The 288358-nt window shown below is 37.6% G+C and overlaps 16 protein-coding genes, 2 long non-coding RNA genes and 1 pseudogene across 30 annotated transcripts; 4 read left to right on the forward strand and 15 right to left on the reverse strand.

Annotated features, from left to right (window-relative positions):
• The first annotated feature begins 4708 nt into the window (after positions 1-4708).
• Positions 4709-10311, forward strand: LOC139151514 (uncharacterized). The gene is made up of 3 exons (XM_070724400.1): positions 4709-4776; positions 5328-6225; positions 8723-10311. Exons 1-2 carry the CDS (start codon positions 4711-4713, stop codon positions 5796-5798), a joined length of 537 nt encoding a protein of 178 aa, XP_070580501.1. The 5' UTR covers positions 4709-4710; the 3' UTR covers positions 5799-6225; positions 8723-10311.
• A 3867-nt stretch (positions 10312-14178) lies between these two features.
• On the reverse strand, positions 14179-18709 carry LOC139151517 (adhesion G-protein coupled receptor G2-like). Of its 2 annotated transcripts, XM_070724403.1 has the most exons (6): positions 18452-18709; positions 17037-17127; positions 16237-16358; positions 15889-15975; positions 15548-15695; positions 14179-14528 (listed from the first exon to the last, which is right to left on the reverse strand). In XM_070724403.1, the coding sequence occupies exons 1-5, from the start codon at positions 18648-18650 to the stop codon at positions 15556-15558; spliced, it is 639 nt and encodes a 212-aa protein (XP_070580504.1). In that variant the 5' UTR covers positions 18651-18709; the 3' UTR covers positions 14179-14528; positions 15548-15555. The 2 variants fall into 2 exon arrangements, with proteins under 2 accessions (XP_070580504.1, XP_070580505.1); XM_070724404.1 differs by lacking the exon at positions 15889-15975.
• Positions 18710-21713: 3004 nt separating this feature from the next.
• LOC139151519 (uncharacterized) lies at positions 21714-24170 on the reverse strand. The gene is made up of 3 exons (XR_011556442.1): positions 23911-24170; positions 22659-22885; positions 21714-21774 (listed from the first exon to the last, which is right to left on the reverse strand). It is a non-coding gene; the product is annotated as an uncharacterized lncRNA (long non-coding RNA).
• Positions 24171-25537: 1367 nt separating this feature from the next.
• Positions 25538-37250, reverse strand: LOC139152279 (uncharacterized). Its single transcript, XM_070725422.1, has 4 exons — positions 37140-37250; positions 35330-35555; positions 27813-28069; positions 25538-25801 (listed from the first exon to the last, which is right to left on the reverse strand). The coding sequence occupies exons 2-4, from the start codon at positions 35502-35504 to the stop codon at positions 25538-25540; spliced, it is 696 nt and encodes a 231-aa protein (XP_070581523.1). The 5' UTR covers positions 35505-35555; positions 37140-37250.
• Positions 37251-39168: 1918 nt separating this feature from the next.
• LOC139152280 (uncharacterized) lies at positions 39169-39591 on the reverse strand. Its single transcript, XM_070725423.1, has one exon. The coding sequence runs from the start codon at positions 39589-39591 to the stop codon at positions 39169-39171; it is 423 nt and encodes a 140-aa protein (XP_070581524.1).
• A 2414-nt stretch (positions 39592-42005) lies between these two features.
• Positions 42006-55065, reverse strand: LOC139151520 (adhesion G-protein coupled receptor G2-like). 3 transcript variants are annotated; one of them, XM_070724408.1, is made up of 15 exons: positions 54911-55065; positions 52414-52603; positions 51678-51925; positions 51167-51411; positions 50387-50703; positions 49510-49727; positions 49076-49136; positions 48297-48403; positions 47767-47805; positions 47209-47309; positions 46466-46728; positions 45868-45958; positions 45041-45162; positions 44057-44205; positions 42006-43233 (listed from the first exon to the last, which is right to left on the reverse strand). In XM_070724408.1, exons 2-15 carry the CDS (start codon positions 52577-52579, stop codon positions 43033-43035), a joined length of 2328 nt encoding a protein of 775 aa, XP_070580509.1. In that variant the 5' UTR covers positions 52580-52603; positions 54911-55065; the 3' UTR covers positions 42006-43032. The 3 variants fall into 3 exon arrangements, with proteins under 3 accessions (XP_070580509.1, XP_070580507.1, XP_070580506.1); XM_070724406.1 differs by having other exon boundaries at positions 52414-52740; XM_070724405.1 differs by having other exon boundaries at positions 52414-52807.
• Positions 55066-58805: 3740 nt separating this feature from the next.
• LOC139151524 (Golgi to ER traffic protein 4 homolog) lies at positions 58806-72684 on the reverse strand. 2 transcript variants are annotated; one of them, XR_011556443.1, is made up of 9 exons: positions 72532-72684; positions 70995-71073; positions 69719-69800; positions 69237-69392; positions 68390-68528; positions 65720-65860; positions 64761-64916; positions 62834-64181; positions 61974-62378 (listed from the first exon to the last, which is right to left on the reverse strand). XR_011556443.1 is itself a non-coding variant. In XM_070724419.1 (8 exons), the coding sequence occupies exons 1-8, from the start codon at positions 72639-72641 to the stop codon at positions 64154-64156; spliced, it is 891 nt and encodes a 296-aa protein (XP_070580520.1). In that variant the 5' UTR covers positions 72642-72684; the 3' UTR covers positions 58806-64153. The 2 variants fall into 2 exon arrangements, 1 of the variants encoding a protein (XP_070580520.1); XM_070724419.1 differs by having other exon boundaries at positions 58806-64181.
• Positions 72685-72871: 187 nt separating this feature from the next.
• Positions 72872-80973, forward strand: LOC139151522 (diphthine methyltransferase-like). Of its 6 annotated transcripts, XM_070724417.1 has the most exons (11): positions 72887-72996; positions 74942-75080; positions 75256-75533; positions 76159-76334; positions 76824-76902; positions 77266-77357; positions 77731-77888; positions 78514-78586; positions 78907-78972; positions 79285-79457; positions 80190-80973. In XM_070724417.1, the coding sequence occupies exons 3-11, from the start codon at positions 75300-75302 to the stop codon at positions 80357-80359; spliced, it is 1221 nt and encodes a 406-aa protein (XP_070580518.1). In that variant the 5' UTR covers positions 72887-72996; positions 74942-75080; positions 75256-75299; the 3' UTR covers positions 80360-80973. The 6 variants fall into 6 exon arrangements, with proteins under 6 accessions (XP_070580514.1, XP_070580518.1, XP_070580516.1 ...); XM_070724413.1 differs by lacking the exon at positions 74942-75080 and having other exon boundaries at positions 72872-72996; positions 75278-75533; XM_070724415.1 differs by lacking the exon at positions 74942-75080 and having other exon boundaries at positions 72888-73093.
• Positions 80974-84916: 3943 nt separating this feature from the next.
• Positions 84917-123399, reverse strand: LOC139151521 (protein flightless-1 homolog). Of its 4 annotated transcripts, XM_070724409.1 has the most exons (32): positions 123097-123391; positions 120727-120834; positions 119887-120039; positions 116248-116333; positions 115437-115513; positions 114973-115057; positions 114052-114272; positions 113120-113336; positions 112374-112455; positions 111782-111938; positions 111087-111181; positions 110535-110605; positions 109038-109171; positions 107809-107826; positions 107590-107636; positions 107164-107229; positions 106082-106321; positions 105531-105646; positions 104749-104878; positions 104038-104119; positions 103503-103590; positions 102965-103078; positions 102484-102594; positions 101503-101620; positions 100309-100389; positions 99707-99803; positions 97346-97593; positions 95816-96009; positions 95203-95323; positions 91573-91752; positions 90845-90958; positions 84917-86983 (listed from the first exon to the last, which is right to left on the reverse strand). In XM_070724409.1, exons 1-32 carry the CDS (start codon positions 123157-123159, stop codon positions 86849-86851), a joined length of 3849 nt encoding a protein of 1282 aa, XP_070580510.1. In that variant the 5' UTR covers positions 123160-123391; the 3' UTR covers positions 84917-86848. The 4 variants fall into 4 exon arrangements, with proteins under 4 accessions (XP_070580510.1, XP_070580511.1, XP_070580512.1 ...); XM_070724410.1 differs by lacking the exon at positions 107809-107826 and having other exon boundaries at positions 123097-123396; XM_070724411.1 differs by lacking the exon at positions 102484-102594.
• Positions 123400-126021: 2622 nt separating this feature from the next.
• On the reverse strand, positions 126022-131967 carry LOC139151525 (cytosolic Fe-S cluster assembly factor NUBP2 homolog). Its single transcript, XM_070724420.1, is given in 8 exon segments — positions 126022-126329; positions 126731-126800; positions 127427-127537; positions 129930-130033; positions 130036-130083; positions 130484-130593; positions 131491-131707; positions 131914-131967. Coding segments are annotated over 8 exon segments (843 nt in total). The 5' UTR covers positions 131933-131967; the 3' UTR covers positions 126022-126165.
• Positions 131968-134099: 2132 nt separating this feature from the next.
• LOC139151527 (small ribosomal subunit protein uS5) lies at positions 134100-138194 on the reverse strand. The gene is made up of 5 exons (XM_070724422.1): positions 137208-138194; positions 136012-136119; positions 135322-135495; positions 134819-134978; positions 134100-134373 (listed from the first exon to the last, which is right to left on the reverse strand). The coding sequence occupies exons 1-5, from the start codon at positions 137424-137426 to the stop codon at positions 134210-134212; spliced, it is 825 nt and encodes a 274-aa protein (XP_070580523.1). The 5' UTR covers positions 137427-138194; the 3' UTR covers positions 134100-134209.
• Positions 138195-141571: 3377 nt separating this feature from the next.
• LOC139152369 (uncharacterized protein YtbQ-like) lies at positions 141572-142946 on the reverse strand (annotated as a pseudogene).
• Positions 142947-163787: 20841 nt separating this feature from the next.
• On the reverse strand, positions 163788-170260 carry LOC139152281 (uncharacterized protein YtbQ-like). The gene is made up of 2 exons (XM_070725424.1): positions 170184-170260; positions 163788-164625 (listed from the first exon to the last, which is right to left on the reverse strand). Exons 1-2 carry the CDS (start codon positions 170258-170260, stop codon positions 163788-163790), a joined length of 915 nt encoding a protein of 304 aa, XP_070581525.1.
• Positions 170261-176506: 6246 nt separating this feature from the next.
• Positions 176507-205390, forward strand: LOC139151531 (guanine nucleotide-binding protein subunit alpha-13-like). Its single transcript, XM_070724425.1, has 3 exons — positions 176507-176997; positions 200259-200309; positions 201002-205390. The coding sequence occupies exons 1-3, from the start codon at positions 176536-176538 to the stop codon at positions 201569-201571; spliced, it is 1083 nt and encodes a 360-aa protein (XP_070580526.1). The 5' UTR covers positions 176507-176535; the 3' UTR covers positions 201572-205390.
• Positions 205391-221085: 15695 nt separating this feature from the next.
• LOC139151528 (sialate:O-sulfotransferase 2-like) lies at positions 221086-223472 on the forward strand. The gene is made up of 2 exons (XM_070724423.1): positions 221086-221420; positions 221672-223472. Exon 2 carries the CDS (start codon positions 221681-221683, stop codon positions 222911-222913), a length of 1233 nt encoding a protein of 410 aa, XP_070580524.1. The 5' UTR covers positions 221086-221420; positions 221672-221680; the 3' UTR covers positions 222914-223472.
• Positions 223473-230785: 7313 nt separating this feature from the next.
• Positions 230786-234654, reverse strand: LOC139151529 (uncharacterized). Its single transcript, XR_011556444.1, has 2 exons — positions 233572-234654; positions 230786-233181 (listed from the first exon to the last, which is right to left on the reverse strand). It is a non-coding gene; the product is annotated as an uncharacterized lncRNA (long non-coding RNA).
• Positions 234655-235451: 797 nt separating this feature from the next.
• On the reverse strand, positions 235452-236231 carry LOC139152282 (uncharacterized). The gene has a single exon (XM_070725425.1). The coding sequence runs from the start codon at positions 236229-236231 to the stop codon at positions 235452-235454; it is 780 nt and encodes a 259-aa protein (XP_070581526.1).
• Positions 236232-256328: 20097 nt separating this feature from the next.
• On the reverse strand, positions 256329-261954 carry LOC139151530 (uncharacterized). Its single transcript, XM_070724424.1, has 2 exons — positions 261822-261954; positions 256329-258940 (listed from the first exon to the last, which is right to left on the reverse strand). Exon 2 carries the CDS (start codon positions 258898-258900, stop codon positions 258121-258123), a length of 780 nt encoding a protein of 259 aa, XP_070580525.1. The 5' UTR covers positions 258901-258940; positions 261822-261954; the 3' UTR covers positions 256329-258120.
• A 15734-nt stretch (positions 261955-277688) lies between these two features.
• LOC139152283 (uncharacterized) lies at positions 277689-278468 on the reverse strand. The gene has a single exon (XM_070725426.1). It carries the CDS (start codon positions 278466-278468, stop codon positions 277689-277691), a length of 780 nt encoding a protein of 259 aa, XP_070581527.1.
• Positions 278469-288358: the final 9890 nt, after the last annotated feature.

The following is a 288358-nucleotide window of genomic DNA, read 5'->3' on the forward strand; positions in this document are numbered from 1 at the left end:
CGTCACATCTCCGCTTGCTGAGGCTTAGTTGTCAGTTGTCATGGCTGTAATGTCGCTATCCGTATTCTTCTGCACTATTGCATTCACACGCACGGTATTCAACCGTCAAGACAAGTGTACAAATGAAATTTTGAAAGAAAAATACGGATTTGTAATGTTTAATTGTAAAATAAAGTTTAGAACATTACAATGGAAATCAGTTTCGTTGAATAGTGAAATACAAAGAAAGTGATTGTTTGTCATATGGTTGGTGAATATTTCCCATTTTATGTACCGATGCAAGCTGCCTGAATTGTTGAATTCTTGTTAATTAATCATAGTGTAAAGACCCACAATACAGTTGTTAACAATCGATATCACAGATATGATTTTTACATTATCTTATATCTCGAATTACTTTACGATGCCAAACTTCAGTGAAAGAAAAATATGATAAACAGAACAAAATTATAAAATAAAAAAGTTACTTCATTTACTGGCCACGATCATACCTTTCAGATCTCCCCCCCCCTTTCTTGGCCAAAGAATCATAGTATATCTGATGCAGACTAAAATAAAAATGTTTCAGAAAGTAACTTTTGACGGATTTTTTTTTCCTTTTACCTAAGTGCGTCATCTGTTTTTCTCAAGTTTCTTTGGCTGATTATTTTTATCGAAATTTGTGGGGAATTTTTTTTTCGAAAATTTTCCACTCCCCAATGGTCCACCCCTTGCCGGCTAAAGGCCTCCCACCACAGCCCTGCTGGGGTCCAGACACTTCGCACCAAAACCAGTTCGCCCCACACAACTTCGTCCCAAAACCATTTCGTACCAAAACCACCTCGTCCCAAGTACTACTTCGCCCAACCCCACTTCGCCCCAAGTACCACATCGTACTAAAACCACTTCGCCCAAAGTATAGTACCATCAACTCGTCCTGAAACAACGATGTTACGACGTATCATAAGGTTGCTTTTACATACAACTTGGAAGCATTAATGTGTTTAGGACATTTTGGCCACCACGAACCATTTATTGTTGCATGAAACCGTAAACGATAGAATAAGAAAAAAGAAACACGCAAATGCTACAATTCGGGTGCCGTGCGCGGAATTGCACGATGTCAATTTCGCGAAATGCTTACACCATTTTCAGTCCCAGGATGACAGGAAGGTGGTTATTTTCAGCTTTACCAGTAAGCGATAAGTTTCGGGCAAACTGGTTTGGGGGACATGACTTTTGGGACGAAGTGGTTTTGGTACGAGGTTGTTTTGGTGCGAAGTGGTTTTGGTGCGAAACGGTATGGGACGAGATGGTATGGTGCGAAGTGGTTTTGGTGCGAAGTGTCTGGGAACCGCCCTGCTGACCGCCATAGGCAAAACCAACCACTGGTTGCAACGCGCAGTTTCTCCACCGAAAACATCGGTTTTTTCACCCAAAATCGTGATCGATCTCCTATTTTGAGCACGCTCAACTTGTCTAGATGCACGATGAGCTAAGCTGTGCTTTTGAACTTACACAAAGCCCACTGTCATCTCTCTATGCGATGGGACCATATCCGTATCAGATGCGCCATATAGTAAATCTCGGTCTTTCACGATAAGCCTCCCACGCACGGTGCACAATAGACAAAACTGCTGATTGCAGCGCGCAGTTTCTTTTCCAAAAACAGCCAATTTTTAATTTATAATCGTGATCGATCCTAGTTTTCGAGCACGCTCATTTTGTTTAGATACACAATATGCTAACATGCGTTTTTAGACTTGTGCAAAGTTCGCATTTCTCTCTCTGTGCGAGGGGACCATTTCGCGTCCGCCATTTTGAATCTTGTTCGATAGCCAGTAACACTGCCCTGCTCCCCAGAGCTAGCTTTAGAATGGGATGTTGAGTTGTAAAATAGGATTTGGAAGTCCATGATGTGTTGTCAAATGAAATTGGGAAGAGCATGTTGAGTTGTAAAATAGGATTTGGAAGTCCATGATGTGTTGTCAAATGAAATTGGGAAGAGCATGTTGAGTTGTAAAATAGGATTTGGAAGTCCATGATGTGTTGTCAAATGAAATTGGGAAGAGCATGTTGAGTTGTAAAATAGGATTTGGAAGTCCATGATGTGTTGTCAAATAGCATGTTGAGTGTGAAATAGCATGTTGAATTGTCAAATGAAATTGGGAAGAGCATGTTGAGTTGTAAAATAGGATTTGGAAGTCCATGATGTGTTGTCAATGAAATTGGAAGAGCATGTTGAGTTGTAAAATAGGATTTGGAAGTCCATGATGTGTTGTCAAATAGCATGTTGAGTTGTGAATAGCATGTTGAATTGTCAAATGAAATTGGGAAGAGCATGTTGAGTTGTAAAATAGGATTTGGAAGTCCATGATGTGTTGTCAAATAGCATGTTGAGTTGTGAAATAGCATGTTGAATTGTCAAATGAAATTGGGAAGAGCATGTTGAGTTGTAAAATAGGATTTGGAAGTGCATGATGTGTTGTCAAATAGCATGTTGAGTTGTGAAATAGCATGTTGAATTGTCAAATGAAATTGGGAAGAGCATGTTGAGTTGTAAAATAGGATTTGGAAGTCCATGATGTGTTGTCAAATGAAATTGGGAAGAGCATGTTGAGTTGTAAAATAGGATTTGGAAGTGCATGATGTGTTGTCAAATAGCATGTTGAGTTGTGAAATAGCATGTTGAATTGTAAAATAGAATTCGGAATGGCATGTTGTGTTGTAAAATCAAAGTAGTAATTTTGGCATGGATTGGACACCATAGTTATGAGCATTGACAATTTCTTCAGCACAATCATAGTGTTGAGCTGATAGTGGTATCCACTTAGCTGCAATAATTGTAGCCCTTGGTTGGTGGGGATTGGGCTTCTGTCGTGCGGCTCGCGCCTTGCCTGGTTGGGGCAAGGCGCGAGCCGCACGACAGAAGCCCAATCCCCACCAACCAAGGGCTACAATTATTGCAGCTAGTATCCACTGGGCCTGGCATGTCTCGCCCACCGCATTGTACTGTGGTTCCCTTAACCACGATTATAAAGGTCGCAGGTACTAGGTAAATATCAAAACAACTGGTAGTGACTAGATGTACTGCTAGTGTTCTGCAAGACATTTATCCTGATTGTGACGTGCACTGCGGGCTGTAAGGGATAGATCATTGTACATCGTTACTGTGAGGGTTGTCAAAAATGAAACAAAATATGCGGAGAGAATGTTAAAAGACTTTCAGATGACAGGAAAGTGAAAGGAGTCGAATTTTAATAGGAAAAACGGAAGTATGAGTAATCTATTTAACTGTATCATCAAATCTTTGAGGGCAAAAATGTTCACATCACTACAAGCCAATATTTTGTAGGAAAATATCAGAGGGAGATAATCTGGAAGATGTGTAGAAAATGCATTTATAACAAAGGACACACTGTTGTGTCAATATGTGAAGACAGAAGAATTTTTCCATTTTGCATGTCAAAGACTTTCAACCAACCTCACGTCAACATTTTTAGCCATGATACATTTTCAAAGCTAGAACTACTGAATGTAACTGTCCTTTGTAAACCCCAATTACATGTATCTACTGTTGAGCATGTCAGTTTTAAGGGTTTTTTTCTCTGTTTTGTTCTGAGCAAACTGACACAGCATTTTTGAGTTTCCCTAGCACAGAAATTCGTCATCAGATTCCTGGAAAACTTAGAAGATAACAGCTTCCTTCATCAAAGAAACGAGTGGAACAGACAAGGAAATGAAAGATCACATTGATGTACCAGTGTTTTTCTTAAAGCTGGTACCCCAGTAAATATTACTGGGTTCCCCAGTCATTTTACCGGGTCCCCCAGTATATCAATGCCATCAGATTTAGGGACAGCAGAAATGTGTCCGGGGGTTCCCAAATAATTTACCAATGTTCCACTGATATACTGTGAGCAAATTTTAAAAAATCCCTCAGGGACATGTGGAAACTAAAACAAAGGGACTATAAGAGGTTTGATATAAATGCATTAACATGTTGGTGAACACTTTAATCAACCTGCATTACATCTGTTCAATCTTTGCATTCCCATTTTGAAAAATGTGCAGTGTAGAAGCATGGTGGTGCAGTGCACACAGTCTGGGTGCTGCCTGTAGGTCTGTGACAGAAATAATTTTCAGAGAGAAATTGAGCAACTCAAAATTATTGGCCATTTTGACTGTGTCGAAAAAAGGACCTAATTGGGACCATTGATTTCTCACCTATTAGAAAGAATTGTGAAAATTTCCTGTCGTCTTCAACCACTTTTCTAAGTGACTCATTTTATTTTAAACCTTGTACCAGCCGGAACACCTCTTTCTAGTCCCTTTCTTTCAGTTTATCTGTGTGGCATTTTGTCATGGCACTCACAATATTCCATATGACCTTTCATCTCTTTGCGAATTGCCCACTCCAATGATGCATCTGATGAAGGTAGACTGTTGTCTTCACTAAGGCCAAATTCCACAGAAGTGTACTATCAATAGCCTGGCACTAGCCAGTGCGAGGAGGTTTTTGACCTTTGACCTCGTAATTTGAACACCATTTAGAATACATCAGCTACATTGATGTTGTTGTTTGTTTAAACTTTGTCTGTTGGTCAATAGTTGTCATCTATATGTGTGTTGAAACAAAAGTTTCATCCCTTCGTCGGCTTTATCAACTCTTCCCATAATTTGTGGACATCATTAATATATATTCACTTATGTTTTCTTTTTTTCAGAGAGATGAGTGGCCCTGAGGAAGGAGCAACAGCACAGGCAGACAGTGAACAATACCCTGTCAAGGCTAGGGTAAGTGTCAAGTGCAGTATTCATGTGGCTTCAGGAATGGACAGATCCTCTCGGCAATATTCAAGAAGTGGTTTGGCAACACACTGCTGTTAGTGTCGCTATCATTGGTTTTGTCTATGGCAGGTGTGACATTATCAGTTTTTGGCTCTACCACTTCTTGAATATTGCCCTGCATTCAGTGTTTGGCAATCCTTAAACCGGAATCAAGATTGCCCCAGTGGTCTTGCTGTCAGGTTTGCTAGTCTAGTATGCAATTCTTATCATAATATGTAAGGTGATATGCACTGTGGAAACAGATATTAAGCCTACCGTATTTCAACGGTACTCTCATGGTGTACTTCTGGTGAAGACTCATTTTGAAGCCTGTGGAATATTAATCAAGTTTTCAGTGTCTTCTTTCTGTGAAAATAGAAACTTTAATTTTGTCCAATACTGCAGCCATTTTGAATTTCAAATATCAACAATTTCTTTGGTAATTTGTTTCTCTAACACCAAAATTTGCGAAGGGAATGCACTATTTATTGAGTAATTATTTTGTACATTTCTTCCAGTATGAATGCAATGAAATCAACAAGAGGTCGGTCGCAAAGTTCATGGTCAAGTATTGTGGAAACGAAGGAGTTGAGGATGAGGAAGACAACAGACTGCGGAAGCTTCTGCAAGGTGCCATCACCCACCTTGAGAAAACCGAGGAGAAAAATGAGATTTGGAACAATGCAGAGATCACAATATACGACAAGTACGCAGACTGTTACATCCTGAAAGCGGGACAGGGGGAGTTTAAGTACCTGGTGCATCTTGACGGTAGAGATGAAGTGGAAGTCATTTGTACGGAAAAACCAAGTTGGATTAAAAAGAAAGTCGGTGGATTCTTCAGCATGTTTAATCCATTTAGTTGGTTCAGCAGTGGTAGTAGTAGTCAAAGTAAAGAACCTGAAACCACAAAGGAGCAAAATGCAAAAACAAAAGAGGACGGGAAAGAACCAGTAACAGAAGAAGGGAAAGATGCTCCAAAACTGTGATGGCGCCCTAGCTTTAGAAATGTTGTGCAGAGCATAATCTTATTCGCATTCTTTATTCACGAAAAGTGTGGCAAACTTTTCTTTTATTTTTCTGTAGAGAGAAACTGATATTTTGTAGCCAAAGTACAAGTGCAAGGTCATTACTGATAGCTTTGCTCAAATCAAGGTCATTACTAATATTTTTATTGGAATCACTCTACTTCTGAAAGTGACATAAAATGACTTGTTACGTGGGGTAAAATTCAAACAAATCTAAACCATTTTGTAAATTCACTATTGAATATTTATTGGCGCATGTTTCACGTATACATTATAACCGCTTCTATTACAATATTATTTCTGATACCTCTGAAAAATACAGGAATTTGAAGATACTACCATTTTTCGCACTGATGCAACAATTTTTATCAATGAATATCATTTTAAAGCGCAGTGGTCGTCGCGCTGCGCATGCTCCTGAGGGGTTCCCCCCCCCCCCCCCTGTTGACAACATACCCCGAATGCCGCATGAGGTTACGGGTTGATTATTGTATTTGCGATATTGCCGCTGATATGGCGGCTAATTTGTCACAAGCATACCAACTTATTAAATCTAACATGCAATAAAAGGTCAATAAATCTAAGTTAAATATCTGATGAATATTGAACAGTATTACACGCTGGATTGAGATCACATTTGATCTTGATTTTCTTGAATCAGTTGAATGGGGCTCGCTACAGCCACGGAGCTAAACACTTACCCATAGGCGTGTATGCCAGCAAACTATCAATGACCAGGCTCTGCTCTACGACATCGCTAGCAAGGATGAGAACTTTCATTTCAAGAGGCCCAACAGTAGTACAGCGAGTATATAGCGCGCTACACTCGGCTGTGGAGAATCCAACTCCACTACGAAGTTTACCCCGTTGGGGTGCAAACGAGAATTCCGAGTTTAGGTATCAAGTCAAGCGAAGGACCTTTCATAGGTCTTCTTGTTATGTAGGGTTATCTCATTTGAAAGAGGATTCAGACCTACCCGGCAATCAGGAGGTACAACCACGAAGTTTGCGTTGCACTGGTAGGCCTACACTAGCTGGCTGTCCGATCTCTGCCATGACAGTGTACAGGAAAGATCTCTCAATACATCCCTATGTGTAGCCATGCAGTTTTCCTGCCAAATGTTGCGAAAACCGCTCGTTTTGTCTATTGTGTCCTGTCATTTGACAATTTCTTGCCACGTACTACAAGAAGGAGTAAGAAATGGTGATCAACAGTGGGTCGTTGGCCAAGTCGTCGCGGGGCCTGTACGTGTGCAGCTGGTTGTGGGATCGGATTGTCTCATATATCCGTGTACGTATGTCAACGCGATGACCTTCTCCTTATCGAAGCAACAGCATCTCCCGTGTCCTGCTCTGGCTTGCTGATCATGGTCTTGAGTGTAATGTTTGTGTTAGGCATTGTGCTTGTTGCTGGTCTACACACACACACACACACACACACATATATATATATATATATATATATATATATATAAAAGGGATGCTGGATATATATATATATATATATATATATATATATATATATATATATATATATATATATATATATATATATATATATTATCTATAAGGGATGCTGGAGAATTGATTTTACAATGTCATCTCTACAACGTTGTTTCGTGAGTCGCGAAACTCACTCATCAGGAGACTAGACTGGAGTGAATCTACATGAGCTAAACATCGCTGGTTACACAGGTGGTTGAATTTGGTTGAGATTGACAGTTGTTGCATAAACATATATTGCTGCTGCTATGAATATTCATGTTTACGGAGAGGACTGATTTACTTCGATGGATATACCGGGAGTTACTAGTTATTGCATAACAATGTCTTGCTTCTGTGACGGCATGATGACACAAGTTCATTTCTTTTATTGAGTGTGGAACATTCTGGATGGCGGATGATAATAATTTTTTCTGTTAAACAAAGGTTGCACCGCTTGTTAGTACTGTCATATGGCTTGGCTTTGGCTAGGACCTTCCATGAGATAGTGTGCGTGATATTGTTGTTCTTTAGCGTCCAAATGTGTTTACTGAGTTCGGTGGAGTTCTGGAGCGTTCATGTCGGAATGATGTGATGTGGTTTCTGTATCTTGTCTTGAAGTTGTTCTCTGTAAGCCCAACGTACGTTTCGGAGGTGTTGTTGTCTGACCGTGTGACTGTGGCTTGGTAGACGATGGAGGCTTGAAGGCAGTTACCGTCGAGTGGGCATGTGTCTTTTTGCCGGCAGTTGCATGTCTTGCTGTTATTGGTCTCAGTGGTGTTGTTGTTGCTTTGAGGCCTCAAAATGCGTTTGTTGTGGCTGTCGATGATCTGTTTCGTGTTGTTCATGGTGCTGTAGCTGATCTTTATGGTGTTCTGTTGAATATTTTTCTGAGTTTGTGATTTACATATTTACATGTGATTTATTATTACATGTGATTTAAATATATATATATATATATATATATATATATATATATATATATATATAACACACACACCACACACACACACACACACACACACACACACAATGCATGATCATTTTAATGATGTATTTTTACCGTGCTGTACATAGCATTGTGTACAACCAGCGTGACCGCGCGCGATCAAACCCATTTGTTCACTGTGACTGCATGCAGTAAACTCAGCGACATAATGTGCAGAGTGTCTCAATGTTCGTAGCTTTACATGAGTTTATAGATAGAAATACACCACTGAAGTTCGTTTCCGATCTTAATATTTTACTATTGCATGATGTTGAGTCTTACAAAGGTGTTAACAAAGTGAGGGACCGCTCCCATCTCACTCCGATTGAAGTTGAGAAGACTTATGTTTACAAACATTTATGTTTATCAACAAAAAAATTGCGCACGCACAGCGCGACGACCACTGCGCTTTAAGTCATTTGCAAACTCAACTGTTTTGCTGCTGTGATCCTCATTGCAGCAGAATAGATAAATGGCTTTCATTTGCTAAGAAAGAAAATTGATGTTTCATCGATAAATTACTAATGATTCAATTGGATTTGGCACCCTCAAAGACTAGAATGATAAAAGATAATGCGTAGATGAATTCAGTTTTCAAAATTATGCCGGAGAATGGCGTGAAATATATGAAGTTGATAACATTGATATTGATTATTCACATGATGAGTTGCTTATTATCTTTGGCTGCTGCTTATATTTGATGATCACAGCAGAGAATGACTGTGACGATACACAGACTTGTGAGATGACCTCCGGTGACCTTTTGATGATAGGCTGTATGTCAGCTGACAATTTCTACTTTGATCACCCTGCATTTTGCATAAACAATTTTTCTTGGAAATCAAGCCTTCCACCGTAATTCTCCAGTGTTCAATTTGTTGCAGATTCAGTATCAGAAGATTTTATGGAGTGTTTATGTTACTTGAATTAAAAAGGACATATTGTAACAGCGATAAAAACTAGCTGTTGATAGGTCGTTTGTAGAGAGCACATTTAATATTATGGGATGTCATAATGGATGTTTTTGTCAATTTTATGTTAGTTTGTGGACAACCACATGGGAAGTACTATGAGGAATCTTTATGTGTGATGTAGTATTTCTCTTGAACTTCTTACTTGAATTTGCCGGACTGAATAGCCGCAGGAGGCACTCAATTGGATAAAACCTGGAAGGGAGGTGAAATTTATCATACAGAAGTTGAGAACATTTATGTTGCATCAAGTGAGCTTCAAATTTACTTCATGCAAAAAAAATTTTTGTGTACTGTAGGGTTCATCCATCAGTGGTTTTTAAGTTCGTCTAATATGCTCACTTCATTGCAGCAATGTTTATTATCATGATAAAACATGTTAGAAATGCAACAGCGACAGATATCACTCACACTTGATAGCATCGACTTCTGAAATCGGGGTTCTCCACAAGAAGAGTTTGAGGAGTTGGCCGTCCCTCTGTCTTTTTTAGCAGTCTATTTATATGTTAATAACCATACAAAAGAATCTTTTACTACAAAAGAATATACAAATTATTCATGATTGTGTAAATTTGCCATCCTGCTCGTTTTTCAAGCGTTGAAGAACACTAGAAGTGTGCACTATTTTCATCTCTTTGAATCAAACAATTTATGAAAATCCGCCATCACTGTTGAGTGATTGTCCATTTGAATTTGCAAGCCTAAACAATAAATGATAACACACATGTCAACAATCAAGAAATGTGTTGATTGGAGACACTTCTTTCTAAAACGTAAAAGAAACATCTCAAAAGCTAAGCTATGTAAACACAGAAATAAATATGTCCACACAGGATCAAAATGCATTCTGCTTATTGTAGAACATTTTTAACTCTTCGTAGTCTACTCTTTCCAGGCCATCAGTGTATGTATATTTGTAATTTGGTCTCCTTTCACATTGAATATAATTTTTCAACGTATGATGTAACATTATGTTAAATGGTGTATAATGTTGTAAAATTTCTCTATGATTAGAAAATCATCTGGTGCTACCGACATTCTTCATTGTGTAGTCAGCAGTGTTTGCAAAACCATACCGATATCAAAAAGTTGTTAAATACCTATCAAAGTTTGAGTGAGCTATTTTTTGTGTGTGTGTCTATGACCTTTGAATCCTAACCCCATCCTCATTGGACATTTTGTGGAGATGTACATCCTAACAGGGTTTACAAGGGTTCAAGAAAGCTATGGATGCCAGGAAGGTAGTCTGGTTTAGAACAAAATGAACGACAGCAGCATGAATGAATTCTCGTCAATCTTGAATCATGATGTGTGTTTTTAAGCCCGTTATTTTTAACTCTGCGAGTCAATAAAGTAGACTTTAAAATCAGAAATTTCAGATATTGTGTACTGATAGTAATCCATCAATTGCCAACAAATCACTCAAATCCTAAATTGAAGACTTTCATTACAGTTATTCTTCAAACATTATTTACAAAAAATGACCCAACAAATCATTGAAGAATTGAAACTTGAAGGTCCAGCAACTCTAACTTTTGATGATTTTCTTCAATTTTTTTACTTTGTATGTCAATTACAAATAATTCTTATTCTACTCCCTACAGAATGTTGGAACAGCCACTATTCAGATTATCAACATAGCATCTATATGTGTATAATGCACTGTTATTGTTTACATTTGAAATTCTAGTCCAGACCAGAATTCACATATCAACAATAATCATGTACAGGCTGAGTTGACAAGCTGAATACTGTGTATCTCAACATGCTTTGGGGAGTAGACAAGAAATTATGGTCGACATCAACAAACAAAAATTGAGAGAAAAGCATCAAAAGTTAGCATTACTGTCCTTTATAATAAATGAAATAGGAAGAAAAACTAACCATTAATAGTGAAGATCAAAGGAGGTGATAACATGAAGACACGAAACAGAAATATGAAAAGATTCCTCTTTTAAAGGTGATTATTTCAATATAGATAAACCTCACATAATTCTTCAAATGTTTTAGCTGAGGTCATGGAAGATACGGGGGATATGATACTTAGCAGTGCCCTGTAGCTTTTCTACTTCCCTTTAGTGTGACCATGGGGCCCTCGATCTCCGATGATGATGATGACGATAATGATGATGATGATGAGATGGTGATGATGATTGCTGTTGTTGTTGATAGTATTTGCAGAAAAGATGTATGTGTTGCAAAATTCAATACAGCCTAACTTTAAGCTGTATTGAATTTTGCAGCACATGAGTATAGTTAGACTGTATTGAATTTTGCAGCGATACTTTGTTCTTTTCTGCAAATTCTATCAACAACAACAATAACAACAACAACAACAACAACAACAACAAATTTACTGAGTCCAAATATATTTTTACTTTCTTCATCTTTTAAATATTTAATCATCAGCAGCACCATCATCTCAATTATCATCATCATCGGAGATCGAGGCCCCTATGGTATGACCATATCGATATGCTCAGAGTCTCCCCAACCCCTAATTAATCCTTTGAACCCTGACCCCAGGTCACCCGTGATATCGTATGGGGATTTATCCTCAAACAGTGTTTAACAGGTAAAGTGTCCGTGCCGGGGAATGTTGGTAATGTATTCCAGTCTAATGAGAATAGACTTGACTAAAAAACCAAGCTTTTGATTGAATTTGGAAACTCTCAGTCGTAAACCAGGACAAATAGATGATATTGGTCAAAAAGTTACTTTTCCGTCACTTGACCTTTGACCTGTCATCTCCCACTGACAGTTGCTTGACCTTTGACCTGACATCTCCCAGTGTCGGGAACAAAGTGTCTATCTAACAACATGTACATCACACAAGTTCCAAAATCTAAGAAAGATTTTATAAGCCATGGAGTTGCCATTTATTATGATGAACATGTGATTGTTTTTTCTTGCAATATTTACTCATGATTTAATATTTAAATCTTTACAGAAAGGGTCACATGTACAAGAAATATTTCAGCATGTGAAATAAACTACTGCCAGGCATTAAGCAATGATATGTTAAACAATAACAATCCATTGATGTTGTTGATCAAGGACAAATTCTCAAAAGATAGGAACGTTCATGATTGCACATTCCTAATCTACTACGAAAAAGTTCGAGATGTTCAAGATAAACACCTTAACAAGATGATGCTGTACACTGTACACAATGAAATGTTCGATAAGGTTGGATTTTTGAAATGTGGTGATGCTGTGTATTTACATCTTGGGTGCTGGTACTCCTGAGATGTCTGAACAATGCATGATTGTCACGGCACTTATGGAAAAGACAGTAAAACAGGTTTCCGTCAAGGTAAAATGCTTCTCAAGAAGCGTTATTGGACAATCGGATTTTACAATACTATTCTTGTCAGCTTGAATCATTCTGGAATACATAAATATTTAGTGACTTGTTTAAAAATAAAGCACGCTTTCACAAACTGTACAGGATAAACAAACTGCAAAATGAGTAAAAAGTTACAGCTGTGATGCCTGTTTCTCATCTGTACATCACGCGTATGTAGACACGATATTACAAAAACTCACTCTGAGAAAATGTTTTTGTAAAAGTGTCAAATGACAGACCGGTAGAGGGCGCTGTGCGAGACCTCAAAATGAAAAGGGGTAAAACAGCTAATTATTTGGGGTTTTTTTTTCAGACAAGACGCATTGTAATTTTAATGCATTCACAGTTATGTAGATTTGTTTTATTTGTGACTATGTGGAAATAAATTTATCTTTTTCAAAAAAAAAAAAAAGGGGTAAAATTATCGCATGCGTAATCGGCAGGACTTCAAGCCTTGTAAGACTTGAAGGAGCATCCTGAATGCATTCATATGATGATCTTTGTAATTAAGGTAGAACGCACCTCGGGGACAGACATTCGGACTCTCAAACTTTTACAATTCTCTTCTGATATACCACATGTGGGGGTTCATTTTAAAGCTCTTGGTGAAAGAAAACTTTTCACCGGCTTAGTTTTTTGAAATTAGAAAATTTTTATTTTTCGCCATAGAGTTAACACAGGGATGGCGGCCATTTTGAATTTCTAATATCGGTAAATCTTGGGTTATTTGTTTCTCTAGTACCAAAATTTGCACGGTGACCCCCTATTTTTATTCTCGATTTTGAAAGAGAATGATTGAAAGATTCCTTGAGGAAAGTTAGAGCAAAAGTTTAAGTCTTTCACTTTCGAGGTGCATATTACCTTAAACAGCTAATTATTTGCTTTTTTTCAGATAAGACGCATTGTATGTTTAATGCATTCACAGTTATGTAGATTTGTTTTATTTGTGACTATGTTGAAATAAATTTATCTTTTTCAAAAAAAAGGGGGGGGTAAAATTATCATTTGACTTGATGGTAAAGGATACGCCTTCTTACAGTGAAATTGCACGATAGACATGACTGTTTTGTTTTCCGTCACTTCACATCTTACTTCAAATTGTCCGTTTTTCAGAACGTACCTTTGTCAATTTCCAAATTTGCTTAACATATTTACAGTAATGTAGACACGTATACTTCGTGTTGATGGTCTATGAATTTCCTTCAAAGTAGCGTAAAATTATAAGTTATCAAAAATTAGACGTTTCTAGAATGATTTGTTACTAGAAAAAAATTAAGTGGTCAAACACATACAGTGTTTACAGTCCTGGATTTACAGTCCTGGAAAGTCTTGTGGCTTGCTTACACGTCTGGGGCTTTTTAACACTCGTGACGGTTTGTTCAGATCAGAGACTATACCGTGGATGAGAGCCACACGAAACAACTTTATAACGCAGATGTGTCACACATTTTCATTTTTGTATAAAATGGAATTCAATAACTACTTTCGAGTTGCAACCGTAATCAACATACATCGCTATTTTTTACAAAAAATACAACAAAACAAAAGACGTGATATCGTAAATAGCAATTTCATTTTTTTACACACTGTGCGACCCAGTCCGCAATATAATTTACACAGAGAGAGTGTTGCACTACGGCTGCGCAGAATGTCAATGCTTTGAGCCATGGCAACGGTTACACTTTTGTCAATTTCGTCACTGCTGGTGTGTTACTATTACTACTCGAAGAAGTCTTGTTCAGAGTTGTACACGTCTTCGACGACGACCGGGATCTTTTGTCGCGCAACAGGTGAACTCCAGTAAGAATGCTTGCCCACTTGTGTCTGACGTCAGCGTTGCGAGCGCAGTGAAACAAGAATATGTAGAACCCTTGAAAGGCTATGCAGGTCACGAACAGACACTGGAAAATGAAAACAGGAAATTGAGATCGAAGTGCAGAAACACGGGTCAAAAGGGATTCGGTAGCGTTTTCTTTCATTCGGTAGCTTTCCGAAATTCACGCTGAAACACAGCCGCAAGAAGGTACAACGGGGACACATCTCTCGAGATTGCATGCAATTATGTGCGCTCCCGTCAATCACCATGGCTGTAAGCGGTAATGGTGTCACAATGACGTGAATGGGGAACATTAATCCTGCAACTGTACATAACGGTACAGGTGATGCTCATGAATTGAGTTTGATATTTGAACCTTCATCACGACATTGACTGGCAGTGAAGATAAATGGAATGAAGTGCGTCGACAGCTCTTTTGTCTTCGGGTTGTCATCGTCACCTGGGAGACTGTTCACTTCCGATGAAGAGCAAAGCAACTCACTTATCTCCCGAAGATGTTTGATAAGACAGAACTCGAGGTTACAGAAAATGCATTTCATCCGCTCATATTACAAAGTATGTATTTCAATAGAGAGGACGCGGAAAGGCAAATTTCAAAAGTCAATAGAGAGGCTTGTGTGCACACTGGCATAAGAAAGAAAAACATCGCTGGTGAAAATGTAAAATCTCATGTCATATCATATATTTATCTTGAGAATGGCAAAAAGTTGTTAGAATTTACATCATTGACGAAATCTGTACATTGAAATCGGGCACTTGATATTGGTGACGTCAGACATTGACGCCGAGGAGAGACATTCAATCGATAATCCAGTATAATTCTATCGCAAGAAAACAGAAGGGACAAAATGTTGTAACATATGCCAATCTTCCTTTGGTAGTACTTCAGCTTTGAGGGGCTGGGTCCCTGTGTCACAACGACATACATGTATTTGTTGTTCTATTCTTGATTATGCTGTCGTTCGACCGGAATGCCGACGTTGTTTTGATTTTACTGTGCAAAAGTGAGATAATTTTAAGCGTGTTTCCACGCGATTTGAGTGAAAGCAATAACAGCAGACCAAAACGGTTGATTTTGCTCACCTGAAAAACTATTTGTATGACCTGTAATCCTTGCCAACCTGATTGTAGTTGATAACGGCAAATCCACTGAACACCCAGGCCAGCCCAAGCAATACCAACATCGCGACAGCGCCACGTAGTTGATCCACGGTGCTGGATCGGCCAGAGACTGAGGAAAAAAGAAGAAGATTTTAATGATTTTCTCCTGGAATACCAAGCTAAAGTGGGAAAGCCAATAGTTGTTCTCACTCAATGCATAATACAATTCTCGCACTTTTGACAAGGTTAGGCGAATTATCGTTATAAGATGATCTCGACCACGTCCAGGTACATCAAAACATACCAAATCCAAAGTGGCTAACCTGATAACAGCTCGGTGAACTTTCTTCGATGTTGTTTCCGATTCATTTCAAAATGTTCAAAACAAGAAATATCGACCAAGGATTGATCTATAAAGTTAAACAAAAGTACAATAAAATGGATTTACTTTTCTTCTTCTTTCAAGGCAGAAAGCACCTCGAGGACAGATATTTTTTCAAATACTTTTCTGATCTACTAGTTATGGGGACTCATTACGAAGCTCTCGAAATAAGAAAAAAATTCACCGTCCTAGTTTTTCGAAAATTGTAAAACTTTTCCCCCATAGAGTTAACACAGGAATGGCGGCCATTCTTCCATTATATAATAATAGCCATTAAAAACATACTTACCGGGTCTTGATTGTTTTCGCAGTACTTGAATAACCATGACGAAGACAGCGCTGTTACACACGATGATGATGCTCATCGGAAGTAATAACACGAAATACAGCGTGTTGGCGGGAAGCTGACATCTGTCAAACGACATCAGTAAGAATTGAGATGCAAAGAGAACTACAATGCCAAATTTCCTCTGGCTTCTGATTGTTTTGTTGAGGATGAAATTTAATGACTCATTTAAATATTCAAAATGTTTTCAAATGTCCTGGCCACTCTTGAGAGGCAGTTCATTGTTACTTGTTTGTTCGAAGCCTGCCGGTTTGTTTGTTTGTTTTACCTCCTCTGCAAAACATACCACAAGATTACAATTTGATGAACACTCTCTCTTTGATCAAAACTAGGAGTAGATGCCAAGTGGCCAGGTTGAAAATGTCTGTCTGTAAGTCTGATAATTAAAAATGCGTATTTCATTTGATCTATAAAGGTGCGTCTTATCTGGGTACTCAAATATTTCAAAATGGCTATTCAAAGGCATCATAATAAGTAGACATAGAATACAAAATCGGGTGTAAGTCTTAAAAATCCATAAGTCCACCAGATACAATGAACAGAATTAGTTCTGGTTTTAGTCCTTACTAAGTCTTGGCAGAAAAAAAATTTAAAAGACCGACTTCATGTTCAAAGTATTTACCTAAAGTGTGCAAAAGTCAACTGAATGTTACATCTGAATCAAACAGACTAAGTTTAGCGATAAAAAATGAAGTACTTGTGTCGATTTGCATGGCAAGGGTTAGGACGACAAGCTTACTCACACGAAGGCGCAGTTTGACTCCGGAGAATAAAACCCATCATAGCACGTGACGTCAAAAAACAAAGGAAAAGTGACGATGACAGCAGGAACACCTGCAATGAAAAGATAAGTCAAGTTTCATCATTGCTTTCGTGAATTTGCAAGCAATGGAAGGGATGGGCTATTAGACTATTATTATTCAATAACTCCATAGTTTTTTTACAATGAAGCTCTCTTTATGAAGATCGAGACACATAAAAACAACTTTCAACATGTAATAATATTACCATGCCCTGTCCATTTCGTTTTAATTGGTCGAGCTGCACCACGTGACTGCCCACAAATATACAGTAATGGTTTGTTTTCATGCCCGTAAATATGAATAATATCGTAAACATAGTAACTTTACGGCTAAAACGAAAACTGTGATTTGTACAAAGATCATAATCAACCACAAAATAAAATGGAGCATTTGTGGGCCAAGTTTAGACGCTTTTTTCCAAACAAATCTACGGATTTGCACAATTTTTGAAGGGCACGCACTACTCACTGACAGGTTCTGGGGCCGCGTTGTTGTTCGCATGGGAAATTTTCGTAAGTTTTGACGGTTTTTCGGGGTTCGTTGATAATATAATTGAAATAACAGACTCCGCGCTGACCATTAACGTTTATTTATGGGCGCGGGCGAGAGGAAAGCCAAATTAACGGGCTCGGCGTTAATGGTCAGCGCGTCGTCCGTTATTTCTATAATAACTTGTAAACAAAAGACATATATAACAGCAATGGAATTTACGATTACTGAGCTGTCAAATTGGAAAAATAAGCGGAGTAAAAAGTGCTAACATATACAGATAGACTGTTTTTGTAAAAAGCGTTCACTTCAGTGGAATATGAAATAAAAGAATACGGGCGGGAAGTCTGTAAGCTCTACCTCAAAATGTCAAATCTTTGAAGGCCTAAAATTGTCTATACTCGTTCTGAGCGCGTTCCTGCCAAGATGCGACGGTCCACACGTCATTGCTTACAGTACACAGTCGTCGGAACTGCCTGCGCTCAAAGGTCGTTTGGGACCCATACCACCAGTCCAAACACTGTATCCAAGGTACTATGGTGACTGATGAAAGTTAAAACATGTCTGTCATAATCTACATCGCATAACTAAACCTGCTGATGGCCAACTAAAATGTTGCAGCTATGATGATGAGGTGTATCAAGATATCGTGCACGGAATACATTGTTTACAGGAAACTCGCACAGGCGCAGTTCCGACGACTATTTCCCTTTAAATTGAGTAAATTTGTATTGCAGACTTCGGGGGTTATTGAAAAAGTTACTTCTGTTCAAATTTGTTCAAACCTTAGAGAACGAGTTCGCTGTTGAAGTCAGACATCTATATTAAATCACATGGCAGTTGAAGCACTGTCTACATATACTTACTCCAGGCAATTATTCCACATTTCAGTACAAAATGAGAGACATATCCAGTGAACACTTGGATGAGCGACAAATACATATTAAATCCTTCTACTCCGTTCCACATCAATGAAACAAGTATGAGGTAGACACGTAGGATATTTGCAACTCGGCAGCCATCTTGGTTTTTCACCAAGGGTATGAAGACGAGGAAAGACAGCATTTGAACACATAATGAGATGCAAAGATTCAATAAAATCAGAGTAGGCCGTCCTCTGCGGGAGTTTTCTGTCGATAAAAGATAAAAAGGTAAGTTTTAAGGCACAAAGTGCAAATTTGGTACAAAAGAATACCAATTATATTTCAAATTCAAAATGGCCGCCATCCTTGTGCTAAAATTTTCAAAAAAACTATGAGCCCCTACCCCCCACACGTGGTAGGTCAGAAAAGAATTGTGAAAAATTGAGTCCTAACATCTGTCTTCAAGGCGAATGAGTAAAATGCTGGTCAGCAGAATAGTTCGCTTCCTATAGTTGTACAAACATGAATTCCTGTTGTCATCATCAGTTTATGGTTTCAGTTAATAAAGCATGAGAGAGATGACGTCACAGCACTGAAATACAGACCCGGCGATAAGTATGATAGTCTCTCTGTCAAAAGATACTCACTTAAAGGCGAGATATGTTGTAATAGTTATCAGCAACCCAACTATTGAGATACAAAATCCAATTGCGCTGTATATTGACAAAGCTTGGGTGTGTTGGAAGCCCTGAGTAGAAAAAATATCGCAAGATTGTTGGAAAACCAACAGGTTTGATCTGTGGGTTTTCTGTTTGTGCACATATGTCCATGAGCAATGTAATTCTCGCCGTTCATTATAAACCTCATCTCTTTCATTGTCACACAAGACAACATCTGACTCTTCCCTGACCGGTGCAGTGACATCAATTATAAGTAAGTATCGAATTTGAACAAAACGGAGCTCAATTATAAGTAAGTATCGAATTTGAACAAAACGGAGCTGGCGTGATTTTGAATACACAGAGAAACAGGTGAGGTTTTGACGTAACTAATCACCACGTGTTATGTTACGTAACATAACAGAGTGGCGTGACGCGGAATTGGATCCTCTCACACGGTTTGTCAGCATTCAATACGTATACGCTGTAAAGCGAGAGTTTGAAAATTAAAAAAAACAGGGGTTACCGAAATGTCGAATACTTGACGTGTCTTTGGTGTGCATTATAAAGCACAAAAAAGAATGTGCTATAAAGATGAAATATGGACAAACACACAGCGCAAATATGACAACTACAACCGCTTTAGTTGCAAGGCTATAAGTTTGAACATAAAGTCGAACAAACTTACCATAAAATAGAATCCTGGTCCTATGTCGTCTCCAATGAAAATCTGTGGTGGCTAAGAAGAGAAAAATAATAGGATATCAGTTTTTGTAGGTATGATTAATAATGCCGTCAACAGTCATTGCCACCATCTCCCATTCTGAGCATGCGTACAGTGTGTTCTGAATGACTGTGTAGATATCATTGACGTTAACGTTGGCTCCGACAGAAAAAAAAATTGAGTGATGCTATGTCTGAGAGCAGGTAGATAGATTTTATGTGACACAGATGAAGCATATTGTTAAAAGTGGCAATTTCGATCAAAAAGTATCGTAGATGACGCAGCTACGCTACTTCGAGTTGAGCATTTCACAATAAAAGTAGAAGAACTGATTCTAAAGTTGACGAAGACAACGGGTCATGACTGCATTATTATTCTCAGTGTTCCAACAGCGTCATTGTCTGTGACATGTACGATAGATAGTCAGAGGAAAAGACAAGTTTCGTTTAGTCAAGTCTAAGGTTTCGTTCAGGGATAATTTATTTGCAATTTGAGGTAAAACTTTCAACCATTATCTCACCAGATCAATAATACAAATCGGGGGTCACCGTCCAAATGTTGGTACCAGAAAAACAAATTACCAAACACATACCGATATTTGAAATTCAAAATGGCCGCCACCCCTGTGTTATCTATAGGCGAGAACATAAAATTCCCGATTTTCACAAAATTAAACCGGGGAAAACTGTTTTTACTCTCTAAGCTTCAAAATGAGCCCCCACAAGTGGTAGGCGAAAAGAATATTGTAAGAAATTTTAGTGTCCGAATTTCTATCCCCGTGGTGCATCCTACCTGAATTCAAATGCAACTTACTTGCGTGACTATCAAGTAGTGACTGCCTAGTATATAACTCTCACAGGTTATGGACAATCCGCCGGTATTTGACGCATTGTAATAAATTTCTGTATCCACTGTCAGTAAATGATAAGAAAACGTGTTATTAGCGTATACATATTTATGTTTTTTCAGAAGAAATTGCGCAAAAGACATCAAATTGCGCCCTTTCGCCTAGGACCTGGTCTCTGTCTTGGTCCAATGCCAAAACTTTCGAAGCTGCATATAATCTTGCTACTTGATAATTTGCTATCAGTTTGTCTGTCTGTCTGTGTGTTTGTTTGTTTGTTTGTTCGTTTGTTTGTTTGTTGAGAAACAAATGATGTTGTGTTGCTATGTATTAGAAGTTTCGGAAATAATATTACGACAAAAAATAAAAAACGAAAACAATACTTATTCCATCACCACTAAAAAAATGGAAAAAGTACCACTAGTGGTGTTTACAGTAGAGATATACCCGTCGATTTTAAGTTGTATTATGAAAATTACAATACGAATATCAATGCGAACACGATTAACGACAGCATTCTTGTTCACTGTCGACTGGATAAATTTATTTAGACACTCGTTGCTTGAGCTAATTGTAAATCTCAACCATTTTGTGTATCATCACAAATGTTAGGGTTACAAGTTGCTTGCATGTCCAAATTCAAATAAGTACTATGATGAGTAATCGAGGGACCTTTTATTGCCACTTGAACTACAACAACTCTTTTGTCTCGGAAGACGAGTTAACACGGTTTTCCTGACTTTCAGGGTGATTTCAATATCACAACAAGAGGGCAAACCATCGGAAATTTTGTACATCGAAACTTGGACTTTCACAGATAACCAAAAAACAGACATCGATGGCGTGAAATATGATGAAAAGATGCTCGGACAGTGGTGTGATAGTGATTCTAAGGTAAATATTACTTGTAGGTAGACTACTACCCCCACCCCGCAAAGAATGGATAGAGCCCGTCCCGTCCCTAAGAAAGTAGTAAAACAAACAAACAAACAAACAAACAAGAAAGTATATAGAAACAAAAAGTGAATGCTCTCTTACCTGTGGCATTCGTATACACATTATCAGGGTGAACAGCGCACTGTGTGGACGATCGATTGTCCTGTATTAAGAAAATATTTTATATCATTCATGGTATTGATTAATATACATGTAACATAATAATCCAAGCCAAGCATCACTATGTCATGTATTAAAGTGTCAATAGCACGGCTGTGTTAAGATTCTGCCAGTATCTCTCCGTCACCACACAGTAACAATATACACATGGCGGCATTACTCAAACACCAGGGTTCATTAGCGTTCCTAAATGCTGCTTGTGCGACTTTGTGTCAGTTTTATGGCACGAAAAGAACAGTGATATTCAGAACAGTCCACGGCATTTCAGGCCAACCACATTTGAGAGTGATAAAGGAATTTGCACTTCTCGACAGCTCAACGTCTTGAATTATGATCAAGGTATAAACACAGCTAGCATAGTGATCTTACGCTGCTGTTTCTGTAACATCCCCATCCCCAACCATATCATGGTACAAATAGTAAAGACCGAAAATATGTACTCTCTAACCGCCCTAAAAACCCCTTAAAGTTGAGTAAAAACTGTTAATGTGGCTATATACCTTATAGATAAGAAGTCTTTCTTCTGAATCAAGAAGTGTTTTGATGTCACTATCACTGACTGAAAGCATTTCAAGATCCATGGCTGTCAGTATGTCAGATCAACCCTTGACCGCATAAACAAATGTCTCAATGTGATACTACTTTTTTAAATCAGAAAGTATCACATCAGCTAAAAATAGCGGGCTTAAAAACAAACAAAAACGCCAACATAAGAGGCGCGGCGCCGACGCGTGTCGTCTGCTCAGTGTCTGGCGGGACCATTCACCATCAGCGTTCTACATATTATCCTTGCCTGCTTTTCATACACTCAACTGATACAACCGTGATTTGACGTGTTGTGTTTCCTTCGTGGAGAATTTTGCTTACCTGCGCACGCGATGTTCTACTAAATTTAACCTGCAACGCTTCTGGTAGTTCGGTAACAGTCTGCCCGTCAACTTGAACGGATGTGAAGACGACGATGCTGGAAATTTCGTCATTTTGAACTGCGAACAGTCTGTTGTTCAGGTACACGATGGAAACAACTCGATATTCAGTTTCTGTGGGCGGTTGATGTGATATACCCGGGTACTCTTCAATGTCAGAATAAAAGCCTATTGCAAGAGATTGTAAGTTGTCGGTGTTTTTAAGATATTATGCGCCTCGAAAGTGAAAGACTTACACCATTCTATTTCAAAATCAAGAATAAAATTCTGGGGTCTCCGTGCAAATTTTGGTACTAGAGAAGCAAATAACCCAAGATTTACTGATATTTAAAATTCAAAATGACCGCCATCCCTGTATTAACTCTAAACAGAAAAATAAAATTTCCGAATTTCGAAAAAACTATGCCTGTAAAAATTTTCTTTAAAATGAACCCCACAAGTGGTATATCAGAAAAGAATTGTAAAAGTTTGAGAGTCCGAATATTTTGTCCACGAGGTGCGATCTACATTAAGTGTAAATATCAACTTTAAAATAATTTTGGGTTAAAAGTGATCTCAGAGGTGCAAGTAAAAGCTGTTCGCAACTGTTCTCCCATAAAAATGTTTCGCTCTTCCCTTCCCACTACAACAACACTCCAGTGCCCCTCTCTCCACCACAAAAACTCCCCGTGCCCTCCTTCCGTAAGCTAAATGTTCCCAAGTGCCTTCTCACCGACAGCTTGATCTTGTCATTCGCACTAAAGGGAGTTGTGCAGCATCCAACCCTCAATCCCCGCAAACAGCGTCGATGCGTGTTGTCAACCCACAATAAAGTTTTTTTATTTTTTCATGTCCTCCCTCAATTTGCTCTTCCGCCCCCGCAGCTATTATGCACATCTCAATGTTTTCCACCGGGGAAGTGTGGGCATAACAGAGGAATTTGACGTTTATTCCATTGCAAGCCGTGTTAAATTCCCCACCCACGGGCTAAAAATATGTCAAATATCCAATGGTGGGGAAAACAGAGATTACATGAAGATAATTTAGGACTTGATATCCTTCTGTCGAAACAGAGACGGTGCGAATCATGGCGATCAAATTCCCCTGTCTCAGGATACGATTTACGATCAATTTCCCCTGTTGCCCCGCACCCCCGATGGAAAATGCATAAATTGTGCTCGTTCCCTAACTTTGTTTAACTTTGAAACACTAACCTTGATCTGAGTCCACCTTCGTTTTTGCCTGAGGAATGGGAAAAGTAACTGACACAGACTCGTTATCGCGACTCTGAGTGCTAACAAAGCCATGTCGAGGAACATCCCTTTCGTTCCTGCCGTAACCATCATCATAGCCATTTGAGTTCAACAGTTGGACAATCACCTGAACATTCGTCGTTGTAATATTGAGGTGCCACTGTCCATTTACAAATTCCACCCTTTGCATATACTGCTGTAAGGCTGTAGTTATCCTGCCGAGAGTGAGAATGCGAAATTTCGAGTCTATTTGACGAAAGAAACGCTGAAATCGTTAAAAAAAATGCTTGGCAAAAGATGATCATGAGGCTAATGCAGTAAATGAAGAATGTACTTGAAACATTCAATCAACTTCTTTTATATTCCTTCGTTTACTTGAAATCCTTGGAATTCATTGACTGATAAAAATTATTCAAATTCATGACAATTGTGGTTTCACTGCAACAACTTTCTGGCTTTTAGTGAAATAAACATTATATTCAACATTGCTTTGACTTCGCATGTGAATTAAATAAGGTTCCATATGAATATATTACTCAACAGTACATCCCCTTTAGCAATAGTTTTTTATGTGTTTTCTTGATGAACGTTTTTATTATGAAAAAGTCGTATCTTTGGGCGTTCTTCTATCCTGAGAATTAGGACAAAGAAAACAAGAAGTAAAGCTTCGGGGCGAAAAGCATCTGTAATATTTTACAAGTCGATAGGTAACTTTTTGTCCTCCGATGAGAAATTTTCGCAACAGTATAACACAGAACACAAAGAACTGAAAACAAGCAAGGAGTTATATTATGTCTACCGGTGCCATAAGCGCTCGCATGGATTTCTATTCTGTCTGTCTGTTTCTATTTTTCATGGAATAGACTCACTTATCAAAGTTTAAAATCACTTGATTTGTCTACCCTGTACTTGCCCGGTATATATTATTATTTCTTCTTTACCTTCTCAAGAAAAGTTACCTAGAAAGCTTCGGTTTAATACCACAAAACGAGCGTCTTCAAAAGTATCCCCCGGCTGGGGTTTTGAAAGGTGATCCCCCTCCAGAACAGTCTCCTAAAATGGGCCTTCCCTGATTTGCCCGGCCACCCCCAGGCCCGAATAATTACTTAATGTGCCCTACAACCAAATCAAGGTATGCCAGGATCTAACGTCTAACGATGTTAAAGAAATACTGGGTCTACTTCAATAAGACACACTCATGTAAGTAAGATTCTTCATTAAAGTTTCATCTTCCAGTACAGAGTACGGGATAGCGTTTCCCGGGAGCGTTGATTATTTCATGCTCACTAACTCAAAACTAGCCTTAATGCGATTAGCTGACGATAATAAACATAGACGCGATCGAGTCTTTGCGACAGAGTTGGACGGGCAGAATTTGATGTAATCGTACGGTACGCTCTGCGACAATACAGAAAATTTTATCATCTCGAAAAACAACTAACTTCGAGTATCGTTAAAGCACTTGTAATAATATGAATAACGTAAACAATGAATCGATAGCTTACGTTATCGATATTAGGATACGCTTTATCAAATAACGCAAACAACAAAATTATAGTTTGGGTGACGTCATTGATGACGCGATTCATTACCTATCACATGACTCTTCTGCCACAATTAAGACATCCTGGCTTACGTCTGACATCTGGCTGATTGTTTCCACGATAATTACTCCAACGTCTTGCATGACTTCGGCCTTAAAATTCTTCATGTTCACGGTTGTCATTTCGAAGACATCGGCGCATATTTCAAAGTCGGCTTCTGTCAATAGCGTCACATTGCCCATGAGTTTTCTTATGTCTTCCAAAATGCCGGGGGCTAGGTTGTAGCTGCCGGTTGAGTAAGCTTTCGACTGTAGAAATAATGCAACACATGATAATAATGTCGTAATGACGTCATCGACAGCGTATTTAGTTACATTCATTTTAAATTTTATAAGTGACCATTAACTACATTATCCAGTATATGACAGTTATAAAGCTGTTCAATGTAATCAATGGTGATGATAATATTGAAACATAAGCTAGGGTATTTATGGCATTGTGTATGCCACAGTCCCTGCGGCATACACTATGTTACGTAGACGAGGTTACGAGGTTCTATCGTGCCACAAACGAAAAAATTTAAACTATCGAGTTCGTGTTTACCATTCATCAATTTGGATCAAAGTTGTCTTTCGTTGAGAATGTAGATAATCGCTTCGGCCAATCAGAATGCCAGATTCAAACGAAGCATATTATATTAATGGCTTCTTTAAATGGGCCTCCATCCTGTCCTGTCGGTCTTCCGAAATAAATAATTATCCGTTTTCTGGCCAATGGGGCTAATTCTAAGATTGAGATGTCAGTATCATCTGTCAGTGAAGTATTGCCTGAAGGAATAAAGATTGTGATACTTATAAACGAAGGGAAAAGTCCAGGAGGACGAAACGCAATGCTCACATCGAGGTCGTAAACACGTATGCAAATAACTCTTCAATAAATAATTTCCTTTCAAAGTTGGTTCTGCAGAAGAGGCACTTTGGTGAACGAGTTTTTACTTCTTGCTTAGTTTTCAACTTGTCGCAATCTGGCCTCAGATGAGGTAAATAATTTTTAGTATATAGATTTTTCGTTTATACAGTTTTCTGAATACACATCATGTTGCCATCATCTTGAGTAGCTACACGCTGAGAACAGCTAAATGCACGTTATCGTGTGCGCGTGTTCGACCAAGCGGTATATATTCCTCTTTCAGAGACCACACAGTAAACAGCCGTCTTTGTGCAAGTTACAATGTTGCACGAATGGTCGGTCTGTGCTGGGTAAAGCGCTTTTCCTCGGATGAAACCATGACTTCCTGGCCAGTCTAAGCATGATTTCGCATTCGTGTCGCACGGTGCGGACGCGGCAAAGCGCAAAGTACGTTCCAAAAAATGCGGCAGCTAGCAGCTGCCCGCAGTGATAGGAAGCGCAGTGAAATGGGTTCACGCGGAAATTAATTGGGCTGACAGTGTATTAGATGTCTACCGGTGACATATCATTAATCGTTAGTACCTTGCCCAGAAGACAATATATAGGATCAATCAGAATTTTTAGCCCACGCGTGGTCTGCACAGGTCGGGTACACTTAAAAGTTTGATTCACACGTAATCGTTTTTATTCCATTAAGCGGTACCTGTCATCAACGCATTATCGCATATATTGTGTATTCTCGCATTTATGAATATTCTGAGTTGTTGAAGCCATACGCGGCTAAGAATCTTGCCGGTGACATCCATTTGAAATTTAATTAACAGACATGGCTGTTTCTTTCAGGGCTAGAAGATGGATTCGCCTGAGGGCGGGGTCATGAAGTAATAAATATAACAAGAGAAAACAAATTAGCTTTACAAATCATCCTTAATTAAATCGGGTCATTTGACGGCAGTAATTAGGCGGTGATGAAAGGAAAGCGAGGCAGGAGGCAGACGGGGACCTGGCGGGGGGGGGAGGAATGACGGAGGGAAGAGAGGGGGCTGGAGAGGCAAAGTTGGTAAGGCGACCAGCTGGATGAATAACACGTATTGCATTCCCCGCCTTTTAACCATTGCAAAAGCGGAAGCGTTTGAAGGTTCGTGAACAAAACTTAATTTGATATTGTGCGTGTACAAAGGAGCAATATCGCCATTGATTCAGTTTTTGTATAAACTTCTCAGTGACTTCTACAAGTCGTTTATTGTATGCCAGGTGAATGACCAGAGTAGTTATCTCGCCAATCGGGTGTGCACAAAGCAATTCCATAAGGCTTGCGTAAATTTACGTCAGTGCGGAGAGCCGATTAAGTGACGTCAACAGATGGAAAATCTAACCCTTCAGGTACTTGACCCTTTGTTTCTTTCTTACCAAGTTTGCTTTCAGGTTGAAAAGCTGACGTGTAGTTGACGATTCCCAGATGCAATTATCAGTCATTGGTGTTTCCCACTGAGCCGTGTACTCTCCCGTGTACGTATCGTATGAATACGCACAGCTCCTGTAGGCTATGTCGTCCTTCAGGGGAACAGCTCCATGAGGACATGTGACTGTCACATTGTCCCCTGCCTGTGTCCCCGGCCACTGTATCACCCCTTTCAAATCTTCTGTTCTGTTTTCAACACAAAAATCTAGAAAAAAATGTACTTTTATTATTTTCGAGACAAGGATCAAGAATAGAAAGTAAATTGAAATACCATATTTGCATTTCAAATGAAAGTTATATCGGCACTAAAGCTTGCAACGGCAATAAAAAGACGGAACATTCTTTGTGAATGCCATACCTTGTTAAATAATGAATAATGTTAAGAATTATTATGTACAATTACGAAAGTTTCGTGCTGTCCCTAAGTAAACATCAATGAAGATTGAAGTAATAAGATACCGCATAAGGTGGGGGGGGGGGGGGTTATAATTGCCATTATACAAATACTGTAAAATGGTCATTTCTCGGTAAATGTGAATCAGACAGATTATCTATCGTTTTTAAATTGAAAAATGTTTCAAATTTAGTATATAAGAAATATGCAGTCATCTGAAGGTAAATTTTCAGTTTAATGTTCTGACAATCCTTATAACCCTTACGGCAATACCACCGAAAAAACAAGTATGTACTGATAATAATATTGAACGGATCCATGACATCAAATGTTATACAGCCTACAGATAAAATCCATGTTACCGTGAACTCAGTATGATAAATCTCTCAGATTAATCTTTAATCTTTACCTGTTTAGTGCCAATTGACTAGGGCATATCTGCAGTTGTCCAAAACATTTACCTGATACCTGTACCGTGAGAGTGGAACAACCTTTCCCTGGGCCCCCGAATTTGGTTATGTACTAGTGTTAGCCTTTAAGCTATATCACATATAGTACTTTAATTCCATTTTGAATACCTTAATCCTTTCGTTTGTCAATTATTTTATACTATCATCAAAAGAAACAGAATAAGCTTTCACAGTCAAGTGAACTTCTAACGATGTTATGGTTTTGCAGTGTGGTGTAAATTTCAAATTGAGAGATCTGCGTAATCAAAATTCATGGCTGAGAGAAGTGGTTCGTGTTCATCTGGTATATTTTTGTGATTTATTTATCCATATTCAGCCGCTATGCTATCGTCCCTTGGGATACCTTCCAAGCCCTTATTGAGCGCTGATCCGTTACAAATGTACCATGAATTCAAGACAATTTGGATCTGAATACCGTTACCTGTACATAATAGTGGAAGTTGCAAATATTTGCTAAACCAGAATGAAAACACACAGGGTGTAATCTCGCCAAATACCATACATGATTCAACAATTTCGATTCCGCTTGATCATTCATTTTATGCAGTATGAGTAAAAAATTCGAACGATTGCATGGATGGGAAAAATATTTGAATATCTTGGCTAATATACAACGTAAAAATACCCTATGGCTTTATTATGGTAGCGATAAAATCAACAAATCAAACCAACCAATCAATCAAATCAACAAATAATAATATGTTTTGTGGCATTGATTATCAACACAACACTCGCTTCTACCGTTTTGCCCTCGTATATTTTGCAAAACAGTTAAATAAGCAGACTTAATTTCCGGACTGCCCTGTAAGTAACGTTTCGTCGCAATGAATTTTTACGTCATATAGAACGTGGTCTGTTATTGGAAAATAAATGATGATATTAAAAGCACGTCATTTACTTTTACTTGTAATTTATCTACGCACGCATCAACAGTGGTGACATCTGAGTGTCGTGGAGTCCTCTATAAAACTGCAATTACTTTTTGGCGGATCGAGTCGATGCCAGTCACGAGGAGTTTCCATAGAAAATCGGCCTTGTTACATACCACGGGTGCTACCACAGGGCCTCATAAGTGGCTATTTAAGTCAATATTACAGCGTTTTTCTTTCTTTTTCAATGTTATAATAAACCAGCTGAAGAGCACAACACTTGTGTAGCTGTCTTTTGTGTAGCGTGTATTGGCATATATAGTGCGTCCTCGTAAATGTGACCTTTAGTTCCGTGACCTCTAGGCTCTAGCCATGCCTACTTCCTGCCCTGCCCTCGCTATGCTTACTGTACTAATTATTAGTACAGTAACACCAGCGACGTCTGTACGCATGGCCAGTAGGCATGGCCAGAGGAATTGGCCAAGGTCACAGAATTAAAGGTCGTATTTAAATATGATCACATTCCCCATTGAGGGCGCACTATACATGTCAATACAAGCTACACAAAAGACAGCTACACAAGTGTTGTGCTCTTCAGCTGGTTTATTTATAACATTGAAAAAGAAAGAAAACCCTGTAATATTGACTTAAATAGCCACTTATGAGGCCCTGTGGTGCTACTTACAAACTTGAAACAGTTTTGTTCGCTTTTAACATATTCACACTTCACAATTTGTTCAAAAACTGGCGATGCCTACAGTCGTATGTTTCGAAGGGTTGCAGATTTCAAATATTGAAACGGCCCATTAACAGCCTAGAATCCATCATTTGCCTTACCAGCTGTTAAAGAGTGGTTTGTCCGGGGTAACTGGATAATCGAAACATAGGCACAGATGACCGAACTCATGGCCTTTAACCTCAACACCCCCCCCCCCCCCCATCAGTGAAGGCTTAGCAGTCCGTATGTCCGAAGACGAACTCATAATTTTGAATTCAACTGAAACGCGATAAAATCATGCAGAAGGTTGTTAGAAGATGAAGAAGCCGACAGGTTTTGGAACGGATTCATTATCATACCTGCCTGGAGTTTCCATGGCGTAACCTTGGTCAAGGTGGAATACAGTTAGTGTGAGTTTGCGCTCGGTAATCGTTTGCCGTTCTCAATGACCCTGATGATCCACGGACCCTTGGTCACGGCAATACGCTTACACGTTTGTGACCGACCGGTAGTCAATGAAGAAGATAGGCTTTGCAGTAAAATATAGGGAAATTGTTTTCGTTGAAATACTACACAGAGATTGGGAAGGGGTGAGAAAAAAATTAAACCCCGAGATGTCCTATCCGTCACCTGATTTATCAGAGCAAAGCCTTTCTCGTCATTGCTATTTATTGACTATACAAATAAGCAGGCTTTCATCAGATCGGTAGAGTATGAGAATCACTCGAAGAGAAACTGTCTTAGAAACTGACATTTTCTGAACGCAGGGTATCAAGGAAAACAAATAATATTCAGCGCGTCTCTCTTTTGTGCTTTTGCCGAATGTGTCGAAATATAATGTGTGTGACTGAGTGAATTTAATTAACACTTTTATATACACTGTCAATGCTTACATGGTGTAATTATACTGTAGCCATACCGTATGAAATAACAATAAAAGCATCATGCATTGAATTTGACATTGTTTCTGTGATATTAAAGTGTCCGGGGTATATTTTTCACAGTTTGTGGTATTTCCTTTTACTTTTGCCAAACTAGCTCATTATCTTATTTTCAATCATGCGATTTTCAAGGAAGTCGTTTTTATAAAAATATACACACATATATAAGTATGAACTAACCAATTTGGCTAGATGACTGCTTTTCCCCTGGATTGGACCTTTGTGCCATACCACCTGGGCCCCGCAATTACTGCTAGCAGCTCTGTTTATTTTTAGTTCCAACACTGAGAAAACGTCAAAGGGTGTTGTTGTTTTCAGACAAAGTGTTCTAGCAATACAACGTTAATAAGAAAAGCGTTGAAAAGAATTATATAGGGCTGTCGTTCTACACAAACGATTTTGGATTGTTTAGTTGTATTACAAGTACCCTTAATATTCTCCTTTCCTTTCGTCAATACGTTTTATACTGTGCTAAAAAGAGACATTTTTGTTTGTGTATTATCTGAAAAACACTTGTTGTCGTATTCACTGGTGGGTTGTTGTCATTATTTGCTGTTACATGAAGTATAATACAGCTGACTTCTATGCCACTTTCTGGCACGTATATTGTCTCTCTCGGTTTTTTGTACGCTCCTTTGTGTGTTTGTTTAGATTTAGTTCAATAGTTTTCCATAAAAGCGGCATTGATGTCCACATAAAAAATCCAAATTTTAAATGTTCTGTACAATGCCTTTAAGATGACTTTGAGGAGGACGATGTACGACCCCAAATTCAAGCGGACTACATAAGAAAAAAAACCCACAGAAATGTGTATTTTGCTACGCAAGTGCTTATCCATATTGATTTTGTGCCACTAGAGCGAATTTTTCGCTTGTCAATAGAACACCGAATAGGTCATTCTGGGGACATATGACACCGCAATCACCAGCAGTTTGCTAGATAATTTTACAAAATAGTTAATCAAATTCACAATACTGGCTAATTCTCACAGGTTAATTTCTATATCTCATATGTGAATAATTTCACGTTGTAAAGTCACTGTTCTTTCAGGCGTGTGACTCGATACTTTGTGACGGCATCGAGATATTGTGAACCGCAGGTCAACATTTCGTCACTTCTTCGCTTACTGTAATCCTCATCAAATCCATCAAAATAACTTGTCGAGCCATAAAGCTGCCACAAAGCCCTCTTGTATCGACTTCAAAGACGATTGATCCCCTTGAAAGACACAAGGAGTCACGGTGAGTGGCTGTTGCCAAACAGAACTGCTATATTAAGCCATGCAGAAACGGTGATTAATTTTGACGATCATGTGAACGACAGAGTGCGGAAACGTTTCTCCGTTCACAGAGCATTTTAGTGCCTTGCTAGAAATGACCGTTATTAATAGAAGTTTAAATCCTAGAAATAAAACAATATCAGTACAGAAAAAGAACCGATTTTATTTCGAATTCACTTTGCTAACCATGTCCTCAGTCTCGTTTGCCAGTCTCGCGACGACGGCCCCCCCACTGTCGCTGCGGCTCTCTAGCGGTGATATCATTACCCCTGTCAGAATTTCCAGACAATGCACGGCTGAAGCACTGCTGACGCCAGTATGGCACAGTTGCCCTTACAAAGATTATAGATGTTACTTTGATAATATTTTGTATATTTTTGCGGTAGAAAGCAACATAGATTCGTCTTACTATTCTCTTCCTTACGCTCCATTGAAAAGCAAAGACTTAGCATTTCAAGCACGCATGTAACTCCTTGCATACTATATTCAGCTCGCCGTTTAATCATCAAACTCATTTTCTATTAGCTGCAATTTGTATTCTAGTTTGTAATTGCACTTTTGTTCAAGCGTTAAAGGGACAAAGTCAGCCCTTTTTCATGCATTTTGTATGATATGAGACACTATTTATATTGCTCGACATGTTGAAAGATACTGAATGAATTAGAGACCATGCATATATTCGACCCCGGTTGTAGACACGATACATGAAACCATCGCAAAAATGAATTAATGGTCATGATCATTAATTCTTTCTCGCAATGATTTCATTTATTTTGTCTTAAACCGGGGTCGAATATATGCATGGTCACCCACACTGCATGAAAACGCAATAATACAGATAAATTCACATTAATGAGTTGTCTGTATTATAGTATAATACACGTGAATTCACATGAATCCACATGAATACAGGCTTGCTGAATACAAGCAATGTATTCTTGACTGTATTCATCTGTATATGCACTATTCAGCTAAAATACAGGCAATAATCCATGCTAATACAGTAAGTATTATTGGGTTTTCATGCAGTCCCATTCATTGAGTATCTTTCAACACGTCAAACAATAAAAATAGTGTCTCGTATCAAACAAAATTCATGAAAAATGGCCGACTTTGCCCCTTTAAAGATGACTAAAATGTTTTTATTTAATTAAGATACTTAAAAGTCTATGATATGCCAACTTCTGAAATAATGATCAGAAGGGTCGAAATATAACAATGGAGAGGTTTAGTTACATTCAATTACGTCTGACGGTGCGCATCCGTGTTTGCCTGTGAATTTTTTTTTGGTTTAGTTTTGCGTTCCCGATATTTTTGTCGATTTCTCTTCAGAAAAATACAAAATTCGTGTGATCTTTAAGACAAATTAATTTCTCTACATGATGACTATTCTTATGAATCGTCCTACTGTTTAATAAAATTGGCAGATTTTCTCTGATACAGTTATTTATGAGGTTGAAAGACATCTTGTCGGGCGTCAGATGCATGTAAAAAAGGATGGAAGTAAAAAAATGGAAAAAAAGACTTCAACATTTCTTGTCGTGAAATCATGGCAAGTAATACTTGTACTGTGCAAACTCAACAAAGCATTCTGATATCAAGGATGTTTGATAATTTCTCATTTATTTTAGTGAATATTGGCATGATGTTAATTAGCTTTGACCTCGCTACCTTTTCGTTCTCCTAAATTACGTTCATTAAAAAAAGATATAGAGAACCCAAGTTGAATGGCATTAATTACTACCCCGCCTCTGGGTCTCCCAGTTGTTCAATATTCAACAGAATGACGTGTAATAGAATATATTATTCATTTATTCAAATTGTATTATTGAATGCGGAACATTTTATCCGACGATAATGATTGTCATTAATGGTAAATGATCATGATTGCATCAGATTGACATAATAAAGTCTTGTCCATTTGACAATTATACACAGTCCTGCCAACTTGACTATGCAGCCGTGTTTTGCGGACACGACGTAGAAAGTCGCACTTTCAATCCGGGCCCGTTTGTGGGTGTACTTTGCATGTGTACACATTGTACTTTAACAGAATCCAACTGTTTCATCTCGCAAATTGCGTCTGGGTTAACCCGCACAAAGGGTATGACCTGACTGTAATATTGATGATATTCTTTCAATCTTGCTGGTGGCCAGACTGTATCAAACACCATCCAAATTAAGGTCAGAAAAGTATCACTCCCTTGGGAGGCTTTACTATGTGAATTGTTCGCCCGCTGTCATGTGTGACAATTTCAATGTCAACTTGTCATGGTGGAGTGAAGGGCGAAAACTGTCGGCCATTTTCCCAAAAGTCTTCTGTTTTCTGGTTAAACAATTATGGCAGTATTGCATTTACATTAACCAGAAAATATTATGACGTTCTGAGTATTCCTGATGTTGTATTTAATGTTGATTGACTGAAGACGACACCCTAGGGAGATCGCCAACATGCCAACTTCAAAGCCACATCTGATAGAAAAGTTTCCGTCCACACATTTCCCAAATCGTTTGAACAATACGGTGAAGACGGGATGATTTTTGTAGACTCTTTGTCGTCTGCCAGGCCGATCTGACAATAACACGATGTCACTTCACGTTCTCCTTAATTTACTGGTGATGATACCAGTGATGTCGCGAGAAAAAGTGTGATGTTCTTCTGCAATGAACATCGAATGCATGCAATTGTTAGATTTGTGTCTCATTGAGAATTCAGCGGTTATTCGCTCCTTACTGAAACATAACACCCCACAAATAAACCCTGAAAAAGTGAAAATGACTGGCATCAACTTACCTTTCCTACAGACATCGGGTAGGTGCGCATTCGCTGCGAACCACTGCGCCAGTGTCTGGCGTGGAGTAGTCGTAGGAAGGAAAGCAAGCGGCAATGTTGAGGTGATGTTTGAATAGAACGATGGTGAAACCATTTCAACGTATTGGACAAGAAAAATTGCCGCGCTCCATTTCATCTTGAACGTTCAGTCTGCGTACGTGTTAGAGTACACTCGAGATTTACGTTTCTGAAATACAAAATTGCGCCGCCTACACATGAATCTCATTTGCATAATTCATGCCGATAAATACTGATATTTCCGTCGAAAAGACCTGTTTCGTCAACACCCAATCGTAACCTTTGAACTGTAGATATAGTGTTGCAAAACATCAAATGTATGATGCAGGCGGGAGATTTATTGTGGAAAGCTCAGATTGTAGAACACCTGTTGAAAGTGAATTTAAGTAAACCAACACACAGTGATTTGAACACGGAACTAAGCTGTAGCGAAAACCAGAAAGACTTTCCGAACATTACACCAACATATCTTCCATTACTGTTACAGTTGATCAGTACACTTCAGCTTTAGAGGATTATCCTGTACCAGCAATATGACGTGATCTGAACTAAAAATACAGCTTTTTATTTGATGTAGGCCTATGCCCATCACAAGGTCTCTCTTCTGCGCCTTTTTTCACTGATCGACCACGAAACAAGACTTGTTGTCCATATTAACAGAGTCTAGGGTCATTCAACTTTGACACACACACTACAAAAGTAATCGTGTCAACAATTATAATCCTATACATCTATCATATTTCGTTTCATAAATGACGAACTCTTTACACTGTTGAAGGAGGCTGACTCACTCTGCATCAAACCAAACGTTTATTTACTCTCAGAAGGAGAATTTTGCTCATTTTGTCGAGAGGATGGCAGTCGGGGACGTCTGTGGTGCCTTGATCCAAGCTGGCAGAAGAACTGCAGACAATGAAACAGATGACGCGATAAATGATCGCGGATCAATTTGCTGGTTGGCTTGTTACCGATACTAACTCACTTAAGTAGTGTTTACTAAAACCAAGGGCACCTTAAACGTTTGTCTGTGTGTCATTTCGTTCGATTAATATTTGCCAACGAACCTTTTTTGTGTTCTTCATTGTACAAAAGGTCGATACGAGTGACCGCCCGAGCTCTCATTAACTTAAATTGTCCAATGGAACCAGTTGTTTTTCGTTACAGAATTAACACTGTAATAGCCGCCTCCAACACAATGTAAATGATCATTTTCAATGTTCTCTCATATTCCGTTTTCTACGTACGGTACATGAAAACAGTTGCCTAAGAGTATGTGATTATACCATTCATGCATTCTTAAAACACATGTTCTTTGTCACTAGTCTACAAATTTAGAATTTGTTCGTACAAATCGAACGACAGAAGTGATGCATATTTTGTATGCAGTGACTGTGTTGATCTGAAAGTTTGAATTCACAGCCTACGGCAGTATTGTGTGTTTTTGAATTCAGAATAGAGTATAGCACTTCATTTCAGTATACGTTTGGGAAATATAAGTCACTTGTTCCTCGGGGGCAACATTCTCGATCTGATCGAGTCTAGCGCAGGTTTTTTTTTTCATATTCAGTTTTATGAAGAACGTTGCAGCATATGCCGTTCAATTTATTACATTCATGGATTTACGCAGCCATAAAGGTATGAACGATGTCTCAAAAAGAGCAATTACAATTCGACTTTGAAACACGGATTCTAAGAGCTGGCAACATTTCTAGCAAACAATGTTTTGCGATAAATTAACAGATTTAATACTCACATATTCCGAGTAAGAGTCTGCGACGAGTCAATTTGGCACTCGTATGAAATGCTATATAAAGTTCGATATATTGAAGAATCCGACAGTACACAAGAGTGCAATGGTGGACTACCCGAAACGATTACGTCAGAGGAAATGACTGAAAAAAACCTGCATTGTGCAATACTGACCCTTGACATGAACGATGTTGACGAGTTTCATTGGATTTATGACTTCCTTAACCTAATCCGTTATCGCTTACACACAAAACGGAAATAATTTACTTGGAGACATTTTAAAGAGCAAAACTTAGCTTCGATAGCCTAGGATTTTAAATCCAATCGATCTCTTCAATCTTATGACAGAGTTTATTCGTGTTTAGACAACATTAATGAGACAAAGTCGGCTATTTTTTCATGAATTTTGTTTATATGAGATACTACTTATATTGTTTGACATGTTGAAAGATAGTGAATGAATAGGTGACCATGCATATATTAGACCCCGGTTTTAGACAAACTAAATGAAACCATGGCGAAAATGAATTAATGGTCATGACCATTAATTCATTTTCGCCATGGTTTCGTGTATTGTGTCTAAATCCGGGATCGAATATATGCATGGTCACCCATTTATTCAGGATCTTTCAACATGTCAAACGATATAAGTAGTATCTCGTATCAAACAAAATTCATGAAAAAATGGCCGACTTTGTCCCTTTAAAGCCCTATAACAATTTTCTACTTTTATTGTGAAACTTGTTGTGACAGATATACACTAGTGGTTGAAAGGTCACGTCAAATAGAATGCGCCCCGGGGACAGATATTCAGATTCTCATTTTAAATCCCTTGGTGATAGGAAACTTTTTTCAAAAATTTAATTTTTCTCCATAACACAGGGGTGCTTGCCATTTTGAATTTCAGCTAGTGACAAATAGTAGGTAAAGAATGGTTGAAAGTTTCATCGAGGACGGTTTGAACCAAAGTTCGAGTCCTTCACTTTCGAGGAGCATACTACCTTAAGAAATGATCACACGAAAAGCCCTTGATTACGAAACCAAACCATACTAAAGAAGCAGTAGTAAAACATCAAAGATTTCGTAAAATCGTCACCTCTGAACTACTGGCTGCAGAGAGAGATTATTGTAGGTCACTAGTAGAAAATAGCAAAACTCAAAAATAATTTGAAATATCATCCATCAACAAGATGCTTTGTAATAGTGGGAAAAAGAAATGGCAATGTTCGCCTGATAAGATCACATCAAGCATCGATGACAATCTGCATTCGTATAGCACGCCTGAAGAGATTGTCATTGATCTTCATGCATATTTTACAAGTGTTGGCCCAAAGTTGGCCAGTAAGATGCAAACACCCGCGGTCTATTTCGTAGAATACTCGCCTCTGCATTCGAGCCACACATTCTTGCTACAGCCATGCTGCAACGGAAGTGAAAGTCGTGATTTTAATCTACTGGGGGATCTCATTACGAAGAAAAGAAGGCACTTGATCAGGATAATCTGTCTGCAAGATTACCTGTTAATGTAACGTTGCGGGGAGTATTTCAAAGCCCCTGTGTCACGATCTTCATCACTCTTTTCAAAAAAGGTCCATTTCCCAATTCACTAAAGATAGATAGAGTGGAACAAATTTCCAAAAGGGTCCCAAAAGACGTATCTGGAAACTAAAGTCTTATTTCCCTTTTACTCCGGATAAGAAGATTTCCAGAGGAGGTCGTAAATAATCAGACTGTGAAAGGGGAATGGAAAGTTATCTTGGCAAAAGATTTCAGTGTGTCGGGTCTGCTATAAACTCCCAACGAAATGTAGTGTCCCTTAGGACTCAGTAACTTCCGATTGTTTTTCCATCTGAGATAAACAATGCAGTGATTCTATCTTAATTTGAAACCACCCCCGGAAAAAAACAAAACAAAACTGTGTAATTTTCACAGCAAACGAGAACTGTCGTTGCACCTTTTGCACACTGGACGTAATTTCAGACACGATCCTTTTCTTGTGATTGATCAGCTTTTAGTGTACGTCATTGTCATTGTTATGTTGCCTGGTCTTTTCTATTATCTCTGGTGTAATCTTCACTGACCACTTCACTGACCCCACTGACCTCTTCACTGACCTCACTGACCTCTTCAGTGACCTCACTGACCTCTTCACTGACCTCACTGACCACTTCACTGACCTCACTGACCACTTCGCTGACCTCACTGACCACTTCACTGACCTCACTGACCACTTCACTGACCTCACTGACCTCTTCACTGACCTCACTGACCACTTCACTGACCTCACTGACCACTTCACTGACCTCACTGACCTCTTCACTGACCCCACTGACCTCTTCACTGACCTCACTGACCACTTCACTGACCTCACTGACCACTTCACTGACCTCACTGACCACTTCACTGACCTCACTGACCTCTTCACTGACCTCACTGACCTCTTCGCTGATGGCCATCTCATTAACCTGCAAGCTACTGAACTATACCGCACCATGTTTTATGAGCTATCTATCAACAAAAACCAGCTGCCACTTGGACAGCGGCTTTGCCTATGACGCTAAAGGAAATACGAGAGCAAGAGAAATCTGAAGTTACACGGATGGGGTCGATTGCTGCGCTCTACAGTTCAGGGAAATAGCGTGTGGCCTTACCATCCCTGCATAGCGGACAGTCTAGACACTTTAATAGCTGTTTTCAAATTCATGCTTGTGGCACACTGCATTACAGCGGAGCTTCTATGTCATATTACAGACTGAACTGACTTTATTCATCAGCGTAGCAACCGCTTTTCCTTTAAATCGCGCCATGCTATTTATCCTCCTTGATGGGTTTTCAGAATTACTCACTTTCGTTGTCAGGGAAACTTGACTTCAGGGCAGTGCGTCTTCCCAGTTAGCAATGCTAGACGTAACAAGTAATTAAGGTGTCAGTATGAATCCCACCTTACCCCAGGGACCACTGGGAAATAATGGACTTACATCTTCGTCAAATCTGATAGATTTGAAAAATGTTATTTCATTTTGAGATAAAATACAATGGCTGTCGTTTCTTCCATGGAACTTCTATAGATAATAATGCATTTTACCCATACCGCGAGGAATATACGCCATTTCGTGGGAAATAGTCGGTCTTTTCATCAGCCCTGGAGACTGATCACCGTCCCTGCGCACGTACTGTGGACTGGTACATTCATCATTGTGTCCGACACAATTGTCACTTAAATGTCACAGTCGCCGTAGAATACGCATTTACGAAGTCGATCTCTTTATCGGGATTTGGTTGACATTAAGAAAAAGAGTAAACACGTCGAACTTTCGGTGAAAGGAAAACTTCGAGGCAAACACTGTGAGAGCTATTAATTGCACACGTAAGGATCAATATGTTTCACACTCCATCAGCACTATCGCGCTGTAAAGTTACAATACGTTTATGCCTATCCTCATAAACAGTATCGTAAATTACAGTAATGAGTAACCGTGATTTCAAACCCTTCAAACAGATATGCTTGGTTAGTCTTCTTGTATAAACTCAATGAGAAACGAATGAAAAATATAGTGAGACGCTTACAGTAAAGTATAGCGATTGAAGTGAAATTAAGGTACTTTAACCAAATGAATACACACACAGGCATGCCGTGAATACTGCGGATTTCGGCCTATTGTCGTCCTGAAGAGTCTTAGGTCGCAAAACGAAGTGGTGCGTCTGTCGGCCACAAATAAAACTTCAAAATCTGTAATACAGTCACAAATTTGATATGTTATATCGATATAATGCAAAAGAGAGTGAGTGGACAGGTTGGTACATATTAAATGCAACGTATGTATGCTACAGCACCGTTGGCGTCGGTGTTCCTTTCAATATTAAGCTGAGGCACTCCCATTTGGTAACATTCTTAAAACACATTTTTTAATGCCAACGGTCGATATTTGACATGGCGACTGCGCGCGGATCGCGAGATATCGATAAACACATGTCCTCAAAAAAGTTAAAGTTTGAAATCCGGTGGCCCACCTGAATTCAGCTTCCGAACATAGAACGTTCGGCACTGGGGCAATTGTCAACTAAGCTATTGAGTACGAGTCTACGCTGACGCTGCTGTATGTCACAGCAGTACCACTCGCGTCGGTGAGCGGTCATGTCCCGTGGGAGAAAGCCGATTCCTACTGACTCGGCAAAAAAACGAAAACAAAGTTACTTTGCTGATTCCACCAGAATTCGCATAGGTGACTAGTACAGATAGGTGCGGTTGATACATAGCATGCATAGTGGCCCCCGCGTGGTATGCGCGCATACCACGCGTCGGCCACTATGTATCGAACCACGCGTAACTGTGTGGCAGACGACAAAATGTAGTCATCAGAGGCAGCTAATATTTCACACGTCAAAACTGATATCTATGTGGTATTGTTTAAAAATTTAATACATCTGATTGAGAATAATGAAAACGACAAAAACTAAGGAGAAGTTTTAAAAAAGAATTACCAGATAAGGGCATCGATAATGATGTATATAAAGTCATCGCAGTAGGAGGTAAATTAATTGCGTCATTCGAACGTTTTTGGACTGCTTAGAATATCGTCAATCTGCACAACAACACACTTTCGGGGGATTTCGGGTCATAACCAGAAACGATCGTAAAACTTCGGGATGTGAAAAATACGCTCGGGAAATGACATGTTTTTATCGATATCTCGCGATCCGCGCGGAGTCGCCACGTCAAATATCGACCGTTGGCATTAAAAATATGTGTTTTAAAAATGTTACCAAGTGGGAGTGCCTCTTTAAGCTGAGGGTCAATGCGGATCCCTCGTTTGCGATGCTCTTCAGAAATATCAATGATGAGATAAAAACAACATGGGTGAGAAATGAATGGCGTGCGTCGACAAGAATATTTTATTGAAAGTCTAAAAGCTACACATTAATAACTTTTATGTCGATGATACAAAGCAAAGAGTCAATGTGTCACTGAAAATGGCATGCACGAAGAAACGCTGTCACACAGTGCAGGTTATACATTCATCGTAAATTCAGAGCCTCTTGACGGAAACAGCTTTGTGCTCTACCATTAAGGGGAATTTATGCGTCGGTTCGTGGAGCGAACGTAAAGCTGTGGCTGGCAAGAGTGAGGTCTTAATGATTTCGCTATTTGACGAAACAGAATCCTGTGGTACTGGTACAATGATGTACCGTCCGGAGTTCATACGGCATGAACAACTGCACAACATTTTTCAAACGCAGAGATGTAATATTATCAATCACAGTGAACTGGTCGACCTATAACTTTATAAGAGCCACAAACCGATGCAAGTCATTTGTTACTTGATTCAAATTTGCGTTAAACTTAGAGCGTGCGCGAACAGCGACTATATGAACTATGAACATTTAGGATGGACCACGTCTAAACTCGCTGGACGGCTGAAAGACAATTTAAATAATGCACACTTTTCTTCAAAAGTTTGTGACATCTGAAAACGACTGAATACACATGTTTAGGGTACCGGAGTGGTTAGAGTACCGGACTCACTATCGAAGGATGATGAGTTAGAGACCCGGTAGGTCCAGAGTAACGGACTCACTGTCAGTGGATGGTGAGTTCGAGACTCCAGCAGGGTGTTGTGCCCCTGAGCAAGGCACTTTACTCCTCATTGCTCCATTGGGTAGTGGGTTGTAGGTACCTCATCCTGTAATTGGGTTCGCCAGATGGATGATTAAAAAAATAAAAACAAAAAACAAAAAAAAATTCTCAGCTGTAAGTTGGGGCTGGCCAAACTCCCGCGATGGTTCATGTGATTGGCAAAATATTTCTGGAATTGTCTGAATTTGTTAAAAGGTGCGCAATCCTGTAACCACTGACATTTGACAATTCGGAGGGCTGCAGGTTGGCGCTCCATTCGTCCCTATAACTGTGTGGTGGTCAAACTGGAATGATGAGGGGGACTGCTGTCAACAACCGTGATGTCTTCCTGCCGGGTCGTGTTACTGCCACTGCCGCTGATCGAAAATGAACTCCACACGTGACTTCTAACGTCCGGCTGCCTTGCGCAGTGAAACACAAATATGTACAATCCTTGAAAGGCAATACAGGTCACGAACAAACACTGTGTACGAATGAAAAAAATAAAATAAAATTTTGAACCTCTACACAGATCAGCTATGTATTGCTTAACTTCTGCACAGTAGCTCGAGGTTTCGCCTAGGGTTGTGGGTCAGCGGAAAAAAAATGAATTTTTCAAAATCTTGTTTCTGTTACGAATGCAAAATTTAATTCCCAGTAGAGGGAACACAGGGATATCGGCCATTTGAACGTCAAATATAAGTAAATTTTATGCAATTTATTTCTGTAGTACAAAAAAAAATCGCACCATGACCCTTGTATTTTTCCTTGATCATTATAAGATTGGTTTCAATTGTTCGATAAAAAGTGTAGCAAAAGTTTTGAACTTTGCTTACGATGTACCTAGAAGTCCCATCTTAGATCGTATTACGACTTGATGCTATATCTGTCGCTACTAGTTCTCATAAAAAGTATTTCGCTGTATAATGCACATTAAGAAAAGCCTTAAACCTTGACACCATCGCTCATGGCGAACTGAACATTTTGTCTTCGTCCGTAAACGCATTGTACTTAATGGGTTCACACTGTCCTCAGACGGAAAGAAGTGACATGAATGCAAGAGTGAAAAAAAGAAACTGATTTATGTTTATTGTAAATTCCCCCAGATATTTAATGTAGTTCACCAAATATGGAGTTTGTAAAGTCTCTTTCAGACCTCTTTGACTGAACTATTTTACAGTGTTCTCATGGGAAATCTTCGTAACGTGTACCGCTTAAGGGTGATTAATGACGTCAATATTACTTATAATATACTTGAATATTTGATTAGCTAGAACTGTTAGTATAGAACCCACTGTAGTTGTTACCTGAAACATAACTTGAACCGTCCGTAGATTTTTACCAACCGTCCTGTAGTTAATACTGGCAAATCCGCTGAAGATCCAAGCCAGTCCTAGAAGTACTAATAATGTGATAGCTCCGCGCAGTTGATCAATTGTTCGGGAGCGACCATCGGCTGTAAATTATTCAAACAACGCATCATTCGAGAATCAAAGACCATTTAATTTGCCATTTACCACCGTACCAGCTGGCTCTGAGGAGGAAGTTCTATCCGCCACAACTTTCACACAATATTGTATGAAGGTTAATGAACTCACGCCTAATGATACTGGAATTCCTCGCATCCGTGCACGCATCATATGGGAGGAACTTACGCTAATCTGTGAGAGCGAAATGGCTCATGGGAGCTACTGGTATGACATCATCAGATATACCTAGGTACTTTTAAAGGTTCACAAGTGGTAGATCATCGAATATTATTCCCCCTTTAGTTTTCACACACTGATGGCGGCCATTTTTAATTTCAAACAAATGTTAAGAAATTGTTTCTCTGGAACCAAATTTTGCACGGAGACCCCTGATTTTTATTCTTGATTTGATAAGAAAATGGTCAAAAGTTTCACTGGGGAAAGTTTGAGCAAAAGTTTACGTCTCTCTCTGTCGAGGTATACTACCTTAAAGGTATACTGTCACCTGTTCCAATTTTGCCACAGTTACCATGGAAAGAGAAAATTCAACCAATCACAGATTTTCAGCGGGTGGCCGCTTTTTAAAAACAGCGCCCTCACATGGGCATTTTGATACCAAGGAACGCCCCTTTGACCATATATGGGCATATTTAGATTATAGGTGACTGTGTACCTTTAACCTCTATATTTAAAAATTAAGCTGTGATATATTCGCAAACGAGCCATCACGTTAGTGGGTCAGTAATATAGGTTGAGTTAATTTCATTATTCATTATTAACTTCATTATTGTTACAAAACTTCATTATTTCACGTTTACTCACCGTTTTTCCATTTTGTACGGAGTATGTAGACAACCATGATAAACACGAAGCAGTTGAAGACCATGATGAGTGACATTGGCAAAAACAGGACGTAATAGAGTGTCTGCCGAGGGAGCTGACATCTTGAAAGACGAAAAGCGCCGTTTAAATATTAAGCGTTCATCAAGAAATGAATGATTAACAGTCAAATATCTGATACCCTCACACTTGACTATAGTGTAAGCATTCAAATTATCCATTTTGCACCCAATGAATGCTTCAGAAAGACTTCCCCGAAGAAGTTTATCGACCTAGAGGCATGACCAGACACAACACATTCTCGCCACAACACGACTAACTGACTTCTACAAATATTAGAGTAAGACTCGGCAACACCCCCACCCCAACCTCCACCAAACATCAATAGTGGTAACTTGTCTATGATCCTGTCAAAGAATATTTTAAAACTATTTCTATGTTGTTTTGATCAATCACTCTGTGTCCACGTCATACCTTGCCTTCTTTCAGTTGCCTTCTTTCAGTTGTTGACCAACCATCCCTCAAGTCCATGGACTATAGGTTAAAAATCGGTTGCCTTATGAATGAACACTTGCCAACTGACTAACCATTGTACAATAAAGGAAAACACTGGCGTACTGTAATTGCATGATCTTTAGCAAATACCGGGCACAGTATACTACATTCTAGCATGGTGTTAGCACAATATGTTTTACCTCCATGATACTATAGTAGGTTCTTTACTCGATTTGCCAGAGGTTGAATATGTTGTATACAGATTACACGATATAATGTCTTTTGAGCTGCCACGAGGCTATATGGTTACTTACGTAAAAGTACAGTTGAAATCCGTGTCATAAAATCCGTCATAATACGTTGTCCTATGACAGAACGGTAATGCCACCACAAGAATTGGAAGACCTGAGATAGGCAAAATATAACCTGTTTATTTTGGCAAATAATACAAATATTTGCATGTTAACGACCACAACCTCATAAACCACAGAACAGATCAAACCGTTTAAAGTGAGACACCGAGTTGAATATATTGCCATCAAAACAGTATCTTACAATTTTTACGAGGACTATCTATAATATAGAATAATCCACAACACAGGAAGAAATTTAGAAAACGTAAATTAATATATATATATATATATATATATATATATATATATATATATATATATATATATATATATATATATATATATATATATATATATAAAACCATGATTACATTTGGTTTTGTTTTCTATCTTCAACGATAAAGTCATACGTCATTTACGGCTATAGAAAACAGAAAGTGAGGAGGACGTATCAGTTAATACAGTTTTTAGACAGATTTGTCCTTGTGTGATCCCATTCAATACTAGTCTATATTCGATACACAGTCATAGATCTAGAATCTTAAAGAACCAGACTCACCCCAAGCCACAATTCCACATTTCAGCACAAATTTTGGAGTGTATTTCACGAACACTCGTACCAGAGACAGATACATGTTCAAGCCTTCGACTCCATTCCACGCCAGGGAAACCAGTATGAGATAAACGCGGAGAATGTTGGCAACTCGGCAGCCATCTTGATTTTTCACGAAAGGTATGAACACAAGGAAAGACAGCATTTGAAGACTTAGAGCGATGCAGAGGTTTAATAGAATTAGTGAAGTTCGTCCAGAGCGAAGTTTCCTACAAAAGATCAAAAGATGAACGTTAATTTTACCGATGGACGAATAAATGATATCTTAGGTATAAAACGCAATTTAACGAGTCTTTTGCAAAGATTGCAGCTGTATCTTGTCGCTTTTTTCTTACCAAAAGTACCAACCAATCTTTTAATTAAATCCTTGGCGATAGATTTGGCCATAGTTTCTTTTGTCCTCACTCTCGGTGGCCAAACTTGACTAGCAAGTGGAAATTTAAATTGTTTAGTATTGAAAGTCTAAGTCGTACGTTCGTCGCCAATGTTTGAAAAATGTTCTGTGATCACACTTCGGTAAGCGTGTTTACATAACCCGCTAGCTAATGGGATATTTATACACAAGGAACTCAATGAACGCCCAGTTAGAAATGGTTTAAACGTATCAACTATTATCAGTTGCATCGCGGTATTCCTCTATCGTATTTGCATTGATCGCTTCAGAACAATTAAAACGGATTATGTCTTACCCAAAGTACAAATACGTGATTATGGTTACCAGGAGACACACCAACGATACACCAAATCCTACAGAACTGTAGATGGACAATGCTTCAAAATAAGCAAATCCCTGAAACATTATAGAATAGTGCATCAAGACAGCTGGACTCATTTAAACCTTGGAAATAAAACAAATGTAGTCTTACACCAAAGTCCTAATCTAAAGAAAACATAAATGGCATTTGACAACTTCCTCCCAGATCTAAATGATAGTTTTGCATGCAAAGCGTCTGCAATTCAGACAGTATACTAGAAAACGGGCAGACTTCAACAGATACTTCTGTATAGGTCTGATAGTTACAAATTTAGTATAAATTGACTTTTTAAGGGACCACAGTGTAGCTACCTCTGTTGCTAAGAACAGGGTTTATCAGAAATTTTACAAAAAATTTCATTCATTATCATCTATGCGTTTTGAATAGTAAAATATTTTAACTATGATAGAAATGCCGAAATCCTCGTACACTAATCTGCAACCGAAAACACCATAACAGAAACAACTAAGTCACTGATGGCTCATACATTACCAAAAATTCAAACGCTCCCGCGGCCGAAGGAACGCCAAACTATTGACAAAAATAAGAATGTCATTGTTATTACAAATGTTATTGATATTATGTTTATTACAAAATAGCTAAGATAGCGACAACAATGGTTGTGATAGCCATTTGGACACAGCGTTCATATTCGCATACACACACCAATTCGGTGAAATCTGCCGTTGCACAGTGATTTGTGGGCCTTCGGATATCTTATTTCGCATTAACTTCACTTTCCGTGAAAACTGCTGACAAAAGAATACGTTTTAATGATTTTTTCGCGAGATTTCGATGATGGAGAACTTAATGCTTATTTCGGATTTCTTGAAAGACAAAGTAGTACTCTCCACTTGGGCCTCCAGACATCTAATCATATCTCACGGCTTTTGCGTCACCATCATTCCAACATAATTTAAGTGAGCGTACATAGTTGGATCCATAGAATGCAGTTTTTTGTGATTTCGGTTAATATGGTGTCAAATTTCATGTGACCATATATGACAGACCATTTGACTTACTTGTGAATCGTCGTCATCGTTTGGCGAGGACAGGTAGAAGTCACCCAGTGAAGTACACGTACACACTGTTAGTGATTCAGTCACATTTGAAGTGCGGCAGACACCACCTACATGTGAAGTTTGTGGACCAAAACACACATATAGTTATTTTCTCGCGATGTTTTGACCATGAAGAACCTTTTTTATCTGGATTTATTGAAAGATTTATTAAAAGACAAGTACTCTGTGTGGAACAGCTCGAAGTTGGACATTACGTCAGGGGAAAGTGGAAATTTTACAAGTGTAGCACTCACAGACATGGCTGGGGGAGTAATGCTGTAACAAATATCGTTCAATGAGAAATCAAATGCGGTTATGATAAGGGTATACTTTATGACGAAGGATCCGTCTTGGGGACAGATATTCGGACTCTGAAACTGTTACAATACTTGACTGGTTGACCGCTTGAGGGGGCTCATCTTAAAGATCTTGGAGTAACCAAAGTTGTCATAGTTTTGTGAAAACCGCAAATTTAATTTTCCAGTCAGAGCTAACACAGGGACGATGGCCGTGTAGAATTTCGAATCTCTGTAAGTTTAAGGTCGTATGTCTCTCTGTACCCAACTTTGCACGGTGACCCCTGATTTGCATTCTTGATTTTGAAATAGAATGGTTGAAATTTTCTACGACGAGATTTGAACTAAAGTTCAATTTCGTATGTATGGAAGAAACACGGGCATGAGTGGTAGTGTTCAGTATATCGTAAAAAGTTTATAGGGCAAAGTTATTGCTAATTATACCTTTCTCTGTCTCGTTAAGCATCGTCGTTCTTAATCCACAAGTCACATTCTGCAAATCATTCTGCAATAGATAGAAATTATCGAAATACCTTCATTACTGTAATTTCTCTTGTTCAAATTGGTGTTGTACAACAGTAGAAAGTAATTGCGTTGTAAATGTACCTGGAAAAGTCAAATCACTCACAGTCGTATAAATATTATGAAAATACCTATTGGCAGATGATACTCTATGTGAATTCCGAAACATATCATTTTAACTGCGTGGAAACTGCAAGATAAGCATTGTCTGTTCAAAACTTTTTGCGATTGTCTGTCTTTAAGTAATATCTATCATCGCAGATTATTTTCACTTTACATGTACAACAAATGACCGGCAGAGATAAGGTCTTTAGCAAACACCAAAACGCAGCGTTATATTCCCCGACATTACTTACCGACACCTTATTGTTTTTGACAAATTTGACTTCAAGAGGTTCTGATAGACCAAAACCAGTCTGGCCGTTGACGATGAGCGAAGTCGATGCTACAATATTGCATGAACGGGAGTGAGGTAGTGGAGCAGCACCGATGTCGTCTTGTGCCATGAATAAGTTGCTTTGAAAATGTACGATGAATGTAAGCCTATCTTGTGAACCATTGGTGTCTGTTTGATCTGTGTGATAAGAATGTATAGAGACAACTTCTTTAAAACGAGTTGAAATTTCCCTCTAGTGACTGTCTTTTTGGTAAGCTTGTTCGATTAAATGTGAAGCCACATTTTGTACTCTCTGAAAAGATCAGTTTCTTCTTTTGTTGTGAACAGAGGTCAATATTTGTCAACTTGATTACATCAAATGGCGTAGCTTGTGTACCTGTAATGAATAGATTCCACGTCATCCTTTCAACCATGCCAATACGATTGCGATGGAAAGGGTTATTGGTTCATTCAATCTTTGGTGAAATGCTTAGGTATCAATTTCAGTTTCAGGTGAATTTGTGTTTCTATGTTCAGGCTGTGATTAATTCATTCCATGCAATGTCTTTTTACCTATTATAGCACTTTTTACAACTGAATTGAAATTGACAAATGTATTCTTTTATGAGACGGTCCTTCAGCTCAGATTTATTTATGGGTTCACCACCACCACCACCACCACAACCACAACCACAACCATCATCATCATCATCATCATCATCATCATCATCCATCAAAGTAATCATATTCATAATCATCATCAACATCATCTTCAGGGCCACACAATTGTTCTGACCGATTAATGTCTCCTATGAAACCGACACATTTTTTTATTTTATCCGGAAGCTGTAACAAACCTTTAAGTGCATTGAAGAGAGATTCCATCGGCAGCGAGATTGAGACCGACATGAAATTGACGGCTTTTGGATCTACTCGGCTGGACCAATGAAATTTCGTATACAGGTCGTCACCAGTGTATGTTTCATCGCCAATGTGAAAGAACCCAGCTTCATCAGCTGAGGCATTGCTGTTGGCACTGTCGTTGTCCTTTCTGGCTTTACCAGCTTCCAGTCTCATAGTATGAACCTCCATATTCTTAGATGAAAACCGTATGTTTCGCCGACCTTCTAAAAACGGTAGCCACTCCATATATCTTTCAACAGCTTGAGTTATTCTGTAATTATCAAACCACTGTAAACAACTCGTAAAAACCCTGCAATGCTGCAACAATTGCTTGAAAGCCGGTAAAACACGATGGCATTACGACTGACAACCAATTTCGTTTTATTAGTTGCGGGAGAAGTTAATTTCCCAAGATGACGAGATAATGCGAAGGGAGACTGCCTTGGCGTTTTGAGGGAGTATGTGTACTGTCATTAGGAAGGAATCGATGTACTTGATTAGACACAAGGACCACAAAATTTTGGTTAGGACTAGAAGATGTAAAGAATTTTTGCCACAACAATATAGCAGAATGAAGATTAAAATATTTAAAACTATGTATACAAATTGAGTACTGCGACCACAGAAATACGTGAGATCACATGGAGCAAAAGTCGCAATAAAATATAGATGGTACTTATTTTATTGAAATGACATGAGTTTGTGATATATTTTTATCAGTCAAGTGATTTTACCTCGCACATGCGTTCTTTGATGTATTTCTTAAAATCTCGACATCGACTTCTGACAGATGACTGGTAGTTTGTACAATCATTTCTCCAATGTCCTGGGCGTTGGTCACCTTGATCGTTTCCATGGCTTCCACGAGTATATCGAAAATATCGGCTGTCAAATCCATGTCGTCTTCTGATACCAGTGTCGATTCTTTTAACAGTTCCGACAGCCGTCTCATTACGTGACGGTAATCTTTTCGGGTAATCTATATTATACACGACAACCGCATAAACCGATCAGCGAAATAATACAAGTTCGTTGACGAAAAAACATTGAATTTTGTATTTGTTCTGTTCACAATAGCATATATGATAAATAATCTTTTTGGGTCATTGATTAAACTAAACAATAATGGCATTTCTCCTTTTTTATTCCGATAAATAATTTGTTCAAAAGGCCTCTTCAATGGATTACTACAACAGCTTTACAAAATTATCCGTCAGATCAAATTTAATGAGGACGTGTACATACCAACGTAGACTTTAATTCAACCAGTTGGAGCGTGATGTTAGACTTGCATCCTTGTATCATTGGCTGTTCCCATACAGCTTTGAAGTCACGTGTCAATGCGTCATAACGATAGTGACAGTATCTATTAGCAACGGCCCCCGGTTCTGCTCCTCCCTGTGGACACGTGATCGTCACATTCTCGCCAACAAAAGTCTCGGGCCAATCGAATATGCCTTTTTGGTGAGTGACGATTTCACTTGAACAAATATCTGCAGAATTTGGAGTGAACCGTCAAATCACGGAGACAAATATGCCGTTTTCATGACCTTGTATGACGTCATATTCTGGTGTTTTGTTCTCATGAATTCAACGGTTTGATTGGACATGCTATCACCTCACCGTGTGGTAACTTATTTCCTGGCAAAACCTAGCATTTTTCTGAACATGTTGAACTCGGAATGTCATATACGACTAAATATAATTAATTGTAAGGTGGTGTATAGGGTCATAAAAACGGCAATGCTAAAATCGATGCCCGACACTAGTTTTTCCTTGGTTGACATAATTTCAATGGTAGTTTTTCATAACTAAGGCTTTAAAACATACACTGGTAACAAAACTATTAATATTACATCGTGAACAAATTGTGCATAGATGAATTAAAACTGATTAATAAGCAGCAGTTATTATTCAAAAGTATGGCTTCGTCCATAAGTTATGAGAAGCAAAACTAAAGAAACTAATATTAAATTTTTACCAGTCCTACACATCGGGGGTAGACCTTCATTGGATTTCCTCATCTGTTGAATACGTGTGTAATGAATGTTATTTTCGTTCACGTCACCAGTTTTTACTTCCCTCTCTCTTTGTGCAAGATTGCTGACGTGGATGTCTCTCAGTTCAACGGCATCAACCGTCGTCATGGAGATGCCTATGAGAGATCCAATCTGGAGAATAAACAAGGCTGCTGTCAGGTCCATAGTGTGTCGTCGGGTGTCTGGGTTTTACTGTACGTAGGTCACGGCAGTGTTAGCATCGGGCCATGATTTGTGATAAATTGGCGAATGTTATCTTGAGTAGAAAACTACATGGAAAGAAATAAATATACTTCTTGTTGAGATATTTCCATATACACTACACCATTCACAGCCCTGCACAGAGCAAACAAAATGAAAAAAGAAAGTGTTACTTTCCCCATTGAAGAGTCGGAGGAAAATGAGTTTTCATGGACATCTGCTTCAAAAGCAATTTGTATTATTTTGCGTTCATGAGCCGAGTGAGACTTTAAGTACTCTGTGCAAGACGCAGGCATCGCCAATGTTGCGTCATATATCTGTTTAAAAAAAAACACGATTCAACATTGATTTTCTGCGAATACTATGAACCTCTATCATGCTTTCGCAGTCATCATAATCTTTACGGCCCTAATGTAGACTATTTAAAAATAAATCAACCTAAAATTTCTGAGAAATTGGCCAGAATTTTTTCTAGGTTAAAGGGGACTCTTAGACGTATTTTACTTATGTCAAACTACTATATCGTTCATGTTGTTCCGTGCTGTGCAGTGCCAAGTCGCTAAAAGTGAATGACACGGGTATCAACAAGCCATACGTTGATCGAGCGATGCCGGGAGTGGTGCCAATGTCCTCATGTTCAAACAACACCGACACATCCATCGATCATACACACGTGTTGTATACCCACGAATTCGCAATCAGTGTGTGCGCATGTGTATTGTGCAAATGTTTTCTCCCACAAGATGTTGCAGCATGGTAAGCACTCGATGGCTTGTTGAGTCGTACCATGTGTGCTCCCCAAATATATATGCTGAAGTTGAAAGGTTTTAGGACACTGAACGTCCCCCTGCCTTGATAACAAACTTTGGTGAATTATAACCGATGATGAGTCAGTGTCTGTAATCCAACCACTGAGGATCGTACTGACGTTGGTTTGGAACAAAATTCTGTCTGGAACACACATGCCAATGTCAATGACCGAAACACGATACTTCATGTCATTTAGTATTAGTTTAATTTGTGTGGCTTTAATTTATATGTAATTATACTTAATTTTGAAAATCATCCAATTAAATTTTTGTTATCAGACACACGTGCTCTGTTACAATGTCACTGTCAGGCTGTAAAAATGATACGAGCAGACATATAACATTCGGCCAATAGTAAACCCTATCAGATACTAAATGCAACATTAACTGGTGTAGCTATTTTCCTTGCATGCTATTACCGGTGCAATTATCGGATATCTGTTTTGGCCATCCACTGGAATACATTTCATAAAGCAAAAGCGGCATAATGTAATTCCTGGAAAAATACAACGGAACTTGAAACTTGGAATTACCATTACTATTTTTGTGGTTTGTCATATTGTCCAATCGTCGTTGTAATGAACTACCCGCTGCCCCTGTGTGTGTATGTGTGTGTGTGTGTGTGTTAGTGTGTGTGAGTATGTGTGTATAAACGGATTGATTCATTATATGTTGATATAAAACCAGTGCGTACTGATTCTGTTTTTTGTTATGTTTATTGTCTGACGTTGTACAGTTGTGTGCATTATAGTGTATTGGACGGCGAGAGATATTGTTATGCAGTTCAACAACACCGCTGCTTGTATGGTGTTACATGTAAAAGCGCGCTTACATAAGTGAACAGCTTTGTGAAGCAGTTGCAGATTTATACAAATGCCATTTCCCCAGGTTGCTGAAGTTGGCTCATCACCGACTCCCCAAATCGCGACAAAGCAGATGTATAGGGACTAACTTTGATTACACTAGTACCTGCTATATCTTATGGTACTTTTAATTGAACGCGTGCGAGGGATTCATGTCACACTAATGTGACATGAAACCTCGACACACAGTCTTCCTAAACACACCAGGCTGTACTCTATAATGGATATGACACCGAAACTCCATTCAGTGCATTGAAAGTGGTCAAACTACCATATGTACACTTTATTGGGGAAAATCTTACGATCGGGGGAAACACCCCGACCGATACATGTACTGACCTTAACCACAGTCCCTTGTGGTCTATTCCGCTCTGCGTCTGTGCGCCCCATAGACGTGTGTACATATGCCTGAGAAATATGTACACACGTCTATGGGGCGCATAGACGCAGAGCGGAATAGACCACAGGTGATTGTGGACTGTGCCTTCACTGTAATTGTAAACATGAGAGTGATTTTGTCTGTCACACATTATCTTGCACTGGGAATCAAAACGAAGATTACTTACTCAGTCTTAGTTCCTCTCTCATCCATTGGAGATCGAATATAATTCACCTCTCAGTGTGCTTCAAGAGTGCTGGTCGGTTTGTATTTCTCAAAGAACTCGCCCGTAAACTCCAACTTGCTTAGAACGGTAACTTACAGCCGTGCAGTTGTGCGTGTTTGGTGAATCGGCGGTATTTGGTCATGACCAGACTTGCTTGCACTTTTTAGAGTACAATAACGTGATATTGTTCTCTGAACTGTAATTACCCTTTGTTGAAGTAGCAAAGTTATAAAAATAAAATTTTTGATGAGACCTTGTCGTCAATCTGATCGCTGTTTTAACTTGCACCCCAACCTAACTTGAACAGAAGGTAAGGATATGTACGTAGTGAAAACGGTGCCATCATTTCGTTTCAGACTCGTCATATCTTTACGTAGAGGCCTACTCCCGACATTTTCACTTTTCAGCTCTTAGTTACGTGAAGTTTCTCTTATTCAGCATGTTCTTTTCATCAATAAAGCAAAATACTTGCTGTATGGCTAACACTCGGGGACTCTTGCCATGTACGCGTTGGCAAAGACTTTTATGTCAAGAATGTTGACCGATCACAGGATAGGAAAACACTGTGGAATATCTCGTAACTTTGCCTTTTACAAAACAGTTAAAGATGGACTTGATCAAGGACAATCGAGCATTGTGTATACAAAAGCATATATTTTTTTCTCAAACAACAACTTCAAAGCTTTTCCTTGACACCACAGATCACGAGCAAGCGTAGACAAATCCTCCCCTTTTGGAAGTTTGTAGAAAATTGGTCCTATCATGTACCAATAAAATGGTGTGCTATTTTGGCACGGGGGTCTTTACAGTTGATCGCTTCCATTGCACGATAAAAAGCGTCATGTCAGAGATTAAAAGTAAATTATAAATTGCTTTGGAAAACTCATTAAGGAATACATTTCTTCTTACAGATATTCCAAGATGACAGTGCAATTAAAAATTCACCCCCCAAAACAAAAACAAACACAAAAACAAAAAAACAAAAAACCCGCACCTGCTTCCTTTTAAAAGTTTTTCGTCTTCGTTCACTTCCTGCGCGCCCTCATGTAGTTAACTTCCATTGAACAATCGTCGTTGTGGTAACAGTAACCATGACATCGACCACGCGCGCCAGGTTACAATATAAGGAACTTTTGGAACTCCATCCTGTATCGCTATTCTTTACTTTCCACGACATACGCTGGCTAAGCGAGTTTGAAAACTAACAACAAATGGCATCTTACAGACAGGAATCGACATCGAGAAACCGCTTCTCTGACGATAGCGGGCGTTTTGATGTCAGTAGGGCCACGACGGCAGACATCGAGAGACGAATTCGATACCTGGAAGAGTCCTTGCGAAGATTTCGACGAGAAAACGGTCCAGTGGATCCGCGGGATGATGAAATTTTCTGTCTAAGAAAGGTTTGGCAGATAAGCTTTCTACAGCGTTTGGTCCAAAATGTACTTGCAAAGAAATTGTAGAACAACAATACAATTTAAGACTTTCTCACAAAAGAAAGAGAAACGGTGCAGAAATAGCCAGCGGAGGCCGGACTTGTATTAACACTATCGAAAAAAAGTCTTCGGAAAATTAATTTTGACAGACAAATTAGGATGTTAAATTATTATCTGACGTCATTGTAATTTATTTATTCAGTTATTTTTTTTTCATTTTGCTAGGAATTAATAAATTCAAAGTCTAGATGTCGAGAATTAGAACAAGAACTTCATGTAAGTACAACATTCTTTATCGAAGAAAGAAAACGCTACCGATTTGAGGTTAATGATCAGCGTTTCAAGTCAGGTTTACATTATCGCTCGAACGCAAAGATACAAATGTTAACCGAAGGCCATCGACCAATCCAAATGTGATAATAGCGTTTTTATTTTTAATTAAAACGAAGTATACTTGATGTAGATTATACACGATATATACGAAAATCGTGCATGGATATATCACAGTCGAAACTAAGTTATATTATGTGTTTAATTCTAAACAGTTAGAGACACAGACTGCTGACGTCGCCAGGCTGAAGAAATCAGCAGTCAAAATAAATAAATAAATAAATAAATAAATAAATAAATAAATAAATAAATAAATAAATAAATAAATAAATAAATAAAATAATATAAGATATAGAGATAGCTAAAGATTTCTCACATGACTCTCCGATTATCAACCTTTCTGCCAGACTGCAAATCTTGATGTTCAGTGCCTTGAGAGGAAACTACAAATCTTAATAGAGGCGGGAAACGTATCAAAAGACGAACGAGATGCGGAGAGGCAGGAAAGGAGGAAGATTCGCTGGGAAAACTTTGACTTGAAGCGAGAAAACTTGGTACTCAGGACACAAATTAACAGCTCGAAGAAGACAAGGCAGGTATATATTCAGTGTACTCTCTCTGAGCAAATCTACCATGCAGTGATTCACCCGTACACCATTCAAGCTCAAGTTACAATCATCACACGTGAGAAATATCCCACCCTTCGCTAACACAGAGACGGGCGGGTCAAATTTATCGGTAAAGTTAGTGTCGAAAGTTTTGAGCCATGATTTCTTGCCTATCCGTTTGCTCTCTGTTGTTGTCAAAAACAGAGACATTTAATAATAACACTATTGGAACTAATTTGGAATAATTGAATAGTGAACTAATGTCGGTTTAATCTGCAAATGTAAGCTCATCTGCTTTTCTCTTTAAGCAATGCACTTGTTTTTTTCTCAAAGTAATTTGCAATATTGCAGCATTCAGCTATATAGCACCCAACACTTTCGAGAAATTTGAAGAATATTTAAGATCAAATTCTCCCAAATTAGTTCCAATCGTGTTCAATATTGAACTAATGCACATGTATAATCTTTCCAGATTCTGAAAATGCACTTTTTGCACCAGAAATTAAGTTCACGTTGTTTCTTTTTATCACAGAAACTTACTGACGACACCGCATCCAGTGAGTCTTCGTCGCTAGCAGAAAACGACTTCACTTTACGTTACATCCGAAGACGAAACAACCGTCCCTCAGGAGAAAATACCAGATACATCGATTCAATGTACTTCAGAAATAATACCCTGCCCCAATATAGAGGGCGCTACAACCTTGACGCCTTTTCCGATTCCGATTAGCCGCTCGAGCGCATCTTTGAAAGTTTTGTATTATTGTCATTTAAATTAATAAAGGGACCAGAATCTAGAGATTTTTTTTCTGTTGGTTTACCCTTCCGTCCCCGAGACCCATGTATACCATAAAATCATTGATGTAAATGTTAATGTGTGTATATAGATCATTTTGACAAAGGTATTGACAAACTAATTCTAGCAGTGCACATAAGCCTTAGACGCAATACTGAAGAAATAGCAAATGCTAGCACTCCTGATCTGTTGATGTAAAACTTCCATGGAAGATTGTAATCGTTGAAAATTCAATACGATATGCACAGTGACAGGACATATTTATAGGAGGCCATTAGTTTGAGTGGGGACGCACTGTGATAGTTCAAGTGCAGAGATGAACATATTTGTGCTAACAGTGGTCCTACTCCCGGATACAAAGGTTCTAAAGACTCTGTGCGACCAGGAGATCACGTGATGGCGGTTCAAACAACACACATCTTTTTTGTGTGTTTTTTCACGTGGTTTTGTTTGTACCGTGGTTTATTTGAATTGCAGGTTTCACCATAGACCCTAAAAAAGATGGCTAAGCGCACTGGCTGAAGATATTTTCTCCCATTCTCTTCAGCAAAGTTATGTCACACATCAAAATATCTATCTTTTTATCAGATAAAACATCCCCATGCACGGTATGACAAACTTTCAGTATACCTAATGAAATTGAATAAGGTTTGTCCACTCAAAAAAGAACACATTTGACTAGCATATGGAATTTTACAAGAGAACTGTTTTTTATTTTCACTTTATTTCCTCCCGACATAAAATGAAACATAAAATACAAATTATGATGATGCTGTTTAATCCCTACACTCCTAGAGTATCAAATAAACAAGTATTTTTATTAACTTTAAATATCAAACCTATACTTCAGAGAACTCAAAAAGTTTCCTAATTTGCATATGGTCTGATACAATTGGTTACATTTCATTGATACAGGTATGGAGGCGTGTGAAATATATAAAACAAAAGTTGAAACATGAATAACTAGAAAGTTCACATTTCTCTGACAAGCGACCTAGCGGCCGATATAGCTCCGCTGTGTTTATGTAGAGAATAACTATTTTTGACACATGTTGATGAAGAAGGAGGAAATCTTTGATAGCTCAATGCAGTGGCCAGAAAAAAGTGGCTAAAATAAGCTGCAAAAATACACAATTGAAGATTTCATCATACTTTGAATATATCACATCGGATCATCCCTAGGAACATGTCAACCAAAGCTATCTGATGAGTAGTGTTTTGAGAATAAAATTTTCTGACCAAAATGGCAACAATTGCCCCCCCACAAATAAAAATTGCAGATTTCATCATAATTTCAAAAGATCAAATTGAGTTCATCTATAGAAACCTGTATACCAAATTTCAAAGCTGTTAGACCAGTACTTTTTGAGAAACACATATTTTGACCAAAAATGGGAAAAATTGCCACAAAATTCAAAATTGCAGATTTCATCATTATTTCAATAAATATCATGTAGTTCATCTATGGAAACCTGTATACCAAATTTCAAAGCTATCAGATGAGCAGTTGTTGAAATACACATTTTTTGACCTAAAATTGCAAAAATTGCCCCAAAAATACAAAATTACAGATTTCAGGAGAAATTAAATATATATTACTTAGCTCATCTGTAGGAACCTGTATACCAAATTTCAAAGCTATCAGACCAGTACTTTTTGAGAAACACGTTTTTTGACCAAAAATAGCAAAAATTGCCCCAAAATTACAAAATCGCAGATTTCATCATAATTTCTACAAATATCATTAAGGTGATCTGTAGGAACCTGTATACTAAATTGCAAAGCTATCAGATGAGTACTTTTGGAAATACACATTTTTGACCAAAAATGGCAAAAATTGCCCCAAAAATACAAAATTGCAGATTTCATCATAATTTCAATACATATCATTTAGTTCATGTGTAGGAACTCTATACCAAATTTCAAAGCTATCAGATGAGTAGTTTTGGCAATACACATTTTTTGACCAAAAATGGCAAAAATTGCCCAAAAATACAAAATTACAGATTTCATCAGAAATTCAATATATATTACTAAGTGCATCTATAGAAACCTGTATACCAAATTTCAAAACTATCAGACCAGTACTTTTTGAGAAATACATTTTTTGACCAAAAATGGCAAAAATTGCCTTAAAAATGCAAATTTGCATATTTCTTCACAATTTGAACAAATCTTAAATAGATCATCCCTAGGGACATATGTACCAAATTTCAAAGCTATCTGACCGGTAGTTTTGAAGAAGAAGATTTTTAAAGATTTTTTTACCAAAAATGACAAAAATTGCCTTAAAAATACAAATATGCAAATTTCACCACGATTTGAAGAAATCTGACTGAAGTCACCATAAGTAAACTGCATATTAAATTTCAAAGCAATCGGACAAGCGGTTTGAGAAAAGAAGATTTTTTTTACCAAAAACACCAAAAAATGCCCCAAAAATACAAATATGCAAATTTCACCACGATTTGAACAAACTTAAGTGAGGTCACCCCAAGTGAACCGCATATAAAATTTCAAAGCAATTGGACTTGCGGTTTCAGAGGAGAAGGCAATTGTTGACGGACGACGACGACAACGACGACGACGGACGACGGACGACGGACGACGGACGACGACGGAAATCAACCTATTTGATAAGCTCCGCGTCGCTGACAGCGGAGCTGAAAAGAGGACGCAAATGTGCAGTGTCTCGGGAGCTTTTAGCTGATTGGTCGTCTGAAACTCATTGTTGTTATTGCATTATTTTTCAAACAGCCAATCAGAAGAGCACTATGTTTCAGACTCCTTAACTTGCTGTAAATAATGATAATCTGCCAATCAGATACAACCTTCCGAGCCGCTGCACAATGCCAGGAAAAAGCTGCTGTTTTACCATATCTGTGAAATCTTCTATATTTTATGAAGTCTACGAAGGAGCTGGGTTTTCAGGGAGGTTGAATCAAAAATGCAGATTTTCAGAAAACTTCTGAAAATTGATAGGTATCCTGAGTCCTGGAGAATTGTTTCATTTGTGTGATCACATTGGAATTGGTCAAAAAAACTTTCTACAAAATCGGGCAACTAGTTCAATGCTCTTGTTGACCCGACGGTAATTATGTAATTGAAAAAAAAACAAAACAGACCAATATATAAATATAGTTCCAAAATTAGTCATATCAACATAATCTGTCATTAAAATTCATATTCCAAAATTTGCACGAAAATTCCTTTATTTTTTATCCATGCTTTTGACAATTCTTACACTTGTCTGTAAGAACTTAAGTTTTCAATATGGCTACATCAACACTAAATTTCTTTCATCAATTCGCAATAAATGTCACCTAGTGAAGCCATACAGAATTCATTTTTCTATTTTTTTTTTTAGTTCAGGATTTTGAAGGATGTGATCAAGGTATGCATAAAACAATAAATTTATTGTTTGCAATGATGTCAATATCTTTAAAAAATATGTATACAAATCACTATATTGCAAAATGATCCCCTGGACAGCAAATCTGCTTTTAGGGACAGCGCTCCCAAAGACTGAAATAGCAAAATACATTTGAACGATGAGATTCTGGTTTAAACGAGATGTGAATAAAATGAATTCTCTTTTGTTACACCTATTTTACAAATGAACATGGTAGCAAGTTAGGGGCTTTATAATGATTTTCTAACTGTCAAATATGTAAAATGCTATCCTGGCTGGCTATCATTGACAAGGCAGAGTTGATTATAATCAATTTCGTTGTGACTAAAATCCAATGTAAAGATGAGTTGGTATTGTACGCAATTGTATTATTTCCACAGCCATTCCCTATCTACTACGGAAACAAATACCTCAATACAGTTGTGTAAGAGACCAACCCATCTCCACATTGGATTTTAATCAGATTGAATCAATTTCTATATGCAGCATTTTAATATGTTCTGCGCAATTTTATTTTGTTTACATTTCTGCCATTGAGTTCTGATGTGAGTTTAATTTGTAAAACAAATGGAGTTAGGCAAGACCCAAGGGCTGAGGGTGACAAAAACATACATGCAACTGGTACTTATGTATCTGTTTCATTGTGTACATGACTCTAGTCACTGAGCACTTTGCTTTTCAAGAGGACAGTTTACCTGTTCACCCTGATGTCCTGTAAACAGGTCCACAATCACCATTGATAACAATGGGTTTGGGCTAAACCATTGTGGTGAAAGGGTTAAGTCACCCACAGAAATCACTCTTTTTCTTTATCTTGTCCAATGACTGTATTGTTTAAAGGCGGAGCCTCCCTTTAAATGGACGCCAAGGTATGGCGGCGTTCACTGTGTAAGTGGACACCAAACAGGCAACACGCGGGCACACGCTCCAGAAAATGCCACTTTTTAGTTTTCCCCGGCCGCAAAAACACAGACAGACTGCCAAGCGGTCAGCGTGAAGTTGCTGCCGATCGAACTCTGTGGTTGTATTCAAAGTTTAACGCGACTAGAAGACAATTTTTTAGGAAATTTGAGCGTTTGTGGTGGGGAATCAATGACCGTTGACGATTTGAACCGACCGTCAATCAAAAGCTTGCATAAACTCTGTTTGCAGGATTAGCAAAATGTGACAAAAGGTTGAGATCAGTTTGTGTAATTAATGTTATAGAAATCAAACATCATACTGGCCATGTGTTTGACTGGGAGGAGAACTCCACTAATGCGAGAACCTGGGATTGAAAAGTGCGGCTTTAAAAGTGCATACATGCATGCTCACATCATACAGTCGCATGATTTCTGTGAATGCTTTCAATCAATATCAGCTACATTTGTTTATACCAAGTACTTTTTTGACTGTTTTTGATGGCTTGTGCTCTACTAGCAAATATTAATATCAATTTGCATTATGCAGAAAGGTACAGTTGCTTATGTCTGGTTGCAGCGCAATCCCCCTTATTAAATTGCACGCAAGGGCTTGGCCTCATTGAAATCTATGCTGGCAATCAACTACAAAGCAAGCAACAGCGACTGTTAAGTTTCTATCTTTCACTGTGAGGGACCTGGAAGTTACAAACGCAGAGCTACAGAGGAAAATTCTCTCCACACAAAGACTGCAATGTCATGGTTATCCATCGCAAAATTAGTTACCTGTGTGCTTGTTTGGTTGCTGACTTTTGAGGTTGCTCATGGTTAAAAACTGATTACCGGCCTTAGAGACATGTAACTGCTGTTCTTATTGTTAGCTTAGCGTGTTTCAATTGTGCAGTGCACCGCTTACATAGGCATGCACAAATAATGTTTATTTGAGTGAGTGTCGGCGTCTTTCATCTGACTGAGAAACAAATCACACGATTAACTAACGACGTAAATAAATTTCAAATCATGGTGACGTTTACAATCTACTCATTTGTTGGACCATACTATCGTTACATTCAAGAGTTACAAACCCAAGGCAAAACTGGTATCTCCTGAGTCCAAATTGAAAAACTTGAACCCTATAAGCCTTTGGCGTCCAGTTGCTACACGATGCAATGGAAGAATCCCCAAAGGAAATGTAATTTTTTTCCATGAGTAGAGATTGGGTCCAGAGTTTTCCAGGTTTTGCAAAAACTAACTGTGCTTGCAAAAAATTTGATAGTGTACATGTACATTGCAGCTTCATTTCCCACAACATTTATCTTGGTGAAACAGATGAACCAAAAAACTTCAATGAAAAGTTGATTTCTCCATGAGCTATGTCATGGGAGGAATAAGCGATATTCGGGAGCTGAAACTGACACAGGTTGTGTGTGCATTCTGTGAATAATCTTGAATTACATATTCTTTGAAAAATGATCCATACACGAGGAAATAGCTGGAAAACAACCAGCTTTACAATCCAGTTTGTGAAGTTGGCAATAAATTATTGTACAGGTAATGTATAATTTGACAACTCTTCTTGAAAAACTCTGGGTGAAGTGATCAATCTGTGTTGTATCTGAGAAGTTTCATTGTTCTTCAATCAAATGATGCTGCTCATAGCTTGCTTTTCTAATCCAGTTCAACCGCACACAACTGTTCTTCTGGCTGTTCATCATCATCATCGTCAACAAAGAGACTTTGCAACAAATTCCCTGGGTAGAAAATAATATTGAACAGATTAGGATGAAATGTCCAGTGTGCAATGCCAGACCCTGGTAATTCATGGTCTTCAAAACACTGTATGATTTGAAATGTGTGTGTGGTGCACATGCTCATAGAGCACAGGGCACACGCAACATGCATCGTACTGTCTAGTCTCTTCTGTAAACGCCCTCCTGCAATACCAGTTTCTGGTTTAATCACCATACTTTGTAAATGTTTAGATTGCAAGCGACACACTTATGGATACCCATATTGACAAAATCTGTCAAGAAAAGTTGTCATTTGTGTCTGGTTACAGAACAGCGCTGACTGAATTCTATGCCATCATTTGACTGTCAGTAAAGCCAGGCACAGAGACTGTCAGTTTTATGTACTAGGAACTAATTGCATGCAATAATAATCACCTTGAATCCTTTTACAATAATATTGTCCTGATCTTGCATTGTTTTAAGCAATGAGGCTTGTCCATTTAAACTCATTGGAGCTTGTTGGCCTGTCGTATTTTATTTTGACTACAGCTCACTTATGAATCAACAGAATGAAATTTCAACAACTAAATTCAACCTTACCTAAGACTCCACCGACTTGAGCATTGTCTTCTTTTGGCGGTGGCTACACCAAAGAATATCTGTCCAATCCGATCAATGTAGTCCTTGTAACTGGGATCCCTTGATATTGACGGCTGGTATTTTTCGCATAATACTGCAAACACAGTTAGTTTACCCCTGCCAAGACACAATTTGTGAAAACAAAGCTTTTATTCATTTTGCAATCAACACTGTGTTAGGATCAAGGCTGATTATACATGTATTTCCCATGACACTGTGCTACACATTTTAGAAAGTATCTAATCTTGTCGTGAAAACATTACATGTAGATTTGACATTTTAGAATGTTTGATGATTTCAAAATCTTCAGTAACGAAAGTTCTCTTTCTTTTAAATTATTGTTTATTCATTTCTACTCACTGATATTCTAAGAATTTGCATCAGTGTGACTTGACATACATGAATTTTTCAACAATGGTCATACAAGGTATGGCAGATGTGAAGATATAGATAAATTCTCTTCTTTGTAACATTAAATAAATCTTGTCGAACGCCTGTTTCTTTCTGGTCATCTCAAAATAAAAATTACAAACTAAAGTTCACAAGCACTCATAATATTGGTAATTGTAATGTCGAAATGTAAAAATCCACACTCAGACTATTGATAGCCAAGTCAATTCAAATGAAAATCTGTTGAAAATGGTTTGAATGGAAAATTCATCGCATATTGCGCTTCTTTTTGGAAAAATATGACGTTGTGGTAGATCCGTCTTAGAATGACGACTAGACTGGAAACTACAATTCTTCAAAACACAATCAAACATCAATGAATTGACAAATTAGACCTTCTGCCATGTTCACATTTTTTCATAATATAAGAACAATGGGGCAGTCATTGGTAACAATACAATATTGTAAATCCATTTTATTTTTCTCTAGCCTTGAATGTCAAATTTAAAAAACCCACATTTTCTACTTACCCTTGTATTGCAAGTAGTAGAAACCACACAAAGTTTAACAATGGTTTCATGAACGGCGGCCCTGTCTCTATGTCTGGGTGTTTCTCTGTATACGTGTAAAAGACTACTGATGCCGTTTTCTCATTTTTTAAACATAAAAGTCTGCAAAGAGAGAAGAAATGTAACTCATGAATACAATTTCAAATTCTGGAGATTGAACAAATTCATGAATTTCATCCAAGCCTACCGTAAATGACACCAACACAGAACGACACCACATATCAGCTGAAAATGCTCACGTGTTTCATTATTATTGCAGTTATGTGTAAATTTGAACCTTTGCCACATGTTTGCAACTTCATTGAAAGTATTATGGATCAACATAATGAACAATATTCACCGGCTATTAACTCTAAAAGATCATGACGTATACAAATACGTAATTAGCTAGAATAAAAATACCTTCTTTGACTGCTGTCATTTTACCACCACTTTATATAGCAAGTGTAATTACCTTTAGCCAAGTCCTTCAAGCCATATATGCCAAACTGTGAAAGCTCATTAGATATGCAAATTATAAATTAGCTGACATGAAAATGTGAAATGACTTTAAATATTGTTTTAACCTGGTATAATCATCAATGTACATAGCATGTTTTGCCAACTTTGATCAAGTAAATCCCAGTATATATCCCTAATTAGAAAAGATCATTGAAAATGCAAATTAGGAATTGGCTGAAGGAAAACTGCTAAATGACTTTCAATAATGTTGTATCATAGTATCTTTAATGTATATAGCAAGTTTCATCAATTTTGGTCCAGTCACTTCAGATATATATCCCTAATTAGCAAAGTTCATTAAATATGTAAATTAGGAATTGGCTGAAGTAAAAATGCTTAATGATTTTCAATAATGTTGTATCATAATATCTCCAATACATGTAGCAAGTTTTGTCAACTTTGGTCAAGTCAATTCAAATATATATCCCTAATTAGGAAAGTTCATTAAATATGCAAATTAGGAATTGGCTGAAGAGAAAATGCTAAATGACTTTCAATAATATTGTATCATAGTATCTTCAATACATGTAGCAAGTTTGGTCAATTTTGATCGTGTCAAATCAGATATATATCCCTAATTAGGAAAGTTCATTAAATATGCAAATTAGCAACTATCTTTCATGTCACCCCTTAATGGTTCCCACGGCTGATATATCTTGGTGTGATCAACATTTGTAGCAAATCTCATCAAATTGTGTGCAGTTGTTTTTAATGTATATCCGTTTTTTCTAAAATCATTAATTATGCAAATGAGCAAAAAGTATGCAAGCCACACCCACCAAAAACTGATCAGTTCTTGCCATTTGCTAACTGAATCTATGTACCAGATTTGATTCTGATCTGATCAGCCGTTTTTGAGATATCGGACCAACAGACAGACAGACAGAACAGACAGACAGACAGACAGACAGACATCGCTGCGACATACGTGAGCAAAAAATGAATGGTTGACAAATTCACAATCCCACATATGTTGTCTTATTTGTAACTTTCTCTCTTTAACCCTTGAACCCGGCTCAGACAAAAATGTCCGCATGATGTCATAGGGTACCAGGGGGTCAGGGCGCAAAGGGTTAAAATCTTTAACATGCCAATGGTCTCTGTATTTCCAATGCATTCAATGAATCAAAAGCCATACTTTTCTGACTCTTCTCCATTTGAACTTTTGAAAACACCAGTTTTTATGAAGACTCAGTCTTTACTGTGATCGCCTTAAACTCAAAATGCTGAGCATGTACTGATGCCACAAGCTGTTCCTCACACTATACTTGCATCATCACTGTTTCACCCCACTGCCATGTGGAAAGTCCCACTTCATTATTGAAAACAATCCCCTGCTGATGTGCAGCGTCCTCGGAAGGTTATATCTGATTGGGAGATTGTCACTATTCACAGCAACTTAGGGAGTCTATTTGTATTATTCAATTGTAATGGTAAGATTCAGCAACCCAATAGGATGACAGCTTCCGAGACGCTGCACATCAGCCCAAAACAATAGGATCAGGCCAAACCATAGCAGTGAATAGGTCAGGATGTTCTGGGTTTCCTCCATTTACTGTGTTGATTACATAAAACAGTGTAATGGGTACCAAATCCTTCAAGTTTCTTTGCCAGTTCTCTAGAATGGGCTGCCACTAAACCCTGGCAAGTTGAGAATTTACCCAAGCTTTGGAATGTGAAATAATTCACATCGTACTCAATATCACTGTGGTGGAGGGACTGTGTCTATATGTACCCATCTCTACCATACCAACCTTATTATCTTGCCAATCTAACTGGAAATGGCATTGACAATCAACCCTTATCCTAACAGGCCCTTTGTCATTTCCCCATCAGCCAAGTCAGTAAAAAATGGTATTCAGCCAAAGCATACACGTATATGTACTTGGCATGGTATGTCAAAGTATGTTACGTCAATGAAAACCATGTTTATAGTATGTATTTGACAGGCCTTTGAAAGTTTATTTCTATGTTAAAATACAACATATAGCACATACTAATGCCTAACTGGTTTTAACCAACTTATCCCAATGGCATCATTTCAAGGTGGGAGAATAAAGGTCAAATGTCATTTCCACTTGGGAGGGCAAAGGTCAAAGAAAACACAAGTATCATGAGCTGGATACTTACTGCAAGACAGCTTGTGTTACAAACATATCTACTTCACTAGGATAGCCCTTGGCTGTTGCATACTCTACTAACATTGATGCACATGCTTTGCCATCGTAGGAATGTATAAAATGATACCTTGACTCACAGTAATTCTTTTCTGGTGAAAAAGAGAAAAACAAAGTTGATAGAATCACTATTATTGTTCTCTGCTATTAACTTTTATATGATATGTAATATAAATAAATTAAATAATGTCCTGACATTACTGAAGTGAAAACGTAGTCAAAGGTTGAACAATTTGCATTTAAATCACAGGCAATAGTTATACATGTGTTTGACATCATATGCTGTCAGTACCACACAGATATAGGCCACAGATCAACTGAGTAAGAAGTGTGACTAACTGGTGAGCTAGTATACTTAAACACAGAAAAAAACTGCTGACTAATCAGCATGGTGAGCAATAATGGGAATGATTGACAAATTTATTTTAAGGTTGTTTGCGAATCAAAAATGAAAGATTTACATTTTTTCTCAACCAAACTTTCAATCATTCTCTTTCAAAATCAACAATAAAAATATGGAGTCGCCGTGCAAATTTTGGTACTAGAGAAACAAATACCCAATATTTACCGATATTTGAAATTCAAAATGGCCGCCATCCCTGTGTTATCTTTATGGAGAAAAATACAATTCTGATCCTCACAAAATAAAGCTGATGAAACTTCAATTACTCTATAAGCTTCAAAATGAACTCCCACGGTGTGATAGACCAAAAGAATATTGTAAAGGTTAGTCCGAATATCTGTCCCTACAGTGCATTCTACCTTAACAAGCATTTGGCATTTGAATGCCGATGACTCACCTTTCCACAGTGTCATTGCAATTTGTTGATGAAGGTCAGGGTGACCTGATTTATAGGCTGACTCATTTTTGGCGGACCACTTCAAAGCAGCGTTGATGTATTGGGCCCTTTCCGGAGATTCTTGGTCGAGTAACCTGAGTAAACTACAAATTTTGTCTGCGTGGCAAAAGATGAGCATAAACGTCCCATGAGCAATCAAACAGGCATTGAGGACCTTGATAATTCAAACCACGTGTAATGATTACACTACATGTATATGATTGTATTTCTGGTGAAACAATACTTACTGAAAAGCTAGTCTCTCAAGAGTTTACATACTCCATTTCAAAATGTTAAATCTAACAAGCACTATGTAAATGTACCCTGTTTGTACCTCCATGTTAGAGCGCACTGTTCATAAATGGCAGTTTTCACATACTGTACATAGTTCTGAGGTGTTGCGACAAAAATACCTAGTATCCATGGTCAAGAGTAATGCTTACCTATTATGTCTTTATTTACAGTTGAATTTGCATTATTGAGAGCTTCTATTAATAACATGCATAGATCGGCTCCGCTTCCATGCTGTTATACGGAACAAAAAGGATGGAAAAGGAAAAGGAAAAGGAAATAAAGGGGAAAAAAAAAAAAAAAAAAAAAAAAAAAAAAAAATTATCCCCTGTTGAAAATTGATCTAAAAGTCAAATATCCATTCACATATCATATTTGGAAAACAGAAAATCTCACTGAATGACACTTTACTTGGTCTGGACATTGACAGAATTACTTTATTGTTCAAATGATTTATGGAAACACTACGGATGTACCAATAGATGCATCGAAAGTGATGGAAAATAGACGCATTTAGAGTGAGGGTATATACATCATTTTACAATGCATTGTGCAGTCACTATATGACACTGGTTACATGTACTTGTGTTTAAAAAAAAAAATATCACTGTGTCAAAATCAGACACAAATAGGAATGAGCAAATCACTTATGAAATTTATGGTCATAGATCAATCTAAAATAATTCAAGAGGTCATGCAACTTTTCTACTGGTCCTGCTTTCATTCTCAATCAAAGTTTCATTATTTTCCTCACCATCCAGTGTTCTGTCAGACCACTAAAAGCAAAACAAATTATGTCCAGGGCAAAAAATTGGTGCCCCAAGAACTCGGACCACTGGATTAGCTCACTCCTGACAAACTAATACCACACTAATACTCATGCAAGTATCACCTTTGTTGAAAAACAGATATATCCCTTTTCCTGCCAGACAGTAATAACTGTATTACTTCCCCATCAGCCAAGTCAGTAAAAAGCGGTATTGAGCCAAAACATGACGTATTTTCACCCGCTTGGCTTGGTATGTTATAGCATCTTTTGTCCAAAAAAAATCAAGTTTACAGTATTATGTTTTCAACAGCCTTCAAATGTACAGTATTATGTTAAAATAAATCATATGGAATACGTTGTGTTTCATTAATTTTAATCATCTTGACCTGGTGGTGAAATATGGACTTGGCAGGAAAAGGGTTAAAACTGATCATAGCTTCCCCCTTGCAGGATTTTTTTTTTATTTGTTTCTTTGGTAGAAGGAAATTCTATTCAATCATATTACATATTTTGTGCAAGACAGATATTCACTGTCACTGACAGGGTGACTTAGTTTTTCTACCCTTTCACAGCTAGGGTTTGGCCCAAACCTATTGATATCAGTAGCAACTGACGACCTGTTCAAAGGGCATTAATCTGAACAGGTTAAATTTCCATACCTGATTGTGTTTCAATAATAAGCTTGCACCAGAGTATAAAAGTTCTATAGCTTCTGCATGTTTCTTCTGTGACATATACCTACAAAAACAAATAAATAACTGATGGTTGAGAGAGCTCAAGGCATGACAACACTCTCTGGTACAATCTACCTGTGTGTGATATTTAATGCTAATTATTACAAACTCCACATCTGACGTAATGATAATATTTTTCCACAAAACAAAGTGGATGTGATATTTTTTTCATTCAATATTGTAGGAATTCCTTATTTGTAAAAGAATATGAAATTTCATGGTAGAAAGTTTAGTAGATTAACTTTTTTTATACTGTTGTTATCAGCATCACCTATCTATCTATCTATCTATCTATCTATCTATCTATCTATCTATCTATCTATCTATATATATAAAACAATATATATCACTTTTACTGAAAAATATGCATCAGCATTTACAGAAATGTGAAAATGTAAATAAGGTGCGAGTCGTCAGGTTGTCCCTGGTGTTAAACATTTTGCACTTGAGATATGCACCACATTAAGTCCTACTTCAAAGACAAAACCTCGTGCCAGCATTAAATAGTTTGCACAGCCAGTTGGTCGTGTGTATTATACCATCAACACACATATATATACACACACACACACACACACACACACACACACACACACACACACACATATATATATATATATATATATATATATATATATATATATATATATATATACATATATATATAAACAGTCACACACACACACACACACACACACACACACACACACACACACACACACACACATCACGGTCCCTCCAGAAAGGAGGGACCGTGCACACATATATAGTATACAGATGTCCTTGTGGGAAACTACAGTGCTCGATGCTATATATATGAAACATCTTTCAATATCACTCATGTGCATCATCACTGAAATATATATCATTATAAGCATCATCAAAACCGATATCAACAGTAAAGGGTTGACACCGTGAACTCTGATGTGATTGTGACACTGTACTAACTGTAGGGCCTGAGACAGGGGGAAATAACATTCAGAATCTCGACAGATAATTGGTCATCGGGGAGATTATTTCTCGCGGGATATGAAAATGAAAGTTTCGCCATGCAAATCTCCCTGCCAAATGGCAATCTTACACGTGTTCCAAATTTCATATCCATTTCCTGCACTGCAGTCTATTCTGTGCGATATTATCCAACATCCGGAAAACGGACTTGACACTCGCGTGGGGCGATAAGATACGGCGAAATGGCAAAATATTTTTGGGAGCGACAGAATTAACTATCATAGACAATGGTAGCAAGTGTAGTTTGCGACTTTTATACGTTTTTTTTCGACGGAAAACATTTTGTCAGTGTTTCCCCATCGTAAGCTCAGGTGTGAGTCGAACATCCCCATCATCATGAGCAAGAACACAGTGGGAGTCAGGGCTGCAGGCTGTCGGTCCCCAAGAGTCGTCTGAAACAGTAGAACTGAACAGTAATCGTGAAGGAGAAGACATTATTTGTTGAGCTTACCTGAAATAAAGGGTTCTGTACATTTGGTGGGCTTCATAGAAATTCCCTTCCTCCACACTAACTCTCAATTTCTTCAACACACGTTCAACACCACCTCTACTGGCAGCCATTTTGCTAAACTGGAAGCTTGTTGGACCGTATGCACAACCGTCACAAAGGTTTGCTTATGGAAATTTTGCGACTGTCATCTTGACATTACATTGGTGAGATTAAATTCGCTTGTACAATCATTCACGATAATCACTTTTTACTTTTCCTTCCGATCTTGGCAAAAAATCTTCGGTCTAACAAGAACAGTAATAGGTCAACTTAAGGTCAACTTAAGGTCATTATGGGTCAGTTTGAATATACCCTTGGTGGCGCCCTTTACAATCGTCTGCTACTGCATCACCGTCGCAGCAGGCTGTGCGGAACTTCCACGTGCCAGGAGGATTCAAATACATTTCATTCAACAGCAAGTCTACGGTAAAGTTTTGAATGTTTCCAACATCATGCAGTATCCTGTTGAGTAAAAACGGTCTTGCTTTCTACAAATACAATCAACTATTTCATGGCATGACTTGTAAGTTGTACGGTGCAGTGTATGCCCCTTAGGGACCGTCTCAGATTGTCGCAGAAGTTCAAGAAACGAAATTTCTTCGTTTAGATCAAAACCCCCTCCCCCCTCCCCCTAAACGAAACTTCAAAAGTGCGAAATGTTCATGTCTGCCTGAGATTACAATGTTGCATTTTGCTATAGCTACTATAGACGTATTCCCTTGCCACATTACAATTAAAGTAATCGATCAGATTTGAGTACTAACAGGCATTTTACCGTATAAAAGTTTCATTTTATTTTACTTTCCCTTTTTGCATCTCTTGTGCTGTTCTTTGTCTTTGTGAACACGCAATTTGTACTTGGGTAGGGGAGGTAAATAAGCGAGAAACTTTGACAAGGGGGCCCAGGCATGTTCAATCATATTGAAACGACTATGACCAGGTGCATAACAAGTGAGAATAAAGACATCTAGTGGTTAGAGCAGACGCTTATAAATAGCACATTTTTAAAAAAATTATACTTTTTGTCTATGTATATAATTTGATGAATGAAATGTTTAGAATACAATGTTCCTATCGGTAAATTTGGGGCACAAACGAGATGGAAACAGTTACAAATTTGTTGGCACCAGTGTGCAGTTTTTCTTTAATTTAAAATAAACACACGAAAACTTGTGATCACAAATAAAAGTGCGAAAGTGAAGTTCACTACTTGAATGGAGGTCAAACCCTTCCCCCCCTAAACGAATAAATTTCGCTTTTTGAACTTCTGCGACAATCTGAGACGGTCCCTTACACTCCAGTATTGTCTGTAATAAAACCATAGACAGGAGAGAAATACCGCAGCTTCCCATTCTCTTTCTCTACTGTCTATGGTTGAACCTGTAATCAAACAAAAACGTGACACTACTTTATGTAATTTAATATCTCATTTGAAACCGGAGTATATATAGAAAAACCAACAATTTTGTTTTGCATTATCTATTCGCATTCTTATATGGCAGAGGTTGAAAGACTGACATTCAAGAAAAATGATTAAAATCATAAGCAAAATTGAAATGACTCTTATTCAAAATATAAGAACTTTATTGCCAAACAAAATTTTGTTTTATTATATAGTTTTTAAGAAACAGTGTGAAAATTTCACAAAATTTGACCCTGCAAGAGTGGAGCTACTTTTTTTTGAAATCTGGAAGGGAGAAAAAAGAAGCCAGGATATCGGGTGATTTGCATAAAGTTGCATCAATTTCTTTATCACCCAACTTATGACTGCTTGTTATGCTTAGTGGTGAACCCAACCAATATTTTAATTGTTGGTTACCGAATTAATGAAAATTGAATGAATCTTTGCTAAGAAGTGATTTTGAGCTAAAGACGTTGTGTTACATTGTACATATTATGTCTATTGAGTGCCTTTGTATTTTCTAATTTGAAGTCAAGATTTCTGCCATCCGTAGTCACTACCATTTCCACAGTTGTTTTATTGTTTGTAATTGATGCATTTTCTTTGCAAAAATTTTCTTAATGTTGCCTTCAGAAATCCAATAGGTCTGGCGAGAAATGCATAGTTGTGCTTGTAATAGCGTTGATGGCGATTTCAGGTTTGTTACTAAATATAGCTGCACACGCGCGACTTTCGGACAACGCTGCCAAAAATTCGGACAAACTTTGTTGTTGCATGGGCAGCTGTTGTTGCAGCTTGTAGTCTGAGCCATAAAATGCCACAAACTAGCGTGACTTTTAGTAACCATTGTAATGCTAGCAGGTTTCATTTTCATTGTTCATGCGGAAAATGCAGACAAATATTTATTTATGCATATTAATGAGAGAGAATAGTGACGTCATTTGCGATCAGTGCTATTATGTTTTTCAGTTGAATCTGGAACAGGAAACCCACCAAATGTATGTTGTGCTTTAGACTCCTTCAGCAAGTTTGCAATGGTACTCCGGGAATGTTTTATGAAGTGAAAGGGCATCGCACAGCAGCTTGAATCACGGTAAAAACTGAGGAGGTAATAGGTCTTCATCAGGATAGCTCTCTGAGTCCAATCTGATCTTGGTGCAGATGTATGATAATGTGTACCATTATCAGTTCAAACTTCAAAATACAGACTTTTACCATTATATCAAGCAGGCTGGGGTTCACATGTGTATACCTTTAACAATTTGAATATTTACATTTGACAGATGTCAACATTCTTTATATTAGACATTAGAAGACCACAAATTCAATGATTAAGTCAATGGCAACTTTTGCTACAACCGGTACTGTGAAATCAGCTGCAGCTGAGACCGAAGAAACGCTGACTCAGATTGGGACATTGTGGCAAGGGGATACTGAATACAGTGCTGATGCTGTAGAGTGGTGTCCAATAAGTGGTCATTTGAATGTCTTAGTGTGTGGTACTTACCAGTTGGCCGACAATGAAAAGACACCTGACTCAAAGGCCCCTGCCAGTGAACAGGTAAGAAGTTGACGAAGGGGCAGTTGAAACATTGACTAGAAGGTTTTTCAGTGTTCTACCCTCCACTTTCTGTCATCTGATTGATCAATGGTATGTTGACAGGACAAAAATGTATATAATAATCCCATAGTCAACAAGGGCAAAATTTAGTTTTTCGTGTCGTTAATTTGTAAGGTTTTATCGTAACATGAATATTGAGAGAGGTATGTTTTACAACTTCAATTCCTTGTGTCGTCTTTCGCTGTTATGAAACTTTTTCCCATCAATACAAAATACCTGGTAGTGTGCTGAATAAGGTTAGGCAAGAATCATGGTGTCAGTTTACAATTTTACAAAAGTTCACTTGCTGTCTTGGGGATGGCATGGCCTTCAAGACCAATGAATGATTGTTTTGCTTCCTTTAATAGGAATTCGTGTGCAAGCATACGTGAAGTTTGAATAAGTCTGAGCCAGAGCCTGCAATTGAATTGACTTTTCAAATTGAAGTCTATTAGCTGTGATCAAGCCATGTTTTTGCAAAAAATTGTTGGTTCAGTCATAGACTTTTTACTAAAGGTTACTTCTGTTTGTGAATTATTTTGAGATGAGATTGACCTTCACTCATCAAACCTTGACATTTTCACAGATGGTTGATAGCTGTGTGGCCGAAGAAAATGTTGATGAACCAAAGATCAGAAAAGGAAGATTGTTGATCTATGATGCAGAGATATCAGACAAGTTTGACAGTGACAGCCATTCTGTTGCTGCAACGTTAAATGAGGTGTACAGGGAAGAGTGTGCCGCCATCTTGGATTTGAAATGGTAAGACATAGGAACAATTCAACTTTACATGTAGAGTTATTGAGAATTCCAGCAGAAAAGTTCAAAAAAACGTTGAAAAGATATCATGAATGAAATCAAGTTGCTTCTAGTTTGGCGTGTTGATACTTAAATGCTACCAATAATTTTTTCCCCCATTTCTCCCAGTTCACCATTGCATTTGCCAGTGACACAATGAAAACGGTTTCAAGTTTACATTTTTGTTGAATTAAGGTAGTGTGCGCCTCAGAAGTAAAAGATGTAAACTTTTGCTTAAACTTTCCTCAAATGAAACCTTTCAACTATTCTGTCACCAAATCAAAAATAGAAATCAGTGATCACCGTGCGAAGGTTGGTACTAGAGAAACAAGTTTCCTAACAAGTGTCCTTTTCTTACAAACCATTTGCTGATCAACATATTGTGCAATGCAAGCATCATTGTTCATGAAGTACCGGAGATCAATGACTGAACATCTTCTCTTCATCTTATAGGTGTCACCACACTTTAAATGGAAAACCCACCCTAGGCGTGGTCAATGCTGATGGGAATTTCCTACTTTACCAGATTCAGGTAAAAATTACTTTTCAAACCAGTGATTTGATTTCCAGTTTTGCCACATTTTTCACAAAATGTTTGCTCTGAACTGTCAATGTTTCTCAATGACCTTTTCATGGTTTCATAATTTACTATTTAATTCTTATTTATATGTACATCTTACTGATCATAAAAAGTGTTATGTGGGTTCATTTTCTGTTCACAGAGCGACAGTTGCTGACATTACTGACTGTTACTTAGAAAATTTGAATTGTTTACGTGACTTATGAACAGAAATACAAATTTTTTGTTAAGTTAACTGTCAGTTTATTGACTTGATAGATTTGATGCCATCAAGATAGCCAAAATAAAGTGGGCTATATGTTGTTTTAATTTCAGAATGAGCATTCCATAACAGAAATCGAAAGTTTACAAGTTGGTGAAGACAGATTGGCATTGTCCTTAGACTGGTCTACAGGAGTTACTAACAGGTAGGGAGCATAATTAACCCCGGGCTCTCCATTTATCACAATAATGACTTAAACATAGAACGGCCTCCAACTTTCGAAGACTATTGTCATTTTCACCATTTTCTATGCAGTCTCTGTCCTCTAAATACATGCACATGTCTACTACTCTGCAATGTGATATGTGACATAACTCTCAGTGGTTTTCACTATGAAAAAATTCATGTTTCTTGTTAGTCATAACAGAAATGTGACAAAACTGTATGTTTCTTCATAGACCATAAAGAATGGTGAAAAGAGCAGTATGCCAAGTCAACACCTTACTTTCCCATGTCCAGTAAGAATATACTACCGGTATGTGTTAAAAAGACAGATTGTTTGATGTTTGGGTTCACAGTAGCAGTCCCAGTGTCATCATAAGTGACTCTGCCGGTGAGATGACGTTGTGTAGATGTGAGCAATCGAGTGTCGTCAAGTCACGTCAATGGTCTGCACATGACTTTGAAGCTTGGATCGCTGCGTTCAATTACTGGCAACCTGATATCGTCTATTCAGGTGAGAAATGATGTCAGGCAGGTGAAAATTTTGCAACATGAAGTGAAAAGGGTGTGGTTTTTTTATCTCTGAATTATGATGAAATACTCAGTATTTGGATGTTTGATGGTCTGTTGCTACACAAAGGGGAGCAACATGAGGGGAAGGCTGCATTAACTTGCTTGGTACCTGAAACCCGAGTTCTTGCCTGACCAACTCGGGTGACAAACAGAAGACTTTTAATCCCCAAGGTGTGAATGTTCAATTGTTATGTTTATCTAATCCAGCTGGTACCATTGTAGTGCCAATGTAGGAAAGGCAGGTCTGTGAAATTGATCCTCTAGGGAAGTCGGGTATTCCAAAGTTAATGGAGCTTTCCCGTAATGATATGTTGTCATAATGAAGTTAAGTGAAAGTCCATTTGTTAACAATAACATGCATGACAAATTTTATGAATATTTAGTTCAAAAAACTCAACACTGGGAACTTGCTCTTTGATAGAACAACAATACCTCAGATGTACCAAGATGTTGTTAGAAAGGCTTAAATGCACAGAGAAATGCGACAGTCCAACAGTGGAAGGCTTTCATAGGATACTCATCCAACATTCAAACGTGTCACCTGGGACACTTTCTTATCATGACAGGTGGTGATGACTGTAAATTCAAATGTTGGGATACCAGAACTGATTGCGTCACACCAGTGTTTGTCAGCAAAAGGTAATATTGGAAATTATATCTCACATGCCTAGCTGGTACCGTGAAATATTACCAGATAAATGCCTAATGTAGCATATGATATTACTAAACATATAGACACTCAAAATTTTGGGTATCTTTGCTTAGAATTGACACCCCAGTCTTTGATACACTTTGAAATGTATCTTGTTTTCCTTCAAACTGATCTGAGATTGTTGTGCATTCTCATATGTCCCCACCGTGTGATGACTACAGTATTCAAATTTGTGTGGGACATTTTGTCGCGTCCAAAATTCATTTACTCTATGGTAGATAAGCGCTGTCATTCTTTTTCAATGCAGGCATGACATGGGAGTGTGCAGTATCCAAAGCAACCGTATCAGGGAGAATATCCTAGCAACAGGAAGGCAAGTTTGCGATCATCATCTTCGGAGCATGAACATAGTCTGTCACACCAGTGACAGCATTTGGAAATTTTAGAATACATATAGAAACTCTATCTCAGTTCATGTGTTCTTTTGATCTTAGAATGGCATATTCACAAGTCTGTGAACAAGAATCCTGTACAGTGTTCTTCAACCTCAGACAACAGGAATAACTCACCAAATAAAGCATGTGTATGTGTATTCTCAGTAGCTAATTATGTGAAATCCAGATACGATATGATTATTTGAGTCAACAACATAATCTGTATCTGGTCTCTGTGTTATTACCAACAGTTATGATGAGAATATTTTGATATGGGACACGAGGCAGATGAGAAACCCACTGTCGACAACGTCTGTCGGTGGAGGAGTTTGGAGAGTGAAATGGCATCCTACCCATGGTAACTGGTTGTTAGCAGCATGTATGCACAACGGTTTCCATGTCCTGGACTGCACAACCATCACTGGTAAGCTCAGATAATAACACAATCTTACATTAGCTGTCTCTGTAAGTGAACAACTGTATATTCTCATTTCTCATAATACTGTGATGTACATGTATGGTGTGCAACAAGTTGCTGGCCTACCTCTGATTAGGTGAGTTACCTGTTGCCCTTGGATATCTAGCAGTTTCATGATCAAGAACTGGACTTCTATATTCTGATTATCATTGTGCTATAGGGACACAAACTGTAGAGTTAACATGGTTATACATTCGCCTTGCTTTTAAACTTTATTAAATATCAGGGTCATTTGTCTTGCTTTGTCATTTGGCCTAACAATGTCAATATGCCAAACTCTCCAGTTCTTACTTTGCTTTAGATAGTTCATGCTAAAAATTAAAAGACTTAAAAATCTTTTATTCAAACTTTCCCCAGGCAAACTTTCAACCATTCTCTCACAAAATCAAGAGTGAAAATCCAGGGTCACTGTGTAGACAAATAGACAAATACTTAGCCTTTACCAATATTTGAAATTCAAAATGGCCTCCCTCCTTACATGTATGTTAAGTCTGTGGGGAAAATTTTTGATCATTTTACAAAAATAAAATTGTGAAAACCTTATTTACTCCATAAGCTTCAAAACAGCCCACACAAGCAGTGGAATGAAAACTTTTAGTAAAAATTTGAGTACAAATAAATGTCTGTCCCTGAGGCGCAATCTAGCTAAATTTCTTATTTATTTTAATATTTCTACAGATTCTGCACAGCCAATCATCAAGTCCTACCATGGCCATGAGTCTCTGGCGTACGGCGCAGATTGGTGTCAACTTCTTAAGCCTAACAACTCTGACAAAACTCGTCCTCAAAACATTGTAGCATCCTGTTCTTTTTATGACCATACATTACATCTATGGGGATGGACTTAGATTCAGCAAAGTAATTGGTCAAGCATTACATTGGAACAGAAGCATAACACTGCCATCACCTACAGGGGCAAGGTTTCTGTCAGCTTTAACTGTGAACAAATTGATAAACTATATGCAACTTTCAAAGGAGAACAAAGAACTAAAATCACATAATATAAAACAGTCAATGTCAATTACAAGTGTGAGAACCAGTGACTGAGGACTACGGCTTGCAGATCATTTCACAGTAATGATATTATTCAATACCCTATTCTGAACAGGAGTCTCTGATCTGAACTTTTTGTCACTTCTTCATGTGACATTTAACTGCTCTTCCAACGTTCAACAACAGCATCTCAAATTTGCGGTCTCAGTGCAAACTACACTGGGCAGTAGCCATATTTATAATGTGTAGATAGTGAGGTTGACCGACTTTTCTGACATATAAAAGAAGGATAAAACACATCTTATTTTCTGCTAAAGATAAAAAGAGACTTTAGCAAATTGCCTCTCCGGTAGCTTATATCTGCTCTGTAACAGACACCTACATTTTTATTTCTGGTATATATTTGGTTCGGGCAGTGAAAATTCATTAAACATAGGGCCAAAGTCCCTGAAGCTTCTATAGACATGGATACATGACTGTATGAAATTATCTCACTAAGGTCATCCTAGGGACTTGTAAACCAAATATTAAAGCTGTCTGACCAGCGGTTTTGAAAAAACAAGCGACTCAACAGTTGACAGAGCTCTGCTGCGTTATGTAGAGAATAACCTTTTGTGACACATGTATTGATGAAGAAGGTGGATATCTTTGATAGCTCATTTCAGGATGGCCTCACCAAAAATGGAAAAAAAAATTCCGTAAAAATACAGATTTGTTTCATCACAATTTTAACAAATCTAAGTTGGGTTATCCCTAGGGACCTGTATACCAAATAACAAAGCTGTCTGACCGGTGGTTATGAAGAAGGAGATTTTTTACCAAAAACGCCTTTTTGGTGCTAATTTGCATATTTTCAACAATATCAAAAAATTAATAAAAACACTTTCTCAAAATCATATATTTTATCCACACAACAAATATCAAATAAGTAAGTACAGCAGTTGTCAAGATATTTGAGTGGACGGACGCCTAACAAACGGACATATATACATACATACATACATACATATATACATACATACATACAGACTGACAGTGCACGCCGGACGGATACCCATCGCAATAGCTTTTGTAGACTATATTAGTCTATAGTAGCTAATAAACGAGAGTTAATTACATTCTAATTAAAGTAAACAAGACTTGCTTAAATCAAGATTTACGTCATAAAAAACAGCATATATGTATCTGTCAGGTTATAAAGAATCTTAAGCTGGTTATCTTTATCAGTATTTTCATCCTATTAACCAAGCACATTTTAACTTTCAAATTAACATGGTAAGTTCTGTTGAATAAGTTGAGACTGTACGTACTCAGAGAAAGCACACTGAAGAGACAAATGTTTGAAACTTAAGAAGTTCAAGGTCATCAAAAGCATTATAAGGAATCATGTAACACTTTCATTGTACTTTTTACACAGATTGCATAATTGCTATAAATAGCACATGAGGAATCTCACAGCCCAGCTTTACCATAAAAACCCTATCACTTTGACCACTCTTTTAATTGACCACTCTATTTTTTTCCTCAAAGAGTAATTTTATTTTATCCTTACCAAGTCAACCATAAATGGAAATTAGAACTTTCTCTATCTCTATCTCTATAGACTATTTTGAGCAATTTCTTTTAGATAACATACAGGGCACAATAAATGACGGTTCAGAATATGTCAAAGTTGGGATTCAGGAAAGTTGCCTTTACATGTTTTAATCCTCCAAGATGGTAGGCATTTCACTATGAACTGTCAAAAAAAGTTGAACTTTCTGATAATTCTACACTAAAATTATTTTGGCTTTGATGATTTCCCAATTAATTCAATTATTTAAAATCATATTATTTTTTTCTGGGTGAATTGATAGGGTTTATACAGTACAAGAATTACATACAATGTAAGTCAAATTTTGACCAAAAATGACAAAAAAATTCCTTAAAAATACTCCTTTGTATATTTCATCACAATTTGAACAAATCTAAGTTGGGTTATCCCTAGGGACCTGTATACCAAATAACAAAGCTGTCTGACCAGCGGTTATGAAGAAGAAGATTTTTTACCAAAAACGCCTTTTTTGGCATTAATTTGCCTATTTTCAACAATATCAAAAAATTAAAAAAACTAGTTCCTCAAAATCCTATTTTTCATCTACACAACAAATATCAAATCAGTAAGTACTGCGGTTCTCAAGATATTTAAGTGGACGGACGCCTCACAAACGGACATACATACATACATACATACATACATACAGACTGATGCCCGACGGATACCCATCCCAATAGCTTCTATAGAGACTATACTCTATAGTAGATAAAAAATGTTCATGGTATACTTTTGACATAAAGACCTGGTTAGCACTGATCCTCAACAATATTTTACATTTAATGACACGATTTCGGTTTAGTTTCGTGTTGGACATATCAGGCATTATTTCTTCTATGGTCAGTCACCACTTGGCCTCTTTTCTACATGTCTATACTATTAAATTTTAAAAATATTGTTAGAAGTATGAGAACAGTGGTAGCAATTCTGGCAGCCTGACCACAATGAATTACCTCATTGCATCTCGTGTGAAAACAAATCTAATATTGTGGTAAAGAAACTAAATTATATTCACTTTAATTGGTCTTGGCTTGTTGACGTCTTGAAAACCAGTCTCAGGGCCATGCAGTAAACAAAATACTCAAAGGTACCCTAAATTACCAGTAAACCCTTTACCCTCCTGGTTTGACTGAAACCCACTGTTATTAATGGTGATTGTGGACCTGTCTACTGGGAATTGGGGTGAACAGGGTAAATGCACTGAATGCACGTTGACATCAGTCTCAAAGAATCATTTTTAGTCCCCGCGGACGAAGTCCGGCGGGGACTTATAGATTGGGTCCCGTCCGTGTGTCCGTCCGTCCGTCCGTCCGTCCGTCCGTCATCAACAGTTTCTCAGACACTGCTGAACCAATTTTGTTCAAACTTGGCACAAAGGCATAGCACTATGACCTACAGATGCACATCGATTTATTTTGCGATACGATCCAATATGGCCGCCAGGCGGCCATTTTATTACAAATTTTTCGTGTACGGAGCCATAACTCAGACAAGTTTCAACCGATTTTATTCAAAGTTGGTACAAGGACATTGACCAATGTCATAGATATGCACGTCAATTGGTTTTGTGATATGATCCAATATGGCCGCCAGGCGGCCATTTTGTTTTGATTTTTTCATGTACAGAGCCATAACTCAGGCATGTTTCAACCGATTTTATTCAAAGTTGGTATGAGGACAATGACCAATGTCATACATATGCACATTGATTTGTTTTGTGATACGATCCAATATGGCCGCCAGGCGGCCATTTTGTTGTTTTTTTTCATATACAGAGCCATAACTCAGGCATATCTCAACCGATTTTATTCAAAGTTAGTACAAGGACATTGACCTATGTCATATATATGCATGTCGATTTGTTTTGTGATACGATCCAATATGGCCTCCAGGCAGCCATTTTATTACGATTTTTTTCATGTACAGCGCCATAACTCAGACATGTTTCAACCGATTTTATTCAAAGTTGGTACAAGGACATTGACCAATATCATAGATATGCACGTCAATTTGTTTTGTGATATGATCCAATATGGCTGCTGTGCAGCCATTTTGTTATGATTTTTTTCGTGTACAGAGCCATAATTCAGGCATATCTCAACTGATTTTATTCAAAGTTGGTACAAGGACATTGACCTATGTCATACATATACACATTGATTTGTTTTGTGATACGATCCAATATGGCCGCCTTGTGGCCGTTTTTCTTATGATTTTCAATGTCCTGAACCATAACTCAGACATGTATCAAGCAAATTTATTCAAAGTTTGTACAAGGACATGGTAGTATACATATGTACTTCGATATAAATATGTACTTTAATTTGTTTCTCGATATGGTCCGATATGGCCACATGGTACGTGGCAATTTTGTTATGTTTTTTCATGTCGAGAGCCATAACTCTGGCAAGTCTCAACTGCATTAAACTTTATGAAATATGGCACCGGTGATAATCTATTAGTGTTAGGATAGTATGAAAAAATGTTTGGCAACATCCTGTCAACTAATTCCCAGTTGACTCATTTAATGACCTTTAGGATAGTGGCCTACATTGGTTTTATGTTTTTCATCACCATGGAACTCATTCTTGGCCATTGAGTGCCATCTGTATCAAAGTATTTTTATCACAGGACCTGTAATCAAAGTACCCATTAGCAAGCGGGGACTGTGTCATCAACGATGACTTGTGTTTACAATATTCTGACTCGTCACAATCCAAACTAGACACTAAGGGTACAACAGAGAAAAGATTGAAAATAACAAAATAAATAGTACGTTTTATGCAACCAATATAAGACAAGAGAATACTACCAGACGTGGTGATGGCTTGATGTTTTACAGTTTTATTGCAAAGAGACACGGACTAGCACAAACAAATAACTCAAATACAAATGTAGTAATTACCTTACAGAGTAAATGGGTTTCTATCAAACTAGTTTACGTAACACTGAGTGCAATATCATGATGTAGGCAACTTGGCATTAGCATGTTAGTAAAACAAAGTACTAGAAAATTACATAGCAACATAAATCAATGGAGGTATAATATTCCATTGTTACGTATGACACAAAAGCACCTCGGTATCTGAACCCACTCTCCCTCTGTTCCTATGTCATGGAATGATCGCCATTGTACTCTGTATGTTGACAGGATCACTGTATTTATAAAATAGGGGGAGTGGCTTCTGCATGATTCTACTAATCAATAAAACAGCTCTATTTCAGTAATGCTCTGATTTTGGCAGTGTCTGTGTAGTCAGTGGAAGGTTTTTCATTGTCGCTTTTTTGCAAAAGAGCTATCATTAATGTAGCGAAAATTTTATTGTGTGTTGGTCCAAACTGTTGAGTTTCTGCTATACTATGCTGTAACCAAACTGGCTTCTGATATATGACCTGTATCAGGTAGTTCCTGCATGAAAGCTTCAAGAGTTGAGATCACCAAAAATTAAGATGGTGACAGATCCACAGTTGTTACCTCGCCTCTCTTACAAAATGTCACCATGACAACAGTGAGGGAAATCGTCACATGGTTAGTTCGTCAACGACATCAAACATGGAAGACTACATGGATAATAAAATTAACTGTTTACAAATCATTAAATTTAAAATAAATAAAAAAAACAAATTGCACAATCAGATAGCTTTTACTTTCATGTTAAAATATGAATGTTTTAGTGAATATCTCAACTATACTACAACTACAAATTATTGCTAATTTACATGACTGGATAAACATTACACCAAGCTCAACAGCTCTGAAAACCAATTCACTGCTTTTTTTCAAGTCTCACTCAATTTTTGTGACAGCTAAATCATGGCCGTTCTCACTGCCGGCTTAGCTCATCTTGCAAAACAGAAGTTTACAACAAACTGCTGTTTGCATCTATCATCTACACACACACAAACAACTTTCTAACAAAAACACTCTCTTTTAACCAGCAGATCACATGTTAAATTCATTATGTGCACATTATTGCATTTTTTCAAATCTATTTGCAATAGTTAATATTTTTTTACAAAATGATAGACTTTAATGATGTTAATATGAGTAAAAAGCTAGTCTTTATAGGAAAGAAACGCTGCAGAAAAATATTTCCTTAAATACATATGTCAGTTGATTGATAAATCAACCTCTAATTTGCCCAGTGTAGTCCTGGGCAGCTTTGCACCTATGCTATATTTTATCATAAACGAAATTACTTGCGAAATTTGCATCCATCAAAAGGACAAGTACATATAATTGGGTCTCTGGTTTGACATGAATGTAGCCAAGTATGTTATTAATTCGAGAAAAACTAAAACAGACATATAAATAGCTGCGGTCACTTTAAACAATATTTAAAAAGATGAGTGATGTGTGTCTGCATTCTCAGAAGTGTAACTGGCCCTGCATCACAGATTCTCACTAAATTATTAACAACTTTCTACATTCACAATTGTGAAATAGGTTCTCCCTGTCATATTACAATTTCAATACGTAAGTGGTGGAACTAAATTTGATGAGTATATCTTAAGTGATATACAGGTCACATAACATACAGGATTACATTGAATATTTTATATGGAGATATTTTGCCACATGTATGCAGCAACGGTTTCCAACACTGCGCCAACAAAATGTCACTACAATGGCTATGGTATCTTACATATGGCATTGTGCCAACAAACAACTAAGTTATGGGTACTGTAGTACTGATATGAATTTAACTTGGCTTAAAAAACTGACAGTGTGCAGTGAACGGTTGTTGAGTTATTCCGGCGCTTGACGGAATAAGCCCCATCCATGGAAACAACGGACGAACTTCCAGGATTCTTTTCCCTTCTTTGCCATGTACAACTTGCGTGGATTCTCCGGGTCCTTGTTTTTGAGGTGCTGAATGTAAACCTGGATGAAAAGACAGCATTGAAATTGTGTCAGTACTGTGAAGGTCTTTGATACATCCGTTGGTACAACCATGGATGCAAAACACATTTGCTGTGACATACTGAGCAAAGTTGCACTAGAGCGACATCCATGGGACAATACTGTGTACAATTATCCATAAGGCAATTCTTTACTTTCCAATTTCTACATCATATCCCATCATATCATCAAATCAATGAAATAATACGGTCACATCTGCACAAACTTGGAATACCCATGGCATCACCTCCTTAAAGGTATGGCAATCGATCCCAGGGCCTAGGAGTGGCACATGTAAAACAGTGTGTATCTTTGCGTCAGAGGCGGAATAAACTATTGAGTGTATCTATTTACCCAGAAAATCTTAATCCTGACAGCTATGTATGTGTGTACGCAACATAGAGCATAGAGCCAGTCGACGTTAGGGACACAAAAAAACACGAGGAGCAAACAGGTATAGGTTTTGAACACACTCAATGTACCCGGTACTTCACCAATGTCTGTAACTCCGCGCTTTGAACATAGCTCGTAACAAGGAACAGTGGAAAGCACGTGGGACGTGTCGACCTATAACAGCCACTCATGTAGTTTGTGCTCAGTGAAGATTTTGCAGATCAACAACTTTGACGGAAAACGGACCGACCTTTCCTACCGTAATTTTTACCTCCTTCGATTCAGCACAAAATTTTCGTATGGACTATTGATGCGGGATTACAGTCGTTACGTGGTGGCAAATCCTAGTCGTATTGATGACTATACTGCGTAAACAGTCACTAAATAAACTTTGCACGCATTTACGAGCACTGAATATTTTTACCGTTTTTAATCTAAAGCCGTCCGTATACGCGTTGTCCAAAAAATTTGAGGTAAGACACCCAAATGCCGAACGATGATCATACAGAACTTTGCAGGTTTCTGGACTAAACGACCCCAAACCGACCGGACCTCAGTCAACTGTGCCAGGCCCGACATCTACTCTATCAGCGTCAACTCAACCTTTCACTCTAGACAACTTTACCCCACAAACTGGGAATATACTGAAATTTACCTTAAAAAATTCAACTGTGTATCGTATGGAAAAGATTTTACCGGGGCCACGGGGCAAATCATAAAACCAACAAACCCCAACAGAAACAGTGGAATGAAATTTCTGGACGGTACAAGAGACGGGGCAGAATAAGAAAAGATTACGACCAATGTGTAACTGCCGATGCCATAGCTGACTCTATAACTTTCAGGGGCGTACATTGGTACAGAACGTAATGTTGATAGCAAGGCAGTTCTGCGTCCAGTGATAAACACGATTCCCAATACATCAAGGCTGTTGATTTGAGCTGCTGCCTTCGATCGAAAATTTTCAACACAAAGACATAATATCAATAATTTTGCGAGATTATAAGAGCCCGCTGTCTTCTCGCCTAATAGCTGCGATCAAGATTATTATGATAGAAGCAATTGACTGCCGAACACCTTGCTCTTCTTATACACAATGCGTAATAATGGGTTATTCCTGTTGAGAAATACGACAGCAAATATCGCAATGTGAATTTCTTCTATCTTCCTCGCAATGATTTTTGCACCAGAGTCTAAATATCACGGTCACTGGACCATTTCTGACGATTTTTACTAACAAAGAATCAGTTCACACTCATTGTGGGAACACATTGCAAAGACGTTCACAAAATTTTCATCACAGGAAAGATTACCGTAATCCCCGTTTCAAAGATGTACGAAATGTGTAATGGGTTGTTATCTTGAAAAATCACAAGCTGCAGCCGCTAAATACAAAATGCTTTTTCTTCTGAACAACTTCCCAACAACTTTACAAGCACACTCCGGTGATCACATGACGGTTGTAACCGTACATGTGCTACCGCCAATGGAAAATCAAAAGACTTCAAATCAAAAGTCAAAAAATATAGAAAAAATATCGATATCCAAGCAATGTAAAACAGAGTAATTTTGATAGAAAATGCCCAGGTCACTCGAAACAGCGTAAGATTACGATCTCAGTTGTTCGAATACTACACTCACACTGTCACTGTAGGGTAAAAATGGGAACTCAGATCGTTATATACTGCTTCCGCCAAGCAAACCAGCTTAGGCTAAAGACGGTAAAATTACCATACATGTAATTATTGTTGCTAGTTTCTGTAAATTTTGCAAACTATTCGTTAGTACACCGTCCCTCCACCCTGTCGCGTTTCCAGACCGGTGGGTGGAGGGACTGTGGTTAGTAGTTGTCAAAGTTCTTGAGTTTGCCCGAAAACTATTTCAGGGAATGACGTAATTTTCAAGACACGTGAGTGCGAACGCAATATCGATATCGGGATAGTAAAGTCAGTTACAGACAATCGAGGAAAAACAGAAGAGTCTATTAATCAGCGAATTAAATGAATCCTAGGTTACTATGAAAGTAAAAAAGGTAATGTTGAGCCCTGGTCCTGAAAGAAAAGTTGATAAAGATTTCAAACAAACGCCAGATAATATTAGAGCAATTTAGTCACAAAAAAGCTCAGAAAAACGTATAGAGAAGAACGACATCACGGCGATCTTCAAACCTTTCATCATGTTTCAGTCTGAACGGTCAACATTTGATGCTATAATCTATGGAAAGTGTCTCTTTTTGGACAACTCCAACAGAGACCGACCCGACCGCCGGGAAATAATGCAGCTCATGGGCACCTGTATAATCGTCGCATGAACGTATCCAATGGCCGGCCACTGCATTGGCCTTTGACCGTGCCCCGGGGACCGTGCATCGCCAGCAAACAACGGTTTTGGACGTCACGAGAGCAATTTTTCGCCGTCTGTGAGCAGTTGAGTGATATGGGTCGGCCATGGAGCTACTACTTTGGTAGCTCCTTGTGTAGGCATAGATCGGAATCGAGTTGATTTCGGCTGAAAGTAGTTAGAAAAGTAGTTCTTCGTGCTCGATCCAAAATGAGTCCGCATGTCGCCGGTTTTGTCCATGTAACCGTTGGTCAAGTATTTTGCTCAGTATATAGTAAGAATCGTTTATTCATTGTTGACATCGTAATCGATCCGATGTACACAACAAATGTTTGATCGTTTGCACCTTCGCGCGTCCCCTCGTGATTGGCAGCTGTTTGAATGCTTTCATCTATTGTTCTTTGGACGCTTCGAACACAGCATCGAAGCAGTTTTGGCATCAAAAAGCAACTTAAAATGGAACAAATGAGAGAATTTCGCCAACAAGGTGATTCCACAAGTATTCACAAAACGTAATATGTTGGGACAGTGCTTTAATTTACACCATGGTTCTTGAAAGATCCAGATTTCGGGAGCATTCGTTGACGCTGCTACCATGTGCCACTCATGTTGGATTATGAATGCCCAGGGAGATAGGGGGTATTTATAGGCTCCCCCTGCCTTTAAGAGAAATGGACAGTGCCCTCTAGCATCAGAATGAAAACAACAGATTACTAGTATTTTTCTCAGAACAAAAGTAAACAACTGTGTTTTCATTAGTATCACCCTAACAGAAGACCATTTGACAACAAAAAATGATGCCCATCTACACCTATCATAAGGGGCGAAAGATGCTTGTTTGCATATGGGTAAACATTAAATTTGATGCTCAAACTAGAATGTCTTGTGTATTAAACATGTGGTGTCTAATGTTGTACATTTGTACGGTGTTCAAAGTCTGTTTGGAAAGTTTGAAATCAGTGTAGACATATCCAATAACGCCCATTCACATGCAGAACCTGGAAGACATGTAGACATCGGGATCTTATGAATTTTGATGCAAAATGAAATGACTGAATCCCACATGAAACTACTGTTACCTTGTCATAAGATAGCAGATCATTAATTCACCTGTGCACTCTTGAATGCAAGTTTTATTTCGATATCACTGCCTGCCGGACCAACCCACAGGAAGACTTCGTGACCAGTGTCCAATATCATGATATCATCATCTGCCAAGTCATCCTGAAAAAAGTGAAATTTTGTAAATTTTATCAGGCACTGCTCTTCTGAATTTCACATCATCACATTTCATGTAGTCTAGTTTCAGAACTACAAAACCTTGCTACATAGGATTGGGATTGGTTGAACACAAATTTGAGGATGTATTGAAGCATCTGTGTTTCTGCTGCCACTCTCAAATTTGTAAAATTACTAATTTTTGAGATGATTTACAAATTTTTCCCATGGTCGATTCATAAATAAAAGATTGGACAGAAGCAGCTAGTTGATAGGGAGCTGAAGGCCCCCAGCCTCAAATAGTTCTGCCTCAGCACATGTGCTAGTTAATTTGAAACAAGCTCTTTGATTGGATGATATTCCGTTTTGGAGTATAGATCCAGTCTATGAGTGGAGCGATTAAGTTTACTAATAGTTTTTCAAAATTTTCAAAACATTTCAATACCCAATTCGTAAATTTACTAAAAAATTTCAGAAACCAGAGGAAACATAGAGCATCATCTCAACATACCACAAACACGGCATTTAATACTTCATCATTCTGGTAATAATCAGATGAACATAGAATTATGAGCTTTGTTGCTGGTAGTATATATAAACGGTAAAATTTAACAACAAACCTGGCAGAAATCAGCACACTTTTCGGACACGGTAAAGAAACCTTTCTCATTGGAACATCTGAAGAGTCGGGACTTTCTCATGTACTCAGCGTCTGTGTCGTACGACTTCTTGCCGCCAATACCGACCCAGAAGAAATTCTCAGGCTCTGAATCCTCATAAATCAGTTGGATGCTGTATTTCTGCAGGCAAGAGAACAGAAAATATGGAGTCAGAGACTGTCCTGAAGTCTTTGAAAATCATGGAAAACACTGGAAGGGACAAATGAAGCTGATGTCGTTAACTCATGATATTTTGGTTATGTGCAGCATCCCCGTATTTCAGTGTGGCTACAGGTTGAAACATTAACCCTTTCACCACCGTGGTTGGACCCAATCCCATTGTTTTGGTAGCCCTAGGGAAATTGGACCTCTGGAAAGGGAAATGGGGTGAAAGGGTTAAAAGCTTCCAATGCATATATGTGTGTATTCAAAGAAATCAAGACTTAGATTTACTTGTTGATAGTGACTATGATACATTATACATACATGTAACAGGGCTCGAAATCCCGCGTCCACAGACTACCAACTTTTCCCTGGGGCTACCAAAACGAATGAAATGGTAGCCCACCGGACTACCAAAGCCTGGGACATGAAATTACTTAGTGGGCGACATGATGTTGATTGCTGTGAGATGACCTACGCTCATACAGTAAACCCAGCTGGACAGAGAAAGGACATTTCGACTTTGTTGCAATAAAAATTCAATAAAATATCATTAGCTGATATCATTATTTATCATATACCCATGCCCATATTGCTACATCATAGTGACGTTCAACGTAAAATATTAGCCGTGATATTTCACGGTAAACGTCGAGATATGCACCGATGAACGTCATCAGTTTTAGAGTTTTCCGAACTACATTAGCAGTTTGTTGGTAAACAACGTAAACAACAAAATGGCTGCCGCTCCCGCCTGCGAAGCGATGTCGCCGACGTAAAAACTTGAAGGGCTTCGAGGAACACGGGTATTTCTGGTTGCAAAATACGGAAACATCACAATGAGTCTTGAAATGTTTTCCCATGGTATTTTTTTGGTCAAGTTCTAGCAAACATTCTGCCGTTCGCACGGCGCCGGCACTGTGCACGGTCTCTACCGAACAGGTAGTGAGCGCGTGGCATGACAGCGATGTCGCGCGCGCGCGACGACTGTTGACATGGCAACTCTAAAGGTAAACTAACAAAATGGCGTCCCCTCTCTGCGCGAGCTCCGTGCTGTACGACGATCGAAATCAGGATAGATTTAAAGCTGAGCAGTTTTTGATCAGTTACAGTTGTAATAGCATATTGCACCTTAAAATGTTCCTTCTGTATGACGATTTTTGTATCCCGGTGTCTTTCTTCTTGGGTTTCATTGAGATATGGACGACTTGCAGCGATGTCGCGCGTGATGTTGACATCTTCGTTGTATACTTTATGAATGAAGCCTGTTCACATTCATAAACATTCTGATATTTATGCGCAAGGCGTAATAAAGTAAAGCCTAAAAATTAAAGGTTTTTCGTTATTAGTAAAAATTCCCTAAAATTATGGGCATGGGTATATGATAAATCGGTTATTACCCAATATCGCCTGTTCCTTGTGTCGTATCAGCATTCGTGTCATTTGTGCTGCGTCAGACACTCGACTTCGTCTCGTGTCTGACGCAGCACAAATGACACTCATGCTGATACGACACAGGAACAGGCGATATTGGGTAATAACCTCTAAATAGAGCTCTTCGATTTTTTCTAGGAGTTCATAAATTTACTCCCACTTCAGCCATTGAAGGTGATACTTGTTAGATTTCATCAAAAACTAGACACTGGAACAACATGGTCAGATACTGGAATAGACTGGTGAATATGGATCATAACCGATTGTGTAAACGAATTTTCTTATGGGACAACTCTTTATGTATTAATAATTTTAGTTATGAATTGCATGAAATTTTTGACTATTTAGATATTGATGTTTTGGAAAATGGAGGTTGTTGTGATCTGGTAAAAGTTAAAGAAAAAGTTGAACCAGACAGAGTAATTCAGTGGTCTGACAAAGTAAACAACCAACCAAAACTACGTACCTATAAGATTTTTAAAAGGGCCTATCAAAGGGAAAACTATTTATTATATAATTTAGAGAGAAGTACCCGCTCACTTTATGCTCAGTTTAGATTTGGGATATTACCACTTTGTGTGGAAACCGGCAGATATAGAGGAGAAATTGTACACGATAGAAAATGTATTTATGGTAACGACAACGCCCTTGAGGATGAAATGCATTTTTTATTACATTGTTCTTTGTACAATGATTACCGGACAACTTTATTTGATACTGTTTATAATATTTGTAGAAACTTTGTAGATTACTCAGATGTTCAGAAATTCGATTTTTTAATTAATAACGCCAGTGGGCGTACAATCAAATTTATTTGTAAAGCTTCAAAAGACAACAATCGGTAACATATAACATACTTTTCAGCCGTTGATCTTGGTTTTCAATGACTTACCTGATTTGTACTGTGAAAATGTAATCGTTTGTATTTAGATTTTCTAGGAAAAGCTTTCCTAACATGTATTTAACTTTATTTTAAAGTGACTAATAAGCCCGTTGTGGCTTGGTGTTTATCACTAGTCACTATAATAAATTACTACTACTACTACCACTACTACATTCAATAAAACATCATTATCTGAACTGATGTACTTTGATAACAGGCTCAGGAAATGTCATGATGGCCAATGAAATGCATTTTCATAGTTATTGAATCACAATTTATCAATCACATTTAAACACAAAATTATTCAAACTGCAAAGAAAAAGCTGTCGGGCCATCCACAAATTTCGCTTTCCGAAGTGTACGAGATCATCCCATGATATGGTGGGGAAATATAGTCAAAATTGCCACGAAAGTATTAGGAACATGACTGTACCAAGTTGTCATCCTGAAATTCATAGCCAATCTATTTTTAGCCATGTTATGTTTACACGTGCTGAGTGAAAAGTCGTCGACATTGCAAACATCAGAATTGCATGTAAGCTCTGCATATGTGTGAATAGGTCGTCAAACTTTGAGGCGTCACTGTTGTCCACTGCACATGCTATACCGTTCTCCTAAGGCTATGATCTGCAGGTATTGATGTCAAATGACTAGAAAATTCACTTACTGGATAGAATCATGCAAAATAAATCGTTCATTGTCTAGATATAAATAAAAATATCCTTTACAAAAAACCCTCTTCATTCATGCATGGGCTACCAGACCTTGTCGCTGGGCTACCAACTTCAGAAAATGGTAGCCCAATGGGACTACCGGGGAAAAAAGTTAATTTCGAGCCCTGATGTAACCATGCAGTGAATGGTGGACAGCAAAAGATTTTTGAACAGCACTGGGTGTAGAAGAAAACAAAAATAATATAGAGAGCTACTGTTCCACTCAAGTCACATTTCATTATCGGTGCAACTTTCTACGGTAGATGGTTTACTCTTATTAATTATCTACATTATAAAAATAATGTCCCTGGTTCAGTGCAGGCTCTTCAGTGTGTGTCCTTTACACAAAACATTTATACCACACAGACTCCATGGATTAAAATATGATTGAATTCAAACCTCAAACATATCTCTTGCGATTTCTTCAGTCAGTTTGGCCTCATCCTGGTCAGCCTTGCCACCGATCCAAACATAAACTATTCCATTCTCTTGGTTGTCGAATGGAACCTTCAGAATGTAGCTGACGAACAAAATCAAAACACAATATTAACTGTCATTCTGTATTCAAAATCAATTGTAACTCTCAATGACATATAATCTTAGCCTTGACTTTTGGGCCCATGTATCTTCTGTTAATTCATTAGGAGACAATGCTGCATCTATGTCAGCATGCAACCAGCCAAGTACAAAGTCAGTGAGCTTTCTTGTATCTCTGTACAGAATAATTGGGTGTTACCTGTACTGCACATTCACAAAATACTAAGTTACCATATATCTGGGGAGATAAAATGAGGGAGCGTCACAAAATAGGTGGAATCATCTGCGATGAACATCAAGATTATATTTTCACACCCTTTCCACCATGGTTTGGTCCAATTCCATTGTTTTTCGATGGAAAGCTGGCCCTCTACACAGGAAAATTGTTTGTGTGAAAGTGTGAAACAGACAAACAATGAAAATAAGGCAAAAAAGGCTTGTATCAAGAAGAGATTTCCCCACTGCATACACATACCAGAATTCTGAGTTGAGTAACTTGGCTGATGGGTTGATCTGTATACATCTAGTGCAGATAGGCCCTCCATTGGACCTCACATGGAACAGTTCTGGAAGCAGCTCTGTGCCCGGTTGCTTGGGGAGTTTACGTTTCCCACGGAAGATGATGAACTGCCTCTTGAAGTGTGACATGAACTTCAAATTTTCTTGTTGCTGAAGACAAAATAGAAATTCATTAAACTATTATTCCTGAATTCCTTGCAACTTGCAACACACTGTTTACGTTCTGATCTCGAAAACGTACAGTGACCGCGAAAACACATAATACACTAGAAAACGAAACAAGTCTGATGAAATCAAATGCAATCACTCTTTTTTTAATAGGGGGTTACTCTCTTCAAAATATGCCTGACATAGCAAAGCATGTACATGCATGCAGCGTTTTCTCTGCATGTTCACTGAAGGGGGCAATTTCTGCTCCATTCATCAAAATAACGAGCCAGACTTGACATTTTAGAGGGCAGAAGCAACAGCAAATTCACAGGTCACTACACTAGGCGCTTGCGTCACCATCATATGGACGTACATGTATTTGCTTGCTGTGTTTTGTGCACGATTTTGTGCAGTCAGTAACTTTTCAGAGCAGAAAATGGCTTGAAATGCGCCATTTGCCCAATCGCGCAGTTGAGAGAAAACCCTGATGTATGGCATTAACAATGCATTCCTCGCTGTCATAGTATCTTTATTTTCAGAATGGGTGAAATGTTTTAACTGTTGATACTTTGGGAAAATACAGTATATTGGTTTGTTGTATTTTATTCAACTGCAAACAGAATTTCAGTGACTTCAATACAGAAGTGGAATAACATTTTGTTATCTCATGTTTTTTTCTCTATCAATAAAATGCTGTGTGCTCATTTGTTTACATCTGATTTGCTGTATCACTTGCAATCACAGTAGTAGAGGTTGAGTATCAGATTGATAGGTATGCTAACCTTGCCTTACATGAGCAGACTTAAGGAAGAATTGGCCTCAAAGATGGATATTCGAACTCTAAAAAAATTTACATTAAATATTCTTTCGGTCTACCACTCGTGTGGGCTCATTTTGAAGCTTATGGAGTAAATATGTTTTTCCGAGCTTATTTTCAGGAATATCCAAAATTTAGATTTTTTTCCCATAGAGTTAACACAGGGTTGGTGACCATTTTTTAAATTTCAAACATCGGTAAATACCCGAAAATTTGTTTCTGCGGTACCAAAATTTGCATGGTAACGCCTCGTTAATCTTTGATTTGGGAAGAGAATGATTTGAAGTTTGCTTGAGGAAGTTTAAGCAATAGTTTACATCTTTCATTTTCGAGGCACGGACTACCTTTAAGTAGAAACCTGCACTCAACAGTGATGTCATCTTCATGATCATTCGCTACACTGTCCTCTCTACAGTTCAATCTTTGCCACAGAATATGATAGGGTGGCGCTATCATTTGAAAGTGACATAGCCATATGAAAATCACAGGAATTTTCGATAACAAGTTTATGGTAAATACCTGGCAGAGTCTTACAACTTCAAGTTTGTCACCAAAGAGGCTTTCAAACTTCTTCTGTAAGCTGAATGTAAATGTTAGCCATCCCATTTTGCTGGCATCTCTTCCCTGCCAGAAATACACCACATACTGGAACTCATCCTGTTCATCCTCCTCTTCTGCTTCAGCGTCTTCCGGAGAATCCTCATCCAGGTCCTTGGGAACCCAGTATCTGCACAGAAACACGTAGCAGTCCCCGGAGTAGAAATGACCTGACAACATAAAACGATAAACACTCCTTTCATTGTGTTTTGCTTAAATTGGGAACATCAGGTACAAGAAATCATGATAAAATCTGTTTTGCCTGACATCATTGCGTGGTGACGTTCGATCTCTGACCAGCTGAGAAGGAAATGCCTCTTAAGGTTGTAGTTTTTGTCTCATTCACAAACAAAGAGTTTTTACAATTGGGAACACAATACTCACAAAGGAGCACCTGGATGTTTCATATTAATCTGTGCTGAAATTTCACTAACATCAATACTACTGGCCAACTCTGGGAGAATGAATTGTACAGGGTCAATATGATCAAAGTCATTTAAAATTGAATTACTTTTGAGCACTTTTTCAGCAATCTTTATGAACTTTATGAGGTCCAAAAGACCACCTCTAAATATTATTTTGACAATTTATCATTTTTATATAACATTTTACTTGTCAGGTTTATGATACTATGACCAATAACTTGAGACTGTGGAAAAACTCTGGGTGGATTATCAATTTTCTAGGACTTTCCAGGGCTCGACGTAAGGTCAAATCATCCACTAGCCCGAAGGACTAGTAGCAGTTCATTTTTAGTAGTCCTAAATGAAATCTACTAGTCCTGCTCAAGCAAAGCCAAACGTTGCTCTCATGTTGTAAAAAGGTGTATATATGACCATTCTCATATTTTTGTCGCAAAGGTTTTTAAACCCAATAACTAACTTTCATGCAAGACTAGCACATTTGCTTACTGCAAAATGTTTAACTTTGAATCATATATAAACCACAAAAATAACCTGAATGAAATGTCCTGTGTAGGAGGAGAGGTCATGAAAATAGCCTAGTGCCATCAAGAATAAAATCAGAGGTAGGGATGAATTTGTTGGAAAATCCTTCATAGCTCAGGTAGTGCGCCATTAATTTGCAAAGAACATGTTTGTTCATGGTGGGGACAGATTTGTTTCTCCAGAACTGAAATTCATACAGCCATTCACAAATGTTCCTGTGGAGTGCCTTCATATTTTTGACATATATCACATTTTAAAATTGACCAGCTTGTGGGGAGGACCTTTCATTTGTAATAATGGTTTGTGAAAAACTTTGTTTTTAATAGTAAAAATGTTGCATTTTACCATTTCATGTGCTTGTGTCTTTATGAGTTTTTGCCAGTTACTGGTAACAAAATGTGATTAGCACAAAAATAACCAATGACTCCCAGAAGTGATTGGATACAACAGTCTGATACACCCATTTCATACGTTGTTTATTCACTACTGTTTTAAGGGTCACTTCACTATTATTGCCCCAATAATTTACACTTTTCCACTAAAATGGCAAAACAATAAGTTGCTGGCACCAAGTTATTATCTGTGAGGAATTCCCTCACCTGTACAAGCAGTAGCAACTTGCCATAGCACTGTTTTGGCAAGCTAGATGGCTCTTTTTAAGATCAGCTTCAATTAAGCTAGGGGGTCTTGACTATATATGGAGGTCAGCATGTGGAGGCATTCTAAAGCAGGGTCAAGCTGGCTACGAACTATCGGAGGTGTTGTTTGGGAATGCCCCTGAAGAAATCTTGAGAAAAATCTTCTTTGAAAGGCAAGGATACAGTGTTTGAACGAAATTGTGGGGTTGCTCATGTTTTTAGGCGAAGTGATGAGCTTCAAGCAAACCAAAATACACGACGTGCAGACAATTCCGTTTGATGCTCAGCGTTGCATTGAGCCATGTTTCCCGGGGCCATGTTACTGGCATGTACAGTACAATTTGATTCTCCGTAGCAGGTAAACTGTTTCATTTTAAGTTGGTGATCAATAAAGTTTGCTTCACTGTTTCACTGTCCAATTTGTTTGGTAAAAGTTAGTTTATTTTTATATAAAATGATCGAGGCTTGGTTCATTCTTATCGAATGAGTGGCCCGGCGTCCCATTAGTTTTGTAGCGATAAACTTTCCTGGACAGCTACGGAACTTGAAAATTGCACTAGTCCGCAGGACTACCTCCGAAGACATTTTTACTAGTCCTCTTGAAAATTTACTAGCCTCGGGCTAGTGGGCTAGCGCTTATGTCGAGCCCTGCTTTCTGGGGCCCAATTTCATCTTCAAGGACAAGCTTTGTTTGTTACCTCTTTCCTCCTCTGGCAAACGTACAAACTTTTTGCCTTCCAGTACAAATGATTCAATACTATCCAGGTCTTCATTCCATTCCTCCATCAGTTGTTCCTGTCACAACAAATGTAAATGAATAAACGTTACTTTTACAGCAATCCTCCTGAATCTAAGTTGATATTACATCCCATCAACAAACTTGTTTCAAGTCAGTGGTAACAATTTTACACTACACTGTGGAAGCTATCAACAAGGAGCTATCAAATGAGTCCACCAGACTTTGTATTTTGACGGGTATTTTCTCAAGGGTGTGACCACATACTGTGTGACATGAGGACATTTAAAGGTATACAGTCACCTGTAATCTAAATATGCCCATATATGGTCAAAGGGGCCAACCGCTTAAAATCTGTGATTGGTTAGATTTTCTCTTCCCATGGTAACTGCAGCAAAATTTAAACAGGTGACACTATACTTTTAACAATCACAGCCAAACCTGATTATCATTAGTGTGATATAGCTACATGACTGTTTAACTTTGGCTGGCTTACATACATGTACCATACAGTAACATGTGTGTAAACTTAAAACAGAAAAAATCACAGTTACAATTACTCACAGCTTCAGCGGCAGACATTGGAGGTTGTCTGGGCATGAACAACGCTGATAGATCAGTCTTAATCTCGTTTTTCTTGCTTTCCTGTTAAAAATTGCAAAGTCACAACAGAAACAAAGTTAGGAACACTGAGGCATGCCTACATGTATACAATACAAAAACACAGAAAATCCCATGAAACATTCACATGGTCCCCGCAACATAGCTGTAAAATCAATGCCCTTACTCTTTAACCCTATCTTGTTGTCTGTTTTCTTCCTTACGGTAATACAGTTTGCTCCAAGCTTCCTGCACAACTTTAAACCACTCTGTTTCATAAGCGAGTATAGTATGGGACTTGAGAACTAAATTATCTACAGTTTATTTATACATGTGCTTGAAATTCAAAATGGGGATGACATGATTTTCACAAAATACAACACTAATAACTTCGTTAACTCTACAGGTTTCATACCGTTTCAAAAAAGCAAAAGACCTGCTGAGAACTGTAAAAGCTTGAGAGTCCGATAATGTGTCCCTAAGATACATTCTACCGAAACCCTGAGATACTTCACTGTGTTATTCTGCTGCACTGCTTGAAAGTGAACACTTTGAGCATGTCAACTTTTACCATTTAATTGTTAGGTTCAATGTCCTACATTACAATAAACTGTATGAGAGAGAACTACCGAAGCTGGATACACTCTTCAACATATGGCAAAAAATTCATCATATAATCCTTTGGAATAAAAGAAATAGAATTTTTGCATGCTGAACATTATCTTCTGAAAAAGAAGTGTTGTCCTGTATCATTTATCAAGTAGCTCTATCATTTCAGTTGTTTTCTTTTGAAACATTACAGAGGTAAGAATAAGATTACAATGCAGCAGTCGATGTTACTCCCCGCCCACCAAACCTTGGAACTAGTTAGAGTATTTGGAAATCAGTCTGGTGAAATTTGCCAAGTGACCTGTTGGGCAGAGCAATAAGTGAATCTGCTCAGGTGAGAACGCTTATTTGACTTTTCCGCATCATTGTCCTCTAACATGGGTCCAGGTTACAGACATGGGACACAAAATGAGGTGCTGTTGCCCCATTTCCCACGGCTCCATTTTATGGAAAATGCCGTCCAATCCCTGACATTTGTCCTGTATTGCCCAAGGTAAGCCACTTCTGGGATTACACTGGCTGCTGACTTGACTTGACGCATTTACTGACCTGTCCCTTGGCAGCGGCTTCTTGCGTCTTGAACATGGACTGCGCTGTCCGTGTGAAGTCCACTGAGATCACATCGTCCCAGTTGGAAAACTTGGATTTGAAAACCATGGTCTCGGTTCTGTAAGGATCAACAGTATCCATAATTTGTAATTATAAGTTAACGTCCACGAGAATATCATGTGATATACAGCATCTCATTACATCCAATCATTTGTATCCAGCACTTTAGAAGTTAGTAACACAGCAGGTCATAGGAACACCGAACGAATGCACATTTGACATAAACAGCCTGTGAAACTTTCCACAATCCTTAGCTACTGTACACATGTCAACAATTCCTAGTGGAATGAAGAAAAAACTCCAATGTTAGTACATGGTGCCTGTCAGTAAGTACTGCAAGTTATCAGTCCACATGACTCGATCATATGTTATCCCTTATCTGTGTGTTGGTGACGGACCCTTTACTTCCATCAAGAATGGAATGAGCCACTTGGGATGACTGGAAGATTAGGTCACATTACGATATGTAGGCACAGAGTAGGGGGTGTGTGGATATAACAGCTGTATGGTGGTGTCAAAGGAACAAGGTAATTTGGAAAACAGTAAACTGCTTCCAGATAATTTGAAAGAATCCTTCCGGAGTCTACATGGTAGCTCAGATTCTGATGGCTCTCGATTTCTGCCCTGTTTTCATACCATCACAAATTTTTCAATCGGCTGTTCACAGCTAAATTTAGGGCCCCCTTTAAGAAGATCTCCAAACCTTGTTCCTTCCACACGAGATATGACGCAAGCCACATGAAATGGCAAGTTTACACTTGCCACAGTTTTCTCTCTCCATGCCTTTTTTTTTAACAGTAAACTCAGCCATGCCTACTTTTGTGAGAACAAAATGAACGAGTTAGTGTCTACGGCGGCCTGTACACCATGCAGTTGTTACACAGAGTAAGAGAATCAAGCAATAGCATTGCACTGTCTTACCCCATACCCTCTAAAACCATCTTCATGACTCGCTCTGCGGTTCGTGTGTAATCAACGTATAAAACATCATCCCAATCATCAAACTTGGATTTAAAAAGTTGGCTTTCGTATCTTTCTCATTTAAAAAAAAACGGAAAAGAAAACAGAACAAAAAAAAAGAGAACGAAAACAAAAATAAAGGCATGGAGGAGAAGAAGAAAAAGGAAAACAGAAAAAGAAGATTACAAATGGACAAGGAGATAGTGTGTCAAGCAGTGATGATGGAATATAGAATAGATGTGAAAATTCTTTGTCAGGATTTTCCGAGGAGAGTTTCAGGACGACAGTTTGGAAAAAAGTGTTGATGGCGGGCAATGAACTTGAGTGAGACAGAAAATGAAAAGATTTAAGAACTTTTCAGAATACAACTTTCTCTACTGATCCGACAGTTTTGAAGTTGTAGTTAAACGGAATAATGAGAAAATACTTGGAAATTACTTACCCTTCAAGGATTCTTGTTACAAGTGCGATGGTTGGTCTGGGAATGACGCTGCATATCTCTTGTGATAATTTCAAAGCAGCTGCCCTCACAAGTCTGCTTGATTTGCGACCAATCCTAGTGAGTTATTTGGGATTTAGTTTAAAGGTACACTGTCACCTGTTCCAATTTTGACACAGTTACCATGGAAAGAGAAAATCTAACCAATCACAGATTTTAAGCGGGTGGCTGCTTTTTTTAAAAACAGCGCCCTCATATGGGCATTTTGAATACCAAGGAACGCCCCTTTGACCATATATGGGCATATTTACAGGTGACTGTATACCATTAAAATAAAGTTCTCCCTCTATTGATAACAGATGGAACAACTTACTAGTCTCGTAAAAACAAATCATTCAATCTTCAAGCCGAGAGATCAAATACATTCTGTTATTGAAAATATTCCTCGTCCTCTTTTAGTCAAATTGAAATCATTGAATAATACATCAGAGTAACTCCGGATACATTTTGATCAACAAAAGGTACAAAGGATTACACTCACCACACAAAGACATCGGAATGACAATCTAAAATGTAAACACTCTTTGTTGACAATAATTCTTGTGTCAATTTCTGTCTTCTGACCTCAACTAAAATGAAAGCAAAGAAAAAAAAAACCGCATTACTGAAACTAATCACAACTACTCATTTTGTGTCACCCACCATATATCTCACTGAAAATGAACCATTATCCAACAGCTTTCTTATGAGTCTAGTATTCATGATATTTAATACATTTTTGTAATATATTCCTTCCATAATATTCATTGAGTTTTAACTAACTGCGATATTACTGCAATACACAAGTTCTGAATTGAAATATTTTAAAAATCTGTAATTGTCAAATACACTTATATTATTCTTGTATATACAGTCTTAATTTGTGATATTTTCAAAATTTGGTGACTTTTTTGGTAATTCTGTACCTTCATGGCACAGTATAGCATTTAAGACTTTGCCTGTTCTCTTTAAAAAATATTCACCCAGGGCTTTTCACTTCTATGGTAGAAAATCTGGTCATTCTTTCAGGGACTCACCTTGTGGCAATTCAAGATATCCCATTCCTAACCCTGCTTTGTACAATTTGGGACACACCGGAGTCACGTCTTCAATCCAGGGCTGAATGGAATCACAACAGACTTTGTCATCACTTGTGTGCGCATGAAAGCAAATCTCAACAAGATGTTTTGGGGTTTATTTAGTGGTTGAAGTGTGTCAAACTCCCATTTGGTAGGACAGCACGACTGCCATGAATATTGAAATGTGTTTGACCTTGAACAGAGATTCTATTTAGGGGGACACATTAGCCGTAAACTGTTGTTCATGAAGACACATCCATTTCATTCTTCTTCAACGACGTTATTGTCGACAAATTAATTATAGTCCAGACTAAACACAGACTAAAATGCAGTTGTCAAGAAAGACATCTGGACTTTAAAGGCTGTGTTGACAAACAGGACTGTATGCATGTCTACATGATATAGGCAGAAAAATGAGAATCTATTTCACAAGCAGAATAAACACAATAGACGGAACATAAAAATCTAAAGCTACTTGAGTGTTAATGAGCAGATGCAGCAACAAGAATCAAACCAAAGACGTTTTATTTTTAAAAATGACAACACTTTGTACCGTGAATAAAATCTGATGGAGCTGTAAAAACCAATCTACAATAATGGCATATTGCAACACATTAAATATTTTCTGTGCTGATATTGCATTTTGATAGAAAAGTGAGGAGCACTTACTTTGACTTCAAACCAATCAGGGATGCCACCAAGAATGTCCCAGAAAGCTTCCACTTCATCACCTTGTATCATCACAATTATGGCCGCTTGATTTTTCCTCTCGTTTTTGTTGATCTTCTCAGCCATCAACCTGACAAACACCGTAGGAGTTGGGTAAAAGCTATCAATGGAGACTAATAGGCAATTTTCAATGCACTGCCCTGGTTTGACAAACCAACTCCCAAATCAGAAATATGATAGTACAGTACTCTGAATAGTACTTCATAAGCAATGTCAAGTTCATTAACTATTCATTCAACCCCTCTCCTTGACCTGATATTCCTGTGGCATGAACCAGTCCGCTAGATTTCAAAATCTACAAAAACAAGTCCCACTATCAAATGTGGACTAAATTTTGGCTCATCTCTTCATATGCTAAAAGAGTATTTTTCTGTGCAACCATAGAGTGAAATGTTGGCATGTTAAATGACCCGATACAATACAAACAAAAGAACCACTGTACAGGTCACACAGAGGTCATGCAACTGGCGTATCAGTTCAATGAGTTCTTTGTTGGTTTACAATACATAGCTTGTCAGTATACAGTAAACATAGTGAGAAAACACAATACATAAATTTGCAAAGGAGACTTTGACTGTGACTATGAAATGGCTAAAATAATGATGTTTTATCGAATTTATGTCGTACAGATTCAAAACTTCTGATTCACGCATCAGTCAGTTCTCGGTGATAGACTTGTTATAAATATTATGACATATATTCACTACCAGTGAGCTACTTACCTTGATTTTGACTTTGTTATTGACTTGCACTGAGTTCCATACCAGATGTAAATGTTCATGCCACAGTCAAGGATAAATACAAACTTTGGGTCCAGAGAGAATGGCTCCACGGGTACCTGAAACAAACAATATACACTCAGTGAGATTAAATCTATGACACTAAATCATTGAAATTCTTTGTATACATGATATGTCTTACAAACGGGATGGTCAGTGATCAAAGTTAAATATATATTGAAATATACATCTGCATATTCTTTAACATTGTGTGTTCAACTTTGGTTGAAAACAAGTTGTTAATGTGCGTATAACTCTCAGATGTTAATTTCTTAATCATTAAAACTGAAAACTGTGGTATAGGACACAAGACTGATCCAGATGCTTATATTGCTGGGCTTCAATGATTTGCAAATAAAATTAGGATACAATATTGAGTGACTGGTGAGTTGGCCAGTTTTATTGAGCTACCACTTATGGCGTTAGTATTTAAGGAAAACGTAGAGTGGGTTCTGTTGAAGGTGTAACTCTACCAAAAAAAGCTGATGACTCACAGGTTCAAGGTGAAGGTTATTGGTTCCAGAGACCCTGTATAGCCTTGTTGGATACTCCACATCTTCAACTGTGTAAAACCCACTGGCTGTACCACCTTCTATGTAGGCAATGTCATGGTCAAAGAGATCCAGAAACTCGTCGCTCTCTTCACCCAGTTCCTCGCGTATTGTTCGCGTCTCAGCTCCCAGCATGTTTCTCAGATTGACAGCATGAATGGCTGAACATGCTTTCTTGTCCAGCTGTAAATATTACAAGTGGGAGATGTAATATGAGAGCAGTAGCAACATCATAACTAAACTTCTTGGTATGGAGGAAGAGCTTTTAACCCTTTGAGAGCTGTAATTTTTCCCACCAAAATTTAAGTGCAACATTTTACCATTTTTTATGAATTTTCCTGTAACTTTTTTGATAATTTTGTACAAAATGGACATCACGTGTCATTGGCTACAGATTTTTATCAAAATTTTGGCAAAAATCTGAAAAAAAATTGACTGGGGTATATCTGTAAAGGTGACGTAAATTGACTTTGTCGCTCAAGGGTTAAAAATACAACAGTGCATGTGATGTGTACTATCAGTTCTCATATCTTCACTGACAGCATTTGACTTGCAGTTGTCTGGCAAAGCTGTCTCTGATCACTTGATCAGTTTTAATTATGAAACAACAATCTTCTAAATATGAATATTGCATGCATAAACCAAACTTGTCTTCTGACAAAATGAAGATTGATTGCATGCTGTACATCTGATTTTAATCAGACTGTAGGCCATCCAACTAGGATTGGGGTATCATACAGACAGAGGTTGTATGAATTTTAGATGACTAGCAGCATTTTTGTAGCATTGGAAAAAACTTTGTCTTTTCTTGCACCTTGCTGACTGCTGAGTTGCAGCATTCAAACAGACACAGTCGTCTGGTTTAGGTCCACTGCTTTGAATTTCTCTCTCAGACCAATCAACAAATTTGAACCAGGAGGAATAGATTTCATGAACAGTGAAATTCTATCTTCCTATGTGCCAAAGGCGCACGCTTTGCAATTATGATTTCAGCACACAGCAAGGTTCGATTACCGACAACTCACCGATGCTTCACTACCAATCCAGAAATAGATCTGCCAGTCCAGGTTACTGTCATCATCAATGAAGGTCTGTAAAATTGTTCAGGACAAGTCATGAGAAAATGAAGTTCACGGAGAATTTCACTCCACAGAACACAACTATCCAGTGATGCTAACAGTGAAAACTGATAACCACCTGCTGATAATTGCTCTCAGAATTTCAAAACTTTAAGTGTACTCCCAGTCAAACTTAAAGGTTAAAGAGATGTAAAACTCAGTGAAATGAAATCGTATTTCCAGGCAACACTTTTGAAAGTTTTGCTTCAAAACGCAATGAAAGTTGAGGCTTTATCGTCACAGCACACCGACATTGAAGCAGAAGGGGTGTAGACTATCAAAACACCAGTAAAGTCTACTTTATGGGCCTTGATGATGATTGAATGTGCTTACATTTAAGACAATGTAACAGTCAGCTTCGTAAAACTTCCCATACAAGGCTGAAAACAAAAATAAAATGTTAACCTCATGATTATTTCACACTAAAAGACAACAGGAAACAAACATAAACATGCAAATCATCCAAATTACAAAGACACCCATCAAAATCAACGTACAAGACAAAAAAAAACACCACAAAGCAAAAACTTGAATAGTGATCTGAGTAATTACCACTCTCAGGATCTGACTCTACAGATCGGTCCAGTCATCAAGTTTACCAGACAGAAAACGGAGAAACAGCGGTACATCGACACAAGAGTCATGCAGAAAAGTAGTTAGTGATAGGAAAAAAATTACAAAGCAGTATTAAGACATGGAACATTGAATAGTATAATAATTTAACATGTTAGTCAAAATCTACGCATAAGAATGCCAGGCCCGCCCACCTATATGTTGATAGAAACATGGAATTCGACTACATCTATGTATTTTTAGAAGGGTATTATGGTTAGTATGACAGAGAATACATGGAACAAAATACTTGACAGTAAGACTGCTAACAATAATTTACAGTGTGAGTTACATTCAAGGTAGAATGCGCCTCAGGGACAGATATTCAAACTGTATTTTTGTTTTACCACTTGTTGGGGCTCATTTTAAAGCTAATGAAGTGAAAAACGTTTTATTTGGTTAGCTCTTTTGGAAATCGAAAACATAATTATTCCCCGTTAAAGGTTAACACAGGCCTGGTGGCCATTTTGAATTTCAAGTATCGGTAAATATTGGGTAATCTGTTACTCTGTTATCAGAGTTTGCATAGTGATCCCTGACTTATTCCTGAAATCGAAAAAAAAATGGTTTCAACTTTCCTTCAGGAAAGTTAGGGGGAAAGTTGAAATCTTTCAAATTTGAGGTGCAATCTACCTTAAAGATAAATTTAGAATGGAATTGGCTAATTTACAGGAAGCACATAGGCCAGAGGATGTACATAGAAAAAAATATTCCGAGTCCACTTTATCATACAAGTTTTTCTGCCATTTCGACTAGAAATTCTGATGAGCCTTGTGTCCCTTTCATGGTACTTTTCTGGTGTTTGTGAATATGAATGTGTAATTACTGTTAATTCATTTAAAGTTGTCCGTGCTTCAAATATAATATCCTCTACGTTACAAATATTCATCCGTCTTGCTTAGCGTCAAACTTGAAAATATTAACATTTGAACGACAACAAACACTGGGAAAAATACACAGTGACCACATAAAATGTGAATTGCGCAGACTCCCCAACATTCAACTCCCTTATTTGCAATAGCTAACTGAAAAAGAACTCACAATATCTGAACAAAACTGAAGTACACAATATGAAAATTGCCATCAAGGAGGAGTGTTGTTTGAAATGCATTCATTTTCAAAGTGATGCACGATATCACACCTGCTTGATCCTATGCAATACTGCTTACCTTCATCGACTTGTATGGGAAGAAAATTTTCAATCTGCCAGATTGTCAGACCTGGTTCATTACCAACATCATCTGTGAAGAAATCACTATAGTCTAACTGTGGTTTGGATAAAGCTGCTAACCAACTCTTAGGTCTGAAAAAATAAAAATGATAAAATATTTTGAGAATTACCTTTTGCTGAATTAATATTGAAAACATAAAATTACCCATACACGTCACTTAATTTATAGAACTATATAATTTCCAAAAATACTATGGTCGTAAATTTCATTTTAAAATGATTTCATTGTAATAATCTTCTACTAAATTCGGATGTATCCTTGTCACAGAGGTAACTACAGGTTTGTCATAGATATGATGGTATTGCAAGTTACTGAAGTCAACAGATCAACAGAACTCTGATTGAACACTTTGCCATCTGCCACATTCCGTTCTGATTTCAAGATCACCACTAAGCCAAAAAAGAAGTACAATTCGCACTTAAGGTGGTTGGAAAGGCTAGAGCGTCAGTTATAAACTTCAACAAAACTATTAAAATATAAAAGTAGTCAACATTCTCTGTGGAATAAAAAAAACTAGACATTTGGGCACAAAGGCATTGCAGAGTTACAGCCTGTTGAAACTTCTGAAAAACTGACCAAATAAGAAGAAGTTGGGGAGTCCTTAGTGTATTAACTATGGTAGAGGTCCCCTAGCTTTTAATAAAATGTTTAAAAAGGGAAAGTCATTATTTGCTGTTTTTCAGGAAAGTTTGACAAGGCGTAGCTTGCATTCAGAGTGAGTAACTGCTATTGTAAATGCATTTTTAGATTCTTTGAGTGTCAAAGAGGTGTCAAAAGTGAGATTTACCAAAAAGATTGCTCTGTGACTTCAAAAGAGGGGTGCAAATATGGGTTGTTTTCAACATTTTTGACAGAATAACAGTTTTCCTACATAAGTATATACTAATTTAATCCAACCTTTGAAATGAGATATGGACATGGAATTTTTACAGCCTTTTAACAAGGTTACAGATGAGATATGTACGGCACGATTTTTCTGTATTTGAAGTACTTTTTGAAAAATCATATTTTGAAATTTGAAAGAATTTTTAATAATTTTTTGATATGTATACCCATGTAAAATCACATAAACAGATTTTATTCACAAATCCTGCCGTACAAATCTTACAAATAATAGTGTCAATATATTTAGAACTAATTTGGTAATATTAATACTATCCAATTATTATTAAATTCAAATATGTAAAGAAAATATGAAAAATTAAATTTTAATATTTACTGGTGTCATATTTCAAAATCATGGCTGCAAATATACAATTTTTATATTCTTTGGAGAAAGTATTAACTAAGAGAGTTATCCTGAAAATTTGAACTAAATATCTTGATTCTAACACTTGAAACTTGACATTAACTCTGAGAAAAGAATTGGTGCAAAAATAGCCTTTCCAACCACCTTAACAGGCCATTGGCTGCAACTTTATATGATTTACATACTTTGCTGCTTTGTCTTCTTCTGATTCAAAACCACCTTCTTTATTTTTACTTTCTGCTAAATCACTCATTCCCTGAAAAAAAATAATTGAAGTTGGAGAGGGCAGCATCAATATCAATGGACACACAAGACATATTTACATACTACTGATAGCCCTGGAATCAGATAATATTTTGCACATTTCACTTGCAAAAGTGTGGATGGATTAAATCAATAATACCGCCATCAATCATGCACAGTCATGGATAAGGTACACAGTGAAATGATGACATATGGAGGGTCAGAGATTACACACATGTTGCAGAACGATAGAAATCGATTATATTTCTGATCCATTTCAATGTGATTGTCTTTTTGCACTATGTGTCACCTTGGATTTCATTTGTCAACAGGGTGTGCATTGAATCAACATCTATCTAAGTGTAATAGTGATTCTGACTGAGATCTCAAGATTTTGGCTCAGTACAAATGCTTTTCTCATCCTGTCTCTTGCAAACTTCAAGGAGACAGTTAAATTTCTTAAGACTGGATAATTATTTGGATATGTTTTTTACCTTCAATACTTTAGCTTGTTCTGTGTCGGCGCTTTCATGGTACTCTTTCCTGTGCTTTCTCAAACGCATTTTACGTGCGATAGGATCTTTGGCAGCTGAAAGACAAGAACACAAAGACATGGCACCAAAAGAGATGTAACCTGCTCACCCCTAATTCCCTATAAACAGGTCCACAATCACCATTGATAACAATGGGTTTGGGCCAAGTCATGGTGGTAAAAGGGTTAAAACTTGAGCACACTGATACTCAAGTTGAAGCGTTGTCTAAACACATGTACTGGAACAAGAAACGATTTTTTCTTCCTGAACTTTTCAAAACCAAAAGTGAGCCCTGGCCTACATAATAAGTTCACTGTTTAACCCTTTGCACCCTGGCCACCTGGTGACCTATGACATAATGCGGACATTTTTGTCCGAGCCGGTTTCAAACAGTTAAGAAAACTGCCAAAGATATCTACCACTCACATTCTTTGGAAGTGAAAAGTTTCTGTGACTGACATTAGACATCACATTACAGGTTGGTATGAGAACTGGAAGGAAATATTACCCGTCTACAGTACATCAGTGTTAAAATATTGATATTGACTTTGGTTAGAGAGAGCTGACACACTATAAACCAATCAACAGTTTATCAGACTGCATCACAGAACCAATTTTCTGCCTAACTTCCAAGAATCCACTGAGATGAGTCTAACCTGGAGATTGTTGTGATGATTGTGGTGCTGCACCAGCAAGTCTCAGCTGAGTATTGAGAGAGAAATCAATGTTGTAGAAGTCAGGGCCACTCCCTTTAGGTTGTTCCACTGGTTTGGGCGGCATCTCCAAGTCAGGGTTGTCTCGTACATCCAGTACCTAGCATGTGCAAAAGTTATATGGATTTAAGTTGGATGTAGTGTATTAAGATGTTGCTGATGTCAGAATGTTTTGAAAACTGATGCTCAAGAAATACATGTATATAAGTTGTGTGTGCAGTGACACGAAGAGGTCACTTTAGAATTTTGGGAATGACAAATGTCATAAGGAAGGTTGTACATATCAAAGCAACTGCATTATGTAATGAGTTCAACTTCTTTTGCTCCAAGAGCAGCGTGACAAATGCTTTGAGTTGTGTACAAGAAATGATGGTATGATGCCGGTGTCATCGACCAGTGTTCACTCAAATATAATGTGATGAAACACTTGCTTCTCATAGATAAAAAGATCCATGTTGGTAAGGACAAACTGACAAAACCATTTGAACAGCGCTGTACATAGACAGTGGAGAAAGGTACTTCGAGGAAAACAAACCTCGAGTTGAAGAAAGTGGATTGCTTCGGGTAGTGTTACCAATCTATTACAATTGAGAACTAGCTTCTTCAACTTGCCACATCTGTTGGAAGGGGAAAATAACAATGTAATTACAATTTTTAATGTGACTTTTTGCATTTCAAAACATAAATATGCAGGTGGCAACTGTGATTAACAAAAGCACGTTCACTTAAGCGTAGACCTATAATGAGAAATAAACACTGGAATTCTGGAATCAGACACGGGCAAATCTTCCAAACCTGTCAGTATCCTAATTCCTATAAAACAGGCGGCCCTTTCTGTCCCCCTGCCTACAAAGTTCTCACTAAATTACAAAGACCATTTGGTAGCAGCAGCTGAATCAGGAAAGATAACAAAATTTTCACATACAGAATATTATGAAGAGTTTTGTAGAATAGTGCTGTTCATACTTGGAGATTCGTTACTAATCATAGCTGCAAGTGTGTAACATCAGACACTGCTGTAGAAAATGCTGAAGAATTTTGTCAAGTGTGGCTGTTGTTGCAGCTTGTGGTCTGAACTGTTATGTCTTTCAGTATTCATTGTGACACTTGAAGTCGCAAATTAAATTGTATTTTCCACCATTCCTACATGCGTAACTTCCACAAGTGTAATCTAAAAATGTAGATAAATATTTATTTTTGCATATTAATGAGAGAACAATGGCATCATTTGCATACAGCCCTATTCTCCAATTAATTCATGGATAAAAACTGTATCCTCACCTGCAGACTCCCTCTGGTATAAGTTCAAGGTTATTATTCGCCACCATGAAGTGTTCCAGCTGATAAAGTTTACCGATACCGGGAGGAATTCCATCAAAGTCAAGCTCATTACAGTTCAAGTAGAGCCTTCGCAGTGATTGGCATTTACAAATTGCACCAGGGAGTGAAGTCAGCTTGTTTCTTGATAGGTTCAGGGTCTGTAAGTTGACCCAGTTGTCTGCGAAGGCAATAATGTTCAAGAAAAGAGACGTATAATTGATGTAGCTTGGAAAATATCAAAGGTTTCCAGCCTCGACTGGCCATAAAAATCACACTCTCCCGTGTGTTTAATAGCGATATCAATATATTTTTATTTGTGTCACTTCAGACAGAAAGATATCCATCAAACAAGGAATGTGAACCATTAGACTTGAAAAATAAAATATAATACAAGAATTTAAAACCAGTGTAACATCTTCATTATATATTCATCCACCCAGTACATATTCACAGGCAAGGCATAAATTTCAGTACCGGCATGGATTCAACATCATGCAGCGAAACTGAAACAACAATGTCTTTGATTCAAAATTTTTTCATGGTACATGTTTACACTCTGTGCACTAGTGCAGTCCCAATGCAAAGAAATTTAAAGAAATTAATAAAATTCAGTCACACAGGTCAGACATGTAGAAAGTTTGACAGCATTCTTTTAAACACCGAAGCTACCACAATGAATTAGAATTAAAGTAGCAACATGTTGAGCTGGCTTGGTTCAAAGGAATTGAGACATACCACTAGTAGGAGAACTACGTTTTTGCAAAGCTGGACCATAGTGATATCCACATATCTACAGAAATAATAAAATTTTTCAAATCTTGGTGTACAAATGAACCTTTTGGGCAAGCACAAGCTTTATGAGAGTGTTGTGTTACACAATGTTGATGGCTTACCGCAAAGTGTCGAGATTTCTGTAATGCAGTTGTTGCTAAGGTTGAGCCTTTGAAGCGATCTGACCTGATAGAAAGCCTCTGGAACCCGGATGAGTTCATTGTAAGACAGATCCACATCTGTCAGATTGACAAGATTGTCCAGTTGTGGTGGGATATTGGTCAGGTTACGCTGGGTGTTGCGAAGATGCAAGGTTGTTAACTGAACTAGTGATACCACTTGTCTGTTTAACAAAATAAAAGATACAAGTACCTCAAGTCAGAAAAAACAACTCAAAATTTTATTCAATGCCTTCAGATTGATCTGATAAATATGCTATATATTGTTTTAAAACCAAACACAAAACAACTGTTTGTTTACAATCCCGATATCAAAGAATTTGCCAAACTCAATTGAGATATAAAAGTGATCTGGCATCAAATCTCAACGTAAAGTTGTATGATGTCAAACTCAAAGAAGATTGCTGGTATGATCACTTCCATCCATTTACACAAACCACTAATTCAGCAATGCTTTCGACTGATAAATGCTCTAAGAATTCAAATCTCTGTCTTACACTACAGTGACATGTACATGTAAGTGAGACTCACTGTCTTATTGCTGAAATTCTCTCCATTCACACAATTGACAAAAATCACTTTTTCACGAAAAAACAGGACTTTCACTCTTCAAACAATGTTGGTCTCTGATCGTCCTCAAATATATTGGTAGTTTGCACTTCTTAGGAATATAAGTAGCCCTGCTGTTTACTTCAAAATTACAAAACAACACCCACCTTCTGAATCATACTGCTATATCAAACCATTTTTACACACGCACATACACATACACACTTCCTTTGCTTTTCACTGAGTGGAATACTAAGTCCAACTCATTGTGACGAACCCACATTTGCAACAAATGTGATGATTAAATTCACAGACCTGAGTTGTGCATGGAGAAGTGGGTTGTTGTTGAGAATCAAAACTTGGAGATTTGTCAGTCTTCTCATCTGAGGCGGAAGAGTTTCTGTTCAAATGGAATAAGAAACAATGTAACTTTGTAGGAGACACATTCAATGCATGTTAAAATATTGCCTGAGAAAGGATAAACAAGATATCCACACAACTACTCTACAAGCAAGTGGATTGTGCACATGTCTTGGGAACTCTATAAGTTAACATCTTTTTAATGTTTGAAGTTTTAAAACATGGTATCAACCACAGCTGATCTTCTACAAACAGTCGTTTCATTTTATGATTGCACTCTGTCATATTTGCAGGACCTTGTGATAATATCTGAGAAGAACATGACTTTCAAAACTATCACTAGAAGACAAGATTACGTGATTACATCAACACACAGACATTTTCCACAGATGGAAAATTTGTGAAAAGTAAGAACTCACCAATGTGGTTGTTGCTTACATTCAAGTGGATCAGATCAGTTAAATTGATAAACAGCTGACTGGGAATTGTATCAATCCTGACAAGAGAAAAATTAATAATTTATAATACTTGTACACACATACACCAAAGAAAATCTAAAACAACAGGACAACATCTGTAATTCTTTGTACCATGGCATATCAATGGCCTTTCAATGCACAGTTATAATAAATCTTGAATAAACAGGAATAGGTCTTTCAAAGAAGACCATCGCTAACTACTGGTAAATTATGCTACATATTTGTCCTGTTATGGCAATCAATCATTTTAAACTGGCAATTCTATAGCAAGAAAATACTCTGGGTAATATCAGGAGACATTACTTTTGACGTAACTTTTATGATGTTACACTTCACAATATTGTACTTTTTATACACAATATACACTGAATTTTGTTGAAAAATACGCATCTGATCACTAAGTTGTACGAGGGCGCACTTCAGACTTAATTCATCGGTGGAAACGTTTGTGCCACATTCATAGATTGCACTGGCAAGCTTGTTGCCCATCATTCAAACAAACTCCATAGGCACGTACAGTGTACAACAAGTAGTACTAAAATTGTACTTGGCAAGCTAACAATGACAAATACAAGTTCAAGCAGGTTTCAGCGAGAGATTCTGTGATTAACATCAAGTTGGGTAAGAGATATTACATGAGGCAGGGTATTTTTGAAATTTCAAATCCCACTTCAGACTGTACTTTCTCACCGTCCACATGACATGTATATCTGCTGACTGATCTAACCAGATTTCACATCAGAACACATACCTGTTATGACTAAGGTTTAGCACCAATAATGACTTGGCATTTTCTAAGTTATCTGGAATGGCATAGAGCTGGTTGTGACTGAAATCCTACAATGGAAAGACGTCATAAAGAGTCAGACTTATAAAAAACTTGTAACATTTTTAAAAATTCTTTTTCTAAGTGTGGATTTCATTATCCCCTTTCCAAACATGGTCACACACACACAGTATTTGGTTTGCCGACTGAACCAGAGACTCTGTGAAATCTAGAGATGAACAGTGTCACTGCAAATAGTAAAATTCAATAAAGACGCTGTCAATCCGTATAACGTACACATACAGTATGGAAGTCATGGCAACAAGCTCAATATGTTGCAAGAAGTTGGCAAAATGAGTGTTGTTGATAATACAACACTGAAATGTTATCAGAATTATAGCTGCTTTGACCAAAACCTTCTGTAACAAATTATCTAAATAAATTTGTTTGATACGATGTTTTACCAACAAACTGACAAATTTTTGCCTTTCAATTTTTTTGACTGTCTACAGTATATAATGCATCAGCAATGAAAAAAGTTACCTTTAGTATTATTATGCTAAAAGAAACTCTCAAACATTTCAGTTTCATGAAGTAATGGATATCACTAATAATATATTAAGATGTATGAGGATTGGTCCTTATGACAATTGTTTGCTAATTTCACATGTAATTAACAAGATAAAATGTAAAATCAATTACATGAAATCAACATGATCATCATTGCATTTCTGCAATTATTTCCTTGTACTTAATTTATGTTAGATCTGTTTTTCACTTTGGTTCTGTGTGTGGTCACACCACCAATAGTCTTTCAGACGAGACAGAGTGGATACACATCAGGTTTGTTCAGTGTATTTGCTGCAAATTTCATGTAAACTGCAGCAGTTTAGTTGTCCATTTTACTGTAGCATATTTCACATTCAATTGTTATCCAACAGAAGGTCGACCCTTGACACACACTTTTTCTATACAAAATTATCCACTCATATTATGATACTCCCAGTATAATCAACTGTATTCTGAACTATGCCGAAGAAACCTGTTTTTAAACCCAACTTGTGATCAGTAAATATTCCATGATGCTCAGATGCAATGTATGTTTTCAACATACTTTTCTCTTTGATTTGATTTGGATATTTTTTCAACATTTCAGAGTTTTAAGTCAACAATATCCAAATATTTTAATCCAGATCCATAATTTGTTTTTATCTGTTATTTGTCTTGTTTTTGTTACGTGCCTGTCTTGCATGATTTTTTGTATTTCCAGATCTGGAAGTGGATTTGCCTGTTGATCTGCATAAAAATTAAATAAATAAATAGGCTTATGGAATATTTATAATGCAATAAATTGTCAAAGGTCCAATACACAAACAGCTGACTGAGATCAACAGATAAATTGGTGATAAATAATTCAAACTTGACATATTGACAAAATATTTTGCAATAAAGTCAAGTATGATCACATAACTTTGAACGTAACCTTAAAGCAGGAAAAACTGGACAACAGAGAAGGTCAGTTTGCTTGACCTTCCATATTGGATTTTGAATTGGTATGGTAAAACATATGGTTTGTGGAGACTCACAGAATTTGGAACGGGACCTCTCAATGTATTGACTTGTCTTGTTTCTCGCACAAAATGTTGTATCAATATTGCATGAGAAAAATACTTCCTTTCTTTCTGATAGTACATGAACAGATGAACATTTATTAACAGTGGAAAATGCTATAAACTATGGATACAGGGTTCGCGCTAACGTTCGCACAGTCGCAAATTGCGAAATAAATGTCCGATGTGGCGAAAAAAAATTGCTACGCCTTCGCCACGCGTGGCGAAAGCTCGTGACCGGGTGCCGTGTTGACCCTAGACGCCTTCGAAAGTCACGTTAGTCCTGCGAACCCAGACTGACGGTTTTCTCGAAGGACCAATAATTCGATATGCGGTGTTCATTGTGATCGATCCAAAATATGTACTGGATTATTTATGTAGCCTACTATTCTAACAACTAGTCGTTTTTACAAATAAGTCTACGTTATTTTCCGCAATCCAAATTTTCCAGCATAGACGCTGCAAGCATCGTACGAAACATTTGACCACGTACGTCGCGTTGAGGATGCAAGCATGAAGGGTACTGAGTTCACGCCGGCCAGCATAGCAGCCACAACGTATTCAAAACAGCGTGCACCATCGTTAATCACGCCGGTTCTGTCACTTTTAACGTATCAAAATAACCCTTAGATCGGTCAGACTATCGAAATATTCAGTCATTTAAATATCTAGCCTTTGAACAAAATAATTCGTTGCTTTGTCGTACGTCAACCGATGATCGACGGCAGAGTTCCTGACCATGCAACTGACAGACTGAAATGATGGCGTTGGACTTTGCCCAGAGCTTAAATGAGCATGCGTGAAAAAGTTTCAAGATCCCCAGTTTGTATACTCCGGCCCGTGTACGGTTTGGGTAGTTTCGAGACACCCAAACAATGCAAATGTGTTACGAATGCACGGTACGATGTGATGCGGCTTGCGGGCAGCTACGATTGCCAACTACAAATAGTTTATTGATTGTTCTCAGCTGGGAAAGAAACTAGGTTTAAAATATCTTACGAAAAAAAAGGAAATAAGGAAACCACCGAGAAGAGAACAAAGACAGACGAACCACGGTCTAGACCATGGTCGAACAAATTTCAGCAAGGTTTTTGTCTGTGCATGGAAGTATAATGTGAGACTACAGATAAGTCGGTTGATCATAGATTTGTCGTATTGACGAACTGCTCTTTTGATTTTTCACTGAGTTTGCGAATTTAACTAATTTTCAAAACCTAAGCAATTTTTAATACCAATAGTTTTCTTTGATACTTTATGGACAATGCTTTGCATAGTCAGGCAATCACTGTAATTTTATCCAGATCACCAGATAACGGTATAAAGCAGTTTTTAAATCATGTAAAAATAAAAAAGAGGAACAATTATGGCCAATGGTTAGACTTTGATGATTTTTTCATAACATGTTGTGCAAGTTTTGTTCCAAGAACTCTATTTGTTGTTTGTGTCATAATAAAGGTTAAAAATAAACAAAAATTTTTTGTCCCTGTCTATAAGAGAGGGGTCAATTTATTAACCAGCATTCATGAAATTTGGATCCGAACGGAGTTAAGACCACTTTTTCTTTAATAAATATTTTTTTAATTGAAGGACAGACAACTTTCACAAAGGACCTGGAGTTTTACCGTGCTCCTGGTCATTATTATCTGCAGCTATAAAATTGGCAGAAAATGTGCTCAGCAGTTTATCTGTCAAGGAATTAAAGTGTATGTACAACAGCCCTGGCCCGGCCCTGGCCCAACATTGGATAATAAAGTACAAATGTTATTGAAAATAGGGTTTGTGCAATTTGTATGTGAAATTGATTTGTTGGGTGTGGCTAATAAAAATTGCTTGTGGCTAAAAATATTTTGATCATTTTAGCCACACTAACAGACTGTGGCTACAATGAAAAAATCCTAGCGCCAACACTGGGATATGTATGTAGATTATTCATTGTGACAAGTTTGGGATGCTAACACCCTTTTGTCAGTACATGAAATATTTGACCTTTGACCTCCATGGTCCCAGTACTCACAATAGTGGTCAGTTCCTCCAGCTCAAATATATCGTCAGGTATCCCACCACACGTCAATCTATTATGACGGCAGTTCAGTGTTCTCAGACAGTTCAGTGTCGACAGGTCTCCATGGATTTGATTCAGGTTGTTCCTGACCATCGACAGATGTTCCTGGTGGGCGATAAAAACTCAGATATTACTCAACCATGAATGATTCATTCAGCCTTGGAGAGACATGATTGACGTATTTTCCAGTGCACACATTTCCTAGGTCATTTAATGACTTCTGGAACAGCTGCAGGGAGTTCTGAATTTATAATCACGACTTCATCAATGTCACCATGCATTTCTTGTTCCGATCGCAAAGCTTGGATTCTATTCTTAGTTCTTGACACTGATACTGTTAAAGGAATTATTGCAATATGCCTCAAAATGGTATTGAAATATTAAAACTTATTAATGTGGAAATATTGAAGCTGGTCTTGTTATTCCAACCTTTGTTTCTGATCATTGATATGCTCAAACATATGTTCATTGACTCCTTAGAAGCTCATATTTCAATGTGAGATCAATATTACATGTACACAAATTATTATTTATGAATATCTCATGAAACTGACAGACCATATTGGAAGTGCAAGTCTTCTAAAAAATTTAACATACATGTTATGTGGAGAACAGTTTTTTTTTCAAATTCTCTGTTTCTTTCTGATTTTCTGCAAGGAAATAAGACACCTACTAATGATTATTAGTTTTAATTTTTTAAAACTGCTGCTTGCAAAAATGCAGCTAAAGGTATCAGGGATCCAAAGTTTCTTTGTTGACTGATTTACACTTAGCTTAGCAACTGGTACTCACCAATTTTGTGAGAGATGAGAGTTCCTCTGGCAACAAACTCAACCCAGTTCTGTTAAGTTTCAGCCATCTCAAACTACTCATGTCAGAGACATGCCCTGGAAATATTTCCTGTTGAAAAGCAAAAACAACACAATGCGAATACAGTACTAGTGTACAGTATGAAATTGTAACAAGCGTACGGAAGGCAGCATTTTGAGTTTAACATGTCTTGAGTTCATTTTTAGCCAGTCACCACAAACATATTGCGCCATATTATCATTAGTTGACTTACATCTCTGCAAGGGTATTTTGTCATATTTTTCATTACATTGCAATTATTGGTGGAGTAAAACGTGTGTACAGGGTAAAATTCATCACTATTCAGTATGTCAGGCAGGCAGAGTTAGTCTCAACTGTTCTGCCGAGCAAATTTACCCCATAACTAATCTCTTACACCTGGCCTCTATTTATGATAGCAGTGACAGGCATAAAATCATAAATGAGGCACTGTGATGTAGGTGCAAGCTCACAACGTTTGGTCCAAGAGTAACCTTGCCTTCTTTTAGGGCTTGAAGTTGTACATAGCAACGCTGCTAGTTGTGGTCCCACAAGCCATTCATACTTTCTACAATTTACACCAATTCACTTCTGATCTGCCTGAACGGAAGTGCATTGCTAATACCATAGACAGGCTAAAAAGGTTCCTTTTTTCAACTGTCTATTAACATACTGTCAGTTGCCTTCTCATTGCTACAGTACACGTCATAAAATTAATGGTAACCTTTATGTCCCAAGTGTCAACACTTCCTTGGGTAAATTCTCGATATCATATACAGGCTGCATCTATTGGAATACATTACCTAAACAAATTAAAACAACAACCACTAAAAGTTCGTTCAGACACTCCCTTTCAAGTCTCCTCATACACGGTTAGTGTTTTACATGACGAAGAGTTATATTCAACTTCACAAATATGTATATCATAGATATATAAACATATATATTTCACTATACATTTTGTTTTTTTCTTATTTTATTTTATTTTACATATTTTCTACTTACTCGTAATGTATTTAGTTAGTTATATATTTATTTATTTATGTAGTTGTTCTTATTCACTTAGTTAGTTACTTAGCACTTTCAAGTCTACTTTTACACGATTTGTTTTTTTGGTTTTTTTTTGTTTTGTTTTTTTTTTTTGTTTTTTTTTTAAGTGATGAAGAGTTATATTCAACTTTACATATATGTATATCATATTTAAATATATATATATTTATATTCGTTTGTTTTTTTTCTCTTATCGTTTTCTTTTTACGCATTTCTACTAAATCGTAATGTATCTATTTAGTTATATATTTATTTATGTAGTTGTTCTTCTATTCACTTAGTTACGTTGTTACAATTAGGTTACCTTGCAATCCCACTACTTTTCATGTACACTACCCTCGATATACTTCAGTTTTCTTTTTTCTGCTTCGTTTTTCTTGCTTTAACATCAAATGGCTTTGGGAACGGACTAGACTAGCATTTGCTTATTTTCCGTTTCCATTTACCCTTTATCACAGCACAACTCAGATGTACATTCATTATTGAATTGTAATATTATTATGATTAAGGGTAATAAAGATTATTATTATATTATTATTATTATTACATAACAACGGTTATGACCTACTCTCCTTCCTGGAAACTCAGGAAGGCCTTTCGTTTTGGATAGTCCAGATACACAGTTTGTTTTGGAATTTTTTGCATTTCAAGTTTCATTGATCATGCTGTATGGAAGGACTGCCATGAATAAACTCCATGAGGACAGAGAAAAGTTCATAGATGCTGAATGCTACAAATTGGACTTATGGTCTACAGATGGCATCTGTAATACTACCTCCATGGTAATACAGCATTGCACCGTATTGCTGCAGTACAGTAGCTCGAGGTTTTGCCTGGGTATTTGGGTCGGACGGCAAAACCAGACCCAAATACCCAGGCAAAACCTCGAGCTACTGTACTGCTGCATTGCACCGTAGACAGTGGAACTTGTGGTCTAAAATTTCATTTTCTCCTGCCCTCAGCAATTCTACCTTTTATTAGGCATCTCATTCCGATGTCTTTGGTAAGGGCAAGTTATTTTCTTCGTAATTTACTTTATTTGATCATAAAACACTGATGTTATTTCCGGAGACAAACCCCAATATCACTAAATATGCACATCAATGAACATCACAAATAGCAAAATCTCTGACAATATATATTCCATTGATTGGGCAAATGTATCAGTAGTTGAATTGGATCGTTATTTGTAATGCTATGCAGTTTCGTAGATGCATGCATAAGTAAATCTTGTTAATTTCCATCATCAATGAAAATAAACATTGAAAGTAGAGTTGGAAATACCTGAAAATCATTTCTGCTGAAATCAACACCACGAACAAACGGCAGAACTCCCGTCGCCGCCATTTTGAAAGTCTGCGGACGTTCCGCGACTTTTCTTTCTTAGCGATCTCTTTAGACTTTTTAAGCTTTGCTCTTCCACGCTAGTATACTGATAATCACATGATGTAAACTTGAACTATGTGTCCCTTCTGAGGTAAAAACCGTTTCAAAGGCTCGCACAGCCGAAACAACACTCCCAAAGTCGCCGCAAGACAGCTCAACCAGCACAGAGCTCCCGACGGCCCTTGCGCTATGACAAGCAAGCAACACCGCAGTGACCTGTCGTGACCCAAGTTTGAGAGGGGCGGGGCTCCTGAAAATACATCGACAAGCTCTTCAGATCTTTCGCACACTGGTAACATGTGAAGGATTACTCTTACACTTACAGAATGGAAAGGAAGAGGAATCGAAATCAGAGAACTGACACGGGAAAAGATGTATTCACAGTAGATACAATCTTTGCAACTTTTGACCTGTTGTAACAATGACATTCCGTTGCAATTGAGGCTCTTTACATTGTAGTCCTTGAGAATTTGAAATTGTGCAACATACTTTTATATCTCAGTACCAGTATTACCATACTTTTGCTAAGGTTGCATTCACGATTACTTGGTGCGTGGGGGTGGGGTGGAGGGATTGCTATTTTATGCTCAATCATTTAGATCTTTAAAACATTTCAAATCTTACCCCTCCATATGATAAAATCCTTCTTTTTTCAGTATTTTTTGCACTTTTTGTCAAATCCAACCTTTTTTTTATTGAGTGCAAACCATTAAAACCCCTTACTGCTCCAAGAGCTGTCACCTTCCCTTGATGAATTCTTCCATCCCCTTTACTCACTGTATTTGTCAATGCAGCCACAGATGGAATGCCCAGGAAATAGGGCCATATATTCCTTTGTTTAGACAGGGAATATATCGTTTTACAGAAACCTCTCTCAAATTGAAATTACAAGTACATGATTGGATGATAGGCCTGTATTTTGAAAGTTTTACCATTCATAATAAAATTCAAGGTGAAGCACAATCCAGTCTCTCCAAACATCTTAAAAAGACTACAATCAAAACTTGTGTATGTTTTCATTAATTGATGTTCTTGATAAAAAATGTTATTTTTATATGACACTGCAAATTTATTGCAAGATGGTGGATTAATATTCTATTATGCAGATTACATTTAATGTAGTATGCACTTCAAAAGTGAGAGACAAACTTTCTCCAATGAAACTTTTAACCTTACTCTCACCAACTCAAGACTAAAAACTAGGAACAGTGAGCAAAGTTTGGGACTTGAGAAACAAATTACCTGACATTTACAGATATTTGAAATCAAATGAACGCCATCTGTTAACTCTATAGAAAAGATAAAATTTCTTTCTCATAAAAACAAAGACCATGCCATTTTTCTCTCTCCAAGAGCTTTAAAACAAGTCCCCACGAGTTGTAGATCAGAAAAGAATTGTAAATACTTGAGTCATATTCTACCTTAACCCTTTGCACCCTGACACCCTGGTACTCTATGACGTCATCGGATATTTATGTCCGAGCCGGGTTCAAAGGGTTAATGAGTGTCAAAAAGTTCCTGCGAATGAAGGATTATGCGAACATTAGAAGTCTTTAGTTGAGCATGAATTTCATTTTGTGATAGAATGTCCTGTTTTCTTCACGAAGTTTGTATAATCCTGGCTTTCTTGATTTGAATGACAGAGAAAAGTTCATGTATATCTTACTCACAGAAATGAACTACCTCTTGGCAAATTTATTTCTTGTACTTTAGTTCCTCCCCAGCAGCAGCTTCACCCAGTGTTTGTTGAAGTTTGCGACTTTGAGTTTTGTAATTTTTGCCTTACCACACTCCCTGAGTGTGTTGTTGAGCAATAAAGTGAAGTATTTTTTGCTACTAAAGTTTTATGCTCATGATTCTCTACCAAGCGGAATATTCTGGTACATTGCATCTTGTATTTTAAACAAAGCTGAATCGATAAACTTTTGGTCAGTATGAGTTACATATACAAAGACACTCATATACTCAAAGATAATAAAATCACACTTTCCTCACATTCACATGATCACTGTCACAATTGCTCGATAAAATTTATTTACAATTAATAATATTTATCGTTACAAAGTACGTACATTGCAACAGAAGTTTTCGATCAATGTATTGTATACATTGAAAAATGTAATAGTTTCCTGGGGAAAAAGGACTTTCCCCCCGCTTCCCTTTTCACACACATACGCTTTTGTCACAATAACTGAGACAGTGGCACATAGAAGTGGCTTTTAATGTATGACCGGTCATTTGAAATAGATCTATCATGCCCTATAAAGTTTAATTTTGCTGAAATAAATATTGACATATTTTCACATGAATATCATAACTGCAACAATCATGGCAGTTTTTATGTATGAATGGTCATTTGAGATGACTATACTGAAATATATAAACTTCAATTGTCATAAATAAGCGTTCATAATTTTAAAATAAATATTGCATCTGTGACAATTGTAGCCCTTTGAGTACTGTAATTTTTCCCACCAAAATTTTACTTCCACATTTTGCCATTTTTATTAATTTTTCTGAAATCTGTCGATAATTTTGGACCAAATTGACATCATATTTCATTGGCTACAGTTTTTATCAAAACTTTGGCAAAAATCTGAGACAAATTGACTAGGGTATATTTTGTAAAGTGGAGAAAAATTGATGTTGGTGCTCAAAGGGTTAATAAACAGCCTAATGTAAGAGCAGGAAGTCTCTCTGACTCTGCTATTTGAAAAACAGGAAAAAAGTTCTGTCAACTGCTACTTATGTAACTACCTCTTCTCTTCAGCAATTTAGGTGAAAAAAAGGTACCGCTTCATAGACTGTCCATTCACTTAAAATACTTTCCTTAAACACTAAAACCTGGATATATCTGAGTATGTGTGGTTTAATCATGACATTATACAGTTCAAGTCCAACTCTTATGAAAATCTTTAACCGATGATTGGTGGCTGTTGTCTATTGATAATGACTGGCTTATGACTGTTAACTGGTATCCATTGCATCTGTAGTCTGACTATCTCGATGACTCAGCAGTTTCTGTACTATTTGATTGACAGCTTGTGATGCAGGAGACATCGGCATTGCATCCAGGAAATTCCGACCTTCTTCAATACACTTTGTCAACTGCGGATCAAGTGGAATCTGACCTGGAAAATGGTAAAAACCGTCAATATTATTACAGCCAGGGCTCGATGGCAGAAGCATGGGCAACACTACACAATTTTGTAAATCAACATAATCCTAAGGGGTCAAATTTGCTTCAAACAGCTGTGGCAGGCTCCCTAGGAAAACCCCATTGTATTCATAATGTTGATGGGGCCTATATTTCTTCAGGGGCACTCAGCAATGGGCGTGAATATACAAGTTACAATAACTGAGAGTAAGAGGAGGCAAAATACTGACAATTCATGCAGGGATTCAAAACACACATGAAATCAAGATGATGTAATGTCACAAGTATGAGCAAGGTAACAATATACTTGCGTTCGTGTTTTGTTTTGCTATCAAACAATGTCTCAAGCACTATGAGTACAGGTTACAAACTTACCTAAATACGGAACTCTTGTTTCATCGGCAAGTATCTCACCGCCGCCTTTTGAAAACACATTGGTACATTCCTGGTGAACAGGAAGAAAAACGTTCCTCATTATCTCCAAATCCTTCTTTCAAATATGCATATAATTAGAATAACAGTTCTGAAAGACTGTTTCAAGAAAGCTGTTTACTGCTTTACTGGAACATCACAGACAATTTAAGAAGAATATGTTTAGGAAACATTATTTCTTATGACAGAATGAAGCACAAATATCACTAAGAGTTCCATTTAATTTGTAATTTCCAAATAATGATTATCTGTTTCATAAAATAAATGCGTGGGAAAATATGAAATTCTATTTCGTGAAAACATTTTGCATTTCTTTCCATCAACTAAGATTACTTTTCCTTAATTGTTCAGCTAACTTATCATATTAATTGCATATTGAATGCAAAAGCATTGAAATGATGCCACAGTTTGGCAATCAAACTATCAAAAGAAAGAAAATTCTGGCATAATTGTGACATTCGATCACATTTGTCGTAATGTAGTTTCAATGAAGTATTGAACAATTTCACATGATTGACGTGATAGGCTGTGACAAATTGATAACTACTTATATAAAGGGTGTATAGACATCTACTAATATAGAGGGTGCATAGACAACTACTTATGTAGAGGGTGCATAGACTCAAGAACTTCTGATACCTGGCAGCATGGACAGACAAAACCACTCATATTTTCAATGATTCCAAGGACTGGTATCCCGGTTTTCTTACAAAATGTGACTTCTCTCCTGACATCACCGATAGACACACCCTGACATTGAAGACAAATGTATACACATAGTTAATGGAGGCAAAAGTAAATTATTCGTAGAGTTGTCATAATGTTAAAACTACCGCAATTATACCGGTGTCGCTCAAATTTGATCAGAATGGGTACAGACCAGTATGGGTACCAAAGATCAACAATAAATGTTGTTTCTATCTGTTCAGTGCAGGAAAATTCTACGTTGATGTTATGACAATGATTTCTGCACAGTACAACCAGAAAACAACAAGAAATATTTAAACAGAAAAACAAGAATGACAAAAAGTATTAAGGTCTGAAACTTTAGGTACTGGAGAACTTTAGCAACATGCATAGCAGAAAGGCAGCTAGCCCCCCTTAGTTTGACCATAGACAGTCTTCCTCCCCTCTACTGACGGTCTTCCTCCCCTCAACTGTCTATGGTTTGAGCAGGTCTGTCAATATGTAACAGTTCATAAACAATGACAGGAAATTACTCAAGTCAGGGGAGTAAGCCTGTTTCAAGCCTGTTTCAGAATTTCGCTTTTTCTTACCTCATTTGCACATTTTTGACACTGATGTGTTCATTTGAACAAATTCACATCTCAACTCCTACATCTACCTGTACACCAAATACTGAGACGGTAGCTTTAGCGGTACTCAAGTAAGTTAATGCATGGGTGTTTGTACCCATCAAGCCAAAAAGTAAGAAAATGATCAATTATCTTTAAAAACCACCAGATTTGATTGATATTTGGCCTAATTATTGAAATTATTAAATTCTTTAAAAAAATGTCTGCCTAAATCTTGACGAGTTGTGTCACGTGACCAAATCTGATATTTTCCCGCCAAAATTTACGTCTTTATTAATTTTAATATTCCAACCGTAACCCGTTAAATTTTCTTGATTTTCTCTGCACTTTTGGAAACAACATCTATCATATTCTTTCAAAAATACATGGCACTCATGAAACTCTATCTATACTTCTTTCTGACATTCAAAACATTCATGTAAAACGTCAAAAATATTGTATTTGTTGCTTTTTGTGAAGAAATGTTATTCAAAATTCAATAATTTTGCATCTGCCAGTAGTTTTAACACAAGCTTCTATCCCATTTTACATTAATTGGTAATAATATTTTAAATATTTTGATGTTTAGCGGTTGGAATGTTCAATTATTTGCAATATACAATTTTGGCGGAAAATAACAGATTTTGGTCACGTGACCTGACTTAGGTAACTTTTTATGATAAATTTCAACTTATTCAAATGCGAAACATATTTTTGGCAATTTTCACCATTCTCTGACCAGGTCTGATTAAAAAGTATGTTCAAACTGATTTTACATGTAGTAGAGACTATGCCCATGCATTAACATACCTGAGTATGGGAGCCTTTGTGTGTGACGGACATACATCCGCACATACCCACAAATATACAGACGCCACTTAGACTCATCATATAAGCTCTTTTTGGTATTTATATATAAAACCAAATATGAGCTAATAAGCTCTTTTTGGTATTTATATACATATCAAATATGAGCTAAAAACTATCACTTGAACAAAATATGAAAATACCTAATATGGACTCTACATGATGCATGATCTGAGGTTGTCAAGAATGATTCATCACTGATAGTGACACATTTCTACATTCACCCATGTATACTTCATATATTGACATGAAGCACTTTGAGTATTACACCAATGAGTCTGAGATATTTTGACCAAAAATAACAGTAAAGAGTGCGAATAATACACTTGTCAAGGCTATCATACGTACATGTGTGTTGGGATCAAACTTGTCTAACTTCCCCTTTTTTTCTCACTTTCAAATTCTAGACAGATCAGCTTACAGCACTGTAGGTTGTGTTCCCCTATGGCTACACTTTTGCGAAAATAATCTGTCAGCTGCTATTGTTTTATGAATGCAATGGTAAGACACTGACTATGCTTTGATGGAAAGCCTATGTGTGAACTCATTGTGTAGTCACCGGAGTCTACATCTACGTCATACCAAGTGACAACAACAGACTAAAGCTGCTTTTCATGGATTAATCAATGGATTTACAGTCACTATAAACTTGTTTCGGATACATCTTATCTGTAATATCATATTATACAAACTGGGCCTTGATGTTAAAATGATGAAAATAGTGTTGCGTATTTTGAACACAGACCCCTACTGTATCCGGTAACTTAGGATCTGACATAATTATACTTACATGAGTAAGTGGCATGGCCTATCATAGAGTAATATCACAGTTTTTAAAGACTTTTCTGTCCAAAGGTTGTATGTGTCTTGACATCATGTCTAAGTTAGCCAGTTGCTTGGCTTCCAAGCACAACAATGTACATGATATCACCCTCAGAGTTGAGTGATAGCTGAAGATATCATATTGCGATCAGACTTACCTGTGGTGTGGTAACTAGGACAGCGCCATCAGGGTTGTACTGCCTGATGTTTTCCACAACACTGATATGTTCATCAGACGTTCCTGGAGGTGTGTCTATGATCAATAGTCAAGCTCTCCCCAGTAAACATCTGACAAAAACTGTTTTATCATCGCTGGATAAAATGAAAGACAGAATCATGGAAAGATATGATGAAAGTTTCAATAGTGTTGGCATAGTCAAGTAAGTTTTCCCTTCAAATTTGATGAGAGAAAAGCGAAATGGCATTACTATTGAACAAATTATCATTGTAGTATGATACCGAAACATTAATCTTATTGAACTATGGACAGACATTTTAAATCAACTTGTGCCCTGTATTGACTGACTTGTACATATCATCTTCATCTCCATTTGGCTATTAAAAATAGATCTATAAAACTTGAACTACAACTGTAGTAGTACTTGAAGCTGTTGCTAGCCAGGTGGAAGACATTTTACAATGTTACGCTATGATACAAATGAGAACAGATTGCTGTGCCGATGCTCAGAAAGTATCAACATTTTTCACATACCATTTTTCTTAGGTCCTCTCCAGACCACAGCGTCGTCTTTGTTATTTAGCAAGAAACCAATAGACATGATTGATAACTTTTGGTCTTTGTCAGCATACACTGGCACCCAGCTAATTTAAAAAAAACAAAACAAAAAAAATTTAAATGCTTGTTGTTGTTTTGACTTCACTGAAAGTTTCATTGCTTCCAATATGTAAATTGTGAGACACACACCGGATAACAATGACAGAATAGGAGAAACAGAATGAAGTGACTCAGACAATAGCAACCTGATTGATGTCATCTTCAGAGTAATGAAACTTGTAACACAGAGCTACCTACCATTACAAAGCAAATTTACTTCTGAATAATGCCCGACCTTCCCAGCACCGACAATCCCTTCCCCGACACTGTACATCCTTCCAAAGACCAACGCCCTCCCTTCCACACTTGATCATCTTTGTAAACTCTAAGACTGACCTGTGATACACATCAATATAAGACTAAAAGTACAGGTTTCTTTCTCATCCTAGGTATCCATAGCTGATTGTGGTACACATAAATTTTTATAAAGGCAAAAGAAATTTAAGTTTGTTTCTCAATCTCGGTATCGATGGCGCCATACAAGCACGCCATTTCCATGCATTTCAGTAGGTTTCACTTTCCTTTTGGTTCACTCAAGCAATTTGTTATGGGATAGCAGAAGTGTTACTGGTACTAGCTACAATAATTGCTGCAGTGTTGGTAAACGTTACAGAAGCCCTAGCTGTGAGTAGTAGGGCAGTATGTTACCAGCTGTAAGCCTCCCACCAAGGGAAGCCTATACTATAGCAGGAAACACACAGTCGTCCAACGCAGAGCTACAGCTCACACTCATCATGCCAAATTTCCCTAACTTTATAAAAACACAGTACTTTACAGCATATATGAATATTAATACTGCCGTATATTAAATTTTCATAATTTTCCCTGTTTCCCTGTCATAATTGCAGGGCTTTACAATTTCCTGCCTGTCATCATCAACTTACCCCTGAGGGCATTGATGGATATCTTGACTATCCACATTCAACATGCGTGGTATGCTGGGCCCACAAAGGTCTACGTCCAAGATACCGACTTTCTTTCCAGTGGACATGAGTGACAGAGCTAGCTGAGTTGTTACGGTACTCTTTCCAACACCGCCTTTGCCAGACAACACCAGAATAATGTGTTGTATTCCTTGCATGTTGTCTTCCGTGTTGTTGTCTGAAAGCCAAAATACAGGTTCAAGATGCCATGTCAGCTTCAAAACCGGCTCCGTTTCAAAAAGAAATCACCCGTACAGTGGTTTGAAACTTTTCTGGCGCTATTGGAAACAACACTATAGTACCAATGTTTGAGCAACTAGCAATTTCAATAATGGAGCAATGATTCAGCAAGAATAGCTTTCATTTCGAAAGCATGCACGTTACCTGTTGTGGGAGCTGCCATTTTGCAATAAACTATATAAGTCGTATGAGGGCGCACTCACTAAGAAGGTACTGCTCTTGCCATCGCATATCATCTCCACTGTTGAAAGTTATTGAAACTCAAATACATATCTAGTGACGTTAACAGCTACAAAGTTTGGAATATATGGTCAGAAGTAATGCGGTTTTAATTGTAAATATAGATGAATATGAAAAAAATTCTAACCATTTTGTTTTGTATTAGATAAATAAAGGAGCAAATTCAACATAGTATTGGAAGGAGACATAATACTAAATATTTGAACCATAATAATTGATAATGATCATGGACACTACTACCGGGAAGAAATTAAAAACTTGACAGATAATAAAAATGCTAATTGTGGATTAAAAAAGACAAAGTAAAAACAAACAAAACTTTGATATTGACGAAGTGGTAGGTATTAGGTATTAAACTCTGAAATTTGAATTAGCGGTAAAAAACAAGAATTATCAAATTTTTATGACTACTCTGAGCAGACTGGTTTTAGAATATAATCTTAAAACCTTTATAAGATTAGAAAAAAAGGAAAGCTCAAGGTAAAACTATTCCATGAAGAAACACCTTAATCTCTTTCCCTAAAAATGGTCCCAGTAGGTCAGCAGAGCTCTACATGTAAAATATTATACGGAAAGGACTTATCATCATTTGAGGCAGTCACCGTAAAAATATTGCTGGGGAGGAGAGGGGACATCAGGAATGTAAGTGCATAAATGTATATCAAAGGTTAACTACATCAAGATATTTGCACATGGAATAAGACTACTACATGATTTATTTTGTATGAGATATGAAACACAGGCCTGGCTCAAGTCCTATCTAGACAAGGGCTTGGGTAAACCTGGGTACATATTGTGTATACCTTTCCAATGGGAGTATTAACATAACCAAAGAAACCTTCAGTGAGATGCTGAAATTGACCCCTATTTTTGATTCTACATGACTTTGCTCATCATTTTGTCAAACATTTGTTTGCAGCCTTAAATAGAGGTTCTTGACCTCAGCTGCTGCGCTTCCAAATGTGGATTGTACCGGTAGAGCTTGTGCTGTATAGTGTATATTGTCCAGGGTAACTATGTACCAATTCAAAGCTTGCTTGTCTTCTTTCAGAGCCACAATTGTCAGTACTTCTCCCACACTTCAAATTGATTTAATATGCCAGTGACATTAAAGTATACTGTGTAATGAGACACAGAAAAGGACGTAGTGATAAATTATGTCTGTTACTATGGATACTAACATTTTACATTTTTACCTATTTCAAGATGTTTTCACAAAGTGCTGTCGAGTGTTTCTGAAAGCTTCATATGTAAAGATGTAATCACCACAGCACAGCCCTTTCAAAATCTGTTTGTTTGTATGGATTAACCCTTTGCACCCTGACCCCCTGGTACTCTATGATGTCATCGGACATTTATGTCTGAGCCAGGTTCAAAGGGTTAAATGCATTGAGAGTGGGCAGTTGAAAACACCTTCCAGTTTACGATTTTTGGGATGTGAACAAGCACCATACAAGAGATTTTAATGTTTTTTCTTACACCCATGGTTCTAAATTTTCAGGCAAATTTATGGACATGGACATGGTGTTCAGAGGTGGCCCTCCTACAAATGTACAATGGAAATTGTCGAAGGCAATGTCTTTCACCCTGCTGGATGAGGCAAGTGCTAAATTTCATCGGTAAAACTTGGGTTTGGGCTGATGATATAGAAAATTGAGAGACCTCGATGGAAATCGTATGTCAGACATTCTCAATTTCTAAATACCAAGTCACATAAGTGAGAATTGTTGTACAACAAGAGAGGTATAGGCTTCAGAAATAAATTTTTCACAATGAAATTCCTCAAAACATACTGCTATGGACCTTCCCTCATCAATCTTGCAGTCTGACCACTCTCATACCATAGCAGGCAAATTCCTGACAACAGTTATTCCATGACTAGTTGTTATCGACAGGTCTTCCAGCTTTGTTTCACACAGTTGCATGTACTGGTCTACTAAATGTTCAAATTCTCTCACACTTTCAAGGCAAGAGACTTCTTGGAAATAATTTCTACACAATTCGACCAGTTTCCCCAATCTATGTAAAATCACGATCTTAACACCCAAATGTAAAAACAGCTGGCACACAAGTTCATCAGATTTTAACTTTTTAAAAGCTTCTTCTCAACACTGAAATCCATTTCAGTTTTCGCTCACAAATTACATCCATGCTCATATTTATGGCATGTTCAAATGTAACCCTCATTCTTGTTAGAAGCTTAATAAGACTTTGCCTCTTGGTGCTTGGCCTGTACCTGGGTATGCGTCTTAGTCAGGTAATCGGTGAATTCTTGGTACGGGGACTTGCTGAATACAGTCTCCTTCCACATGTCAGGGGTCAGGTAGCTGTACGTTCTACTAATGGCCTGGAATGTTGCTTTAGCTGAAAGTGTAAATTAAAACAAACGTTGTTATGAACTTGATCAAGAATCAAAATAACATGAATGGTGTGAAGTTCATAAACATACATACATACATATACACACACACAAGATTTTTCCAACCTACAAGAATAGCTTCCATTGCCACATATATATATGGCCATATGGGAGCTAAAAATACTAGCCTTAATTACATTTTAAAGGGGCACTTTGACACTTGTTTAATACTTTTTGCCAATGAATAATATCTGATAATACAACCCTGTCTTTATTTTTTCTCCGTTTTTGCTGACAATGCTAAAATCTAATGGAACTCAAGTTGTGCTCCTAAATATCATTATTAGATTTATAGCATGATACAATACGATAGTCTGTCAATTCAAACAAGCTGATCACCAAAAGGCTGTTCCCTCCAAGTCAAATTCAGTAGAAGTTGATGTCACTTACCAAAGTTGCCAAGGGTAGCCGTCTGACCAGTGGCCTGAGTGTAGCAATCATCAATACCAGCCATGTTGAGTAACTTCTTTGGTACCGGGGCACTCACAATGCCTGTACCTCTGGGTGCTGGAATCAGACGTACCAATACACTGCCACATTTACCTGTCACCTGGGGAAAATCATACAAAAAATTTATTGACTGTTGATTATGTCACTCCTTTCTCAGATTTCAGGAATGAAAATAATTTGAGCACAAAAATACCTTACATAATAAATGAAACTGTATTTGTAAAACGAGAAAATAACTACTTATTGAATGTAGAAATGTATTTTAGAAGATGCACAAATAGTTTTCAGGATTAGGAGTGTTTATAAGATGCAAAAAATACTTGACAATATGTACAGATCAGCAAAACTTGTGTCTGCTTATTACAGTACACAATGCAGGAGATTCCTTGAACATAATCATTGAAATCCTCACATAACTACTGACAGATAAACCAGTTACCTACCTTGCAAGGTACAGTGTGGGGTTTGCCAATCTTGTTACCCCAGTATCCACGACGTACTGGAACAACAGAGAGCTTGGCCAGAATGATGGCACCACGGATTGCGGTTGCTACTTCCTTGGAACACTTGACACCCAATCCTATGTGACCATTGGAGTCTCCAATAGCAACAAATGCCTATAAAGGTCAAAAATTAAGAATTATTTTTCAAAGCTGGTTAAATTACATCGTTCTAAAACAGGCCCCTCCCCAACAGTATTCCATTACGCTCACTGAACTTGCCATTAAAACTGCCTCATCAAATTCTTCAGACATTTAGTTTTTTAGTTTAGTATGTAGTTTTTTAAAACTAAATACGTACGATTCAAGGTTCCTGGGCATTCAGGTTTGTTTAACAAATTTCAACTTGGCCACGTGTGGAATGACCTACAATTACAACATTCCTCTATTGCATTTCATTCTGTTCAGAAAAAAATTGATTTAGCCTGGTTTGAAGATTTTAGTCAATTCAGGTATGTGCTCTTTAAACTTTCAAAATTACGAAATAATGTTGAACTATAGTGGCAACCAGGCGGCCAGTTGTACAGCATTTTCTCAATATCAATATCCAAAGTTCTTGGTGAATACTGAATCAAAGAATAAGACCTTTTTAAGATTTGTAAAATATCAATGCTGTTGGTGAAGTAACTTTACCTTGAATCTTGTACGTTGTCCAGCACGGGTTTGTTTCTGAACTGGCATGATCTTCAGAACTTCATCTTTCAGGGCAGAGCCTAAGAAGAAGTCGATGATTTCATGCTCCTAGATTGAGAAAGGAGAAAACAAAGTTTACAAGCTCGTCTCAAGACAACTCAAGGAATGTCAACACTTTTGTCGGCAGAAAAGTAAATAAACAGTGATTTTGTTTACGCTGGTACCACGGTAGATGTTACCTGGGTTTTGCTCATACCAATACATCAGAGGACCGAAGAAATGGTATAGGGGTTCCAATACAAACCATCATTCCAAACCGTAGCAAAACCACTGACAAATATAACCAAGAGTTTGACTAACTTCTTTGATGATGACCATGGTTTAGCAAAAACCCATTATCCATGGAATGAACTTGTTGATGAACTGCATTACACAACCTACAAAATATTTCCGAAAGATATGCCTCCTGGTCTTTGTTATGTTCTCTCATCTGCCAAAACTACACCAATAAACCTTTTCCTACCAAGTTCATATTTCACTATCAGGTCAAGTTGGTTAAAACTAGTGAAGCAAAACATGTCCTATATGATGCATTTTAACAAAAATATTACCATTTGAAGGTCCCTGAAGACGGAGATACTGTAAAACATGATGTTTACAGACTAAAGTTGCTGTGACATGCCAAGCCACATGGGTGATTTTACATATTGTTTTGGCTCAATACCGCTTTTTACTGACTCAGCAGATGGGGAAGTGATACTGTCTCGCAGGTAAAGGTATAAATCAGTGTTCGAAATAACACCTGTCCGGCAGTCCGAGACTGGTTGTTTTTCTGCAGGACTTGTAAAATAAAAAAGTTACCAGTCCGGCGGACAGGTTGACTTTAGTGTGGGGAGTCTTCTTTAAAACTATGTCTGCTATTTTTTCTCCAGGCTCCCATTCAAATTTTATGGCAAGACAGTTTTCTTTCCCGTAAATTCATCCTACTCAACAGCGCATAACAAAAATACTTAGGCACATAAAAGTAATCGCAGTATCAGGACTGGTAAGTTTTTGGCAGGACAGGCAACTTTTTTAAGTTACCAGTCCTGGTGACTGGTTGATATTTTCCACAAATTTCGAACACTGTATAAATTGTTAGTATCGATGACAATGTGTACACTGGAGTGGAACAGGAATTACAAAGGTGGCCTCACCTTAATGGGCAAGGAGTAAAGGTAGATCTCTTCCAAACTCTTGATCTTCAGATCTTTCACAAGTCTTCCCAACTTTGTGACTGGCATCCACTCTTTATCCTCTGCCTTTCCACGACCACGACCTCTACCACGTCCCCGTCCACGGCCTCTGCCGCGACCACGGCCGCCAAAGCCACCACGGAATCCACCTCTGCCACCGGCTGATCCTTCGTCTGCCATTGCTAAAATAAATGTAGCAAAAATGATTGATTGGGACAATTTCAAAACGTATTTCACCAAGCAATCATGATATGGAATGGCGATGAATTTTTGATATCCCACACATTTTTATCTCCAATATGATGCTCAATTATGTAAACTACATATCATCATTCCATAAGGTATATGATAAAACCTTTACGACCCTGCTGATACGGCTTTTGCGGACCTTGATCCACAAAAGTCAAGATTACTACCCAAAAGCGCCGAGGAAGGTTAGGTTGTGGATAACTGAACAGCAGCAAGGCACCACACATAGTACCATAGTACATAATACACACTCACCGTTACAGTGTTACTATATACATACAGTATTAGCTTTCAGCTGAAGCACTCGATACACAGAGATGAATGATGGTTTCTGTATTATTCGAAGGCGTTCCCTTCATATGACCACAGAGTAGAAATTGTAACTTTTGTTGTACTCAGGAATACTTTGAAGACACCAAACAACTCTTCATTAACAATAATCGTTCTAGACTAGTATATGCCAACATTTGTACGGGCAGTAAACGTGGCCGCTACTATTATGCCGCACAATATGTTTCCAAGAACAGAAGTACGAGACAAATACTTAGTAAAACAGTAATCATTTATATCTAGAATGTCTATATATCATATTTTTGATATTCTGATGAAAAAGTTTGCGATCATCCAGACGATGAAGCTTGATTTTGTACGCCTTGCCATCCCGTACGTCGGCCATACTTACGTGATTCGTTGCGAAAGACCACAACGAGGCTGGTTCTTTGCAAGCTCTGTAAAAGGCGCCCTCTATCAATCATCTCTACGCCGTGAAGCCTTTCGAATGAGTACAACTTCACTTTCTACATATTGATGGCTCGATTCATCTTCCTTCCGACCAAGTTGTAGGAGAATTTTATAACCGAGTTTCTATTTGACGTTATATATCAATGATGACTACGATTACTTGGTGTACTCCTATTTCACTTGCGCTCAGAGTTTAACCTGATAAAATCACCTGTGTCAGTATGCTATACGATATCTCAGGAAGCTTATATGACGTCAGAACAAAGCCAATAAACTAAATCATACAAGGTAATAAATTACCAGGTCCTTTAGTATAAAATATTAAAAGGAAAATATTACAAGATAATAAAGGACCATCTTGAACCACGAATACAATTATAAGTGGTGGTACTGTCCCGAATTATGGGTAAGCGTACCCCAGCTGCACGCTGCTGGCACGCTAGCTACACCCGTCAAGCATGGCTCTGAAATGTCAAAATCAATGGCAACTCAGTGAAGCTACCGTATAAGGTCAAAGTTGGGAATACTGTCACCCATCATTTGTGTAAAAGTTGTGTCATATTTGAAAACTATGTCCCCATATCTACCATAGAATTTCTTAAAAAATCTTGCAAGTCTACTTTCAGAGAAGCCCTGTCTCACTAACGTAAAAGCCAATGAGGAATGTCGTTCTCGAAAATCATCATATGATCCGCAATCTCTACAGTATCTAAGAAGCTGTGATACATACACACCATACGCTGGAGCAGATGGAATGTTGCTTGAAAAGTAGGGAAAGTTGATAATTTGAAAATTAAAATCATCCCTCTTGTCATATAGCTTTGTGTACAGAGCATGATGTCTTATTTGGATAAACAGATCAAGGTATGAAGCTGAATCCACACTTTCTGTTATTTCTTTGATCTCTAACTCTTCTGGAAGAAAATAATTCGTTTGTAGGCTTCAATATCTCTTTACACAGTAAAAGTGTCAGGTCTATCGTGTATTGCTTATCTTTATTTATTGGAATCCTGCCTTGAACATTATTTGTGATAGAAGGCTAAACCTGTCACTATTTGGAATTGATGCTTTTAGGTTATAAATCGTGCATTCTAACTTGCCTTTACAGCTCTCAAATGCACCCCCGGCAAATGCAAAGACCGATTTTACACATGTCAGCCACACAGCATCTATCCCTTAAATATATTTGCTGTTTCTATACTGATACACTTACAGTTATATTTGAAATTATATTTTGCATAGCTCGCTTTGAGCCTGAGCTCTACCAGTCAGAAGTAATTTCTTTACAGAAGAAAGCTACGAAACTCTTTTATTGCTATGCCATGGTTGTAGTACTAGAGAAAAAAATGGTGCTACCGCTTTTATTTGTATGAAACTTAGAACATTGAATACTAGCTAGTTGGGTAGCAATGAATGGTGGTAGGAGTTAATTTATCCCACAGCTGGCCGACACATCTCAGACATCTGCTTAATCAGACAAGGAGATCGTAACATTTTGACTCTTGACTTCGTGGTTATGGAGACAGATAGAGAGCTAAGCAAAAGAAGGGGTTGAAACATCACCATCTCTGGATCTTCTTTAAATCAATTCTCATGTAGGCCTACATGTATTGTACTTGTTATGTGTTGCATGCTGACTGGATTTGTGGGCAGTATACTCTGTCTATTGATCACTGGCATTTCAGCATCAAAGAATATCATACATTTATCTACAAAAAAAGAAATGTTCTGTCCATAATACCTTGAAATCGGGCTTGGTAGTGATATCAAATTTTAAGTCTTACAGGTAATACATCCCGGGTAATATCATTGTTGAAGAGTGGATTCCTGCCCTGACTAAAATCCAGTTTACAAAAAAAAACTACATGCGAACATACTGGCAGTATTAACGAGTTCAGTACGCCTCAGTCATTTCCACATGCGATTTCAGAAGTACTGAAGAACAAAAAACGTACGCATTTAATTTCTTTTCATAACCCGCACTAAAATAATGAGTAGTAACAACAAAAGTTACCCAGATTCGAATTCACAATTCTGCTAATAATAATGGAAAATGTCCATGGCGGTCTGGTGCGTAATAAAGTTCCAGTCTTTTGCGTCACATGTCAGGAGTACAAAAAAGACTACGAGGAACTTAGCGTAACTCTCTTCCATTATCAAGAACACCTGTTACTTGATTAACTTCTGAAATCGCATGTGGAAATGACTGAGGCGTACTGAACTCGTTAATACTGCCAGTATGTTCGTACTGCGTACTGCATAACTGAAATCATTGTACTGTCCTGGCATTTGCTATTTCAACATTTTTATTCTGTATTCATTTCACATCTTTTTTATTTTGTTAGTGTGTTTGTTTGTTTGTTTGGTTATTTTGTTTGGGTTTTTGAGGGGAGCTTCAGATTTCACCTCACTGTTCTTGCGTGCCGCTTCATCATCATTCATGAACATCGATCGCTTCGGCCGGGCATGGAGAATATTCTCTCAGCAAGAAATGGTGTTATACATTTTTAAACAAAATATAGAAAACTTTTGTTTAGAGTTTGTTTATGATGATAGTGGAAAATAATGCTACGTCACTGGATTGGTACTTGCCATGTATGTGGGTTTCTTTGTCACAACATGATATTCTATAGACACTCTCATAGTCCCTCTCTGGCTTCGCATTGTGGCCTGTGAAGCTGCCTGACCAAGCGGGCTGGCTGCCATAACTGGCTACGCCAACTCGCTGAGTCGACCACGACGTGACGGCTTGTGCTGTTTACTGAGCCAGGCTACACCAGCCAGGGGCTGTGAGAGTCTAGATATCCGTAAAGGAATATCGCCTCTTCCACTTTTAAGAACTTTGCGCCCAATAATTTTGTAGCAATAATAGATACTCCGCATTATCTTTATTTTGCCAAAATATTTCCCAATTCTACTGTTCTTTTTTCAAAAAACTCCTCTAACAAACTTAAGCTGTATAAAATATAAATGTCGGTATCATATCATAGTTCATGGTGGCGGTAAGACACAAAGGACCATCTCATAACGTGTCAAATCGTCTTAGAGCGTACATGCAACGTCTAGTTCCACTCGGTTGAAAAATAGATGCAGTTTGCACACTCTGAACTAAAAGTGTAATAAATTGGTAGATTAACAGCTGTGAGTAATGACATGGACGAAATAAATTGCTCATATCGAAAATATGATGAAGTCATAGCAAAAAATTGGTAACGTGGATTTTAATCCATTTCGAACCATTAGCTTGTCAGATCATATGAATAAGTTTTTACTTGAAACAATTTCGATTCCCTTTAAATTATACATTTACCATTGAAGGGACAAATTCGGCCATTTTTTCATGAATTTGTTTGATGCAAGATACTACTTATATTGTTTGACATGTTGAAAGATACTGAATAATGGGTGACCATGCATATATTTGATCCCGGTTTTAGACAAATTAAATGACACCATTGGGAAAATGAATTAATCGCGATGGTTTCATGTATCGTGTCTAAAACCGGGGTCAAATATATGCATGGTCACCCATTCATTCCATATCTTTGAACATGTCAAACAATATAAGTAGTATCTCGTATCTTACACATAGATGAAACTTCCTTTTTATGGACATCTTCAAAAAAACACGCTCTGAAAACCATCCTCTTCCCCAACAACGTATTTTAAAGCACGTGTCCTCAAACATAACATTTATTTGGAACCATCTAACGGTCTGTAACCGATCAGTTGCCTAGCTCGGTCAAGATTGTAGATTCCGGTTGAATTTGCTGAAGTTAAATTGAAGACCACGAATCTCTCGGACAGTTTTGTCTTGATGGCTTTAAGGAAAGCATGAACACAGTCTCTCTGACTGAGGTACACGCGGCGCAGACATTCTCCCCTCTTGCCGTTCAAAGCGTTCGGATTGTCTTCAAATGTTACCCATCCAAAACGAAAACAGACAATATCGATTCCATAACGGACAGCGAACAACTTTCCGAGCGCTTCACCAGTTAATTTACTGACACCATACAGTCCATCGGGAAGCGGGTCGTCCAATTCAGTAAACTTACTTGAGGGCGCCTTCTCAAGACTGAAAGATTCCGGATTGTCAAAATTATCGACCACGTGACCGTTCATGATGTGATTAGAACTTGCAAATATTACTTTCTTTACTTCTGCATTCACACATTCCAGAAAGACGTTATAGGTCGCCGTCACGTTGTTTTTGATGACGCTTTCCCATGATGCTCGGGCAGAGCTGTCAGCTGCCAGGTGGATAACACAATCGAGGTCATCGAACTTTCCTTTCAGCTTATCTGCATCGCTCAAATCTACGCCAATCGAACCATCAACTTCGTCGTCAAACATCGTGAACAAAACCAACTCGAAGTCGTCGTGTTGGGAAGTTTCTCCCTCAAAATACCACCGATAAGTCCCGCAGCACCTGTAATACCTATTCGTTTGATCCGCGGGTCGTTTTCAGGTGTTGGTTCAGTCGCCGTCGCCACTTCATCATCATTGGGTTTTCCGTTCGAGTACCTCGATCGCCACCACTTGCAGGTTTTCCATCCTATTAATGCAGCTCCTCCAATTCCAGCCGCTGCCAAACATAGTTTAACAGAAAATGTAACATTTGGAAATGCTTCGGTACGTTCACTCACTTCCATCTGCGAGTATGCCATCCTCAACTCTCACAGTTTCTCCCGAGCAACTTTGGCCTGTTGGTGTCAGGTGACCTATCAAATTCAAAGGCTAATCTCGCCCATGCACAAAACAGAGTTACATCCAATGATATAACATGTACGCTTATCTTTAACCAGTAATAAAGTTCGGACATTACGTTGCCACACCACGGTGATATGTACTCTAAAACTCTAAATTTGAACTTGCACTCTTCTGCAGTGCATAAATGTATGGGATGATCAATGTTTATTAGGTTGTGTATGTGTGGGAGAGGGGGTGTTTGAAGTTACTTTTGCTTAAAATCATTTTATAAACTTACCTTTAATACCTTTTCGAGTTCTAAGAGTTTTTTTTTTGCATTTTCTTCACCTTTGTGGATATTTTGCAAATACTGAAACATCACAAAGATTTTGTCACAATACACGGACACAATCGTACATCTTTTCCATTAGGCGTACAGATGAGACAGCGCAACCTGTCTGATTCAGCTGCTGATTGATCATCGAGCCCAAACTGATACGTCTAGATATTAAGCATTACAGTACATAAACTTCGATGATCATCGAAATTTCTGTAGTTTGATAGGTCTAACAGGACACCTTTACACCGACAGTTATACTACACTGTTTTATAGTGAATATAACATTTTGTGTGATACAAGTTCTGGGGCCCATGTCTTTCGCGTGGGAAATTTTCATAGATTTTGATTATAACAAGATGCAGCGTCATGCGACCTGCAACTTGTAAAATGGAAACCTATCTTTGATAGGCCATAGGGCAGGTAAAGGTATTACAGCTCTGCGTGGCAGGCTGCATGTGTGTTAGGCTGCGTTCACAAAAAATGGCGAGGCGGCTGGAGGAATGAAGGGGATTCGAAAAATCTGGGGGTAGTGGAGGGGAACATGAAAGTTTTGCTCTGCCTGTATAAGGGGGGACCTGAAAATATTTTGGTTCCCAAAATTTTAATGTCATTCAATGGTTCCAATGTTCGTAATAATTACACAATATCTAGAACGATATTGTCGCACTTCATGACTTTTATCTCAAAAGAATCTAAGAATGTATGAATGCCATTGAATTTTCGTAAAAGCAACGTTAACAAGTTGGCCTTATAACGGGACCGGAGCTGCAGCTTTTGATAATCTTTTTCCAATATTTCTGTGAGATGTATCTAATACGATTTCTTACTGTCTCCACACAATACAGCCTGTATATACACATATTGGTGATAATTGAATTGGAGTCAAGACTGAAAGTCATTTTTCAATGATACACATGCACGGTACCCGTATACATAAGCTATGTTGGCAAGCTGAATACAGTTCAACATGTTGTAGCGAGTAGAACAAGAGCGCAGTTGTATACACTGAACAAAAATATTATCAAGATTATCAAAGTTAATGCAGCTACTGCCCTGCTACTACCCACGGGCAGTGTCACTGTCAATGCATACCGGCAGCGACAGTGATAGCTCTGGCTCTGATGTAGTCGAAAAGAGTTTTGGTTATAGGGCGTCATTTTGGTTATAGGGCGTCGTGACAATGAAACATACTTGTACACAAGATCGGTCCAGAGGGCAACACATGGAAGACCAGGAGACTTAAATATTTTTGAATTCTTGTATATGAGAACAATCAAATAATAAATAAAAAAGATGGGGTCACCATGCTTGATATTCTTAAAATGTACGATGGAAAGTCAGTTTTCACGAAAATCACTTAAAACAACATATAAAACCATTCATTTCAAGTTCATGCAGTGATTGAAATTTTAACATTCTCATCGTACAATAATACAAAAGCAAAACTTTAAACAGTAAAGACACTAATTTACATGAAAAAGTGTGACTAAATGGAATTATTATATTTTTAGAATATTTGCCATTGTCACACCCAAATTTAAGAGATATGATGTTTATTTGGTGGAATATTTTAGCCTTCAAGTATTGCCAATTTTATGAAACATTTATAAGTAGAATCTAAGTCATAAATGTCGTGCACTTTTGAAAAAAAGTATTTTTTCGGTAGGTCACCGCGCTCAGTTTTTCACAATTTGGCGAAACAGTGTATCCAGGAATTCACAATTTGTATACTCTTTTATGATTTTCATTTTGTGTGCTCTTTAGTGAATGATGCCATTGACCTGGCCAGAGTACGTTGAATGAACTCAAATCGGCTTAGACTGATAAATCTAAAAAGTCCAATGATGCATTTAAATATGAATCAATTTAAGAACTTGCCCTAGGTATATGGCTCTAAAACTTGCTGATAACAGGTAGTGTCAAACATCTGGGAACAGAATTGCGCAGTAGGCCTACATGTTTTATTTTTTCAGTGCGTGCATCGGTAATAAATAAGCGGCTATATGACTAATTGTGAGTGGGGGACTTGAAAAATTTTGATCATATAGAAGGGGGCTTGGAAACTTTTTGAGGGTACGAATAGTGCACGTGTATTGTGACAAAATATTTTTGATGTTTCGGTATTTGCAAAATATTCACAAAGGTGAGGACAATGCAAAAAAATCGTAGAGCTCGAAAAGGTATAAAAGGCAATTTTATCAAATGATTGTAAGCAAAAGAAACTTCAGACAACCCCCCCCCCAATCTAATATATAAAGCTTAGAAAAACATTGACCATCACGTACACAGTTACGAGTGTAGTGATACATAGCGACCGCCGCATAGTCAGCATAGAATATTCTATGCATACTACGCGGCGGCCGCTATGTATCACTACACTCGTAACTGTGACCACGTACACTTATGCACTGCAGAAAGATTGAAGTTCGAATTTAGAGTTTTCGAGTAAATATCACCGTGGCGTGACTACAAACTTAATGTTCGAGCTTTATGACTGGTTAAAGATAAGCACATGTGTTACATCATTGCATTTAACCCTGTTTTGTGCATAGGCAAGGTCAGTCTTTGAATTTGATAGGTCACCTGACACCAACAGGTCAAAGTTGCTTGGGAGAGACTGTGAGAGTTGAGCTGGATGGCATACTCGCAGATGGAAGTGAGTGAACGTATCGAAGCATTTCCAAATGTTACATTTTCTGTTAAACTATGTTTGGCAGCGGCTGGAATTGGAGGAGCTGCATTAATAGGATGGAAAACCTGCAACTGGTGGCGATCGAGGTACGCGAACGGAAAATCCAATGATGATGAAGTGGCGACGGCGACTGAACCACAGGTCCAGTAGGCATAGGCCTAATTTGTGATGATTTTTTCCTATTATTATCATAAAAATAATTATGAATATTAATAAATTATTAATATGATGTTACAGAATATTTAAACTTTTTTACACACAATGTCGTCTACTTTGTGTAAATGCTGTCCGGAAACTCGATTGTTGTGATAATTATGATTATTAATAAATTATGATTATGATTAATAAAGTCATATTTTACACATTGTAATGTGCTTATGTGAACAACCCTCTGGAAACCCTTATATAGTTTCACAATCTATGCCAAAATATACAAGTGACACCATTGCCCAGGTTCAGTCTGCGGCGAGAGTTACCATTGCCCAGGTTCAGTCTACGGCGAGAGTTACTACACAGTGTATATAATGAGAAGGTAGCCAGCTCCACTCGACAGTAAACTGACATACCCATGAATTACCTCCGTTTTCTTCACTTCTGCATGTTGATTCTCAAAATTTCTCCCGGTGTTGGCAAGTCTATAAATCAGCCATCAAATCTACCCAGTTTTGGCCACTTAGACGGAAAATTTGTGAAGTTTGAGGCTGCGAGAAGGTATATATCGCCAATGAAATGATGCGGCCTTACCGGAATCGACAGCATCCGGGATCTTTTAGGGCCGTTTGCGAAATTTGAATGTAGCCGCCAAGCGGGGCCGAGGGCGGAGCCATGATTTAACGTTATTAGATATGCTGACATAATTGAACGTACGGCCAATGAACGCTTGTGACCTTTTTTACACATGAAAGTTACACTTACAGACTTACACTGTACGATTACTTCATGGTCTGTCTAAGGATGGAGGTGCCTCAAGTCAACGGTCCAAGCTATGTATGTGTGATTACAAACAGATGACGGGTTGCAGATGCGTTTGTTTATGATAGATACCCGGTTGACATTGTGAAAATATGTCAAGTTCAGCGACTTGGCGAGGAGACCTTAAAAGAGCGTACGTACGTACAAACACGCAGTCACCTTCCAATTGAACTTGTGATTTTCAGAGCTTTACAATGAAAATACAGGCAGCGTTGACTGTCGTCTATTTTGCTGCCCAACAAAATATTAAAAACGCAGTCACGGAAGTGTTTTACAGACAAAGCACAGACAATGTACCTTGAAATCGATATCTTTTTATAAAAAGGCGTACGCGTGCTGGCGTTACGAGGACCTGTTACTTTTTTATGAATATGTTAGACAAATATATCCATGTCTTGCAAAAAATACTGAGAAAAAGTGAAATTTTAATAATATTATCAATAGTTTTATTACAGAGCTTCCGTTAACGCAAAATCCTGCGTATTTCAAGCATGTTATTACTTTGAAGTACGCAAAGTAAAATGACGTCTGCGAAATCCGATACGCATCCCTTCAATGTGAAGTTTATCCAGGACTTAAAATAAATTGTTTGCTGATAAAAATGTTTATAATTTAGCAATATTTTGTCCTACATCCTGTCAATCACGTTTTCCTTCAAGTCTGTACCAATAAAAATGTAACAAGTTCAATAGAGTTCGTCGTTATTGCGGCAAAAAAATTTTTTTTTTTCCCGCTGCGCCCAATGCATACTTGTAAACCATGAAGATCTCCTGATCGAATATCAAGTTTAAGTTAATGCTACGCAGACTATAACAATAGTTTTATGCCGGTCTGCAAACTTATTCCAGAATATGCAAAATTGGCCATAATTGCAGCCGTGATTCCAGTCTCATCTGTCCCGTGTGAGCGCGTGGGTTCAGTACCCAAACAGGATTACAAAATCGAAACGTAGCTGTCTAAGTGACTATGCCTGATCTAAATGATCTGATGGTGATAACCATGGAAGGCCCGAGACTAAGTGAATTTGACTTCAGAGTAGCGATGATAGGTCAAGCAAGCTGGGTCCTTCATTTGCATGCATAATAAGGGATTTCCTTCAAATGAAGGGCGCCCTCACTTTAGTATCGATGACCGTTACACCATTTTTCACGGCTAGAAAAATCGGCGAAAAACACTGCAAAAGGTGAGTATTTCTGGAAATTTCCATTTTGTTGCCATTTATATTGCCTCTGGTCGTGACCTATGTAATTTTTTTCAACAGTCAGGGCAAATTTGTGATAGAAATCACCAGATTCGATTTTTGTAGACATGTTGACCTCGCCTTATACAGCACTGCGTCGCTTTCGTTGGCAAGACATTTCACTCGATTTGCAACCAGTTTTGGTCGGATTTGAATCTCATTACTATGATTTTCTGCAAAGTTTTGGTGTTCAAAACGGACAAATATGAACTACACGCCTTTGAAATGAGGTCTGTTCGGTGTTGAATACCGTTGAATCCAATATGGCGGCCACGCGTAAACAGCTTGAGACGCGTTGGGTATCACATATCATCGCGTATTTTCAGTATCCCAGTTGTTTTAATCTTTTATTTTTTGAGCAAAATTCGTGATCAAGAATGTATATAATGATGGTTTTGTTTGTTTGTTGACATGTAAGTATGACCCAGTTTCTGAAATACATGTTTCTTTACATTTTGTTGCAGATAAGTGGCTGCTAACCTACCACAGCCCGTTCTGGCAATGGCCCTGGCTTACAATATTCACCGGTATTTCTCCATTTGTACCCGTATCTATGTTTACTAACATTTTGAGTTTATGGTAAAGTTTTGGCCACCAGAAATTCACGTACTTTGAAAACATTTGTCACAGTTTTGACAAATTAGAATAAAATGTTTGAAAGAAATCTATTTTGTTGGAAAAGGAGAGTGTTTGGATCCTTAGCCATAAGCAGTGCAAGTAAGGATGCTTTATTGAGACTGCATAAACTGTGCCATGCCACAGAACATGGAAGGTTACCCCTGAAAGAAGTAAAACTTGCGGCAGCAAGTCTTCTCAAATGGAGGGTAACTTCTTTTACAGGCCAAGGCCAATCGCAAAAGTGGCACTTTAAATTGTTTGCCAATTTTGTGACACAAAGAGTGCAATATGCAAAAGCACAAAGGTTGAGCCATGTGAATATTTCTTTGTCCCTGAAAAGGCATCTAAACACTGTACACAGAGCCTGGGTCAAGATTTCAAAAGCTGTTTCACATTGTCAGAAACTCCATAGGCAAGGGGTTTTAAGTTTGAAACAGGCTGCTCAGTGTACAAAAAACACATTCATTGTCAAAGAAATGACACTGTTGAAAAAAAGATTGATGCAGTTATGTCATGGAAATAAAAGTAGCATTAGCCTGCTCTCTGATATTGAAATGCGGTTGTCCAGAATTGGCCAGTATGTGCTAAAAAGATGCCACAAATTTCAAAAGCACCATGTAACTGTTGTGCTAGAAGGCAAAGAATTTATTCTTCCTTTAAAATCATCGCTCTCATGTGATATTCAGAAAGAGGTGGCCCACAGTCTCGGTTTACAGGAGACTAGTTTTAAATTATTCTCAGAAGGACAGCCATTGTATGGCTGTTTCAAGTCACACACATTGCACAAGAAAGTGCTTTTGATCAATATCTCTGGACTTGGAGGTGTGAGGTCACATAAAGCAAAAGCTCATCCAGATAAGAATAAGTGTGGTCCATGTGGTAAATGTGGGATAGAAAAAACAAACAGATGGTACCATGTTGTGGGAAAACCAGAGGAATATGTCCTCTGGTTAAAATCTAGGGGCATGAATGAACAGTATTGTTTCTGCAATGCGTGTCGCCTAGCTTTAGATAAAGAATTTTCTGGAAGAGATGGAGGGGATGATGAGAAAGCACCAATAATTGATGTCACAGAGGCCAATTGTTTTATCTGTACTTTAACTGGCCCAGGTTTACACTCCCACTGCTGTTGATGACAAAACCTCTTTCTAACACATTTTAATCTCCACTCCAGTGATATCGATATTTCCATTCCTGACATAGTGTGTCTTTGTCCAGAACACTACAATAAATGGATGGAAAAAAACAGAAATACTGTAGCATGCCAGATTGTAGGAAGCGCATTACATCGAATGTGCGGTTTCCGTCAAATGTTGACTTAATCAATGGCTTTTTCCATGATCATGGTGACTACATGAATTTTACTTTGGATGGAAAAAGTCCACTGTGTGGAAAATGTTACATGCAACTTTACCACATTGTTGAAAAAATGGAAAAAACATCAGGTGCAATCTCTCGAGACCATGACCTTCAGCAAGTCATTGAAGACATTGCCTCCAGTATCAAAAATACAACTGATATCAGTGATATAGCCCTGAACAAAATGTCACTTTTTTGGGCAAAAATTATTAAAAAAAGAGCCTGTCCTTCTTCAAGAGGCTAGAGATCACTATTGTGAGATTGTAAGACAAATGTATGGATCACAAGGTGACCATGAACAAGATTTGCAGTATTATACTAGTAAATCAAATACATTCTTCAGAATGGAATTGGCAAAAATATTTGATGGCCATATTCAATTTACATCTCTACGTACTGGGTATAGGGTAAATGCAAAATATGGCACTCTAATTCTGCGTCAGGGAGCAAATGTAACTGACATGCTTCATATGCACTACTTTCACACAAAAAAATATGTTGACAAACTTGAGGACACATGCAAGGAAATGGAGCAAAATCTTATAAAGACAACAAGAGATCAGTCTCCAAGCTTTACAAACATGTTACTGGCTGTAGCTGATGACATTAATAGCAGAGTATACAAACAGGCTGACAGTTTCTTTGAAAAGTATGAAACTGCTGATTTATCACAGCTTCAAATCAATGATGCTGTTACCAGCACAGATCCAGTTTTGTGGAATTTCTTATTTTTGATCACAATGAACAAAAGTGAAAGATCTGATCTACATAGGAAATCATTCAGCTGGGATGAACACTATCTTGGGTTTTACAGTCCAACATCATTAAACAAACATAAGCGTATGCTAAAGGTGTTCTATAATTTGTGTCACCTTTCATATTTGCAACAGAATGTGTATATCCATTGCACTTCATACTGGCAGACTGTGTTGACTCATATAGTGGCTCAACTAAACTAATTACCCTACTCAACTCTTTTGGCATGATTTGTTCAAAGTCTAAGGCCAGAGATATCATGAATAGGACAGTTTGAGTACCACAAAAGAAAACTTTGCCAGTTGCTTCACCCCAGATAGTTTTGTCATTACAAGTCTTGACAATATTGATATTGGTCAACCCTATGCTGGTGTTACAAGTTCATTTAAGAACCGTGGCATCCATGCCACATCCTACCAGGCAGTTGAACCCAAACCTCAGAAAATAAGAAATACTGCTGCAGACTTTGTTGACTGCAGTACAAGAGTCAGGCAACTGTCAGAGTTGTTGCAGATACAGCAATGTCAGTCCACTTCACTGTTTCAGTGTTTTGCAATAGCTGCACATCCTGTACTCAGAAAACTAGCCCATCAGGGCAGTTTAAAGCAAAATCCTACAAGTCTAGCTGTGTTGAAAAAGCTAGAACTTGTGATAAGAAATTATACTGCTGTATTGCTTGGCAGTGATGATACACTTACTTATCTTGAGGAAATATTACCAATCGATGAACAAAACATCCTGTTGACCATTGATTTTTTTGACTTTTTTGAAAGGTCACAAAAGGTCAAACTCAGTGCAGTACCTGGTGATTACGCAGAGCTTCTCTGTCTATGCTATGCCTGAAATGCCCTGTTCAGATATATACCCCTGACAAAAAGCTATTGTACACATTTGGCTCAAAGTATCAGAATGTTGAGCCTTTCGAATCATTCGACATGGGTATGGTGTGTATTCATTGCTTTTACACACAGAATGGCTTGATAGTGACTATGACCTCTGTGACCTTGACAATGAAAATATGCCCTTAAATCCATGGTATCAGGCTAATGCCAGATTGGCTGGACCGCAGGTGATACAAAGTAAAATGAATGAGATTTTTGGTGTGAGATTGTTTCCCTGTGCGTCTGCAATTGTCGAATCTGAAAGTGAATGCAGCTCACCAAAACAAAAAAAAAGGAAAACAACAACAGAGGAAATTCAGTCTGTCAAGGAAACACAGTATAGTCAGGAGAAGTTTCTACCTGATGTCTCAATATCTGAAGGGTCGGGCTCAAAACTGAAGAAGTCAATCTGAGGATTTCAAAATTACTACCACTGAAATGAATGCATTCAGTATGCTGAAATTGGATGCATTCATCTATTGTTTTCAGAAGCATTCAGCATTCAACTTACAACCTGATACAATGCTCCCCAATTTTAAATGCATGTTGTCAAAGGCCAGTTTACCTACAACAGAAACTTCTAAAGTTGTATATCTAGGTGTTCTCAATGAACCTTGCGATAACCTTGAAACAGTGAAGCATGTCATTGAAAGGTTGTATGCTATATTCCAAGTTGGGACCAGATTGAAATATTTGGTGGTTGTAGGGGACGGGAAAACGTTTGAACATCTGACAAAATTAAAATACATGTACAGTAGTGAATTGAATTGGCTAGTTATCATGCCAGGTGACTGGCATATATTAAAGAATACCCAGCCAGTTCTTTTCAAAATATATTTGGAAGCCGGACTGAAAGACATTGCTAAGACTACATTTAAAGAGGAGGGTCTATTGCAGTCCCTGATACAGTGTCATAATTTCAAACGCTGTCATAGATTTTTGATGAATGTGTGGGAAGCATTTTACAGATATCAGATATCTGAATTTGTTCTTTCACGGGACGCCTCACAGGCCACACAAACTGAATCATCAGATACCAAAGCCATCATGCAAGGTATACTGGAGAAAGCCGTCACTCTACAGAAACTTGATAACAACAATGAGACTGACTTTCATGATATAGAATGCCTTGTAAAGGACTTGTACACGTCCATAGAAAATTTTCACACAGAATTTCTGGATTACATTGACACAAGAAGTAAAACAGATGACTGCTACAAATTCTGGTCAACTTTCATACACAGAGATTGTTTTGCTTATATCTCTCTTTACATGGCTTTCCGTAGCAGTAATTGGCCACTGAGAATGGCATCAATCAAGCAGCTAGCCCCTTTGTATCATGCTTTTGATCGGTCAACCTATCTTCGTCTCATACCAAGGCATCTCCATGATTTGCTGCAAGCACCATCTTGCATCCTAGATCACCTGCAGTCTGGGGGATTTACAACAAGCATAACTGGCTTCAGCTGGAGAGAGCTTGCGCTTGATGAAGCCCATGAACAACTTATCAATTTAAGTGTCAAAACTGCAGTTCATAAGCCCTCTCCTGAATTGCTTGACAACATGGCAAAATATTTACCTTTCAGGGCTTCATGCCTTAAAAATCTGCATTCTGAAATAACCCCCGAAAAGAGTGGCAAAAGTGTCAACAAAAACAGATATAGAGAAATGCAGAAGGGAATGAGGGAGACTGATGAAGGGTTGTGCCGAGTGTATTATAAAAAAATCTGTGAGAGCTCTGTTTTTGCTGCAACCTCTGAAAAAAAAATCTTTGGAAAGTTGTTCTCTCATGAAATAGCAACAGGGGCAATACAGGAAGACCTGATGACATTTTATGAAGTAGGTCAAAGAGCTCTAGCAGACTACATCTCTACTAGGCTTTTACATAAACCTAGTACAGAAGCTCCTGTGAGGAGGAGGAAATTAAAAACATTTTCAGGGAAGGTTGTAGTAAAAAGGAGAACACGTACAGCTGATGCTGACAAAAAAATACTTGACGCCTGTTTAAAAAGGCAAATTGCACACTCAATAAAATCTGGTGTGCCTATTAAAGGCTTTGTGCAATTTATTCCCCTCCCACGTGCAATCTGTGATGCAGATGGGTCTATGCACCATCAAAGCTCAAAATCAAACACAACTAAAGTATTACAAAAAAGATATGACACATGCAGCATCATAAGTGAGGCACTGCCTGAGAATTGGACAGCTGAAATGGTAATACTTGAAGGTATGTTTTTGATTCAGTGTGCGCCAATAAGATCCCATCATAAAACATTCAAAGACTACTTAATCTATACCATAAGTAGGTGGGTTGTTCCCCATTTCAGACGAGGTGCACTCTCAGTTCATTTGCTGTTCGATGACCCACATTCTTTAAGTTCAACTTTACCAAGTCCTAAAGATTTGGAAAGAACACGTAGAGACGATGGTAAAGCAAAAAAATGTACAGCATATGAATCAATTGACCTGCAAACAGTACTTCCAAAAGAAAATTGGATGGTTTTCTTGGTGACAGAAAAAATAAGCGCTTATTGGTGAATTTTCTGTGTGAAGAAATTCCAGACTTTCTGAAGCCCTACCTTGGAGTTGACAAGGAGTTTGTCATTGCAGGGGGTTTTGATGGGGAAAAGAAGGCAAAGCAATAATTGTGAGTGGAAATTACCCTTCTCATGAAAACCCTGCATACTTTTCGAATCATGAAGAAACTGATACACTTATATGGCGCCATGTCACTGTTTCAGTAAAAAAGAACATACTCATATACTCGCCAGATACAGATGTTTACCACATCGGATTACCTCTGATGGCATCTGAGCTATCAGACAGAAACATCTTTATACAACTCAATGCACGTGCAGGTGATCAGTCATATCTACATTTAAATAAATTAATTGAAGCCTTAGCAAATGATCCAGATCTTGCTCAAATTGATCAAGACATAAGAGCAAAATGTCTCCAAACTCTCTATATCACATCTGGTTGTGACTTTTTGTCATTTTTTGTTGGCTGTGGAAAAGCAGCATTTCTGAAAGAATTTTTCCAATATTCAGAATTTGTTTCTGGTGGAATTGCCACCTCAGGCACTCTTGCAGACACAGAGAGTGACACCTGGGAAAAAGGCCTTCTGTCTTTTTATCGTTTAATTGGAACTATTTACTACCAGAAACATCACAGTGAGTTAAACCACAACATGACAGCCCATATGACCTGTTTAAAGCCATGAAACGGATGAAACGTTTGACACTGAATTGGAATTGCATATTCAGTGGCTTGAAAAAATCAGAAATACCATCCAAGTTAGAATTCAGAGGGAGGAGGATCTAATTCCAAACCCAACAGCTTTAAAATACCATTGGCTCAGAACTTGTTTCATCTCTGATTTATGGTCACAGTCAGAAAGGGGCCAGATTGTCTTACATGGATATGACAACTCTGGCTATGTTGTCAATGGCAACAAGTTATCACCCATATGGGATTCACCAGAAAATTTGTCCCAAGTACAGGAAAGGGTGGCATTCTATACCAAAGGGTGTAAATGTGAAAAATCTGGGTGCAAAAATAAACTTTGCAAATGTAAAAAGTCAAATCATGCCTGTGGCCCAGGGTGCAATTGTTTAAATTGTGCCAATACTGGAGATCAAGTTGACAGCTTAATTGATGACATTGTTTTTGACGAAACCAACGAAGGGCAAACCACAGAAGCGTTGAAATCGAAGAAACTGATGAGATCAATATTGAATATGATCTTGCTGAAGAAAACATGGTTGAAGTAATAGAATACACAGATGGAGATGACGAAGAAGAAGATGGAGACAGCTTCGATGACCGATGATATCCTGATCAATTTTCTGTCATTCACAAACTGTTGTCTGTACAATTACTACCATGGATGTACATCCATGTTACTACCAACACAGGGGGCTGTCTACATGTCCGTCCCCAGGGGTGGGTAGGTGTTTCGTTATATCGCTAATAAAGATATATTCTACCAACCTTTGGTGTTTCGGTCTTAACTTAGCACTGCCCTTGACAATCTTGCGTATACGTTTTATCAACATGCTGCGTCTATTATCTGATGAGTTTGAGTGCCTAATTAGCCAAAGTAATCAAGGGTAAATTACTAATCTGTAGACGCTCTCACCAGATTATCACCGGATTAAATATGACAAAGTCAATAACAACGCACCAGCAAGTCATTGACTTTGTCATATTTAATCCGGTGATAATCTGGTGAGAGCGTCTACAGATTAGTAATTTACCCTTGATTACTTTGGCTAATTAGGCACTCAAACTCATCAGATAATAGACGCAGCATGTTGATAAAACGTATACGCAAGATTGTCAAGGGCAGTGCTAAGTTAAGACCGAAACACCAAAGGTTGGTAGAATATATCTTTATTAGCGATAACGAACACCTACCCACCCCTGGGGACGGACATGTAGACAGCCCCCTGTGCTACCAACACCAAGGTGGCTGATCATTAAAAAAACGATACACATGTATATACATAAAGTTCAACTGCGTTCTCATTGAATTTAAACAATTTTATTTTAGACGGAAAAATGACTGCGCTTAACGTCAAACAGATAATGTGATCACGTATTCACGCATGGAGCCGCGGTAGTCCGGTACGGTATACCAATGAAACCCACACAGTACATGCTGTACTGCGTACACTTCCCTAGCTCGCCGATGTTGCCGTGCACAAATGTTATAAAAACGGGTTTCATGTTATAAATTCACTAATTATTCCTACCAAAGAAGTAAATAGCAAAACAAGTATCATTGTAAAGCATGATCGCCTGGTATCGTCAAATAAACAGTCGCGAGAGCAAAATACTCGTCGACGAGTTACTTCCGCATTTGCCCATCAGTGCTACACGCCAGCATTCAACACTGCGTCGTTTGCGTTGGCAAGATCAGAGAGCATTCAAACTTCCAATCAGAATGCAGAGATACACTATGAATATGTATACGAACTATGAACTCTGCACAAGACAGGTGACGTGGTGAAAACCACATTTACATACCCGAGTACGTAGCCGAGCTCAGCTGAGGCAGCAGCGAGAGACCGTACGCGAAATTCACAACACTGAATCTTAAAGTTATTTTATTTAGCCTTTGAAAACCTCATTGATTTAAATATTTAAGGTACAATTTGGCCAAAAATGACTAAATAAAGAGCAGTTAAAGGAATGAAGACGAATTATGAACCTTCAAAGTCCGATACTTTCACGGCAATTTTTGTGAAGCAGCCATCTTGGATTGTACCCCGCGGACGACCAAACTCATTAACATATTATTTGCATAGTGTAGAAATATGCAAATTTCGGACCCAGCTTCGAGAGTGAAGCAGCGAAGGCAATAGTGGGAAGTTGTAGTCTAAATAATTAGTAAGAAATGAAATCGTCGACAGAAAATAGAACAAATTGTGAAACTAATATCAAAGAAAAACATTGTCACTGATGTTGTTTATTGAACACTTTATTCATTGACTTTTGAACCGGTTTTCGATGTCGCGTAGACAGCTGTTATATATAGGTACTTACATGTAGTCATGTTGTACGCATTTTTTGTACATTTTACGCAAATAGAAAAACAATTTGCGAACAGCCTTACGCAGATTTGGAAATCCTAACCGAAGCTCTGCAGTTTTATCACACTCAGAAACTGAAGCGAGGACTTTCTGTCTTCGGGAAAAACAATTGACGCTACACACGGATGCAGCAGGGTCTATGGAAAAACACTAAAATTTTGAAACGAGAACGGGCAAGAAAATGTCAGCACGTTTGTAAGCCTGGAAGTGTTAGTCGTGTTCCTTGCTATTCAAGGTATTTGTGGGTACGATGTGCACATGGCGGAGGTTCTTGGGAATAGGTGGATACCGTGGAAACCTAGCTGTGATATCGCAGCGGCGAACGCGTTCAAATCAAAGGTCACCGCCACGGTCAAATATCACAGCTAGTGGAAACATTTTAATTGCTACGGATTAGTCGCTGATGTGTTTGGCGGAGGAGGGGCAGAGAAGTCGGTCACAGTTGATGACGGTGTGCTCACTGTCGTCGGAATTTCATCTGGACGTTTGTAATGCACATACGTGATGACGGTGTCATCAAATAATATGAATAAGGTGTATATAATGCTGGCAAACACGATCGCAGCAATCTATATTGAGCTGCCTACTGCGGTATTTGACGTTTGTTCAGTTGATGCTGTCCCCGTTTCGCTGAAGCTACCACCTCCATTGATCGTATACCCAGTAAGCTACTTTGGAGCAACCTTACAACTGCTATAAAGTTCGAAAAATACATCGTCCAACTAGAGAAATGAAACTCATTCCACGTTCTGATGTTGATCAGACACATGTACATTCGGGTCAACTGATGAGAGGTCTAATCAAAGGTCACGAGCGTTCATAGGCCGTACGATCAATTATGTCAGCATATCTAATAACGTTAAATCATGGCTCCGCCCTCACCCCGCTTGGCGGCTACATTCAAATTTCGCAAACGGCCCTAAAAGATCCCGGATGCTGTCGATTCCGCTGAGGCCGCATCATTTCATTGGCGATATATACCTTCTCGCAGCCTCAAACTTCACAAATTTTCCGTCTAAGTGGCCAAAACTGGGTAGATTTGATGGCTGATTTATAGACTTGCCAACACCGGGAGAAATTTTGAGAATCAACATGCAGAAGTGAAGAAAACGGAGGTAATTCATGGGTATGTCAGTTTACTGTCGAGTGGAGCTGGCTACCTTCTCATTATATACACTGTGTAGTAACTCTCGCCGTAGACTGAACCTGGGCAATGGTAACTCTCGCCGCAGACTGAACCTGGGCAATGGTGTCACTTGTATATTTTGGCATAGATTGTGAAACCATGGTTCTCTTCCTACCTCCATGGTGAAACTATATAAGGGTTTCCAGAGGGTTGTTCACATAAGCACATTACAATGTGTAAAATATGACTTTATTAATCATAATCATAATTTATTAATAATCATAATTATCACAACAATGGAGTTTCCAGACAGCATTTACACAAAGTAGACGACATTGTGTGTAAAAAAGTTTAAATATTCTGTAACATTCATATTAATAATTTATTAATATTCATAATTATTTTTATGATAATAATAGGAAAAAATCATCACAAATTAGGCCTATGCCTACTGGACCTGTGGTGCTGCGGGACTTATCGGTGGTATTTTGAGGGAGAAACTTTCCAAACACGACGACTTCGAGTTGGTTTTGTTCACGATGTTTGACGACGAAGTTGATGGTTCGATTGGTGCACAGGCGTACGGAATGTTTCCTAGATCGTCGTCGGATGGGAAGTGACGGACACTGCATGCACCGTGAGGCCGAAGGCCGAACCTCGGTACTGTATAACAATACCAAGGTATGACGCGGAAAAATCGACCGGTGGCCCGAAACAAACGAAATAAAGCATCTACCTCAAAAAAATTACATCGACCGGTCGGAAATACCTTCAAACTTTCAAATCTTTACTCTGGTTACAGCATTTCTTTCAAATCTGCCAGTTATGGGCGTTATAATTAACTGTCCGGCGAGTACTCGCACTTGCATTGCCACTTCGCCATTTTGAATAGCTTTTTTACTCCCGAAAGCCTTTGCAAGTGACGAGTGACCCTGTGAAGAGTTGTTTACAAATGTCAGATGGCGGGATTCACAAGCATAAACTTTCCCATCGTTTACGTTGATTGCCTTGTTGCCAGATAGCTGAAGTTGTATTCACTGACAGTATAAAATTTACCAAACGGTTAACGGTTGAATTTAGCGGGTGTGGGTCACGGGGTCACTCTTCCACTCGCAAAGGCTTACGGGAGTAAAAAAGCTATTCAAAATGGCGAAGTGGCAATGCAAGTGCGAGTACTCGCCGGACAGTTAATTATCGCCCATAACTGGCAGATTGAAAGAAATGCTGTAACCAGAGTAAAGATTTGAAGTTTGAAGGTATTTCCGACCGGTCGATGTAATTTTTTTGAGGTAGATGCTTTATTTCGTTTGTTTCGGGCCACCGGTCGATTTTTCGCGTCATACCTTGGTATTGTTATACAGTACCGAGGTTCGGCCTTCGGCCTCACGGTGCATGCAGTGTCCGTCACTTCTTATCCGACGACGATCTAGGAAACATTCCGTACGCCTGTGGATTGGTGTAGATTTGAGCGATGCAGATAAACTGAAAGGCAAGTTCGATGACCTCGATTGTGTTATCCACCTGGCAGCTGACAGCTCTGCCCGAGCATCATGGGAAAGCGTCATCAAAAACAATGTAACGGCGACGTATAACGTCTTTCGGGAATGTGCGAATGCGGAAGTAAAGAAAGTAATATTTGCAAGTTCTAATCACATCATGAACGGTCACGTAGTCGATAATTTTGACAATCCGGAATCATTCAGTCTTGAGAAGGCGCCCTCAAGTAAGTTTACTGAGTTGGACGACCCGCTTCCCGATGGACTGTATGGTGTGAGTAAATTAACGGGTGAAGCGCTCGGAAAGTTGTTCGCAGTCAGTCATGGAATCGATATTGTCTGTTTTCGTATTGGATGGGTAACTTTAGAAGACAACCCGAATGCTTTGGATGACCAGAGTGGAGACTATCTGCGCTGCGTGTACCTCAGTCAGAGAGACTGTGTTCATGCTTTCCAGAAAGCCATCAAGACAAAACTGTCCGAGAGATTCGTGGTCTTCATTAATTTAACTTCTGCAAATTCAACCGGAATCTACAATCTCGACCGAGCTAGGCAACTGATCGGTTACAGACCGTTAGATGGTTCGAAATAAATGTTATGTTTGAGGACACGTGCTTTAAAATACGTTGTTGGGAAAGAGGATGGTTTTCAGAGCGCGTTTTTTTGAAGATGTTCATAAAAAGGAAGTTTCATCTTTAGTACTCAATTTTACTCCCTTATATATTTATGATAAATATATACTTTTTAAAGGGAAAATTATGTCAAGTAAAGACTGATTCATATGATCTGTCAGTCTAATCGTTCGAAATAGATTAAATCTAAGTTACCTATTTTTGCTATGCTTCATCATACTTTCGATATGAGCAATTTTTGTCTTCCATGTCATTATTCACAGCTGTTAATCACACCTTGAGTTTAGAGTGTGCAAACAGCATTTAGTCTTCAACTGAGTGGAACTTGACGTAGTCTGATCCTCTGCCCCATTTCTACCGCTGGCTGCGCTGCTCACTAATGTCATAGTTAAGATGTAATACTGCTTGTATCATGTTGCAAGTGATGTTGTTTTGCACTACTTGATGTGTGATAATTGAAGTTTGCCTTTATTTGTGCTTACTGATCATCCACAATCAAATACCCAGTTCATCTATAGGGTTGACCTGGTAATTCGCAATAAGAGATATATTTGTATATTGTTTGTTCATGGGTCTCACCCATGCCCTTATCAAGCATGGACACAAGCCACGGAATAATTACTGTCAACGAATCATGAACAGTATGCATACGACACATCTCGCCAACTGCATGGTGTTCATGCCGTCTCATGTCATGTATCTGTTAAACAATGGCTTTCTCGGTCACAAGATGATAATTTTACGTGTTAGTTCAGGTTTGACAATGAATCTATCACATCATTTGTCACGATATTTATAAACTTATATCCTTCCCTCATATTCAATTTCAAGAACTTTTTGTCCAATACTTTGCATCACCCATAAGATACCCTACAACTTTTGTATTTTGACAAAATATTGCCGAAATTTACCCTGATTTACTAATGCTCAAACGCAAAGTCCGCCGAGACCAGGGGACGCCTAGACTGACAAGTCTAAGCCTTCCCCACAAAGTCCGAACGCTAAAACCTAGAGTCCAAAAGCCTCCGAAAGTCTACACAAGTCTTTGAAAGTCCCCGAAAATATACCTATACACATCAAAACTTCACATTATACTAGACATTTTAAAGGCTTATCTGAACATGTACAATACATAACAGGAAGTAATCGTACATTGGCTGAAAAGTATGGAAACTACTTGATTGGATAAAAAGTGAGGTCCTAAATATTTGATTGAGAGAATGTTTTAAGGTACACATAATTATTCTGCCCATTCTGCATACCAACCGACGCTTTTTAGTATTTCTGATATTCTTATGATAAATGCCGACTTCTAAAATAGTAGTCACTAAAGTTACACGGTCAAGATTTGTGGAGCCAGAATCCGACTATGTATGTATAAGCTATCGTTTCATTTCATTTCAAAGTTCATCAAGTGTTGACTAAAGAGATGTAACCATATAGTTGTCAAAACTTATTGTTTTAGCGTAAGTGTTCAATTAAGTATCGGCATCACTGTCAATGTCAGTAAACATCTTTTGTCCGTACTTAATAAAAAGCAAAGCTGTTGGCTGTTTTCCAGTTTCTTTTAATTGACCTACCGGTAGCTGCATTGTATGTTACTTAACACATCGGCCATGACACTTAAGTTAATAAAAGAAACACCGGTAATGATACTTGAGTTAATAGAAGAAAGAACTTCCACGTTTTGACCGACTACAATTGTTTATATTCTTGTACCCACTCATTAGAATGTTCGCCATGGAATTACAGTGTAATAGTTACACTACAAACACAGTTTAAGACTTTTACCTAAATATTATAATCGTCACACTCCCCTGCTTTAAAGAGATCGTCCCGATTTTGAAATACGTACTTCATTTTATTTCAATTGTAACACTCGTTCTTAAAATAAAATAGCAAAATACTTGAAAACTTTTTAATAAATGTAAAATACAATAAAATGAAGATTAAATATCAGAATATGTAAAATCCATAACTATACCATCACCAAAATACATTGAATTCGTTTAGAAATAAAATCTATAACTTTATAACCCTTCAAAATCTGAAAAATTGAAAATCTGAAAAATTGTGAAATTGTAAAATTACGAATTCTACCCATAAACCCCCAGAAAGATCAACAAATATAAAAGTAAAACACTCTTTTTTAATGGAGGAGTGCCATAATTGAAACAGAATCTATACCACTAACACTCATAACGTCACTAGGATAGTAAAATACATATAAGCTTACGACATCGACATAAAGCTTAGGGCGATTTCTGGCCATGGTGTCATCGAAGCAATGTAAATCTTTACAGGTAACACAGAGAGATGAACTAAGTCCAGTCATTGAATCATGTTATATAAGGGGTGAATGAACTGGAACACACCGCACACTCACTCCTGTACCAAAGGAGTTATACTTGCACGCTTAGTTATTCCTTCATAGAGGAAACTAAACGATCACACAGCTTTTGAAGCTTTTCTCGCTCGAATTCATCCACGCAACCAGTTTCTGTTTCTGCCCCTTGTACTACATTAAAAATGAAGCATTAATCAGTAACATGACATTTTACAAAACGACAAAGCAATTAATCAATACTGCTAGATGTGTATAGAAAATAGCCAAATCTCATTAATATGATCGTGGCTGTCATAAACTTTTACTGTTATGGGATGTGAGATCTCCATACTGTAGGACTGATAGCGTGTAAAACAGCATATTTTGTCTCCATTATGATTTCAAGCCTAAGAAACGATAATTTGTAACATAAGAATATTCGACTCTCTGCATCAAAAGTAACACACTTGCGGAGCCAAAGGTGCTCTATGCACCAAAGCGGTCCCTCGCAATATCACTTAATACGGAGCATAGCATCAATAGGTAGGACGTGCCTGCTATTAATCAGAAAGCATGGATAAGAAATCCCATCATGTCGACAGCAATTAGAATGACAAATCGTACAATCAGTGTGTACACGACACATGTCTCTAAATAAAATTAAACATTTCTCATGAATCTCTGAATGAGTACAGAAACTAACTATAATTGAACTATAAATGAACTTTCCTTTGCCAGACATCTCCAAACAAGCTCTCTGAATTGAAAACTACCTTTGAGCCTCATCCGGGGTTTAAAGCAGTCTTGTCTCTGCCCAATATGGTGTCTCACCCATGAGAACTATTATCTAACGGTCTGTAACCTATCAGTCGCCTAGCTCGATTTAGATTGTAGATTCCAGTTGAATTTGCTGAAGTTAAATTGAAGACAACGAATCGTTTGGACAGTTTTGTCTTGATGGCTTTAAGGAAGGCTTGAGCACAATCTCTCTGACTAAGGTGCAGGGAGCGCAGAAACTCTCCCCTTTTGCCACTCAAGGCGTTTGGATTGTCTTCTAAAGTTACCCATCCGATACGGAAACAGACAATATCGATTCCATGACGGGCAGCGAACAACTTTCCGAGCGCTTCGCCTGTTAATTTACTGATACCATACGGTCCATCAGGAAGGGGGTCATCTAACTCAGTAAATTTTTGCAAGGGCGCCCTCTCTAAGCATACGGACTCAACGTCATCGAAATTATCAACGATGTGACCATTCATGACGTGATTAGAACTAGCAAATATTACTTTCTTTACTTTGGCTCTCGCGCATTCTTTCAAGATATTATACGTGCCGGTCATATTGTTTTTTATGACGCTCTCCCATGATGCTTGAGGTGAACCGTCCGCTGCCAAATGCACCACGCAATCTAGGTCATCAAACTTTCCTTTCAGCTTGTCTGCATCACTCAAATCGACGCCAATGGAACCTTTAACTTCGTCGTCAAACATTGTGAACAAAACCAACTCGAAGTCGTCGTGTTGGGGAAGTTTCTCCCTCAAAATACCACCGATAAGTCCCGCAGCACCTGTAATGCCTATTCGCTTGATCCGCGGGTCGTTGGCAGCTGGTACAGTCTCTGTATCCGAACCTTCATCCGAATCATCGTCTGGCTTGCCAGCTCTGCTCGAGTACGACAGCCACCACTTGTAGGTTTTCCATCCTATTACCGCAGCTACCCCGATTCCGGCCGCGGCAAGAAATATGATTTTACGCAGTCTTTATGACAGGCCTGTGGAAATGATTCGATACGAACTTCGCCCGCTTTCATCTGCGTGAACGCCATTAAGTGTTCGTCGTCTTTCCGAGATAAAATGACCTCAAGTGACCTAAAACCCCCTAACTTCGTTACTGTTGTTGTAGCCTCAGTGCCGACCGGGACACAGCGATGCATTGATAGCTATACGTGAATATTTTACAAATGTCAGTACAAATGCGGTGAATTGCAAAGATTTTTGACCACCCTCACTGAGTGTCCTTTACCACAGGTGAGCTAGGTACGTTCTGAGAACGTCAGAACGTAGCAGAAACTCACAGCATAAACGCTTCACTATTAGGGACTGGTCAGTTTCTTCGGCCGGGGGAGGGGGCGGTGGATTCATGGGGGTCACCCTGTTTTTGACTTTGGTGATGGGGGGTTACCATGTTTTTGAAATGCCCAATACGGGGGTCGGTGTGTTTTTTAATTTCGACATGGCTCAAACTTGCGAAAAATACATTGTGCCAGCCACAAATTTCATCATTCAGGTGCATTTTTCGGCGCGCCCTTCGGGCGCGTAACTTTAATAAAAAATAAGACATATGGAGCCTCGTCCTAGTGCAAAACTTTACTATATCAGGCATATATATATATATATATATATATATATATATATATATATATATATATATATATTTTCGGCGTGCCCTTTGGGCGCATTTCTTTAAAATATCAAACTGTATTTTTAAACATGCCCTTCAGCTGCATGACTTTCATATATCAGATATGTATATATATCAGAGATATCTGGATGTTTAATATTTTTCAGCGCCCTTCGAGTGCAGTAAATTAATGTCAGATATATCTTGATGTCTGTAAATTGAAAGTGTGTTTTGCAAAGTGTACTAATCATTATGAAATCTGCAGTTCATATGAAAAGCATTACAAGTTCCTGATACTTTTCTGTTTCCTATATGAGAATTCAGTATTAGAAAGCAACATGCACTAATATTTCACAATCACATTTTTCTTCAGCAGTTCTGGACATCTGCTTATGCGCAAAAAGAGTGGAGTACATTCAAGGTCGGGGGGGGGCCTTACGTAAACCGCCACTGCGATAACACGTGTGTCACATCAGCTCGTCCAAATCTCTCAAAAATGCGTTGAGGATTTGCGTATGGAGTGGTACTCTCCCTAACAAGGTGCGTTTACTCGTCCAGATACTTTCTACAACAAAATGGGCATATCTTTGGCTCAATATAGAGCCAAAATAGGATGTTTTGCTGGTGGCAATACAGGTCGACAAAAGAAGCTGCCCAAGATGGCCGTCCTTGTCATTCCATTGTTGAACTGCCAAATGACACATTCAAGGTCATTCAAAATATGTATTCAAACTGATAATTGACTCTTTAAGTTCCAATCTTACAACTGACATAAAACAATGTCATTAAAACACAGAATGACTGACTGTTTTAAATTATATATATATATATATATAATATATATATATATATATATATATATATATATATATATATATATAATATCAATAATATATATATATATATATATATATATATATATATTATTATATATATATATATATATATAATTGAATAATTCAGTGTGTGTATATATAATACACACACACACACACACACAACTGAATTATTCAATTTATTTTCCACCTTTTGTTTTACCTTTGTCGCGCGCAGGAGGGTAACCCTGTTTTCGAAAGTTGGAATAGAAGGGGTCAGCAACATTTTGACGTCGGCAAAAAATAATCCACCGCCCCCCCCCCCCCGGCCGGAAGAAACTGACCAGTCCCTTACATGTTAAACTACCCAATTCACACAACGCCTGTGTCCTTAGCGCCCAAACTTACACTAAGTGTATAATAGAGCCAGAAGACCTTTGAGTCGGCGATCAGTTTGAGTCGTGCACATTTTCACAGTGCGCATACGCTATGATAGTATAGATTTATAAATGTTAGACATACATACGTGTATACACAAAGACACAAAGGGAAATGCTATATATTTTTTATTCAATGTATCTTTTGTTGTTTATTCTTTACATTTCCGGAGCGAGCGATGCACCATGGGGGATCACGTTCCAGCCTCTACCTAAGGCTACGTTCACCAATAACGGATGGGGGAAGGAGTGGGGGTGAAGAGGAATCGCGATTGAAATCTTATTTTTTTCAGATTCCCCTAAATACCCTCAAATATTGTAAAGTCCCCCGTCTATATGATCAAAATGTTCAAGCCCCCCCCCCCCTCCAATTATCATATAGCTGCACATCTATTAGGGATGCACGCGAGAAAAAAAAGCATGTATTAGCATTTTGTAAAGCCTAAGGCAAATTCATTTTTAAACGCATCAATGGACTCTTTGGATTTTATCAGTCTAAGCCGACTTGAGTTGATCCAACTCGATCTGGCCATGCCAATATGGCACCTGCTAGTGCGCACTGAAAATGACGATCATGAGAGAGTATGCAAATTGTGAATTCCTCGCTACATAAGATGCTATTTATAAGTTTTAAACAATAGACAATAATGAAAGGTTAAAATATTCCATCAACTAAACATTTTAATCCCTGAAATTTTTGGTGTAATACTGTACAAAGTTTCACTTTTTGTCATTTTATGATGAGAATGTGAAAATTTAGAAAATCGAACATTGTGACCCCATCTTTTTTCTTTAATATTTGATTATCTCATATGCCAGAATTAAAAAAAATCCCTGATAACTTTAAAGTCTACAGGTCTCCCATGTGTTGCTTTCTGGCCTGATCTTATGTACAAGTATGTTTCACTGTCATGAGCGTCACATGACCCAAACTCTCCTTCAGCTCAGTACTCATAGTCAGAGCTATCCTTGTCACGGCAAGAAACTGTATTTGCTTATGCATAGAAATATACACAATATTATCAACAGTTGCAGCTTGTGCCCCTATACTAGGCCTACTTGTTTGGGTTTTTTTTACGAAAATTCATATATTTTTAGACTTTTTCGAGACAAGAGTAATAAGATGCGACAAAAGGGTTCTTGATCTTGTTTAATTATTTAATTAAAACAATTGGATAATATTATGTAATGTTATTAATTTCATTGAATTACCCATGAACCTTGTAATCGTAAAAAAGGAACCGAAAGGTTTTCAGGTCCCCCTATAGGCAAACAAAACTTTCAAGTCACCCCTCGGAACTGTGCTCAAAGGTCGCTAGGGACCCCTACGACCGATGTAAAGACTGCATCCAAGGTACGTTGGCGACTGATGAAAGTTAGAACATATTTGCCATTATGTACATCGTAAAATTTGAATGCTGCGGCTGTGTTGACATGCATTTAAATATAGTTCTCGAAGTACAATGTTTGAAAATAAGCAAGTCGCACATGCGCAATTCCGACGACTGCTTCCCTTTAAACAATATCTTCTCGCTGAAAAGTACTTTTGGGGAACCTACACAGCTGCACAACCGATCTTTTCGAACGAGCAGCGTCAAGGGTGGGATACGGGAAAATTGAAGGGAAAAAGATAGCATTTTGGGTGTGGAGATTGAGAGTAGTTTATTTCAAGTCGGTGTCTAAAATAGTATCTTCAGTATCTTGGAAAAAAATAGTATCAAGACCTGAAAAGAGTATGATATAAGAAACATCACCTTCAAAGAGAATCACAAACTAATCATAAACTTGGTGTCTCTTGTACATGAAACATCTAATTTTGATCATGAAAAAATTTGGGAATATAAAAAGTAGACAAAGTTAACATTCAAATCGTAAGTCTCAAAAGAGAAGATATTTCAGGCGTAAAATCCATGAAAAATTATTCATGACAGACCGGCAACATGGAAACAGAACGGCTCTCTGGACCCTACTTAGATATTGTAAAAAATGCACACACAAGTAAATATCCTTCTTTAACACAGTTTCGCCTCAGTGCACATCCGCTAACAGAAACAGAAATACATCGTAAATTGGAAACGGAAAAACATTTTTGTCAATGTTGCCTGAACAATGAAATATAAGATGAAATATATTTTTATTCTCAAGTGCCTATTATATTCGTCAGAAAGAAAACAAGTGTTGGATTTACATAAACATCACAATTTAAAGCCCCACCAGCTGTAACTCTTGAAATTTGTTGACCTCAAAATTATCTCCCTAATCTCTCCTGGTTTTCTCTGAATTCTACCCTATGAAGGGATATGGGCTTTTACTGCATTAGGAAACCGTTCCTTTGTGAAACATTTGACAATGTAATTCAAATTTTATCGGTCATATTAACTTCCCTCCAAGTAGTAAATCAATCAAAAAAAATGATAACATTACAAAGGGACCAGAACATACAATGTCACAGTTGAAAACATTCACCCCTATGCATCACATTGGACTACTCTGTGCAGTTTGTGTGATTTCATATTTAATTAGGACTTACGATTTAATTAGGATCCCATGAGAGATTACAACCTTATTTGGTAATTTTAACTCGATTTGAGCGTGTAAATGGGCAATCCTTTAATATCTAAATAAATAAATAAATAAATAAATAATAAATAAATAAATAAATAAATAAATAAATAAATAAATAAATGAATAAAAATAAACTATTCTTCTTCTCTTCACACTTTCTGTTTTCAGATCATTTGTCGTACATTTTTACGTCACTCATTCACAATTATGCAGACATGACGCTGAGTGTGGACGGTGGACATATATGCATCCAAGTTCATTTTGTGAATAAATTGTCCAAAAAGCGAGAAGTAGTTAAAACTCAGATACGATAGACAGCAACTTGGCAATAATCGCAAAGCCGCAGTACCGATTCGTCGATGAACGGACATCTCTTGTGATTTTCTACTGGCAAATTCATCTGTTCATGGACGCTGGCAAGTTCAAGGTGCTATACTCTGATACCACACCATGAAACTGTATGCTTTTGCTTCTTGCCGATCGAAGTCTTATGTAGAGGACGGTAGTCGGGATTTTTAAAGACAAAACACCTTCAGTATCGTATTCTGTGTAAGATATGTGCTTTCTTTCTCCGTGTATATTCTCATACAACTAGTCTGACATTATTCAAAATCTTCATGACGTGATAAAAAAAAAAGGTTACGAAAGTTTAAACATGAGCTGTTCCAACCGATATCGTTGATCACTGTAATCGATCACCGAATGTTTCTTGGTGATGACTAGTAACTTCAGGGGCATTCTGCGACGTTCGATTTTCTTTTGTCAGTGGAGAGCAATATGTTTCAACTCGAAAAATAAATATTTTAGTTTTATTGTAAGTATAGACCGCTTTTGCATATTATTTCAATATTAATATTCTCGATGTTTTTAAACTCCATAAATTCCTCCTAGGTACCTTCGTTTACAGCTTGATTCACAAGCATTCACCACATTACATTATCAGATTACTTCAGTGTCAGTTGTCATGACTATAATACTAGAAATTGTCAACTCCAAAACCTACGTCAACTCCATATCATGCAATGACAAATCAAGGCCAGTTTGCTGTTTCTTTTCTGGAGCAAGAGTTTGGAATGCCATACCTTTTCATATGAAGTCCACAAACTCTCTACAAACTTCAAACAAACTTTTAGAAAATATTTGATCAATCAGTAACAGATTTCACTTTTGCCATGTAGTAATTTAGTGATCTTCTACGATATTGTAATTATTTCAGCACCTTTCTTTTATTTACTTAAAGAACTATTTGTTATTGTTATCATGAGCCCTCTTCGCTAACTCTGTTTTTTTCAGACAAGCTACCATGACGCGGTTTGGGCTAGACTAGCTGCATGTAAGCTATTTCCCGACTCCCCATTTACCCTCTACTTTCTTAGTTATTTTCTTCCTCTCGAGTTCATGTGCCATGTAACTGACTTTTTCAAATCGGGTAAATAAACCAAATTATTATTTCTGTTTGCCCTGTTTTTGTCCAGATCTCAGTTGTTCAGTTAAAGATTATCTGAGAAGAATCAAGAATTTTTACCTATACAGTCGAGACTTCTCCTTCAAAATACACTTGTTCTGTCTCATATTGATCCATTATCCGGGGGCGCTGTAATGCGAACCAACTCGAAAACGGGCAGCGAGACTATTTGTGGATGTTACATCCTTTGCAGTTTGTGACCTCTTTGCTAAAGTGGTTACATATCGTATACCCCAACGCATCATTTACAATAGAGGTGTAATTCTGTACACAACTTTTAATAATCAAGCTGGTTTTTATCTTAAAGAATTATATACTCCTAGGTCACAAGTTTGTAGGTATCAGATCAGAGTAAACGTTAGGTTGTAATGACGATTTTGAACTCCCCAAAACCAATAAAAACGGTGTTACTTCAGAACACGTATGTACCATAGACCCTCGAATAAATGTATGTACCAAGAAACTGTTCTATGGAACAAATGCGAACATGAACTTTTCACCAAAACACATGTTAATGTTTTTAAAAGACTCTTTGTCTGATCGATTTTTTTGTCTTTTTATGTCTTTATAACCGCAACCTGTCAGTTGTTACTTTTCAGTTTTGTATTTTTAACGTTTTTCCCTTCTTAATCTTTCTGAGAGCCACGGGGAAGATAACCTGTTCAATTCAATCATCACCGTTGAATATGTTCCCTTCTCGTTCAAAAATGCTTTCCTTGTTCCAATTTTCAAGGGAGGTGACAAAAATCGTTTCGATGCTTCAAATTATAGAGGCATTTCCTTGCTTTTTTCACTGCAGAAACTTTTTGAAAGCTTTTTTCACTGCAGAAACTTTTTGAAAATTTTACAGCGTCTACAGCCCTGGCTTGCAGAAAAACAAATTCCGCATCCCTTACAAGCCGGATATCAACCGGGTCAAAGCAATATCACGTTCCCTTCTCGTTCAAAACTGCTTTCCTTGTTCCAATTTTCAAGGAGGTGACAAAAATCTTTTCGATGCTTCAAATTATAGAGGCATTTCCTTGCTTTTTTCACTGCAGAAACTTTTTGAAAATTTTACAGCGTCTACAGTCCTGGCTTGCAGAAAACAAATTCCGCATCCTTACAAGCCGGATATCAACCGGTCAAAGCAATATCACGTTCCCTTCTCGTTCAAAACTGCTTTCCTTGTTCCAATTTTCAAGGGAGGTGACAAAAATCGTTTCGATGCTTCAAATTATAGAGGCATTTCCTTGCTTTTTTCACTGCAGAAACTTTTTGAAAATTTTACAGCGTCTACAGCCCTGGCTTGCAGAAAAACAAATTCCGCATCCCTTACAAGCCGGATATCAACCGGGTCAAAGCAATATCACGTTCCCTTCTCGTTCAAAACTGCTTTCCTTGTTCCAATTTTCAAGGGAGGTGACAAAAATCGTTTCGATGCTTCAAATTATAGAGGCATTTCCTTGCTTTTTTCGCTGCAGAAACTTTTTGAAAATTTCACAGCGTCTACAAATTCCGCATCCCTTACAAGCCGGATATCAACCGGGTCAAAGCAATATCACGACAGCTTTCTGCATACTAGAAACAATTTATCACCATGTAGAAAGACGCAGCAAATTTTTCTGTGTAGGTTTAGATGTTCATAAAAGCATTCGATTCCGTATGGTGGAACGGACTTTTTCATAAATTGTATTCTGATGGCCTAAACTCAAAAGTTTGGAGGATTCTGCGAACCATGTTCTATGGCCAAGAATGTCAAATTGCCTTGGGAATGTATGTTCCGCACAAATACCCTATTTTCCAAGGCTCCTCGTTTGTAGGCTCGCCCTGCTTAGCGGATGATATTTCAATTTTAGCGCCAACTCGCGCTACTTGCCAGAAAAAAAAACTTAATACAGTTTGTTTGCTTATTGTTCAAATTGGAGACTGCAACTTTCCGCATCAAAGAGTAAACTTTTAGTTTTCGGAGAAACAAAGCGAGAACGCCACTGCCAACGCAATCTTTTGTTAGATAACTCTCCTGTCACAGAAGTTGACTCAATCACTATTGTTGGCATGCTGTCTTCGATAGATCGCACATTATCTGGCTACAAAAAAGCCAGGAGATTGATAGATTCGCTTCGCAGTGTGGGTATTGGACCGCATGGTCTAAATCCAATTCTTAGCTGTGAAGTCTGGAAACGTGTGTGCCTTCCAGCTACTTTTCATGGATGTGAGCTTTGGTCTCTCACAAAAACTGAACTGGTTATGCTTGAGAAAAGTCGCGCGCGTCAGCGTTATGCTGCTAAAATCATACAGGGTTTCCCCATATTAGAACTGCCACTGACTTCGCTTTAAGTGCTTTAGGTCTAATTTCAATTGAAGCCTACATTGACAAATGTAAACTGTCATTTTTTAGAAATCTTTGCAAATGTAATTTTTTCAACAAGAAAATGTATTTTTTAACATCATCTTTTTGAATGCAAACTGTCTTCTACAGAGAAATCTGTAGGATATATTGCTGATACCGTTAAGATCTTTTCAAAATACAATCTGACATGCTTTCTTGATGAATTTTGCGCTACTGGCTATTTCCCGCCAAAACCTATTTGGAAAACAATTGTGAAAGATGCCATCCATGAGAATGAAAATAATTGCTGGAGACAAAGATTGGAAAGTAGAGATGATATGCTTGTTTAGTCTCGATTGCACAAAGTTAGCTCTGTTTCACTTGCACACATATTTCCGCAATTTTCCTGAGCGCAGTGAAATTGTTCACAGTATTATGAAACTTCTCACTTTTCCTGGAAATGAAGTTTGTTTTAAGTGTCAAAATACAGTTGATGATGTTTTGACTCATTAACTTCCTGTTGTCATACAACAATAGCAAGAGACTCTTTTTGGAACTGTCTTTTCGACAAAATGAGCATTACTGTTTCTGCAACACTTTACAACTGAAATGACCTTGACTTCATTGGTAATATTTTAGGAGATAGTATTTACATGATTAACTACCAGGAGCCTGGTGAACAAGCAACTCTTCAAGAAATTGTGCTGGACTTTGTACAAATGTGCCTTGAGAACTGAACTTAGTACCGTGTATTGCTTTCTGTCAGAAGCTTACTTGTATAATTTAGTATTATTTTGAGTAACTTTTTTCCCTTAATACCTCTGTAATTTAATGTGTTGATGTAACTCTCTCATGTTTTGAGGAGGAATAAAGGAACAACAACAACAACAACAACAACTTACTTACTTACTTACTTACTCAGATAACAATCAATCATTGCCCGAGTCAATATCAATTTTAAGTTTGTTAAGGGATAACGTTTCGTTTTGTAAAACGTTGGAGTGACAAATCTATTTCTCCCATTCGGAAATGGAGACTGTTTCTTTCGTTTACGAAAATTATAACCGCATTGATTCAATGGTATCCGAAAGAAGTCAGGTAGCCATTACTTTCAAATGAGTGATTTGAAATGGGTGTATACTTATAAGAATCATACGGACGCAATAGAACAATGTTCGAACGAAGATGCTGGAATACCCCACCCAAACCGCGCACTCCAGTTTGCACTGTGGATCACTTCTGTGTTTTATCGCAATATTCAAAGTGATAAAAATCACTGTTTCTTGTACTTGAACTAAAAACTTTTTCCAAGTATGTATACTAATCTCGTTCCTACCATATAGATATTATCCTTAATCCCAAGAGGAACCTTACGTCACACAAAAGAAGAGAGCATTGTAATGGATTCAACAAGTAGCACCATGACGCTTTGTGTTTGAGAATATTGTTTATACTTAGTTGCGTTCATGCACTACAAATAGATAATTCAAAGTGTCGGTCATCAAGGCATTAATGTATGTCTTTTTTACACACTCACCCGTCGTTTCAATTTTTGACAATGCGCATGTCTCTGATGAATTCATAACAAGTATATTATCCAAACATAGACCGGCCCATATACCCTAGAGGAGCATGGTCCAGTTTCGCTTGCGTTCATAAGAAAATTTTCTTCCTACGCTAAGTCATGTGTTCAACTTCTAAACACAGACTGCCTGTATGTGCAATGCCAATGTTGACATAGCATAGCTCCTCTGTACGTCTGTTTACTTTCTTAATTTGTTTTGACGCATCTCGTAGCCTAAATGGATGTTACGCCTATACGATAAACAAGCAGAAAAGAGTTTAAAATAAAAGATGATACCTGGCCTTAGGGTTAATGAATCTTTCTATTCGATCCCAAATGAACAACAAACGACCGGTGAACTGATTAGGTTTACAATAACGGGCCTTGATAGATATACGGACCATTTGATTTCGAGGAGGGCGCTACAGGAATATTGGTGGGGAGCATTAATTGTGGTCCCTTACTGCTCCACTTGGAATTACTTTTTTTCTTCAGATGGGCAAATTCTGGTACGTTTTACTTTCCCTGGGCCTCTACGAGAAATGAATTTCGCGCCCCTTTGCCAATATAATGATATTACTTCATTGAAATGAACATGACAAAACAAAAGCGAACTGAGAAAGGAATGGACAACATTACAAAATCGATATCTAACTGTACACGGTCTCAGAATAATTCTTTTTCAGGCTTAGAAATGTTCACTATAGGCCGACAAAGGTCGGTGCATACTGCCTAGAAGCAAGTGTCACGGAAGTGTTTACCATGTCATTGATGCCCTATGCAATCTTAGGAGGACAATTGTTGAATTTCTTTTATTTTATTTTTTCAAAAGGAGACACAAGAGAACTTTCTGGGAGAGAATACGTAGAGAGTGTATCGCCTATCATGGGCGAAGTTTGAAAAGAAACCCCAACTTTGACGCACTTAGGTGCAATCTGAGAAAGACAGATGGTGAATAATATTTTTTGTCCAACACAAGAGTACTTTATGATATTTTTAGAACAAACACCAGTTTTGCACGATTTAATTATGGTATTAGCAATAGTGACGTTTTGATTTTCCTTGCTATTGTCGAAGTGCAGCGAGGACGACTATCACAGAACGAGCAAAAGGCGAAAACGTCGTAATCTGTACACCTGATGATAGTCAGATTGACAGCGATGCAAAATCCCAACAACGTTATTAACTGACTCACTGCTTTCTTCACAAAATTTGGATCATCTTCTACCATTATTCTGTTGCATGTGACGGTTTTGTTAAAGCATAGGAAGTATAATATTATTTCCTATGTTGTCAATCTTTGCTGAGTTTTTTTCGGATGAAAGTCTACCATCATTGATTTTTTTCGTGGAAAGGGCGGCACAATAAACAACCTCTTTACTTAAAAGATCTTAGGCGTGACTGGGAGTCCATCTTTTGGCTTATTTTCCAGCCTTTAGGTACTTTATGCAAAAGTGACGTTGGAGATGAATTTCATCGATTATGATTTGTCAAAGTGCACCTGCACAAGGTTTTAGAGATAAGCTTACTTGCTGTAATTCTATTTTTGATACTCGGGCTCAGTTGAAACATTTTGACAAAGATGTCCTTCTTCAAATACATGTCTTGTTCCGATTATTCCATTGTGCATATTACTGCAAAGTTCTTAAATGTGCTGTATATAATTTTGAGATGGCTTTTTTCATCTCTTTCTTACGAAATTTTTCAATCTTATAATTCTTTTGTTTTTGTATATCATTTTATGCCAAGTAAGTTATGTGTACACGGCTAAATAAATAAATATATGATAATGTTGATGACACCTTAATTTCTTTGCACTTATTTGAACGCATGGCGAAATATTGCGAACTATCTTCCGTACGATACAAATACACATATATGAGTCCCTCGATCAATATATGTTATAAGTTCTGTGTCATGCGTGTTTTCGTTTTTCCAGCCCGACTTCGCTGCAGCGGAGATGAGGCCCACTTCCGGTTAGTGACGTCATGGGCGTGGTGTAGACAGTTTTCATCATGGCGGACAAAATGTTCACATGTTGTTTGTCGCCTCAAGAAATCGAACAACGACAACAGAGCATGAGGATCGACCGAATGCTTGCGAAGGAGAAGGCACACCACCGAAGGCTTGTCAAAATCCTGCTCTTGGGTGCCGGAGAGAGCGGCAAGAGCACGTTTCTCAAGCAAATGCGAATCATACACGGGCAGATTTTCACGGACGAAGATTTGAAGGAGTATCGAGCTGTTATCAACAGTAACATTGTTAAAGGCACCAAGGTTCTTGTCGATGCCAGGGATAAGTTACGCATACCATGGGGCGATCCGCAGAATGAGAAACACGGCGAAGAGATCATGAAGTATGACAGTAGTATATCCTTAGATGCGACAACTTTTCCAAAGTATGTGGCTCACGTCAAGGCCCTGTGGGCAGATAAAGGTATCCAAGACGCCTTTGATCGGAGGAACGAGTTTCAGTTGGTAAGTTGACGGCCGTTTGAAGCTCATTAACACCTTTTTTTAATTTGCGGTTTTATTTTTGTGACAAATTTACATATGCTGTATGATTCGTACACAGCCTATACCACTGTGTAGGCCGGCTTGACCCAGAGTGGACGTGTTTGTCCCCTTCGGGTCACCCTCTCCAGTCTGACACAAAAAACAGAGATCAGGTCACAGTTATATGGTTTGTGCATGGTTTCTGTTACATCAGCCTGGTGCCTTAGCCCCATTTAAAACTATAAGTAACCTGTAGGTTTGTCTCTGTCACTATCACCTAATAATACATGTATTAATATCTTTGGCTCAGTGTTCACTTTTTTAAACAGCTTCACACAACAGAGCTGGCTGGTCGACGTTTTTTTTATAAAGTTGAAAAGCTGTGATCAGAGACACAGATAAGAAGGTAAAAAATGCAACAAGCACCTGTTAGTTCGGAAACAAGGCACTGTAATTTGAATCCTTTTTTGGCCCATGGAGCTGAGATAATTTATACTGTGTATGTGTAGTATATTGTACGAAATACATGGTTGTGGTACAGGCAATAGTGGAATGATTGGCAGAATAATTTTGATGTCACCTATGCTATAGACTGAAGTTATGGTTTGTGAAATCTTTTGATTTACTGTAGATCACAAGATTATAAAACTGCAATGTGGCATTAATATAATATAGGGTATGGTTATCATTCTACAGGAACATAAGGCTAGAAGGACGATGCCAGATTACATGTCAAATGTAATTTGGTGCATCCTTTTGCACAATACCACGCTATACTACTTCAACATGCAAATACAAGGATATGATTGGAACTTGGTCTCAGCATGGATGTAAAAAATTTTTTACATCCATGGTCTCAGTCAAGGCTTTTCATCACCACTTTATTTAAGCCAGCGTTTTATTTTTAAGTACAAGTAAGCCAGCGACAAGATACCCAAATTATCTGGGTCACTTGGCCTGCAAATTCAGTGTACGATGACCCAGGCTGGTATGTGTCTGGGCTGTTCATGTGTGGAATGTGGTGGAGGGATGACTATAAATGATGTAGCCCTGACACTTTACTGTCACAGACTGTGCAGACTCTTACCGCTGCACAACTCTGTGAATACTATGAGTTTTTGGTAAAGGGTCGCCAGGCTATGTTTGAGGTCAAGGGTTATTCTGAAGGGGACATAAACCAGTTCATTTGTGATGGCATGTATCTGCACTCTGATCATATGAAATCAAGTATAGAATTGTGACATATTAAAATTTTAAATAAATATTGAATAATCAGTCCACTGGTGTGGTGAGGCAAAATTTATCCCTGTCAATTTTGTGCAGGATGTGATGTTTGGTGATGTTTTTAGCAAAATTTGTAAGCAAAATACAGCTTTAAAAAATAATTTTATATTGCTTGGGCAGTAAATGATTTACAGAAAGCCATTCACCAACTTGAGTAGAAGCATTGCTTAATGGATAGAAAAACTAAGCAGATGTGGTTGATTTTGTCACGAAAATTCATGTAATAACATTTCTCACATCCAATATGATTAAAATAATTCATTTTGAGTGCAGTGCGTTGTTTAGGAGCATCACATCGTCATGATGAGAAATTGGACAAAAATATGCAATGCTTGCAAGTACCGCATGGACCATCAAAACACAGGCAACTTAACGCCATGCTTGATAGAGCTGACATAATATATTCAGCGGTGCAAGAATGGTGATCACCATATCATGGCCACCATATTAAACATGGCAGCCATAATATTGATCATCTATCAGTAATTTTTGAAGTCTGTGCACATTATGTCCAATTTTATTGTGATATAGATCAACAATAGATGAAGTCTCAGGGTTTTTACTTACTAAATGTGTATGAATATGCTTAGTAAACTGTATTCTAGAACATGGCCATGAATTAAGTTTGAACTATACACCACTACCAAAACAAGACTTGAGTTCCACATGTAGAATTAGATTACTTGATTATTTTCACAGCCATCAAATATTATCACCCATTGTCTAAGGCAGAAAATTAAGTGTTCTCCCAGTGTTAGTAGGTATAGAGGTTAAATCAATGCAGTGTTGGGTTGGCACCCAACGTTTTGCAAAGGTTGAAATATCACATCTATCAAATTCTCATAGATCTAAAAGCTGCTTAGGGCAGGAAGCAAAAATCAATTTAATCCATTTATCTGCTTTTTACGCGTGATGTAAGGTCTGTAGGCCTTTAACCCTCTGGTTGATGTTAAGAAAATCAATTTTAAATCGAAGACCTTGTGTGTTATTTCTCGTTGAAATGGAAGGTATACCCCTTGTGTGCAGATGCGATGTTTCTCATAATGAAAGCTACCGGTATTTATCAAAGGTGAAGATTGGTGAATCGTACACCACTGGTAGCCACTCTAACACTTTCTCTCAAGTACATCCAAATTTTCCATTAGACTAGCAAAGCAATATTCGGGAAAGTATTTTGGTAAAACCAATATCAATGAATGAGAGAAAAGTTTAGGTTTTTGAAAGTTATTTCTGGAGTAGCTATTCCAGCTAGCACTCCGCCTGGCTATCTTGTAACACAAACAGCACTTGTCTGTTGATTAAAAAAAGCTAAATTTGATGAGATTGCAAGTTTCTGTACTTAATAGCATAATGTCAGTACAGTTTCCTGAATAAGATGGATTGTGTCACAAATCATATCAAATCATATCAGAGAAAGAGTTTATTGTGTGATTGTGCGTCTACATTTCACTGGTGTGCGGCAATATCATGTGGTGTTGTGCTGAATTTGCACCTTTATGCTAGGTATTGTAGATGCATAGATGACAGGTTTGTATCACATCTGTTCTACGCTGTATATTTAACTAAAAGGACTCTCTAGGTCCATATCCATGGACTTGAATTATTTTTATGCCCTTTGTCCATGAAAAGTGCATGAAAGACAGATTTTATAGACTGCAGTGTACATCCAATCATTACAAAGGTAAGGGCACGGACCATTCATAGAGGTGTCATCTCATTCCTGTCAGTACACATGTGTTTATCATGTGAAGGTACTGCTTTGATAATTTAATATGGAGGGTCAACGCAATATTAAAATCCGTAATAAAATGTGGCTGTATACTTATGCCTCATAACTCTGCCATCTTGTAAAACAATATATACCCTCCAAAGACTGGTTTACAAATTTCAAATTTTTCCGGTTGTGATCTGCCCTGAGGAAATAAAAGACAGATTCCATGGACTGTACATGTAGTCATAACCAATGTTGTACTGGTGGACATGCAGGAAACACTCATTAACCCTTTTCCTGCCGAGCGCCCTTGTCCGTTATCCTGCCAAGTCAGTAGAAAACGGCCCCATACATGTAATATGTGCCTGCAAAAGATTTGCTCTCCTGCACACTATCCTGCCAGCCATTTTGGCAGAAATCGCCCATTTTCAGGGTAGTTTTAGCCGTACTTATACGTGTTAGACTTCGATAATTTCTACATGCCCGTAGACAGGGGAAGGAGCTCAAGGGTTACTGCAGAAAAAAATTGAGGTCACCAGCTTTGTTTGCCCCTTGGAGTGCGTCATTTTATTGCCGTTTCATGTTTATTTTTTCGGAAATAAACTCCTTCAGTATTACTCACGTCCGCTAGGCACAAACTTCACCTCACTCGTCTGTTATTCAGAGACCCTGGGGTCGTGCTAGGGTGCAGCAGCACCGGCAAACCTGTCCTGTTTCCCCAGGGTAGGTCAATTGAATACGTACCTTCAACGACTTGGCAGTGTAGCACAAAAACTATGTTTTTGCCGTTGTATTAACGACATGGATGAGCCATTGAAGCACAGCTCCATGTAGTTTAGCCAGCTCGTTTGGGAGTTGGCTTACGAGTGTTACCGTTCATTACTGACTTAATCAAGTGGTCCTCAGTCAGGTACGGGTTTGTACCGACATGGCTTGGGTTGCAGCTAACCAGTGATAACCAGTCACTACACCCAAGTCTTCAGTTCACTTTTGCGATGCACGGGTACAACACAATATCCTTCCATCGTTCTAGCCATCGACGTGTCCACATGCCTGGCGGCCATTGCACTGCTAGCTGGTTTGCATAACAAAAGCAGTCCCTGCTAAGTGCAGGCGGTATCCCCGTAGCATTGACCTCATGTCCCCTTTTGAATTCTCCGTACGCAAACAGCGTACGTAGTTACCAATGCGTCGGCAAGAGGATACGTTTGCCTGCAAACCAGAGCCAATACTTCGGACGATGGAATAAATAAAAAATCCAAAGCTACGTCCATTGAATGGCACGGCCAAGGCGGTGAAGGACGTTGACTGGCTTGAACTTGCAGAGCTGAAGCCCAGCTTAGTACTTCGGACACCAGTTTGTAATGGTATTTCCGAGTCGTTCATATCCGTTCCATCGGAGGAACAAGTCGAGCCGTCCCGTCAAAAATACGTTCTCATTTTCAGTCATGCACAACTGAATAAGTGACTTTCGTCTCGCACCATTGGCACCATCTGCCAAGTCGTTTGCAAGAGGTAGCCTTCTAGATTAGCATTGCCAAGTTGGTCAAGTTCGGCAGCAATCTCTACATGTATAGTGCCAGGCAGCCAAGTACGTCCAACTCTGCCAGAAAACGTCACCATGCTATCCTGCCAAGTCCGCTAAAAAGCGGTAAAAAAAACCCAGCCCCCCTCGGATGTGGGGGACTGGCGGACAGGTTTCTGCACCTTTCCCTGTCTATTGACTCCCTGCGAACCCATTTCGAGGGGAAAAGGCGTTCCTTGTCAGAAAACCTGTCCTCGATGACCCCTAAACGCACAGGGGATAGCAAAACGTAGTGCCGTCGACTTGGCAGGAATGGGGGTACCCAAAAAGGGCCCGATTTCCACTGAGTTGGTAAAATAACTGTCACCAGTGCTTAGATTCTGGCTACACCGAATTTCAAGCGGATTTTCACCGACTTTGCAGGAAAAGGGTTAAAGATGTCATCCCATTCCTGAGTGTTTATATGAAGATACTGTTTTGGTAATACAGGGGGCAAATCAGCAACCCAATATTAACATGCTGTATATTAATATTTCATAATAGAATGTGGCAGCATAATCAGGTCCCATAAATCTACAATCCTGCAAGCAATATATACCCTCCAAATATATCTCAAATTTTCCCATTTGTTATTTGCCCTGTGGAAACTTTGTCCCATTGCATCCTGTAGCTGTGTAGTGCCAGGAAGTGGTAGTTGATCTAGTCTGTCTACATGTAAACAGTTTGTGTTAGGACACCACAGTGTCATTTCCAACTCTAAATAGGTCAAAAGCATATATGTACCAAGGCTTCAAGTGTGTTGTTCTAGGCTGTAGAGATTTCGGGGTCTGGTGTCTTTGTTTCTGTAAATATGATTATTTGTACATCTGATCCATACTTCACATTTCCACAGGGCAGTGGTAAGGCTGTAAATACCAGTGAAGGCATTTATAGATATTTTTTTAAAATTATGTCTGCATGACTCAATGACTCAGCTGTAGATGACCACGAATGTACAGACTTTAGAGGTGTGTATATGGACGTATATAAAAACAGATGAGGAAAATGAATTTCAGACGTCAGTAAAAGTTGCACATCACCCACACAGGCTATCAAAAGTGCAAGTCAGATTATTAACACAGTAGGTTGAAGCAAGGAAGCTCAAGCTGATTGATGTTTGTCAGAGAACTGTTCTAAATAGGTACGCACATTACAGGTGATAATAAACTGTTCTGTGCTCAAATTTTTATTTGCATATATGCAACTAAATGGAACAACCTTTTACAAATTTGCAACGGAAAGACTGTTGCAAATTGATGATAGAGACCCACTGTGCTGATGTTGGGCAAAGTTCACTGGCTAACAAATTGGAATGAAAAAGACATTGTGGTTTTTCCCAGTGTACCGCAGGTGAATCAGAGGGCATGGTATATTGAGTGGGCTCCCACAATGACTGATTCAGTCGATGCAAACCTTTACACCCACACTTAAATCTTAATAGGTTAGGGAGTGGTTTGGAGGACTGTTTTGGACATAGGTGTTTGATTCTAGTACAAATGGTCAGTTCCAATCTGTATAATGAGATTAAGAGAAGCCCAAGTTCAAGGTTGTTTGGGCCTTCTAGACTGAGAAGACTTGAACTTTTCTGCAAACTTTCCTTGAGGATACTGCCAACCATATATGTAGCCAGTTGCTTACTCAATTGAGAAGAAAAGTCGGGGGTCACCGAGCAAAGTTTGCCAATATTTGAAATTCAAAATGGCCGTCATCCCTGTGTTAACTGTATGGAAATATAATATATAATATAATATAATCTTTATTTCGAGTACTTGCTCAAATGTAAAAAAAAACAAGACAGTAAACAGCTAACGCCCGCATCACCAAACAATACAAAAAAAAAAATGAAAACACTAAAAGAGCTTTTAAAAATACAGAATTAAAAACAATCTGATACAGTCTTTGCCCAAAAGACACTTTGCCTTACAACATCGACAGATAGAGCTGCTTTAATCAAGGTATTTGTGCTTTTATGCAATCTAACATAGAATTTAGAACGAAGCATGCGTTGTTTGCTACCAAAGGTCATAATATGGTTGCTGACAAAGGTTTCAGAAATACCTAAGCGATGTTTAATACCGAGTAGGATTCTGAAAGCGTTATTATATGACACTCGAACATCGTTAATACATTTCTGTGTAAATACACTCCACAAATGTGCACAGTACATGGTTGAACAGTACGCTTTAAATAAATGAATTTTGACAGAAAATGAACAATTGTAAAACTTACGGATTAGGGAGTTTGCATTAGCATAAAGCTTTTCATTTGTCGTTTAATATCATCCATGTCGTTACCCAAATGGTTTAAAACAATACCAAGATATGAGTGTTTTCTCACAAATGAAAGGGTGGAATTGTTCAAATATACATGTGGAATACATGTTATTTTGCAATGTTTTGGTAAAATAGACAGACACTTGGATTTGTTTGGATTAAAGACAATGTCGTGAGACATAGCATAATGACGACTTGTTTCCAAGAGTTTGTTCAAACCCTTCACAGATGGACAAATTAAGACAATATCGTCAGCATAAAGGAAATGATTAACGCATTGCCCAGCAAGGTGACAGCCAATTTGTGTTTTACAAAGTGAATCACTCAAATTATCCATATAAACATTAAATAAACGAGGAGATAAAATCCCCCCTTGTCGAACGCCATTATTTGCAGTATTAGCGTTACCCCATTTGACACAAAATTCTTGTTTGCGATACCATAATACTAAAACGCGAACAATATACACAGGAACACGTCTGTCAATCAGCTTGCGAAAGAGGGTCCAATGATTGACCCTATCAAACGCTTTAGTGGCATCTAAAAAGCACATAAAGACTGGACTATTGTTGCGATTATAGAAATCAATGACTTCTTTTAACAGAAAAATACACATGTCAGTCGAATGACCAGTTTAAATCCAAACTGATGATCGCTTGTACCAAGATAATGCTTACATCTATCAAGTAGTAAAATTTCGTATAACTTTGAAATGGCTGTAGCTATGGCAATAGGGCGATAATTTTTAACACAAGTTATATCACCGGTTTTGTCTTTAACAATTGGTATCAAGGTAGTATCTAGCATAGCAGATGGTAAATGTCCATGAACATGTACAGCTGTAAATAAAAGTGACAACAAAGGGTGTACACAGTTGTGTGCATACTTGATATGCTCAGCAGCAAGGCCATCTGGCCCTACTGCTTTCCCATTGGCTAATCTAACAATACAGTTGGAAATTTCATTGGGCCTGACAGTCATATTGTCAATAAAGTTAACATTCGAAATTCCGGCCCTTACATAGGATTCGTTACTATGATCAGTGACAGATGACAACAGACCAGAAAAATGATCTCGCCACATTCCAGCGATATTTTGATGACCATTACAACCACCCACAGATGATGACAATGGTGAAGACTTCTTACCACTGACACCTTTCCAAAATTGCTTAGTATTTTTGTTTGAGAGATTTTCAGCAAGGGCGTCAGCTCGCATTTGATTTTCACTTTTCTTACAAATCTTCAAATATACTTAAACTTGGCACGGGTTTTCCTCATTATTTCAAAGATTGGACCATGGCGAGGACTGCCATTATCCCTCCACAAGATAAATGCATCCCGAGCAATTAAGTGGTGCTCCTTTACATAGTGATTCCAACCCGGAACATTCTTATTGATATAATGTGTTTGCTTCGATGAAATACACTGAGACGCGGCAGATGTCAGGGCATCAACAATATTGTCATAAAGCTTATTTATAGAATTCAGGTGAGAGGAATGTTTACATGTGGAATCACGACAAGAGAGTGCTCCAGCATCGAAGCTGATGGTTCTCAAATAATGTTCTGACAAATCATGATAATTCTGTACGGAAGTTTTATCAATACAAGACCAGTCGATCTTATTGAAAGTTGAGCTATTTTGGGCACAAAACTGAAAGTCATAATTCTGAAGGGAATCAAGATTACATACAACACTTAAAGGGAAGTGATCTGACCCGATATAATCATGTAAAATGTTAACATCACGAATACATGAATGTGCAGCAGGAGTTGAAATGCAGTGGTCAAGCCATGATGTAGAGTGATGGACTTCACTATAGTACGTGAAGTTGTGGTGATTGTTTATATCAAGGAAACTGATATCGGAACAGATGTAATTATTGTCTGTACAAAAACTAGTAATTTCTTTACCAAATTCAGAGTTACTTCTAATGTCGGCATTCCAGTCCCCTATGACCATAACACTATTAGTTTGAGCGTTATCAATACAGTGGCGAACTTTCTGCAGATATTCAAGAAACTCGTGGTAATTATCTCTATTATGAAATGGCATATATACATTTATGATGGTCAGAATACCACCGGAATGCTTAATTTCAAGGCCAATAATACGGCTATCATCATAACGTTTAACATTAACATCAACAAGGGATTTTCTCCACATAACGGCCACTCCCCATATGGACGACCAATCCGAATACCTGCCTCATCATCCATCGACGTCTCACCAACTGCATAAAAATTGTCACTAATATGTGATAACAGGTTAAGCTCTGATTGCGTCAGCCAATGTTCTTGAAGACAGCAGATATCACAATCTTTGCACAGTTCCTTTATAGTCTCAATAGACGATTTCATTCCACGACAGTTGTAAGATGTAATATTTAAAGTCATGAAAGTTGCTGATTCTTTCTCGCAGGATAGAATTTCCTCACTATAACACCCGACGGCCAGACGTTTGGTGTCAATATGTTTTTGCAATGTTCGGAAGTCGTAATCACCTTAAAGGATGAATATGATTCATATTTGGTTTGTATCGGAACAGTTTTTACACAAAAGCCAAGCTTTTTAAGGTGTGACGTTACATCATTTTCGGTCGTTTGTGGAGAAAGTCGACTAACAAATATTTCGGCAGGCGGCATCGTCTTTACAGCTTGTAACTTAAATAACTTAAAATTTCGATTTTAGGATTTGAATTTCACAAAAATGAGATGGTGAGAATTTTGTTTACTCCAAGAGCTTCAAAATGGGACCCCAAAAGCAGTAGACCAGAAAAGTATTATGAAAATTTCAGAGTCCAAATATCTATCCCCGAGGCACAATTCTACATGAACCTTATAATAAGTCTTTCAATTCTCTTCATCATGTCAAGCTCTCTCAATTTTGCACACAAGAGCTGGTACGATACCAACGTCTTGTTATTTTGTTCATTGAAGAAAGGGTACGAAAAACACTTTCATTCATTTTGACATCATTGTTAGAGCATTGCTTGCAAATGATCAGTAGGTTGGTATAAGTGGTCTTTCAGGAGATTCGATGCTATTTAAAAAGACAGATTTTTAAACCATATGTGTGAGCAGGGCTTCTGTCCTCACATGATTAAAATTACGCAGTCGCACAAGGCCTAATAGGAATGTAAAGTGATCTGTTTTTGGATTTTGTGCATGGTTGCCAGAAATAACGTTTTTTCACACTTTCTAATCCCACCAAAACCGCATGGTTCCTTGTTGCTGAAAATAGGTTTAATTGCAGTGTTGACACATATGGGAGCAAACAACACAAAGTCAGACCTATTCCTCTATAATGATGATGATTGCTAATATTAAATATGATGACATAGAAAACGACAATTATCACTGAACACATTCATTTGTTCAGGAATACAATAATGAATATTTGGTAGTGTTCTTCATGGGTGTTTTTTCATGACCATGTCAGAATATGTTGATATTTCAGTCATCGTCGTCAGGAAATAGCTGCTGATAATGCCACAAAATGGGCACCACACAGAGGGCACAGAGCCACTCCACTTCCTGTGCATGTTGTTGGATAAACATCTGACTACAGTGCGATTCTTATAAAATGATTTGTGCCGTTTGTCTGAGTATTGTTCGTCGGACATACCGCATCGTGTGTGCTGATATGCTATGATACTTGTGTGGTTGTAACTTGGTCACGTTTTTTTTTTTAATCTTAAAAAATAGAGCAAGGCAGACGTCTGTTTAATTGCCTGTAGAAAGTGAAACTGATGCGAAAAAATAGATTTACACAGTTGATACCATTTACTGATTTGGTGTCGGAAAGTTGTACACGTTCACATATATAGGTCAACATTTGGTAGGAATCAAATTCCAGGCCAGATGTACGATGTAGTCACTACTCAAAACTGTTGAGACTATACTGGATTGTTCACAGGCGAAATGACTGTAAACAAGCAATCTAAATAAATCATAAGGAATAAATATGGGTAGCTTTACATCCTCTGAGAGCAACCACCTCAGTGGTCTTTTTGGAAGGTTGATGGCCACCATGTGCACGTTCAAAACACTTGTCTCCACGGTTTAAACACTGTCCGACTGAAATGATATTATCCCAAAGGGCATATTTACTCCTCTTTAATTAACGATAAAAGGCGCCGTGGGATGAGTAGATTAGGAGGATCAGTTCCATGACTTTACCTGTGTTGTAGTTCTAGAGACTTAAGTTATGGTATTATCACTGACTTTGCATTTTAAGTAGCTTATCTTGATAGATTACCATCTGGTCTTTAGACTTAAGTGTTCTCTATAATTAAAAGAAAAACCAAGGGTGGCCAATTTACATAACAATGTATAATTTGAATATTCTTTGGATGCAAAAATGTTTCCTTTCTATGGTTATTATCATATGAAAAGATTGCTCCGGAAAAACAGTGGGGTGGGCCACCCCTCAAAAATCCCCCTGTGGAGGAGAAGCCTGCCAACAAGCCTATTGTTACTTCATTGACTGTGGTGGGTTTTTACAAGCCCTGCCTAATCAGTTTTCATTTATGTGTCAATCCCACACACTGCATTATCTAAAGAATCCCATATATCACAAGTACATCCTGGAGTTTGTTCATTTATACTCAGAACTGAATGGATGTACCGGTACATTTACTAGGAAGCCATAGATTATCGTTGTCTCATAAGATATACCAGGTCTATGCTCATATTGAGTACTGAATGAATGTACATTTACTGGGAAGCCGTAGATTGTCTCATACCATGGACTGGGTCTATGCTCTGAATGAATGTACACATTTACTAAGGAAACCATAGATTACTATTGTCTTATACATAGAACCGGATCTATGCTTATATGATACTGAGAACTGAATGAATTTACATTAACTAGGAAGCCATAAATTACTTTGGTCTATCTCACTCAGTGTAAAACTATAAGACCATTTGTTATCAACAGTGTGTTTGAATGCCACACATAAAAAAAAATAGTTCTGACTAGATCTCTGAAAAAATTGAAGGACACCATATTAAGACTCAATATTTTGCATTGTGTCTAATACATGTATGTGTTATTAATGAGTCAAATATTCAAAATGGGTAGATCAGATTTCAAATTGACCATAATTACTGATAACGGGCATTAATTCTGTCTGTAAAATCGCCAGTGATGTATCAAGTATTTAGATGTAATGAGTCAAATATCAAATATTTTCAGACTTTAAAAATACAGAGAAGTCAATAGTTTATTTGAATTTGGTCATTTCATACATTTGAGGAATTATTGTTGTTCAATGTACAATGTCACGTAAAACAGTTGGAATTTCATTGAATATACTTTACATGGTGAAACTTGTACATTGACCAGACTAAACATCAGCGGCATTGCATACAAGGGTCATACCAATGTAGCAAAGCAAACAGCTATTGTCACTGTCTCTGCAAAACAAGGTCAAAGGTCATCAAAGGAGAAGTGATGGGATCCTACTTTTGCTTTTGCATTGTCCACAGCCAGATTTTTGTGTGCTGTATGTTCCTCCTCAGGATTGTGAAAAAAGTTTATTCAAATATGCCAGTTCTTTTTTCCCTACTGTTAGTTGCAACCAGAAGAATAAACCATGTATGATGTTCAGTGTTGCATGACAAGAAAACAAATTTTGCAAAGGCTCAGCACGGCCATACTAAATCCCAAAGCAATTATTTGGCATGGTGTACCCTTGAACCTGACACCTGTCATGCATTGTCCCAAGAATACAACCGCGCACAAAAATGGGCCCACACAGATGAATTCAACAAGCAAATGCCTTGTTCAGTCATAACCTCAGAAAGCATTACTTGCTATATCTAATCAATGGTTTGGGTGTAACATTGCCTGTAAGCATATCTTTTGACTTGTTAGTGTAGCAGTGAGTTAGACAGCACAAAAGCCAAACTCCACAGGTTTTCTTCTACCACAGCTGTGTAACATATTATATTGAATACAATATATGGTGAATGTGTTTGTGTAGCCTATAGAATGAGCCTTTGAAATTAATTCACAATACCAAATGAGGTTTCTTTTGATAAAAATATGAAACTAAATTTTAAGTCTCTTCTGTATTTAAAAAAGTACTGCCAGTTATTAACAACTTGCTGGGTTTCCCCACTGAAAAAGGGGATACTACTATAAGGGGTGGGTCACCCCTTTGTTTTTCGAGCAATCTATTAACAAATTAATAGCTATACAAAAAAATACATTTTCACCACAAATGAATATGCAAATTATACATTGTTATGTAAATTAACACCCTCTGTCTTCCAACTTCTGTTGAACACTGACTTGTTGCAGAGGTCCCAGCTGTACAGAAAATGGTGATTTAATCAGAAATTCTAGATAAGATAATGATTGTATGCTGAAAATGTAAGTGTAAACCTATTTTGACAGCTGAGATTTTCACGTTTTTCATGACATTAATGGAATTTTAATTCTTCGAAAGTTATAAACAGATGGCATTTGCTGAAAACGTGACTGACTGTGATGTTATTCAATTCTCCTTCCAGCTCTGGCTTTTCAAAATGACCATTTTTGTATTGCCATTACTGTAGCCTGATACAGCGTGTAAAAACACTTGAACCGTAAGTGAACCATCGAACAGCTAGCTCCGATACACAGAGGGTTACTGTTAAGCCCCCCCCCCCCCCCCCCCCCCAGAGAAATCAGCCATGCTTCTGTTTCTGGTTGATTATTCTTTATATTTCCAGTTTCACAGTTCATTCTGTATCAGCATGAAGGTCGACGACCAGAGGTCAAGGGTCAATCAGTGGCAATATTGGACACCAAATGAACAGTAGTGTACAGTATATAAGGTGTAGAGGTCCTTCAAAGATTTCCATGTGTGAGCTATTCGTGAACATCTTGTACTCTTTGAACCATAGTTAATTGATCTGCAGTTAGCCCTTTTAAGGTCGTTCACATCTTGAAATGAATAGACCTAAACTTTTGCTCAAACTTTCTTCTTGAAGGAAACTTTAAATCGTTCTCATTCAAACTCACGCGTAAAAATCAGGGGTCACCATCGAAAATTCAGTATCAGAAAAACAAATTACCCAATATTTCCCGCCACAAGAAAATCAACATGGCTGCCCTCCTTGTATTAACTCTAGGTTGGAAAAAAATTTTTGATTTTAGAAAAACTAAGATGGTGAACATATTTATTACTCCAAGACTCTTAAAACGAACCACCACAAAGGGTACACCAGAACAGTATCGAAAAAAATTGAGATTGTGGAGATCTGTCCCCGGGCTACATTCTGTCGTAATAACTTACAGAAAACAAGGTATTATCTTCAAATCCGGAGAGTGGAATTTGATAGACATGTAGTCAGTACTATATATAGCCCATGATTCACCTTGATCTGATCACAGTCCCTCCAGCCAAAAGGGACTATTATCAGATCAACTTCAAAGCCAAGGGCTCGCTATGAAAGAGATTACCTCTTAGAATGAGAAGCATACAGTCTCCATTGTACATTGTTAGCACTCACAATGACTCTTGTAGCCTTTTCAGTTGACAGATGAAGCTGTACATGGCTCTTTATCAGTCTGAAGATACCTGTTACACAATCCCATATGTTCAACTTGAATTATTTTCTTTCATCAGATAGTTGTTGCAGAAAAAAAACAGTCAGGGTTTGCTTCATTTTAGCTATGTAAAAGCAGTTGTCACATTATGCCAAGAGCACTGAGTCATGACCTGGTAAACACAAGGTATAGACTGAAATCTGTCAACATTTACAAGATAGAGTACTGTGCATATGCATGGCCAGTAGGCTCTGATATGGCTCTCAGCTACAAATATGTAGATCTCAGATTGCATCTATTATCAGATAGTACTCTCATTTCGCAAGGCCGACTCAACCTCTATAGGGTTCTGTTTCAGCGACCCTTTCACCTCCAGGGGTCTCAGAGGTCACCTGGCGATCTCTCACCCATGACATTTTTATAAGTCTTCGTTGTAGAATCATAGTTTCTCTACTGTCTATGGTAGAATACAACTCTGATTGCACTGCTCTGAATATTTTGATAATTGGACTTGGTGGGTATGAGATTGGTCAACCCCCATTCAATACAACATTGTCTTATACTGTGCTTGATTTTAATAAAGATAATGGCCTTCCAATGTCATTAAATTAATTTTGTCTGAGTGCATTGATGATACTGTGGATTTTCTGGTCCAGAATTAATCAGTTCTCTTGCTTTAGATGATAAGCTGTGAACTATGAACAAAAACATCACTCTAATAACTTTGTTAGTGACAAGTAATTGGATTACCTGGTATGTCTGCCAGATCTGATCAATCTTAAAGGGCCAGTAATGCTGATTTTTGATGATTTTCAGCTATTTTTATTTTTAATATGAACCGCAGTTTCTTGTTCTACTCCCAAAAGCATTTCAGATACACAGGACTAAGCTTGTCAACTCAGCCTGTAAAAGTTTAAACTTTGTTGTAATTGTTAACAAGTGAATTCTGGTCTGGACTAGAATTTAAATGTAAACAATAACAGTGCATTTTACACATATAGGCGCTATGCTGACGAGCTAAATATTGGCTGTTCGACATGCTTTAGTGGGTATGACAAGAACTTGCATTTTGACATGCGAAATAAATATAATGAAATAATCAACAAAAGTTAGCATTACTGGCTCTATTATATAAGATGGACTGAGACAAATTAGCCATGCATTATCACCAGTAGGTTAATACAGTAAAGTCGACTACAGAACAGAAATTGACAGACACCAGCATATAGCTTGTAGCCATTTATAACTAACAGTCCTGTCCTTTCCAATGCTTGGAATCTCTGCAACCACTTTATCAGTACATCTGACTGATGACCTATGACCGACAGAGCCGTCAATCAACTCGGCAGTTTCTGGCTGTTCAGTATCAAGCCATGGAGGATGGGCCCGCAAACTGTGACTTGAAGCGTACAGTGACATCCATATGATAGTTGCAAGCCTCCTTACCCTGTAAATCTCAACTGATATCACTTGCTCTAACAATTTAATTCTCTGTCGTTGCAGTAGTTTGACTTCGGTCAAATTCTTGATGTGATTGTGTTCTGGGACATTCACCGCAAATTTTGATACATTACCCATAAGTCTCTTTGATTGTACCGACAGGCATCTCTATTCTAGCACACTTAACTTTTGTGGACTCCAATAATTTAAAATAGGTTAATTTAAAGATAACAGACCAAAAACATACAAGATAATGCACTGAAAATACTTGTCAGAAATTCAAAACTACAATTCATTGATCATCAGTATTTACAGGAAGTTGGAAATATTGCACTTTGTAACCCTTTGAGTGCCAAAGTCAAATTTTGACACTTTTATCATATGTACGCCAGTCAATATTTTCCTAATTTTTGCTAAAATTTTGCTAAAAATCTGTAGCCAAAGTAATGTGATGTCCATTCGGTCGAAAATTACGAAAAAAATTACATAAAAATTCATAAAATTGGTGAAATGTTGCACCGAAATTTTTGGCGGGAAAAATTACAGTGCTCAAAGGGTTAAGCCTTTCAACAATGTAGTTTGGCCCAATATATTGTTATCAGTGGTGAGAGTGGATTTGTTTGTAGGAAATTGGTGAAGACAGGTTAAGTACTTTTGTTTACCAGCTTTTGTAATTGTTTCTGAAGAGGATGAGCATTTCCGTATTTTATTCATTACAAAAATAACTTTCCTTACATATTCAAAGCATGTGCTGTTAGTTTCTGTATTTTTCTTCGTAACCCTTCTGTTTGGCTTTCACAATAATTGTATCTCCAACATCTAATACAAACGTTCAGTTCAGCCAAAAATATTCTGATGAAAAATAGTGGTAGCCTATATGTATACTATACACCTAAAATTGATGAAAATTAATATAATTTCTGAATGCACACAAGAATTGTCACTTAGTGCCTGCTCATATTAATCAGAAATTACGCCGTGTCATGATTTCTGCAGTCTCATTCTGCATGTGTTACATGTTTTAACATTGAAAACACTCCTGGGTATGAAAAGGAGTCAAACCATTATCATTACCAAAAGTACTAAACTTAATTTTCATGTTGCTGTTTTGATCACCGAGATGTCTGCAATGTGTTCTGTCTTACCTTGTCTTGCGGCTGGAATATGTAGAAAGCAAATTGATATGAGTAATCTCATATATATGTACCTGAGGTTTCGTTTGCTATACGTGATAAGTTCACCTTTCACACAGTTCATGTAGTACAACCTCAATTATTTTTTATTATTATTAATTAGTTTTTAAAGAGTGCCATTTCCTTGCCTCTACTTAGACGTGCCATTACCCATATATAATACATCCATACATCAAATGTACCCAGCAGTATGTCAATGCTAAACATTTCAAAACTTTCAAGCTTTTTTGTCACATAATCCTGCATCACAGGATTAATTAATGGACGGTCGGACAGTCACGATCAGTTTATCATGTACATGTGTGTGATAAAACAAACTTTCGACAATGCATCAAGGTTTAAATGACATGTTACCGTTTCTGATGTTTTGAGAAAACAACTAACAAACACAAAATTGTTGCTCATTTGTTTTAACAGGGGTACAACATACCATCATAAAGCTGACACATGCCGGTGTCATGACCTCATAGCAAGGTCATGGGTCAGATTTTGTACAATAGTATATAATATTATTCAGATATATATATATATATTAGAGAGAGAGAGAGAGAGAGAGAGAGAGAGAGAGAGAGAGAGAGAGAGAGAGAGAGAGAGAGTATGTATCTGTGTGTATGGAGCAGATTGAAAATTCATTTGGAAAAACAAGGATTTTCAAAGTGTGAATTACACACGTATCCTTATTGAACAATGGGTGTACTATATCAGATATTATGTGGCTTTAGGTTTTGAATCAATAGTATTTACATCATCCCTGTAATAAATATTTCAAAATGCAGCAAAAAGTGATTTATTGTGACAGTGTGGCACTAGACAAACCACATAGTGAAGTGAAAGACAAGGGGGTAACACCAAGTCAAACACACAAGGGCTGATGTTAGCTTTTATTTGAACCTGTGGGACATTTAACATAGTTGTGGCCTTGTCCACTATAAATACATTTATATCCAGGGGGGAGCTTTGCGCCTATTATCATGGTAAATGTCAAGTAATAAGCTGTATCAGAGCCATCAGGCTGTGGTAATTTTGTCAAAGATACATGTACACGTATTTTCAATAGTGTTGTTGATAGTGCATGACATTGTGAATTGTCTAAAGAAGGTCAGACTTTTGACCATACTAGCTTTGTACAGTTGTTTAAATTGTTCAAAACCGAGATTGCAATTGATATGATATATTTGTATGCACGTGATAATCCTGAATGTAAAATTTGTTTGTATGATGGTAAGGAGATAAAATGATAAAAAGTCTAAAGTGAAACCCAACATACAAGCAGTGGTCATATGTAGTGAGGTACATAGATTCGAAATGTCAGCAAACTTTACTGACTCAAAAAGCAGTTTCTAAAATTAGTAGAGAAAGCATAAAATCCCTCATAAAAGGCCGTTGAGTGTTTGTTTCAGTTGGAATTCAAACAAATACCGTCATTGTTGGTGTGTTTATGGGATTAAGCTGACGAAATAAACGTGCCTTGTGCATGATTTTAGAAATTCGTAAACCAATTTAAATTGTACCCTGACATTTCAACAGCACTGACAGCTTGATGGGGAAGAATATCCATCATCATTTGAGAATTCAGGGATTTAAGATTATTGATGACCCCCTGCAGAAATAAAAAAAAAAGGAAGATTAGCCATTTCTGGTTAAATAAGGTACATGACGAGGCTCTTCATTGACTGTCCTGAATCTGTTTTGTCATTTGGTGCTTTATAGCAAAGTCACAAAATAGCCTGCCAGGTTTCAGAAACTTCATTGAGCTCATAAAAAATAAAAAAAAAGAAGATTAGCCATTTCTGGTTAAATAAGGTACATGACTATCTGAAGTCTGACATAGCACTGCTGACCATTTTCTCTCTTTAAGAGTGAGGTTCAGAAATACCGTAATGTAGGTGTGGACCAAAGTTGTAAAGTTTATGTGCCGCATTCACACAATTGGTGACCTAAATCGTCCACACATAAACTTTTTATGCGGCGGTCCTTGATTATCAAGACAATGTCAGCGCGGTGCTCTTGGGTAGGACTGAAATGTCAGCGTAATAAATCCATAGTCAGAGACAAAAACATGTAAAAGCTCTTAACAGTATGAAGTCATTCTTTCACATCTAGAACAAACAGTTCGTTCTGTATTGCAATTTAATTTGTGTGTGAGATCAGTAGGGTGATTGTCGGCTGGAAAGGAGTGAACGCGTCTACTGTATTTTTTTGGATACAAATATTTAGTTTGAACCACTGCGCTGGACCGGATGTGTGTGGATTCAGAATTTGTACATTGCAGTGCTGGTCTGTAGTCACATGATTGCAATCTGCCAAGTGCAAGGAATTCTGTAGCCGAGAAATGAACTCATTTTACATTCGCTGATTTTGACATAAAGTAAATATTTGCTTGGCTTTGAAGCAAGTCAGTGTAGTCCCATGAAATTCATTGTATGAGATGATCAATGGAGTGTAAATGCTAGGTAGTTGCAGCAGTACTAGAAGCAGAATGATATGGGCCACGTAAATACTCTACCCCAACTCTTCCCCAACAGGTGACCATGATTGGGTATTACACTTGGTGCCTTCAGGCTCTAAGTCTCACAGAGTAATTTTGCTGTATGCATACACCCCACTGCATTCCCACTGGTTTTCCAAAGCTACTGTTGTAATAGAACTCTGGTCATGTCGTTTTGCAAGTAATAGAATTTTATCAAAGATCATTCAGGAAAGGAATAGATTTTGACCTCAGGATAATATTTCCTTGTCAGTCAGGTCATCCATGTCCTTATTGATTTTTAAGAGTGCTATTAAAGAGAAAAAAAAAGCAGGCATGACTAATGTCATGACCCTAAAGTAGATTATGAAATACACTGAAAACACTTTCTTTAGTCTGTGCGTCAGATATGTTTGTGATATAGATATGTTGGTTAATTTTATTGCTTGAGACCTTTATTTGCACGTGTCTCAGAAACAATGATTTATGAACTTTTATATTAGCTCAGTGAGACACTTATCATCTTTTGTACACAGGAATAGAAAGCAGGGATCAGCATTTGATGAAAAAAAGGAAATCACGTACATGCAGACTTTACTGATTGTTATGTGATATTCAATATGGTTTCCACTTAGTGCAGTAGCTCAATGGGAAAAATGTTCTTAGTTACACCAAGACAAGATTGCCAAACTTAAATTTCCTCCACAACATTTGAAATTGAAAGGAGTCATTACAAGTTGATAACCAAGGAAAAATTGAATGATTTTGATAATTCTGAATATTGGTAACTCTACCCATGAGACATCCTACAAAAACCATAGACAGTGGATGTGTGTAACAACCCCCCCTCCCCCCACTGTCCACTGTCTATGTAGTATGTTCAAACCAGACCATTCATCAATACATACTGTCTGAAAGATATCTTCCCTGCACATTCTTTACTGCATAGCAACCAAGGGAGGTACATGTACAATGTAATCTATCAGTGAGTTGGTTCATTGGGTTCATAATATCCAAAGCAGAGAGTATAGATGTAAGATAATATGGATTTAATGAAAATAAGTAGGTTTATAGTCTCATAGCTATTTCTACAGAAGCCCTGAAACATTATAGAGTGTATTCAATGTACATGTATATATGCAAAACTATATCTTAAAGATATGTATTTTGTGATTGGATACAGATTTAACCTCAGGCCATTTGAAGAAAATTCGTTGTTTGCCATCCTTTGATTTTTGAAAAACCTACCAGCCAGGGAAAAAACAAACACAGACAAAAAACACAAGTTTTAACATAAGCTCAATTTTTATTTGGTTTCTTGTGGAAAAAAATATTTTTATTTGTTATAGTTTTAACATTGTGTTTGTTTCTTAAGTTTCTCTGAAGACCTATAGCACACGGACGGCAAACAAAGAATTTTATTTAAAGTGCCTTATAAGTGCTTTACAAATCTTTTATATTTTTGTATAGTTTTGGACCAAATGGGGGTACCTTTTCATTTGCTACAATTTTTGACCAAAATTTTTGGGAAAATCTGAAAAAATGTGTAGATCTAAAAAAAGTTGTCGGCATTACATATTCTTTTCAAGGGCAACAAAAATTGATTTAGGCTGTCAAAGGAATTAATTATTATGTTTTACATCTTTCACTTTAGCAAAAGAGTGTTGTTCACATGTAGAGTGTAATATTCATTTTCATGGCCTGTGTTCTATGGATGTCCTGCACTTTATCAAGGCTGATCACTCAATAGGCGTTCTAAATTTGTGGCTGACTGTAGAGTTTGTTCAGATCACGACACGTCCGACAAGGAAATAGTGATCAAATATTGGCAGGAACAGGAAGGGTATGTCCAGATATCATAGTACAGAAGTAGAGAAACAGCTTTTTCACAGGATGAAAATAGCTTTTGTTTGACTTTGTGTGGAAATCTTATGTAGATGTGATAGTGTTGTACACTCTTGACTTACCATAGTGGTTCTTCCTTACAAGTATTTCTATTGGGTATTGTGTATTCAACTCTTTGAGTGCTGTAATTTTTCCTGCCAAAATTTTAGTACAACATTTTACGAATTTCATGAATGGCCATCGCATTTCATTGGCTACAAATTTTTATCAAAATTGTTGCAAAAATTTGTAAAAAATTACGGATTTATGTATGATAAAGGTAACAAAAATTGACCTTGGTACTCAAAGGGTTAATTTGTGGACACAGATTTACAAGAAAGCAGCTCTGTTGATGTCATGTACGTGTTGTAGAGTTGTGTCTTGATTTTCATTTTCAAATTTATTGGAGAGCCTTGTAAAAACTTTCCTGACACTGAAACTTGGAAGAACATAAAGAGTAAATGGAAAAGCAGTTTAGCTTCTGATAGTTTCTTCAGCATTCAGTAATGACATTCTGAGTTTGGTCTCAGAGACAGAGATGCTATTCAACTAAACATGTAACAAGTAACATTGAAATTACATATTTTGCATGATTTATAATATATATATATATATATATATATATATATATATATATATATATATATATATATATATATATATATATATATATATATATATATATATATATATATATATATATATGAGAATATGTACATCACATCAAAATATATCTATATAGCTTATACCAGTATATATGTGTGTGTGTGTGAGAGAGAGAGAGAGAGAGAGAGAGAGAGAGAGAGAGAGAGAGAGAGAGAGAGAGAGAGAGAGAGAGAAATATGTATATCAAATATATTTATATAGCTGTATATGTATATGTTCACATGTATACATATAATATACATATATACAAAAAATGAAGTCTATTTTTTTCAAGAAATATATAATGGATATATATATATATATATATATATATATATATATATATATATATATATATATATATATATATATATAGATGTAGATGCACTCAAACTACAACAGTCATTTCCTCTGAAAATTAATTACTCATTATTCTTACTGTCAACGGAGTGGACAGTGTTTGCTGCTTATGTCGTTATTTATCATTTGCTATACAAGCATTATTGATACTTGCATAATTCATGATAACAAGTATTGCAGTTTTTTGTGCCCAGCAAAACAATGCATGGAGATCAGTCACAGAAACTATGCAGATTACTACATGCAGTATGCACCATGCCAAATATGCATTTATAGTGTTACCTGTCACACGTTTAGTTGAAAAACATCTTTGTTATCACATAATATTAGAGATAAAGATGATTGAACTCAGAACACTCTACAGGTGCCTCCCAAATACTGTGTTCAAGCACGGTCCCTCCTTGTAGAGGGACCTTGGTTCAAGTATTTACGTGTAACGGCGCTCTCCTCAAGGGGGTTTTGATTGGTGGGCCAGCCCTCTGTCTTTGGGGCTTTCTATTCATATGTTAATAGTGATACAAAAGAATGTATTTTCACAACAACAGAATTTGTAAATTATCCATTGTTATGTAAATTGGATGTCATCTCTTGTTCTAAGTTGTGGAAACCACCATGTAACTAATGTACAAACATTGTTTCTAAATTTGTTTGCTGTATTGGCTGTATTGTTTCCGATGAATCACATGCTCATCATTGATTTGAGTAGTATAATTTAATTTGATAACTGATGTGAGCAATGTTACCATACTCCAAAAGCTTCCAACTTTTCCGTCAGTCATAAGAAATTGCCCTTTTTTGATTCAAGTGCAGTAAAACAAACATTACATTAGTAAGAATTCATAGTATTAAACTGTCTTTCTTTGCTCTTTTTTACAGGGGGACTCTGTGAAATATTTTCTGGATGAGCTAGACCGTGTCGGACAACCGGTATGTACATTTCTGTGTTTTGTCTACAGTCCTTTTAGGATTGACATTGAGGAATGAAACAATTTATCAACTATATGTGCAGATTTTTTGAATACACTTGTTTCCCTGCTGAATATGAAAATCATATCGTAGAATGGATAGAAGCTGTGAATGACTCTTCCACGCTGGGTCTCACCAACAGTATAAGCTCATCAACACTGCCCGTATAGCTTAAATATAAGATGTGTGACGGATGTTGCTATTATTGTCAAACCATTCAAGTTTGAACAGAAATTCTGTAGGTGATGCACTATAACCATATTGAGTGTTCACAAAACATATGCAGCCATCAAAATCGTTGTGCGGTATACTTCATCATATAAGGACCAGACGGACTACAATAATTTTCATGTGAGAAAACTACCAAGTAATGTCTCAAGCAAATCACAAATATTTCTCAAAAAACAGCTTTAGCCCTTTCACCACTATGGTTCGGCCCAAACCCATTGTTATCATTTGCAAGAGTGGACCTGTTTACAGGGAAACGGGGGTGGGGGGGGGTGGGGTTGGGGGGGGGGGTTTAACATCAGAATGTTGCAAGTACAAATAAGTTGAAAAATTTCCAAATGAAGCAGATTTACAATATGCATATTCATGAGCTGAGAACTTGTTCTACGCAGCATCTAACTCATTTCTCCCTTCTATACACTCAGAATTATCTCCCAACCAATCAGGACATCCTTCACTCGCGCAAAGCGACCAAAGGAATCGTGGAGCACAATCTAGACATCAAGGGAATTCCGTTCAAATTTGTTGACGTCGGGGGTCAGCGCTCCCAAAGGCAGAAGTGGTTCATGTGTTTCGAAGGAGTGACGTCTATCCTGTTCCTGGTGTCTTCTAGCGAATTCGATCAAGTGCTGATGGAGGATAGGATAACCAATCGGCTTATAGAATCGTGCAACATCTTTGAGACAATTGTGAATAACAAGGCATTTTCCGACGTGTCCATCATACTCTTCTTGAACAAAACAGACTTGTTAGAGGACAAAGTCAAAGTGGTTAGCATAAGAGACTATTTCGCCTCTTTCCAGGGCAATCCCCATGACATGACAGATGTACAGAACTTTATACTCAACATGTTCGACTCGAGGAGAAGGGAACGTAGCAAGCCTCTCTTTCATCATTTTACGACGGCAATAGACACTGAGAACATCAAGTTTGTCTTTCAAGCGGTGAAGGACACAATCTTACAGGACAATCTCAAGTCACTAATGCTCCAGTGAATCAGGAGCAAGTCTTTTTTTGTGCATTTTTTTTTGTGCAGTCAGTGAGTCTCCCACTTTCAGGACGTATTCCACATCACCACTTTGCCTATCAACGAAATTTTTGTAAAAACGAATTTTCCTGGCCACCTTTTTTGAGAAATGATCATCCCGTGTTGCAACAGGAACAACATCCGTGTCGCAGACGATATCTCAAAGTGAACCGTTAGTTGCCATATTGTAGGTGGCCTTGAACGTATCCAGTGATTTCAAAAGTGTGATGACGTTGTAACTTATGTATATGCTGCACTCGAATCGTTGTACTCCATTTTTGGCCATGAGACCCTATTAAGTGACGATATACTGGTAGGCCTTCCTAAAGGTGTTGAAAATTGACATTCGGGGCTTCAATTTATAGTTTTTAAAGGCTGGGTCTCTTGAAACATGCAGTAAGGTGATCATTTGATGCAGTGCACTGGTAACCCCCTCCTTCCAGTCAACATATATCTCAAAGATACACTCTCACGAAATCTGCTTTTCTAACAATTCTTTTATCTGAAGGGTTTTTTACAACATAGGAAAGTCAAGTTTGTATGTGCCTCTAACCATAACTCAACTCATGCAGAAGGCGTCTGAGCTGCTGTGAGTTTTCAGAAAAATGTGACATTGTCTACGATTCATGTCTCACGCATTGAAACGGTGTAGTCAGTCTAGGTGAGGTGACCACTACTCAAGAAATATTTTTGACTCCTGCAGTGCGACCTCTGACCTCATTTCGTATTCAACTCTGACATGGCTGAGTCATCGTTAACATAAATCAAAATCATTTCTGACATATGAGCCACCAGAGTAATATGGCATCACTGTGACATGGGTCATTTCCGAAATACCGTGACGTTCAGACATTCTCTTTCTCTTATGGAAGATATCTTACAATAAGACGAAGCCAAATTGTTCCTTCCAGTACTGAAGTATTTACGCAGTTGTGGAGGGAGATTGAGGTATTCCGTAAAACCTGATATCCTGCTTCGAATTTTTAATTTAACAAATGATTCCAAGTGATTCCGTTTTGAATGCGAATTATATCTATTGACTCAAGTAGGAAATTCTGGGTTTGTCAGGAAAGTGAAACGAATACCCAGTATTTACTCATGCTTGTCACCAGCCAGTTAAAATATCCAAAGTCTTTGTCATGTACTTTTAATCTGAGATATTAACAGTTTTAAATATACATTTCTCGCGTCTGCCTCAGTCAGTACACTTTTCGAGTTTAATTTTGAGGCAAGAAGTACCCCGCAGAAGAAATATTCTCTTCTAAGAGGGGCCACAAAACTTCATGATATAAGAAACGGTCACAATTCATAACTGACAGGTATCAACTTGAGGTAGGAAGCACTTTTCAAGATCCTTATCTACTCACACTATATCGCCAAAACTCTAAACATTGCGACAGGTTATCGATATCGGATAATTTTCACTCGATGACAAAAAATAACATCTTCAAAGAGAATTCATAAGATGCCCTTTCGTTATTATTTTTCATATAGATGGTCTTACAGGGATATTTTGATAACTGTGCAGGCACTGGTTGCCTCTCTACTCTTCAGTAAACTGTAAAACGTTGCAAAAAGTCAAAGCAACTTAACTTCCCGGTTGAAATATGCACCTACAGACCCATCAACTGTAACCATAAAAATTTAGTGTGGTGTTGTCTAAATGGTAAATTATTTCCAAACTTTTCACTGGTACTTCATTTCATGTCACACAGAAGTGTTATATTTTATCCTACAATTGCCACTCAACAGTAATTTTAGGAGACTTTTTCAGAGGAAGTAAAAAAAAATCACTGTTTTTAAATTGTAAAGGGCCAGCCTCCACTCCACTGTAACTATGGATTATAAAATACCAAAGGTAATATATTCTCGTTATTTTCTTAACCTTTTTAATGTTAAGCTGGCCTTTGATAGGCGTCTGTCATGTGGAAGATATCCATTGTAAACCCTGTAATATTTTGAAATTTCTTTTTTAAGAAAATCATCCTGATGATTCTTCCTGGATTGCTCCTGCCTTGCCATCATCAGACTCACTTAAAATCCTGATGTACTTTTGCCTGGTTGGACTCCAATGTTCAAGAACATGACTTTACCATCGGTAATTTTTTTTCACTCGATAAGCTAATGTAGGTCCTATTCCAGGCTTCATAAACCTCTCCATCTGCGGACTATTTCAGTCAGCGGTCAGTTTTCTTAAAAAAGAAACCCACTCTGTACTGAACATGCTGAATTTTGTTGGTTATTTGAGATTTGACACAAAAGTCAAGTAATTCAGTATTCTTTGGCAACAGGAAAATGTGTATCACTTGTTGTACGAAACAAGGAAACAACAAAAAGTTATTTCAAGTACTTGTCACTCAGGAGTCCAACCATCTGATGAAATACGATAAGAGTTAAGGTAGAATTCGCCTCAGTGGACAGATATTCAGACAAACAATTTTTTTTACTTTTCTGGTATACCGATTGTGTAGCCTCGTTTGAAGGCTGTAAAAAAAGTATTCACAGTCTTATTTTTATGTAAATCAAAAATTTTAACTTTCCCTGTACAATTAACACAGAGATGGTGGCCATTTTGGATTTCAAGAGATTGTTATTGTCAACTTATTTATATCTCTGGTACTAAAATTTACATTTGACCCCTGACCTTTTATTCTTGACTTTGAAAGTGAATGGTTTTAAGTTTCCTCGTAGAAAGTTTTGAGCAAAGATCTTTAATTAGTTTTAGAGGCGCATACTACCTTAACACCGAAGTTTTGATGACCGGTAAAGGAGAGTTTTCCCACATTGATGTTTTGACAGTGATGTGAATATTTGATGATATCAATGTACTCAATGCAGGATTTCTGTTTTTATGTCCATGCACTTCCTCATTGAATTGACAATTTTAGGTGTAACACTTTCTGATTTACAAATGGTATATAACCATGTCTCGACACTACACGGAAACCTAACATTTAGTAACCCTTTGAGCGCCAAAGTAAATTTTGTCCCCTTTATAAAATGTAACCCCAGTGAAATTTTTTCAGATATTTGCCAAAATTTTGATGAAAAACTGTATCCAATGAAGTGCGATGTCTGTTTGGTCCAAAATTATCAAAACAATTACAGAAAATTCACAAAAACTGGTAAAATGTCGCTCTAAAATTTCAGTGTGAAATATTACAGCGCTCAAAGGGTTAACAGCGGAGATTTCAGATACCCTATGTATGACTAACTCGTTCAGATGTGTCTGACTATTTTAAGGTGAAAGCATCTGCTGAAAAAAAAAAATCACTCATTTAGATGTCTCCAACTTTTAAGAGAACATCTCTGTCAAAAAAATCCTTATCAATTTAATACCCTGTGAAGTATATAAATTTTAATATTGATTTACACCAAGCTTCCAGCTTCCAGCTTTCAGGACTATAATGGCAGTGGAAACTGAAATAGACGATGGAAACATCGTGCTGATATCTGACAGGTCTTACCGGTAGAAACAAAGGGAGGGGGAGAATTACATTTGAACTCATCATACTATAGATTTATATTCTCAAAGCGGTTTTGTAAGTACAGAAATGTTCAGTATAAATATTTTGGCGTATTTCTGACAAAGATATGAACTTTTTTGGGTAGACCAGTACAAGGTTATGTATTTGTAATTGTTTTTAACGACAGATATTTTAGATTAGATATAAGACTATGCTAGTTGTTATATTTAGTGACAAAGTAGTAAATGTTAGTGGATAATTTGTGTCCTGGCTGTAGTGTAGTTACTTAGAAGTAAAAAGAAAGATATTTGTACATTTTGCATGCTGACTCTGTCTTGAAATTATTCAGGGGCTCATCAGTTCAACTTGAGGATTTTATTTGGTTATTTGTTTACCCCCAATTTTGTATAAAGAGGTCCATAATCACCATTAATAACAATGGTTTGGGCCAAACCATGGTGGTGAAAGGCAGAGCCAATTTAGAAGTTGCTGTTCTGTCATAAAAGACTGAAGGGTATAGCTACAATACTGTCAGCTGACAATTAAAGATTGTTTTAACCCTTTCACCACAATGGTTTAGCCCAACCCTATTGTTATCAACCCTGATGGTGGACCTGTCAACAGGGAGTGGGGGATGAAGAGTGTATGGGATAGGGTTGCCAGCACCGGGTTCTAAGGTGGTATAGGATCCATACATGGAGCATCCACGGTACATGGGAGAGGATTAAAAGTTGCCACAAATTCTTTGCTGCATTGTGTAAATTGAAATATTTACATTTTGCAGCCATTTGTCTCAATTCAATGAAATGTTATGGAAGAAATCGATAGTTTGTGACATGATAACCTTGCGTACTCAGTGGATCATATGTATCTGTCCAAGGTTTTCTACATGTGTAGTTGTCTGATTGGAAGATTGACAGTCTACATAGACTGTCAACTATCTCTTCCTTCCTTCTTTGCCTAAAATACCGACATAGCTATATGGCAAGTGCCATGGAATATGCTTTTCCCACGACAGAGAGCCAAAGACGTGAGGGCGAGTGCTGAAGGCATATAAGGCTTGTGCCCAGCAAAACATTCAAGCTACACTGAGAGGCAAAGGCCACAATTGCACAAGCGGCTGTGACAGTCTAAGTCCACAGTGCAATTCAAACTGCCAACCCCCACCAACGCCCCCACAACCACCAAGCTAGTTGATTGCAGCCAGTTTGGTCCTAGTAAACCTTTGACAGGCAGACATTTTACTGCAGGCAGATGTGGCACACACATATTTAGCTGTGAACTGCTAAACTGACATACAGACCAACAAGTAATGGAACTTGGGCACCTTGTTTTGTTGGTGTGTACACACGAGAACTGAAGGGAAGTAGGGTGTATACCATGGTCTTTGCCACCTGGAAAATCCTTGAAAAGTTCTTGAAAAATAAGTCACCTAAAATTGTCAAAACTGATATGAATAAGAAATTTCATTTCTATTTTCACCACCATCAGCTTGGCTGATTTGGTAATGAACTTTCTGTAACTGCAAATATTTGCAAAGCAGACTTGAAGCCGGTGTTGATTGCACAGATTGAATATTACTGCCATCATATCCGTCCTTACCGCCTGGAACAACACAATTCACACACAAACTGCTATGACTTCTGTATTTTCATGGAATCAAAAAACACGTACAAATTTTCATTCTGACTTCAGACATTTTCAAAGTATATCAGGCACTAAAATCAAGTTTTTTGATGTGAAAAGTACTGTGCTTTTCCTGCATCATGTGGGTCAATCCAGCATCAACTGTCTTATACAGATCCCCATAGAATTTATCTGTAATATAACTGATACAGTAGTATTCTGATAGTGTGAACAGCCATGTCTGGAAGATTGATCTTTGCAGCAAGGCTCTGACATCCCTTTAAAGCTAGGCAAACATTCCCCAACAAATCACAATTTTCTTCTCCTGTTTCTCATTATCATCTGAATTTAAACTGCTGACTTGATATGTTTTTCAACAAAGTTGGCTCCTTTTATTTCTTTCCAGCAGGCTGCCAAGGCCCCAGCCCACCTGTTTTTTTTTTCCACTGAGGGTTTTAAATTTTAGTATTAAAGGGTTGAATCTTTCCCAACTGCAGAGTAGATTTGTTACAAATTGTGCAGCTACATAACATAATTAAGACTGCATTGTGATATGACAATGGGTCATAATTATGTGTCAAATATTTGAACATGATTTAAATATAATACAAAAATGCAAATGCATAGCGGGCTGTAGTACAGTCTTGGTTGTATGAATATAGAAATACCACAATGTTTGTGAGCTCAATAGTCCTGTAATGAGTTACAGATAACCTTGTAAAGAATTAATACCAAACTATAAATAGCATTTAAAAATGATTGTTTAAGTCATTTGAATTTGAATTAAAACAATTTGAGCATGAAAATTTCACAGGAGCTATGTAGATTGTAAATTATCACCCACAGATACTTGCTTTCGGACTATATTCATATTGTTTGACATCTCAGAATCAAATTTAAGTTATGCTATACAGAGCACTCATACAATTTAATAAACTCAGTGAGTTGATTACATAAAAGCTATACAGTTGGATATGGTTTTCATTTCATGATTTGATTACACACGATAACAAATAACTATTAAACAACATTATAGCAGTCACTGACTACTTCTTGCTATAAGATCCAACACTGGCTTAATTTGTCGACTCCCACAGACCCTTGTTTGGTTCGCAACTTCTGATCTCTGCTTTGCTCTTCATTGGTGTACACCAATGTGCCTTCAACAGTCAGGTTGTAGACCGGGACCACAGCAAATGTGTGGCAAAAACCAGGCCTTGCAGGGCTCTTCTAGGTAGCTGAGCTCAGCAGGGATATACACAGAGCTCAAAATCAGGGCAGGACAAGGCCACACCCATAGCCAGTAGTACAGTGCTGGTGTATCTAACCACAAGCAACTGTGTGTGAGACTGGCCAAGCAGAAGTCCTGAACTACATAAAGGCTATACAAATTTGTTTGTTTTAATGACAGAGTTATATAGGTCGATATGCATTACAGTTCACTACCTTTGCCGGAATCCAAGTTGAGTCAGGAATAACGTGGCAGTACACCATCAGGTCAATAACATGTCCTTTGTAACTTGGCAACAATGGTGGAACTAAAATCGTTTATTTTGAAATGACAAAAACATTTATATCAACAAACAAAAATAAGGGTCATTTCAACTTTGCTCGTCATTTTCTGCTGTTTACTGTCAAGTAGGCAATTGCTTTCAACAGTGTATGTTTTTTTCCCGATCATTTTACAAACTATGGAAGATGTATTTCAACTCGCCTCTACTGTCTATGATTTCATTAAGTTTGTGATTTCTGTTCAGTGATATAACTCTGGTTGAAACCGCATTTTTGTTTGGTTCTGTGCGCATAATATAAATAATGTTAATATGTAATTGCACATATACTTTCCAATATTCAAGATCAAATAACATCGAAGATATTTAAAAAGAATTGAAAGAAAAAGAATAAAGAATCAAAAGAAAAAGAATGAATGCAGCACTCAATGTCAACCCCCACCCTCCCCACCTCAGGGCACAGTGGGGGGATTTGGAAATTAGTCTTATAAAATTTGTCAAATGCCCCACACCCTGTGGCAAGACAATCTGGAAAATCCCCACCTAAAACAAGTAAATCCCCCACCCCAATGGGTTAGGCATTCATAAATTCTGCACTTGCCTGTAAAGTGACCAGGGGGATTAATATGAGGCAACTGCCCCACCCCCTCGGGCATAGTTTCACAACAAACACTGTCTAATCCCCCACATTTGTCCTATATCACCGACGGAGGTGGGGGTCCCTCGGGGATTATATAGCCCTGCTCAATAAGCATTAACGATATATAATTACATTTTATTAAAGTCATGAAATTAGCACATCCCCTTTGGTAATGAAAGGTACCACAAATGATTGTCAATGTCAAGGTCCAATCAAATTGCTGGTACCAGACACGCCTCCAAATGAGTTGTTCTGCAGTAGACTATTCCCTGTACACAGAAAGCAGAAAAGTAGTTTTGAAGTTGCCATGCATGTTGCCCTCTAGTGTTCATTAATGGTAGAGTATGGAATAATGTTGCCTTGCTGTTACATATGACTATACCATGGTCCCTATATCACATAGACTCATAATAAAATCATGTCGGGACTTTTACACCATCATACCTGCATGTTGTAGGCTCCATACACATATGTACGATTCACTGTGGGATGGCCAATTCTTTGCAATTCAACATATTTTAGGAAGAAAAAAAAGAGATTTCATATTGCTTTCTGGGACAAAATTTGAAGAATTACCAAAACATGTGCAAGTTGTCCCTTTAAAAAATCATCCTGCCAGATGTTTCAGTGTAAATTGCATTTGATTTGCGAGTGATTTTAAAAATTCACTTCAACATTTTGCACCAAAGATTACCGTAAACCGGTATTAGACGATGACTTTGAACCAGATGTTGTACCAGTGGTACATCAGAAGTTATATCGGGAATGTACAACACAGTATAACATTTGGTAAAAGTTCTTCAGGAGACATTTCATCGGTAGATATTTCTATGTATATTGATCCTCTTGTAGTGATTGTTTGTGGCTCAAAAATTGGTAACCTTTACAGTCAGGCCTTACCTAATCGTAGTGCATTGAAACAACAAAACTCATATTTTGAGAAATTTCAGTAAAAAAAGATTTATGTTCTAACTTAAATTTTTCACTAATGAAGTTTTTAAAACTGTCAAAACGCAAAACAACTCATGAAACTGCTCATTAAAGGGAGGGTGCTGTAGGAAATGCGCGTGTGTCTTTTTTGTTTACAAACAATGTATTTCATGCATGGTATCTAGATGCATCACATCAACATTTAAGTTTTATGATATTAATTGTTATAACACATTTTAACTTTCATCAATCAACAATGTACCCGAGACATAGTGATTACATCAGTCGTAGGGGTCCCTGGCAACCTTTGAGCAGAGTTCTCCCTTTAAACACCAAAAGCTACCCCACACTTCACAGATAAGCCCTTTTGAAAGACTAGTTTACTCTCTCTGTGCATCTTTCAAAATGGGAAAGTTTTCTTTTACAGGTCACGACAAAAGCAAGCTTACCATGGGAGAAACTTTGCAGGGATTTTGACGAAGAGGACCAACTATAAACATATTTTCATCACACATCAACCTCACAGTGTCCTTGGCATGACAAGTTTATTCAAATTGCCCTAGGTGGCAAAGTACATGCACTGGTATAACAAATCTGTAGGACATGAATGTGCATGCTTTTCACTCACAAGACACACAGGACATGCAACACGACTTACAGTTTTGTCCTTGCTGTAAATGCCGTCAGGGTATTCTGATTCAATTCCTGGTTTGTAATAGGGTATTTTTCTAAATGTTCTACACTGCATGTATCACAGTCATGAACAGTCATGTCAACCACGCTAGCTACAGCAGAGTACAGTTGTTCACAGCATGCATCGCAGTCATGAATATACACATCACTAACCATTGTGCAGCCGAGTGACATCCCTGGAACACAGCACGATTCCCTGATGTATCACAAATGCACAGAGACTGTATAGAGGCTAGCTTATCATGGGGCAGACTCTGTACATTTGGTAGACGCTTGCTATTAATTATTGTACACTGCAACTATGGGGATGAATGTTCCTGGTTTGATCATCAAACATTCAGTGTTTGAACTTTTGAGTGAAAACACATCTCAGGTAGACTTGGTTCAAGTCTGTGATTTGTGAATGTTTGAGTGGAGTGAACGCAATGATTTGTATTTTGCTTTCATGTGAAACGCGCGCGTGAGTGGAGTGGACGCGATGAGTGAGGTGAACGCTATACAGGGGAGTTTCACCCGGAATCACAGACTTGGCTTTCCTGCAGGGTTTGCGTTGCTATAAATTATTCATGAGATGACGTTTTTATTTACTTATATATTATTCATAAGATGTCGAGTGCGATCACTCCCAGAAAAGTCAGCACGACCTCTGTTGTGTCACCGAAAACGCGTGGAAATATCTATGTTGTTTGTGGGGCCCATGTTGCAAAATGCGATAATCGTCGCCGGTTATTCAAGGATGGAAAAAGACACTGTCCTGTGAAGAAATAGAGCTTGCCGTCGGTACAAGTCTTGACCCCTTTCTGTACACTCATGTGAGTTGCAGATCATGCAGCATTCGGCATCGACTCTGCTGAAAAGCTCCAGCAGTTCTGACTACAGTGATCTAAATGATCAATACAGCTAGTTTTCAATCGGGTTCGAACCCACAACATACGGCATGATCAACCATCGGGACCAAAGAAGTTGTCAAACGGCTTGTTCCGTGCGAAAATAAAAGGCCTAGCAAAGGGTCCTATTCGACGCCACTAACACTAAGTTAACGCGTTCTCCTTATTGGCCAGAATAATGGCTGGAACTGTCAATCATTTTGTATTTGCTTGACGTCACTGTGTACACAGTCCGTCTGGCCGCCGGTACTTTGCAAGAAGTCCAAGTCGGTGAATCCGGCAGAAACTAACTCACTATACTGCGCAGACTCAAAGGTAACGCATTCAATCGCTGTGAAAACCTGGCCTGCGCTACCAAATTCCGAATAGATTTGTACGAAATAGGAGAGACACAAGAGAAACTATTATAAATGATTTTATTTTTTAAAAATTCACCGACTTGAACCAAGTCTAATCGCAGGGGAAACTCAATGAAATGCAGGATTCGTTGAGTATAGTTGGCTGTTCCAGACTGTACTTGTGACACTGATTGATTCAAATCAATGACAACACCAAAATGTAAGGTCATGAACGGGTCGTGAAAATGCCTATCTAGTCAAGATCTTTTCAAATCCTATCCCACTACTTTTCAGAGAATCAAAATTGCTACACACTGTAACACAGAAGGGTTCTTAAAGAACAGTAATTATTTTATTCCATCAAGCAACACTTTTGCCAAAAAGGTTGAAGGAAATCATTGCAGAAATTGCCACAAATATTTACATGGACATGTTTTCCACCACACTAGAGGTAAGAAATCCACATACACACACAAATGCCATAAGTTTTTACTTCAATGTCAAGGTTATTGCTTTCTTGTGGATCTCAAACAACTGTTATGAGGCATTCTCAAAGATTGTCTTATTACTTCAAGCTTTCTGGTGTTTTACCAATTACTTAAAATTAGAGAATTATTCTCAAAACTTCTTCATTTCCTCATTAATTTGTGTGCACTATGTTTCTAAAATTTGCTGGTCAGGTGATTTACTTATGAAACACTCCTACAGAGAACAAAAAGATTTAGCGAAAAAAAACACAGTGAAAGTGAATATTATTATTATTATTATAAATATATTGAGTGATACAGTGCTGTAAAAATGTAAAATCTGGTTAGCTACATTGCCGCCCTATACTTATATGTAATCAACCTTTGTGTGCATGGTTGTAATGGCACTACATCAGGAAAAGATGTGGAAACACACCACAAAATACTAAAACACTGAACAGTCGTGTCTTCCAGGACAGAATGGCTCCCAAACAAAGTAATTTTATATACAGCAAGAGGTGACTAAAAAAAAGGTTTTAATTACAGCAATCACTCCTCAAAGAATTTTACAGGGAAAAAAAATCTCTGATGCATTTGTCTGCCAAGCAATGGTTTCTGTTACAAGCTACTGGTACCAGTGATTTGATGTGACTACAGTTTAACAAACCCATATCAGATGCTAGTAGAGTAGACGGTCGGAAAGTTGATGTTAGATTTCTGTGACTCGTCATTCAGATACGACCACATCGTTCTCTTTCAGCCAGGTCTGTTAAACTGTAGATTTTGCTGCGTAATCTCCCTTCCAAGTTCTTCAGTAATGCTCCCGACCACTTCATTCCAGACCACGTGGAATTCTGGAAGGAGATGGAATTCAACATGGTAAAGGCAGACTAGTTGTCCAACCAGCAAATTCATATTTACTGTAATACAGTTTTTGAATCACACGGGGACAGAAAAATTCAGGCATCATGAGAAATTTGAAAATTTGGACATTCCATGCATGTTTTAATTGGCCAAATCAATGGCACTATTGGGCTTGTGACTGCAATAGCCATTGAAGGTACATACCAGGGTAAAAGGAGTTTCTGTAGACGCTGTCTGTAGTGTAAATGTGAGTGTTGGGCTCCAGGGCTGTGGTTATTGTTAAAGCATTAACACCAGTAAATCATGGTGTAAAAGAATTACACAAGTGTTACACTTTAAATGAAGCTAAACCCTGCTCGAAATGTGCACTTTCACACACTGTAAAAAAATTTGAATTACTCTTCCACGAGCACATACTAATGCTACACCATATTTAATCCCACAAGAACATTGATATTAGCGAAGCTGACTACAAGGATGAAACAAATCTTACATGTTAATCATCATCATCGTCAGGAACAAATATATCATTTTCTTCAAGAAATGCAGCTCCTTCTTTGCTCATGGTGGCTCCAATGTACCCGAATGGAATTATGACAAACAGCAGCTTTGTCAAACCTAATTTGTTTTTTTCAGGATGGGCTAACATCGCTCCAGTTGGTGTAGCAGTCCTGTTACGAACGAACATCACCTGTTGGATCTGAAAAAAAGACATATTTTAACCTCCATCCCAGTTATCGCAACATTTGTGATTTGCATGCTGTCAGAACGGCTCCGTTTGCAAATGGTCTTGAACTTGATATAGCTGCTAGTCTCATTTACTGGTTGGCAGTTTTTCTGTTAGTTGAACGTTAATGTGAGATGAATCATCCACATTGTTGCAGGTATTGTATACTTGAATTTTGTTCAAAAATTTGCAACAAATTCCAGCACATACTTTTTGCAGTAACATGTAGCTTGTTCATTGCAAGGATGTTTATGACGTCTTGATCTTTACCGTGTATGAAGGTTACACAATGGACTGAGAGATTTCTGCGACATTTATCATGATTTACACTGCCATTGAAATGTGCGGCATGTTCTTCACAGTGGCGGCGGATACAGACGGTTACACTTTCCTCGCATAGAGAGAGAAAAGTGGGTTTTGCAGAAGTTTACAAGTGCCACTGAGCATACTTTGTGCCTAGACATGGTAACTGTGCTTGAAAACAAAGATCAACGCATGTTTTGGATTCCAAACCGTCTATTTTAAGCAGGAAAACCTTCCTCCACAAAACTGATGTGGAGTCAGTGGTTTAGCATATGGTGATCGGCAAGGCTGTGGTGGGAGGCGTAGCTTATGACATACAGCCCTGTCATGATGCAGAGGTACGGGGGGCAATACTATAGACCGCATGGTGCTTGGGTTTGCTACAATCTGGTCCTACTGATTACTGAATGTCACTGCCCGTCCTCTGCCCATCGGGAAATTAGTCTTGCAATAAAGTGTAATCAGTACAGAATACCAATACCAAAGACTACTATTATTTATAAAAACCTACATTTAATAGTCTTAGACCCTAGAAACGTTGATTTTGGACAGCAGCAATGCTGATCGCATGATCGTATTACCAGTCACTGCCTGCCGCCGTCTGAACATTGCCTGTCACTGTCCATAGGGAAATTGGCCTTCCATTTACTATAATCAGATGATATTTCAAAAGCGAAGACCACTATTATTTATAGAAACCTACAAAATGATAGTCTACAACCAAAACCTTGAATTTCGAACAACAGGTTACGCTGATCCAGGCATGCAGTGGACAGGTAGTGTTAGGAAATCAACGAGCAGTAATTGGTAATACAATCATGATTAGCCTTGCTGTTGGTTTGAAAGTCAATGCTTTTAGGGTCTTGGACTCCTATTTTGTGGGGTTTTATATACAGCAGTAGTCTTTGATATTGGAATATTGACTGATTAGAGTAATCGGAAGGCTAATTTCTCGACGGGTAGTGGACGGGTCGACTATGGGTAACAACTAGCCCTGCGTACAGGTCTGTGTGTTCCCAGCGTTATAGGGCCTCCACCACAGCCCTGCAATGGTCTATGGAGATAACTGGTGACTCTGCGGTCCGGATCCGGACCGCAACGTAAAAACAGTCTTTTTGGCCGAAATTCTACTCTATCGGGGCAAAATCCTTTCCCTGCCGACCTTTACCTCCTAATCGACCCCAGAAAAGATGCAATTAACTTCTCCTAACGTCCAAAACTGCTTGTTTTCTGAAACAACGTACTCGACAAGTTGTTTACCCATGGAGATCGCCATTTTGAATCTCGCCAGTTATCTCTATGGACCGTTGCAGGGCTGTGGTGGAGGCCATATAACGCTGTGAACAAACAGACCTGTACGCAGGGCTAGGGTAACAACTAGCAGAGATAGCTCTACTGTGTCTTACTAAGTCTATGCAGCAAGGAGAACGTAAGGGGGACCTCCTTGGTCACAGCATGGAGCTATAAAATAGCTGTAGTACTGAAGCTCAAGGTTTTGCCTGGGTATTTGGGTCGGACGGCAAATACCTAGGAAAAACCTCGAGCTACAGTACTGCAGCTAAAATGATCGCACTTGCAGTAACGAATTCATGATAATATTGATATGATCATGGAACGCCATGTTCAGTTCAGTTCCGTTCGTTGGTCCAGCCGTTGTGTTTCGGCTCAGGAGGTCAAACTGGTGGGTTTTTCCTCGGCTTCCTACAAAAGACTTTGCTAAAATACATACAATGATTTGTATTTACCCGGCCGAATTGCCACCATACCATGGATGTACAAACATCCATGACCGAGGGCGGGGCGTTTGGCAAGGAAAAGCGTGTCCAAGACCCCATAAACAGAAAGCCATTTACACTATCGCTTGGAAACGAGCTAATAAAAGATCAGACCTATACTAATTTAGGTAATTAATCAGCTTGGTCAGGTTAATTCTGAAAGCAGGGATTTCAGAATCTGAATGGGATGGGCAAATTTCGGAATTCCGTAGCCCACACAACAACCGTCGAGATATGGAACTCGTCGTCGTCTTGGTTTCCTTTAACATCTACGGACAATTTCTAAACATCAACATACAGTATCTAACGTACATTATTGAAGTTAAATACCTTTTGACGGCGCATATTTTGTGGTAAAAATCGTAGGCCTCGCTGTAACAACAAACCAACTGTCGCCATTTTGACGGAAGTACTAACACCCATAACCACTGGTCGTAGGTGGCGCGAGTCGACACAAGAGACTACTTGCTGCGGACTGATGACGCCTCACCTCATGACCCATACTCGATCTTGCTGGCCTTGCCTTGCAAAAGGCCTGGGCATGGCATGGCACACCATAGGGAAGGTCAGGGCAAACAAACAAACGTGCAAAACAAACAGATAAACAAACAAGTTGAAACAAGCAAACTTAGTAAACAAACAAATAGATAAATCAATCAATAAATAAAATAAATAGGCCTATACGAGAAAACAAAATTGAATGAGAATTGAAATAACTGACTGATCAGTTATTTCAATTATTATTCAATTTATTTTTTCTATTTATTTATTTATTTAATTATTTATTTATTCATTCATTTGTTTATTATTTTTTATCTAATTGTATATAGTTTTTTTTTTTGGATTGACGTTTTATTTGTTTGTCGTTGTTTATTTGCTTTTTTGTTTGGTTGGTTGGTTTCGAGTTTTTGTTTTCGTTGTTTATTTAGTTATCCTGGCTTCCCCGTGGGTTGATACCAGTCTGGCTGGATGTAGTCTTCGCCGTCGGCGCATTCAAGCAAAGTGCGCCACTGGCAATATACAGCGACAGACAAGGCATGGGACGAAGCGACTTTCATACCAAAGTGGTTATGAAAAACAATTGGTAAAAAAGAAAGAAAAGAAAAAAGCATAACTGCATCAAATTTCCAAAATGTCAAGAACCAAAACATACATTTTTATCAGCTTGCTACCAGAACTACGATTGAGATTGTTATCATATGTAAAATTCACACTCCTTCCATATGGTAAAATGTTGAAAAGGTTAGCTCAAGAATTGTTTCTACTCTTTGTTTTAGATAAAATTGCTCAAAAAGTCTGTTGATTCTGTAGTTCAACTCAATCTTACAGTACATTGAGGAATTCTCCTCGAAAACACTTACATGAAATGTCAAAATGAATTCATTGCATGCAGACTAACACATTTTTCTCAGTCATTTGCTCGTTTGGTCGTCGTCGAAAAATTGTCATAGTTTATACACACACAAGAAAAGAAAAAGATTGCGTCTTGTCTGCCTTGCAATAACATTGAAAAGTACAGACGAGGGTCTTTTTCACAATCTTCCACTTCTGTTTTTTTATGAATTTGAGTACACGACCTTGGTTCAGCGCCATCGAATTCTGTCATGGACAAAGCTTAAGGAGCATGCGTGGAGGGCCAGAAAGGCTTGTCAAAGCCTTTGACAAACTTTCAAAAAGGGTTTGGAAATCTGTTCAAAAATATGACAATGAACACACATACCAGGCCTTTTTGTACTTACGTACAAAGGTACCAAACATGTGATAACCGGTACAGCAGAACGTGATGTAAGATGGATTGATTGAACCATGAGCATAAATGGAAATAATATAGGCCCTATTCATATTAAACGCGGTAAAGATTACATGATAGTAGTTCAACCAACACGTGAATGCATCCCATTTCCAATTCCTCATTACCCATATATTATATTTAGGACATTCATTCCGGAGATATATCGAGCAGTAACTGCAAAATGTAAGAAATCAAAATAAACGTCTTGATGCGGAGCGACAAATTTAAGTTGCTATCAATGTATTGGTGTATACTTGTATGGACACATCATTCAGTGACCTGCGCTGCGCCATGCGGTCACAGCACAATATGTAATGGCAACCGCTTAAATAGGAAAGCCCGGCTGTGACATATGCTATAGTAGGCCGTAGTCAATGGATTGACACATGTCAATGACATTACAGTCGTCAGAATTTCCACGCTGTCTATAACTTTTAATTCCCTTTCTGACCTCTCCCCGGACGCAATTAAGATTAGGGAGCGTTCAGTTTTTACGGCCTGGGGGGGGGCCGGCAAAATCTTGTCGCAGGTGTTCAAAAAAATATAGACCCCCCCTGCATTTTTTGTGAAAAAATGATGACCCCCCCCTTTGTCAGACGAAAAAAAATGATGACCCCCCCCCCCTGAAAAATAACCAAAACCCATATGTCAAATTTATCCGCATGGTTTGGATTTGAACTCCGGTACGCGGCGCACTTTATTCGATGCCAGTGCACAAACTTCTCAGCCACATCCATTGAAACGTCTGTTAATTAGGACGACTGTAAGGCAATTTTTAACTTCATTTCCATAGACAACTCATGTCCATGGACATTGTATAAAGTAAACTTTATCGGAGTGGTTCCCCAAAGGCAGCCCTCCGTTAAGAGGGTCATGGGCCATTACGTAAAGTCAACTTTATTCTAGTGGGCCACCAAAGGTGGCACGCCGGTAAGAGGGTCGATCATGGCTATTGCATAAAGTAGACTTTACTGGACAGGGCCGCTGAAGGCGCGCGGCCATTACCATTATTCAGTGCGTGATCCCAGGGGTCCCTCAAAAATGTTTCTAATACAAGCCGCGGCTTCAATTGGGAATTTTACGGTAAGATTGCCGTGGGGTATTACATAAAGTCAATTTATTGTAGTGGGCCGCCGGAGGCGGCCCGCCGGTAAAGAGGGTCAATCATGGCCATTGCATGAAGTAAACCTAATTGGAGTGGGCCACCAAAGGCGTCTGCCCGTTAAGAGGGTCATGGGTAATACATAATGTATATTTATTGTAATGGCCGCCGAAGGCGGCCCGCCGGTAAAGAGAGTCGATCATGGCCATGGCATAAAGTGAACTTTATTGTTGGTATTATGTTTTTGAAAATGTGGTGACCCCCCCTTTCCTACCAGTGAAAAAGCGATGACCCCCCCTTTGCGGATTCCAAAATTATGATGACCCCCCCCTGGATTTTGCCGCCCCCCCCCGGCCGTAAAACTGAACGGTACCTTAATGGGTAACTGGGAACTATCCTCAGCAGATGCTTGATCAAACTTGTCCCACTGTGTTTATTTGTGCCAGGTTGTACAAAGGGTATACCTCCATAGCCGTGTATTGTTGCTAAGGGCAAGAGATATTCGCCGAACGATATTACTTAGGGAGGCTTCAGTGATAACGATGGGGTGGGCCTGCGAATCATAGGGAGCCACTTTGTAGAAAACTGTCCTGGGGAGAGATTTCTTTCACCTAAACTTATCTTTAGAGAGTGTCACTTACAATGGAGGCCATTTTATCGCTAATGTCCATAGATAGAGAGTAACCAAAATGTATGATATGATTAGTAGCCATATGAAACCTGAATTTTTTCTCAACACTTTTATACTCTTTATTCTGTGTATCAACATCATTTTCTTGTACTTAAATTTTTAAAATAATGTTGAAATGCTTTAGGCTTGTTAATACTGCCTGATTATGAATATGCAGGAGAGTTATAGAAATGTTGACATTAAAATTATGGCTGGACTGTAATGTAACTACCAGCAATATAAGTGTACATAACACATATGCAGGCTGTTAATAAGCTGCAGACTGAATATTTCAACATGATATAGAGTAAACAAGATAAGATATAGGCCCTATACGAGTCTATAAAAACAGCAAAAATATTGAAAAACAAAGATATCAAAATTTTATTTTGTTGGCTTAATAAAAAATTGGCCCTATAATAGTGGGGTTGAACAATTCGGATAATTTAGAGGGGTGGGATTTGAAATGTTTTTGAGAGGGGATTTAAAACTAAGATTTCCTCTTTGATTTTCAGGAAATACTTCGACGGGGGTGTTCTTACTGCCAAAAGTTGAAAACAGAATATACCGGGACAAAAATCCATGTTCTGATACGGCAGTCATTGTTCTTGCAGACTCAAGAGATCCAGAGTACCCCATGCAGATCTGCGCGTGATCTGGTTTTACACGGTGTTGCATCATTCGTCACTGATCCCATCTCTGTCTAGCTCTCTCATGCAACTTCTATTAAAGACTAGATTTGTTGATTTCAACTCGTCGGCGACCTCTTTCTATACGGTACGGTAAGCATAGAGACCATAATATGGAATCTCTCAATTCTGTGCGATACTAGTGCCTTGAAAAGATCATTGCTGCTCAGTAGTTTATTTAGGGCGAAGGGCACGTTTTACCTCTCGCAGAAAAGGATTAGGGAGGTCACACCTTCAAAAGGGAGACGGAGAATGCGTCCCCCTTTTGAGGCGCCCCCCCCCCGTAATTATGGGCCGCCTATCACTGTCTGACATTTTAAATACTTGTCACTATCACTGTCTGACATTTTAAATACTTGTCACTATCACTGTCTGACATTTTAAATACTTGTCACTATCACTGTCTGACATTTAAATACTTGTCACTATCACTGTCTGACATTTTAAATACTTGTCACTATCACTGTCTGACATTTTAAATACTTGTCACTATCACTGTCTGACATTTTAAATACTTGTCACTATCACTGTCTGACATTTTAAATACTGTCACTATCACTGTCTGACATTTTAAATACTTGTCACTATCACTGTCTGACATTTTAAATACTTGTCATTCTGAGGGTTCTCCCTTCTTCCCTCAGTTTATGTTGTAGTTTGCTTATTACAGTTATTCGGATATTAATCGTCTATTTCAATCGCTTTGTTTGTTAGCCGTAGACATGTTAATCGATCATCGACAGATGTACGCGCCAGGCAACGTTTGGAACACCAGTGCGTTGCCCCTTGGCCTGCATTTTATATTTTGCCCCACCCCACTATACATTGTTGTGTGAGGTGCACGGATTGTTAGAGCATGGCAACAGTGAGGTCACCTATCGCAGTTAAATAGAACACAAATAGAACATTGAAATGTAAAGCAGTATCATGACACTTCACATTGTTGTTCAATATCGACAAGCCAGGCCTTTCCAGTATTTGCCGTGCGTCGCTATAAATAAGCCGTGATCGTATCTGTTTATAGCCTGCTATAGATTATTAGGTCACCTAATCACCACTGTGATATCGGCATCATCGCCTCGGTATTTGCCGTACCATTAAACATCAACAAAACAGTTTAAAATTAACATCGAATATACATCACATGTACCTGTAAAAATAGGAGAGTTTAACTATGCCAAGGTGTACAGAAACAACAGTAATCGTTCGCCGACACCGGATACTTTGGGTTCTGCTAATGCTCTGAAGAAATTGACCTGTTCTTCGCGTGAGATCTCAACTAGTCCGAAATGAACTATTGATCGCCGACGAGAGGAGTGAGGTAAACTGTATTCCGGTGAGTCACATTCAGCGGAATATTGACCTCGATCATTTTCTGATGTTTCATAACTATGTGGACATCATCGTTGGAAGTACAATGTTAGGAGACGGATATATAGCCGTACGGTTACCAGCCTCGACAAACGGGTTGTATACATCTGATTTGCAGAATTTTTAGAGTTGTTCAGGCACATTACCGATTACAGATCGAATATTTTAGGTCAAGCAGACAAGTTATTCCATGCTTTGGTTGTATCGCTTACCCAGGTATGTATAATGGGACTACGACAAAAGTTTCTATGGGCATTGCTGCTGTTTGCGATATCCTACAGTATAATCATGGTCACGCTTTTCTCCCACCAAAGACGAGACGACCTGACAAGGGGAAAACATTCCAGATCACACAAATACAGAAATCTTCGAGAGGGAAATATTCTATCCTCGGTTCTAGGCACTGTAGGCGATAGTCACCTTCTGGATAATTATTTAGGTTGCGTTAATTTTACCGGCAACATCCGGGACTCTTTGCCTGGTAAACAATATGAAAATTTACGGTCTTTGACACCAACTGAATGTGTTCGAAACTGTACGGAGAAAAATTTCACCTTGGCTGCTATCGAAGGTGCGTCGAACTGTTATTGTGGAAATCGGAATGTGAACTTCACTGTCAAAAATCTTGCAGACGACAAAATGTGCAATTTGAAATGTGGCGGCGACACTAACGCGCCTTGCGGTGGATCACAACACTATTCAGTATACAGAACGAAGGTGGTAGACAGTAGCTGCAACAAGAGATCTTTCCTTGAGGCTTATTCGGTGCCTCTTATAGCTCTAGCCAGTTTTCCTGGATCGGGTAATACATGGATCAGGCATCTCCTGGAAAGAGCCACTGGAATTTTTACTGGAAGTGTCTACAACGACCGTGATCTCTACAAACATGGTTTTAAGGGTGAATCCGAAAAATATACCAACGGGAAGACTCTATTCATAAAAACCCACATCTTTGATCGAGGACACATAGAAGAATTCGACGCTGCAATCCTCGTTATACGCAATCCGTACAAGGCGATCGTTTCGGAACACAACAGAAAGTTTGGCGGCCATACCGGGCACGCGTCTGCAAAAAAATACATCGTTGGCGACGAGTGGGTCAAGTTTGTCATGGGCAAATCAAGGACATGGACTAACACAGCAATCAACTGGTTACAGTATAGTAAACGAATTCTTGTGATTTATTATGAAGATTTAATAGAAGACCACGAAAGAGAAATCAGAAAAATTTTGAATTTTATAGAGCTACCTGAAAACAACGGCAGGCTCTTATGTCTATCAGAAGATACCGATGGACCATTTAAAAGGCCAGAGAAAAGGGAAATACAACGTTTAGACTTTGACCCATTTACTGACGACATGAAAGAATACATTGATATTTTCATCAGAACGGTTGCTATGGCGATTGAACTCAAAGCACAACCACCATTACCATCCGAATACATTCCAAATTTCTAAATGTAGGTCGTTGAACTAACAAATAAGATTATTTCAGCAAAGAGGTCAAGGCATCGAATGATAGTACTGATGGAAAAAATCGGGATGTATCTTCCTTGTTGTGGTCATCTTAGGGCGCCTTTATTTGGGGTGCATGGAAACATACCTCCTATAATGTTGAATTTCAATATGGCTTGATTGGAATTAAAAAAAAGGAACTTTTAAGGTATGAAACATCCATCTTCTGTCTTGTCAACGCTGGCGCAGGACAAAGTAGTGAGGCATAGAACAAGAAACTAAGGACAAAACAGTTAATAATAAAATAAAGCTAATACAAGAAAAAGAGGAAATGGCTTTCACTTTTAATAATTTCCCCTCATGATCTGGCATAGGTACGCTGCACGTGTGCAGCTTTTCAACTCTGTCTGCAAGACGCGTACTACCAATATGGTTATTGCTATTAAATCTCAGCTTAAAATACGCCAATGTCATACCTCTTAATGACTTTCAATCCTGCATTTTTGGATGGTACGTGGTATCATACACCCTCGAGAAAAACGAGGGTCTATGATTGAGTTGTACCAAATTCAACATTATGCTTTCAGAAAATTGTTAACGTTTTTGTTTTGAATGAAAATAGTTGCGGATGTAATTCAGAACGCAATTCAGTTGATAGTGTTTTCTGTTGCAGACTTCTTAATTAATTGACATTATTGATTGATTTGTACCAAACAAGAATATCAATATGGTTTTAGGAAAAACCACAGTTGCAAACTGGCTCTTATCAATGTTGTTAATGATATGTTACGCAATCTTGATGACGGCAACATTGTGCTTGGAATCTACTTACACCTAAAGAAAGCTTTTGACACTATTGATCACAAGATTCTTATTGACAAACTCCATCTGTACGGCATTCGAGGAACAGCTTGCGATTGGTTCAAGAGCTACTTGACTAATAGAAAACAATATGTCAGTGCATGCAATTATGTTTCAACTCTTAGTCCCATTGGCTACGGTGTTCCTCAGGGATCAATTCTAGGGTCCATTCTTTTATTACATTAATGATCTCCCAGATTGTACGTCGTACTTCACTTCCAACCTCTTCGCTGACGACTCTAATTTTTTCCACTCCTTCACAAAACACGCTTGATATCAACGATACCAACGTTGAATTTAACAACATTGTAAACTGGTGCTCAGAAACAGTTTGACCATCAACCAGGACAAAACAAATTATGTTATTTTCTCTACTTATCATCGTTCTTACGTTAAAAACCGGACAGATTTGTATCGATTTAAATGAGATTAGTAACGTTGATCATGTTTCACATCTGGGAGTAGAGATTGACAGCCACTTATCCTGGAAACATTACATTCATAAAGTCTGTACAAAAATCAGTCCTAAAATTGATATATTAGCAAACTTAGACACTTAGTTCCAAAGCACATCCTTATTATGCTCTATAATGTTTTTATTCTTCCTCATATTTCATATTGTCTGGAGATATGGGGAAGCACATACCATTCCGCTTTACTCCCTATCCACAAACTTATGAAAAAAATAGTTAGAGTTATTACCTTTAAGTCACCCACTACCCCCAGTGAACAGATCTTTAAGGAATAAATATTTTGAACATATACAATCAGTTTGAATATCAGATTGGGATTTTGTCAAGTAATCTACCCCATAGCGTCAATGACTATTTTTCCTTGCCTACTCACAAATATACCACTAGATCAGTTTCTAACTCGTCCTTTCTATTACCAAAATGCAAACTTCGCCTTGGTCAATTCTCTTTCAGTTAACACGGTGCTAAAATCTGGAACAGGCTTCCACTTTCCATAAGGAACATTTCACATCGAAAACAGTTCAAGCATGCCCTAAAGTTTTTCATTATCAATAAATCGTGATTTCTTTGTGTAATTTTTGCCCACTATAATTTTTCATTTGTATTTAAGACTATGTTATTGTTCTTTTGGGAGCCAGATTTACATTAGCTTCACATAAGCTATTTCTAGCTCCCCGTCACATCTCTGCCCTACGAGCATGTAAAATATGGTTACGATTCTTACCTTAAACCTGTTCTAAGCTTATGTATTTTTGTAAATCAAGATTTGTATTTTTTGTTTCATAGGATAAAGAATTACATCAACAAGTATGTAGTAAAGACAATGGAACTTTACAAGAAATGTGACGAATAAATAAATAAATAAATTATTACGGCCATATTCATTTCATGTCAATGACCAATTTTAGACTGAATGGGAGCACTATCAATACACCGAAAAATGGCAAAACAAGATTTCAAAATTTATGCGACGGACTTTACTTTCCGTAATTATAGAAATCTCTGAATAAAGAAATTTAAAGAAGTACAGTGCATGTTGACATGAATAAATCATGTTTCTCAATTCTAAACCATGTCTATACCACAGACAACTCCTTGTCATATCTATAGGGGGCCCGTTCTGGTCATAATTATGTTTATTAATTTTAGTATGTTAGAATTAATTTTATGTAGACTGGAATTAATTTACTAGCACCTCGAATTAATTGTATGTTTCTTTTAATTAATTTTTATATGCTTTAATTAATTTTGTGTAGTCATGCCGAATTAATTTTATGTGTTCCAATTAATTATTTCTACTTATCTTTGCTGTAATTAATTTTATGTAGTCTATAATTAATTTTGCTAACATTTCAAATTATTTATACGTTTTTTATGCGCCGGAATTAATTTTATGTAGTCTACATTTAATATATCAATTCCTTCAATTAATTTTGGGTTCCAATTAATTGTGGTTCAAAATGTTTCACGTGCTGCAATTAATTTAATGTGTGCTAGAATTAATTTCTACAAGTGTCTTGAATTAATTTTGTGTTCGGTCGACGTAATTATGTGTGTTTGCTAGAATTAATTATATGTGTTTGCTCGAATTAATTATATGTGTTTGCTCGAATTAATTATATGTGTTTGCTCGAATTAATTTCGGCCGATCCCACAGTCCTTTGCGCACAAGTACTCACTTTGCCCTGATTGGTCAAAAGTACGTGATTTTCATTGTCAAAATGGCGGCAAGAGGTGATGGTCGAAACACGCACGAACAAATCAGACAAGTTGCCCAGAATGCGATAGAAAATATCAACAGATTAGCAAATATGCTACAAAATCCAAGTACTCCAGTTACAGAAACTAGGGAGACTAGTCCGGGTGATATCAACACTAACAGGCATTCCAGAAACGCCGTTGATGAACTTCACCGACGATTTCCCACCCTTGGCACTGGACAAATTAACGTAGGTACCACTGGCACTCGTACTCGTACATCATCTGCACTTAATCGGTCCAGATCTACATTTCGACCTCGCCCGTATCCTGCCACCAACAGCAGACGGGCTGCTGTTGGACGTCCCATGGAATCTTCTACTGTAATAAGGGATGTCGTTATAATAGAGAAAGATCATGACCGCGCACCCACCCGATCGGAAAAACTCGAATTTGAGAAGAGTGGAAGAGTAATCACGGGTTTTGACATCAACAGAAATTGGGATGACGATCAGTTGGAAAAAGCTCTGCGTTCATTACTGAGAGGTTCGGAAATGGAAAGATTCCCATTTGAAATAGTGAAAAACTGTGCTGGAACACTTGTTATACCGAATGTACCTACTGGGAAAAAGATAGATGCAAGGATGCTGTTGAAATCTATCGCACCATCAGGATGTATCTATATTAGGCTTCTCTCAGATTTGCCAGATGTAAGTGAGACAATGGAACATATGCAATCACAGTCAGTTTTGGACTCTGACAGCGAAAGGGAAGCACATAGTCCACGCACAGAAAACAGTGATGACGTCATGTACGAACCCTTTCCTATCGATACCAGCGAAACAGTGGTGGTAGATGTGACAGCTGATAAATCAACACCCGAAGCTGGAATTAGTTCTCCATCCAATGAGGACATGGATCCAATTGTATGCCCATTCGATATCAAGGCCATAATAGACAAAGGGAAAGCTTCAGAACTTATGGAGCCTGTAGAAGTACTAAGATTTCTGCAGCAAGAGATAATGAGGGTAGAAAGCTGGATCTTCTGTCTTGTGAAGAAACTATTGAGGGCAAGACCAATTACATCACTATCAACAGAGGAAGTATTCTCCAATCAACGTTCAGCGAACTGGAATTTATTGACAACTTTAGAGTTACTTTTGAAGTAGACTTTATGGGCGAAGAGTCGGTTGATCTGGGTGGTCCCAGAAAGGAGTGGATTAGGTTGGCTAATCATGCCATTAAGGAAAAGTACTTTGACAAAGGACTGCGAGAATTCCTTAGCCAAGATTACTACTATGTAGGAATTATGATAGCTGTAGCAATGCTACAAAATGGGCAGCTACCAACATACGTACAGGAAGACGTGTTGCAAGAAATTATATCCACTAACATGGCCAAGAATCGGTGTATTCATGAAATTCAGAGAGGTCTAGAGAAACTTGGAATGCTGTCAGCCCTTCGACAGTTTCCAATGCTACCACATCTCTTAAGACCAAATGCTCAGCACAAAGTCAGTGTTCCAAGCCTGCTGCAACTTTTGAAGCCAAAGTTTTCAGAGGAAGGAAGCAATGCAGCCAACAGCGAGAAAGCAGTGTACCAGTTATTTGTGCGATATGTGAGAGAGGTGGCTAGTGGAAGGAGGTCCTGTGGAGAAAAGAAACTAGAACTACAGCACATTTTAGAATTTGCAACAGGAGCTTCTGAAGAGCCAGTGTTGGGTTTTATCATACCACCTTTACTTGAATTTGTCCTTCCAATTGAAGTAACTGTCAAAGAGGCAAGTTCTACTGATGAAGGCAGTTCAGCTATGGTTGTGGGAGGTTTCACACCCACTGCTCACACTTGTGGCAATGTGCTGCAGTTACCAAGGCCAACAAATAAATTGCCTCTTCCTTCTGTAGAAAGGTTATTCTCAATATATGACATCGCTTTTTCACAGCCCTTTTTTGGTGTTCGCTAGTTAACTTTGCTAAACCCATTCACTACAATATTTGGTACGTGGTCCCATTTTATCATGGTAAAGCTGGATATCTGCAGAGGGAAATGGGGCTGAGACGGTTAAAGTGTGGGACTGTGGTATTACAAAGATCATAGATGAGGACTAACCGCCGCGTAGGGTTTTTTCTTGTGTATTGTAAAACAGTTTCATTGGATCAATACTGAGTAAGTAACGTGCCTGAGTAGTCTTGGCAATTATTCAGAATAAAGTTCACTGCATTGGTAGATGTTAGTTAATATTTAAATGAATAAAGTTATGACTATTGAGCTTTTTTCATTGACATTTATTTTGACCTCCGATTGACTTTAGGCAAGTGTTCCCTGTATTGAGACAGCAACTTGGTACCCTTTGACTGCTGCATTAATTTGGCACTTATACCGAGGCATGTAATAATATTTAAGTGCAAAAAAATGCAATGTAGTGAAACAACATGATAGAAAATGACAACTGAGTTGAACACTGTGGAAATTTTACTGGAACTAAATCACATACGTTGAGCTTCTCAGAAGTTAGAAAGATGTTCTTTACAAACTACCTGTTTCTTGTAGTGAAACAGTATAAATTGCTCAGTGGCTCCACAGGGCAATAAATTCATAAAGTTTGCAAATGTAATTATTGGGCTTGTGTATCCATTTGGTTCAATGTTTCATGGTTTTGCTGTTGGCTGTTATTTTCATTATACAGTTTGTTGATGTTTGAAGTATTTGGGTGTTTTGTATTACATAAGGCATGTTTGCCTGTATATTATAAATGATTACATTGAAAGGAGGTAGTTGAATTACAAAAGTCAAAGCTGTTTACAATCCATGGAAAGTGCTTAAAGCCCCATTAGCTGTACTTTTTTGCATTTTGCTTATGATGCAATCTTTGGAGACATGTTTTGTTAAGTAAAGGGACAGTAGCAGTAATTTTTGATGATTATTTCACTATTTTTATTCTGTTCAGCAACACCAATAACAGTTTCTTGTTCTACTCACTGAAACATTTAAGAGCCAAGTATTTAGCTTGTCATCAAAGTATGTATACCTGCCAAATGCAATGTTAGTGTTGATATTTGAATTCTAGTCTGGACTAGAATTCAAATATCAGCAATAACATTGCTGGTTATGCATTCATAGGCTTTGACGAGAAGTTGAATACTGGGCATATCAAAATGTAGAAGTAGAACAAAAACTAGTCATACAGAACAAGAATACTGAAAATATAAAAATTTACAGCTACTGTACATTTAAGCCTTTCACCACCATGGTTTGTACCAAATCCATTGTTTTCTAGGCAAAGTTGGACCTCTACATGGGGAACTGGGGGTCAAAGGGTTAAGGGACTATGTCAATAGTTCAATGTCTGATGAAAAACATTTTGGGGGTTAAAATCTCCCACCCCCGAACTTAAAGAATTAGGATTTTTTTGAGACATGGATCTTTTGACGTGGTCCCTAAGCCATATTGCCTTTGAATTCAATTGATCAACATTTTATTATTACTACAATCTTTAACAATGGATTTGGTTGATCAAAGTCAGGCAGTTACATGTATGTACAACAGGGTTTGAAATTTACCTTTTTGGCCAGTGGTCAGTGGTGACCACCAGATTGCAATTTGGTGGTCATTAGCAAAACATTGGTGGTCCACCCTAAAAATCAGGTACTTCCTGCATACTTTTATAACATTTTATGATTATAATTTGCTAGTTTCATGCGAGCTGTGGACATGGCTGTGATTGACAAAAAGGTGGTGGTCAATATTGACCACCATGAATTGAAATTGGTGATCAAAATAAGCAAAGTGATGGTAATTTGACCCATGACCACTTGTGTATTTGTTGCCATTTTTTGAAGCTTTTAGTGGTCACACCTCAGCATTATTAGATACATTGCTTTTGATTTCAAACCACCATGTCTAGACAAATATTAAAATACAGGTCATGGGGCTGCAATCGAAATTGAAAATTAAATTAAAGTCATCTTATCAATGTTGTCAATTATATTGCCATTTTAGTTTTGTTGGTGTTTGATATTTTATCTACAATAAAATACTATGTTCAATTCATGGAATGTTGCTTCTAAATTTCATCTGATAGTGTTTGATAACAAGGCACTTTCAAGGCTTGATAACCATGGTAGTAATCCAATCACAAAGCAAGTTGCTGGTACCATACTCCACACTCAAAGTAAACACACAATCTATATAAATACAATAGTGTTTTTTTCTTGGAAAGGGGTCAATATTACTAATCATAAAGTTACAGCAGATGAACTGGGTAACTCTAACAAGAGTTCTAAACACTAGGCGAAATTATTGAATTTATTTCATTCCGAGATAAAACATTTTTGTACTTTTTCATCCATTCCTGTGGATCAGCCTGAGGAATGTCAGAGAGAGAGAGAAAGAGAGAGAGAGAGAGAGAGAGAGACACACACACAGGGAGGGAGAGAAAAACAATTTCACAACTGTGAGGGCGCTCTCACTGGTTACAGCTATAGGATGGGTTTACTCTACTTGCACCTAGTCTATTCAGACACTCATACTTTTGAAACTTGTTCACTCTCACTGGTTCTTCTGCAATTTGTTTATCAGTGATGAAACCATCATACATTCTAAAAGCGACAGTAATCTAATCAGATGACTGCATTTTGAGTAAAAAAAAGTTAAATGTATCCTAACCCCAAGGCTCAGCCTAACTGAACTCATCCTTGTCTTGGCCTTATATATGAAGGTCATCCTTATACATCTTCCACAAGCAAAAAATCTTTCATTTTGCTACAGTATAGTGCTTCTGCTGATATTCACCCTATTTTGTCATTTTTTTGGAAAAATGATTACACAAAGACAGCCAGACACACACTGGACATACACAATAGCATTTTAATCCACCTTAATACTGAGTAAAAATGTGTTTAATCCAGTTTGATTGAATGTTGAAAGAATACAACCAATACTAAAACTAAATTAATGCAGTCATCTCTTTTCTTGAGTGCCACCAATATTAAATAGGCCATTTGGCATGACCCTGACAAGAATAACATCCTGGTACTTCTGTTAGTATTTTCATGCAAGAAACATGTAAAGTTTTACTTCAAAATGATTCACAGTGGTTGTTCCATGTGCAACCCAGTGATTGAAACAACAGATTCTTATTTTTGTAGAGTTTTTTGAAAAACATTAATGAATCCATACCAATAGAAGTACCAGGATGTAAGGTCATGTAGGGGTCATGAATAAGGCCTATCATACTTCAATGGAGACAGAAAACAGACACATACAGAGCCATACAGTAGCTGAATTCATGTTTGAGTGTGCTCAACCCTCTGTGTCCCATTTAATTTTGTTTTTAATCATACTGAGTAAGAACAGCTCAAATTCTGCTTTGTAAAGCATGAATATGAAAGATATTACTGGTGTCCTTTCAATCATGCACTGTTTGTAACTTATATCCCTAACTGTAACATTATACACCCTTTTAGGGGATATGCCCCAAAGTTGATAACAGAGATACAGGTACAGTACTTGTATAGAAAAATCTGAAACAAATACATTATCTCAGCAATATTCTATTGAGGACCAGTATCTTGACAATTCAAAAAGGAGGCCCATTAGCTTCAGATTGGGCAGTCCAAAGTACATTGTTTCTCAAAAAGTCTGTTTAAGATGCGCCCTTGAAGTTGATATTTTATCTGATCTAAACCTATTGCCATTGGCAATTAAAAAGGACAAAGTCACCCCTTTTCACATTATTTTGGTAACAAGTTATTTAAGATTCTTTGAACAAATAATTCAGTTGGCTCATTCTCCGGTAAACACATCTCAACTCACATCACGTACATGGACAGAACATATAATTATACTTCCATCATTTAGTTTTTGGTATGTATCCAAAATTGTATTATAGCACTATTAAAATGTTAAGGCCAGGTACAGGATATGAGTTGAATTATCAGAACTGGTGATTGTACACATTTCAGTGAACAAAACAACAAATAGTCTTTAAAAAGAAACTAAAATAACTGAAATAGACTGTACTGCTCACATATGCTTTGAATTGGTAGTCAAGAGTGATACAAACAACCAATCAGACAAACACTATCAGAGCAAACAATTTTACCACAATATGCAGAAAGTTGACCAAGGTCATCCCAAGAAACATTCATATTGAATTTCAAAGCAATTAGACAATTAGTTTCAGAGAAAATAAATTTTGACCAAAAATGGGGCAAATTACTACAAAAATACAAATATGCAAATTTCACCATGATTTAAAAAAAAACAGGGCTGAGGCCACCCCTTGGAATACACATATAAAATTTCAAAGCACTCAGACAAGCTGTTTATTCATCATAATTTGAATAAACCTGACACTCGTCAGCACTAGGAACTTTCATATCAAATTTCAGAGTGATAGGACCAGCAGTTTCAGAGAAGTAGATTTTTGACCAAAATGAAGAAAATTACCAAAAATAAATCATTAAATAGAAAATCACGGATATCTGCACACAATTAACAAAATTATATGAGGGCCACAAAACTAGAATTTCAAATTTTTAAAGCAGTCAGACCAGGTGGTTTCTGAGTTATTAAATTTTTCATCATTTTCACATTTTTCCAACTCATTTTGCATAATTTCAGTAGTGACATGTTTCTTTGAATAGAAATCCCATTTACAACAAAGCATGCATCTGCACACCAAATACCCAGTGAAACCTGCAGCGCTTCTCAAGTTCTGCAGTGGATAGACAGACATACAGACAGACATACAGGCATACAGACGACCAATGCCAATTTATATACTATAAGCTCATATTGGTATGTATATACATGTATCAAATGTGAGCTTAAAATTATTGAACATAAAATCAATGCCCCACACCAACTGTTAAATGTCTCAATCAATCGTATACATTGATTACAAAAGAGTTAACCAACTCTACACATTGCAGGAATAAGTTTATCCCATAGTTGTCATCATTTTGGAGTGGATATGGCATCAGATCCAACTGTTCATCAGATAAGTCAAGTGCAGGAGGAGAAACAACAACTTGGTAGTCATTATCTTCCACAGAGAGAACACCCTCTGGATCTACTCCATATTCCTCAATCTCTGCAGGTGTCAAGGCAGTGTGTCCAGAATGAATGTTCTCAAGCATTCCCCTTTCCCACATTTGCAAGGGTGACTGGTTTCTTTCACTTGAAACAGGGCGATTATTCATCTGTCTGGTAAATTCCTCAAGTGATCTATTTATTCTGGGAATATACACATAATGGAGACAGTATAAATGAACATCATTGAGTATATTAAGGATGCCATCATCTTCCATTGCTTCAAAAATGCGGGCAAAAAATACCAGGACACCAGAGTAAATATCACGGTGAGCTCTCTCTACTCGTGAATTATGGACTGAGGAGCCAGTGATTATGCTTCCTCGGCCTGCCCCACGGTTTTCTATCATGTATTGTCCAACATAAAGGTTTTCCATGCCATAGTCTGACCGAACACGTGATGGCAGTCCCCATTGTCTAACCCCACTTGTGAAAAAATGTAGGACTGTATCAGCAGTGTTATTGTTGCAACAGCAGACATATATGAGTAATCTTGTCTTGCCATCGATGCAAACGTGAGTGATCAACTTGTACCTGATCAGTTTATGTCCAGAATCTATATGCCAGAGGCTGTTTGGGGTTGGTACATAATATTTCCTACGGTGGATTGTCATCCGCCAACGCAAGGCAGTGCCAACAGGGTCCACTCGATGCAGGCATTCAGCTACCCTCCATCGTTGAACACGCAAGCCACGGCTTCTCAGTGCACCAATGAAACGCCTCCTTCCAATGTGGGGGTAAGGAGACCTGTGCTATTTCCTGTTATGGATGCATAAAATGCGTCCAATTCGTCGTCGGTTATATCTGAGTAACCTTCAAATGTATCACTCAAACCAAATTCATTTCGTCTGCGTTGAATTGTAGAAATGCTCACTTGCAGCATATCAGCAATGTTCTGCCATGAGAAAAAGAGGGATCGCAAATGTTCCAGCTGATCTTTTGAAATTTCCAAACGCCTTCGTCCAGGTCCAAGTTGTGTCGACGTAGCAGCTGCAGCAAATTGATAGGTATAAAGGCTACTGTAAACCGAGTTTTCCCTTAGTTCTATCTGGGCTGATAGCGCATTGCTCAAATAAGCTACAGACTGGAATAAATTCTGCAGTGGTACTTGCATAATATTAGAAGGTATTCCCGTTGTTGGATTCGGTCCCTCTCTCGCCAAGTCGTCCAAAAGCAAAGACAAAGTTCCAGCAGCATCAATCAATCGAAATTAACTTCATATAGATCCTCTGTAAATTCTTCAATCTGGGGAGACAGAAAAAGTCGAACAACTGATTTCAGGTTCTGCAAAAAGTGGTAGAACCCCCCTTGATTTCTTTCTCGGATCACAACACGAGCTCGGCGACGAATACCACTCCGGTTGGGAGCCGCCATATTGATTTAAGAAAGCGTGCGCAAAGGACTGTGGGATCGGCCGAAATTAATTCGAGCAAACACATATAATTAATTCGAGCAAACACATATAATTAATTCGAGCAAACACATATAATTAATTCTAGCAAACACACATAATTACGTCGACCGAACACAAAATTAATTCAAGACACTTGTAGAAATTAATTCTAGCACACATTAAATTAATTGCAGCACGTGAAAACATTTTGAACCCAAAATTAATTGAAGGAATTGATATATTAAATGTAGACTACATAAAATTAATTCCGGCGCATAAAAACGTATAAATAATTTGAAATGTCAGCAAAATTAATTATAGACTACATAAAATCAATTACAGCAAAGATAAGTAGAAATAATTAATTGGAACACATAAAATTAATTCGGCATGACTACACAAAATTAATTAAGCATATAAAATTAATTAAAAAAACATACAATTAATTCGAGGTGCTAGTAAATTAATTCCAGTCTACATAAAATTAATTCTAACATACTAAAATTAATAAAACGTAATTATGACCAGAACGGGCCCCCATACTTAAGCTTACACACAAAACAATCGTGTGCATTGGCTTTGCACTCTATTTCGATTGTCAAGTTTAAATTGATTGCATTCGTTGAGGCGTTTGTTTAAAAGAGAATTGATATTTGCAGCTAACATTTTCAATGTGCCTTTCGTTGTGAAGAGTAGACTGAACTACGTTAATGATTATCTCGGAAACCGAATCGCCGGTCCTAGCAAGTAAAAAGCTAATCCATAGTTTCATGTTTCGTGCATATATTGCTATGATGCGGTGTTGAACGTCTTGTAGATATGACCTTTTTTCATTATTTTAATGAAGGATGTCATGATCATGACCATACGAAGAAAAAGTAAAATACCGCTTTACATCCTCTGCCGATTGTTTAGTTTTCTTAGTAATTAGATAATTAAATTATTTATCGAAAACTCGTCTAGACTTTACATTTTGTTGTTGTCCATTTTCGCGGCACAGTTTTCTCCACCAAATAAGCAGTTATGGTTGAATCCTCTTCTGGATGAGTTCATTATGATAAGGGAGAGCAGCTTCAATTTGTAATTGTGCTTGAGGTGGAAAATCGGTCATGACGGATGGGTTTCCCTTGTCAGGCAGAGGCTTGAAGTGGGTACTTTTCACAGCATTTCCAAAGCATGACTCGAAAATTGCTGCGTGCTTCCAAATCGTGTGCCAATGGTCAATTTTGTCGGGTTTCCAATTCAAGTAGCTATCACAATACGGAATCTCAACTGCTTCACAATATTTACGGATTATTTTCTCTGGATGGTTGACTAGATCACTGGCATCGATGATGATACTTTTCTGATTCAGTGTATCTGTGATGTAGTTGTGAAGATCATGAAGTTGCTTCACTCCTCCGGTGGGTGGTAACGTGTCGAGATGTGCACCTTTAGCGCGGTAAGTTTTACACAAGCTGACGATACTTCGCCTGGGGTCTCGAATCAAGAATGTGTGGATATACCCTCTAGGCAGACGGTCGTACTTCCCATCTAAACAAAACGCCATGTCCTTGCACAAGATGACGTCGTTTTCGGGAAAACCAGACTCCAGTGTTTCAATCACATCTTTGAAAGTGTATCCTGGCACCGTCATTTCATCATTTGGATATAATGCATCATCTCCAAAGTGATAAGCCATGGAATATAATCCATGGAATACTTTAGTTTCCTGTCTACTCGCCAAGGACAATTCAAAGGCGGTAGATAGTGAACGGGGATAGGCCCATATCATGACACGCCTTGGGTGTAAATTCGCCATTACGAGTAATGTTACCAAATGTCCGATTGTCTGTAAAAGACGAGTGTAATAACATCCATGATTAAGTAAGTATTTTAGGAAGTGAATAAGTATGTATGTATAAGTATGTAAATAATAACAAAAATTACTTCAAGTACAGAGTAATAATACTTGTGACTTTAGTTTCATGCATCCTGCAATCTTCAGACAGACAGACATACAGACAGACAGACTGAACTAAACCTCAGCTCTTCACTCTCATTTATATGGTCGGGACGTACCATTATATTGTATGTTCAGGTGGTGTTTGTATGTATGTATGTATGTATGTATGTATGTATGTATGTATGTATGTATGTATGTATGTATGTATGCATGCATGCATGCATGCATGCATGTATGTCTGGCTGTCTCCCTTTACCTACGTAACTTGCAAATAAGAAGTTAAGTATTAAAGGAGTGGATTTGTAGCCGGGGTATATGGGGTGAGATTAGTGAGAAAATAATTGTGTTAACATTATTTCACTGGTTTGAATTTTTTGCCGCATGATGAAGATAATAATAATAATAATAATCATCATCATCATCATCATCATCATCATAAATAGTTTTTTTTTACTTTTTATTACAATTAATAACTAACTGCCTGGATTCCCTGTGGTCTAAGCAAGCTCAGCTGGCCTCACCTAGTGCCTGATATTCAGAGAAGCGAATCTCCCTGTACAAGAAGTTGTTGTGATGTCTGGCGGCCATGACGGCCACCAGTCTTTTATCGCGTAATACCCATGGCCTTTACATGCTTTAACTTTGTACAATTTACAATACGAACGCATTATTAGGTTAAAAAAGGTTGACCAAAAAGTGACGTTAGATCAAGGGACTTGCTTTTAACTACATGTACCGCAAATTTCACAATCTGCCATAAAAACTGAAAACGATAGCGAATGTCAACAACACTCTTTCGCACTCACCGGAAAGTGAACTTTAGGCATTAGACTAGGGAGATACATAAATTATAATAATTACATAGATAAAAATGCGAACACAATTACAAGCAGATAAAAATGTCAACACAATGAGAAAACGAGATATAAAAAGTAACAAAATGAGTGAACAAAATAAAAATGATGACACAATGGAATAAACATGAGAGCAAAATGAGGGCATATAAAATAGAATTGCAAACATAATTACACAGAAATTCAAGTAAAATGGGTAAAACTAGATAAAAATGTAAAATAATGAAATAAATAAACATCATAGAAAAATAAAAATGCAAAGACTGAAATAAAAATGTGAACATAATCAAATAAAAATGAAAACGAAGAATAAAATAAAATGTAAACATAATGAGATAAAATGCAAACAAAATTAAATGTTATGAAAATAAAAACATAATTAAACAAAAATGCAAATAAATGAGAAAAACGAAATAAAAATGTAAACATAATGAAATACGAAAAGAATCAAAATGCAAACATAATTGAATAAAAAGCAAATAGAAGAAAACAGAAAAGTAAACATAATGAAGTAAAAACGAAACAAAATGAGAAAATGAAATTAAAAATACAAATATAACGAGAGCATAACACAATTAATTAAGGATGTAATACATTACAATGAAGTGAAGTTAACCCAAATGTTTTGGCACTAATATCACCCAGGTAGGGTAGAGTGCTTGCGTACGGGTCAAATATAAGTATTAATTCGGTATTATTTAGCTGCATGTCAAACAACCTAAAAGCTGAAATACACATTATGACAGTGGTCAAAGTACATCTAAGTATTACCTTCCTGTCCTGTTGACAACAATTACATGTAAAATCCGTCATACTTGATTTTCCCATATGACAAAGTGACACTTCGTTTCTTTACAACATTTAATTTCTTTAAGGCGTTTTATTCTTTCATCCTGGCCGACCAGGAGCTATATTATCTCGGCGTAGGATTACAATGACTGCTTGCTTGCAAAGTCCTAGATCCAAAGCAAAGTCAATCCTCTTAGGAATATTTTGCAAAATTTACATTTGGCCGACGCCAACGTGCAGTTGGATCATATATCGGATCATCCCTTTGAATCATTGGTTTGTAATAAATGCGGTGAGATGTATTGCCGACTCGGCAGCTTTAATATAGTGAGCGAAATTTTGAAAGTGCTCGTCGTACCATGCATGTAGTTGACCGATTTGAAACTTCCTGTGTCTCTCCGTCTCCCCAGACAATATAAGTTTCATACAAGACTATATATAGCAGATATAGGCTTATAGAACTAACATAGAACAGGTACTCCTGTAAAGTATCCGTGCCTCACAATAGCTTTTGGCATGGGTAAACGACCGGGGAAACAACAGACAGCCCCCGTGAGTGTGAGTCCCATTTTTTTCTTGATCACATACGTACAGGAGCTGTCCGCCGTGCACCACAAGCGGTGCGGTGCTCTTTAAATTCATATTAGATTGAGAAATGCATTGTAGTCTTCCATGAACATACAAAAACATAAAATAATAATACTCACCTCCGCAAAAAACCGCCTAGAGGAAATCGAAAAGGTAACCAAGACCCAAATACAACTGGGAGTCCCAGAATGCAATAGTAGTGTGTCAGAAGTAACCTCAATATACGAATGGGTTTTGTGCTGTACGACTCTTTGACCTTCTGCTATCGGCCTTGGGTCAACAAATGGTCACGTGATATGAGATGGAATAGGGTTGTGTCAAGTTCAAATGTTTAGAAGAAATTTGGATTCGAAATTTCGCCGAAAATGTTGATGCAATGTTCATGTTAATCTTCGAGAAAACTATGAACAATGTTTTTTTTTCAATATAAAACTTAGAACTATCTGTGCATTATAGACGTTTGACAAATGATATAAATGTATTGTTTTGAATGGGGACTTTGATGGGGTGTTGTGCAGTTGTTCAGGCACATTACCGATTACAGATTGAATATTTTAGGTCCATGGAGACACGTTCTACGTTTCTTTGGTTGTGTCCCTATGCAGGCATGTATAAAGGGACTACGACAAAAGTTTCTATGGGCGTTGCTGCTGTTTGCGATATCCTACAGTATAATCATGATTACGCTTTTCTCCCACCAAAGACGAGACGAACTGATTGAGGGAAAATCATTCCAGATCACAAAACTACAGAAATCCTTGAGAGGGAAGTATTTTATCCTTGGTTCTAGGCACTGTCGGGGATAGTCACCTTCTGGATAATTATTTAGGTTGCGTTAATTTTGCCGGCAACATCCGGGACTCTTTGCCTGGTTAAAGCGATACCGAAGGATTCAAAGCGCGATTGTTGCTATCGCTGGCAACGTTCCAAACGCGCACTTTTGCACGTGCAAAATCTTACCGTTCCGTTGTTTTCTATGGATTTTCGATTCCTGATATTTTGAAAATGCTCAAAAGCTTTCAACTCTCTCAATTTAGCTAATATGTGGTAGGATTATTGAAGTCATAGATGAGAATATAGATAAGGGAGCCGTCATTATTTATGGCCTGGGGGGGGGGGTCGGAGGAATCTGAGGGGGGTCACTCAAAAAATCGAAAGCTACAAGGGGGGTTGCTCAAAAGTGGAGAACAAGAAAGGGGGGGGGCTACTCAATTTTGTTGACATGTATTGAAGCATTTAGTGGAGTTACGAATTAATACAACAATAAGTAAAGATATGTATATTCATACCCGGTATTTGTGTACACACACACACACACACACACACACATAATATATATATATATATATATATATATAATATTATATATATATATATATATATATATATATAATCACAATACAGGTGGTTTCAAGTAGAAACTAAAAAATCTCATTACACTATGTGTTTCACGTTATTGTGATCTTCAGACGAGAATGATCAGCTATTCGACGTGGCAAGCCTTATGTTAGAGGCTAGTACTGAGTACATTTTTAAGTATTTCCTGATTAAAGATTGATATACTTGCCTGATCATTAATGAGAAACGTCTGCTTTCTATATTCTACATTGTATAGGTTACCGATTGGGGAAAATGTGTAAAGCAAGCTTATTCTGATGCTATGAAGTTTAAAGCCAGTTGAATGCCTTGACAACAAACCCATCTTTTATTGTAGGAAAATAATAATAAATAATAAATGTGAATAAATGTATGTCTGTCGCTATTTTTTCGGTTTCAAAAAATATAGTTGAAATCAGTGAACTGAAATGTAAGTTTTGGAATAGCGTCTCAGATTTATTTTCCTTTGAGTTTTTTATACGAAAAAAATACTCCCCAAGTGCCACCAAATAACACCATTTTAATCTCTATTTTTCAAAAGCTCCAATGGCAGGAGGGGGACACCCCCCTCCTGACCTCCCCCCGCGACCGCTTATGCGGTCTCTTGTGGTGCTTTCGCACCACATCTTCCCCCTCTTGAAAAAAAATCCTACAGAATAACTGCATGTCACCAGAGCACTGGATACAGACCTGTACATCAGCCCCTGCCACAGCAATTGGAACCTCCTTCCGACAAAGACCTATACCACAGGGTTTAATCAGGGTCTGTACAGGGCCTGTCGCAGCAGCAATCCATTTTACTGTATAGATATTTAACTTTCCCAATTTTTTTGGGGGGGAGGGGGGGTCACTCAAATTTTCTGTAGCAGAGAGGGGGGGTTACTCAAACACGTCATGGTTGGCAGGGGGGGGGGGGTTACTCGAAATTTTGGAGTTTCGAAAGCAATTCCTCTGACCCCCCCAGGCCGTAAATAATGACGGCTCCCTAAGCATGCGTTTCTAAAAAATCCAGACCGTTTATGAGATATCGCCGTTAAACCCTTCAAAATTTCACAAAATGACTTAGTAGATATTTTCCTGTACAAAAATTGTTTGTACTCAAACAGATAACATAATCCATGCTAGGGGCTCTAAACAGGTATCTCATTCTGAAATTTTGGAAAATTTTGAGCAAATTTAAAGGAACTGAAACGTTTTAAAATAGAGCTGGGAAAATTTGTATATTTCTGGCGTCACTGACCAATCGTCTGACAAACGTGCGTCTTTGGAATTGTATGGTTCTCTAAATCTTTATTATGCAAAGAAAACAATGAAAACTTTGAATTTTGATTGATTTTAGAAATTGCCCTTAGCAACCGTTGCTTAGCAATTTGAATCCTTCGGTATCACCTTAACAATATGAAAAATTACGATCTTTGACACCGACTGAATGTGCTCGAAACTGTACGGAGAAAAACTTCACCTTGGCTCCTATCGAAGGTGCGTCTAACCGTTCCTGTGCAAGAAGGTGAACTTCACTGTTAAAAACCTTACAGACGACAAAATGTGCAATTTGAAATAAGGCGGCGACACTAAGGGAGCGTTTAGTTATTATGGCCTGGGTTAAGGCCTGCAAAGTCTTCAGTGTGTATCAGTCATAAAAAGTGAACCCCTATCCATGGCACTAAAAAATTGATGACCCCTTTTAAGATGACAAAATTTCACAATTAATCCCGACCAATCTTGATAAAGCTGCATTCACAAACACCTCTGGAGGGGGAGTGGCGGTAGAATCTTGCTGTAATTTTGAAATCCCCCCTTGTTATTTGTTTGGGGCGACATTTTCAAAACGAAGTCAGGGCGTTTGTTTAACAGGGCATTATTATTCATGTGTATAGGTTTTCTGATTGATGGATAGATTGATGGATTGATGGATTGGTGGATGAATTGATGGACGGATGGATGGATGTATGTATGAATGGATGGATGTGCTTGTCTCTATGTCTCTGTCCCGCTGCCTGTCTGCCTTTAAGTATGTAACTTGCATATACGTAGTCAAGAAGGTAGGTATGAAAGTAGTGGTATATACATCTGCATCTATAGTTGTGTTATACGGTGGTGAGTGCTTGTGTGCCTGTGGGTCAAATATTAGTATTCATTCGGTATTATTTCGCTCCATGTCAAACAACCGTAACTGAAATACACAACATTTAGGTCATTATGACAGTGGTAAAAGTACATCAACATATTACCTTCTTGTCCTGTTGACAACAATTAAAACTGTCATACTTGATTTTCCCCAATCACAAAGTGACACTTCGTTTCTTTACAACATCTAATTGTTTTCATTGCGTTTTTTATATATTCGTTTTCAAAATGACCGACCAGGAGCTATATAGTCGCGGCGTGGGATAACAACAACTGCTTGTTTACAAAGTCCTAGATTCAAAGCAAAGTCCGTCCGCTTAGGAATGTTTTATAAAATTAAATTTGGCCGACGCTATAGTGCAATTGGATCATATATCGGTTCCATCACAGTGAATTATTGGTTTGTAATAAATCCAGTGTGATACATCGCAGACTCGGAAGCTTTAATATAGTGAGCGAAAGTTCGAAAATGCTCGTGGTACCATGAATCACAGAGTAACATAGAGAGAGTCGCAACGCTTGCATGCCTTTTGTTCCATGGTCGTCTCGGTAGACTATTGGCTTTTCATATTAAAATGAGCTCCAAAGGTGTTAAACTTTTTGGAGACTTTGTTTGTGGTTGATAATTACACGAGATTATGCGAAAAATACGACGAGATGGCATCGTACTGCCAGTCGCGTAGCAACCATAGTTACTTTGTGAGCTCTCAGGCCAGAAACACTGCTTCACGCCAATCAAAACATAACACGCCAGCAGTTTCATAAAGATGTCCTTCCTTGACGCACGTTAAAAGAGGGTATGACTGACCGTAAACCACTGAGTAAAACCAGACAGTATCGATAAAAGACTTTCAAATTTGGTTCAAACACACTCATTATATATTCATAAAAGTATGCGAGGAATTTTTAAAACGGTAAAAGTCATTTTCCTGAAGCTCAAAACACTCCCGTTTTCTTCAGCACGTCAATTCTGCTCAGCACCACACGACAACAACAACACAAACTTTGACGAACATACTTTCGCTTAACAATTGGCGAAAATCCGAAAATTACCGAAGGATTCATGGTCGGCACTCTTCGGAAAAGAGAGGCGAGAGCAACCTGAGGCGAGGCGAACAAGGATGGGTAACGTAACCGCTTCACGCCTTAAACAATACCCGTTGCCACTCTATCTATGTTTCTCTATGCATGAATGTAGTTGACCGATTTGAAAATTCTTTGTCCCCCGTCTCCCCTGACAGTATGTTTCATTTAGGACTATATATAATGGGACTAATATAGAACCGTCATTCTTGTAAAGTATGGATGCTACGCAGTGGCGTGTATTATAGTTAGATACACGACCGGGGTACACGGCAGACAGCCCTTGTGAGTGTGAGTCCCGTTTGTTTCTTGGTCACATATCTACCGGGGCTGTCTGCCATGTACCACACCACAAGCTGTTGAGCGGTGTCCTTTATATAGTAGTTGGAGAAATGCATTGTAGCCATCCCTAAACATGCAAAAACATAAAATCATAATAATACTCACTACCGAAAAAAGCAATCGACAGGAATCGGAAAGGTAATCAAGACCCAAATACGACCGGGAGTCCTAGAATGCAATAGTAGCGTGTCAGAAGTAAGCACAATACGAATGGGTTTTGTACTGTACGAGTCTTTGCACTTCTGCTATCGGCCCTTTGGTCACGCAAAATGGTCACGTGATAATGTCAGCGGTCGTCTTATTTTCTTCTGGACAGAGCGGGTTAGGTTTACAGGTAAACCTTTGGCATCACGAGGACCTTTACCTATTAGGAGGACAATTGACAATTTTCTCCCACACAACAAGCTATATCTTTACATTTATATATGTTTGATAATATATGTAAAAGTACTTTGCTTGACGTGTAAAGTATAATGTGCATATGTGTACAAAAAATTGGATTTTGGATTTCATTGAAAATGTTGATTTACTATACACGGTGGTCTATGGGGAAACTATGAATATTTTTTTCAAATACAAAAATAAGTAAATCTGTGTATTTATGTATGCTTGATGTACTTGATTAGACTACAGTGGTTACAAATGAATGCGCTTGCAAGACATTGGATTATGGAATTTCACCGAAGTGTTGATTCACTGTAAATGGTAGCCTATGAGGAAACTATGAATAATTTTTTCCAGTACAAAACTCGGTATATCTGTGTACTTGTGTGCGCTTAATTATTGATATCAATGTACTTGCTTAGACTAGGGTGGTTACAAATGGATGCGTGTGCAAGAAATTGGATTATGGAATTTCACTGAAATGTCGCATTCACTATACGTGGTAGTCTATGAGAGAACTAGGATCAATTTTTTTACCAATATAAAACATATAACTAACAATATATGTTCAGTTTAGACATTTGATAATTAATATTCACTTTGCCATTTCTCCAATATGTTTTTGTCTCGTGTCTTTCATCAGTTTTAACTGTTCAAGGTGTTTAATGTAGGATACTACTGCATCTTCTTTGCTTGTGAAGCTTGTCGATAATGTGCATGTATTTAAAAGAATCAATGTATTTCGTCGCGGTTATTTCCTATTTAGGAAATATCAAATGGATATTCAAGGATTTTGCCGTAAAATCATCTTCTGTTAAAAGTGACCCCTCCTCCAGACAGGTTATTAAAAAGCGACCTTCCCCTATGGCAGTTTTCTGAAAGGTGACCCTCCCCAAAATCCCCTCGGTCCACCCCATATGATTAATGAAGGCTCCGTTAAGGCGGACTAAAAACGATGCAGTGTCTAATTAATATGGAAAAAGTTCACAAAAATAACTCCTATAGGATAAAAACAGATTCTAAATAACGAAGAATACTTTCTAACCTTTACAAAATGGTGGTTTCAACAGGGTTCGAACTCACAACGTAGGTACCCAGTCACCTAGCGGAGAAGCCATAGACAAAACCACTCGGCCAAATCCCAAACAATCACTTTAATTTAAGGTAAGGTTTCAAGTCGATAGAAAGAGATGACCTTTAACAACTATCAACTACTTTAACTACAATTGACTGTTCAAATTTAAAAAGGGAGAATAGCTGTAATATTAACTTTCATGTAGTTTGAGTTATAATTGTATAGAGTTCACTATTATTGTTTGTTAAGACACTTATTACAGCCTAAAAGTCAACATTTAACAACACAAGAGATATAAATAGAAATACAAAGTTTTGTTGTAGGGGGAATGTTTAGTAGTTTACCCCTAGACTACAATGAGAAGTGAGTTAATTTATTTCTGTGAAATTCCAATGTCAATGTTCTTTGTTCATATCTGCACTTTGAAACATTCCTATTCTAATCAGGTAAATTTGTATCAATTGTCAAACAATTTTAAAGCCGGAATTTGCTGGTTTTGTTATGTAAAAAAAAAACTATTCATGGTTTTCTCATGGACTATCATGTAAAGTGAATTAACATTTTCGGCGAAATTCCAAAATGAAGTAATTAAGTACATTTATATCAATTATGAAATGTCTATAAATGTACAGATATTGCTAGTTTTATATTGGAAAAATATTATTCATAGTTGTCTCATACACTACCATGTGTACTGAATCAACATTTTCAGTGAAATTCTTGTACACATATGTACTTGTAACCACCCTATAAAAATCAAATACATACATATCAATTACGGAATGTTTATAAATGCACAGATATTGCTAGTTTTATATGGGGAAAATATTCATAGTTTACTTCGACAAAATTTGGTTTCTTCAAGTTGTCAAGCACGGTTAGAAGAAGCAAAGGACGCCTTTCCAAACCCCGAGCAAATTATTCCAAAAATTAACGAGGACCTTCAGACGGCAGGTATCGACTGTCGCAGAGTTAGCTCAACTAGCCGTAAGGTTTCACAGCCCCCTTGGTTTGGTACTTCTTGCAAACAAGTAAAGAGAGATATGTTTGAGAAACTCAAGCAGTTTAGAAAGTCGGGGTCAAAGGATTCGTTCCAAGATTACCTTGACGAGAAAAAAAAGTTCAAACAAAAGTATAAATACAGTAAGGAAGAGTATAGACGTAGTATTAGACAGCAATTGAATGAGGCAACTTCTGACGGTTCGAAAGATTTCTGGTCAATTTCGAAAAAAGTTATTTATAAGCTTGGTAATACAGATAATGAAATCGATATACAAACTTGGTATCAACACTTTTCTACTGTGTTTAACGAATCATTTAATGGTAGCAATGACAGTGATATCTTTAACTCAGTGGGTGTGAAATCAGTGCCCTTAGTAATTTTACAGAAATGCCTGCCAACTCAGAGACTGGTAACAATACTCTATTAAACTTTGCAATTACAGAGGAAGAGGTTCTTGTTAGCCTGGCGAGTTTAAAAAACGGAAAATCTCCTGGCTCTGACAAGATTCCAAACGAATTTTATAAATTCTCAGCTCGTGTGATATTACCAGTGCTCGTAGAACTGTTCAACTTAATCCTTGATACTGGTAATTTTCAATTTTTAAAAGTGGTTGTAGGAACGAAACCGACAACTATAGGGGAATTTCACTTTTGAACTCGTTGGGTAAGATTTTTACGTCAATTTTGAATCTCCGTTTATCCAAATGGTCCGAAGAAACTAAGGTTTTGTCAGATTGCCAGGCTGGGTTCCGCAAAGGCCACAGCACCATTTGTAATATTGTTGTACTGCATGCCATGATACAAAAGTATCTAAGCTTCAGACGTGGCAAATTCTATTGCCTATTTGTCGACTTCTCCAAAGCCTTCGACAGAATCAATCACTCTTTACTCCTACTAAAACTCAAGTCATTAGGGATTGACGGTAAAATGTTTTGTATTTTGCGTTCAATGTATACAAATATCAAAGCATTTGTAAGAGCAGGAAATTTCACTTCAATCTTTTTCAAATGCCCAACAGGTGTAAGACAAGGCTGTATCTTAAGTCTGCTATTCTCATTTTTTATTGAGGAACTTAGCTCAATGATCTTCAATTGTGGCCGTACAGGCATTCAGTTTACTCAAGACATGTATGATCTTTTCATCCTTTTGTATGCCGACGACATAGCTATTTTTGCAGACTTGGTAGGAAACTACCTATGAACGTTGTTTCTGAGTTTTGTAATAAGTTGCGGATGGCTGTTAATCTGCAAAAAAAAAACAAAAATTGTAATTTTTCGAAAAGGCGGCCGAAGAGCCCGCAATAAGGTATGGTTTTTTAACAACCATAAAATTGAAGTAGTGTCTTCAAAAATATTTATAATTAGGTTTAGTTTTATCGTGTCGAAACATTTGGACAAAAGCCGTTTCTACTTTTGCAAGTCAAGCAAGCAAAGCCTCTTATAAATTACAAAGTGCTCGAAACAAATTAGGGTATGTCTCATATAAAACCCATTTTAAAATGTTTGATTGTATGATTTTGCGTATTCTATGTTATGGAGCGGAAATATGGGGCTACCATTACTATGATATACTTGAAAAAGTTCACAGAAAATGGCGTCGCCGACTATTAGCAGTTTCTGGTAACGCTACCAATGAAGCAGTTGTAGGGGAATGCGGTCGTCTGCCCGCCTTTGTTTCTACACTAAGGGACTGGTCAGTTTCTTCGGCCTGGGGGGGGCGGTGGATTCAGGGGGGGGGGAGTTTCACCCTGTTTTTTACTTTGGTGATAGGGGGGGGGTCACCATGTTTTTGAAATGCCCAATAGGGGGGGGGTCAGTGTGTTTTTGAATTTCAACACAGGCTCATCATTGCCTAAAATGCATCGTGTCAGCCACAAATTTCATCATTCAGTTGCATTTTTCGGCGCGCCCTTCGGGCGCGTAACTTTAACAATCAGGCATATTATCAGCACGCCCAACTTTAACATATCAGACATACATATATCAGAGATATCTGTATGTTCAATATTTTTCAGCGTGCTCTTCGAGCACACTACTTTAATATATCAGACATTTTTCAGCATGCTCTTCCTGTGCATAACTTAAATATACAAGAAATATATATCAGAGGTATCAGGATGTTTCATATTTTTCTCCGCGCCCTTGGGGCGCCATACTTTAATAAATCAGAGATATATGCCAGAGATATCTTGATGTTTGCTAAGTGAAAGTGTACCGTTATGAAATCTGCATTTCATATGAAAAGCATGACAAATTCCTGATACTTTTCTGTTCTCTCTATGAGAATTCAGTATGAGAAAGCAACATGCACAAATATTTCACAATATATATTTGATAAAGTGACTTATTTTAGAGATAGAAAAATGACAAGATATCTTTCGTTGTCATTGATGCAACTGTTTTCCTTTGTGTCTCAGGTTTTGTAAAACCCTTGCATTTGGGCCCCAGGCCTTGAAAAGCAATAAACTTATTATTATTATTAAAAGGCGATCATTTCGGAACACAACAGAAAGTTTGGCGGTGTGACCAGGCGCACGTCGGCAAGAAGATGCATCGTTTGCGACGAGTGGATCAAGTTTGTCATGGGCGAATCAAGAACATGGACTAACTCAGAAATCAAGTGCTTACATTGCAGTAAACGAATTCTTGTGGTTTATTAGGAAGATTTAGTAGAAGACTGTCAAGACAAAATCAGAAAAAACTTTGAATTTCATAGAGCTTCCAGAAAATAACGACAGACTCTTCTGTCTTTCAGAAGATACCGATGGACCATTCAAAAGGCCTTAAAACGCTTAGACTTAGACATTTTCATCAGAACGGTTACTATGGCGATTTAACTCAAAGCGCAAACACCATTACAATCCGAATACACTCCAAATTTCTCAATACAGGTCTTTGAACTAACAAGTCTAAATTTTTAAGCAAGGAGGTCACAGCATCCCGTGAATGTATTAAGGTTCCAAGACAAGAAACTGACCTTTTTAAACTAACAATTCTGTGGCGGTTAATAAGCTCAAAACTCCCGTAAATTATATATTTTCAGAAAGCCTAGATAAAGAGCAACATTTTCATTACAATAGTGTCATCATTGTTTACATAACTATCACGTGACAGGTAATTTGCATAACCTTTCAAAAATCGGTTTGCCTTGTGTTTTTTTCAATTCTTTGAGATATGTGGCTAAAATTTGTGTGAGTGCAGGCTGTCTTTAGGATCTTTCAAAATGTGTCTCAGAATTTTTTAAAACCTTCTCAAACAATTTTTATGCCAGAAAAACTTCCAGAGCGGTGAATTTAACCCTAGTTGATTTATTTAAAATTATGCTCAAAAAAACTAGGCAAGATAGAAAAAATCTCAGACACACTTTGGAAGAGCGTTGTGACTGCTTGCATTCCAGCAAGTTTGAATCGGATATTTTGAAGTATTGAGACAAAACGTAGGGAAAACCCATTTTTAAAAGGTTATGCAAATTGCCTGTCATGAGATAGTTATGTAAACAATGGTGACACTGTGGTTACCAAAATGTTCCCCTATATCTAGGCTTTTAGAAAATATGTAATTTACGGGGATTCTGAGCTAATTTATTACTAGAGAATTGTTACATTAAAAAGGTCAATTTCTTGTCTTGGAACCGTAATTGAAAAATCGGAGTGTATCTTCCTTGAAGTAGTAATCTTAGGGAACCTTTTGTTGAGGATTGCATGGAAACTACCACCTAGCATAACGTTGAATTGTAATATGGCGTGGTTTAAATGGAGATAAGAACATGTATGATATGAAACAGCCATCTTTGGTCTTGTCAAAGATTGAACAAGCAAAATTCGAAGAAACGAAGGCACAGAACAAGAAACTATAGATGACCTATAGCACGAAAAATGCAGCTATAGTACCCCGCATACGCACTGCAAATGCATTACTGTAATACACTTAAAGAGGAAATGGCTTAAACTTTTGACAATGTTCCCTCATGATCTGGCATTGTGTGTATCAAAAGGTACGCGGCAAGTGTTAAGCTTTTCAACTATACCTGCATGATGTAGACACACGCACTGCCATTGTTGTTATTGCTATTATGTGTAAGGTTGAAATACGCCAATGTCATGGTGTATTTCAACTCTTAAGGAGGCGCTGCACCCAACACAACATATTTGGCTCAAAAATCACCTTTTTGCAATTTTTCATTCGATTTTAATTAATTTATTAACCCAAGGTTAAATTGTTGGTTTGGTTCACGTTTTAGCTTGTCGAGCAGTCGTAAGTTGCGTGATAATGAAGTGTTAATTTTTGCAAATGTATGCAAATCCCCCGATTTCCTGGCTTTTTTCCCTCTCGGTTTCTAAGTTTTCAAAGAATTTAACTCCACTCTGGCTGGGTCAAATTTTCTTAAATTCTCATATTATGTTCTTTATATACTATATAATAACAAGACTTTTTTGTTTGGCAATACAGTGGTTACATTTTGAATAAGAAGCATTTTAATTTTGCTAATCATGATTTTAGTCACATTTTTGTGTGAGTGTTGGTCTTTCAACCTTTGCCATTTTAGAATGAGGATAGATAATCCAAAATAAAATAGTTGTTAATTTCTACATATACCCTATATTTAAAAGAAGTATTACATTTCAGAAAATAGTGTCAAGTTTTTGACTTTAATTTATTTTTATCAGTAATACCAATAATTAGTTTCTTTACTCCAAAGATACACCCACTTCACCCTTTCAGTAAACTTCTGCTACCATACTAAACTTCAGAGTCTCTGCTTTTTAAAAATATATATTATGAGGGGGGTTTACTTGTCATCTTTAATGAATAATATTGCTTTCAAAAAACTGTGTTTGCAGCATGCAGCTCCACCTTAAATGACTTTCAATCCTGTATTTTTTATGGTAGCTGGTACCCGAACTCGACATTGTGCTTTCAGAAAAAATGTGAAACGCTTTTGTTTTGATTCAAAATAGTTGCGGGAGTAATTCAGAACGCATTCTATTTTTGACTTTCGTGAGTCACCATGTTTTCGAATTGCCAAATTTGGGGGGGGGGGGGGGGGGTTCAGTGTGTTTTTGAATTTCGACACGGGCTCATACTTGCCTAAAATGCATCATGCCAGCCACAAATTTCATCATTCAGTTGCTTTTTTTCGGCGTTCCCTTCGGGCACGTAACTTTAATGATAATAATAATACATATTTTACAAAGCCTCTCCAAGCGGGAAACTTTAATATATCAGACATATATATATGTCAGAAGTATCTGTTTGTTGAAAATTTATGGCGTGCCCTTCGGGCGCATTACTTTAAAATATCAAACATATTGTTCCACATGCCCTTCAGTCACATGACTTTCATACATCAGACATATAAATCAGAGATATCTGAATGTTTAATATTTTTTGGCGCGCCCTTTAGGTGCGGTACATATACCTTTATACATCAGAGATATATGTCAGAAATATCTAGATGTCTGTAAACTAAAAGTCTGCTTTGCAAAGTGTAGTAATCATAATCATATAAAAACATAAGTACCTGATACTTGTATGTATTCTCTATGAGAATTCAGTATTCCTCGGGGAGATGGGGTCCACAAGCAACATGCACTAATATTTCATAATCACATGTTTTTTCAACAGTTCTGGACATCTGGTTATACATATAAAGTGTGCAATACATTCACAGCCCCTTTAAAAAACTGTATTCAAACTTTCGATTGACACTTTTAAGCTCCTATCTTACAACTTACATAAAAAAAATTTCATTAAAACACAAAATGACTCTGAATGATTATAATATACCCCAAAATTATATATATATATATATATATATATATATATATATATATATATATATATATATATATATATATATATATATATATATATATATATATATATATATATATATTGCATTATTGAATTTTTATTCTACGTTTTGTTTTACCTTTGTCGCGCCAGGGGGTCACCCCGTTTTCGACATTTGGAATGGGGGATCAACCTGTTTTCGAAAGTTGGAATGGGGGGGGGGGTCTGCAACTTTTTGACTAAGGCAAAATATAATCCACCGCCCACCCCCATCCACCCCCAAAGAAACTGACCAGTCCCAAGTGTTTTCTAACGCACACTTCTTGATTAACTGATCGACTTTTACCAACAAAAATATCGGGATCATTACGGTCATGTTGATTTCATCTCAATTACTGATTTTAAACAGAATGGAAGCACTGTTGATACACAGAAACCAGATGTGAACTTTATGCGCTTACATGGTTTACCACAGGTTCATGTCATAGTTGTACGCTTCACAAACAATCAGATATCTGTCAGATCATTATATGTAGTAGGTTTCATCAACTTTCGCACAGTTATCTTGGCGTTAAGTCACTAATTACAAAACTTAATTCTATATACAAATAAGCTGTTTATTAACTTAATACTGCTCAATTCTTCATCGGACAATTAGATATCTATCAATCAACATCAGTTGAACGTTTCATCAAATTCAGTGACGTAATTTTGGAGTAATATTACTAGTTACAAAGCATATTAAATATGCAAATGAACCCTTAATTAACTTGAAACCGCTCAGTGCTTCACGCGACTATTAAAGGCGGAGCCTCCCTTTAAAAGGGGGCCAACCTATGGCGGCGTTCATTGTGTAACTGGACACCAAGCAGGTAACATGAGGGCACACGCTCCAGAAAATGCCACTTTTTAGTTTTTTCCGACCGCAAAAACGCTGACAGACTGCCAAGCGGTCAGCACGAAGCTGCTGCCGATCGAACTCAGTGGTTATATTCATATTCTAACGTGACTGGAAGACGTTTTTTAAGGAAATTCGAGTGTAGTGCTGGGAATAAATGACCGTTGGCAATTTGAACCGACCGTCAATCAAACGGTTATATAAGCTCTGTTTGCAGGATTAGCAAAATGTGACAAAAGATTGAAATCAATTGGTGTAATTAATGTTATAGAAATCAAACATCGTACTGGCCATGTGTTTGACTGGGAGGAGAACTCCACTAATGCGAGAACCAGGGATTGAAAAGTGCGGCTTTAAATATTTATCAGATCAATATCCGTAGCAGATTTCACCAAAGTTGGTGCCATAATTTCATATTATTCGCAAATTACAAAGTTCATGAAATACGCGAATGAACCCTTAATTAACTTCACACTTCTAAATGCTTCACAACACAGTCAGATATCTGTCGGATCAGTATCTGTAGCAAATTTAATCAAATTGGTGTGGTAATTGTGGAGTTATATGACTAATTACAAATCTTTATTGAATAGGCAAATGAGCGATCAATGAACCTGACACTGCTCAGAGCTTCACGCGACAGTTATATATTTATCAGATCAGTATCTGTAGCCGGTTTCACCAAATTTGGTGCCATAATGCCAGAGTTATATCACTTATTACAATGTTCATTGGATACACAAATAAACCCTAAATTAATTTCACACAACTAAATGCTTCTCAACACAGTCAGATATCTATCGGATCAGAATCTGCAGCATATTTCATCAAATATGGTGCAGTTACTTCGGATTTATATGACTAATTACAAAACTTCATTAGCTTTGCAAATGAGCTAATTATTAGCTTGACACTACCAAATTCTAAGGTATCTATGAGATCAACATTTTAGCAGGTATCACCAAATTTGGTGTAGGAATTTCGAGTTACATCACCAATTACAAACGTTCATTAAATATGCAAAAGATAATTGACCTGACACTCACAGTATCATCATTATGTTCCTAGATTGTCAAATGTGAAGTTTCATGAAATTTTGTGCAGAATCTCTTGATATATGTCGACACTATCATAACTGTCTTCATAGGAAACCATTATACGATAAAAATGATATCATAACTTCATTAATATGCAAGCTATACTAATCAAAATCTAATCAGTACTTGCCATTAGCTTATGGTACATGTCTACCAAATCTGACTTGAATCCGTTCAGTTGTTTTTAAGTTATCGATTAAATACAGACAGCTAGATAGACACACAGACTGACAGACAGACATGATTCACGTATGTGAACACGTGAACTAATCAGATATGATATGAAAATCCTCACGTGTTTCATTATATATTGCTGTTATGTGTAAATTTGAACCTTTGCCACATGTGTACAACTTCATTGAAAGTATTATGAGCAACATAATGAACAATATTTACCGAAGATTAATTCTAAAAGGTCATGAAGTATACAAATATGTAATTTGCTGAAATAAAAATATTAAATTTCTTTGACTGCTGTCATTGTATCGCCACTTTATATAGCAATTGTAATTACCTATGGACAAGTCCTTCAAGCAATATATGCCAAACTGTGAAAGCTCATTAGATATGCAAATTATAAATTAGCTGACATGAAAATGTGAAATGGCTTTCAATATTGTTTTAACCTGGTATATTCATCAATGTACATAGCATGTTTTGCCAACTTTGATCAAATAAATCCCAATATATATCCGTAATTTGTCAGAGAAATATCCCCAATTAAACAAGTTCATTAAACATGAAAATAAGGAATTGGCTGAAATAAAAATGCATGCTGATTTTCAATAATATTGTATCATGGTATCTTCAATATAAGTAGAAAGTTTCATTAACTTTGGTCCAGTCAATTAAGATATATATCCCTAATTAGCAAACTTCGTTAAATATGGAAATTTTGAATTGGCTGAAGTAAAAATGCTAAATGATTTTCATTTATGTTTTATCATAGTATCTTCAATATATGTTGCAAGTTTTGTCAACTTTGGTCAAGTCATTTTAGATTATATCCCTATTTCATTAATATGCATATTAGGAATTGGCTGATGTCAAAATCCGTAATGATTTTTAAGAATGTTGTATCATAGTATCTTCAATGTAAATGACACGTTTCATCAATTTTGGTCAAGTTAATTCAGGTATATATCACTAATTAGCAAAGTTCATTGAATATGCAAATTAGGAATTGGCTGAAGAGAAAATGCTTAATGACTTTAAACAATATTGTATAATAGTGTCTTTAATGTACATAACAAGTTTAATCAATTTTGATCGAGTCAATCCAGATAAATATCCCTAATTAGTAAAAATTCGTTTAATATGCAAATTAGGAATCGGCTGAAGTAAAAATATCTTTTGAGTTTCAATAATGTTATATCATAGTATCTTTGATGTACATAGCAAGTTTCAACAACTGTACTCAAGTTGATTCAGATATATCCCTAGTTAGGGGAGTTCATTAAATATGCAAATTAGAAATTGGCTTAAATTAAAATGCTTAATGACTTACAATAATGTTTAATCATAGTATCTTCAATATACATAGCAAGTTTCGTCAATTTTGATCAAGTCAAATCATATATTATATATACCTAATAAGGAAAGTTCAGTAAATATGCAAATTAGCAATTATCTTTAATGTCACCCCTTAATGGTTCCCACTGCTGATACATCTTGGTGTGATCTACATTTGTGAGCTCTCAGGGCAGAAACACTGCTTCACGCCAATCAAAACATAACACGCCAGCAGTTTCATAAACATGTCCTTCCTTGACGAACGTGTAAAAGACGGTATGACTGACCGTAAACCATCGAGTAAAATCTGACAGTATCGATAAAAGACTTTCAAATTTGGTTCAAACGCGCTCATTATATATACATAAAAAGTTGGGAGGAATTTTCAAAATGGTAAAACTCACCTCCCCGATGCCTAAAACTTTCCAGTTTTCGCCAGCACGCCAATTCTGCTCAGCACAACAAGACAACAACAACACGAACTTTGCCGAACATACTTTCGCTTAAAAATTAGCGAAAATCCGGAAACTACCGAAGGATGCATGGTCGGCACTCTTCGGAAAAGAGAGTCGAGAGCTTCCTGAGGCGAGGCAAACATGGATGGCTTACGTAAATAATAAATAATAAATATTTGTCCAAACATAAAATGGCGCCCTCTTGCAAATAAAGCAAAAACACAGTGTGCACTGTATGTATGCATTGGAATCTTCACAGAAACAACAGAGTAGTCCAATATAATGCATAGTACTGAATATTTTCCACTGGGACACCATGCATGTATGCCATGTTTTCTCAGTAATATTATCAATTTTTAAAAATGGCAGGAAATCAAAATAACAGTTAAAAGTTAAATTTACTTAAATCTGTACAATTAAAAGAAAACCAGAGAAAACAGAAAGCCTTTTTCAGGTCGACAAAATTCAAGAGTTACAGCTACAGAGGCTTTAATGCTGTAATTTTGGAGTAATATCATTAATTATAAAGCTCAGTAAATATTCAAATGAACCCTTAATTAACTTGACACTGCTCAATGTTTCATAGCGTAATTAGATATTTATCGGATCAATATCTATAGCAGGTTTTACTAAATTTGGTGCCGTTATTTCAGAGTAACATACTTAATTACAAAGTTCATTAAATATGTAAATGGACCCTTAATTAACTTTACGCTACTAAATGCTTTACACCACAGTTAGATGTCTGTCGGATCAGTATCTCCAGCAAATTTCAACAAATTTGGTGCATTTATTTAGGACTTATATGACTTATTACAAAACTTCATAAAATATGCAAATGGGCTATTTATTAATTTGACATGTACACTTCCCAATGCTTCTCAGTACAATAAGATATTTATCAGATCAATATCTGTAGCAGGTTTCACCGAATTAGGTGCCGTAATTTGAGTTATATACCTAATTACAAAGCTCATTAAATATGTAAATGAACCCTTTAACTTCACACTACTAAATGCTTTACACAACAGTTAGATGTCTGTCGGATCAGTATCTCCAGCAAATTTCAACAAATTTGGTGCATTTATTTAGGACTTATATGACTTATTACAAAACTTCATAAAATATGCAAATGGGCTATTTATTAATTTGACATGTACACTTCCCAATGCTTCTCAGTACAATAAGATATTTATCAGATCAATATCTGTAGCAGGTTTCACCGAATTAGGTGCCGTAATTTGAGTTATATACCTAATTACAAAACTCATTAAATATGTAAATGAACCCTTTAACTTCACACTACTAAATGCTTTGCACCACAGTTAGATATCTTTCTAATCAGTATATGCAGCAGATTTCATCAAATTTGGTACATTTATTTCGGAGTAATATGAATAATTACAAAACTTCATACAATATGCAAATGAGCTGTTTAATAAGTTGACACTGCCCAATGCTTCTACAATTAGATATCCATAAGATCAGTATTTGTTGCATGTATCATCAAATTTGGTGCAGGAATTTCAGAGTTATGTTACTAATTACAAAAGTTCATTAAGTATGCAAATGAGCAGATAATTGACATGACACTCACAGTATCATCACAATGTTCTGAGATTGTCATCTCTGAAAAGTTTCATGAAATTTTGTGCAGTATTTCTTGATATAAGTCGACAATGTCATTACTGTTTCCATAGGGAAACTATTATATGAAAAAAAATGTCATAACTTCATTAATATGCAAGCCACACTAACCAAAATCTAATCAGTTCTTGCAAGTAGCATACGGTATCTATCTACGAAATCTGACTTGAACTTGTTCAGGCGTTTTTGAGTTATCGTGTAAACAAGCAGACAGACAGACAGACAGACAGACAGACAGACAGACAGACAGACACACAGACACACATACGGACAGACACGTGATGTGAACACGTGAGCTAAAAATAAAATCAGAAACGAAAAGATTATGAGAGAATTTCCTGAAAAAATGTGCAGGCATTACTCGATCAATGACTTTGGTTTTTCTCCCACTTGGTATTTGCTCTTGCTTTTCAATAAAAGATTGATTGATACAGATGACAAACTACATATACCGCTCTACATCGGCCGTTGGCCGAAGTAAATATACCGCATTAAAGCAGTATTTACATGACTTAGCAAAAGTACACCTTGAAGATGTACAACTACAAATAGAAGTATCATACAAATCAAGCGACTTGTTTGTTAACACACATGCAATGTCCAAGATTGTTACTTAGTTTTGTCTTTCATGAGGTAATGAAATCATTGATCGAAAACTCGTCTAGACTTTACATTTTGTTGTTGTCCATTTTCGTGGCACGGTTTTCTCCACCAAATAAGCAGTTATGGTTGAATCCTCTTCTGGAAGAGTTCATCATAATAAGGGAGAGCAGCTTCAACTTGTAATTGTGCTTGAGGTGGCAAATCGGTAATGACGAATGGGTTGCCCTTGTCAGGCAGTGGCTTGAAATGGGTACTTTTCACCGCATTTCCAAAGCATGTATCGTGAATAGCTGCGTGCTTCCAAATCGCATGCCAATAGTCAATATTGTCGGGTTTCCAACTCAGGTAGCTGTCGCAATAAGGAATCTCAACTGCTTCACAATATTTACGGATTATTTTCTCTGGTTTGTCGGCTAGATCACTGGCGTCGATGATGATGCTTTCCTGATTCAGTGTATCTGTGACGTAGTTGTGAAGATCACGAAGTTGCTTCACTCCTCCGGTTGGTGGTAACGTGTCAAGAGGTGCGTCGGTTGCGCGGTAAGTTTTACACAAGCTGACGATACTTCGCCTGGGGTCTCGAATCAGGAATGTGTGGGTATACCCTTTAGGCAGACGGTCGTACTTCCCATCTAAACAAAACGCGATGTCCTTGCATAGAATGACGTCGTTTCCGGGAAAACCAGACTCCAGTGTTTCAATCACATCTTTGTAGGTGTATCCCGGCACCGTTACTTCATCATTTGGATAAACTCTGTCATCTCCAAAGTGATAAGCGATGGAATATAATTCATGGAATACTTTAGTTTCCTGTCTACTCGCCAAGGACAATTCGAAGACGGTGGATAGTGAACGGGGATGGGCCCATATCATGACACGCTTTGGGTTTAAATTCGCCATCACGGGCAATGTTACCAAATGTTCAATTCTCTGTAAAAGACTGGAGTAATAACGCCAATGATTAGTCATGTGAGTTAGTGAATGTGTATGTATGCATATGTATGTAAAAAATAATTACTTCAAGTACACAGTAATAATATCTGTTATTTAAGTTTCATGCATCCAGCAAAATTCAGACACGCAGACAGACAGAAAGACAGAGACAGGCAGAAAGACAGACAGACATCTCTTCACACACAGTAACATGGTTTGGCCAATTGGACGTACCATTATATTGTGTTTTTCAAATGCTCTTGAAATTTGATACATAATATTTGTTTTGATGGCGACAGTTTGAGACCAACTCAGACCGTTTGTTTAACAGTGTAAATTGTATCACATTGATGTGTAGCTTTTCTATGTATGTATGTATGTATGTATGTATGTATGTATGTATGTATATATGTATGTATGTATGTATGTATGTATATATATATGTATGTATGTATGTATGTATGCATGTATGCCTACCCGTCCATGTCTCTGGCTGTTTGGCTGTCTGCCTTTACGTACGTAACTTGCATATACGTAACAAGAAGGTAGGTATTAAAATAGTAGTATGTACATCTGCATGTATAGTCGGGGTATGCGGTGCTGAGTGCTTGTGTGCCTGCGGGTCAAATACGAGTATTAATTCGGTATTATTTCGCTCCATGTTAACAACCGTAAAACTGAAATACACAACATTTAGATCATTATGACAGTGGTAAAAGTACTTTAACGTATAAGGCTGCGTTCACAAAAAAAACAAACAAAAACGGTTAGGGGGTGGGAGCTAGAGGAATTCAGGGGGACTCGAAATTTTTTTGGGTAATAGAGGGGGACTTGAAAAGTTTGCTCTGCCTGTAGGAGAGGACTTGAAAATGTTTTGGTTCCCTTTCACGTTTTACATTTTCCAATTCCAAGTTTTTGTAGGCGATTCAATAAAAAATGAATACTATTTTTATGCCATCAAATCGTTGTAATGTCTGTAATAGTTTAACAAAATCTAGAATCATTTTGACACATTTCATGACTTTCATCTTGAAAAAAATCTAAACATTATGATTTGTCGTAAATAAACAAACTTGAGCCTAGTAACAGGGCAGAAGCTGTAACTGTTGATTATTTTTGCAATATTTCTGTGCAATATATCAACTACAGTTTCTTCCTGTTTCCCGACAACATGCTGAAACACACAATATTCAGTTTGAATTTCGACAAAGCCTGTACATATAAATATGTATTAGGTGATAATTTAATTAGAGTCCAGACTGTCAGTCAGTTGTCAGTGATACAAATGCATGCTACACATACATAGACTGTTAGCAAGGTGGATACTGGACAGTTCAACATGCTGTAGGGAGAAGAACACAGTTGTATAAACTGAACAAAAATATTGTCAAAATTATCAAAGTTAATAACTACTCCCTGCGGGCAATGTCACCATCAGGTAACGCCCTGCTACTGCAGTGTCACTGTCACTGCATACCTGAGCAGTGATAGAGATAGCTTTGACTCTGATGTACATGGTAGTTAACGAAGAGTTCGGGTCAAATGCCGCTCATGACAGTGAAACGTACTTGTACAAAAGATCAGGCCGGAGAGCAACACATGGAAGAACAGAAGACTTTAAAAGTTATCGGGGATTTTTTAATTCTGGCATATGAAAATAATCAAATACTAAAGGAAAAAGATAGGGTTACCATGATTGATTTTCTAAATTTTCACATTCTCATAGTAAAGTAATACAAAAGTAAAACTTTGAACAGTAAAGACTAAATGAAAAAATATGTGATTAAATGGAATTATTTATTTTTTAATTATTACACCCAAAATTTCAGAGATTAAAACATTTATTTGATGGAATATTTTAACCTTCCAGTATTGTAAGTTTGGAGTAGCATCTAATTCATACATGCCTTTTAATTTTGAAACAAAATTTTGGTAGGTCACTATGCTCAATTTTTTAAGATGTGACAATTAGCCAGAATTCACGATTTGCCTATAGTTTACTCTCTCATGATCGTCATTTTGTGTGCTCTTCGGAAGGAGCAATTAACCTGGCCAGAGTTCGGATAACCAAAGTTGGCCTAGACTGATAAATCCAAAAAGTTCTCTGATGCGTTTACAAACGAATAAATTTAGGAACTCAACCTAGGAATATGACTTTACTAATAACAGGTAGTGTTGCACATCTGCGAGCGGAACGGCGCGATACGTGTTTATTTTTTTCTGCGCGCACAGCCTTTACTGATATACGGGCCTGTGATAGTTGGGGGGACTTGAAAAAATTTTGATCATATAGAGGGGAGGATTTGAAATTTTTTAGGGTATTGAGGGAGGATCTGAAAAAATAAGATTCCTCCAGCCCCCCCCCCCATTGTTATTTGTGAACGTAGCCTAATTAAAATTCTTGTCATCTTGACAACTATTTAAACCGTCGTAATTGCTTTTCCCATATCACCAAGTGACACCTCGTTTCTTCACAACATCTAATTGCTTTATGGCGTTTTTATCTTCGTTGTAAAAATGACCGACCAGGCGCTATATATTATCTCGGCGTTGGATTGCTACGACTGCTTGTTTACAAAGTCCTTGATTCAAAGCAAAGTCCGTCCTCTGAGGAATGTTTCGTAAAATTCAAATTTGGTCGACGCCATCGTGGATTTGGATCATATCCGATCATTCCTCTGTGTAATAAATGCAGAGTGATATATCGCCGACTCGGCAGCTTTAATATAGTGAACGAAACTTCGAAAGTGTTCGTGGTATACCATGCACGTAGTTGACCGATTTGGATGTTCCTTTGTCTCCCCCTCTCCCTCGACAATATGTTTCATTCAGGACTATATATAATAAAAAGAAAACATTAAAAAACATAAAATCGTAATAATGCTCACCACCGCACAAAGCCACCGACAGGAAATCCGAAAGGTAATTAAAACCCAAATACCCACGGGAGTCCCAGAATGCGATAGTAGCGTGTCAGAAGTGACCTTAATACGAATGGGTTTTGTACTGTACGACTCTATTCACTTCTGTTATTGGTCCTTGGGTCAACGCCAAATGGTCACGTGATGACGTCGGCGGATGTCATATTTGCTTGTGGACGGACTGGGTACTACCCAGTCAAGTAGGTTTACAGGTCAGCCCATGGCATCACGAGACACCTATTTATGGCAGGAGTGAATCACCTTTGTTATAGGCTGCATTCACAAACACCTGCGGAGGGGCGGGGGAATTGACGCGGTTTTGGAAATATCAAAAGTTATATTTTTGGGGGCATTTGAAGGGATTTCGGGACTTTAAGAGGGACTAAAAAGGAAACTGACTCCAAAACGAAATTGTACAGAAAAAACACATTTTAACTTACAACCACTTTAACAAAAGGTTTCAAGTCGATGAAAAAGAGATGGCCTTTGACAACTATCAACTACTTTAACTACAATTTGCTATTCAAAATTAAAAGGGAGAATAGCTGTAATGTTTACCTTCGTTGATAGTTTGGCTTGTAATTGTACACAGAGCACTAATATTGTTTTAAAAAACCTACAGGGGGAATGTTTAATAGTTTTGGCAAAGACTACCATGAGAAGTGAATTAATATTTGTTGTGAAATTCCAATATTATGTTTGTTGTTCACATCTGTACTTTGAAACATACTATTCTAATCAGGTAAATTTGTATCCATTGCCAAACAATTTTAAAAGCTAAAGTTGGCTAGTTTTGTTTTGTAAAAAATATTCATATTTTTCTCATCGGCTATCATGTATAGTTAATCAAATTGTTTCGGCGAAATTCCAAAATCAAATTTCCTTGACACGTATGTACTTGTAGAAACCCTATGATGATCAAATACACTTATCTCAATTATCAAATGTCTATAAATTCATAGATATTGCTAGTTTTACATGGGAAAAATTATTCATAGTTTTTTATAGACTACTATGTGTAGTGAATCAACAATTTCGGTGAAATCCCAAATTCAAATTTTTTGTACAGACATGCAGTACTTTGTACATCCAAATTCAAGCAAAGAACATTAACACAAACTATCAAACATATTCAAACGTACAAATATGGCTAATTTTTAGGGGAAAATTTAATAGTTCTCCTGATAGGCTCCCATGTATTATGATTAGGATTTCCTGTACTCCGTTGGGGCTCGTTGATGAGAAAGATTATCAATGTCATGCCTTCAGTTCTACATCTAAATGTAGTGATTGGTTTTTCAAAATTATGTCTACGGTTGGTTTGTTAATCTAATCAAGACATTACGAGACATTGATTAATTTGTCTTGGGACTGGACAGAAATTACAGGGGTAAGTATTTAGGGAGTCGAGTTTTCATTTTTCGCTGAAGCATTTTTGAAGGGTCACGAAAGTTCACACATGCCTTTAGGGAGGTCAACATAACCGCACAACTGTGAAAATAAACATTTATTGCGCAATAATATGTGGCCGATATCGGCAGTGCTGCAACAAAGAATATATATCATAATACATGAGTCTACTGGGCAAAATATTTACAATTTTTGCTACAAAAGCTAGCTATATCTATACATTTATATACGTTTGATAATTGATGTAAATTTACTTTGCTTGAAGTGAGAGTAAAAGTGCATGTGTATCAAAAATCATTTTAGGATTTCAGGAAAAATGTTGATCCACTGTTCAGGGCAGGCTATGAGAAAACTATGAACATTTTTTTCCAATATAAAACCAGCAATATCTGTGGATTTAGAGATGTTTGACAGTTTATATAAATGAACTTGATTGGACTATGGTGGTAACAAGTGCATATGTGATCAGGAAATTTGGAGTTGCAATTTCACTGTTGATCCTCTATACATGGTAGTCTATGGAAAACTAAGTGAACATTTTTTCAATATAAAACTAGTAATATCTTTGCATTATATACGTTTGATACTTGATATAAATGTAATTATTTGAATGGGGTGTTTGAAGGTGCAGATGGACGATAAATATGATATTCGAATTTCATCGGAAAAATATCAATTCTCTTGCCATGGTATCTTGGACAAAACTTTCTGTATCTATACATTTATATGTATATGTTTTTGAATAATTACGGTTAGACTGTAATAAGTATCTTGACAAACAATAATAGTGCTGTCTTAACAATTACAAGCCAAACTATATATGATGGTAAACATTAGAGCTATATTTCCCTTCAATTTTGAATAGCCAGTTGAACTTCAAGAAGTTGATGTAATTTCTTATGGTGAAATGTGATCTCTTTTTCATCGACTTGAAACTTTGCAAAAAAGTGATCATTTGTAAGGGGTGAAAAGCATTGTTTCGAAAGTTCAAATGTCAAGTGATAAATTCTATGTCAATAAAGATATCATTGATATGGACTGTAACAAGCTGGTGAAGGATCACTCAATGCGCATGCAAATCTTGGAGGGTCACTTTTTTCATCGCAAACACTTTTATAGGGTCACTATTTTTCGAGCAGCGTCATTTTGAAAAACACCGCCCTTGTAATTTCTTTTCAATCCCTTGGCGAGAGAATTTGTATATTCAAGCATATACACTATATTTGTTAACAAAAATTTTCACATCACGACTCGCCAGCAACATATCTTTTCTGTTTTTTTGTACTGACAGACCAAGTGCTGGATATGATATTGGAACAAAAGGTCGAGGTTGTCATATAGTCATAAATAAAAGAAAATATTAAAAGGGATATCCGCTGTTACATTAGTGTTTCTTAAAACCAGGGCGCCCGAGAGACTTGCTAAATTTGAAATATATGGGTTCAGCATTGTATCCACAAATCTATAATTACATGTAAAATTTTAATCCTTAAGATATCTTTGAAATAGTTTAACAACAACAGAAACAACAACAGAAACCTTTAATAATAATTAATATAAGTATTATATAGAAATAATAACGCGAATAATAATAGGTTCAATTTCCGTGAAAATTTCACCATAAGGGTATTTTGGGTCGAAAAGACCAAATATGATATCGATTTCACTGCCCCATGTTTCCATGGTAACCATTTTAGGGGTTAAATTTTCAGTTTTTCTAATATCCAATGAGAAGTTACTTTGATTGATATGAAAATTATCTAGCGGGGGGAGTTGGGGTCAGAGAACACAAAAACCAGACTTATTTTAATGTTTTGAGTTGCCATGGTAACTATTATTGGATTGAAAACGTTACTTTTTCCCTAATTCCTATTAAAGAACTATTGATTGATGTAAAAATTGATAATAGGGGTTTTTCTGGTTAGAACACCAAAAGAATTACACTCATTTTAATGTGAGGTGTTTCCATGGCAACCATTCAGGAGTTAAAATTACCAGTTTTTCAAAGATTCCACCTAAAATCCAGGAATCAACAGAATGTGTTATATCAAAGGGATATTTTGGGTTAGAAAGACCAAATATCCAGTGTAAAAATCCAGTAATCAACAGAAATATTATACCAAAGGCTTGTTTCGGGTTAGAAAGACAAAATATGATATCCATTTTTACTGCCCTGTTTTTCCATAGTACCCTATTTGCGTTTTAAAATTTCAATTTTTGTCCAAAGTCCATTAAAAGTGATCCCAGTTACTATGCAAATGCTCTCCTAAGTGTATTTATAACAGTATGAACTCCATGTTCATTTTTGTTTAATGTTACCATAGTAACCATTTCAGTAACCACAGCTTTTATTTAAAACCATGCATATTTTAGATCAGGGGTATCTTTTTTCGTTAACCAGACAAGAAAAGGCTACTTTACGAGATTCTGCCGATGAAGTGAATTTTCTAGTCTTTTGATGTGTATACTTGCACACCTTTAATACCCAAGGAAACAGGTATAATGGACGACAGTGGGACTCAAAAGTTCTGTGACCTATAACCCGTTTCACTCTCAGAGTTGTATGAAAATTTTAAAAGTCGCCGTGACAACCTGACAACAACATGGCCTTTTCAGCACTGAGACATACTGTAGCAGGGCTAAAAATTGGCATAATTTCTGTTTCTGAGGAGGCATAATTTCTGTTTCATTGTGATTGATACATTATCAAAATGCAACGAGAATGCGTTTTATTGGCAATTGTTTCCTGTGCCAGTCATTCAAGTACGTCAGTACAGATATTGAAACTTTGTTGCAAAGTTCCACAGCACGTCGTCTTCGTAATTTCCAGAACAAAGTCACATTATTTGCCCAGCTGGGTTTGACTGCATTTATCTAGCTCGTCCCAAAGTGACGGACGGATCTTTCAACCTTTCAGCTTGGTGAACAACGCATTTATTGATTCGCCAAAGGCCTGTGGATTCGCTTATTTTTGCACAAGTGCTACATGGACATAGGAAAAAGTTCGACTCACCCTTGCCCTCTCGATTGTTGAATACAACCACGGTCCATCATGATGAGAGTTCTCGAATCAAAAACTGTAGCCGTGCTCGAATACAAATGTCTTCTCATTAAATTACGTGTTATGTAGGTCATTTCCCCCACACTCATCATGACCTGAGTTCAATTAGTCTAGAACATTCTCAAGGTCACTGCCCTTGATGACCTCACAACCTTGAATTCAATTAGTCATGTTTGGAATGTTCTGGAAAGTTGATTAGTTGTGTAAGGGAGATAATTTTAGAACAGTAATTAGCATGTCAATAAAAGTTCTAGATTGTTTCTTATATGCCTTTATAAAAGGGACGTGCACAGCTTCCAGTCAGACTTTTGGGATCGTGTCTCTTGTGTGTTACTAAACTCCAGCAGTAGTCATTCTCAAGACTTTTCAAGACCTTCACTGTCAACGCTGGATTTATACTGTGGACTTTGTGCAGCTTCAAGCCTGCAAGCCAAAGGACTGTTCATTCATTCGACTGACTGTTACAACTCTGAGACTGGAGCTTTGCCGTCCCAGCTGAGATAAGTAGTCTGTACACTTTTAAAGCTTGTACTCTATCCCTGACTTAGCAATTAGTTTTATTTTTGTAATAAATTCTGTTTAAACGTTAACTGCTGAGTTCACCCTTTTGTTCGTTTTCTCTGCACGTAACAAATTGGGGGCTCGTCCGGGAGACGAATATTTTGAGCCGTTTGACAACATTTTGACAGCCTTTTCAAAACTACTGTATACTGTGAACTCAGCGAAATTTAATCATGGCGGAATTTAAACCAGACGAATTTATGGATGACCTTGATCAGGACACATTTAATTCCCTCAGAAAAGACAACCTCATAACACTGGCCAATTTCCTTAAAGTAGAAGTCAAAAGATCTATGCGCAAGAGGGAAATACAGTACCGTATTGCCAAACATCTAGTTGATTTAGGCCAATTTGAGGAATCCACCCTGAAAGATTATGAGCCCGAGTCTACCTCTGAACTCAGAAAATTAGAATTAGAAATGCAGACAAATTTGGAGATCAAGAAACTAGAATTACAAATGAGAGAGAAAGAATTACAAATGGAAGAAAGACAGAGAGAAAGGAGAGAGAATTGGAAGAACATCGACTACAGTTAGAAATGAGACCTTTAGAGCTTGGACAGTCAGGAAAATTCTTCCCTTCAGACAATTTTGACATCACTAAGCATTTCAGGTTAGTTCCCCCTTTCCAAGAAAAGGATGTTGATAAATATTTCCTTCATTTTGAGAAAATTGCTCAGAGTCTGAATTGGCCTAGGGAGTCCTGGTCTATGCTTTTGCAGAGTGCTTTGGTGGCTAAAGCCAGAGAAATTTACATTCAGTTGTCAGTAGAGCAGGCTTCAGATTATGATTCTGTGAAGGAATTAATCCTCAAGGGCTATGAGTTGGTGCCTGAAGCGTACCGTCAGAAATTTAGGGATTGTGAGAAGGCGAAAGATCAAACTTATGTTGAATTTGCTCGAACAAAAGAACAACTGTTTGACCGTTGGTGCTCTTCTGAAAAGGTCAGTCAGAATTATGACAAATTACGACAGCTCGTTTTGATTGAGGAATTTAAAAGGTGCATCCGGAGTGACATCAAGACGTTTATCAATGAACAAAAGGCAGATACATTAGAGGTTGCTGCACGTTTGGCCGATGATTATTCATTGACCCACAAATCTTCATTTCTCAGCAAACCATCCCAGTCCTTTTCATACAGAAACAATGCAGGTAAATTAACTCGTCCTTTTCATCCAAGAATTTCTCAAGGAAAGTAGGAAATCAAATGACAACAGTTCACAAAATTTAAGTAACACTCACACATCATCAGATCCCAAGTCTCAATCTCCTTCTGACAAACAGTTCGGTACACTTTCTTGTAATTATTGCAAGAAAGACGGCCATTTAATGTCAGATTGTTTCAAATTGAAAAGAAAACGTGAAGGTCAAAGTGGTCAAAGTGGATCTAAGCCAACCGGCTTTATTTCTTCATCAACTCAATTAGAGTCTAATAATGTGTGCAACACATTTTCTGAGGTTAAACCCCTCTTATCCCCAATTAATGAGGTCAAGGTCAATTCTTCTCAGGATAGCATTATGGGTATTTTCGAGCCATTTATTCATGATGGTTTTATATCACTTTCTAGTGATTTTTCTTCCGCTACCCCTGTCAAAATTTTAAGAGATACCGGGGCTTCCAGTCTCTTTTGTTGGCAGATACCCTGCCGTTTTCTGAAAAGTCATTTTCAGGTTCTAAAGTTCTTATTAAGGGGGTAGATTGTAATGACTACATTCCTGTTCCTCTCCATAATGTCTATTTGTCTTCGGACTTTGTTTCTGGACCTGTGGCTTTAGGTATTAGGCCTTTTTTGCCTTTTGAAGGGATTCACCTTCTTCTTGGAAACGACCTTGCTGGGACAAGGTCATTACTAATCCACTTGTGACTGATAATCCTAGTTTAGATCAGGATCCAGAGCCAATTGAACAAGAGATACCCGATTTATTTCCTTCATGTGCTATTACTCGAGCCATGTCAAAGAAAACTTCCGAGAATCAAAATACTCTCAAAAATAATGTCACAGATGTTGACTTAAATGACACCTTTCTCAGTCAGGTGTTTGACACGGATCATTCCGTTATCCCTCGTGGATTTGAAACTTCCAGTAAAACTTCTGCTGACCAAAGTCAGACATTTTCTAGATCAAATCTCATTGCAGAACAACAAAAGACCCAGATATTTTGTCTTTGTTTGACAGGGTAGATGATGAAGGTAAAACTTCAGATAGCTCTGTTTCCTATTATACAAAGTCTGGTATTCTCATGCGTAAATGGAGACCTCCAGATGTTTTGGTTGATGACGATTGGGCTATAAAACATCAAATTGTGGTTTCAAAGCCCTACCGTGCTGAAATATTGCACCTGGCCCATGAAACCCCCTGGGCTGGTCACTTAGGAGTCAGGAAAACTTATCATAAAATTCTCAGTCACTTTTATTGGCCTAATCTCAGGCAAGATGTAACACATTTCTGTAAAACTTGTCACACATGTCAAATGGTAGGAAAGCCGAATCAGACCATTCCAAAGGCCCCTTTACAGCCAATTCCTGCATTTCAAGAACCATTTAGTAGGATACTAATAGACTGTGTTGGGCCCCTACCAAAAACAAGATCAGGAAATGAGTACATGCTGACAATAATGTGTACATCAACTCGGTTCCCCGAAGCCATACCACTGAGAAATATAAAGACAAAGACTATAGTGAGAGCTTTAGTCAAATTTTTCACTTTATTTGGCCTCCCTAAATGTGTCCAGTCCGATCAAGGCTCCAACTTTATGTCTGGAATTTTTCAACAAGTAATGGATCAGCTAGGCATTAAACAGTATAGGTCATCCGCCTATCATCCAGAAAGTCAGGGTGCTCTTGAGCGATTTCATCAAACTTTGAAAAACATGATTAGGACCTACTGTTTTGACACAGAGAAGCAGTGGGATGAAGGAATTCATTTTTTGCTCTTTGCTGTTAGAGAGTCAATTCAAGAGTCTCTTGGTTTTAGCCCATTTGAGCTTGTATTTGGACATACAGTCCGTGGCCCACTCAAGCTCGTTAAAGAGAAATTCCTATCAGACGATGATGATTGTCTGAATATTTTGCAATATGTCTCAGATTTTCGTACAAAACTCTCTAAAGCATGTGAATTAGCCAGAGAAAATCTTGAGTCATCTCAGCAGTCAATGAAAATCAAATATGATAAAAGCACCTCAAAACGGAAGTTTGAACCAGGTCAAAAAGTTCTTGTTCTACTTCCAATTCCTGGCAAACCACTCCATGCTCGTTACTTTGGGCCATACCTAATTGATAAGAATTGAGTGATTTAAATTACATCATAATAACACCTGACAGGCGAAAACAAAAACAGCTATGTCACATAAATATGCTTAAGCCATATTTGGATAGGGATAATCCTACTATAACTCAGCCTGTCAGTGCAGTCAGTTCAAACCATTATGAAGATAGTGATACTGAAACTGACTTGAGTGAAAATACTCTAAACTCAAAGCTGGGCTCGGTCAAGCTTCAGAACTCAGAAATCCTGGAGAAGCTGGAGTCTACAAAGTTGGCACACCTCCAGCCAGAACAACAACAACAGGTGAAAGAACTGCTCCATGAATATAAACACCTGTTTCAAGATGTTCCAACGAGGACAAACGTCATCTATCACGACGTTGATGTTGGGGACAGTAATCCAGTGGAACAACACCCAGACGGACTGAATCCTGCAAAAGCGGAATATCTCCAGGAGGAAGCCAAGTATTTGCCGAACAATGACTTTATCGAACTCAATAAAAATAACTGGACTTTACAATGCATACTTTATGCCAAATTCAGTGCCATTTCAAGTTTTCCAACAACAAATTGCAAGAAGATAGTCATGGGACATCCTGTTTGCTACTTTTCACACAAATTTAACAAATCCCAGAGAAACTACTCTACAATCGAAAAAGAGTGTTTATCTTTGATATTAGCTTTACAGCATTTGAAGTTTATGTTACTTCTTCAAATCAGCCAATAGTGGTTTATATTGATCACAACCCTCTTGTTTTTCTGCAGAAATTTAAAGGCAAAAATCAGAGATTGCTAAGATGGAGTTTAATGTTACAGGAGTTTAATCTTGACATTAGACATATCAAAGGCAGAGACAATTTAATTGCAGACTGTCTCTCTCGTATTTAGAATTATTGTTGTTCACTTTCAAGAAATTTTATTGTTGTTCACTTTCAAGAAATTTTACTTTAGAGTAAAACAAAATTTGAGTACTTAAATCCTTTTCAAGATTACATTTGTAAAAGAAAGATTTTTCTTTGAAAAATTTTCTTTTTTTGAAGAGGGGGTGTGTTATGTAGGTCATTCCCCCACACTCATCATGACCTGAGTTCAATTAGTCTAGAACATTCTCAAGGTCACTGCCCTTGATGACCTCACAACCTTGAATTCAATTAGTCATGTTTGGAATGTTCTGGAAAGTTGATTAGTTGTGTAAGGGAGATAATTTTAGAACAGTAATTAGCATGTCAATAAAAGTTCTAGATTGTTCTTATATGCCTTTATAAAAGGACGTGCACAGCTTCCAGTCAGACTTTTGGGATCGTGTCTCTTGTGTGTTACTAAACTCCAGCAGTAGTCATTCTCAAGACTTTTCAAGACCTTCACTGTCAACGCTGGATTTATACTGTGGACTTTGTGCAGCTTCAAGCCTGCAAGCCAAGGACTGTTCATTCATTCGACTGACTGTTACAACTCTGAGACTGGAGCTTTGCCGTCCCAGCTGAGATAAGTAGTCTGTACACTTTTAAAGCTTGTACTCTATCCCTGACTTAGCAATTAGTTTTATTTTTGTAATAAATTCTGTTAAACGTTAACTGCTGAGTTCACCCTTTTGTTCGTTTTCTCTGCACGTAACATACGTCATTCTTGATATACAATTGTTAGCATTCCAAATCTGTACCCTGTTTTTTTCAAAGTTTGGAGAAGGGCAGCATTTCCATCTGAATGATTGAACGACGTGAAACGCAAAATTCCATCGCATATTATCCGGCAATATGTACACTGTACAGAAGAAATACTGTATACGCTCCAGGTATGTATAACTATAAGCTTATACTCCACAAAATGGCCACAGGCGACGTGAACTTTCTGAAAAGATTTCCCAAACGTCCTACTTGTTACCTTAGAGACTCACATGTGATGTCCTGAAAAGTATTCTCTGCAGTAATTCCAGTTTCTGTCAACATGCAAAGCTGAATGACACGAGACGTAGTGTGCAGACTACACATTCACGAGCACGTTCACTCAACTGCGCACGCTCATATTGGCAGATTACACTGGCAAAAGAGTGCGCATGCGTAAAGTTATATTTGTAGCACAGATCTCATGGAAGCTCATACCTTTGCTCTATTTCCATCCCAAAACTTCCTTGATTGCTTACAGTTAATGCACATGAACAAAATAAAACCAACAACGCCAGCATAGGGAGAGGGTTTATGGTTTTCGCCACAACTACAAATGCCACGCTGAAGGTACGTTTACAAGGCCAATTACACTGGCATAGACTCTCCACAGTCGCTGTGCGTTGTTTTCTACATGCCCACGACTGCCACGATGCGCCTGCATTCGAAGCCTACGCTGTGCAGCTCAGCAGCTGTGCCAGACACAGCGACTGTCAGTTTTTGCAAGTATATGAATATTCATAAGGGTAGTGATGTCAAAAGGAACACCTAACTGGGCGGAGAGAATATATGTACGACAATTAGAAGTCACCCCTATTGACAAAATTAAAATAAACAACACCTCTTTTTCAGAATTCCCACAGCTTCAATGAACTGTTATTAGATTTCTATATAATACTTATAGCCCCTTAACTTGTAATAATAATAATAATAATAATAATAATAATAATAATAATAATAATAATAATAATAATAAGTTTATCATTCTTCTCTATCATCTGCAAAGAGTGTATGATAATAAAAACATTACAATTTCATAGACAGAAAAAGTGAGAGAAAGATCGGAAATATTGTGGAAATGCAGAGCATAGAAATAGCATTTCAGTTTGTCATACTTATACAAGAAGCATATATCTCAAGCTTGTATATGGCGTTGCAATCAAATTGAAGAGGCACTGCGTCCTCAACAACAGTAATTTGGCAGTATTTGCAGAATATACTATAGTCCGGGGTAGTCTAGTCAGTGATCGCTGGAATAATGCACTCGGCATGGACATATTGGGTAGACACATGTAGACTGCCGTAGTTGTTGTTGTTGTTGTTGTTGTATTTTATTTATTTAAGTGTCCTATGTGGACTTATTCACCATTTAAATAAATTACAATGGAATGTTTTCTATTGCCACATCCAGCCCGCTGGGCTTACAAGACACGTTGAATACCACATTGAAGACAAAAAAAGGATACATTATTTGTAAAGTGTGCTTTTCCTTCTCGAAAATGCCCTATAAATGTAGTCTGCTACATCATTACAGAATTTTGTCATAAGTATACATAACTTGTTATCGTTGCTTAAGTCATTAAAATCTGGCATATCAGTCAATATCTTGTCTAAAAGTGACTTACGGTAATCTTTATACAGAGTACATTGAAACAAAAAATGAAATTCATCTTCAACATGAAGAGGACAGAATTCGCATAACCTCTGTTCAACTGCAAGTAGTGAGTACATCGTGCCGATTGAAAGCAGTGCAACATGTGTTGTGATCTTTTCCTGTACGTGTTAAATCACATCCTTGTTTTGAAAGGCAAAACTTTTGAAACATGCATTTCATATCTTGAACACTGGTCACATCATTACTTGATTGCCAAATAATTACAAACGGCCGTAAGAAAGCGAGCCAAGTTATGATGAAACCGTTTGAAAATCATTGTAACAATTGATCAAATCGTAAATTTAACAAGAAACCATTTACAAACTCATGTTAAACATAATAATTTAACGATAAAAATGAAGTAGAAATTTATGAATAAATTATAATAAAAACATGGAAATAATGATTTAATAAAGAATTTAATACTGAAATACAAACCAAATAATGACAAATTACATTTAAGCGGTTATTTCAATCCATAGATAAAAGCATACGTAAATAAGAACGAAACAACAATGGTTGATATAAGATCAGAACCGGAATTCTCTTTCGATCCTTATCACTGAAACAGACAGGAATGACTGTGATCGATCTCTGACACTTTCAGAAACAGTCATAGATATAGCAACAGTGACTCTGATATGAGCACAGCAGTAAATAACTCAAAGTCCCGTTTGCAGGTAACTTTAAAAAGTATAATAGGACTGCTAGTCACTTCAGCTCTATTTGCTGAACGTAAATATATTCACTGTACTTTTACTTATAATGGTATGTATTTGTAGTTTCAGTTCAAAAGGGTACTTCACTATAAAACAGGGATCAGATGAATCTCACTTTTCAATCGCTAAAATTACTCAGAATATTATTAAATTTGTATACCTAATTTGAAACTACATAAGCTTATACTTCATGGCGTTGTGTCGGATTCAGTTCAACTTTTCAAGTGGGGCATACTACAACGACAGCTTAAGTTCATTTATATATTTATTCATTTATTATATTTATTAAGATTTACCAGGTTCATGAAACAATTGTAATTTACAAAGTTAAGTAGGACCATACTGAAACACTGACAGTAAGTGGTGGTACCAGGTGTCCGGAATGGGTAAGCATACCCTGCTAACATACACCCGTTAGGATCGGCCCAAAAATTGTCAAAATATTATATGAAGTGATAGAGTATATGAATCACTGTAATATGTCACAGCTTGAAATGCTGTCGCCAAATCGATCATTCAACTGACCGAGGTGTCGTATTTGGCCACAATGTCGTCATATCGACCAAAGAACGTTTTGAAAGTCCTCACTAGGTGCCGTACAGCTGAATGTTGCGATATTACAAATTACTCACAAAAACAAGTGTAAAAGGTAAACAGAAAATCAGGTGAGCTTACATTTGCAGATTAAACCGACATTGCTTCACCATCCAATTATCCCAAATCAGTTCCTTGTAGGAACAGATCAAGTTATGAAGCTGAGCTCTTATCCTAGGTTGTTTCTTATAAATATGATGTAAGTAATTTGATATGTCTGGATTGTCTTGACTAATCAGATCATCAATATATCTGTGCGTGTTGTTAAAACACTTTGCATGTTTTTTAGACCCTGCTTTGTAGAGAGATTGTAGGAGCTCTGCTTCATATGAATACAGAAATACGTCAGCCAGAAGGGGTGCACATTTTATACCCATTGGTATGCCCATATATTGTTGAAATGTCATACAACCGAACTTAACAAATATGTTGTCGATTAAGAAATTGAGCATTTCAATAATTTCTTCATCTTTGTATTTGTGCTGGGCATCCATGTTGTCGCTAAAATAACCTATGTTCGATGGTAATGTATTGGTACTTTCTACTTCCATTTGTACGTAGGAAAACTTGCTTCACAAGAGATGACAACCTTGTTTTTAGTTTATCGTGGGAAATTATGGTGTACATGTAGAAAAGTCAAATGTTCCGAATGACTGTACTTACTTGTTTTTCTTGACTTTTAAATCAAGCAACAATTCCTTTGAATTTTTTAGTATCCATATTTGATTCAACCCATTCGTTCATACACTTTGTCACAGTATTGTAAAAGACCATTTTTGATGCTTTTAAAAATTATAGTTAATAATTGTGACAGATGTTTCATAGTGCATTTGCTTGATGCTGCAATAAACCGTTGTTTGTAAGGGTTCTTTTTGTCCTTTTTCAAAGGAATGCCAAAGTCATTTAGCACAGATGAATGATTTGAAAAATGGCTTCATCAAAAAGGGTGGAAAGAGTGTAGTTGTATTACTCTTACCTAAATTGAGGTTTAATTCATCTATTATACACTGGATATAATAATTCCTACAGACAAAGATAATGTTGTTTGGAGCTTTGTCTGCAGGAACTACAACATATTCGTTGTGTAAAGCATCGAGAAATGCTTTGACAGACGGGTCATTTAATACCGAGGAAGTATTTACATCTCAAGTAACGAATGGAGATGTGAAATACGTAATTTTAATTTATCTTATTCTCCAGTCAGAATGACATTCCACATCAACCTTCTCAACTGCAACCCACTCTCTTGCATATTTTTTGCGGCACCCATAATAACTTTGAAATTAAATTTCAAATTAATATTTCGTGGGTCCGATATTTTGGGCGGTATTGAAAGAGTTGCCGAAGTTTACTGTTGGAATGATGGCCAGGTCATTTTGAAGGGTAACTATTTTTCGCGGCGCCACTTTGAAAAACAGCCCCCTGTAATTTATTTCCAATCCCTTAGAGAGAGAATTTGTATAAGCAAACATATTATCTGCTATTTTCGTTCGCAACAATTTTCTTCTTCATATCACGACTCAGCAGCAACATATATCTTTTCTATGAATAAATTGCACTGACAGGCAAAGTGCTTGATATTTTAGCAGGCATAACGGAACAAAAGACCGAGGTCGTCATGTTGTCATAAATACAACAACATCATTAGGAGAGACACCAGCTGCTACATGTTTCTAATCAGAGCGCCCAAGAGACAAATTATATTTGAACTCCAAGTTTAATACTACAATAAAACATATAGGTTCATCACATCTATAATTACACGTTATGAAGATACTTTTGGAATAGTTTAACGACAACAACAGTAACAATAACATCAATTTATGATGATGATGATCGTGAAGATGATGATGATGACGAAGACGACGACGACGACGATGATGATTTCATCATTCAGCTACGTCATCTACAGATAGTGCATAATTGTAAAATCATTACACGTTTCATAGATACAAAAAGGGAAAAAACGTGAGAAAAAATTCGGAAAAAACGGTGAAAACACTCCTGCAAACCTTACATAGCATTTCAGCTTAGCAAGAGATTGTAACTCCAAGTCATCTGTGCAGGTAACTTTAAAAACATACAAGGACTGCAAGTCACTTAAGCTGCATTTGCTGACCGTAAATACATTCAATACCTTTACTAATAATGATATGTCTTCCTAGCTTTAGTTCAAGAGAGTACAGCTAGGAATAAGAAGTCTCTCACTTTTTTAATTACTAAAAATTACTTCAAATATTAAATTTGTAATCTGATAACTATAGTATGTGTATTTTGAAACAACTTCAGGGCGTTGTGTCGGATAGCTTAAGGTCAATTATCTGTGTATTCATTTATTACGTATTTTATCTTCATTTATTTTATTTATTTAATTATTTAGATCTATCCGAGATTAATCGTCAACAAAGTCTACGTAGAACTGAGTGACTGAGACAGCTGAAAACCTCTTAAACACATTCAGTTCCTCGCAATACACTACATAATGAGTAAAGGGACAAACTTAACATAAACGTAACATATACAACAATTTAAAGTAAAATTACAGCAGTGAAAAATATATCAAACATGTCTATGTTATCTACATTTATTACAAAAGCAGCGTATTGTCCATGTAGAAGAGTTTTGAAGATCTAATAGACTTAGACTTTGTCCCGATACAATTTTGTTATTGCCCTGTAAAATGCAAACGTTGAATTTACAGTCCGTAATAAGCGAGCTTTTTAGATGATCTCCACTTAAATGTGCGGAGAGGATTAATCTTTTCTTCAAATTTCTTTTGAGAACCTACCGGAAATTCCTCAATAAAACACATCCCAAAATGTCGTAGAATACAATCCAGGTCCTTAAATCGAAAGTTATAATTTGGCTCGTTTTTTTTGTGTACTACTCTGTTCTTTGCAAGGTGGACTGTTAAGGTCGAATTCTCTTCTGCAAGAGTTCATTGTAATACGGGAGAGCAGTTTCAATCTGTAAATGTCCTTGGTGCGGCACTTCAAAAATATCCATCTGCTTGTTCTTTTCAAGAGTTGGTTTGAAATGAGTACTTCTGATCGCCTGATCGAACAGAAGATTACGAAGAGCTGTTTGTTTCCAAATCGTGTGCCAATATTCAAGATTGTTTTCTTTCCAGTTTATGTAACTATCACAATATGGTATTTCGACTGCTTCACAATATTTATGGATCATTTTTTCGGGATGGTTGGCGAGATCGCCCGCGTCGATGATGATACTTTTCTGTTTCAGTGTACCAGTGACATAGTTGTGAAGATCGTAGAGTTGTTTCACTCCGCCACTTGATGGCAGCAATTCAAGAGGTGTGTTGGAGGCGATGTAATTCTTACAGGTACTAGCGATGCTTCGCCTCAGGTCTCGAATCAAGAATGTGTGGATATACCCTTTAGGCAGACGGTCGTACTTCCCATCTAAACAAAACGCCATATCCTTACATAGCATGACGTCTTTTCCGGGACAATCAGATTCCAGTGTTTTAATCACAGCTTTAAAAAAATATCCCGGAACCCTCTTCTCACTACCTTGAAAAACTCTGTCTTCTCCAAAGTGATATGCAAGGGTGTACAATTCATGGAATACTTCAGTTTCCTGTCTACTCGCCAAGGAAAATTCAAAGACGGTAGATAGTGAACGGAGATATGCCCATAACATGACACGCTTTGGTTGTAAATTCGCCATCACGACCAATGTCACCAAATGACAATTGTCTGTAAAGGTGGAATGTAATAATTAACATCCATGAGTAAGTATATTATTGGATTAATGAGCATGTATGAATATGTATAATGCAAATTACCATCTTCAGACAGCGTTGACTTATCAGCATTGATGTGTAGCTTTTCTGTACGTACTTATGAATGTATGTATGTATGTATGTATGTATGTATGTATGTATGTATGTATGTATGTATGTATGTATCTATGTATGTATCTATGTATGTATGTATGTATGTATGTATGTATGTATGTATGTATGTATGTATGTATGTATGTATGTATGTATGTATGTATGTATGTATGTATGTATGTATGTATGTATGTATGTATGTATGTCTGTGTGTATATGTATGTATGATGTATGGACGGACGAATAGATGGATGGATGGATACATGTATGTATGGATGGATTTATGGATTGATGGCTGGAACATGTATATATGTGCTTGATGCATGTCTGTCCGTCTTTGTCTCTGGCTACCTATCTGCTTTTACATACGTAACTCTTATGGACGTAGTCAAGAAGGTAAATGTATCAAAGTAGTGATATATACCTCAGTGTGTATAGTTGGGGTCACTGTTGTGAGTGCTTGTGTGCGTACGGGTTAAGTATAAGTATGAATTCGGAATACACAACATTTAGGTCATTATGACAGTGGTTAAAGCACATTTACGTAATAACTTCTTGTCACGTGATTACAATTAAGGCCATCGTACGTTATTTTTGCCACATCACAAAGCGACACCTCGTTTCTTTACAACATCTGATTTATGACGTTTTTATCACCATTATCAAAATGACCGACCAGGAGCTATATTATCTCGGCGTGAGATTACAACCACTGCTTGTTTACAAAGTCCTTGATTTAAAGCAAAGTCCGTCTTCTTAGAAATGTCACAGAGAAACATAGCCAGAGTCGCAACGGGTATTCTTTAAAGCATGAAGCGGTTTTACGTTACCCATCCATGTTCGCCTTGCCTCGGGTTGCTCTCGCCTCTCTTTTCCGAAGAGTGCCGACCATGCATCCTTCGGTAATTTTCGGATTTTCGCCGACTGTTTAGCGAACGTATGTTCGGCAAGTTTGTGTTGTTGTTGTAGTGTGGTGTTGAGGGAATTGAGCGGAATTGACGGGCTGGCGAAAACGGGAATGTTTTGAGCTTCAGGATAATGAGTTTTACCGTTTTAAAAATTCCTCTCATATTTTTATGAATATATAATGAGTGTGTTTGAACCAAATTTGAAAGTCATTTATCGATACTGTCTGGTTTTACTCAATGGTTTACGGTTAGTCATACCGTCTTTTACACGTGCGTCAAGGAAAGACATGTTTATGAAACTGCTGGCGTGTTATGTTTTGATTAGCGTGAAGCAGTGTTTCTGGCCTGAGAGCTGACAAAGTAACTATGGTTGCTACGCGACTGGAAGTACGATGCCATGTCGTCGTATTTTTCGCATAATCTCGTGCAATTATCAACCACAAACAAAACCTCCAAAACGTTTAACACCTTTGAAGCTCATTTCAATATGAAAAGCCTACAGAGACGACCATGGAACAATAGGCATGCCGTTTTCCCAGTCTGTCTATACTATTTGTCTGTGGAAATGTTTAGTTAGTCGCCCCCCCCCCCCGAGAGGGACCGTGGTTTTCTTAAAGTTATCGTGCAATTGGGTTATATATCGGACCATTCCTCTGAATTATTGGTTTATTATAAATGCAGAGTGATATATCGCAGACTCGGCAGATTTCATACAGTGAACGAAATTTCGAAATTACTCGTGGTACCATGCATGAGCATGTAGTTGACCGAATAGAAACTTCTTTTGTCTCCCTGTCTCCCATACAATATAGGTTTCATTCAGGACGATATATAATTGGCCTAACATGGATAGGTATGATTGCGATTCTTTTATGGAACCGTTATTCCTGTAAAGTACGCGTACTTCGTAGTGGCTTGTGGTTAGGTACAGCAGGACGGGGTACACAGCAGACAGACCCTGTGAGTGTGAGTCCCATTGTTTCTTGATCACATATTTACAGGGGCTGTCCGCCATGTACCACACCAGAAGCCCTTTACACGTCAGATGGAGAAATGCATTGTAAGCCTCGATAAACATACAAAAGCATAAAATAATAATAATAATACCTACAACCGCAGATAGTTAATCGGAAAGGTAAGACCCAAAAACTACAGGAGTCCTAAAATGCGATAGCGCGTCAGAAGAAACCTCAATACGAGTCGATTTTGTACTGTACGACTCTTTGCACTTCTGCCATCGGTCCGTGGGTAAACGCCAAATAGTCACGTGATAATGTCTGAGGTCGTCTTATTTGCATGTGGATGGACCGGGTACTACCAAGTCGAGTAGGTTAACAGGTAAACCCTTGGTATCAAGAACATTTATTTACGGCACAAGTGTTCAAATACAGGCGTGTTTCACCATTATTTTAGGCTGCATTCACAAACACCAGTGGAGGGGCGGGAGGTTGGCGGGGGATATGAAAATATCAGTAGCATGTTGCGGCTGTTTCGGTTTGGGATTTCGGGAATTAAGGGGAACTAAAAAAAACTGTCTAATTGTTATGGAAAAGTTACAAAAAATACAAATTCATATAACTGCACAGATATACCAAGTGTTGTTGGGGAGAGGCTGGAATGTTTAATAGATAACCCCTCGACTACCGTAAGGAGTTAATTAATAGTTTTTGGTAAAATTCCAATGTCATGTTTGTTGTTCACCTCTACTTTGAATGGAATGTGTCGTTCTCCCTCCATGAAGCTGTTCAACTGCTAAGCCAGATTATTGAACAGCTAAGGGACTGATCAGTTTCTCCGGCCTGGGGGGATGGATTATTTTTTACCGACGTCAAAAACTGCCTGACCCCTACCACAAAAGGGGAACGAACTTTTAAACCACTTGTTGTTAATAGCAAAATATTATCTGTATTCCAACCGTTTTTTTGTTCAAAACACCATCCTTTCCCATCTTCCTAGAAAAAGTAAGAAATATCCTTTTCACAGAAAGAAGTATTGCTAAAAAGACTGGGAAGATGGAAAGCTTTAGATTGAAATGGAAAATCCTTTTTCCCTTTTTTGAAGTGACTCTTTAAATTCCTTGGTACTTTTTTGTAAAGACAGTCCCTCTTTGTTGTTTTTTGTTTTTCCTTCTTTTCGTCTTCTGCTTTTGTAATTTCTCTGTTTTGTATGTTTTTCTTGTGTCTTGTTGTTTTGCAATAAATAAATAAATAAACAAATTAAAAAAAAAAAAAAAAACAAAAAAAAAAAAACAAAAAAACAAAACTGCCTGACCCCCCTATTCCAGCTGTCAAAAACTGGGTGACCCCCTGCGCGTAACAAAGGTAAAACAAAAGGTGGAATATAAATTGAATAATTCAGTAAATATATATATATATATATATATATATATATATATATATATATATATATATATATATATATATATATATATATATATATATATATAATATTTGGGGTATATTTTAAACATTCAGTCATTCTGTGTTTAAATGAAATTGTTGTCGTGTCAGTTGTAAGATAGGAACTTAAAAGTGTTGATTCTAAAGTTTGAACACTGTATTTTTAATGAGCTGTGAATGCACTCCACCCTTTTTATGCATAACCAGATGTCCAGAAGTGTTGTAAGAAAAATGTGATTGTGAAATATCAGTGCATGTTAACTTGCTTTCTTATACTGAAGTCTCATAGAGGAAACAGAAAAGTATCAGGAACTTGTCATGCTTTTCATACGAACTGCAGATTTCATAATGATTGGGACACTTTGCAAAACAGACTTTCAATTTACAGACATCAAGATATTTCTGACATATATCTCTGATATATTAATTTACTGCGCCCGAAGGGCGCGCTGAACAATATTAAACATCCAGATATCTCTGATATATATATATAGATCTTTTCGAAGTAAGGCATACGCCAACAGCACAGAATTGTCAAAATATGTCTGTCACTTGAAATCTCAGGACAAACCATTTAATATATCATGGTCAATCCTATCAAAAGCAAGTAGTTACTCAAATGCGTCAAAGAAATGCAACCTTTGCCTTACAGAGAAGCTATTCATAATCAATGCAGATAAATCTAGCCTTTTAAACAAGCGTTCCGAGTTGGTCTCCAAGTGCCGACACGAAAACAAATTTTACTTGTCAAATTTCAATCCAACCCACAACACCAAATGGTTTGACCCAACCTGACACTTATATGTAAGCACCTGAAGCAAATTTCACACAAAAAATCTACCTATCTGACGATCGCGTGTATGCGTGAAACTCGAGTAATAGGTACCAAACATACTTGATGTGATCTCATATTTATTGTATATATATATATATATATATATATATATATATATATTATATATTATATATATATATATATATATATTATATATATATATATATATATATATATGATATATGAAAGTCATGCAGCTGAAGGGCAGGCTGAAAAATATTGTTTGATGTTTTAAAGAAATGCGCCCGAAGGGAGCGCCGAAAAATTTTAAACATACAGATATCTCAGATATATATATAAATATATATATATATATATATATTATATATATTATATATATATATATATATATATATATATATATATATATATATATATATATATATATATATATATATATGTCTGATATATTTAAGTTTTGCACTAGGACGGGGCTCTGAAAAATATCGCGATGTCTTATTATTATTAAAGTTGCCGAAAAATGCAACTGAATGATGAAATTTGTGGCTGGCATGATGCATTTTACGCAAGTATGATCCGTGTCGAAATATATATATATATATATATATATATATATATATATATATATATATATATATATATATATATATATATATATATATATATATATATATATATATATATATATATATATATATATATATATGATATATGAAAGTCATGCAGCTGAAGGGCAGGCTGAAAAATATTGTTTGATGTTTTAAAGAAATGCGCCCGAAGGGAGCGCCGAAAAATTTTAAACATACAGATATCTCAGATATATATATATATATATATATATTATATATATATATATATATATATATATATATATATATATATATATATATATATATATATATATATATATATATATATATATATATATATATATATATGTCTGATATATTAAGTTTTGCACTAGGACGGGGCTCTGAAAAATATCGCGATGTCTTATTATTATTAAAGTTGCCGAAAAATGCAACTGAATGATGAAATTTGTGGCTGGCATGATGCATTTTACGCAAGTATGATCCGTGTCGAAATTCAAAAACACACTGACCCATCCCTATCGGGCATTTCAAAAACATGGACATCCCATCACCAAAGTCAAAAACAGGGTGACCCACTATGAATCCACCGGCCCCCAGGCCGAAGAAACTTACCTGTCCCTAACGCAATATATTGTTTTGAGCGAAAATGGGCCAATATAGTGTTGTAAAGAAATGTTTCCTCATTTCAACAAGGACCATCAAGAACTTGAAGAAGAGAAGAGATTCCCAAGGGTCCCTGGCTTGCATGACAGCGTTTAAATTAAAGCTGTTAGCACAGTTGCCGGGGCCCAAGCAGGCATAATCAAATTTGTTATATTTAAGTCAACGGCCATCATGGTCACATGACATGTAGACGATAAAATTTTGTTCTCATACTTATCCAAGTCAAACTAATTTAATGAGATCTCTAGCTCTATTGGCTGGCCCATCACTAGATATGCACATATGGTGCCATTAGGTTCTACATCCCACCAATTATGTACGTAGTAGCATTTAATATTAGTGCCATGGTGGTTACTGGTTTATATGCATATTTGTAAAATCGCGGTCAAAGTCATCCTGGTCACATGACATTTTCGTCAAAAAACTTGGCTCCCGTCATCCCGAAATCAGAACTCCAGCTCTACTGGCTAGCTGAGAATTAGATATGCGGATAATTAATGAGGTGCATGATATGACACCATAAGGTACCAAATCCAAACCAATAAGAAGGATGTAGCGCTTTTGCTTACCAATTTATAGGCCTACTCGTGAAATCGAGGTCAGAGGTCATCCTGGTCACGTGGCTTAATGTCAAACAACCTTGCTCCTATCCTTATCCGTATGTACCAAAAATCAGACCTACAGCCCTACAGGCTATCTCAGAATCAGATATGTTCATAATCAATGAGGTACAATATGTGGCACCGTCAAGTCCCCCACTCTACCAAATATGAAGGGTATAGCACTGATTTACAGACATATGTGTGAAGTTGAAGTCAAATAAGAAATTCTATGTCAAGTCAGATATCATTTATATGGACTGACACGCAGCGGGAGTGTCACTGTTTTTGCACTTGAAAAGGGGGAGGGACAACTGTTTTCTAGAAAAACAATTTTGAACTGTCACTATTTTTTGTGCAGCGTCACGTTGAAAATCAGCGCCCCCCCCCTGCAATTTATTTCTAATCCCGTAGAGAGGGAATTTCTATTAGCAGCATATGCTATATTTGTTCACAACAATTTTCCTCCTTCATATCACGACTCACCAGGACATGTTTTCTTTCGACAGATTTTACTGACTGACCAAAGTGCTTGATATTTTAGCAGCCATTGGAACAATATTAAAAAAAGACATCAGCTGCTACATGTATACTTCTTATAACAGAGCGCCTGAGAGACATATTATATTTGAACTCTAAACTTTAATACTACGATAAAATATATAGGTTCATCACATATTATTTTTTACACGCTATGAAGATGGCTTTGGAAGAGTTTAAAGACAGCATCAACAACAATGATGATGATGATGATAATAATAATAATAATAATAATAATAATAATCATAATCATAATAATCATAATAATAATCATAATTTATCATCCTGTTATATCATATTCAGATAGTGTGTGTATGATAATACAAGCATTGCAAGTTTCATAAATATACTAATGGAGAAAATGTGAGAGAAAGATCAGAAAAAATGGAGAAAACACTCATGCAACTTGGCATAGCATGTCAGTTTTTCGTAATACTACAAGTAGCATGTATTTCAAGCTTCGACATATGTTAAAGTTTAAATTCAAAAAAGTATTTCAATATGAATTAGGCAAATTGAATCTCACCTTCCAATGGTTATTATACGTAATTGAAACTACTTCAGCGTGTTGTGTCGGGAATGGGTAAGCGTACCCTGCTAGCTAGCTGCACCCATCAAGATTGACCCAAAGCGACGAATCCATTGTTATTTGGTGAATTCACCAAATTACTTTTGTGAGTCAAAATATGGTATGCTCTCACTCATCATTCGAGAAACAGACAGGTCATATTTTGATACAACATCTCCGTATCTACCGTAGAACTTCTTAAATGATTTCACTAATCTCCTTTCTGAGAATCCTTGCCTCACTAACTTTTGAGCTAATAGGCTGTGTCCGACTCGAAAGTCTTCATATGAATTGCAAGCTCTACTGTATCTAAGGAGTTGTGAAATATACACACCATAAGCTGGAGATGATGGTATATTGCTTGACAAAAAGGGAAGGTTTATGATTTCAAAATTGAAATCGTCTCTTTTGTCATACAGCTTAATATATAGTGTATTTTGTCTAATTTCAAAAAAATACGTCTAGGTATGAGGCCGAGTCCAAACTTTCAGTTGTTTCTTTTATTTCTAAATCATCTGGGTAGATGTGGTGTAGATAATTGGATATACCAGGATTGTTTAAACTGATGAGATCATCAAAATATCTATGAGTGTTGTTAAATCACTGGGCAATCCTTTTACACCCATATTTCTGAAGTGATTGCATGAACTCTGCGTCATACGAATACAAAAATAAGTCTGCAAGAAGTGGGGCGCAGTTTGTGCCCGTGGGAATGCCTATATATGGTTTGCCAGAATGTCATGCCAGCAAACTTGATAAATATGTTGTCAATTAGGAAATATAGCATTTGAATCACTTCAACATCACTGTATTTGAGTTTGGCATCACTGTTGTTGGTGAAATAGCCCAAGTTGCGCTTGATGGCAATGTATTCACACCTACGACTACCATTCTTGTAAAAGAGGCTTTCTTTGCGAGAGATGATAGCCTGTCTTTAAGTTTGTTATGTGGGATGGTTGTGTACAGCGTTGAAAAATCAAATGTGTGGATTGAATTGTACATGTTTTTGTTATTTTGTAAAATATGGAACAATTCTTTGGAGTTCTTTAATATCCACATTTGATTGACCCCACTAGTTTCATAAAGTTTGTCACAATAACGTACCGAACCAGATTTAATGGTTGATTATCATATACCTAATTTCACGTGCCTGTGTAAAGCTATGGGAGAAAGCGCCCTCAGATCCGTGCATTTTTTTACGTATCACGCCCCGGCCCGGTGCAGAAATATGGGCAATCGCGTGCATTTCTGAACTATCTCGATTCTAGTTACTACGCGCGTTGCTATGCGCAAACGTTCCATTCGTACACAAGCCAGCGCGAGATTAGGAAAACGTCTGCTCGCTCAGATCGTAGTTGCGCGTGGCGACATTGGAGCCGCGCCGGTGACATCGGCTTTTATTTCTAAATTCTAGTGAAATACTGTGTATACTAAGCGCGTGCCTGTTCAGTGTAAATTACAAGAAACTGACATCACGCTTTTGTCCCTCTTACACCTCGATTTCAGCCTTGATCTCTGTTGGTCACGTAATAGTACGGATACCAGGCGCCAAATGTAAAAAAAATAATTTACACAATCAAGCTTTTTTAGAGATAGAAAAGATGGAAAATGTATATATAGAGAGAAATTATATATATATATATATATATATATATATATACATATACGCATATAGGGTATGCATTTATACATGTAGAATACATGCATAATACATACATACATACATACATACATACATACATACATACATACGTATGTGCACACATACATTCGCAAAAACATGCATAAACACACACACTATACATACATATGAAAAAACACAGATACATACATGCATACATACATACATGCATACATACATACATACATACATACATACATACATACATACATTACATAATAAATAGAGCCTGGACTTGGATAAATTTACAATCAGCCTCGCTTTCGACATACAGTTGAAAACGAGGTTGAATGTAATTTTTTTCAACTGTGAGCTTGTCTCGAAAATATTTACATTCAGCCTCGCTTTCGACATACAGTTGAAAACGAGGTTGAATGTACATTTTTTCAACTGTAAGCGTATGTCTCGAAAATATTTACATTCAACCTCGTTTTCACTTTGCATACATACAGCTGTAAAATTTTCTATACACGTAATACCAACTGCAAAACTTTATATACAGTCTCGTTAACGTTTTCACATAGATGGGACTCGGAAATTTATTTTCACATAGATGGGACTCGGAAATTTACACGCTGGGAAGTTTTATACACAGACTCGGTGGGAAAATTTTTACATACAGCTAGCTGGGAAGTCTTATACACAGACTCGGTGCGAAAATTTTACATACAGCTAGCTGGGAAGTTTTATACACAGACTCGGTGGGAAAATTTTACATACAGCCAGCTGGGAAGTTTTATACACAGACTCGGTGCGAAAATTTTACATACAGCTAGCTGGGAAGTTTTATACACAGACTCGGTTGGAAAATTTTACATACAGCCAGCTAGGAAGTTTTATACACAGACTCGGCGGGAAAATTTTACATACAGCTAGCTGGGAAGTTTTATACACAGACTCCGTGGGAAACTTTTACATACAGACTCGTCTTCGATTGAGTGTAATACCTGGTGATCATAAAGCGTGATTGAACT

Source organism: Ptychodera flava, chromosome 15 (assembly GCF_041260155.1).
Source record: "Ptychodera flava strain L36383 chromosome 15, AS_Pfla_20210202, whole genome shotgun sequence".
Classification (NCBI taxonomy): Eukaryota; Metazoa; Hemichordata; class Enteropneusta; family Ptychoderidae; genus Ptychodera; species Ptychodera flava.

What these genes read in the sequence shown, in the direction of transcription:
- LOC139151514 (XM_070724400.1), top strand. Translation starts at nt 4,711, where the DNA reads ATGAGTGGCCCTGAGGAAGGAGCAACAGCACAGGCAGACAGTGAACAA. An exon ending in AATACCCTGTCAAGGCTAGG is followed by an intron (nt 4,777 to 5,327) that starts GTAAGTGTCAAG and finishes CATTTCTTCCAG; the next exon opens with TATGAATGCAATGAAATCAA.
- LOC139151517 (XM_070724403.1), bottom strand. Translation starts at nt 18,650, where the DNA reads ATGCTGTCTTTCCTCGTCTTCATACCCTTGGTGAAAAACCAAGATGGC. An exon ending in ATGTGGAATAATTGCCTGGA is followed by an intron (nt 17,128 to 18,451) that starts GTAAGTATATGT and finishes TTTTCATTGCAG; the next exon opens with GTGTTCCTGCTGTCATCGTC. An exon ending in GCGAAAACAATCAAGACCCG is followed by an intron (nt 15,976 to 16,236) that starts GTAAGTATGTTT and finishes TTAACTTTATAG; the next exon opens with ATCAATCCTTGGTCGATATT.
- LOC139152279 (XM_070725422.1), bottom strand. Translation starts at nt 35,504, where the DNA reads ATGAAATGGAGCGCGGCAATTTTTCTTGTCCAATACGTTGAAATGGTT. An exon ending in ACCCGATGTCTGTAGGAAAG is followed by an intron (nt 28,070 to 35,329) that starts GTAAGTTGATGC and finishes ATTTTTTTCTAG; the next exon opens with ATTTTTGTGTTGAAAACAGA. An exon ending in TCAACCTGAAAGCAAACTTG is followed by an intron (nt 25,802 to 27,812) that starts GTAAGAAAGAAA and finishes TTATTTCTACAG; the next exon opens with TCGAAAGCTTACTCAACCGG.
- LOC139152280 (XM_070725423.1), bottom strand. Translation starts at nt 39,591, where the DNA reads ATGGCCATCAGCGAAGAGGTCAGTGAGGTCAGTGAAGAGGTCAGTGAG.
- LOC139151520 (XM_070724406.1), bottom strand. Translation starts at nt 52,636, where the DNA reads ATGGACCTGACAGCAGCCTTGTTTATTCTCCAGATTGGATCTCTCATA. An exon ending in ACCCCCGATGTGTAGGACTG is followed by an intron (nt 51,926 to 52,413) that starts GTAAAAATTTAA and finishes CAAATTCTGCAG; the next exon opens with ATATTTGTTCAAGTGAAATC. An exon ending in GCTTAACGAGACAGAGAAAG is followed by an intron (nt 48,404 to 49,075) that starts GTATAATTAGCA and finishes CTTCACATGTAG; the next exon opens with GTGGTGTCTGCCGCACTTCA.
- LOC139151524 (XM_070724419.1), bottom strand. Translation starts at nt 72,641, where the DNA reads ATGGCTGCCAGTAGAGGTGGTGTTGAACGTGTGTTGAAGAAATTGAGA. An exon ending in TACAGAACCCTTTATTTCAG is followed by an intron (nt 71,074 to 72,531) that starts GTAAGCTCAACA and finishes TTGTTTTTGTAG; the next exon opens with GTATATGTCACAGAAGAAAC. An exon ending in CTACTACTTGCAATACAAGG is followed by an intron (nt 64,917 to 65,719) that starts GTAAGTAGAAAA and finishes GTGTCTTGGCAG; the next exon opens with GGGTAAACTAACTGTGTTTG.
- LOC139151522 (XM_070724413.1), top strand. Translation starts at nt 75,300, where the DNA reads ATGATTAAGTCAATGGCAACTTTTGCTACAACCGGTACTGTGAAATCA. An exon ending in AGGCCCCTGCCAGTGAACAG is followed by an intron (nt 75,534 to 76,158) that starts GTAAGAAGTTGA and finishes ACATTTTCACAG; the next exon opens with ATGGTTGATAGCTGTGTGGC. An exon ending in ACCTGATATCGTCTATTCAG is followed by an intron (nt 77,889 to 78,513) that starts GTGAGAAATGAT and finishes TTATCATGACAG; the next exon opens with GTGGTGATGACTGTAAATTC.
- LOC139151521 (XM_070724409.1), bottom strand. Translation starts at nt 123,159, where the DNA reads ATGGCGGCGACGGGAGTTCTGCCGTTTGTTCGTGGTGTTGATTTCAGC. An exon ending in CTAAACCTTAGTCATAACAG is followed by an intron (nt 115,514 to 116,247) that starts GTATGTGTTCTG and finishes TTCTCTTGTCAG; the next exon opens with GATTGATACAATTCCCAGTC. An exon ending in AAGCCGCTGCCAAGGGACAG is followed by an intron (nt 100,390 to 101,502) that starts GTCAGTAAATGC and finishes AATTTTTAACAG; the next exon opens with GAAAGCAAGAAAAACGAGAT.
- LOC139151527 (XM_070724422.1), bottom strand. Translation starts at nt 137,426, where the DNA reads ATGGCAGACGAAGGATCAGCCGGTGGCAGAGGTGGATTCCGTGGTGGC. An exon ending in TTTACTCCTTGCCCATTAAG is followed by an intron (nt 136,120 to 137,207) that starts GTGAGGCCACCT and finishes TTCTCAATCTAG; the next exon opens with GAGCATGAAATCATCGACTT. An exon ending in CCCACACTGTACCTTGCAAG is followed by an intron (nt 134,979 to 135,321) that starts GTAGGTAACTGG and finishes GATTTTCCCCAG; the next exon opens with GTGACAGGTAAATGTGGCAG.
- LOC139152281 (XM_070725424.1), bottom strand. Translation starts at nt 170,260, where the DNA reads ATGGCATTCCAAACTCTTGCTCCAGAAAAGAAACAGCAAACTGGCCTT. An exon ending in TTGCATGATATGGAGTTGAC is followed by an intron (nt 164,626 to 170,183) that starts GTAGGTTTTGGA and finishes GTACTCGAGCAG; the next exon opens with AGCTGGCAAGCCAGACGATG.
- LOC139151531 (XM_070724425.1), top strand. Translation starts at nt 176,536, where the DNA reads ATGGCGGACAAAATGTTCACATGTTGTTTGTCGCCTCAAGAAATCGAA. An exon ending in GGAGGAACGAGTTTCAGTTG is followed by an intron (nt 176,998 to 200,258) that starts GTAAGTTGACGG and finishes TCTTTTTTACAG; the next exon opens with GGGGACTCTGTGAAATATTT. An exon ending in TAGACCGTGTCGGACAACCG is followed by an intron (nt 200,310 to 201,001) that starts GTATGTACATTT and finishes CTATACACTCAG; the next exon opens with AATTATCTCCCAACCAATCA.
- LOC139151528 (XM_070724423.1), top strand. Translation starts at nt 221,681, where the DNA reads ATGGGACTACGACAAAAGTTTCTATGGGCATTGCTGCTGTTTGCGATA.
- LOC139152282 (XM_070725425.1), bottom strand. Translation starts at nt 236,231, where the DNA reads ATGGCGAATTTACACCCAAGGCGTGTCATGATATGGGCCTATCCCCGT.
- LOC139151530 (XM_070724424.1), bottom strand. Translation starts at nt 258,900, where the DNA reads ATGGCGAATTTAAACCCAAAGCGTGTCATGATATGGGCCCATCCCCGT.
- LOC139152283 (XM_070725426.1), bottom strand. Translation starts at nt 278,468, where the DNA reads ATGGCGAATTTACAACCAAAGCGTGTCATGTTATGGGCATATCTCCGT.